Source organism: Patella vulgata, chromosome 2 (genome assembly GCF_932274485.2).
Source record: "Patella vulgata chromosome 2, xgPatVulg1.2, whole genome shotgun sequence".
Taxonomy (NCBI): domain Eukaryota; kingdom Metazoa; phylum Mollusca; class Gastropoda; family Patellidae; genus Patella; species Patella vulgata.
The window spans coordinates 46,630,173-46,877,946 of record NC_065880.2 but is presented as its reverse complement, the minus strand read 5'-3'; the positions used below and the strand labels follow the sequence as shown (position 1 = coordinate 46,877,946).

The 247,774-nt window shown below is 35.7% G+C and overlaps 7 protein-coding genes across 15 annotated transcripts; 4 read left to right on the top strand and 3 right to left on the bottom strand.

Moving 5' to 3' along the window:
- The first annotated feature begins 25,635 nt into the window (after positions 1-25,635).
- LOC126810558 (neuronal acetylcholine receptor subunit alpha-5) lies at positions 25,636-114,707 on the top strand. 8 transcript variants are annotated; one of them, XM_050535691.2, is made up of 9 exons: positions 25,636-25,763; positions 78,259-78,337; positions 91,322-91,354; positions 95,690-95,889; positions 98,062-98,171; positions 100,256-100,710; positions 109,299-109,385; positions 111,397-111,512; positions 111,995-114,707. In XM_050535691.2, the coding sequence occupies exons 2-9, from the start codon at positions 78,286-78,288 to the stop codon at positions 112,412-112,414; spliced, it is 1,473 nt and encodes a 490-aa protein (XP_050391648.1). In that variant the 5' UTR covers positions 25,636-25,763; positions 78,259-78,285; the 3' UTR covers positions 112,415-114,707. The 8 variants fall into 8 exon arrangements, with proteins under 8 accessions (XP_050391648.1, XP_050391653.1, XP_050391654.1 ...); XM_050535694.2 differs by lacking the exon at positions 25,636-25,763 and adding an exon at positions 47,201-47,248; XM_050535690.2 differs by lacking the exon at positions 25,636-25,763 and adding an exon at positions 49,262-49,757.
- Positions 114,708-123,265: 8,558 nt separating this feature from the next.
- On the bottom strand, positions 123,266-129,421 carry LOC126810805 (dynactin subunit 5). Its single transcript, XM_050536085.2, has 6 exons — positions 129,265-129,421; positions 128,167-128,235; positions 127,250-127,368; positions 126,792-126,903; positions 125,747-125,849; positions 123,266-125,005 (listed from the first exon to the last, which is right to left on the bottom strand). The coding sequence occupies exons 1-6, from the start codon at positions 129,310-129,312 to the stop codon at positions 124,899-124,901; spliced, it is 558 nt and encodes a 185-aa protein (XP_050392042.1). The 5' UTR covers positions 129,313-129,421; the 3' UTR covers positions 123,266-124,898.
- A 17,415-nt stretch (positions 129,422-146,836) lies between these two features.
- On the top strand, positions 146,837-148,286 carry LOC126809869 (melatonin-related receptor). The gene has a single exon (XM_050534709.1). The coding sequence runs from the start codon at positions 147,140-147,142 to the stop codon at positions 148,118-148,120; it is 981 nt and encodes a 326-aa protein (XP_050390666.1). The 5' UTR covers positions 146,837-147,139; the 3' UTR covers positions 148,121-148,286.
- Positions 148,287-153,362: 5,076 nt separating this feature from the next.
- Positions 153,363-172,904, bottom strand: LOC126809842 (uncharacterized). 2 transcript variants are annotated; one of them, XM_050534654.1, is made up of 3 exons: positions 172,888-172,904; positions 165,477-165,539; positions 153,363-155,868 (listed from the first exon to the last, which is right to left on the bottom strand). In XM_050534654.1, the coding sequence occupies exon 3, from the start codon at positions 155,792-155,794 to the stop codon at positions 154,832-154,834; it is 963 nt and encodes a 320-aa protein (XP_050390611.1). In that variant the 5' UTR covers positions 155,795-155,868; positions 165,477-165,539; positions 172,888-172,904; the 3' UTR covers positions 153,363-154,831. The 2 variants fall into 2 exon arrangements, with proteins under 2 accessions (XP_050390611.1, XP_050390610.1); XM_050534653.2 differs by lacking the exon at positions 172,888-172,904 and having other exon boundaries at positions 165,477-165,702.
- A 26,063-nt stretch (positions 172,905-198,967) lies between these two features.
- Positions 198,968-200,418, top strand: LOC126810344 (beta-1,3-galactosyl-O-glycosyl-glycoprotein beta-1,6-N-acetylglucosaminyltransferase). The gene has a single exon (XM_050535345.2). It carries the CDS (start codon positions 199,244-199,246, stop codon positions 200,285-200,287), a length of 1,044 nt encoding a protein of 347 aa, XP_050391302.1. The 5' UTR covers positions 198,968-199,243; the 3' UTR covers positions 200,288-200,418.
- Positions 200,419-207,498: 7,080 nt separating this feature from the next.
- On the bottom strand, positions 207,499-212,349 carry LOC126810861 (beta-1,3-galactosyl-O-glycosyl-glycoprotein beta-1,6-N-acetylglucosaminyltransferase). The gene is made up of 2 exons (XM_050536174.1): positions 212,229-212,349; positions 207,499-210,295 (listed from the first exon to the last, which is right to left on the bottom strand). Exons 1-2 carry the CDS (start codon positions 212,248-212,250, stop codon positions 208,968-208,970), a joined length of 1,350 nt encoding a protein of 449 aa, XP_050392131.1. The 5' UTR covers positions 212,251-212,349; the 3' UTR covers positions 207,499-208,967.
- On the top strand, positions 208,652-227,464 carry LOC126810860 (uncharacterized). The gene is made up of 14 exons (XM_050536173.2): positions 208,652-208,702; positions 213,681-215,607; positions 219,208-219,658; positions 220,131-220,326; positions 220,905-221,048; positions 221,180-221,362; positions 221,687-221,954; positions 222,711-222,849; positions 223,110-223,674; positions 224,594-224,651; positions 224,961-225,157; positions 225,575-225,683; positions 225,821-226,066; positions 227,028-227,464. Exons 2-14 carry the CDS (start codon positions 213,732-213,734, stop codon positions 227,048-227,050), a joined length of 4,455 nt encoding a protein of 1,484 aa, XP_050392130.1. The 5' UTR covers positions 208,652-208,702; positions 213,681-213,731; the 3' UTR covers positions 227,051-227,464.
- Positions 227,465-247,774: the final 20,310 nt, after the last annotated feature.

Sequence of the window (247,774 nt, the reverse complement as noted above, 5' to 3'; positions counted from 1 at the left end):
TTTGTGGGTATATTGATATTAAAAGGTATTTCTAACCTTATATGGAGGGTGGGGGATTAAGCAGTGTGTGAGAGGGGGGGGGGCTGGGCCTTGCATTTGATTTATGCATAGTTGTATTATATGGATGCTACAGTGTCAACTTTATTAGAGATGAGGAAGGGTGGGCTTAGGGGATCTATTCTAACAAGTTAATATTAGGGTGAACTCGATAATGCAAAGTATGTATGTCTACACACGCAAAGACAAATACAGTAGGAAGAGAGCCTCTAATAAAATATAGCTTCACACACCTTGATTGATTTTGATATTTGGCAATTATCTATATTTATATTCGATTATATATAGGCCTATATCATTGCTATCAAACAACATTTCCAACCCTTCTCAAATTATCTTAATACTCGGAACTGTGGTGGGACGTTATACACGATGCATGCAAAAATTAATTCCACAGTGTCGTGTACTTTCTTAAGAATAATAAATTGATTCATCACATTTACACAGGCTACAAACAGCTAAGAATTTGTTGAGAGAGGACAAGCCCGTCAGGTATTACCCACAGCGGCTCCACGGGGGTAAGAGGGGTAAAGCTTGTCTGGCATCTGGGAAAACTGTCCGTCTGATGGGGTGAAGGGTCCGAAAACACGGCACATAATCGCCAAGTGGTAAGCAGCTGTCAGTTGGACACTCTACCCAATGAGTCATTGCTGACCTAAATCTTTCACATTTATGCACTTATTACATGTTAGCCGACACCGGTAAATACCAGTATTAATAGCGCGCACTTTCTGTTCATTAGAAATATGATTTACAACGAGTTTGGCTAAAAAAAATCGACCTAATTATATTATAGCAAAACAACGACGGTGATCGATTAAATTCTCCTTAAGGTCACGTGTATTTACTGTTATTCGCTATTTACTAGATTTTCATTGGCTGAAAGCTCGCCGTCTCACTACTTTTATTATTGCGAGGACAAAAAATACTGTCGTTTAGATTATTTGTTTAAAACGTTTCTGGCACATAAATTGGAGTGTGGCAGTTTTGTTTACAACACATTAGGCTTATTTCTCGAGAAATAAATATTAAAACTTTCCACAGCAGTGAGTTGCAACGACTTTTGAAAACTAAGCTAGTTAGAACTTCCCAGTCCTCCGCCTACATTGTCAGATAGCATTTGCCGGATGGTCACATTCGGGTATGGATATTGACCCCTTTACTGTAGTTCAAAATAAATGAAAAAATAAAATTTGGAATTAAAACCAGAGTTATAGCCAGATCATTTATGCGAGATGTTCATAATAAGAAACATCGAGTCACGTCTGGCTTGGAATTTCCAAACATATATACAGAAAGTCTTCGAATTGAAGACAAATTGGTAAACTTTCTTGTTTGTTTTCGTCTATTTAAATAAACATATAAAAAAACTATAACAGCACAGCTAGTAAACACATTTGTGAAAATGTCTTTTTACTTGAGGTTTTTATTTCATTTAGGGCTATATGTTATTCCAAAACCCCCAGAAAGATCTAAAAATTGACATTTATGTGGATTTTATCCTGATTTGTCAGATTTTGGGAATATGTAAACTTGATTACAGGATGCAGATTATGTATTATATTTAACGCGCCCTGTTTCGAACAATATATTGTTTGGTTTGTACGCAAAGCCAATGTGGAGATATAACCGATTGTGTGTTCCTGTGTCGACGCAATAAGCTAAAATTGAACTAAAATTAGTCCTCAACAAACCCCCTTACATCTATGCACTTTCCGGCCTAATGAAGACGGACGGGCCAAAAAGGCATCGCATACTCTTATTTCGATTTCCAATTGTCAGGGGATATTTAATGTGCAATCAAAGAGAAACACCGGCCCTCGGTATAGTATCACCCGAACGACTAAATGCTTTTACGGGCAAGGTGCCTCGTCCTACACCACTGTCAAGGTGACATAAGCCTGGGAAATCTCAAGACCATTCCCGTGTTCGAAGCTCAAAGATCTTGATTAGTAGCCAAACACCATACCCATCGAGTCATCGTGGTGCTGGTTAAACAGTGATTTAATTAGCGTTCGGGCATATCCGGTTGTAAGTTACCAACAACAATCCAGCAGTAACTTAATCAACATGGTTTATAAGACAAATAATCATTTTCCATTACTTATACTGATCAATATTTCATACCTTTATTCTCATAAATCACAGGTAGTGATGTAAACATCTATATTACTATCATAAATAACTTAATAATTATTCCTTAGCATTGGTAAATTTAATCATATTATATGCGGCTAATATTTAGAAATAAGTAACAATGAGTGGTCTATGACAGATTGGTTTTAAAGTTGAGGTAATATAAATCAGTTAGGTGTAAGACCACAGTTGTTAAGGTATCTATTATTGATATAGTACTATTGATAAGAAGATTACACGCTTTGCTTGCTCCAATTGCTTTCGTTTTATCTGACTTTCAACGTCAGAAAGTTCTAAATATTTCATATTTAATTCCACAGTCTGGTGATTTGAGGGCAAATGTGTGTACGTGTGGCCTATTTAGTATTCATTATTGTTACACATGCTACCAGCCGTCAGGGTACAGAATTTCAATTAAAACAGGTAACATGATCTTCATGGCCACCAAGGATAGTCTAGGTCACCTAGACTTATTACTTACTGAAAAGTAAACACTTTCTGTTTTTTTTTCGGATTAAACATACACTTATACTCTTTAAAAAAGTAGAGGATATTCAGACACAATGCAAAACTGCGGAAATGCACTGCTGTTTTTATTAGAGGTAACCAGTGTATGTTAATAACAGACTACACATGGACATAAACAGTTCATATGGGCGGCGTATCTGACGGCCCTATTTCACTCGTAAAGAGATACACTGTCAAAAGTGAAAATGGACGTTTTATATTTTTGTCTTGATAATGAGTAATTGCTCCACCAATCCTCAGACATTCAACAATTCGTCGTGGCGTACTCATAATCAACCGTCCAATCAGGATTTGGGGCAATATGACCAGCCCCTCTTGCAGTGCCACGACTAATTCTTGCAGTGTTGTCGGTTGACGTTGACGTCGAAGAACACGTCTCCCGATCATGTCCCAGACATACTCTATAGGGGAAAGGTCGGGACTCATGGCTGGCCAAGGCATATGAACAATATGGTAACGCTAGAGGTAGTCATTCACGACAGGAGCGCGGTGGGCCCGGGCATATCATCTTGAAAGATGAAACGTCGACCTGCACGTTGAGCAAAGGGTAGAACTATCGGTGCCAGGATGATGTCACGGTGGTACACACCAGTGACTCTTCCTTGAACAATATGAAAGTCCGTTCTGCCAGTCATGGTGATTCCTCCCAACCCATAACAGACCCACGCCCGAATCTGTCATACTGTCTAACGTTAACGTTAGCATGACGCTGGTTTACACGCCTCCAAACGCGAGCAAGTCTATCGGTGAAATCGAGAGTAAATCTAGACTCATCTGAGAACATTACACGCGCCCATCGACGATTACCCCAATCTCTACGCTGCCTACACCATTGACGCCTGTTTGCCATGTGCCATGGAGGCACAACACGCGGTCGGCACGCATGCAAATGGGCTGTATGTAGCCGATTTCTAATCGTTTGGGGTGTAACTCGAATTCCTGTAACTTGGTACAAGTTTACAGAAAGCTGATTGACCGTTTGTCCTCGATTTCGCAAGACCTGTGTACGAATGTATCGACCCTGGGCTTGTGTAGTGGCTCTAGGACGACCTGAACAAGTTCTGCTGATCACAGATTAAGCATTTTGGCTACTGCTCGCTGTGTAGAGCCCATTTGAAGCATGCCAATAGCACGTAGACGCCTCGTTGCAAATTAAACGTAACACACTAAAGCAAAGATACGCTAAACAGTAAATCTTATGCAAGAACCGATAGGAAAGCAAACATGGATAGGATAAACCAGCAGTTTTCATCAACCCTTCCTTGACAATGAACCCCCTCCCCCCACGTGTATAGCACTATTGCGTGTCGCGTGTGTAGCTCACTGGTTCTGTTGGGGCGATAAGTTCTTCATCTGTAAACATACTCTCAAAGCATGTCAAGTGTCCATGACTATTTATCATATCCCAACCTGCATAGGTATTTGCATCTGAATATCCCCTACTTTTTTTGAAGAGTATATAAGAACGCAATTAAAGATAGAGGTGTATATTCATTGAAGTCATCACTAGAACAAAAGGGGCAGCCGACATGTTACACCAGAGCTTAATTATGGCGAATCGTAATTTGAATCCAAAAACCCAATTCTAGATTCTCTTCCCAGATTCAGTTCAAAAACAAACAGTTGTCCGAATCCTGATTTTACGGACGCTAGACGTGCTATCATGTTGTCGTGTGGATGACCAACATGTTGAAGTCGTATATAGTTTCAGATTTGAAAATCTGTATAATAAAACAAAGGTAGATTCTGAATTTGAATCTTTAATGCATTGGTTTAGTGATTTTTAATTGTAAAAGTGTCACCATTTTAAACGCACCCACCAAGTGAATCCACTTTTTGGTCCGAAGGAAACAGAATAAATTCTGATTATGAAAAAGGTACACTTTCGGTTTCACCATACACACACGGACACAGCTCACCAAATATTCCTACGTCGTCAACCACGAAGTAATAGCAAAGGTTATTTTTAGTCTTTCTCTCCCTTTCCCCTTTCCTTTACCCCCTTTTCCATGACGATTTTTGTTGACCTTTTGGTGTAAAATCGAAGAGCGTTGTTTAAATATACATTTTTGTCAGGTTTTGGTGAATATTCATGATTTCGAGGAGGAAGGGTACGGGGGTTAAGATATTGGGCGGACAGTTGCATGTCTATTTACTCGCTACTTCCAGTTTGTGTATCTCAAGTTTTCCATGGTAAACCTCATACCAGCTTCTGAGCAAGAGGTTGCCGCAAGTTGCTTCATCTGTGGTAGAAAGTGTTCAACCTCTCGAAAATTTGGGAAAAAGTCCGTCTAAGAGACGAGGATAATATTAACATTAAAGTCAATGGGAAAATAATTGGTGATCTGTGACCATTCTAATTCATATACACTAACGCAGTAATATTAAAATAACTGTTGAGATAGCAATTCTGTAAAAAGACAATATTATAATCTTCTTATAAGGACATTCACATTGATGTTATCTGCCGGAAAGAAATGTTAAAACATTAAATCCTACTTAATCTGCTTAATACAAAAAACTTGTTCTCTCGGTAAGATATGTTTTTGACAGATATTAATGCGAATTCTCTTAAAATGATCTGATTAAATTTTCTCAGCGTTTTGTGTTATTGGATATAGTTTTACCCATAAAAGATTAAAAAACGTTGGATCTTAAATTAAAATTCTGCTAGCTAAATATCTTAGATATCTTATATCCCCGTCAGACCGGGGTGGCCATAAGCGTGGTAGAAACGCCAGCTATCGTGCTATAGTCTCCATGGTCGCCAATGATCGGCTTTTGTTTTGAGCGTGTTCAAAACAAACGCCAAGGTTCTGCCATCTGAACTGGAAAGCTATGAGAATGCTACTTTTTTTTTAGTTTGTAATTTTTGGGGACATTTTCTTGTGTTGTGTTCACGTTTGCCGGCGACCTTGTGCCGTACGGTCGCAGCAGCGCAGTAAGGACGCCACGCCGGTCTGACGGGGGCATTAGACAGATTGGTTGAACAAAAACATTTTTTTTATTGTTGTGTTTTCATGATACATTACTTCTACAATTAAATGATTATGAAATTATGGTCTTCGGCTAGCGTTTAAATAGTATACACAATTTTTGTAGACCTGAAATACAATACATGTATAATTGTGATTTTTTCGAGAAGCTCATTCTACCCACAATGATGTATTTCCAGTAAATGGTAAATATTGAAAAATATTGAAAATTATTGGCTGATATACTGTGTAAATAAAAACAACAAAGGTCAGAAATCCAGAGAAACGTCTAAAGTTAGGGTGTTTAATATTTCGTTACACAACAAATAAGAAACGAAATAATAAACAGTGAACACAAAATAAGGTAGTTAGCGACACATAAATTGGAACTTAGATCACCTACTTCTCTCCGATGTGCAAGCGGATTTCTTATTTCAAACTTTGCATACAATCCAATTTAAACATCCAAATCGCTTTGTGTTCGTATACCTTTAATGTGAAGGGTTATCGGGTGTATTGTAATATACATTATCTGTCATCTCTCCAACTGTGATTACATATACTATTTATGATTAATATGCAACGTACAGTTGCCCATACCCGCATCACGAAATCTTTAAAAGCGAATGGTGGTCTATTAATATATATTAATGAATTTGTTTTGTCTGGCTCTCGGTGGACATATGGCTTGAGCGAAACGCACGAATAACGATGGCACGCACGTTGATTTTCCGGTACTCATATCGGACTTATTCGCCTTTCCACGCCATTGCGCCAAAGGCAGCTTATTAAAAAGGCAGATACAATTATCAAATTACCAAACTGTCAATATTGATGTTAAACATGGCGCCAATTACAATTAATGTTTATTAAGCTTGGGTGGATATAGCATTATCCGACATTCATACGTCGACGTCGTAAGAAGTAATTTCGTTCTTATGACAGCCAATCAAATGGGGATTGTAATAACGTTGACTTTTTGACGTATTATTTCAATGAGATGGGATTATTTAATACGCCAAATGTCATTTTGTTATTCGGTGCAGTTATAGGGTTAATCGCCATGCATTGCGAACGAGGTTTATTTTGATAATTCTAGTTACTGATAACAATTAAATGTCAACGTATTTTGTTTATATTTGAGTAATTGGTGATTTATACGTTATATAACTGGATGGCTCTTATTATATTAAATATAAATATACATAATAAAAGTGATAGGTCATAACATGTTACCAATACAATAGTACAAGAACTATTGTTAATCTCTATCTACGGCTCAAATAGGTGGTATCAGGCTGTCTAGAAATTTAAGCTGATGGTCGAGAAAGTTCCTCCAGATTGTCCAGCGTGCCACCCCGCCGTGGATTGTACGTAAAATAATTGTAGACTGATGGAATTCGAAATATTTAACACATATACCCGTCTACATTAGCCCAGTCGTAAGAAGAATTTTTCTCGTTTTCTGTGTCCCGCGGATCATGATCAGTAACAGACGTATTTAAACAAGACTGATTTACGACTAAATAATTTCATTTATTCTATTGAAAAAGAATGATATTTTATAAACCTTGATATAACAAAAATGTCTGGTTTGTTTTTAAATAATATTTGTCAATCGATAAGCACAAACACAATTTTGCAATCATCTGAAACAAACGAGGAATTAATATAACGCCCATTTCAGATATTTTAAAGGTTATTGAATGAAATGAATTTAGAAATCACAAACATTGTCTCTGTAATATCTCATATGAGACAGAAAGCTCGATATAATATATTTACTCTGTTAACTCACAATCTTTCTCTAATATCGGTTTTAAACAAAGTCGAAAAAAAAACCCCAACATTTGAATAATAATTCTAAAATAAAACAGATAATGAACGCCACACTAATAAATCTCGGCAAGCAGCCATTTTATCGGATGTATAATAGATGTGGTGAATTATAACTTAAGTCATATCTTTTCACAAAACTGTTTTTGCCAACAATACCAAACAGAATGGAGGCCAAAAGAATCAACCAAATGTGGCTGGGAACATTTTCAGTATAACCCGATGTTTTTATTTTATTCCTTCTATGCCACACTCATAAAACATGGGCGTATTAAGCTGTTGAGCAGAAGGACGCTACAAACCATTTTTATCATTCAAAATATCATAAACTGGCTTAAAATCGTTTATTTCCTACGGCTCGCATGTCTAGCATTTTCGAGGAAATATCAAATGTCGACATGTAATTATAATGAAAATGCCGCTAAATCTATAACACTTGTATCCGAAAATAAAATTGAATAGATGACCCACTTTAATTAACCTATATTATTGATTTCTACACAAAATGAATATTAGCACTCCAGTACGACGTTGCATTTTAACTGCGGTTAAAGACCAACTAGCTTTTTTATAAAGATTAATATCAGTGAATGTATAATTCTTGTTAAATCTGTCAGGTACAAAACTAATCCCCCATAAAGTTTGATTAACTGGTTAGAAAACAACCCCGTAAAAATGTCACCTTTTCACAAAATGCACGACCCACGTTCATTATCGAACCTTTATTGTCATCCACCAACACTGTGATTTTAATACACAAGTACAACTACAATTATTGGTTATGAACTCGTCAAATAAAAAGTGGCACTGTATATTAAATACTCTGAAAACATGTCTTTTATTTGAATAGATTGACTGTCGGGTTAAATTTACCTTAGTCACGACTACAGTTTATTTTAGCCTAATCGCAAAGGTACGAATAATGAACCAGCAATATACAACAGTTAGCATACCATCTCTCGTCCACGAACTGATTGTTTTAGTCCGGCAGCCAAACCCCATTTTAAGCCTAGACATGGAAATATAGTCCACCTAATGTGTTTTGATGGATTATATGTCTTCAATGTGTAGATTCAGAATCTGGATGAAGCCACTCTAGCACCTTTGGGGAAATTTAAATATTCAAGATGGCCACCATCAGACATTTTCGGGTTATTTAGTGGGGTAAAATTCATAACAGATTCTCTCGGACCCCGGTTGACGGTGGGATCTGTAGGAATTTGACCCGCTGGTGGATCCAATGATCTTGGTTATTCCTCCTAAAAGTAACGGCTAATGCCGCTAGGGGGGCCAATTCAATAAGGAGACTTATTTTGGCTGGAAACTCACAAAATTCCATAAGTTCCCTAAAAAAAGGGTGTGTAATATATTGAAATATAGGTTTTCGGTGGATTATGTATCTTCAATATTTGTAGATTCAGAATCAAGTTGATACCACCCTGGCACCCTTGAGTAAATTCAAATATTCAAGAGGGCCGCCATGAAGCATTTTCCGGTTATTTAATGGGCTAAAATTTATGACAGATTCTCTTGGACCTCGGTTTAAAGGTGGTTTCTATACGAATTCGACCCGCTGAACCAATGAGCTTGGGTATTCTTCATTAAGATGATGGCTAATTCCGCCAAGGGGCCAAATTCAAAATGAAGGCTCATTTCGGCGAGAAACTTATAAATTCCTCTAAAAAGGTGCGCAATATATTGAAATATAGGTTTTCGGTGTCAGTTAATTCAGATATAAATATAAAAACATGTTCCGACTAAATGTTATTCCAGACTGAGCTTATATTCAAAATGACGACCATATTTGGCGAGAAATTTCGATGTTAGCAATGTGCAAAATATTGACTGTTCTGTCAGTCACTTTAGTCCATTTTAGAGAAATAGGTTATTCAAAATCCGAATGCACCGAACTGGCTAATGAAGACATGCATATGCCATACATTGAGTTGTGTGGGGCATTTTGCTTGGACGGTGTCATGCCACCTACACTTCCATTGTAAGGAGCAGAACAGTAGCACATTAAACCCCATTTCATTTAATTTCTTTATTGTCTGCGATATCACATCGGTGGAAGCGGACGTAATATAGTAGTGTAAAAACATTTGTATCAAGAACAACCAATCCGAGGATGTTCTTATAAGAACCCAACCTCACATATTTGTCGCTTAATAACTGGAATACTCACAATCGGTATGAACCTTGACTGACAGTTATTAGATTACTCATACGCGCGGGTAAAGCTGGGTTTCGTATGACGCTGGCAAACATTTTCCATATCTTATTCCCCTCCGTTTTCTAGTAGAGAAGGTGACACGGACAGGTGTCATAGTAGATCATAATGTATGCTTGACAATTCGCTCTTCGTAGCTTGTGTTCATATGGCCCTGTAATTTGTGGAAAACAGCAAAACCTCTTAGTTCCATATAGAACCCCAGTTAGAAGATCAGGAAACTGCCAAGGTATCACTCTTCTGATCATTGTACACACAAGTTGCTGTATATTGCATCATTGTATTATAATGTCCGTGGTTAAATGTTACTATTCATATATTTTGACTTCCCTGTTGCGTCTTAAATGATAACCAAACTAGCCAGAAACACTCACCCGCCCCAGAATGAACGTGCAGCTGCTCTATTATATCAGAGGTAAGCACTAGTTAACTTTTAGAAACATTTGCTTTTAACTACGGTCCAATGGTGGATTGTGTTTGGCTGTGAAACTTTTGTGTTCTTATAAGAATACAAGGAGTAGAGTGTCTTCGAGGTAGTTTAACGCTCATTCTACAGTATTCTTACTATTTTCTTCCGTGGTTTCCTAAACTTAGCTATTTTGTCGAATTTGGGAACCATTTTGGCGTTTTGTCCGGTCATGGCAGATTTCGCCAGTCAGTTATGATATCGGCGAATACGAAAACCTATAGTTTGACGTATTACATGTACACTGTCACATTACTAACATCGTTATGTCTCATCAAATATGCCGGCCATTTTGAATATGAGCTCAACCTGGAATATCTTTTGGTCTGAATATGTTTTTATGTTTATATCCGAAGTAATTGACACCTTGAATTATCCGTCACTTTTAGGAGGAATAGTCAAGCTCATTGGATTCAGTTATGAGGTTGATGAAAAACACCTCTTTTACAACTATGAGATTCAGACCTTCTGTCTCTATGTTTCTGACAAATTCATTACATTTTCTAAAAAACAAAGACCTATCTCCATTTATCGTATTTCAGTTAGACCAAATTGAATCACGCTGCATCAAGAAACACCACACACTCTGCTAGCTTCTTATATAGTCCGGTGGTTGAAGGGGTGGGGGGGGGGGCACCCCAGCTGTGAATTTATAAGACCAAGTTTTTCTAGACCAGTTTTTTGCGTAGATTCCGAATCTGGGTGGTGATCAGGCGTTTGAGGGGGGGGGGGCGTTTTCGAGATATGGGGATCCAATGTCTACAATTGGGGGAAAATGTGGTTATGTTGACATAAATGCTGATCATGGTTATATAATTATTAATAAAACATAAATTTCCAGTACTGCTCATCTCTAAATAAGTGTTTATGATGCCCCTGGACAACTGTTTTGATTTGTGGCGAATTGGGGTAGGTGGTTGCAGGTGTGCGTGTGTGTGGGGGGGGGGGGTAAAAGCCACCGGAATAATATTGATAGTTTCAACAACTGTTAAAATTTGGTAAAATTCATAGAATGCCAAACTTCAAACCCATTTTTCCCAATTTAACCAAAAAAAGACATAGAACCAGTTAATCCTCAGCCCATGAAATGCCAAGGTCACGAACCAAATGCCAAGTTTAAGGCCATCCTAGGGATACATTTCGAAACGAATAATACGCAATAAACTCATTTATTTCACCTGGCTACGACTGTCTGGCCATGTGCAAACATTGTTACGACGTATGGAACTCTCCCTGTTAATATTAGACCCATCATTTCAACCTGTCAACAGTTTTCAGTTTCGAAGCGGTATATATTGCTTACACCGTAAATTCCCGCATCGGAAATGTGCACTGCGCGGGCGCTAGCAATTTTAACTAAAAACTCTTAAAATTGCATTTTAATTTACAATCGATCTTCGTGAAACGCTTAAAATTTAAAATTGCATTTTGATTTTAGTGATTTTACCGTAAGTTTTTGTGAAACAGGGCCCTGAGTTTCCATTGTGAATTTGGCCCCCTAACCGAATTATCCGTCACTTTTAGGAGGAATAGTCAAGCTCATTGGATTCAGCGGGTCGAATTCTTATAGAAACCACCTTCAAGCCGGGATACGAGAGCTCTGCCACAAATTTTACCCCTCTAAATAACCAGAAAATGCTTCATGGCGGCCCTCTTGAATATTTGAATTTACTCAAGGGTGGCATCATCCGGATTCTGAACCTACAAATACTGAAGACTTATAATTCATCAAAAAACATTAGGTGGCCTATATTTCCATGTTTGTCGACCTACTACCGGACTATTTTAGATGCAAAAACCACTCAGGAGAAAATGTAACCTTGGAGCTAGTAGAATGACAAACACATTCACCAGCAAAGTGGTTTAAATGTAAAAGTGCGTAGGTTAATGAACTCCTCAAATGGGAAAAGGTATCACATCTTCTTGAATGATTAATTGCAGTACATCCGTCGATACTAAGGCAGTAAAAAACGTCTTACTATTTCTGATATTTTCCAACACGGTTGAAACCTCAAACCTTAAAGGGCGTACGACTCTAAAAGCACATATTAATGTAATATGAATGTATATAAAGTGATTTATATTCAATTTAAAATAAATAAATTGTAATTTCTATCAGATTATGTTCGGTGAAATACGTGAACAGCCTAGACTGAACGACAGTCGTTTACGCCGGCTTCGTCCGTTCTAAACGTTTATTATTATTATTTTATCATTTGTGAGTCAGCCACTACTATTTACTGTCACATTGTAATTTAGAATATGTTTTCTTTGTTCATTGATTCTGCGCCCGAAAAGATATGATACACGACTCGTGTACATATTTTAAAACGTTCATTGTGTCATAATTACTTGATATTAGGATCCCACCTTTTCACGGCAACATAACAAAATCAATATGGATTGAAATGTACTAATATTGAATTCTAATTTGTGTTTTTCGAATATTATGGAATAATAGCTTCTTTAACTTATTGTGGTATTTGAATTAATCCAATATAAACGCAATATTTAGCTGATAGGTATGAATTGAAGGTTTATACAAAACGTCCACCCTCCAGATTTTGGTGTTTTAGGAAACATGGATAAACTTGATCATTGTGGTATTTGAATTAATAATACACTAGTGTTCGGATATTCGAACAAACCAGTATTCGAATATTCGACAGGACATGAAATTTGTATTTTCAGCTTCTAGTTTAAAACTTTGTGAATGGCTGAATCGTGCCTGACACCACGTCCCGTGCCCTGAAAGTATCGGAAGCTACGTAACCATGTTTCAGTTTCATGTGGTTCCAAAGATTAGTCGCCGTTCCACAATACGTCAGGGCCTGTTTAGAGTCTACTTTACGTGCAGCTTTCTGGGTCTTAGAGTCTATGACAAAATGCTCCCAAATAGCCGACTTCTTACCTCCCGAGTCTCCTGGAACAATAGGGATGAAATAGTGGTGAAGAAAAAACGATTGAAGAAGCGGATTAAAAATTCGATTGACAAATAAACAGCCGTTTGGTAAGCGGCATCGGCCGGCATGAAAAGGATTGGAGCTAAGACAATAGCTTTAAGTTTATAGACATGCATGAACCTACAGTTGGGTACCATTGTAACTAAAGTGACGAGGACATCATGCATGATCCAGCTAATTAGGGGCGTGAGTGGCAATACAGCTAACTCCATCGCGACACTAACTGGCGAACCAAAGAAGTAACAAGCTACTACCGGTAGGCCCATATAGAGATGGCTCCCGTAGAAGCTGCAGTTAGGCAATCTAAGTTTTCTTCGAATGTAAATGTGCCAAGGAAAGTCGTCTTTAATAATATTTAAGAGCAAATAGAAAACAATAATGTAGATTTTCGAAAATATTCGAATATTATTCTCGACAAGCGAATATTCGAATATTCGTCCTGAAAACTAATCTGCACACCATATTAAACCAAACCAGTTTTCATAAACAAAAAATTTTGCTGATTGGTATGAATTGAAGGTTTATACAAACTGTGCAAAACTGCAACCGTCCAGCTTTTGGTGTTTTAGGAAACGAAAGGAAGTTCCATTTGCTGCGTGTTTTATTATAGCAGTTCACTTTATGAGCAATTTGTAGTATTAATATTTGATGATGCGCTACTGTTAACATATTAAATGTATACAGTGGAATAGTATTTATTCAAGACTATATATTTAATCAAATAACGTTTAATGGGAACCATACCATAAAGAGAATAATTTATAGTAATAAAGTTATGGAACGTGTGTTTATTTTTATGGTTTAGGTATTTGTGTACAACAATCGCCTAATGACCAATGACTAATACAAGTAAAACATCAATCAGTTTGTATATTGAAGCTAGATCGATAACTCTTTGTTCGTTATTGAATATTTCTGAGTCTGCTTTGATTCTATCCACAGGCGAAGAAAGATCGGAATTATTGAGTATTTATTTGGCAAATTAATTTGGAAACCCTTGAACTATCTGAGAAAAAGTGTTGTATTTTATTAGACAGATAGTTACAGGATACACGAATCTAACTGTTCAGGCATAGTGTAATTTTATTAAATTAATAAAAAGCTCCTTTCCGCGACTCATTTTCTATATCACAAAATACATATTTAAACTGTACGTGTAAAAACATTTTCTGCGATTTTTCGAATGAATTTTAGTCGAATGCAAATTATGAAACTTGTCCTTGAAAACTACTTGTGATCTTTTAAAATGTTTGAAATTGATTAGTTGTAATGACAATGTAATTGGTACAAATAATTCCATTTATTTTTCTACATAGTCCCCTTTGAGGTGTACACACTTTTGCTAACGATGTTGTATGGCTTGGATGCCGGTCAGGAAGAAATTTTCTTCAGCCACCCTAAAAAAGACTTTCACAGCTGACATGGCGTAATCATTACTAGAAAAATGACGACCGGTTAGTTCCTATTTCCATTTTTGGAACCAGGTCTCATCCATGGTTACAAATCTGTCCAAAAAATTATCAGGGTCCGCATCAAAACGTCGATGATTATCACGTTTCTGATCCGCCGTCAAGAGTTTTGGCACCCATCACGCAGAAACGTTTGTCTTTGATAACTCGTTGGCGATAATGTTCTCAACCCTCGACAATGTAGACGCAACACTGGTAATATGTTGAGTGTTCAATCGTCGATCAGCCATAACCATGTCATCTACCTTGGTAATGTTTATTTGAATGGTTGCTGTTGATGGCCTTACAGGACGCGGATCATCGTCAATGTCACGCTTAAATTCCGCAGCCCACTTCTTTACTGTGGAAAAGGAAGGGGCATTATCCCCTAAAGTAGACACAATGTAGGCATGTATCTGTGTTGGGGTTAGTCATTTCAGTGGCAGGTACATGATGACTGCATTATAGCCAGTTTTGTCCATTTCTGGAGATTTCAATGGGTAGGTTCACATAGACAATAATAACACTAAACATGCAGTTCTTATGTCTATGATTCATTCAATGATTGTACTTGTTGGTGGCAAAAGTTTATTTCAACCCAACTGATCTATCCTTTTCAGGCTTAGAACTTTTCAACATATTATACGTACACCTGAAGAAACATTTTTGAAAAAGAAAGTGGTGATGTCTATCTTTTTATGATATAGAAAAACAAGCATGGGTATATGGAGCAGGAATAATGCGAAAATGTTCAAAGAACAAGCATGCCAACTCCCATGGCGATGGTACCAGTTCCCATTTCAAATATACACATCAAATACATAATATCAATCTGACGCATTTAATTTTATTGTCGTTATGATCTTTAAATGACCGAGGCGGGATAGAATTTCCTCATGATGGACAGATCTTAAAGTTGGCTCCCCATGAGCCGGTTCGGGCTATAGGCTGAGAGCCGTTTAAAGCTAGTTAATAATATTGTATTTATAATAGACATCATTTGAACAAGAAATCAAACAAGACACCACGACTGCCATGGGGACCATTAGGCTATAATGGGCCACACTAAAAGGGTGCTACTAACTTTTAAGATCGGTCGCATTTTCTGTTCCATATATCTTGTAAATAGCGGTTGTTTTTTTGGGTTTTTTTTTTTTGGGGGGGGGGGGTGAACCCAGCATTATTACAGGACTGTACAGCACAGTGGACGCTTACGGTTGGCCCTGGGATCCATTCACTTAACTTGATATTTGTGGTTTATTCCTTGCAATGTCTATGTATTCTGTCTTGTCCGCAGGCTTATCTTGTTTTAGTTTTTGCGGGTAGTGTGATCCTCTTGCACTTAATATTGAACTTAAGATACTCCGATTATTAGCTTGAGCATATGGTTAGTGATAAGAACTAGTGGGAACTGGAGTAAATTCTATGGTTGTTGTTTTGTTTCTTGATATTTTCTCCCTCATGTGGCCAAGGATCACTACAGATTTCCCAACTGAATTAATATTAAATCTCGTCTATTTGAAAAGATTCGTTGGACAAACGCTTTATACCACAGATGGAGCAACATTTGTTCATCCATTATCAATATTTTGTATTCTACATTATCAAATTAGTGTATTTCTGAAAGCCATAAAGTGATACATGCATTAAGAGAAACGTGTTTTGAATCCACCATCCCCATCTCCCCCCTCTATTTTAGAACTGCCATGACTGTACTTAAATACCTTACACCTAAACTAAAAACGTGACAGAAGTCTATCACGTAGGTAAAGTTTGAGTTAACGCAAATCTGTAATGGGGCTTTTTTCATTATGTGACATAAAAGCGTGAAAAAGTCCGTAAATGATTTATGTAACCGTTTCTTCTCTGGCGTGATAGCATCCTTTTTTCATAAATATCACCTCATAGTCGATACATTAAAATTTCACTGCATCGTGGTCGAGAGCGATAAAGCTTTAAATTTGAATCCCTGAAGTTTTGGATTGATGGGTTCACCTTTGATAAAAACCATCTTGTTTTCCTTCCTCAATTAGATTACACACAGTTATTATATTTAACGCGTCATTCGGTTGCATTAAGTTATCAAATATTGAAATAACGTTAATGCCTGTCTTTCGTTTTCACATTTAGGAGGAGTTGAAGCAAAACTTGTATTCTTAAATAACAATAGTTCGAAAGGATTTAGTCACCCTGTAGATTCCAAGCAATCATGCATATTATAAACCGAACATTTTAAATTGTATGTCTGCAGAAAATTTTTAATGTGTTATATATCAAGCCTAGATATAGATCGAATTTTTTTATACTTAGCGTGTATTATTAGACAAAGATATCACCCTATTCCCAATGAAGTTAACCTATACACGGCGACCGGTCGGACAAAATACGTGATGTACACCAATTACTCTATTTCCTATCACTGAAGATTCATCAACAGTGGAATGTCGTTGACAATCATGGCGATGCATATTGAAGTGTTAACCCATAAAACAATTGGTGTAATACAAAATACAAACAGGCAATTGCAATCTTCATGAACCATTTGAAATATATAGACAATTGCAGTCTTCGTGAACTACTTGATACAAATGCAATGAAACGAAATGAAATGGGGTTTAACGTCCTACTGTTCTGCTCCTATACTGGGCTAATGAAGACGGGCATACGCCATACAGTGTGCTATGAGGGGAATTCTGCCCGGGCAGCGGCACTATCGCCTACTCTTATATCGAATGCCAACTGCCAAGGGATCATTTACGTGCATTCCAATCTATACACGGGACCTCGGTTTTTCGTATCATCCGAAAAACTAGACAGCTGTCCTTGTAAGGCAATCCGTTCTGCACCCCCGACAAGGGGAAACCACGAACATCCGACCTCCAGCTAGCGAGCCAGCGTCTTAACCACCTAGCCACCGTGGCTGCTACTTGATACAAACAGACAATTGCAATGTTCCCGAACTATTGGATACTAACAGACAATTAAATCATCATGAACCACTTGATACGATTATAGAATATTAGGTCCTTTCAGCATACTTAAATTTTTCAGGTATTTTAGTACATTTACCCCTTGCGTAGTTTAACGGCACCAGAAAATGAAAAATGTACAAAAACTGTACACAATGACTAACAATTTGCATGGTTTCAACACAATAAAATTGTATGGCGTCTTCAGACCGTGCTTCTTGCTAACATTTAACGAAGATGAACCTACATCTATAGAATTAAAAATAAATTGTAAATCTGCAACTCGGTCATAAAAAAACGAAAATGTTTTCACGGCTTCTTCCAGCACTATTTATATGATTAAATGGCAAAATAATGATATTAGTTCTTTCTATTTGAAAGTTGTGAACAAATGGTGCAATAACTGCCACACGTTAGTCATGGCACGGTAATTATCGGCCTCGTTATTGGCCTGGTTAATGATAAAATACTAACATATGTTGTAGAGTTTATCGCTTCAAATCTAAATGTGTTTATATAAAACTATAAACAGGTGAGTTCACATCTCAAGTTCTTAAAAGCCAAGACACACTGCACAGGCAACCACCCTTATTCGGTGGATATTGGTATTAAACTAATTGTCTTCGACAGCGATGCTTTAGTGCATTTCAAGAATTAGTGCTCAATTGTCAAAGACAATGTTTCGGCATTGGAATTTTGGAATATTACCAAAAGCTATATGTGTGAAATTGAAACAGCAAGATAATTCGGTTTTACTTTAAAAAAAATAAATTAATAATTGGTTAATTGTTTCATCTAAGATATTGGAAATATATTAAACACTAGATCTATAATTAAAATGAAATGCTAATTATTATACGATAAACTAACTAGACAAAATGATATTTAAAAGAAACTATGTACAGATTCCTCCATAACGGTTCACAGCCAACAACGCCTGGCCAGGCAAGTCGAAAATCAGAACACTGTAAACGTACAAACTCCGAAGAAAAGATGGGGTCGAGTGCTCAGGAAATATGGAGGAGAGACTAAGCATAAATTTAGCGTTAGCTTAAAAATCGAACAAAATGAGAAAGGCGTCTTCAACGTTTTCGCGAGCAATGTATTACATTAAGACAAGTTTGTACAACTGCAATTACCCTATTTCCTCATATAGTTAAAAGTAAATTACATAGAATCGACCCAACCTCGAATATACCCCACCCTTAAATCAAAAATGCCCATCAAGATCGTATTATATTAATATTTTGGTGATGCAGTTCCTTATTCTAATTCTGTGTGCTATGTCATTAAAGTGCATATTCATTGACATGTTTTCTCGTTAATTTTAGGAAAGCAATCTTATCTTAAATCTATACGTAATTTAGATAATTATTTGGAATTGGTTGTTAATTAATTTTATTAAAATGAAAGGAAATGACGTCAGTGCATATAGGGTGAGAAGGTTGGGTATGGCAAGTCAACACGTGAGGTCATATTATACTATATATTTATATACATGTATATAAAATTAATGGTGAAAGAAAGGGAGAAGTGGTAACGGTTTTCAGTATCCAGCTCTATGAATAAGTTAGTAGATTGCATGAGATCTTGTGCTAATTGCTTCTCTACTCGCTGGTTATGTATTATATAATATGTTTACGTGCCAGTAAAAGGAGATCAATTCACGATAATACTATAATTAAAACACCAAAATTGTGTTTAATCAAATTGTAGACAATCGAAGAGATGAACATCACCTAAAAGACAACCAAGTGTGTTTTTATCTTGCCAACCTTCAGTTTTTCAAAAGAGATTATCAGATATCAGATAGAATATGTTTGTACAAGTCTATCTGATTAAACCCTGCGATCTTCAGGAATGTTCATAAACGTGGACTAATTTAAAATGGGTTATCGGATGGTCGGATTTTCATATGTGAGAGAGAATCATCAAACTCACGTGACCTTTGGGGTGCGGTTTTTGTGACTCACTGAGAGAGTTTTCCCTGTCGGTCCAAACCCTGTGCTCGATCGGTTTCCACGTTATCTGACGATAACTCAAAGAGTTATTTTTTGTGATAATGAAACCAGGGACCATAACTACCACATTCATTGCTCTTCAAATTGGGGTAGGGTCACTTGATCTATTTGGAAGTTTTTAATGATTTTAAATTGGAATGTGGAAAATAAGACTACCATTGATTTTTACCAATTTCCAACTATGGTAGTTGCAGTACTACTGTTCATTTATACAAGCCCTCGTTAATACATTTTTGACCACAATTTCTGAAATTGTTTAGAGTATAAAGATAAAAAAAGCCAATTACAGAAAGGATAGTCCACGTTAGATCCCATGTTCATTCAAAATATTAATGTAATATTATATAACCGGTTTATGTATTTACATGTAGAGCTAAAACTATCCAGATGTTAGGTAAAATAGTGTGACCGAGAGGTCCTCTAGATATTGCAAGTCTGGAATGCTTCTTCAAATCTCTAATACTGGAAACTTATAATAATTATTATCTACTTACACTTACAACGCCGGGGAAAACCGACTAGTACCTAATGTTACTAACTCGGAAAGGCCTAAAAGACTAACGCAGTACAATCATATATTTATATGGATTATTTCTAATCACTTGGCGAGATCAAGTGTTGACATAAACAAGCATTGATGTAATATTTTACAATATAAGAAATAAAATAATGGTAAATAAAACAATTAATGGATTAGTCATACGATTGGCATGTTCACCAGACAGGCCATATTGGCATTTACTTTCTATATAGAACAGTTTAAAAAACAATAAAGGATTATAATAAATTAAAATGTCATAAGCGTTACATAACATTTCATCCTTGGCTAGTCACCTTTGAATAGCACACACGCAAATAATCTTTTGAAGGAATATAATAGTTATTGGCCTGAGAGCTTGAACGAATACAGAATTCAATTTGAAGGCTTTGACTTTTAAAATTATTAAATTATTATATGAAATATTCTAGATTTTAATTATAACATATAAGTACTATAACCTGCACGGTTATAATAGCAATCACCTGAGTTGGTGAGCAAATGTATTAGATTAGAGAAGTCTAAGATCTGAAGTTTAAAGCAACAAATCTCACACACAATTAATTAAGGGTTTGGTAATAAATAAGATTAGTAGGCCAGAGCATTAAAACATATTTTCATATCAACTTTTATTGGGCAATCCTCTCTTTAAAATACAAAAATCCTTTTGTACAATTTACACGTTCTAGGTCAATTTCAGGTCAAGTGTTAATATTGCTGTAGAATGAATACCGAACAAATATATAACTTATTCAGCTATGTGACAACAAAACATTTTATATATACATGGAGATACATGAATAACAATAATAAATATCTACGTAAGAGTAAAGCTGATAGAAGTAACATTTTTGCTGTAGGTAAATCACTCAAATTTGTGTATGGGACAGCAACCAATCTGGTTCATTGCAACATTTTGAAAGAAATCACCAATGAAACACGAAGAAAGATATAGATATGAAAGTCTAAATAAACAATTCTCTTTGGTATACAGAAATTACAATTTGAGAAATAAGACTACATATTTCATATAATCCTTGATAGACAAGAGCCCAATAAAACACAACGAACTTTTATATGGAATGCAATCACTGGTTCATAACAACCGCAGCTATTGCAATCCATATACATCGTGTATTACATACCTCTAGCATTTATATCCGAACCAAATAGGATCTCATCCGCAATTATAAACCTTAATTTACTTGATCTAATTATATTAAGTTAAAATTAAATTGACTAGAAAACCAGATTACTCAAAATAATGCACAGGTTAAATGTACCTTTAAATGTTTATACTGTTTGAAACAGATGAAAGACATGCATGTGCCTATTCGATTATAAGAAAATCTAATTTAATATAGTCAAAAATGGATATCTTCTACATTTTGATGTAAGTATGTTCCGGGGAACTCAAACGATCTGGTGCATGTTTGACATAAATGTGTTCAATTCATCTAAAATTTTCAAAAACATAAAGATAAAATCTCAATCAGATTGAAAGTTACTTTTCTTTCGTTTCATTTCTAATGCTATATTACATAGACATGTAAAATTTAGAATAAAACTGAAACGCAATTGTAATTAAATTTAATTAGATTCATTGAACCTTGGTTAACGTCGACTTTGGAATGTGACATACATTTGAGGTTGGGAGGTAGGTTATCATGTAACATTATTTATGTATTAGTGGATCCGGATGACCCGGAGAAATCCCACGAGGTTATTCAGGCAAATAGACGACATGATACCACATATACATGTAATTGGTTTGGAAAGTTCACATATAGCTGCTGTATATTTTTATTTGATAGAAGAAATGTGAACGTATTGTAGAAAAATACGAACACGCGCCTCAGTTCTTTGTTCCAACCTACCGACTAGACGCTGTCTCGATGCCCCCACGAGGAACTTTTTCTGCCAAAACAGGGGCCGAAACGGCGACGACGAGGTTACAGAGTCAGCCCCTTACTCATTGGGTCACCACGGCCCCCGTTTACGTTTGATCCCACCAGGAGTGATGTATCGCTCTTGCTCAGTATCGTTTAAATAGAGGGGGAGAAAATGGGTTTAACGTCCACAAAGTCATTTACAAATTAACAAATGTTACAATTTTGTTTCTCTGCCCAACTTGCGCGAACGGGGTATTTGGCAGTGGAGGAAATCAGAGAAATCTGGGTATACCCACGAGGTATGACAGGCGACCCTATTCCTTGTAACATATAAAAGTTTATGTTATATTTAAATCGCAGAGGATGTCGAATGTTCCGAATTTTCAATCCATCATATCTGTGTAAATACCGAACGGAATTGAACCATTTTTGGACTGATATTGCTTCTAGATATTCTATATTGTAGTTTGCAAGGGATTCCCCAATCTTACAAATGACAGACGATTAGAGATTTTAAGGTAATGCCTTTTAAATATGCGTATACTATCTGAGGGTCTTTATTATGAACACAATTGAAGCTTGTATATTTTGGAACTAAAAGGTGATTGCATCTCAATGATTATATTAGTTATTTTAACACAATTAATTCACAGTTTATTATAATTAGAAGCACGCACATAACATTTATACTTTCACAAGCTGGGGCATTGTTGCGTTTAGAAGAAAGAGGAACCCGAAGGAGAAATACCACTGGGGAATTTTGTGTGAAATGCTCTTATAACGTTGTATTTGCAAGCAAAAATCTGAAGCTAAAACAAATCACCAGCTTCCATCTTTCCGTTTAGCTAAATAGGAGGCGGGTGTCCATAAAAGACTTATATGGTGAAGTTTTTATGTTAGAAAACCCAATGAAAACTAGACTCTGTGTATATAAAAGCCAACATGCACCCATGGTGGAAGTGGACGTAAAACTCTAGGAAAGAAGAAGAAGAAGAAAATGAAGAAGGATGCCAACCGCTGTATGAAAATTTAAAAAAAAGAAGTGATGAGAGAATAATGGAAATATCAAAATCCTATTTATTTAAAAAGTTCAGATGACTCACATTTGCATTTACTGTCATCATTGTGGGCGATTTCTAACGCTGACATCCTTTTTGTACTGCTCTAGAATGATACGAATGTCAGAGACATTCAGGTTAAAGCAGAAGCATATTATATAAATACTACGTAAGAGAACTTATCAAAAGAAAATGACATGTAATTGCCACTAATCATCATTTTCATGCATGAATTAAAGCATCCTGATATTAGAGTATTAAAAATATGATTATTTCCTCTTTGCAAAGAAAAGAACTATAACAATAATTATGAGAAGTGGAAAGAGTGCTTCCTCGATAAGTTCATCCAAATTTTAATGCAAAAATGGTGACGCGTATGTCCAGGGCCGCCCTTCCCTTGAACCATTAAGTCCCCTGACCTCTATCTCGTGGTTTCAGTCTAAAAGTCTAACATTGTTTACATTGTTTTCAAAAAAACATTCTCAGCAATGAAGTGGGGGGGGGGGCTCCCCGCAGTCATAGTTGACAGCTTTGAAGACAGGCTTACCAGTTTAGTGTGTATTCACTGCCCTGCATCAAGAAAATAAACTACACATGGTTCAACCCACGCAGAGGTACTTGTGAATCAGGAAGTGCACTGACTCATGGAGAAAGCTACTCCCTTGTGGTAAGCAGTCAGAATGGTATGCCGATCAATTAACTCTGACACCAGGACACCTTTTCCTGCAAATATGAAAACAACAATATTATATTATAACATATCTTCCTCCACTGAATTTTAAACAGAAAGGGAGCTTAATTGTTGATTTCATTGGGCTTTATGTATTTTGTTTTGTTGGGTGATAATTTGTCTTCGTAAAACTGCCCATATATAAAATCAGTGTCGAGAAATAGTACATAATAAGCGAAAACTTAAACTAAAATCAGTTAACAAGCCAATCTCTGTTTATTCTTTTTAAAGAAACTGTAATCGTATAGAGCTTGTCAAATCATTAAACGAAATAACATCTTAATTCAGTTCCTTTTTTGGCCTCTATCAAAGGTGTTTCGCATCCTTTAAATACGATGTAATTCATCGAATATGACTTTGTAGTCGTCGCCTTCCTTCTTCTGGAAATATGTATTTTTCTAATTCAGCGATGCCTATAGCTAATAACAATGAAAGTCGTCCAGCTATGTTAAGTTATTTAAAGACACTCAGCCAATATCAAATACAGCATGTTGCTTTTTAAAACCATTATACACCATCGAATCAGAAACCCAAATCACGTCCTAGTGGATCAATAGCTCTATTATACCCCATCTTCATTACCCGGATAGAGAAGAAATTAGGAACGTAAACCCCTTTTCATGTTATTTTTTATACAATTTGTGTCTATAATTTCTTTTTTACCTGATCATTAGAAATTTCATACTTTCAAGATGGCCTAAGTACGCTCCAATTGAAATGGAATTGGGTTTTACACCCTACTTTTCTATACCAACCCAGTTAATAACGACGGGCATACGCCCTGCATTGTGCTATGGTGGAAATACCGTTCGTTCAAATGTACGTCTAGCAGTACACGTTGGGACGGTCCATTGGGACCGTAGGTTTTTGTATCCTCCGGACGACCTGCATCACTGACGAAAGGAAACCGAGAAAGAACCCGGGACACCCTGTCGCAATCAGTGAACCACAGTAGATATACATAGAACTGCTCCACGGAACACCTCTTTAATTAACGAAAAAAGAGGGAAGGGAGTCAAGTGTGTCTATACCGCCACCATTGTATATATCAATTTTGCTTCCAACAAAATTCCTAATTTGGGATTGATTGGGATGAAAAAAAAAACCAACAACAACAACAAGAAAAAAAAAACATTTCACACGGAACATTCCTTTAACACATAAATCATCAATGGAAAATAGTGTTAAACTATTCACATTTATGGACTTGACACTGCGGTTATAGATGACTTTGATCGTAAATATTGGAAGACTTGCTCTAATGACCTTTCCTTCTTTTTTTTCATTTTCTTCTGGTTTACCCTAAAAGCGGTAACTTGTGAAGCGATTAATGGTGGCGATCTATTGATTTCATGTTAGTATTTGTTGTTGAAACCATTGTTCAAAGAGTGCTTAATATAAAATTTCCACAATATTTTTTCCTTCCAAGTCCTGTTGATAAACTTGTGAAGAAATAAATTTTGGCATTGGTGTGGGCTTTGGGGATGAAAATAGGATAGAAAAGGCGTCGACATAAGCGAAAAACTTTTAAGCGAAGGCGACTTCTCACGCAATATGTTGTTCTATATAACAAGTCCTTGTGGAGTAGGGATATTTGATTCCCCCGTACAGATCGGTACGAGGATGTTACGCCTATTTTGCGATGACCTGTAATCCCGATTCAAAAACAAACTACACCGGATCAATGTAGAGGGAATGCCGTATGTCAAGGAGTGTGTGTATTTGCTATTAATATATCTTATAGCGTTTTGCCGACAATGAGCGTTTAGTATATAATGTATAGGTTCAACAAGCGAACTACTCTATTTAACTCTGTTGATTACCTAAACATATTTATGTGCATACGTCAGTCAAAGGAAAAATAGAACAGCATTCTTTCCAAGTCTGGCTTACGATCTAGTTACACTATAGGAAAGGTAAGTGATAGCTTTTTTGTACTTTAACTTAATATGAATGACTTTAAGAAAACACTCTTGAACTTTTTTCATGTGTTTGGTTGACATTTGTGTCGTAAACTTTAATAGCTAAAAGAAATCGTTGATTAGATTTTTAAATTTTGATTTTTTCATTGATCACTTTTCGGTAATCGATATTTTCACTAAACGTTTCTTTATGCAGGTTAAGGAATGGCGCACATACATGTATTCAAACAGGGTAGTATTTACTGAACATATATAATACTCTGTTAGAAATCTGTTTGAATAACCTAACACATAGGTTTGAATACATAGGGCTAACCTATATTTTAGTACATTTGATTTATTTTCAACAGTTACAACCATAGCCATATGTACGAGCTACTTATTGGTTTCTAGTTATGTGATTGATTCGATGTGTTCACTTGCAAATAGGATTGATCCAAGAAAACGGATCAATATTGTATCAGTCTATTTTAGCCACGAGAGAGCTAAGACCAAATGAATGGCTTTTTGATTAGGTTAAACGTCGCTAATGAGTAGTTAATGTGATTTGTTTTCAAACGATCTTTTCATTTTTTCCGACTAGTCTGTGATGATCCGTCGATTGATGTTAAGTCAGTGGAACACAAGACCCTTAGAATTAAACGTGACAAGAGTAAGCTCCCTTTAGTAAAACTTCTGTATCTGAAGGTTTAATCCGTGCGATAATTGGGATAACAAGTAATTCATCAAATTATTTTTTCTCAGGGAAAACAGATCCCGGATGTCACTTTTTAACCTTTCGGCCGATATTTTTGAACAATGTTGCGTCACAGGTGTGTATTTCTGGACAATAATTGTTTGCAAATTTGCTGCTGATAAGAATGTTTGATACCACTCCATAACTATTTGACCCAGTAACATACAATGCCATACGAACGAACTTTTTTCAAATCAAGGTAATAATTCGTAGAATTATCTGCCTTAAAGTGGGGACCTCTATTGTTAGGTGGTTACGATAGCTAGTCGCTGTTACATGTTCAATGTTGGAATGTGGCGTACAAGCAATGTGTGGCCAATTTGTTCGGATAATACAAAACTCGAGTTTCACCCATGTCCACACTAGTGTTCACGTAAAGAACCATTGAAAGAAATTGACAAAGAGTAACCAAGAATGCCACTATCCTGACAAAATTCTCCCTGGCATAGAAAACGTTACCATATAAAAGTGTCTAAGTATTGTTCAGACTTTAAACAATTCGTTCTTTCCTAAAAGTGCAAACTACATTACTTAAAAATGTTAACAATGATACCATCCTCGCTCTTCTTTAGTGGTGATTTGGAAAAAGACCATATTTCCATCAGATTGACTAGTAGTCCCAAATTAAACTCTGAGAAAGCTAATAAAATTAAGCACATATTGGTAACGTAAGAATTGTGAGGAAATGCACTTCTCTCTTGGAGGTGTAATTCTGGCAAGTATATCTAAACATTTCAACATCTACATTATATATTGTCAATTGATTGTCAAGTTGAACTCAACAGATTGTTTAACCAGGTATATGTACAAGTAAGATGCAGCAGATTACAGGCAGAACGCCCAAAATCATCTACATTGTTAACATAATATAATACATATTGTGTTTTGTGGCAACTTTGTTATATCTAACAGGTAGCAGAGTCTGTGTGTACTTCTGTGTAGAACGTTTCCAGCATATTCAATTGATTTAATGTTGTTTGGTAACCCCTAAGAGTAATAGTCCACGTCCGGTTTTACAAGAAAGCTTTCGCATCCCTTATATAATTTCCACACACAAATACATTTGTAAAATATATATTTCACTAGAAATATATATAAATAGTAATTATTGTCTTAAATTCATCAGGTATCCACGCCAATAAAGACGTGTACCTCCCGGACTATCGTAGTTCTCGTTAGAAAGAAAGCACGCATTTTGTTGTTTTAGCTTAAATTGTAAGGATCTACCAAAATATGCTCTTAGTAACAGTATGATATTTTATTGCACGACCCCATATAACAGTCGCCAACATCCGCTTCGTGGCACCCGAATGCTGATTATTGACGGAGCCCAATAGCATAAGATTAATTTAATATTCTGTCCAATTAGATCGAACACCTATATTTTCAAAAATTCAGTTTTCCAGAAGATTACATATTTGGAATCAACCTTGCCATTAATATAGCTTGACTGCAACTAGGGTTGCGAAAATGGAGGTAGGATTTTAAGTAAAAGAATAGAAATCGTATTAGTGTACGCCTTTAACATCTTTACTATACTTTTTTCACTTGCCCAGATTTCTAGTATGGCTTAACTTGCCGCGTCTTACATATCATTTATCGAAATCTTCCTTGCTGTCTTTGTTCGAGCACAACTGTTTTGTGTCTTTTTAAGTACTAGTTAATTATAAAAACATTGTTCTTAAAGCCGTATTACAACTGACAAGATTAACTTATCAGTAAAGGGTTACGAGAAAGTTCTTAACCAGAAGAATCCCATGTGGACTACTGATCATTTATTAGTCCGCGTAAGTTTGGTTACGTAAACGCAGCGTTGAACCTTAGAATCAAAATCTTGATAAGACAATTCTATACATATAAATGAGCTTTAACCCATCAACAAGTTTAAACTTTTCAACGTGGTTTCTTGAAGAAATATGTTTTTCTCTTTCTGTGGTCGAAGCTTTGACTTTCATCCTGGATTGTAGTTGTCAATTGAATCCTGTCTCAGTTTTTGGTTTGGGCAACCGAAAAAAACTAAAATATAACTAAGCGAATAAGCTTTATTAGTGAATTGGTTTGAATAAACCATTCTGAATTTCTAGCACCACGTACTTTAACAAATTAATGTTAACGGGATACAGAACGAGATGTTAATTAGTTTTCGAGATATATCCCCGCTAAAATGCTATTTGGTAAAACACTGCAAATTTGTGTTATTTCAAATCGTGTTTTGTCATAAAAAATTTATACGCCGCGTTTGGTTGACGTAGATGCACGGTATTTAACTATTATTTAAGTACGTTGAATATTACATCCCCCCCCCCCTCAACACGTTTCCAGTAGATTCGATTGTTTCTGATGTTGTTTGGTGACTCCTAAATGAGTTATAGTCCAAGGCCGGTTTTACAAGAAAGCCATCGCATATCTTTTATTTGTAGCGTTAGAGAATATTGAAATGCCTAACTTAACAATTTTTTCGAACCAAGAGTTGACTACGTAAAATGCTGAATAAAATGTCTTGATATGAGTTTCCAGAAAATCCTAGAACAGGGCGGCTATCTTCGGCTTCAAAATTACGTTGTGCCATCGGGTGAATACAATGAAATGGGGTTGAACGTCCTACTTTTCTGCTCCGACTCAGCTAATGAAGGGGAATTTAGCCCGGACAGCGGCGCTACGATTTATTCTTATATCAAATTCAAACTGTCAAGTGATCTTTTACGTGCACCCTAATGTGTTTTCGTCACACCAGAACGACTATATGTTATCCCTTGCCAAGCCCTCTGTCCTGCACCACTTGTAAGTGGGAACCACGCCGGAAATCCCAATGAACTTTCTCGGACAACTAAAGATCGAATATGGGACCTCCAGGTTAGGGAACCAACGTCTTACTAACTGAGCCACCCTGGCTCCCTATAGAAACTACTATTCTACTTATGATTTTGAAAAATTCCATTTTATACTATGTTAGATAAAGGAATATTTGTCAGACAAAAAAATGCTGACACCCTTTGAACCCACAGACCAACCTATCCTGCCAATTATCGTTTACGTAATAAAACAGGGTAATCTTTCCAGTTCAGACTACCCAATGCCATATAGCATATATACTGTATTTAGGAATTTATTTTACTGTCTGCAAGTATATATATCTAGATATCTCACTATAAATGAAATAATCCCTATCTTCCTAGAAATATGCCCATTGAAACGTTTACACTGTTTTCTTCGAGATGTTGTCTCTTTAAAGGCTCTTTGGTTCTCCTTTGATTGTTTTTATGATTAGTCTGGATGGAATCATGTATAGAACGAACGTCGACAATATTGCTTTATAACTCACTTAGTTGTTTCTGTACCAATACCATGAAAAATGTTAACACAATGTCAAGACAATATGCCAAAATAAATATAGACGCACATGATAGAATAAAGACATATTTCGACAACCTTTCTGTTTAATTTGTAGACCCTATATTATCTATTACTATAGCACCAAAATAATGTTTATAAGTTTGTACAATAGATCATAATGTGTTTATTTATGCACACATTCTTCACGTGTTATCTTAGTCAGGTACACTTTTGGTTATATGTAGTACTTTATTTACATTTCGGCTTAGTTGTAAAGGTGCAAGAGAAATGGGGTTTAAGGTCCACTCTACACAAACTGGGTCATTTCGGGACTAATATATGGTTCAATTTTATTTCATTAATTCGCTTGCGCGTGCTCGTCTTTAGCTGTTGGAGTAAACAGGTGGACCTGGAGAAAACCTGTAAGGTTGGACAGGCGACCTTACTCCTTGTCACGTATAGAAGCGGGTAATCGAAAACACCTCATCTCAATGACAGATCCCATGATGCAACGCGCACGCGTTAACCATTCGCTATCTCCCGCCCCCAGTGCTAAGAAACCATTTTCTCTAATTTTTGACATAGACACTGTGCACAAATGTGTTCGAATTTATTTGGTTGTAGCGCCAATTTAAAATGCGTTCACTCAATTACCAATATATCTTAACTATTACTTCGTAGAGAGAGGAAAATGGGGGTTTAACGTCCACTCGACACAAACTAGGTCATTTCGGGACTAACATATGGTTCAATTTAATTTCATTAATTCGCTTTCGCGTAGGGGTCTTTGGCAGTGGGAGCAAACTGGTGGACCCGGAAAAAACCCACGAGGTTGGACAGGCGACCCTACTCCTTGTCACGGAAAAGTTGGGAATCGAAAACACGTCACTTGACTTAATGACAGACCTTATGATGCAACGCGCATGCGTTAACCATTAGGCCATGGATTACTAAGTAAGTAATTTGTTCATTAAAGTGCCACACACTGCATACAATAATATATATATATATATATATATATATATATATATATATATATATATATATACTATTCAAAAAAAGTAGGGGATATTTGATTTTGGGGGCATAATACTAAAATATGCAAATGACTACGAAAAAAGTCACTATAGAACCTAACAGAAGAAACCTTTCCAGTTACATGTGACGCCCAAACGCACCAATAGCTACCGCATGGAATGCAGGTGATGCTTGGGATCATCATGGGGGTCCAACCCAAGATTTGCACGACTCTGACTTTGAATGTTACAGTCATTGTGGCATTGAATTCCAGGGTGGAAACATCAGTTTAATTGTTTTAGTGACCAGAAAACAAATTTTGATATGCGTCGGCTTACCCAAAATGAAAGGTTACGTGCCCTTGGCATGCTACAGATCGGCACAACACAGGCGGTTGTGGCGCGGACGATGAATGTTTCTCAGTCTGTCATAAGCAGGCTATGGTCCAGATACCGTGATACACAATCTGTACAGGACAGACCACGCTCAGGTCGACCAAGGGCGACAACTCAAGCCCAGGATCGATTTATCCGTACCTTGGCCTTGAGAAATCGTGTCATCACAGCAAATCAAATCAGCGCTCGTCTTCAAACAGACACTGGTGTGAGAGTGAGTGGCCAGACGATTCGGAATCGACTGCATAGGGGTCACCTTCGCGCCCGACGTCCTCGCGTGATCCCTTGTTTGAGAGATCATCACATTCAGGCAAGACGTCTTTGGTGTAGGCATCGTCAACACTGGGATAATCGACGCTGGAGCAATGTGATGTTTTCAGATGAGTCAAGGTTCACTGTTGATTTTTTGGACAGACGTAGGAGGGTGTGGCGTCGTCGAAACGAGCGCTTCCAAGACGTTAACGTCATCAGACATGATCGATTTGGGGGTGGTTCTGTTATGGTGTGGGGAGGCATCACTGTTGCTGGAAGAACGGCTTTACATGTTGTTGCAGGGCGTATTACAGGCCAGTACTACCGGGACAACATCTTGGCAGTCCATGTTGTGCCGTTCGCACGACGTCATGGCCGCCGTTTCATCTTCCAGGATGACAACGCAAGATGTCACAGGGCCAGGATCGTTACAGGTTACCTCCAACAACAGAACATCACCACATTACCTTGGCCAGAACTGAGTCCCGACCTCTCCCCCATCGAGCATGTCTGGGACATGCTTGGACAGAGGTTACGTCAACGTCAACAACGTCCTGCCAATGTCCAAGAACTTGCTGCTGCGTTGCAACAGGAATGGGACAATCTGGACCAAAATGACCTTAGACGTCTCATTAGGAGTATGCCACGTCGGATCAATGCTTGTTTGGCAAACAGAGGAGGATTTACCCGTTACTGACTTGGTTGTGATGCTGTGGTAACTTTTCTGTTTGACCCCGGGTATCATTTTACCCTTATAATGGTCAGTCTGTGCCTTACTTAGTCTAACGATCATTTGGAATAAATCGATGAATGTGAACTTCATTTCATTTTGTCATTTGTTTCTTCGTCAGTTTCATTAGGTGACTTTAATAACACTTAAAAATCAAATATCCCCTACTTTTTTTGAATAGTATATATATATATACATTAGATAATAATAATATATGCATAAAATAACAGCAGTGCCCAATCCATATCGACTTACGAGACACATTTATTCACAGTTCTCTTAAATCAAATCATTAAAAGTAATATAAAGTATTAAATAAAATTAATAAAATACAGTTAGACTAATTTTCTCCTTTGTCTTAAAATGTTTAAAAGGCAATTAGCTTAATATGTAAATAACTCATTTAAATCAATCTGTCCATAATATCATGTATAATGTGTTGGACGTTAAATTTGTAATAAACAACAACACAACACAGACTGGCCTCATTTAACCTACCATCTGAATTATTGGCTAATCAATGGTATTTTAAATTTATTGCATGAATCTAATAAATGGTAAATCTATTAATGATATTGACAAAGTAATCCCAACAATGTTTAACTAGAAAATGCCAGTTTAAATACCTTTAAGACTGAACCTGTTTTCTAGATCCATAAGAGATAAATATTATCTGATTCTAAACTCTATGGTCATGATCTTAAATATCCCATAACATCTGCAGCTATATTGAATGTAAGTAACATATGTAACTAATAAAATAGCAAATCTTTTGATGTAGTTTAAATCACATGAAGAGTCCGTAAACACGTTGATAAGTAGACTAGCAAATGGAAGAACACTTGAACCTTGTTCCTGGGAACCTACTGGATTCCCAATAGTGGTTATAAATTAAGAGTGATCAATTCGTCTGTCTCGGTATTTAATAATAACAGGTGAAATACAAGCCTTTGTGGTCAGCCAATATGTTCTACTAGACCTGGCTATTGACCTGTATGATTGATATCAGAATTTCCTCTTGTTTCTCTAGTACAACTCCTATAATTATAAACCAATAATTATCAAATATCCAATAAAACTTTCCCAGTATTAACAAATTACCACATTAATTACATTCTAGAGACAGTTGTAGGTTTATTGTGATTAAACTTGGCCCATTTTCATCAACTGTTTTTGTATTAAGGACTGGTGATGTAAATTATGGCGATCACATGTAATATTATTATTATTTATTACCTGTACTTTATTACATTTTGAATATACCTGTTGAACAGTGTGTATTCAATCGATACCGTTTTCACAAGTTTGATGCATTTTCTAATATAGAGTATCATATAATGCAATAAAGCAGACAATATTTTAATCCAAATTTCGCTCGTGCGACAAGGTATGATTACTCTTTTTAGAACACCCGATACCACTTTCAATTTCTGTGAATGACTTATAATTTATATTGCACAGTACAAACGAAAATAAAATGAAATGGGGTTATATAAAGTGCTACTGCAGTCTGCCAAAAGGAAAATTTAGACCGAACCAATGCGTTTTCGAATACCGTTCGTCGAATACCAACAGTGAATGTTATTTTACGTGCACACCAACGCGTACACGGGAACTCGTTGTTTCGTGTGTACTGAATGACTGGACGGTGTTTCTTGCCAGGCTTTCCCCCATTCTCCACTGGCAATGTGACACCAACAACGGGATGAAACCTGGAGCAGCCTACTAACTGTGCCACCGCAGCCGCACCCCCCACTCCAACACACATTCCTCTGTCAATTGTAATATGACTGCATGAAAACTCAAGGCAATTATAATGTTAAGAGTATACTTATAGTTTTTCCAACATGTGCTGATCTGAGTTATGGGTATGGTTGTAATTGTGATATAATTCCTTTGAGACATGGTAATAACGAGAAATAAATGCTTAAAATAAATAACAATTGTGCCAGGTTTCAATTTAATTTGAACAACGCAATAAATAGTTATTTATTTAATTGTTTCCAATCCTTTTGTATGTTTATTTTATTATTTAAACGCTTGCTATTTTATCCATACTCCGCTTAAAGGGGTTTAGATGTCGAACGCCTTGACGTAAAAGTGATAGGATTTTAACGAAACTTTAGAGTTGAAATGTTCGTTATTTTCACTAGATAGCACTTCTTTCTTGAGGAGTTCACATAGCTAAACAGATTATATTATAAAGTGAGGATAGCTGCATGGAAGTAAGCATCTGATCATGACAAACTATTGTCAGCTGTATTATGTCGTATGTAACCTAAAATGTACTGAACATCTCGAAGTACGTTATATCTCATACCGATGTAATAATTGTTTAGTTATCGACATGTTTTGGTTTCTATATGTATATTAGAGCTATACTTAAATATTAGAAAATGGCACGAAATTTAAGGTGGGGATCCATACACAGTCCTACGATTTACTGCTCTGTATAATTCACACGATATAATTGAAGTTGAAGTTTTATATCTGAGAAAAAATGTCCTCATTATGGAATTTGGCGTGTACCTGTAACATACGTACTTGTCGGCCTTTAAAATCCCTTAATACCCATACACTTGGAAAATTATCCCACCGTAGGCTACAAAATCACCAGACCCGTCTTTTCTCTGTAAATAAAGTCATTAAATTAATGTATATTTTTTATGCTAAACGAACATATTTCAATGTGTAAACTTGGTCATTTTGCTCATCTGTTGTTTCTTTTTACTTCTGAAGATGATTTACAGCACGCACATGGAACATTAATGAATATTTATGTTGATCTCTTTAATAGAATTGTATTTGAATTGTTATTTTACAGTATTACACAGAAATGTTATTTATTGCTACAATAAATGTTTAAATTTTTAAAACAAATTAAGAGTGCCAGTTGCTGTTAAACAAAGCTGTGTTAACAAAAACATTTCACTGTAAATATTTATCATCCTTCAAGAAACAGGCGAACTCTGGTAAATGCCAATTTATTTCACTATGATTTGGTATATGGGGTAATCTGTAGGCTGTTTCGTGTTTGCCTGTTTTATGGCCGTTTCTTGTATCAAGAAATTTATTTTCAAAATTAAGTTTTATTTTATTTACAGTCTACCGCCTGTTCTTTATTATAAAGTATATAATAAACATATATTGTGCTGTTTCGATAAATTAAATGTTTTCTGTTGACGATTAAGGGTATGTGTGTGCGTTTGTGTTTGGGGGTGGGGGATAACCGACTAACATGTGACCCTCTTTATGGTATAAAATCATTCTTTTTTATGTGAGGTTTAACCATTTTCTGTCTGTATTATAGTCTTTTCTGGCAAGGACATGTCTTCTTGGCCATCAACAAATTGATAATGATTTTGTAACCTTCAATTTGGGAGCTCTTGAAACAAGCAACACTATGTTATGAATATCTTATCCGAGATAACCCTATTCTGTCCAGTTTGTTCTTACTTGGATTACCTTATTCTGTCAAGTTTGTTCATATGATGTCATTACCTGGCTATACGCTATAGGATTGGCCGTGTTTCTTCTTTTTGTCCTTCTTACACTCAATTGCTTGTTCCTTTGATTCGTCTTATAGACCTCAAAAATATTGTTTTAAGAAAGTTCTTCGTTTACGCCGCATCTTTACAAACTAAAAGAACCATTAATCATACACGCCTGAACACCGAAATATGAATAGTATTTATACTCAAACGATCGAACTATAACTCAATCTGCTTTCTGTTCAACTAAATACAAACAGAGTTTGTTAATGTCATAACCATAATTACATAATGATTTTAACGTTATTTGAAAGTGTTATTCTGGTACAATAAGTTCAAAGGAAACGCGTTGACGTTAAAAGTTAAAAATAACACCTCCACCAATCTGTTTACAATATGGCCACCTCAAATACTTCTTTTAAAGATTTTGTACCCGAATCAATAGTACAAAATGATCTTTGCGCCTAAGCAGTTCCATTTTGAATAGTACTTTACCCTTAATGCTCACTCGACAAGGATGATCGTAAACCTATCCGAGTTCTTCTAATAATAAAGTGTAATAAATGGCGTATTTTTCGCTTTGAAATCCCATCGAGGTTTTAAAAGCTGAACTCTGAAGGTACTATAACTCTCAGTTTTCTAGCTAAAAACAATGTCGGATGGATTATTAATCGTGAAATCGGCTTAGCGTATGTTTAACTCATATGTAATGTCTACAAATATCATCAAACCAGTACATGTACCACGTTCAGAATTTATTTTTTATTCCATCTTTGTATCTTTACCAACAAAATGGATGTAATTCTTATCGCAAGTTAAGTAACAGAAGGGTTCTAGTTTTGGAATAAGAGATATAAATGTCAGTAAGCGAAATTTAGGAGTCACCTTATTCATTTTATTGATGTTAGAATGGCGCCATAATCTTTGGTGATATGAATTTTGACCTTTTATGACCCACTGACGTATACTGACGTAGTAAAACCTTTAGCGTGGTTTAAATCATAACATGACTAAAATCTAATGCTAGGTTCCTACTGTTTTGCGGTGTGTTACGAACGCGACGATTGGCCATTCTTAGCTGATCGTGGAATTTTTTTTTTTTTATTACTTTTCGGAAATTTTCCGTTTGGATAGGAGATTACGCGAGTCGATACGTTCTGGTATGATTTGGTGCGCATCTATGCTGTATGGTCACGACTGGTCAATTGCAGGTGACACGATATGTCTCCTGTTCATATACGTTCCGATATTGTTCCTAAAGAGTCCATGAATTGATACGTGCAGATGCGTTCGGATACGTTTCCATACAATCATCAGGAACCGGAGCGCTCTTCTACGTTAGGATACGATTGTGATGGCGATGTCTTTCATGATCAGGATCGACAATGGTCAAAATTTGAGCTACGATTGGAGTCTAACGGTATATATATATATATATATAGCCCTATTAACCATGAACTTTATTGTTTCCTATACTTCTACAGAGATCACAGTGCATGTTAACAGAGAATGGTGTTTAGATTGCCCAAGGCTGATTCCGATCACCACGGTTTGGAAGTACGGTTGTATGCGATCTGTCACGTCCTGTTACGATCCAATACGATCTGAAGAGATGATCGCGTGCGCTTTAGATCATTGAATCAAACGGATTGTGTATATCCCAAGCTTGTGCGTGATAAGAGGTACGATCGGTTGCCTACGTGGGTTTTCTACGGGTACCATTTATTATGTTTATCACGAACTAGTGGGGTTTATCTTCAGTGCCCCTCGCGATCTTCCATGAGTGAAATTTTGCTAATACAACGTCAAGGTTTCTTTCACGTGCACGACAACGAGTACACTGGTTATTAAACGGTTTTTTTTTTGCTATGCCCCTGTCCTGCATGGTGCTGACTACATTAAAGGGACTAAACCTCTAACTCAATATTTTCCATGATATTAGAGATTAAAAATACGAATTAGAATTCAATATTGGTCCACTTCAATCAATATTGATGTTGTTACCCTACCGCGAAAATATGGGATCCTAATATCCAATATTTAAGACACAATGAACATTTTAAATTCAGTACACAAGTCGTGTAATCTGTGGTTTCGGGTGCCATTTGTAATCAACAAAGAAACACATTGACACAAGAAAATAACAATTAAAGAAATGTGTAGAATGGGCTAAGCAGACGTAAACGATTTTTGTTCATATTGGACTATGCATGCATTTCATCGAACCTAATTGATTAGAAATAACAATAAATATTTTAAAAAAAATGAATATAAATCACTTTGTATACATTAATATGTGCTTTAAGACCCGTTTAAGGTTCCGAAGAATAAAGCCATACGCCCTTTAAACTCCACTCCACACCATACAAATCGGAAACAAAAACAGCTGATAACATTATTGTTTAAATCCTCGTGATACTAACAAATAATGTCAAATACATGTAGTGATTTGCCACGAGGCTTTTACATGAAATTAACAATAGAGATATATATAAGATATATAAGTGAATTTAATTATGATAGATATTGAACAAATGACAGAGTTCATACCATTTCTATTTAGAAGCCATAATCTGGTAACACCACAGGCGAGTTTTTGACATCTAATTACAATAGTTCATTAATGGAATTTATAATAGAAATTATCTACTGTAGCGAATAACAAGTTCATAAGGTGATGCAGATTTGGTTCATCTCGCTTTCCGGATAATGACCGGCACATAAAAGTTAGGTAAACTTCATTATTTGTAATGCTTTTACTAATTTGCTTGATAAAGACGAGAGTTTCGACGTCGAAACGTCGCAAAGTAATAAATTTAGTTTGTGTATTCATAAAATTGTACCTTAAGTTAATTCAGTGTAAGTTGATTTACATTTGACTTATAATATTCTGGGTATGGCATGTTGTTTCTTTGTTTTGTTTTTGGACAAGGAACTGGATTTCAAGCACGATACATCTTATTGTTCTTGGTGGCGACGACCTTTGGAAAAAGCCTAAGGTTCAACCAATTCAAGTACGACGTGCTTGTTCAAAGGACAATTACGCATCGATGAACGGTCTTCGATTTTCGACATGACGTCACAGTGTCAATATGGCTGTGATGGCACTATACACGTTTCCAGGTCCATCGTATTTGTTGTCGTACAAAGGATAACCGAGAATGGTATTTTAAATTATTCGTCATAATTAAAATAAAAACTGATCAAAACGATTTGAAGTCTTTTTAATACAGTTTTCCATGTTAAATTCTTTATTGTTATCGTAGGAAAGAATCTAACATGCATGTTTATTTTCCGCAAGGTGTCAAGATGGTTCTTTGGTTGTTTTATATATAAAACATATGATACAACACAGAGCTTCTATTTATAAACCAGTTTAACGTACCGTTCATATAAAACTTCACAGCCATTGCTTTGTTCTTCAAGCTGTTAAACGTTTTTTCGTGTGGTTTATTTTAGAAAACCTTCTCTCGGTTTATATTTCAATATGATAATGATTTAAACACCTCTCTTGCCAGAAAGTGTGATAAAAAAAAATCGGGGTTTCCAAAAAACGATCCAGTTTCTAATGCAATTTATATCAGTATATAAATTAGACTTTATTTGCCATAAAATTTACTTACGTATTGCACAAATGCTAACTTATTTTTATGTTGAAGAACAAATAAATTGAATCCCCGACTTAACCTTTTTACAATAAAGTCTATAGGATTTTTTTTACGTGAATACTATTCCTGAGGCACAATTGTTAATTATTCAGCAATGATTATAAACGGCAAGAGTCTGCATCTGTTGTTAAGATTTCACAGGTTGATGTGTTGTTATCATTCCCAATTAAACTTGAACAAGAAAAGGGGCTTGCTATTTCTGTTATCTTTATAATAGTGTTTCGCCAAGTTATGGCTGTTTTGGTCTGGGTTTCTCTGTTTATTGTAGTTTTATGAATTCTTGCGTCGTTTAATAACTTTTGGTGATGTACGTCCAACCCGAACAATTGTTTTACATTTTGATAGACCGAGTCATTGCCTCTTTCCTCGTGACTTTTCTCCCATCAAAATACAAAGCTGTCGTCCTATACTGCCATTAACATGTAAATTTTCTGTTGGTATCTTATATGGATATTAAAACAAGTACAAGAGTAACATATGGATTAGAAACAGAACATTATGTCATCACTGCCATCTTGGCAATGTGAGGTCCTAGGAACAACAAGCCTGTCAAGTTCCATGTTGATCCAAGATGAACAAGAAGAAGACTAGCGCTGTGCGTCCTGTTTTTCATCCCAAAATATTGTTATCTATCTAAAGGTGGGTGAACCTCTAAGCTAATAAATAGCATAATCATACACCTGATAAACTGAAAAACTGAGAAAAATGACGTTCAAACTACAGATAGTCCCGTACCTAACGTTAATAGATAGTTTTTATATTTTAATTGTGAGGAAATTGAACTATGAAACTATTTAAATATTTTATAATATATCATAGATCATGAAACTGGCTATCAGCATAGTATACGTGTACCTCAGTTTATGTACGTTTTGTCTTTTGACCGATATTGTACATTTTCGAATTTTAAATCACCCAGCCCTAACAGCAAAATGTTTCATAATTCACTAAATATGTCAGTTTTATAGCAGATCCATACTTTGAACCATCGATGTTTTCTTTTTAGGGAAGGATAAAACAAAGTACACGTGGGTGTACTCTTCAAATGGAAATATCACGATTTAATATTTAGATTTGTTAAAAATATGATTCCATGCATGATTTCGCCCACTTACAGCCCATGTTTGTTTTGATGTTTGATAATATGCAAAACGATCTGTAATATCAGCAACCGTTTTTAATCCACTTAAGGATTATGCTTTAAAAAGACAATAAAGGGGGACTGCACAACAAACACCAAGCATACACAGCATTGCAGGAACACTATACTGGTTTATTCAGCTCAATTATTTACACATTCCCAGAGCCGATATATAATTGAATACTATAAGGTTATTATAAATATGAAATGCCTACCAAGGAATGTCATTAAATTACTCACTAAAGAGGCATTATACACAGAAATTAAACATAATAAATTTGATATAATAATATTATATTCAAATTAACAAAAAAACACAAAAATAGAAAATACACAGCATACAATTCTATGGAATACAATTACTGTTTGCTAAACATTAATAAGCAATCATTGTATTCAGAATTGTATGCTGTGTATTTCAATTTCAATTATAATTGCCAATGAAACAATTGAGGAAATAGGACTTATAATCGAACGTCAAAAGTATATAACTTACCGGATATTTGGTAGAATTGTTTTAAATTGTGCTTACTATAAAATTTAAGAGAAAAATATGGGGTTTAACGTCAACTCTCAACACAAATTATCTCTGGTCGGGACTAAGATGTGGTACAATTATATTTCGATAATTCGCCTGAGCGTAGGAGTCTTTAGCAGTGGGGGTACACCGGAGGAGCTTGAGGAAATCCTCAAATTTGGACAGGCGACCCTACTCCTTGTCACGTACAAGTGCGGGGTCGAAACCACGCCACTTCACTCAGTGGCAGACCTAATGGACACGTGTTAGAACACTAGGTCATCTAACCCTCAAATCTAAGTTGAACATCACAGTATAGTTAAATCACGTCAAATTAAAGAATATTTTTTATGAATCGTTCACCAATTGTTAGCTAAAATACCGGGGGGATTTTAATCTATCGGAAAAATACATATATTTTCTAATACAAGTTGTCATTGTTTTAGTGTATTGCGATAACGATTACAGTAAACATCCATTATACTTTCTTAAGCTTACAAATAACCAAACACAATGTCATCTCCGCGTAAAATTGCACAATTATTTTCGCGCCAAGAAAGAGATATTTTAGACAAGTCATGAAAATGTCAAAGAGTAATTATTTGAAAAGTTCTAATTAAATTTACTTCCTGTCGGTATTAATCTTGATACCTACGTGTCAAAGGTTAGAATGTATATTATCTTTTCAAAATAACATGATAATTGTTTTTTCTTCTTCTTCATGGAACATCTTCTACGAGCAAATTTTCTTTTTTTCCATTTTACTTGTCTTGGCTTCGCATTTTATGTATTTTGGTAAATTGTGATTTTCTACATTAATACCAGTTTGTGAAAATGGCGTTTCTCTTTGGATATGTTTAGCACACAATGGCAAGTTCGACATATTCTTATTGGCATAGAGGATAACTGTTTAGCAAAACATAAACAGAACAAATAATGCACAAAATCAAAGAAACATTGTGTGCACAAACAGAGGGACAGATAAAATCATTCAAATGCTTCCAACTTTTGCGCAGTTTCCTTTTAAATTTATAAACCCTATTTACTAGAATAATGTAACTAATGCACCAGGGTGTTTCCTGTCAACAACTTTGTGCAACAACCAATGGACATGTTAATTACAATATATCGTCTGACACTTTATGTTTTAAACCCTTCAGTACACGAAAATAATATAATTATACGACCAGTACATCTGTTTATTTCCTATAGTTAGCTTTGCACAACAGTGAATATACTTGCTAATTGTATGTAATATATTTTTGGACACTTTCTTATGTTCTTTATGTAGTTAGCGCAGTATATCAGTACAGAACACGATAATTCAAACGATACATCAATTTATTTCCATTTACAACGTAGCTGAAGAACGTATAATCATGTTTAGTGAAGAAATATTTCCTGACACCAAGTCGGTTCGACATTCCATTTATTTTTTAACCGGGAACTAATGGCAAAGCTCTACCCTTCTTCTTGTTCATCTTCTTCTTGTGACGACGATCTTCGAAAAAAGCCTAAGGCTCTGCCAATTCAAGTAAAATCGGCATGAAACGTGGCATGCTGGTTCATTGGACGACTGCGCATCGACCGACAGGCTTTGATATTTTGATATGACATCACGATTCCAAGATCGTTGCGATGTCGTCATGCTCGGTCCCTGGTCCATAGTACACGCGTGCTTGTATTAAAAGTAATTAAGAAGATCATAATTGGAACGAAACATGGTTTAATTTCCTATAGTTAGCTTTGCGCATCTAATCTCGCTAACCCAACCTCATAACATCCAGTACAGTAGTCCAAGTCTACCAAAATTCAAACAGCGTAGTTTAACAACGGATAAACATGTTTATTGGGTAAATATTTTCTGACACCAAGTCAGTTCCTGCTTTCATTCATTTATTTGAGTAAACGCCGTGTACCTTAGATAAATAAAAACATAGAAATCATACACATATACATTTCTAGAAATATAAGTGTTATACTATAATATAGTTGAACAATAGATGGAAACCTTTGGTGTTACGTGGTTACATCGAGCTTTTGTTTGTGTATTTAGTGTTTGTTTATATTTTCACTAAGAAACTCTAGCTTGAGCTGCAACATACAAAGTCGGTAAGATTTGTTTCACGGTAGAGAAAGTTATCTTTGGTTAAAGGTAACATGTGTTTGGACTCATGTATGTTTACTTACCTCCATTTACCTCACCTGTTCGTGGGTTATAAAGGTAGACATGTTGTTAATTTGAACTAGCCTATGTTTCATCGATCTTATAATGGATTAAAACAGACAGTGATAACACTTTTATACCTTGGTGTAAACTATATTATCTTGACTTATGTCATTTCGGAAAGACTTGTTTTAACCTAACGATGTATTTAGTTTAAACCTACCTGTTGTGAGATTTTATGTACAATATAGTATAAAATAGTATATGGGTTTTAGCGTCCTTGAGACATAACTGCGTATTTTTTAGTAGAAATACGATTGTCGTATCGAGATCGTGATTTCATTCCAGACTCAGATCCACAGCGCATCCAGTTAGAGCACTGGGTCATCGACAATTTAGTTGATCACATGTACAAGCATAAATTCAAACAATAGTGTCATTATCTAATGACTATTGGTTGCCAACTCATTTTAGCATTAATTAGTTTTCATTCGGAGGTAAAAGTTGTAATGACTCTAGGGGTTGGGTGACCGAGGGATCTAACATGCGCGATGTAGATCATAGGGTCTATCACGAAATCGGTAACGGGTTTGTACGTGACACTCTTGGAATTTTAACCGCCAACGGTTATTTTACGAGTATATCGGTGTACCTCGATTTTCCGTATACCATATGAATGATTAGAGACCGGATTTCAGAGACGCAATTTCTTGTAATCTTGATGCTTTATTTCTTTGCGATAGACAGTCATAACTCAGGCTTAGAAAAAGATTTTTTTCGACCGATTATTGAACATATCATAGTGAAGTTTGTCGCATTGTATCAAAACAGGTAGAACATATAATTCATTATTTAACTGTTTAAAAACTTTTTTTTCAAAATGATTTTTCAAATAATGCGCACTAATATATTATAAAAATGCTATGTTTTTCACATAAATCTCTGGTTAATGTATTATTACAAGTACAATTTTATACAGTGTCTACCTATTTCAAGATAACACAATAAAAACAAGACAATCTGGGTTATTGCGTTGCTTTAATATTTTATTTAGACAAGATCAAACGAGGCTGCGCTGCGTTGCCTTATATTTCGAACACATCACGAAAATGCAGTTACAACGACATACGTGTATCTCTAGTGAGATACATGTATGTGGTGTGATAGCATCATTTGTTGTGGTATGCGATATATATATTAAGGAATCCCCCCCCCCCAGCCCAGCACCGCATGATGACACAAAACACAACATTAAAATTAAGAAACGCGCCGCATTTATTTTCGCTATGTACAACCCACGTATTGAAAACAAACGCGTCGCAATGTTGCTGGAACAACATTATTATCTACAGTAGAAGCGAATGTAACGTTTGCCATCGTGGACTAAAGTTTATTACGTAACGTATTGTGTTAAATCCTGGGCATAAAGATCAAACGCCTTCCCTAAGGCCAACACAGATTAGACACCTCGAGAATACGGGATAAAATACTAAAAATGTATGTGGCAGAGGCTATTGGGAAAATATCATCAGCAATATCATTATCAGAATCCATTTAAATTAAGAGGTTAAGATATCAGTAGTATAACACTAGTCATATTTTCTCCAAGGAAATCTTATTTTTGACAGGCAGACTATTGAAAGCCTTTTTTATAGAAAAACGTAATATAAAAAAGGAAAAGATTTGGACGATTAAGTATAGACTGACTGACATCTTTAGATATATATATATAATTGAAATTAAAGATGGCAAAATAAAACTACATTTTTATGCTAACGTTTTCACCGCGATAGCGGCTCTTCAAGCATTTTTTCTAAATATTTACATTGATCGGGAATCTTTATTAAAACAGTAGTAAGATAAACGATTCCCCCATACGGCCGCTCTATTTACTTGTAGACAGGGTAGACTTGGGCCGATTTGGCGTTAAATTATCGTCACCGTCAGCTTGAGAGCAGCGGAATGGCGAGGGGGGGGGGGGGACTGTTATGTTATTAAAGCATATCTTGTCTCTAGAGTTATTTTCCTTCATAGACAATGTGACAGTGGTTGCTGGGCGGTATATTTACACAACGTGATGTCAGAATATGTAAGTCTGTATGAAGTAAAAAAATAATCGCAAAAAAACAAAACAAAAGAAAACAAAAAATAGGTGGTCGGGTTATCCTAAATCGCAAAAAAAAAAACAAAACAAAAAATAAGTGGTCGGGTTATCCTAAACAGACTTATTAGGTAATGTTCAGAATAGTCAGAACAATAATGACAGTAGTTTCATAAAGGAAGCCAACAATTCCTTGAAACCAGTGTTCAATGACAAATCAGATACGTTGGCATTTGGGTCTTTTTTTTTAGTTATCATTTATTAATGAGTGTTGCATTTACCTATGGAATGGGTGAGTTCCCATTAACAATACCAGATCAATATGACATATTACTTATAAAATGAATATCAAGTTCCACAGAGAGAAATTAATATCCTACTTGAAAATCGATGACAAGACACTATCACTCGTTATTATCACCCATGCTTAACTTTTGTATTTTATAGCGCTTCATAATACATCTGTTGTTGTTCCTTTTGTAAGGGTTATTTCCCTAGGGTTTGTTAGTTTGGTTGGCGAACTACATTAGATTCTGTCGGCGCGATGTCAGTTTATATGTATTGTTATGCCGTTTTCTCTTTATCATTATTTTGGAAAATTCAGACGGCAATTAATTATATAGACCAACAAAAACATTAACCCAGGTCCAAGCTAATGTTCCATTTAGCCATACGTCGCACCAACCAGGGTACGTCTCATTAGAGTTAGTGTACAAGCTATGGTGTCCCCCATTGCCCTGCCCTCCACCGCTGCAGGGCAATGTAATTCTTTGTTTATGGCTTAGGATTCCATCATCTAATATGTAGATGTTCTAGAGGCGAATAGGGAAGAAAACCTGACTCATTTGAAGGATTTATTGCATTTGTGTACCTATAGTCCTTTCCAACAGTTGTTTTCCCTTGAGATCAATATTTTATGTGAAAACTGTATTGCCGCCACTGCTATATTATGCACCTCTCCTGTAAATAATCCACAGGTCCAAGTTTATCGCATTTTTGAAGTAGCTGGATGACATGTCTTATGACGTCATTGTCCGTGTTATCCAAAGTTATTGTAAATACACTTCAGGTCACAGGTTTATTTGGGTTTTTTTTAAAAATTGAGAAAGATTTTTGAAAATATTTTTCAAGCGCGCTTGGGTTGTTCAAATAGTGATAAAAATTCAATTTTATACGCAGGTATTATTCTTGGCACCGAATTATTTTAAACACTCTAAAGGTAATGTTTTTTTAAGATTTTGTTTTCAAGCATCCTATGATTTAAAAAAAGTATTTATTCAGAATTCTTATATACAACGATGAAGAGAATAATATGAATAAATTGGATACAGTAACAAGCAACTTAATGCTTATATAAAACTACTTCCAGAAAAGGGTGATATGAATATAAATTTTAAAAGATCAGCTGGCAATGTAATAAAATAAGAATTATTATCTATATTAGGGTTTTAGTAAATGATGGTATGAAGAAAGGGTGCTAAGTAAGAAATAAAAAAAAAATCAAATAAAGGAAGAAAAAGAAAAATGAAGAGTAACATGAGGACATAAATATAGGGGAGAGAGGGGATTCGATAGAGATTTGAATTAGAAAGAAGCTTGGGGCACAACGCCAGAAAACCAAAAAACCTTACACGCACCAAAAGCTAGTCAGGAATACTTTTAATATAGCAGTTATAAATGTTATTAAGTACACATTTCTCACGTGAGGCTAGGCTACCTATGGATTGTGCAAAGCGGGTTAGAATGTGATCCTTTAATTCTTTGTCAAATAGGAAACCTGTCAGAATTAAGACTGCTTTTTTTTTATTGAGATTTGGCTCCTGTGACTTACATTAGAGCATAATATATCTCTTCATGATCAGCACTGACAATGAACCTGTTGGTGGGTGTGACTTCAGTTGCTTTGTCACTGCTTTCTAAACCAAACCAAGGTAATACATATAACACATTTTATTATTGAAATTAATACATTTTCGTTATAAATCTTCTTTGATTAATATCATCAAAGTAACTCTTAAATCAAGCTGTGTACTTGGTCAAGTCAAAAGTTTTACCTTCAACGATTCGCCTTACTAATTCTAATTAGTTAATTAGGATCATTCCATGTCAAGTGGGTCAGGGGTGGGAAATCGAAAAAATCTGGAAAAATATATGCTATTGTACATGTGAAAACTAGAAACTGTGCAAAATTTGTGGTCTGTAGCTTGAAAATTGACTGCTTTACGGGCATTTGAGTTTAATGAGTTACCCATGAGTTTCCGAAACAAAATATGTATCAATAATTAAATCGAGTTTCAGATATCTTATATTTACCTTTCGAGTGAAGTTATACAGCTCCCATTTTGGTTGTCTTAGAGAAATTTTTGTGTAGATTACGAATCTGTAATCAGATTACAGGTGAGTGGTAGGGTTCGCATGCTACTTGGTCATAAAAACCTAAAAAAAACTTTGGTGTAATTGTATATTTTTTTGATTTTGTACTGCTCCAGGAGCTACAAAGTAACAGATATAGACCCAAATCTTCGCCTATCGAGAGATTGTCGGTAGCACTACATGTGAAAACGCACCAGTCTTTACTAGATTCCCAGCTTGAATATGGTTTTAGACACAAATTTTCGAAAATTGCCTCGTATGCTCGAGCCGATAGGCGAAGATTTGGGTCTATATCTGTTACTTTGTAGCTCCTGGAGCACTACAAAATCAAAAAAATATACAATTACACCAAATTGTTTTCGGTTTTCATGGCCAAGTATCATACGAATCCTACCACTCACCTGTCATCTGATTGCATCTTCGTACTCTACACACAAAGTTCTCTAACGCTGGGCTGTATATCTTTACTAGAAAGGTAAAAACAAGATATCTGAAACTCGAGTAAATTATTGATACATATATTTTTTCGAAAATTTATCGGTAACTCATGAAACTCAAATGCCCGTATAGCAGTCAATTGTTAAGCTACAGACCACAAATTTTGCACAGTTTCTAGTTTTCGCATATACAATAACATATATTTTTTTCAGAATTTTCGAGGGGTCGATTTCCCAAATTTCTGAAAATTGACCCACTTGACATGGAATAACCCATTAGTAACGTGATTTTATGTTATGATTGAGATCGTTATCCAATTACCACACTTTATAGTCGGCATACGTAGAAATGGATGCAATTATAGAAAGATATGCGTGTCTACTGCATGAAGGGAATTCAATGTAATTCACATTATCTTTGAAATGAACCATAACCAGGACATTGACAAGAAAACAAGAAAACATACATTAGCGCACGATGTTTTAGGTTTCTTGTACTCATATACTTTTAATTAAATGCACTGTTTTTGAAAAGACAATTAGCAGTCTACTTTATGCTATTTTGTTCGGTTTTAGAGCTTACCCATACCTCAATGGTCTGGGTGATAAGCATATAGTGGCATACAGTGATCTGGGCGTGATAATTTGCGATTGCAATGCGATACCTCACCCGAAGGACAGACTGATAATGACAATTTCGGAGCTGATTTCCCAATTTGCATAAGAACAATTTTCTTAAAAAACAAGTATCATGATCCAATATATGTTTATAAAATTATTTATAATAAAAGAAAATGAATTATAGAATCTGACCACCTCTTTGTTATTACATGTTCAATACTAGTATGATGTGTTTAAAATCTTAGTATAATGTCAATCGGTTGTGTCCATCAATTTACCTGACAAATGCAATTGAACAGTTTACATATTTCTAAACATTTACATCAAGGTATTTTCAATTCGAGAAAGCATATCCAAAAGTCATTATTATTACGTGTTTAACCATTATTTTATCAGAACTTTCTGTTTATCTGACTTTCACCTTTACAAATACAAACCTAGTACATTGGCTTCCAGTGGCGTCCAGAAACCTAAACCGTTAGTCATGCAACCCCAGAACATACGTAGAGAACATGCCACCAGAAAACAGGTGTACATACATACTGGTATTCTTATAGTATTCAACCGACTTGATCAGATCTACCATTTTTCATCGCTATGGGAATGGTCTGTAGAAGCGGTTACCACACGTCACGCTTTGTTACTTCGGGGTTACTCAAATATTAATGAATATCCTATCAATGTGTTGTGTGAGAGAGTATACGAGCGGCTGCGCATTTCGTTCACTGTAGTTAAGATGGTGCGGCGAATTCTCTATATCAGTCCCGAGTGATCGAAGAAAAGGCAGAAAGATTACGCCGGAATCTATTTGGCATTACGTCTGCTACTGCTCGTGAGCTCGTGTCTATATTCATCGAGCTGTTTGTGTTAATGACAGTTGACCAATGATTGCATTAAATGACCAATGGTGGACACATCTGAGACTGGACAATTCTCGTGGCAAGTAGTAATTGGAAAATGACATATAGTGACAAACGGTGGCAACGTTGCATCAGCGAGTATATGAAAGGTAGGTAATTAGTGTATACATATATATATATTTATATTGTACGCCCTGACTTAGCTGGCATGGTATTGGGAATCGCGTCTAGCGGGCATAATAAATTGGATGGGGTTATCATCGGTTCATTCAATCTTCTTTATTTGATATTGTCCATGAAGTTGTGTATCATTGGAAAATAAGTTGATTAACGGAGAAACAGTAGCCTTCACTAATTTATAGTCCCTTTAATTTTTAATACTCTGCTTTACTTTCATGTTGTCACATGCTGTCTTCTTAGTCAATTCAACACTCTTTTAACTTTTAAAAACCTCGCGGACGATATGGTCAATGACCAAACATACCGTCACAAATTAACAGGAGTTTGGGCTGCCTTAGCCCAGTTTAATTTTATTATACCTTTTCACTAAATTTTCGCTAAAAAAACAAAAAGCTTAAAAACCTTATATCTGTTTATAGCTAAATATAGAACCAAACCTGCCATTCCGACAAATATAAAAAAACGTAGTTAAAATCAGAATATAGTTTATAGTAGAAATCAATATATGGATACTAAAACTAGACCCGGCTCTGGGATAAATTGACAACTTAATATGATTTATATGCAATGTTAAGAGAACATGGAGTTTACTAAACGATTAGAATATGACAAACTGAATTTGGTAAATTTTTGACCCAGCATGTTGCAAATTCGATCGAAGGTTCAGTCAATTGCCGTCTTAAAAAATAGACCAAAATGCATGATAAAATAATTGAATGAATCTGTCATATTTGAGTAAGCTCTTTATACATCTTAATAAAGAACGCTTGTCGTATTTTATTGAGTTTTATGAAATCACCAGAATTAAATGTAGAATAATATAGCCCGATTTAAGTCATTCATATTTATTTCAACATATAACCGATTTGTTTTTCACCTTTTAAAGAAATGAAAATGAAATGAAATGGGGTTTAACGTCCTACTGTTCTGCTCCGAACTGGACTAATGAAGACGGGCATACACCATACAGTGTGCTATGAGGGAAATTTTGCCCGGACAGCGGCACTTCGGCCAACTCTTATATTAAATTCCAACTATCAAGGGATCTTTTACATGCACGCCAATGTGTACACGGGACCTCGGTTTCCCCGCCATCCGAAAGACTAGACAGCTGTCCCATTCAGGCCATCCGTCCTACATTACTGATAAGGGGGAACCACGCCGGAACATCTGGATGAACTTTCTCGGCGAATGCGGGAATCGAACACCCGACCTGCAGGCTAGCGAGCCAGCGCCTTACCCACTTAGTCACCGTGACCCCCTTGCCTTTTAAAGGTGTACTAATACAACATATAAAGTCATTCTATAAAGGTCACAAAAATTGTGCCTAACCTATTGCCACCATTTAGTTATGTCATTTTTGACAAAGAAAGATATGTCTAAATCTTCAAAATTTGTTAAAGGGCAGAATGTCTAGTGTTTCAATGACATCATGCAATTTCCAACCAGCATTTTTTTTGTTCTGTGTATAAATCATATTACATGTATATATCATTTTGTCGTCTATAAATTACATAAATGTATGCAGGTACCTATCTATAAGCACATAACATGCAGCGGGTCAACTTGTTGTTCTGGGTTTTTTATGTTCTATAATATTATTTCAGCAAGATGGTGATCTATACGTTTCTACCTTGTTCATTCCGCTTAATAGTAAGTGCAGGGGAACCGCACTACACCCAGATAAAACATATTAGAGGGATCTGCGGACAATGAGACATACAAATTACACCGACATTGCAAGCAAAAAACAACATCCGTATAGCCAATCAAGTGAATTATAATTCCTTTATTCGAACAATTTTGATAATCATAATCATTTGATAGAATTGTATCCTTGTATATAGATATTTTTACTGTGTGTCTATTTTAAACATCGAGTTATTTCTATATTTACAATACTGAAACATATACCAACCTAGCATACTGTTTTACCCATTACAACGTCCCTATATACAGATATATGCCAATTGTGTTGCCAAAATGCATGTGTTTTATTCTTGTCGTAAAACCCTCTGTAAAAACCACGCTTCAAAAAAAAAAATCAAAAAATAAACCCGTTTCTTTTAAAGGATCATTCTTCAGTATATGTAATCCTTAAATAGAAATATATTTTGTAAAATCGATAGCTCACGACATTTGAAACTGAGAAATTGACTTAAAATATTAAATGTTGACATTTTTAATAATTGTACATTAGATTAACTTAGCCCGTATATTTGTTATCTGTTACGTACATGTTGGTTCGCATTCACCACGTCTATAAGCCAGTTTCATCTGATCATTTCGGTAACCTTTGTAATGGGATTGTGCAGGGAATTTAAAGGTCTTGTTGACTCCAACCGGTTATTTTGAAAAAACTGTTCACTGGGATGCAAACATGTCTTAAGGACAGCCGAGGCGTATTTAGTTTCAAGCTCACTGTGACCCCAGATCTTCCATGAATATATTAGTCTCAAACCAAGCCCGAAATTAATATATGTACCTGACCTTATTTATTAACTTCCTTTGCCATATGTACAACATAAACTGGAATTAATGCTGCTTGTCTTACATCAAAATTGCCCAAATTTTAAAATTAAAAAGTACAATTTTGTCTGCACCGTACCCAGTCAATTTTATCTACAAATCCATGTACTATCCCAAAGATACACCTAGGTAAACATTCCAGTGAGTGAGAATCTGACTTACCAGGTGTTCATCGGGTGTTGTAATTTAGGGTAATTATTCTAGAGGTCACATCAAAAACTATTTATGGAAATTACTGATTTATTAACATGCAACATTTTGGCGATGACTCTGGAGGATACGAAATCCCTAACCAAACCACGTTTGTGAAGACTACGAATCTATTGCATTGCAGGAGACAATACCATAAAAAAAGAGTTGCGACTATCCTATTTATCGATATATGTACAGGGTATTTATTATTTTATTCATCGAATGCACCTTTAAACGTGCCTTTTCAATGTAGCATTAACCATGTATAGATTACAGTCAAATTGATGAATTTCCAATGAGTCTATATCGCCTCTCTTTCTAGCAACTAAATCTAGTTGAATCTACCTGTGGTGTTAGAACTGTGTCAGACATGCACTCTTTTAGAGATTCCATCGTTCGAGAAACAATGGCATACTACAGGAAGAAATGGGGTGGTATCTTGACGTTTTCTTTCATAAAGTACAAGTAAATTTCAAATGTAATCTAGTATAACTTGTGCCACCCTGATGTTAATTCATGTGTAAATGAAAACTAAAGAAATACTTATTACATCCCCCCCCCCCCCCCGATAAAAAAAAAGTCTCGTAAATATACTTGTAGCGTGACTGTTAAAAGTAAACCTCTTCAGAATTTCATACTTTCAGCGTTACATATTTTTTTTACTCATCCCAGCTCAATATCGTTACTTGGTTCTGTTCCCATAGGTGCATTTTACCATGTGTATGAGTAGTTTGGGGTGTATCATTGCTCTTTGATAGCCTGGAGTAGTATCATTTGATATTATAAACTGTAAGAATGAGTGGAGATTGGCAATTTTACTGAAAGTCATTACCGTTTCTCTTTGCACCCTTGGGACGCATTTGATCCTAGGTAAGATAAAACTGAAAGTTAGTTTATCAGATAACCACCTCTTCTAAAACACAAAAAAGACACAGTTTTCAATGAATATTTTAGGCTTGCTATCAATGTGCATGTTTAATGGTGTTTGCAGAAAATAAATGGATATTTAAATTAGACGCGGATGATCCAAAACATATAAGAGAGAGTTTATTTTCGACTGAAACAACAAGAATATAATAATCGCATAACTATCTGGTTGTTTGTTTTTTGTTTTTTTTTGGGGGGGGGGGGGGTGGCGGGGGGGGGGGGGGTGTTTATCTGATGTTTAGTTGAAATCATTATGCCAATATACTGTGACTAGGGGTGGGCTTTTTTGCCAGAGTTAGGTATTGTTAGGAAGTAAGTGCATTACGTGCATTCTACAATGGATGACTTCAATCAATTGCACCGTCAAAAGTTCATCAATTATTTGTTGTCTCGGGTGCATCGAATTGCAAAGCAATCGAGGGCATGATTTTAAAAAGATATTAGTTATGGTTTAATTCAATATCCAAACTAGAACAGACATTAGGCTGTCCTTGATGAGATCTAAAAAAAATTCACTAAAAATAGAATTTGTGGGCAGGCAATCAACACTGTAACACCTTCCCTGGCCTGTTTCATAAAGTAATATTCTGAAACAATTACATTTATACGGATCAATCGCAGCTAATTTAATTAGGATTCGCTTTGAAAATCGGCCATTTCCATGTTGATGATAAAGATTGGTGATAATCTAGTATTGGCGTGTTAGGTCTGTTTGCCGAGCTCATTGTTTCCTGGTTTATAGGTTTCAATGTTTCCGATCTAGGTTTTTCTTTACATCCTTAAAGGTACACAACCGTATAAATCCTACACATCTTCAGATTAATTAAGGAACTGATTAGATTGATAAATTAATATGGACAAGTGTTGGGATTATAGCAATAATAAAGCATGGAGGAAATAAAAGGCCGCCATTCAGAGTAATTTACGCCCCATTCGTTCAGTCAGTTGAATAAGTACCCGCGCATTACGGAGCAGGTACCGAGCATAATGCTATCGCCGCCATCTTGGATTTAAGATCTCATATCATGTCGATCGGTTTGGAATTAGCGGAGCCTAGACGTTTTTCAAAGAATGTCGCCCCTAGAACAAGATGTGTAGCGCGTGGGACCCAGTTCCTGCAGTAAAAAAAAACCAAACCAAACAAAACATACCGTCTAATTGCTCAAATTTTCAATTCTCTTTAATATAAGGTATCACAAAGAAACGAATTATTGAAATCATTAAAAACATATATTATGTTAGTCCTGAAATAACATAGTTTGTGTTGAGTAGACGTTAAAACCTATTTTGTCTCGCCTTTAATAATAGGTTACCGTTGCTGCACTGATTCCCAGTTTTAATTGCTCATTGTCTACAATCTCTCTGAGAACATTTTAATATATTTTTTTTTCTCTCGTCTTCACTTTATCTGTTTCTTAGTGGTAGTCTTTTGATAAGAAGATATTTACATGTAATAAGCTGGAAGATTCGGTAGATTATTCTGTTTGAGTTAAAATCACGTCATCATTCTCGGGGTATTTAAAGATTCAGTATGGCTTTGATTTACAAATCTTTATGGACATTAAATAAAATGTGGGAATCAATTCGCCAAGACAAACAAAGTGCACTGCATTCAACTAGAATTCATTTTAGTTTCATATATTTTTGTAGCACACCAATAGATAGTTTATGATAAACGTTTCATTGTACTGATTCGAAATGTTAAGACCATTGAATTCCTTTACTTATTTCCACTCGTTTAAGTACTTTCTATTTTGCAGTGTTCGAACGTTTGGAAAGAACACATAATGAAATATATTGTTTCTAAAAAAAATAAGGTACCGGTATTCAATGATATATAATCATGAGTTATATCAACTTTGTCCATCAACTTAGGTAGGCGTGCCTTCATGTCGAATAACAAGTCACGTTTCAAATGACGGATTCCAGAAATGGCAAATCCGTCCTCTGCCAACCGAGACTCAGCTCGAGCACACTACCCACTTTAGCTCCACACACGAATGTGTCACCTTTCCAAAACGTTTAAAGGGCTAAATAGGATTGATCTATTTCAAAATAAAGCGTTAAATTGTGTTTAACGGATGTCTAATGTAATTACTGATGGACCAAGCTCTATATGGTTATATTATCATTTCTACAGATTAAGCCGAGGTATGTTTGCTTCCTAAGTTTGAGTTTCGACTTAAACTGTTGTTCTCTAAAAGCAAACCTCACTTATGGTCTTATAACTATGGTTCTAAAATGTTTAATGTAGACAGTTGCCCATATCATAAACCAAATTCCCTTCTTTAAAACATAAAACAACGTCAGGCGATACGTTTCAAGTCAGTAGCTTGAAGCGTATATATGGTATTAGTGTCAGTGGCCTGTGGCACGAAGTAACAGTATATTGTCGCATACATAATATATTATGTCAACGCTTGGGCGATATAATATATTATGTCAACGCTTGGGACTAGGATGGAGGTGACTAGGCATGAACTTGCAACGATAGATTTAATTGGCGCTTTGATAACCAATGAATGCTTTGGAGACATATTTTGGCGGTATTTTCCATCATGGAATCGGTAAGTTTCGATTGTTTTTTTCTTTTCTGTTTTTTCTCTCTTTTCTGTGTCCTAACCCTAACCCTAACCCTAATCCGAAAGAAAAGTGCCCTTTTTTGAAATTCTGACATCACAGGTGCCCTTTTTCTGATAAGGATGCCCTCTTTTATTTACAGGGACACTTTCTATTGTTAAGGGGGTGGACCGGTCCCCATGGTCCAACCCCTGGATCCGCTCTGATGACGCGTACATTCCACTGAGTCTACAGGTCTAATATGCTAACACGCTTGGAGCGTCAACACAATATATTATGTCGCCCAAGCGTTGACATAATATATTATGTATGCGACAATATACTGTTACTTCGTGCCACAAGCCACTGACACTAATACCATATATACGCTTCAAGCTACTGACTTGAAACGTGCAGGGTGACAACGTGGTAGTAGTCTTTCAAATTCGGGACCTGTAACATGTTATTTTTGTGGATCGAGTTCATCTGTAGCAAATCATTCAATTCAGTTTTATTGAATATATCATTTTGCCAACATGTGAAGTTTACACTACCCCGATGACAGTTTTGTAGCTTTTATGTTGTCGCTATCTTTAAAAATTTAAACTGTGTTTTAAAATACGGCATACTGCCAAAGATGGTATCGGGGAAGTTTGATAAGAGATATAGCAAGTCTGTATCAACGTATAAAAAGTTGTTACTTTTATAGCATGCAATGTTGTAAATAAAGAGTTTATTTCTCATCGCTCATCAGGTTTGAAAATAATGAAATTACCCATTCCTTTAGAAACAACAATCAGTGCTTATATAACATTATTTTTACACGACGAAAAACATAACTATGCTTGATTACTCAATTTTTGTAGAAGTGCTGACAAATATTTTTAGTAAGAACAGAGCATCACTCAGTGCCATGCTGGCCAGTACATGCGCCTGTCAGTTACAATTTTTAACGCGGTAGTGGAATACCGCGTTTTATCAGTGAAATAAAAGTGTTATTCCACTGGCTAAAGTAGTCCATGTTGTTTTTACCTATATGATTGTAAAATCATAAAACAAATAAGCTAGAAAACGTTTATATGAATCGATAAACCGATGTTATGTACCACACTAGATGTTCGTAGACAAAAAATGTATTATCGTTCAGGCGTCGACTGGGGATAACAGAGCAGTAAAGATGGCGCCTTGAAACCAGTAGAAAGGTATGTGAACGTTAGTTGGCCATGCTAAACTGTAGTGATGACTTTAAAATGTATTATTGTAACACATGTACAGATCACAGTGACAATAAATCTATTTGAACGATCCGTACAGCCACTCATAATGCGCACATTAAAATAGTACCAGTGAATATGTTATAGATATACATTATGATAGTTTTAGAAGAAGCTTCTAAGTAAACTTTTGTGTTTAGATTTGCATTAACACATCACTGCCAAGGTATAGTCACTGATATTTCAAATTTCAGTAAACTATGGTGGGTTTTTTGAAACATCAAATAAAATTTATCATTAGAATTTATTTATTCGCCCAGAAATTACCCTAGCACGTGATTTCATTCTGTAAACCAGGACATTTGAGTAGAGGAAACTCTGAAGTTAGCAACTATATTTCTTAAAAGCGCTCAGAAGTTGATCTAACATGTTTATAGTGATATTTATTGCACCAATTTGTCATTTGTATTCATGGATTTTGAATTTGATTGCCCTTTATGATCGAAAGTATTATATTTTATTTGTATTTATTTTCTGGGGCTGTACCCACTTTAAGGATGTACGATATGGTTTTAATTGTGGAAGTTAGTTTGTACATGTTTTGACATTGACCTTTATAAATTGCCTTGCAACGATCAGTATTGGTTTTTCAGTCGGAAAAAGACAAATAACCCGAAATAATGTGTAGGTGCGTGTAGAAAAGTTCAATAGTTACCAAATGTAACAGGCCATATTATCATGTTTTTATCTTAGCAACCTCGTGTGTTGCCAACCACAATTTATTGAAGAAACTGTTTTTTAATTAAATTTTTCGAATACTGAAACCGGACAGATCCGGTCTAAACATAGGATATACAACAAAATACATTTAAAGTATACAATAGGTATACGCAGACGTCTCTCAAATAAACCTTAAATGGTATAAGGTCTTTCAGAAATGTAGTACTATCGGACTTGTGTTTGTTTTTTCGTGATCGTAATAACACTACAGCATCGATGGTTTTACAACTTTATTGCTAAGCTGTAATGGCTTTGAAGGTTTCTCAATAATAATAGCTGCTAGAAATATCTGAATGAGCTCTGATCCATCTCGCTCTACACCCTATTTTATACCCCCTAATTTCTGCACGTCTTAGATAGCCTTGATGTTAATTTCCATTCCAAATATGGAATAAACCCCTTTATTTCACACGACTAAAGGAGGAGACATTACCTTATTTGGTCTACCAAGCATAGGTCAATTAACAGACAGAATTTGATGGATATCTTGACAACGGTTATGATTTTACAAAAATATCACTTGTTTTATTCAGTATAACTATATATTCACGTTCATTAAGTACGTGTGATTTGACTCTAGACAGAGTGAAGCAACAATTTTTCAAAGAACCAAAATTGTCTTAAGGACCAAAGTGTTACAGAAAGAGTATATTAGTATCCTGTACCATGCATGACACGACTTTCAGTAAATAGAGTAACGACCATTTTAGGTTAAATGTAGCGCCCCAAAAGTAAAAATAAATACATATTTTGTCTTAACGTATTTTATTATGGTGTTTTTAATTTGAGGATATTTCCATCTCTGGTGTTTTTAGCTATAAACGTTATGCCTTTAATTTTTCAAGATTTAACAATTAAAACAAAATTGAATAGTTTCTGATCAGTACGGTAAATGCAGTTTTTAAAAACGTTTAGTCCAGTAACAACAAGGGGAGCAGTGTCAAGAGCTTCTTTCATTTCAGGATTTGTTGGAACATGATCAATCATAATGTGCATCCTACTTCCACCGTTAATAAAGTGTATTAATCTAATATATTTTGTGTTCGCATATATACCAATGCGATACACCTATAAAATTGTCATTTCGGAACTTTGTTTATACACGATTGATGATAGTACATAGTATTTTCTCAATGTAGTACTTGACTCTCTTGAATAGTATTTAAAATATATCTGTGTTTTTATGACTTTCTGACTTAGATAGAATGTTACGACTTGGAATATCAAGATGGCTAATAGCCTCGATCAATGACACTGTCACGCTTTGGACACAACCATGTTGTCTGTACAGATTGTTGACTTTTCGAAACGTCAGTAAAAAAAAGGAGGGGTGGGGATACATAATATGCTAACCCTGCTCACCCATCTCTTTCAGATATCCTCTGCATAACATTGTATCGTTATGTGTTTAACAAATACATAGCAGTGCCTATATCTTACAGAATAGGAAAGTATTTTAGACCTAGCATGTCACAGCATGGTGTTCAGAAATATCCTTCTTGTTGAACTGGGTGATCAAGACAAAACGACTAACACCAATAATTTGTTATGTTCTTCACATAGACTTTAATATAGGGAGATCAAATGTTTTGATCAATTCCTTTAGCCAAACCGTGAAGTATGGATTTTCAAATCAGAAAAAATCAATAAGGTTATTTATTTACACGTATGAATTTAATGACATTTTTTGGTCAATACGATCCGATGTCATTACGTTAAATCATAGTGGGTATAATTTGAATACACTGTATATCAAACGCATACACAACATTGTGTTTGGTACTTTCGCTATAGTTTGACTGGTTCTCTATATTATATTATGTATTGCAAACTGGAGGGGTTTGGTATCTATCTATATATATCAAATTAGTCTTGATTATGTTATTAAAGGTTGATAAAACTTCATTACTTAATAACTAATAATTAATGTTATTAATGAGTTATTAACCATATCTGCTAATATTGTCCATGTACCGTGCGAAGCGAATAACTGTCGCAAATAAATATAAGATTCAACATCATGCGACTACTGCTGAACACTGACATATTTTGCAATAACTTATCATAATTGAATTTTTTTTAAAATTCAACTATGCATACTATCGCGTTAAAAGAGTATTCACAGTAATACTATGTTATACTGTAATTTACACTGCAAAATGCCACAAAAAGTATAAGTGTCCATTTTAGGCTGTGTCCTATGTAATACGCAGACGAATCTGCGTGTTAAGTCATATAAAATTAGGTCTTCATATTTTTAGGGGGATATTTTTTGCATTCATTTTATCTGCTTTCGAAAGCTGCGTCCACACTGCCTACGCATTCAATGCGAATTCCGGAGACCTGCCTCCAGAATTCGGATTGGTTTGTCTCGGATTAAAAGCAGAGCGTCACATAACAGCTAATTCGGATTGAATTCATTCATACCCAAGTTGGATGCGCTCGTCATTCGTATTCGTGATCGTCTGTTGCTAATGTTTAATTTGAGACGAGCAAGGCTACATCAGCAACATCAGTTCTTGCATCTTCGGCATCTTGCCATTGAACGTTGGGCACAATTTCGTCTGCAGCAGAATCAAAGGCGAATGAGGATGATTACTCTTCTGGTCGCGTTTTCTATGCACATGCACGTCACTCTCGACTCTGTACTAGCGAAGATAGATTTCATATTTAAAACCCTTTCAGCACTAAACATGCATAATGCAAAGCAATAAATTTTGTTGTCATTTTCATCCAACTACATACAATACATGCTAGAGACTAGAGTCTACTAGACTCAAGACATCCGGAGCCGACCTGCCCTGCCCCTATACTAAGGTCTAGACCGTGAATGATCAGTCGTGATTTGAACACACCATACCTTTGTATTTGGAATTTTAACTGGTTATGTTACCGCAGTATATATTTCAGTGAGGTAGGACTACGGCTATGTAAGCTATTCCCCAACTGATTTGTATTTCCGGTATTATTTTTTTATTTATTTGCAGAATATGGGCTCGGAAAATACACACGTTTCCCTCCAAGCGATAAAACGGGAGTGAGCATTCGAGCAAAGTTATTCGGTCCCGGTAAACAGTTGATCCGAATCAAGCGCGCCACACTCAAATTTTGAGTGCGAATAACCCGATTCCGAATAGTTGTTCCAGATTGAATTCCTAAATCCGGAATAAGACTTTATTCTGAATTCAATTCAGATTAAACCCCCAGTGCGAACGCACCTTGAACATATTTGGACGTGGTTTTTTTTTTCTTTCAGGTTGCCTGTTTTATAAGAAGTTATTCAATGTATGCCATACATATGGCGCCAATTCATCACATACATTAATTCATACCGGCATTAATTCACTAGTCGAGACGATATCCCATATCAAATTCCAAACTGTCGATTATTGTTTTAATTTGTCGTGATTTCATATTTGTGATACACTTTTTTTCAACACGTCTATAGCGACTCACACGCACAAAAGGGCAATTTCGCCATTTTGTAAAATAGAGATGAAACTATGTTGATAATGGTGAAGTTGGTTCTTTAATGTCTGCTTTCACTAAAGTGATATCTTTAAATAGTGTCGTGTAAGGGGTAGGATGCTGGTTAACTATTTGAGAAGTTCAGATATTCAACAACGCTTATTCTTTTGAAGTAATCAATAGATGTATGTGTAGTTTAAGTACGCGTGTTTTGTCATTAGATTAGATTTGTCCATGAATTCATTAGATCTTATTGTTCAGTTCAGTTCAGTTCATTAATTTTGAGCGATTTGTGTCTGTGAGATAACAATGAACTGTGGGATATATGTAACAAAATAAGACTTGTCGTTCAAACGAAATCCATGCGTTAATAAAAAGTTCAATTTAATTTAAGTTCATTACTCTTTATAGTTGTTATGCTTACTTTTAAGTAATTACATTTATAAGAAAGTAAATAATGTTAGGATAAATTAAATGAGCATTTTAAGACATTACAGGTCTTTGTTGGTTGGTAAAAAAAAATTTTTCAGTTTGACTCGACTTCGCCATACAGCTACATTGTGATGTTAAATTAGAATGTGTGCAATATTTGAGACAAGTCTGCTAAGCCACAAGTGAAATATATACGTTTTAACGTTTTATTTGCGAGTAGCACAAGCCGCAAATTGTTTAGTGCTTTTTATGGAACTCAACAAATGCAATGCTGGAAAATATACCGTGCCCTAAGAAGGTCAGTTTATGAACTTACGATAATTAATTTTTCTTAAAATATTATTCAAATTTAATCACCGATACATTTATTTTATTGGTAAGAATGATAATGCCTCTTTCAATAATTAGGAAACAGACTATTATAAACAAATTATATTGACTTTGATGTCTAAATCATTACACAATTAACAGATTTAATCAATCGCTCGTCCAGATTTCCCTTGAAATCACGATCAGTTAAAACGATGTTATTTCAGATGGACGTTGTGGAGATTAACAACCAATGGGTCATGATGATCAACTATTTAGTTCACTGAAACAGTCACATGCAGAACTTGTGTTTTATCGTCATGCCTTTTTGCAGAAATATAAAAGAATGCGAGGATGGTAAATTTAATAAATATTTTAACTCCCACTATAATGGGTGCCACGGCGGCATAATACAAGAAATTCAGATACATATGTACAGGATTAATAGCTACACGGGACAATGGGTGTTCATAGACTCTCTCTAGCCGATCAATATCACATGCTATAGGAGGCAATGAGACGTTATTCAGTAGCGATATTAAACTTTTGACTACCATTCTTATCAATAAACCATCCACGAACTTACAAGCAACTGAATTAAAAATAGGCCACAATATTAACATCAATATATTCTCACTCATTCTAACAATTATATCTGCCCAGTCGGGTTGGTGACCCACAATGGTTCTCCTGTATTAACAAAAAATATTAGAAATCATAGGGAAAATAAAACTTTGCCAGACTCGACTGTTCTTGACTTCTTTTGCCTTGTGGACAATACATAATAGGTGGTTTTAGCTGTAACATTTTGCAAATACATTAATCTTCTAATCGTTATGCTTGTTCTAGATATTAATGAATGAAAACCTTTGTATGCGGCTCTATGGAGCGTTTATCAGGTTACCCATTACAATAAGAAATTGGCTAAAATAATCTTAATTCTATTAATTAATTTGGGCGATTATCTCTGACGGGTTCAAAATTCTGAGTTGAAATCTTCAGACAAACTAAAGATGTGCAGCTACGTTTTGGTATTCTGTCTGCATACGTACCAAGGAATAAATTAATTTATTAAACTACAAGATGGCGATCCCTCACTTATGAATATACAAAAGGTTGATGGCCTAGATAATTTGGGATAGTGACATATAGCTTGAAGATTTTCTGCATGTCAATTTCAATTTGATTTTTTATCATCTACAGTTTTCCAGATTCTAATTATGCTGTGTATGATCATTCCACTTCCAGCATCCCACATTCCGACTTGCAGTCTCTCAATCTGAACCCCTTGGCGAGTCATGCCCGTTTTATGATGACCACACACATACGGGTCTCCTAGTAATCTTTGATATACACACAACAATTGCATTGATCACCATTATCAAATGCTGCTATGCACGTGATTTTTACCATATTAGTTTGTTGGACGGAGAGATTAATGGAATGGTAAATTAATTCTTGAAGTATCATTCAATTAGGATGGAGATGATATATTGATGAGGAAATCTGTCCTCAACAATTACGTGCATTGCCGCCTTGATGGGGTCATGTAAGAGTATATCATATCAGGATTCATTCGGGCATTTATATATATATATTTTGATTTGGCCACCACGTTCGATTTTACCTGTTGGTACACTTTGTCGTGAGTACAATATTGTGCTTTTCTTTGGAAGGAATACTGTTTTTCATTTAATAGGTAAGTTTTTAAAACTATTTAACAGGCGTCTCTTGTGGTTATAAATTAATAATATACATATTATACTGTTGCATTTAACCCACTGTTTTCAACTACCACCAGTAGTGCCCGCTTCTCAAATACACGTCCACTGTTCTGCTCCAGTTAGATTTTATTAGTGATTGGTTATACTCTGTCACGGCTAACAAACATTTGTAGTAAGTAGTGTTGTAAAACTCTAAAGTATACATAGTCGGTTGAAACATTCACAGCGAAATGTATGAAGACTAAAGTATGCCGAGCTATTCAGTAGACCTTCTCTTCTTTGTGTTGATGAAATTTGACACAGTTTAGTCTTAGACCGGATGTCCTATAAAAGGAAGACTTGTGTTATGCTGTCATTTGTGGTTGAACGGATTTCTTCTGGCTAGGTAACATATTATTATAAGAGAAAAGTGTAAGTATTCGCAACCTCGTGCTGTGTCAATCACCGGCTCAATCAGAGGCCAGCTTTATTAAGCTGAAGAGTGCATTACACAAACTCTTTAAAAATATAATGGCGACAAAGCAGATATTCATTTACAACGGTTTACGTTAAGTGACCGACGCCATATTAGTATAACTACGGTTGGAGAGAGAGAGAGAGAGAAATGGGTTTTAACGTCCACTCGACACAAACTAGGTCATTTCGGGACTAACATATGGTTTAATTTTATTTCAATAATTCGCTTGCGCATAGAGGTCTTTAGCCGTGGGAGGAAACCGGAGGACCCGGAGAAAACCCACGAGGTTGGACAGGCGACCCTACTCCTTGTCACGTACAACCGGGGACTCAATGACAGACTTTATGATACAGCGCGCGCACGCTAACCATTCAGCCATCCACCCCCCTAACTACGGTTGGAGCAGCCCGACAAATATATTGAAACACAGAGAATAGGTATATCAATTCTTGAAGACAAGATGCTGATCTGTTTTCAATTTCACTGTAGGCTATAGAGAACCACAACATGAATCGAAAACCTAATTGAATAGAGTTTATGCTGACATCCATCCTAGTGTAGCATCTGACGAATGAATGGTATTATTGGATCTGGTAGTCTATGTTTGCATCGATGCGGGGCATATAGTATGAAATGTTTTTTTCCAAGATCTGTGATTAAGTCTTAAATGTATTCTTTATTCAACTACAAATAAATTTATTGTAGTGTAGTGGACAGATTAACTTTCCAGGTTTTGTCCCAATGTTCAATCGAGCAAGAGACAAAAATCTATGTTCCCTTTTTCTTTTTTGATTTCCATTCTTCGCAAGATAAGCTGAAATGGGGTAGCAGACTGTTATTTAATGCAGAGTTCCCTTGGGTAAAGATCGTCTGAAAAGAAGAGGAAAGCAAGCGGAACTCTATTCAACGTTGTGTGTTTTGTAGTACTGATTCTAATAGCGTCTTAGAAGGAAATTAGTCAAAGATGCCTGAAGATGTGTCTCTGCCTTTAATCCATATCAAGTATGGGTATTAATAGCTTGTCACTTTTTGTCATGAAAATAATACAATGCCTGACTTATTTACTCTAATAAAAAAAATTCCACGTTTCGGCTGTCAGAAACAGAAACCAAAGTGACACGCTATCTTCTAAAATCGATAGCCAATGCCCTAGTGCATGTGCTTGGCAACAATAGGCTAATGGAATACACATATCACTATATAAAATGTCTTATCTGTAATATGTTTTGACAAAAGCTATATCCTGTCTAGCTTCCCACTGACCATTACCCGGCATTGCTGGACTCGTATAACCAAGAAGAATTAGGCTACATAGATCACAGGGCCAGTGTTGTTGCCAAATAAGCGGCCAAAGACTCATCAGACTCTTTCGGTCATCACTTTAAATTTAGCGGAAGAATGCCATTTAATTAAAACAGCCAGCCGGTTTACCAGATTGTTCAAGGAAACGTGGTTTATTCCATTTGAGCATTGATTATGTCGTTTCTATTTGTGCGTGGTTCTTGAAAAAATCAAATCACCCAAAGTGTATCGCTAATGATGTTGCTTGTGTGCGATCTGCGGATAACGCTCGTAAATTTGTGTTTTTATACAATAAGTGTTTATAAGAATACTTGACTTTGACATCATTACTTGTAGAGATTTCGAGATTTATAAAGTGGGTAGAATTCCCAAAAGGCTCCATATAGTGTAGACAATTTATATTTCATTGAAATTTTAAAAAACATATGCTCCCAACGGGATTATACATCTTCAATGCATCGGTGATTTCAACGACAATGGGAAACACCAGACACTAATGACAGGAAACAACGCTAATAGTCCAAACGTTTTGCGGCTGTATGTAGGCAAGAAAATCAGTTTTTTTGTTGGGGTGGGGGTAGCTTTTCTCATTTATCGAAGGTCTTTTGGCATAAAGACCCAAATAACATAATACCACTTTTCACTAAATGGTATTCTGGAAACATCCAAGGTACAGAAAGTGGTTTGAACCTCAAATCGCCCCAAACTTTAAATGACTGATGAAAAGAACCACAAAACCACATGTATTCTATCTGACACTACCACATAGCCTAGGCCACCATAATAACTATCAGAGGCCAGGAATTTACTGCCAATTTTCCAAAACGGGAAGAAATACTGTTTAGTTTTGCCTCATTGTAATATTTGAGATGCGTATTATCAAGAGGTTTTGGCAAGATATTAAATTAAGGAACACTAAAATGATATACGTTTCTGAAGGAATACCACATCAAATAAGAATAAAATAAGTTAAGGGTGGTAAGAGAAGAATGTGGTTGAACACAATGCACCTAGCACCTTTTGCCAATTCGAACGTATATAGTTTTTACTTATTATGCCTTCATAAAGATTAATGTACATGCATTTTGTAGATAGATCTCTTACGGCCAGGAGTGTTATGCTCTGTGATATCCCGTCGTTCAAACATATCCAAGACTTCGGCAATACATATATTTGAGTTTTGAATACGATTGTTTGGTCGAATATAGGACTTGAAATCACGGACACGCATCGAGTTATACCTTTAACATGGGTATTACCTACTGAAGACATTGCATGTTAGTTGCTCGTATGGGAAATTATAACATTATCTGTTCAAGTATGTTTGTTGTGATGATAATAAAATATAGACCCAGATAAAAGGAATTTATTACCTTTACAACACTCTACTTAATTACAAACTACGTCATTCATTGAGAAATAATATTCAATAAAAAGAATAACTACCAATGACCAGAAGAGCCCAATACTCCCTACAAAACTGACAGTGACTAACTCCAAGCAGGAATAGCACTTATGTGTGTTACGTTTAATGCATCAGACAAATTAATGGTAATTAAAGTCCAAACCTTCTGTTTATAGGCAGAAGTGTCTTTGATGTACAACATTTAAAGGAATGATATTTTAAATTGTTCAAAATAACACATTCTATGCCCCTCCTCGCCATTTATTTATTACCGAGTTTTTTTTTAATATCCTATCATTGCCTTGGGACCAAGAAAAGGACAACAATACTAAAGTATTTATATACACTTATATTCCATGCATGACAAACACTATTTGATTGTAATTCATCAAAGTAAATATTACATTTGTTGTCAAAATACAAGGAAAAATATCTGATGGTATTCAACTTTACATAATAGAAATAGTATATTTGATGTGGATGATAACGGGAAACACTTGGACTGGGTTGGTTAAACAACCCATCAAACATATCATTTGACATATCTGCATTGTGGTAGACAAAGTTCCTGTAGCTCATGGGAATTAAATAAGAAAACACTATAGTAAATATTCTTTTCATCTAGGCACCATAATAGAACCAAAGATAAAAGTATACACATTCTGATCAGTAGATATACGATGAAAATAATTTTTTATTTCGGGTTTTTCCTTTAGATTTCAACGTTGTCGGTATTATGGAAATTAGAATGAAAACATATATATTACGGATTAGTAACATTATTTTGGAATAAGCTAATAGTAAGTACTATTTGATGTTCAGTATTATGAGTATAATTAGAGCATTATTATATGGCAATTAAACAGAATGTATTCACTCGCTGAATGGAAGTCACGATACACGTCTGGTGGGTGTTTTTGGTCATTTTGCAATCCGGCTTAGATGTCTGTTGGACAAGCAAAATTGGATATGCTTCAAAAATTGAACAGCAGTTAATGATCTTTTCAATTCTTGGTACAGGAGGTTATTAAGACAAGATATATTTCTCCAATATTGTTGTTTTACGATAATATATCCTGAGTTTATTATTTAGACAAGAAATTAAACTGTTTTTCAAATTACTCTATAGTTACAAAACAGGAATGTCTGTATTATTTATTCCAGGAGAAACAGCACCGTTGCCAAATGCTAACATGCAATAAATTGATTTTGCAAATCACGTGTTCAGGTATTCAACTTTCCAGAATCCAGATGCGTATTATTATCAATGAAACTTCAAAACAATTGCCAGACAAACTTCCATTCCCTTCTAAACTACAAATGTTTTCCTTAATGCGTTAGTATAGTTCATAATACACAGAATATTCCAGTTTGGGTGTAAACTGCCAATGTAGGAATCTATTATGCAATCAGAAATCAAAGGTCAAACATAAAAGTTTCATGGCCTTAAACAATCCACAGTACTACCTCTCAAAACATTGGTTCTTTAATTTCAATTTTATTGATTTCACGTTGCCATCTTTATTCATCTGTAGACATTGGAAATGTCTTTGATTTTTATTAACTAATATTCAGAGCCCATTTTCGTCATGTCTAGTGGTGATTAGTTCACGAGGCCAGAACGCGTTTGAAAAATCTTGTCAATTACTATCCAAATATCAGTTTTTAATATAAACAAATTTATGGGATATAATTATTTCCTCGATAGTTTCTATCCCAATACATAATTACCGATAAGAAAATATATTTAATCAAAATATGCTATTAAATCTTTTGAATATATTTACTTTAACAATCCAATGCTTAGTTTAAAATCTGGAAATTGTAAGGTAGCCGCCATAATGTGAAATGAAATGACGTGGAGTTCAACCTCCTACTTTTCTACCCCAGCCGGGATAGTGAAGACGGGCATTTTTCCCGGACAGTGGCATTTCCACTTTCTCTTCGTCGAAAGTTCCGTTTGCCCATTCTTCTTCCATTGTCACTTTTCTGGTTCTTTTACGTGAACGCCATTATGGGCTCGGTTTGACTAAGTTTCTCGTTCCACATGAACGTCTAAAAGCGTTTTCCTTGTCAGTGAAGGCCGGACTTGAAATATCCCAAAAATTCCTCTCCGCTCATGTTAGGATTCAATATAATTGCACCTTTGCACTAATTAGTCTGTAAAACCACGCATATTAAAATCATACCAAAACTGTACACAGCTAAAATTACTTCAGCGACATTTCTACAGCTTCAAGTACGAAATACACTACTTTGGCTCCTTATAACAAAACAGATTTAATGGAAATGTATGCCATTCGGGACACTTTTGTGATTTGTGCTGATTGGACTTCAAATCGCAATGAAGTACGTTTGTGTACAGAGCATAATGTAAAAATAATTTCCCTCTGGTATGAGAGTTTCGTGTAATGGTTCCATTTATTAATAACTCATATTTCATAAACAGATAATATAAGAACAATTGTATAACTTAAGTGAGGCTTTCAGGCTTGGAAAATAATTTTGAAATGGACAGTTCGAATCTTCAGCATCTGAATTAAGTAGGCTTTGAAAATCGAGTCAATTGAATATTTATATACTTGTAGCAGTTGCATATTGTGAAAATTTTAAACCCCATTGAGACTAATTTTGACGAGTAAGGAGTTTTGTTTATTAGATACAAAGGAGGTTTTATAAATATTAAAAATTCTAAAAAAATATTTGGCTTACCTTAGTGGGGTCTTACATAATAAACATTCAATATATTTGATGAATTGTCAGATTTGCATAACAAAGTGCTAAACAAATATTATCTAACTTTCCTTGATGATCATCCAGTAAATGACGAGATAGTCTTTCGGGGAATGATGCTGACAAAATGACCAGAAATGATACAAATAATAAATACAACATATATAGTTAAGTTTAGTTTGTGTGGAATTGGCTTCATTCAGAAGCCCCTTCTCGTGCCAATCATGTTGTGTTCCTTTGTCAAAAACTCTTGAAGTGTGTATATCACTTTTATTACTATGCACAAGTTGTTACTAACATAATAAAACTGACTTCACCGAGCCATTGTATAGGATTAAAAAAGATTGTAACATCTCAGAAGGTCTGCTTTTGAGATCCTCTGTGATCAATGACGTATCTAAAGTTTGTGCCATCCTCTCCTCGGAAAAGGCAGCATAATGTACACAAAATACTTAAGCTGTTAATCTAAGTGGTGTTTTGGGGCGGGGGGAAATAATATAGTGCCAGGCGTCATATGCCTTTCTACTGTCCATACAGACAAAAACTGTTTGTTTTTTATAAAGTGCAACGCGGTGCGGGCGTCCATCCCTTCCACGGTACGCTACTGATGTGAATTCTTCATCTATCTATATTAGTGTGAAAAGGTGCAGTATCATTAACAAACTTAAAATAACTATTTCTTGCTATCTATGTGGTGCTTATCCTCTTCTTTCAGTAGTGTGATCAAAACTGATCGTTATCCACAAAATATAAATGAGTATAGTTTCAAGAGCTTTTTTTGCTTAATTTAAAGGTCTGACAGGGCATCTGTGTTTTCGGCGGTAAGTTGAAGGTCTGTGTCGAGCCGACTTCCCTAGGTCTAACCTAAATTATCCACATTGAATAGACGTTAATCACAAAATGTATTCGTAATTATTGGCAGAAGAAAAACAGATCGAGCCAAATTATCTTCTTTGTAAATGTTTGTTTTAAATACTATGATTTACCTCTAAATTGAGGAATTACATCAAAGCTGAAGTCGCTACAGCTTGATTAAGTAATAGAAAATCGGTTAAAGTATCTAAGAGATTAGTGATGACAAACCAGTTGATTAGTACAAATAATCCTATGTAAATGATCGATGATGAACATTATATAATTATATTTATATATGATATAATAAAACATGCGATATTGATCTTATACTAGGTTACTTTTAGAGTATAATGACTATGTAGAGTACAAATATATTAATACCCAATAAATATTTTTCTTAAGCAAAAATTCTAAGAATAAAAACGTATAGATAATGACGTGGCTGGTCTGGAGGTGATTCCCAATTTTCTGTTATATTCTATAAACAAATCTGTGGATGGTGGCGTTTCACCAGTAGAAGCCAAAATATATACACCACGTGCCCAGGATTCTAATTGGGTCATCTTTTTGGTACCCTAAACATACTGTTGATGTGATATTTGTTATGTTCAGGAACAAAACAACTGATAGACTCAAATAGCCTAATACGCCCACAATAAATTAGAATAGTAAAATATTGCAGAGTGACAAACATCGAATCTGATGTTATATACTGTCAAAAAAGGGGTTTGTCCTTAGAGTGTCTAGAAAGATATAATATTTGTGGAAACCAATGCATATTTCCTGGTAGATTGGACAGGCTTATCAATTGATGGTGATACATTCAGAAAGCCCGAGGTGTGTTCTTTTATCGTTGACTGTAATAACGATATTACTATTCTACCATCTCTAAAAGGATAGGAACATGAAGCTGACGACATGGAGCAACCGCAAACAAACGTTTGAATCAATGTTCATGGTCATGTTACCACCATCTATCTATATCCTCCATTAATGTGTTTCACAGAGGTATTGCGAAAGCGGCTTCTTATACCTCTGTAAAAGATGACTGGACTTTATAAGTTCAAATGCTTCTACATGTGACATCACATCACGCGGCGTTAATCATTGGCGTGAGGGCGCTTGCATTGTTTACATAACGTCAACGGGTCTAGGCAGAATAATGCATTTGACTCATTTTATATACCTATTTACACTAAATAGGAAATATTTTTTTATCCAGATATACTTCAAACACCTTTATTTAATTTCTTAATACTTCAAAAAAAAAATCTAGAATTTAATTCGCTGGCGGAAAAAAAGGTTAATATTGCGAGCTAATTAACCCGCACCGATGTCATCACTCTCAGTGATTGTAACGGCCTAGCGAATATTCACTGTTGATTGGTGTGGTGCTCCATAAGTAAATTTTATTGAAATATAATCTGTTACGCATCGAGTATAATATGGGTTGTAACCTTGTAACCTATTTTTTTTTATCTTTATACATATATTTCTGAATAAATATTGTTTATAAAAAACCTATGTATATAATTGTATGGCGATCTATCGAATAACTAAGACAACGTTGATTATAGAAATCATCTGTCCCTTCTTGAAATTGTTTTCCCCGCAAGTATTAGCTCGTTATTCATCTTGTCAGCACATGGTAAATAAGCCGTTATTTTAGAAGAGAAAAAAATGGTATAAAATATGTAGATGGGATTATAATAGTAACACTGTCGGCAACTTCCACATTTACATAAAATGTCGCACAAACTGTCGCTGCATTTATGAAAAGACATATCTACGATGCTCTGACTTAAGCACCAAGCTGGTCAAGGCTTTAACTTATCTGATCCAATACAAAGTATGGTATTATTACTACGTGGTTTATTATGCATTAATATTGGATATTAATGACCGAGCTTTATTAGCTTTGGGCTTGTGCAATAAAATATCCAGATACGGTGGTTCCTTTTGAGCAAAACGGTACAAGGAATGTGGTTTTGAAGGGTTTGAAATCAACACCAGAATGATTGTGTGATTAGATATACGGTCAGTTTATAGTGTAATCAGATAGAGGACATTGTTGTTCAATCAACAATTTTAGGGGCATCTGGTAATTTTACCACTACCAGTTTCTCATTTAGCTTCTTGCATATACAGACCGTTTATAATATAGGATCAACAATTCCGTTGTTTTACATGTTACGTGTTAATTCACTCAGTCGCTCCTCTATTATTCAAGAAATAGTTTATATCGATATTCAGGATATTGTTTGAAATATCCAATCAACTAGCGGTACATGGCAATTGACATATTTCTCTCTCCCAGTACAAAGTTCTATTTCACTGATCCCACCTATGATGTTATAAGTGGGATATCATAAGAAGGTAATTAATTGTTTATTTATCTTTATCTTCATCAGGTGTTAAGCATAAGATCTTTAAACCACATAGTAAGTAATAGTTAACATATGTGGCAATCACACGGCTTATTCTACCGCGGAGTCTAGTTCCAACATATATGCGTTGATCGGATGAAATCTAGGGCACCGAGTTGGTTTTTCTGGAATCTAAAATAGCTTTCAAGTCGGTAAAGCTCTACCTGTTTTAAGTAAATGACTCAAGTGCTGCATGAAGCTCATAATACCCTGCAGGTATACGGATTACTGTAGTTTCCACTTTAAAGATGCCGTGTTAAGGTGTTTAGTCGATTGAGTCCATTCTACTTTTATCAAATTTAGTGTCCAATAAGTTTGAAGAAAAAAGAAAGTTCAGATTTCTACATGACGGTTTTTAAATGTCTGTTAACCAACTAGATGAGTTAGTGAAAAGTTGGGCTATTCCTTCGATGCTTTATTTAAATTTATGTATTAATTAGTATTAATAGGACTTGTGGTAGGTCTTTACTATTCTGAATACATAATATGGAAAAGGAAAAGCAAATAATATGGCTATTAAGTAATTATACAGATCTGGTTGAACATAGAACGACTTAAGCATTGACAGTAATATTTAAAATTGAAATATATTTTATTCAATATATTAATAATATGTTTCCCTGCGTTATAAAATTGCAATTTTAATTTTGTCCTAGTTTCGTAAAAATGGAAATACTAAGAAATTATCATATTACTTTGTGCCGAAAGCAAAGACAGACAGTTTGTAGGTTACTTCAGAAAACATTTTAATAGGCCTTTCCTATGTAAGAATGAAAGTTCTATACGGTCACCGTATTCATTGTTCATTAATAATTTTCAATATTTGTCTAATCCAAATCAGTAATGATTGAATATGTTTAGCATATCACAACCGTGAGAATTTATTCAATATAAAGATAGTACATATTTATTTCTGTCATGATCTTCGCCAATGATAAACATGTCCACGAAGCATGACTATGCCGACAGTTTATCCCATTTATCATTCTCATAAGTTGATAATGCCGATTAAAATATTGGAATATCAGTTTAATAGTGCAAGTCGACCTGTCAACTGTCCCCAAGACGTTTAATAACCGATATTAAATTTGGAATCGTGATCAGTGACATTTGATGCTAGAATTAGATGATCATTCCTTTTCACACCTAATGTTGATATGATATAAATAACTTCAACGCTTATCATTGTCATGGACTATAATATTGTCCTTGAAATATGATGGTTTTGTAGTAAATTAAATGAGGATTAAATTTATGCGTTTCTGTAAAAATCGGGATAATGAACAAGAGGATGCACCATGCTTTGTGTTATGGAGAAAGTTTGACCCAGACAGCGGCGTTGTAGGAGCTTGTATATTATTTTATCCTTTCTTGTGATACCATAATAATTTTGGCTTAACGACTGGATAATTGGGATACCAGTATCTGGTTCCACGTTCTTGTATTTACGTCTGAACCCAGAAGCTGTCGTTGACTTTTGTAGTTGTCCCTTAGCTTACTCCCGGAGGAAAGCATCCTACCAAGGAGTCGTTAACGTATATAATGATAGGTGTGTTGTATTATCAGAATGTCATTGACGATACTTGAAAGCTGGTTTAAAAGTGCAGTCTAGACCTCCTCTCGATGTCTGTTTCACTCTTGTTCTCCAGTTCCTTCATATTATAATATTAAGCTGGGAGCTTTGACTTCATTCCCTGTGCAGTGGGGTCAAATGAAGACGTATTTTTAAGACTTACTTGGGTTCTTGTTTTTACATAGAACATTTCAATATGTTGAATCATGTTCATTGTCTTTATGAAACACTCAACGAGAAATCTTTTCAAAAATTAAACTGTTTATTTTTTTTACTTTATTTTCCATATTATTCATTTTTACTTATTATGTTTTGGTCCCCACAGTACTTTATTATATACTAGCAGGATACCCGGCTTCGCCCGGGGCCCAAATTCGTCAGGGGTCCAATTCGACCGGCGTCGTGTGGTTAATTTGATACCACATAAGTAGTGATGGAGATGGGCGACGAATCCTGAACACATTCAGAGACATTTTTGATTTTATTTATATAGTTTAAACCTGTATACCGTATTTCATGATTTATTATTACTTACTCTTGGACAGCGTACAGATCACTCAATTCCTACTTTTAGCTCTATGTCAAAGTGCTCTTACTCTATCCATGCTACAAAACATGTTTTACAGAAAACAGAATAAAAAGATTAACTGTCTAGTTCCAAATGAGATGATAAGCTAAGTGCATTACCTTCTGCAAAAATTTGTCTTCATGGGGGTTTGAAGAGATCTCCTTGACACATACCATTCGACCAACTCACGTCTCCACAGGGTTTTGAAAGCTTGTTAAACTTTGATAGATGTAACTTAAATATGTTCTTTCCATTCCTGATTTAAAGCATGGCTTATGTTAGAGATAAACACCATTATATTTGTAGGATCAGTTTGCTCATCTTAGATGCATTAAAACATGTGGCAACAGTACAAAAAATAAAAGAATTCGACTTCCTGTTTTGTTTTTAGTTGTTTTAAATAAAGCAGATTTGTACAAATGAATGATTAAATTACTAAAAATTAGAAATGAAATGGGGTTTAACGTTTTACTTTCCTGCACCGATTGGGCTAATGAGGGACATTTTGGTCGGACAGCGGCGCTACGACTTACTCCTATTGCGAATTCCAGCTGTCAAGGGTTCTTTTACGTGCATGCCAATATGTACACGAGACCTGGGTTTTGCGTCTCATCCGAACTATACAATGTTTTTATCAGGCTTTTCGTCCTGCACTACACAGAAACTTTCTCGGCCAACACCGGGAGCGAACTCGAGAGCTCCTTGTTAGCGTGGCAGCGTCTTACTCACTGAACCACCGCATCCCCGATCGTGGATATTAGAAGTACGGATTATTGACAATAGAAACATTTAAAGCCGTAAGTATTTACCACAGTTTCAACGACAAACCAGATATTATTTCATTCGATTTATTAATTTGATGGAAAATGTTACCGAAGTGTTTTTATGTGCTCGTTAAATTATTGATGCATTTGATTCAAATTCAAATCTCACCGAAGCCCCCTGGTTCAATAGAATATAGGTTTTTGTGAATTTATTCTTTGGTATACATAGATAGTCGTTCGGATGGGACGAAAAAACGAGTTCCCGTGTACACATTGACGTGCATGTAAAAGAACCCTTGACAGCTGGAATTTGAGTTGGCCGTAGCGCCCCTGCCAGGACAAAATTTCTCTCAAAGCACACTGTATGGCGTATGCCCGTCTGCATTAGCCCAGTCGGAGCAGAAAAGTAGGACGTTAAATCCCATTCATTTTATTGTAAATAGCACCGATGTCAAGTTATAAATGCGAAGTTAATTCTAAAATATCAACTTTTAAGTTGAATCCCTTTAAGTTAAATATTCAAGAAAAACAAATTACAGGACAGGCCAAACTATTTTGTTTTTCAGAATGGGATTTATTTTACATGTGAAACTGAATTGGAGACATGAATTGATTTTAATGGTTTTATTTTAGGACGAAAGAATAGTAACCTGTCGCCTTTTCTTTGACATGTCGGGCGGTCCACAGATCAAATCCCGTCTTCTAAAATTGGATTGACAACAAGGCGATCCTTTTATATCCCCTTCGGAGCTCTAATAAAAGATCACAGGCGTGCTCAGAATGAAGACTTAATTAAAATATATGTACGGCACAAACAGATTAACAAGCAGTAGTGCATTTGTTATTTGAAATTTTATGATATGATTTGAAACTGCCTCTACCCAAAGATATCCAGATATAAATAAAACATTAAAAATATTTATTTTATTTCACATTTCTTATTAAATAATGATTGCTTTCACTTGATTTTAAATCTTTAAAATTTATTGCCTGGAAAATCCAGAACTACGGACATTTTTTTGATGTCGTGTCATCGTTACTGTATAGCTGGGCATTTGGTATTGTTTCTATGTAGGCCTATTTGATCAAACCATCCATTAGGTATCCAAACTTCCAGGAATAATTTATATTAGGATTGGCCTAATGAGAAAATCGTATGTTTGACGCATCCACCTGTGCTGATGAGAGAAAGGTGGCCTAAAACCATGCACACCAAGTCAAATACGAGTTTATAAACAGAAATCTCTAAGGGAACAAGATTCTTTCTGTGAGATTTCAAAAGAGCGGCAACATTATCCAGATGTTGATTAAATTGCTGCACATCCTTAGTATGGTAATTAAGCGACTCTTACTTGTGCCAAAATTAATTTTTATTATCAAGTGTATAAAGTTTATGTAATGTTAATGCCCTTGTGTAAAGTGGAACAACCTAACTGATGACGTAGACTTCTTTTTTTTTACCCCAACTCTAAATTAATGACCCTGTTTTGTTGCGCATTTTAGTTGTATTTCGAAGTAATATCAACATATATATATATATATATATATAGCTAGACAAAGAATACTTTTCTATTTTTTGCGCTATCGATTAAAAATGAAACTCGTACTAAGTTAATTGTAAATATATAAATTGTAAATATGAGCTGTTCGTTATGCTAAGATGCTTCTTGATGTACAACTCTCAACCCTTAGTACGGCCATTATAAAGACAAAAATGGTGTCTTAAATTATCCGTACACTTAATTATACTAATGATATTAATTAATTATACTCGTAGATAGATAGTTAGTTATTAAGAACTCTTTGTATGAATTTAGAGCTCTAACACTTCAATTTCAACATTCCGTGCTGATACTTCCAACTTATAATAATTTGCTAAAGCTAATTAATCAATCTTTATTTTTAAGGTGCTTCCCAAGGGAGATAATCCACCTGTGAGGCTTATTGTTTTCTATGAATAGCTCCCACGCAGCATGGAACTTATAATTACAAAAATAATATAGCTTACCCACTGATATCTTAGAGGTGAATGCGTACGGACAGGTGAACAAAAAAACAACATCGCAAAAGCACACAGTGTATTGTAATAAGTTAACAAGTAATGGTGTCCATGGAACACACCTTACGAAAACAACCATTTAATCAAACACGTTTTTGCCAGTAAATAAGCTGCAGGTCATATGATTAGAAATATACACTACAAACATTGCTGGACCCCCTTTAATTAACCAATCTCTTATTCACTATTTTCAGAGTGTTTGGGTGAGTCCACGAGGTGCAATGCAAGTGACGTCATTAGTACTTATGCTTGGGGCCTTCACGGTTATTGCAGGTGAGGAAAAACGTTTGTTTATTTATTCTATCAATATTTACCTGTTTAAGTTAGTTCTAAAATAATTTCAATGGTGTAATGTACCTGCATCTGTAAACAGATCAACAGTTTATACCTGAGTTATAACACTTAATATTTTCTTTTGATGGATATATGTTAACCATTTACAAATATTCTACAGGTAACATTCCCTAACTGGAAATAACATGTGACTGAAATTAGAATATTCCGGTTTCAGTCAATATAATCTCAAAAATCTGTCTACTGGTTGTACTAATGCCATTAACCGTTAAATTTGCTCAAACGTTATTGAAGACACGGACGCCGTTGCCATATAATAATGTTCAGAATGAACATCTTTATGACACAGAAATGATTATGTTTATTTTTTAAAGATTTAATTAGGTCGTACAAAGTTCATATCGGTGTTATAGGCTTTCTACATGTAAACAATAAGATGTATTGAGCAGATAATAAACGTACGTTACACCGTAGATCAGAATAATCACTGGTTGTTTAATAATAATACTAAGGAACGGTGACATACCTTCAAGACCATCAGTTTAATGCAAAAACATACCATCCAAAACACAGATACAGTGTGTATTACTTTATGGGTGGGAAAGGTTGAAGCAAACCAAGGACATTGAATGCAAACTACGGGAATTCATCAATCTAGAAGCACCATGTATAGAGCGTAGGCATTGCATGTCATGTGTTAGTGTGAAACTTTCCTAGGAAACTATCATCTGTGACATTTATATACTAAGCAGCAAAAGAAACGTCAGGTTATTGTGTTACTCTGAATAGGCTCATTGCATAAAACTTGCCAAATGTTTTTATTGTATATTTGTGACCACATCTCCAACTTTACCTGAGCAATAAGGCTCCTTCCCAAACACAGAATTGAACCCAGGAAATGTTCTCAAATACGCAACCTGACTTCTGAGATGGTAATGTGTTCTCCATGATTTTCATGTAACTCATGCTGCACGTGCTGTTCACCGGGACCAGCCCTATAAAATGCACCCCATACGTCAGCAGCATGCCACGACTCACGACAGCTCAGAGGAACCAGGCGCTTGGAAGACGCGACGCTGGCTACACTACTCAAGCCGTTGCCAATCTCTTCCAGGTCAATGTTCGGACCATCTACAGGCGTCAGCAACGCTTTCGGGCCCCGAACTGGTAGAACAAGGGTTACCACAAGGCGACAAGACCGCCATATTGTGCGAGAGCACGTGCAGAATCCCTTCAAACAGGCACTTGAGACAGCACGTCAGACAGTGTGAAGACCCAACAGTACCGATGCAGTGCGCCGACGTCTCACCATAGAAAACATCCATTGCAGTAGACCTTACCGTGGAGCGATCCTCACCCATCGCCATCGACGTGAACGTCTACAGTTTGCCCAACAACACCAGAACTGGCAACACAGGCAATGGAGAACTGTTTTGTTCACAGATGAGAGTCGGTATTGCGTATCAACTGCAGATGGTAGGACCAGAATATGGCGTCGACGTGGCCAGCGTTATTCTGACCAATGTGTCATGGAACGAGATTCATGGGGAGGTCCAAGCATAATGATTTTGGGTGGAATCGGCCTGAACCAGAGTGTGGGTCCTGTGGTGTTCCAAACTCTTGGTCCAGGGAGAGGAGACGGCATCACAGCAGTGCGCTACATCGATCAAGCTTTCATACTCCACTTCATACTACATTTCGCACGTCATCAAAACAACTTTTTCCAGCATGTCAACACCCGTGCCCACAGCGCCTGAGTTACTTGGGACTTTCTACAGCAGAACGGTGTCAACATTATGCACTGGCCAGCCGTTAGTCCGGACTTAAACCCGATTGAACATCTATGGGATGAAATTCAGAGGAGACTTAATAACGTCGTACCGAGACCAAACACAGCCGATGGATTGCGCCAGGCTTTTCTGAGAGTGTGGTTTCAGGAGCCAATGGCTTTCATCAATCGTCTGGTCCACTCCATGTACAGACGCTACGCTGATGTTATTGACACTCGCGGTGGACACACCAGATACTGATGTATAGACTGTGTACAGACTCTAAACCTTCTCGTAATCTCTTGGAATTGTGATGAATTAATCACTAATATGTCAACATACTGTTCACAAAAAATTGCTTTGTTCCATTTAGTAAGTCGTTTTCCAGAATGATTTGATTAAAGTGCCTCTGATTTTGAAATCGTACTGACATTTTTTTTGCCGTTTAGTATATAAGAGAGATTTACTATCAGGTTCTAATTACATATTTGTTCCCTCTCTTTTCTATATTTTTAATACCTGTAATTTCAATAGTTATACATTTCAAAAAGATGAAATATCGTCAGCAGGTGGTATGTTTGGCAGTTTCTTAAATTTGGATTCCGACATGTAAGTAAATTGTCTAGGTAATAATTGCATTGGCCACCGGTTAAACCAATTAAAGTTGATATCTTGTAGCTTTGTGTCGTGTATGTTAAATCCTGTTTCTCGTTTGAGTAAACGATGATGCGCCGCTAGCGTTTCACGAAATTGCTTTGAATCAACATTAATGTTGAATTCTACTTCAGTGCAATAATAATTATATCAGAGGGAATTGACAAACTGATTAGTAGTATTGGTTTAAATATGGGGCAATAGGGATGAGCAAACCGTTACCATGAAACAATGTCAACCATATTGTCATCCCAGGAGTTGATTTAATAAGAAACCGGACCTAGGAAGCCAAACCTACCTTGTATGATGACATTCGCTGGACAATGGTTACCAATATAATGACGAACCAAGTTTTAAAAAATATTTAAGTTTATTTTACAGTATTATTAGAATAATAAAAAATAAGTATTACACCATATAAAAACCCCACAAGGATATATGAGATTTGTCAGCCCTCGAACAGTAATGTTTCGTTTCTCGGTGGGTATTGTTTCCAGTCTGGTTTCACCCTGTCTGTGGTGCGGGACGAAGAGTCTGGCAAGGAAAATCGTCTAAGGGTGTGATGAAAAAACCGCAGTCCTGGCAAAGTTGTCCATTTATCACACTGCATGACGTACGATATTCGTGTTGTCGTCTTACTTTGATATGGAAATAAAATGAGAGATTACGCACAAACTACTGCTCTTACGATGTAGACTTTATGTCGTGTATTGGATGGGTCGTTTTGGACTCTTTTATTTTTAGCAAATATGGCATTAAAAATATTTAAGCACGGTAATCCATTATGAAGTAACAGTTTTGTTTTTCAAATACTATAAGTACGTTAGCTCTTGCTTTAGATTCCCGGAATGTCATTATGGAATTTTTGTAAGAAATCAAGAAAAGCTTCAGATATGCACTGGGAACTGGGAAGACAAAGATCAAGATGTTTACTAAGTAGTATGAGTTGATTGTCTCCTGAAAATACAGACAAAGTAATTTCAGCTGCTGGTCGACAGGTGTTGTTGTAAGTCCAATGATTATTCACTATATGCCTTAGGAGAGAATAATATATGACCCCCCATGACTTCAGTAATTACTCCCGATCCTAAGTGTAATATTTTCTTAGGTATAACCAATATTTCATTTTTGTGACGCTAATGGGTTTTATTACATGATCAGATAATATGATATTGCAGTACATTAGACATTAAAGTTCTATTTAGATAAAATTCATCATGGAAACCGCTCGTTCTGTAATGATCAAATGGTGGTTTTTAAGACCATGTTCCAGGCAATATTTATTTCCGGTTACACCGTACTAACATCCCTACATGTGATTAAAGCTAATCGTTATTTCAGTATGAGGTATGGCGATGGTTATATTGGCCTAGAAAATAATCTCGAAGGGGATAAATTCCTTGTCTGATCATGAATAAAAGACCAGAGAACTTTAGATGAAGAAATCGGCGACTTTTATAACATCCGCAATTAAAATCTGTTCCCAGCCAAATAAATCGTTGTTCAAAACTATTAGCTATATTTTTTAACCCATGGCAAACATAATTAATCGTACCCGTCTTAATTTAGTAGCGAGTGACTGCCAAAATTACGCAAAGCAGTCAGTACAATGCATCATTTAACATGGAATTGAATTTTAAAAAAGTGTTCCTGCTTTCCTCGTTACTGGCACCACAGAAAATAATAAGCACATTTCTAAATGTCAAAAAAGATCACTTTGATGATGAAATTCAATTACCCCCATAAGTGATGCCATAAAATCTCCACTTCCACTCACTAGCTAATCAAAATCCGAATTGTCCAATATTATAAAAGCTTTATTAGATCAGTATTAACGGTGTGGATATTTCTCCGATCACCAATGATATGGTGTACCCTAGCGTACTTGTGCTAACACACGATTTCCACATTTCTTCACATCCTCTAATGCAATATCAATACATCTAATTTTATCAAATTCCTTACACGTAAGTACATAAAAAATAAATCTGATTTATGAATACACAATGATTAACTGTCAAGATCGGGAACTTTCGTATTCATCATCTTCGTCATCAGCGGCGTCATTCTGAAATTAGTGGATTCGGGCGGGGGTGGGGGGGGGGGGTGTAGTTAGCATATGAAGATTCTGTTCATAATAAACTGGAAACGACGTTTAAGAATTTCTGAACCGCTCTCTTAATTCTTCGACAGGGGCTACTCCAATACCCCATCAGTGGAAAGGGAGCTATCCAGAAATTCGACTTACATGACGTAGCCATGGCCGCAGATCTTATTAAATTTTAGGGGGGGGGGGGCGGCGACCGAGGCGTCCTTTAGGGGGTCCTCCCCCAGAAAATTTTGAAAGCAGGATGCCTGAAAACACTATCTGAGACCATTCCTGAGCATTCTGCAGAGATGAACGTACCGAGAATAAATTGTCGTTTTTGAGCGAGAATAATCAATAACTACACAAATAAGGGATGATGATCTGGCTACAGGCGCGCATTTAGCGGGGGTCTTGGTGCATCCCCCGGAAGAATTTTTAAAATTAGGATGCCTCAAAATGCTATCTGAGACCATTTCTGGGCATTTTACATCGGCATGTTCGGAAATATAGGCTACATTTCCCGGGCTGAAAATAAGACTTGAAATTTTATCGATGCATTTTTCTGGGGGGGGGGGGGACGAGGCATATGAAATCCCCCCACCCCCACCCCCCAGTGAAAATCCAGTGGGGGGGGGGGACGCGTCCCCCCATCCCTCCCGGGATCTGCGGCCTTGGGCGTAGCGGTTTTATGAGGCGTCATATTATAGTATTTGTGTTATACAAGGAAGGACTTTAGTCGCATATCATGTTGAAGAAGATACATTATACAACCATGAGCACCGTGAATCTGACACATGAGATCTCCCTAAGGCCAGTGACAAGAGGCACCTAGTTGGTCGGAGAGCTTCATGCACAACACATACCAAAATCAATGTACAAGAGATGATATAGAGATTTAGAATACATAGTAATACAAGTTTATACAAGATTAGCAAAGTACACATTCAGGAGCCGGAATGAATAACTATCACATAAAAGTACAACACAGGAACTTCTTTAGGAGATACTAGATTTTCTGTCCTGTCTAACTGAAGCTATAGTTTAAATTTGGATTCAGAAGCCGAAGCTATTGTGTAGAAAGTAATTTCAGTTGCTGGTAGCGTTGCCAGCACAGTGGTTTCAATACAAAGTGTTGTTTTGGTATAAGTTTGTGGTAATATATCCAGTTGTTGATTCAATAAACAATAACATATTACCCATCTACAATATATAAATAAACTATTTTATTTCTGTAAGCTTTTAGTTTCAGTGGTGGCATAGTTCAAACACTGTTTCAGTTTAATTTACAGCTTACAACAGAATGGCGCTTAGAAGCCACGTAAATTAATTGAAGATATGGTCCGTTATGCACAATAACTGCAACATGTAAATTTTATTTTCATGGAATTCTTTTATATGTTACATTAAAGAAACGAAATTTCATTATTCATTAAGTTACCTTAATTTGTATTGAATTTTCTACGATTTTCATACAATAGTTAATTTAGCCACAACTTGATACAATTACATGTATCCACAGAAATTTAACGAATTTTACTTTTTAAAAAAGGACTATCAAGACAACATTTGGAAATTGGAAATAAAACTTGACATTTAGTAGAATTGATTTTTATTAAATTTCACATTGCCGTGCATTAATATTAGTTTATTAATTTGTATGCAGAAAATCTTAGGAATTTGTGCATTTTGGGGAAATTTTTTTCTTCAGATTGTTGACCAATTAAAATTATTGAAATGAAATGTCAACCCCTAGTTTAATCAAAGATATTTAAATAAACGTGAAGAATGTTCTCTGAAAAATCTGGCGTCGGAGGGTTTTGATCATCTTTTCCGTGTGTATATCAGATAAAATAATCCTCCTGATAGCATTTTTTATACGCCCACATTGTCATGTGGACGTATATTGTCGTCGCCCTGGATTATGGCCCCTGATTGTATGAAAAAACGCGTTTGTAACACTTGGTACCTCTAGAGGTCACAATTTTTATCCGATTTAAAAAAAAACACGTTTGAATATATCACCGTTATACCCTAATGGACAAAATGGCCGCCCTCGTACGCACATAATGTAAAAATATGGTATATCAAGGTTGTGGACCCTCTAGATGCCACAATTTTGGTCCGATTTTGATGAAACTTTCAATTTATGTTTATATCACAACGATCTGACGAAAAATCACGTTTTTAGCTTGTGGACCCTCTAAAGGTCACAATTTTTTCCATTTTAAAAAACGTTTGAATATATATCCGTTATACCCTAATGATGGTTGAGGTCGAATTTCGTAAAAATCACGACCGAAACTTGAAGTAGGATTAATTTATCTGATATGCACATGGAAAGATATCAAAATCTTCAAACGACAGATTTTTCAGAGAATATACTTCACATTTATTTAAATATCAATGATTATAATAGTGGCTGACAATCCATTTTAATAATTTCTCCAAATTCGTTAACGGCTTTTAATCATGTTTTCGGTGATGTTGTTCCATAACATTCTATGCAGTATAAACGCATACCATTACTCCTATATCACACGGAACAGGTGATCAAAATCCATAGACTTTTAAAATTAGATGTCGATTTTATTGTATGGTAAATACCACATTAGGGATTAATATTGCAATGGGGGGTATGTGAAATTGTATTACATTTATTACAATAGGGGTTATATTACGATAAGGGATAAGTGAAATTTTATTACAATTACATTTATTACAATAGGGGTTGTAACACTTCCTCGTGTCGGAAAGTTATTTTACTAAATTTGTAGTTAAATATAGAAATACACGTAGTTTGAATCTGGATTGTAATTCGTATTATACACCATTCAAAAATACAAGGATACATTGTACTCCTTCAAATTAAATGCGTCATTTATGAGCCCATAGTTTGTGTTTTAACTGATTGACTCGCGAGCAAGGTGTGATAACCGTGGTAAATGGTGCACATGTTAAACGTGTCGGTTAGACCTAATAATACCAATGTAAGAAATGGGTGTTAATGGCCACGAAGACATAAAACGGAAATTGCGAAAACGAATCGTGAAAAACTATGTCTGAAGGTGATCAATTTTCTAAAGATTTGAGTTTAAAATTCTCCAATTTCTGACAGAATAACCACCGTTTTACATTTTTGAGGATGCTTTTGACAACACTGCCAAAATAATCTGTTGATCTGGGGACCTCTAGGACATGTTATGCCATTTATTTATATCATTTGATGCTTCGTATGACCCCGAAACCCTGACACTGACCAAGTAGAACAAGGTTACCCATTAATAAACCAACGACAGCCACATGCATCTGTTATCTCGCGTCTTATCGTTATGTTATATTTAAATTAGGTTTAGAAATTAGTTATAAATTATCCCACCATATGTTGATATTTATCAAAAATCCAATTTTCACTGATAAATGTCTAAGAATAGACTACTCTTTCTTTTTACTAGGTAACCACATTTCTTATCTTATAGCGGATTTATGAATGATGATATTTTGTTCAAATAATCCATGTTTAACCTATTTATCGATCACTTAATCTTTTTCAATATACCAATAAAATCATAATAATATGTACTTTAATAGTTTAAAATTTGAATATTGAACTATGTGATTACAAGATTGTCTTAAACGTTATAGTATTGTACATATCGATCTCTTAATCGTTTTCAATACACAAATAAACTCATAATATATACTTTAATAGTATAAAATTTTAATAGGGGACTGATTACAGGATTGTCTTAAACGGACATTGCATTATGCAGTACTGTTAATTTTGTAGGCCTTTGCAAATAAAGAAAAGAGCACATTTAATATATATCACCGTGATTAAGAGCTTCGGAATTAATTAGAAGTGAATGTCGATACATATAATAAACACAATCGAGCAAAGTGCTCTCTGCGATTTTCAATGTACAAATTTGACATTATCGAGCAATTTGCGGCAACTGGTTAAAGCAACCTAAACTTGATTAGAGATTTTAGTTACTAGAATATTTTACCTGTATATACATGTTTATAATACTAGTATTTTTTTTATTATCTGTGTTTTCATTATTCTTAATAATCCGCCAACACAATGGTAATGGGTGTTATCGAGTTTGACATACGCCCATATTGATTTGTTTAGTCTATCTCAAAATAAAACAAAATAGGAAATAAAAGGGGGTTAACATTTTAGTTTTCTGCACCAACTTGGCTTATGAAGACTGGTCAAATAAAATAATATGCTAGACTATCATGTTTATATTTGCACGTATAAAACTGATATCAGTGAGTGTCGCATCCATAGCATGCCGTAGGGGACTTTTACACTGAAGGAACTGAGTAAGTGATCAAGTACTACTACTGATATGCAACCGATCACCAAGCTGTTCACATCTGCCGAAGCAAACCTCGGATCAGATTTGGAATTTCGCATTTGGAATTTGGAATGAGCCGTCTGGGCTTTCGTAGATTTTTATTTATGGTGGGTCACCTTAATATGGAAGCCTATAACTACCATTCATAATTTCTACTTTTCGCCTCTTCAGAACACGAAAGTCGAAATTCATAATTTCTACTTTTCGCCTCTTCAGAACACGAAAGTCGAAAAGTCGACTTTCGTGTTCTGAAGAGGCGAAAAGTAGAAATTATGAATGGTAGTTATAGGCTTCCATACCTTAAGCATGGTTATAGACGTTATGAGTAAAGCCAGATTACCCGCGTCGAAAGCTGAGCTAAGCTGTGCAGTGGCTGATAGGTCTAATTTGTCGTCCACTACCGTATTATTGAATTTGACTTAACATGGGTAGATAAAATAAATATATGATTTATTGTCCCAGACTTTTGGAGAAAGCAGGGGACTATTAAACTGGGTTCGTCCGTCTGTCTGTCTGTCTGTCTGTCTATCCGTCACACTTTTTGTTTTGGGACACAGTAACTCTTCTTCTAATTGCGCTAGACTGTTCAAACCTGTTGTAGGTATTTATTAGGTCAATGCCTTGACGGAGTTCAAAGATGAGCATTTTCTGCTTGGGGTAAGCAGGGATAAGCAACTTGATTGATTGATCAAACTTAGTGTATAGTTTCATTACATCAATACTTTGACTAAGTTCTATAATGAGCATTTTCTGCCCAGGGTAAGCATAGCGACAAGCAATATGATTGGTTGAGACTTTGGAACACAGTAACTTTAGATCTCCTTCCAATTGAGCCAAAATTTCCACACTTGGTGTAGGTGTTTATTAGGTGAATGCCTTGATGGAGTTCAAAGATGAGAATTTTCTGCTATGGGTAAGCAGAGATAAGCAATTTGTTTGTTTGATGCTTTGGGACACGATAACTTTAGTTCTTTCTAATTAAGTGAGAGTGATAAAACTTGATGTATAGTTTCATCACATCAATACCTTAACTATGTTCGATAATGTGCATTTTCTGCCGAGGGTAATTGAGGTAGAATGTTTAAACTTGGTGTAGGCATTCATTAGGTGAATGCCTTGACGGAGTTCGGTGATGAACACTGTCTACTTACGGTAAGCAGGGATAAGCAATTTGATTGGTTGATGCTTTTGGGTACGATAACTTCGAATATGCATTATATCATTACCTTGACTAAGTTCGATGATGGGAATTTTCTGCTTAGGCTAAGGAGAATAAGCTATTTGATTGGTCAAGGCTTTGGAACATTACAACTCTGCTTTGAACTGAGGTAGAATATTTATGCTTGATGTAGATGTTCATTAGGTGAACGTCTTGACTGAGTTCAATGATTTACATTTCCTGCTAAAGCTAAGCAGGACTAAGCGATTTCTTTTGACTTTGATTCTATCTGATAGAGAGTGATGAAACTTAGTGTATAGTTCATAATCAGTTTGATTGCTCGATACTTTTGAAAAAGATAAATCTGCAATTAATATGTGTCATCTATTTATTTCGGGATTTCGGCGGGGGACATCAGCCTCGCTGTTGGCTTGTTTCTATTAAAATGACCACCAGCTGATTTTAAGTGGACAATTGATTCTTTTGATCGTTATCTCTATCATTGAGTCATGTGGTGTGGTTTCGATTCTCAGCTGGTACGTGACAAAGATTTGGGTCGTCTGTCCAACCTCGTGGGTTTCCTCCCTGTCTTTTGGGTTTTCTCCGCTGCTAAAGACCCCTGTGCGCACTGAAATAAAATTGAACCAATAGTCCCGAAATGACCTAGTTGCGTTGAGTGGACGCTATACCCCATTTTTCGATCTATCCTTGCTACAAAAGCTCATTATAGTCAGCTATTTAACCGAAGTCTCGCATCTAGAGAAGATTGTCAAATTAGAACAAAAATATATCTAATATAAAGACCTATTATGATACGTTCTTTATAAGTAGCCTATACAATTCTTGTTGACATTACCAAATTTAAGGATTAGCTTTCAATTTTTTAGTTTGGATTTTCAACAAAGATTCAAGACGGTTATGTTATTTAAGTGATAAGCTACCCAGACACGCCAGTTATACAGTTTTAAACATATTTACAATATACAAGCGAGATCTACAGTTACACATACCGTCATCTGTAGAATACCATCATTATAGATTACCAGATATGTTTTCATCAATTAACGGTGTCGATTCGAATGTCGATTGTTTAGTAAAAGCAATATGGCAGGAATTCCCCACAAGTCACCTTATACTAAATATTTCTACAGACAAGGGAGCAGGTCGGCCTTCGTGTATGTTTCCTACATAGACATTATGGCAGCCAACTGTCTGGATAAACGAATATAATGAAGAAAAAATCGAATCAAGTGAAACCCATTATATTATTTTGACAAATGCCAGAGAAAGTTTCCAGTACATGAGAGTATTGTACTTCGGTTATAACAGAAACAAGTTAAACCTACTTACCTAGTTTTCTGTGTCACTTTATGGGAAAATGTGGTTCTCTGATCATGATCTGTTTATTTGTAATCGGACATTAATACATTACTATAGATTACTGATAAATCATGTGATATAGAATGTTTACTTTTTATGCGTCCAAATTGAAACGTGATCGTATATTGCCGTCACTCCCGTCCGTCAATGTCGTGGACTAAAGTTATTTTCCGATCTATTTGAAAGTTATACAATGTTTATGTTCAAGGAACTAAGAATGTTTATAACGAACCTATTCAACTGCAGCATATTTTGGATTTGTTTTCATATACAGTACCCAGACTACTGCAAATGTAAAAGGTCCATGATCCTTAGATTTACAGTAGTCTGTTCAAAACTTCTGCTTTCTGAACCCCCTTATCCCACCCACATCCGGTTCTAATAGTTTTCTTATAATTTCGAAAGAACAGCATTGGTAGATTTTGAAATTATCTATTAAACGAATCCATTCATTTGTAGTAGATCTTGGAATCATTATTTCTTCAACGAACCCATTGCATCAGTTCTTCGATTTTCTGAACGCCCCCATGTAGTATATTTGGAACAGAAGTTTGGGACCTATGGTAAACGATAGTCAAATGTCCATTTGGATGACAACCATGAATTAGTGCAGTTGAATCCATCACACCTTGCATTATCCAGACTCAGCTACTATTAAAATGTCATTTCTTAACTGTCAGAATTTTCGAAACGTACTTTATTCAAAAAGTTATTTATTTATATTTTTTGCACGAGATACAGTAACATTATTTTGTCTGGTCATATACATAAGAATTGTTATTCTGTACTGACGCACACAGAGTAATTAACGAATAAAGTATTTATACCTTTCAAATTAATTCCAAAATGCTCCTTAGTAATGGTATTGATTATAAAACTGCCATAGACATTTAGACAGCAAGTGAACGCTAGGTCAAGTGACATAAATAAGACAAGGTAAATAAATTACCAGACTGTCTCACTTCGGATAATTCCCGTGATAACAGAAAAGGGATTAATGTTCACAGCATTGCAGAGAAATACGATTTTAATCCCATAAAGAATTTCAACTCCTAGTTATATTGAATCCCTCGGCAGAATATTAATCGACAAAAAGACAATAGCTTATATATAAATATATATGTTTATATACCATTTCAAGACTATAGATGTACACTTTATTTTATCTTTTTTAATTTGAAACGCATTAGTATCTAAAGAATATCCCAGATAAAAGGTGTTTATTTGTTGCGCGCAATTTTCAACTTCTCCATATTGTTAAAAGTTTTTGTTATTATAAAGATATTATATATTCTTATCAATTATATCAGAGTATAAACATTTGCAGAAGAGATGGTTTCGTTGATATTTTAACTTTTTCACCAATGGCATTTTACCTGCTGTGAACAAATATATGTACTTTATTCACCTGATAATGAATGTTAAATTGCATAATCTATTCATTTATCATATGGGGGTCGAATTTAAGATATTATTTCGTGGCATGTTCTGTTTATAAAGCATGATGAGATTATTATGAAAACTAAATGATGTATTTCCTTGCAGGTGGGAGATTAATAGGAAAGCCACCAGCTAAACGTATGTGTAAAATATTAATAAACCTTACTGTTGTTGCAGTATTTTTAGAATTTTAAGAATCCAATTTGCTTTGACGTGTTTTATACTATTAAAGTGTTTATATATACATGTATTTAGTCAGTCACATATACTGTAGATTTAGATAATATGTATTTATAGTTTAGCTATTTCCCCACATGTTTTCAATAGGAATGTATTTGGTATCCTTGCCTCATGTATACCTTGCGTATTTTGTGTAGATCTTTTAGAATAACCCTTGCTTCAATATCTATCCTCGAAACATGCCTACTTTGCAGAATTTATATTATTATGCATTATAGACATTATGTTATTTCTCCATAGTGGAAAGAAAGCTCAGGATACATTCGGCCTTTACAATATTCCGTATAAAGGTTTCTAGAGTAGAAGCAGTTCATGTGAACTAAGAAGGGTAACCAACAGGTCCTTTAAAAGGGCGGATGTAATTGTAATAGAGAAGTATCCATACAATTCTAAGTGGAAATCCATTATCGAAATGGGATATTCTTTTCTTTTCGACGTAAAATATTTCCTTTCTTAACGAAATTTTCTTCTTGTGAACAAATTATTCGAATGGCTGAGATTTCTATTTCAGTTTTTAGCAAATTTTCTTTTCAGGAACGTAAGGGTCACTTTCGTTTCAGAAAGGAGTTGTGTCTTTATTTTCTGTTAGTTTTATGAAAATGTACTGAATATCTCCTTAATTTACATTTGTGTTAAATATTTTTGAGAATTGCTAGCTAAATAATAGCTATTTAGAACAGTTTGAGGTACAAAATACATCAATTAATCAAATTTATTAAGTTTGAATTCTGAAGCACCGTTTAATTTCCTAGTTAGAATAACAAAACATTAAACATGTTGATCAGAGTTTTAGTTTTCTATCATAAAGAACCAGTAAAACAGAATATTTCCAAATACGAGATTTTTTTTTTACAAGATTATAGAAAATGAACGTTTGTAGCAAACATATGGGTTGCATTTTACTCGTTTATTCCAAATTTATCTTTCAAGAGATGGTATTATGCATATCAGATTTCCAAAACTTTAAATCAAATCAAAATCAAATAAATCAAGATTTATCAAATCAAACGATCACTTGTACTTTACACATATTACAAAACACAAATTGTGGAAACGAAACGAAATAGTTTCAATGCAGGTAGCATGGTTTATCGTAATTCAGCGTGTATCAACTTCCTTTTTATTGATTCGCTAATGAAATCTAAGATCTGGAAATAAACTAACGAGTGCATATTATGATGGGTGTACACGGGGTTAGTGAAGTTAATAGTAACTATTTAGTTGTTGCTTTTTATAAATATCGATCATATGGCCATATTTGTCAGATAACACCATTTTATGATTTGTATGATTAAATTTTGCGTCAGATCAATTTAAAATAGGAACTAAAATATTTCCCGACTCTAAAATATATTCGAAGACAGAATTGAATGGCTATTCAAGTGGATGTTTAGAAAATACCCCTATTTCTAAATAGAAAACGAAAATAAAAACATCGGTATCCAATCCCATTTCTATGCGACGTGTATATCTGATCCGCCATCTTATAGATTTTATACGTTCACATTCATAATGTAGACGTATTATGCCGTCGCCCCTGTCTGTGTGGGTGTGTGTGTGTGTGTGTATGTGTTTCTGTTTATGGATTGTCTTGAAACTGTGCATACTTATACCATAAGGATGACCCTTATTGTTTTTAATGCATGCCCGACCCCCAGGGGCAGAGTCACGCCATTTTTTTTGTATTTGTCACTTACAGATCATTATTCTTAATGGATCATCTTGAAACTTTGCATACTTATTCCTTATATCCTAAGAATTACCCCTATTGGTTTTGGTGCATGCCCAATCCCCAGGGTCAGAGCCACGCCATTTTCTCTTTGCGTGTCTGTGTGTCGCCTACAGGCGGCAATTCTCAATGGATCGTCTTGAAAACTGTTCATACTTATTCCTTATACCCTAAGGATGACCTCTATTATTTTGGTGCATGCCCGACCTCCTGGGTCAGAGCCACACCCAATTTAGTGTGTCACTTTGTGTGGTGCCACACCCACTTTTTAAAAATATTTTGTCTTTAAATAATCTTTAATTATTAACAGATATGGATCCAATTCAGTTTGTGTTTTTGTCTACAGGCTGGAATTCTGAAGGGATCATCTTGGAACTTGGCATATATATTCATTATACCGTAAGGTGGCAACTATTTATTTTGGTGCATGTCTCGGTCCCCAGGGGTGTCGTACCATACCCACCTTTTTTGTTAATTTTGTGTCTGTAAATACTCTACAGGTTGCAATTATTAACAGATTTTGTTCAAATTCAGCATATCAATCATTTCAATATGCTATTTATATTGTTCCATATGCAACCCCCAGGGACAGAACCACGCCTAGTGTTTGTGTTTATCGTCTACAGACTGCAATTCTGAGTGGATCATCTTGAAACTTTGCATATTTATTCCTTATATCGCGAAGACAACAACTATTTATTTTGGTGCATGTCCCGACCCTCTGGGGTGGTGTCACATCCATTTTTTGTTAATATTTAGTTTGTAAATTTTGCCTCTTATCATACATATTACAGTCATTGCAGCCATTTCATATTTCATGTTCTTCATTTTCAAAAAGTACCCTATCAATCAAAGCAGGAATATGGACGTATAATGCAGCGGTAGCGATGCTCTTGTTTAATACACACAGCCAAGGTCCAGAATTGTTCAGATTTCCTTCGTCTACCTTCAAGGGTTGTGCGGTGGTTTTCAATCCAATTCAGTGTCAGGACTGGACGTTTCGTGTCCGGTTCAACACAGTTCTTATCATTTAAATCACTACGGGATACAGAAACCTGGGAGTGTCCTCTTCTACAGTCACTGCAACACGCCTGTTAGTTTATTAGTAATTTCTTCAACAAAAGCCCACAACTGATACGATGATGGAACTGACGCAGATATCAGTGGATGTAATAACGTACAAATACCGTTTAGTAGGTCTGAAAAGGTGACGTCACAGAACTATTATATTCTAATGACCTTAACTTGAGAACAAATAGGGATATTTTGATTTTATTTTCAGATTCTCTATACTGTTCATCTAGGGTGGAGATACTCGATCATTGTCTACCATTTAAAATTAATGGGACATTTTTTTAATATAATTTCGATAGAATATGCTGTCATCTAAGTATGAATCACATTATCTGTACAGAGACGTAACGTTATGGTTAATTTAAAACGTCGACCAATGCTTCTTGGCGAAATAGTTTCCAGAATCCTCACTTCCTCCTTTAGCACAGCATCTTGAAAATGTGGATGACAATTATATTTATCTTTGTCTATCTTGATAATTTTACCCTTTAAAACCATTTTTTATTGTTTCATTTTTTTTATAGTACTTTATATTATGCAATCCAACCACTGTATTTAAGAATGGAATGTCAGACAATATTATACGGTTGCATGATAAGTAGTTTTGTTGGCTTTGTAAGTGCTTACAGCTTTTGAATCCTGTGACCACAGGCGTTTTCACTTAAGGTTTTATCAGGTCACCACTGAGTGTGCATGGAGAGCATTATTATGTTATGGTTACGTTCTATGTACAACGGTAAATGTTATTCGACATCTGAATAACCCGTTTAGATTTTCTTTATTCAATTAACAGAAGACTAATTGGTAACGAAACACTATTTGGATCACAACGGAAATGTATATTTTTGTGGGATGAATTATTGAAGAAGGGCTAAAAGCTTTTCCAAAATCTAGAAACCCAGCATTCAATAAGGCGTGTAATTACCTTTCAAATATTTATTTCTAAACCTGATTTGTTGCGGCAATTGTATTTATGGACAGTTTTAATTATTTTACTGGCATTTAATTTTCTAGTAGAGTTAGATTACCTTCAATTTTTTCTAGGGTATGTGTAGCTAAGATTGAAGTTTATGTTATATGTCTCTTGCTTGTCAGTGCTGAAGCTTGATGTTTGATATAAATTATTCTTTTTCTCCACTTGGCTTTTCACACTCTCAACAGTATTTCCCCGCTTTCTTGGTATATAAAAAATCCTTTCACCGTTAAATATGTGCAGTCTAATCATATTAGAAACTTCAACTTAACGAAACAGATCGGGGGTGACGTTCAAGAACTTCATTATTGATGAGCAGCCATTTCTAATTTTATAATGAATTCCTTTCAAGCATTTAGCTGATGGTTATTAAAACTTTTTAGGAGGAATTTGCGTATGTTGAGTTCTTAATGAGCTGGCAACATATTTTGATAAATTTAGCTTTTTTTCTTTTTAGGGCTTCCAAAGATTCGGCTATCTGATGAAGACCGTTTGATTAAAAATTTATTGGCTCGGTATAGAAGAAGGGGCAAGTATGGCCGCCCCGTAATCAAGTATAATGATACAGTTAAAGTTAGTTTTAATATTCAACTTGTCCAGATTATGGATTTAGATGAAAAGAATCAAATTTTAACATTAAATGTGTGGGACAGATATGTAAGTAACAGTTGTTGTTTTCAAAATTTTAAAGGAGGCAGTGAGCTTATGACCGTCGGAATAAGTTGCTTTCTTTAATCAGTCTGTCATTATAGTAAGCTTTAAATGGCAATGCTTATACACTGTTCAAATACTGGATATGGTTCACATTATTTCTACTTTGAGGTAGTTCGTAAAACTGTGGTAAATATGGCCATTAAAAGTAATAATTATATAGCATAAAAATGGCCATAATTTCCCTTACTTTCCCACACTTACCTTCTGTTGTTTGATTCCCTATGCTATTAATATATATTCTTCAAAAAATGTAGGGGATATTGAAATGCAAATACCTATGCAGGTTGTGATATGATAAATAGTCATGGACACTTGACATGCTTTGAGAATATGTTCACAGATGAAGAACTTTTCGCCCCAACAGAACCATTGAGCTGCACATGCAACACGCAATAGTGCCACACACGTGGGAGGGGTTCATTGCCAAATTTGACACTTCAAGGAAGGGTTGATGAAAATTGCCGCGTGCTGGTTTGTCTATACACGATTGCCTTCCTATCGGTTCTTGCATAAGATTTACTGTTTAGCGTATCTTTGCTTTAGTGTGTTATGTTTAATTTGATCGGGAGACGTGTTCGTCGACGTCAACGTCAACGGACAACACTGCAAGAATTGGCCGTGGCACAGCAAGGGGTGTGGGTCAGATTGCCCCAAATCGTGATTGGGCGGTTGATTAGGGGCATGCCACGACGAATTGCTGAATGTCTGAGGATTGATGGAGCAATTACTCATTATTAATACAAAAATCAAAAACGCCCATTTTCACTTTTGACGGTGTATCTCTTTGCGAGTGAAATGGGGCCGTCAGATAAGCCGTCCAAATGAACTGTTTATGTTCATGTGTAGGCAATTGGCCTGTTATTAAGATGCACTGGTTATCTCTAATAAAATCAGCAGTGCATTTCCGCAGTTTTGTATTGTTTCTTAATATCCACTACTTTTTTTGAAGACTATATAAGAAAACGTGTGTTTTGTTTTAAATCTATCGGATATCTTTTGATGCTGAAAGCCCACCTAAGACGTATTTCACGTTCATAAAATAATTTAGTATATAAAATGTGGCCATCTTAAACACCGAATTTGGTGAAAAATGAAATGGTTTTTAATTTTAAGTGAATTGAGTTGCAGTGACATTGAACATGATAAAATTTATTTTGAATAATCTCTTAAACACGTCATTTATTTTCTTGGTGAGAATGATAACACTTCTTTAAGTTCCCTATTGATTTTGCATAAAACATTTCTTAAAAGATCGGACAATCAACCCATCCGTTTTGATGAACTGGAACTTTGCATTTGTTCTATCCATTTCCTTAACAAATTGAGAACAATAAAAAAAAGTATTGGAACATATTACTAGACTGTGAGAAGTTGTTGCAATAGAATTGATTTAATTAGGCAACTGATGTAGTAAGAGGAGTCTATATATACGTCGGGCTTTCTAGAATCGTATAAAACTCGATTGTAATTGATCTCTTGTTCGACCGGGTTTAACACTGAAAACGTCGACCCGATCAGACACCTTTGCAGTAAGAATGTTAAGTTAGAAACTATTTCAGAAAAGCCGAGTTAAAAGTTTAAAAAAAAATCCTTGGTAGGTAGCCCATTTATTATCTTTGGTGGTTTTTAAATAATTGTAATGTTTTATTTTTGGTAATTTGCTAAATGTGCTTATGTGTCCAAAAACACGAAAACAAAATATATAATGAGGTCATAGCTGTATTTTTACCTCCATTCTAAATTCAAGCCCATTTGAGCAGTTCGATTACACGGCAGAAAAGAGCATATTCGTACTTTTCTATACGTAATGATTAAAATATTCCATTACAGAACAGCTTTAAAATAACAATAATAATATCGTCATGTATAAAGCGCATTAATACTGATGAACAGCTTCTAAAGCGCTGTTGGTTGTTATATTCACTGATTATTTACAGATCAGGGTTTTGAAACACGTTGAGAATTAATATGGCCCACAGACGTTAATTGTTTCATTGACTTTGGTAGTTTATTCAATAGCAAAGGTCCCGCATCGGAAAATGCACGTTTTCCAAGTTGTAAGTTAATAGATAATTGACTGTTTTTTTAGTGGTTTTTTTTTCTTTCTAATTTTAGACGTGGGATGATATCTACCTCAAATGGGATCCGACAGATTGGGGTGGAGTTAACTCTGTAAGAATTCCGTCACGTAAATTGTGGACACCAGATATAAAATTATATAACTAGTAGGTATATTGGTACTCTTTAGGGGAGCCACGGTGGCTCAGTGAGTAAGACGTTGGTTTGCCAACGCTGTTTTCACCGATAATTACCGACGGAGTTCCCCCTGGTACAGAAAGGATGTCCTGGCAAGGGACAATGCATAGTCTTTCGGATGGTACGAAAAACCAAGTTTCTGTGTTCATATTGGCGTGCACGTAAAAGAACCCTTGACAGTTGGAATTAGATATAAGAGTAGGTCGTAGTGTTTATGTACGATAGTCTAGCATCTTATTTTGTTTGACCCGTCTTCGTTAGCCCAATCGATGCAGAGCAGTAGGGCGCAAGCCCCTGTTTTATTTGATTTTGGTTCTCTTTAGTAACAGCTTGTATATTGATTGAACCTAGCAAGGTTTAGATTTAAACAGGTTTCATCACCATGAAGTGGTCAAATATTGTTGCAACTCCGTTCAGAGAGATGAGATGTTATTCGAAACTTACATGCTTCATCGTATTTTATATAGATGAACTATTTCGAAAATTAGTAATCTCCTCGATTAATTAAGTAATTGTTCTTGCCTAGAAAACCTTGTAAACACATTAATTAAAGACTAAGTGAATATTTTAAGCACACCACACAACCAAATTAATTCTCTTGTAGAATTAAAGCATAAATTACTTCTTGGACAAGTATAATATATTTAACTTAGTAATCTACAAAGAAATACGATTAAAGATTGGCCCCGCTTCATAATATATTTTATATAGTCTCTGGTTCTTCAATGTACACAAAAAATTCAAAATTGCTATTTGACGCTTTTCAGGTCAGCATTTAGATTATGGTAGCTCTCTCAAATAAAACGATTCGATTAAAGCCAAAATTGTAAAATCTCCTCCAGCTCTTCCTAAAATATCTATTTGTCTATCAGAAAAGTAAATTTACCACTAGTTGAATAATAAAGCCCATAGATCAACTTTCTAGACTGAAGATAATCTATAGAATTGCTTAAGATTACTGGGACGACCTTCAATCCAAATACCCCCGGATTGAACCACAGTTCATGTGCCAAATTTCTTGAGAGCTAACCTCCCGATGTAGATTCGTGTAGGAAGTATGTGTATCAAACCTATAAAGTAGATTATGGCTTTATAAAACCAAGTCATACAGAACAGGTCGATAGACAGCTCAAAGTATGAAATAAGTTTTATGAGGCCCAGTAAGTGTTTCAAGGTATGAATTCAGAGACGATAACCGATGAAATAACTAAGATTCGCTTTTTTACGTCCAAATATATTCTACATTCATGTGATCAATATATTTATAATGGGTGTACGATAGTTTCTGGGGGTAAGTCTCGAACGCCATTAGGATCAGTAAATATAATTGTTCGTATCAGGGTAATATTCTCAATTTGGGATAAAGGCCAATATTCTGTTTAATTAGTCCTGGATTTGTTCATATTAGGGTAATATTCTCCATTTGGGATAAAGGCTAATAATGTTTATAATTAGTCCTGAAGTTCATTATTTGAGTAGACAACATTACGCCATCCGTCTTCATTAGCCCAGGTTAGGAGCAGAACAGTAGGACGTTAAACCCCATTTCATTTCATTTCATTTACGCCATTACGATACCGGTAGGTAACTCGAACCTACTGAGAAAAAATTAAAATTACAAAATTTTTAAACAGACAATACAAATTTACTCTTAGACATTACGGAACGAAACTCGTGGCATGAAAGATGTGTTTTCCTAAATGAGAAGTATTGTCGTTCTTGTCAGTAATGAGTGTATATATTATATTCAGTTCATGTATATATACCTTTAATCATTACAGATTATACATAACTCGATATTATGCAAATACATTATTAAAACGATGCGATAGTATATGTAATTGCACATGGCTTTATGCATGGTTTTCGTCAATGCACAAATACAAAATTCAGGCAGCATGATAGACTCGTATTAGCTAAATACAAGGGCCAGGACACTTATGGTTTAGTGAAAATACCCATATAATGCCTAAGCAATGATTTTGTATTATTGCATTAAATAATATGTTGCCTAATATTAAATACCACAATATTTTTTCAAATACTTTTTCAGTGCAGACTTCCGTTTGGAGGAACATCGTGAAGCTCTGTGTGTTATAAGTAATACTGGTACAGTTGTTTGGATGCCACAAGCTGTTTACAGAAGTTCCTGTTACATCGATGTCTCTGCGTTTCCTTTTGACATTCAAAAGTGCCACCTTAAATTTGGCTCGTGGACGTATGATGGTACTAAGGTGGATCTAGCAGTATTGGACAACGCAACTGAAATTGATTTGTCAGAATATGTGCCAAGTAACTCGTGGACGATAATTAGATCTCCAGCAGTAAGGAACGTTGTTACGTACACATGTTGTCCGGTACCTTATGTTGACCTAACCTTTACACTCGTGTTTCAAAGAAGTTCAACATTTTATAACTATATTCTGATTTTACCGTGTGTGTTACTTACATCGCTGACTTTAGTATTATTTTGGATCCCACCAGAATCGCCAGCTAAATTAATGTTGGGTAAGTTAATTTGACAAAGTTGACCTCAGAACATTTCACGGTGGTGTTTTTTTCATCATGTGAATTCTTAAATTAGCTTTCTTTCTTTGAAATAATTTAACCATCGCCACGTCTGTTAAATTAAGCCCTGCGGTCTGTCAAAGTTCGTTAATAACAAGCTTGTTTGTGTCCATGTTTGATAGGAGTGGTTTCATAGTTAAGTACAAAAAGTATTTACGGAATATAAGTATACATTTGCACCAGTGGTTACAGCCCATTGCAAAGGTTTAATCATTTTTCGGGTAATTATGTTTATCGCAGGATAAACCGTAACAGTAATGCTTGGTACGTATGTGCTCTTGGAAGGTCTGATTGGGCATGGAAATAATTAAAGTTACTTGTGGTGAAATCTGAGTTCTCCAGTTCCCTTCCACATCTAAAGAGCCCTTCGCGGTTATCTGAAAAATTAAAAACAAAGCATGGGTTTTGAAATCATACGTTGAAATGTATTCTGTATACTGGCTTAGGCCCGCGTGTCTGCTTGGGTACTATAAAATGTTTGATACACATGTACGCCTTTTAGGTATGCTCAAAAGAACCTTTAAGTCAAAAAAATCATTATAAAATAGCTTTATCGAAGATTAAGTTGGAATTGTAGCAATAAGTGCCGAATCAATAAATATTAGATATTTCTGCCATAATAACCATTTTTGGGAAGAAATCATTGATTTTATATATTTTCAATAAAATGACTACATTAACTGTAGAGGCAACGAGGTTCAATCTTCGCTTCTCTACTTAGTTGTATTTAACGAATGGTGGCAATCAGTAGCCTTATCTTAACTATGTTTAATAAACTGAATTCATATTCCTATTTGAACAGCTTGAACCTTCATCTTTGGGTAGACGTAGAAAGTTAGATGAAGGATGTAAAGAAACTATTTGTCAGTTTTATAAGTGTTTGGTTACATCACAGTTCCCACATCTAGAATATCAACGCTATCTTCAGAACGGTTACCTTTTTTGCTCCAATTGATTTTTTTGTCTGAAACGGAGCAAATTAGAGACAAATTTTATAAACTGGCCCAGTTGTGAGCTTACGAAAGACTGTAGTCAGACAATTTATAGGCCGCAAGCAAGTTAGCAATTTGTCTATCAAAACACATAACTAAACGCTTCCCCATGTTATTCAGTTGCACACAACCGAATTGACTAACAACATTTCCCTGACTCTCTTTCAATTCCTTTTTTCACGGAAATGAGTTTGAACTCCGACGAACCCATTCGAGATACATCAGAAGACTAACACTATTTTTTGAAAACAGAATCGAAGCTAATCATATTAGACGATTCACATCGATAAAGGAGTGAATTGCGAATGAGACGTAACACGAATCTGCCACCATCGTGTGTAAAGCGCGGCTTTCTCTTTACAATTACAAGTTAAATAAGCAAGTCGTACAGTATGATTCTTATATTGCGATGTCAATGTAATCATATTAAAAGGAAATTATACGTTGATTGAAACTCGTCGACGGATATGCTTTTGTTTGCTTATTATGGAATCATGAAAACTTCAAACAATTGCTGTACTTTCAATCGTAACCATTAATGCAATTTAAACCATGGTTTACTGAAAAGTAGATTTTAAATAAACCATAATATTTGTTTCTGTTCTTTTAAAGCTACCCATATTTAAAGTCAATTAAGAAAATCATCGAAGGCTGACAGAAATTTAATACTAATTGTTAATCTTAAGAATTTAATCAACACTTTCACATATTAGAGTCGATGACCCATCGTGTATTTTACGACTGTATTCATGGTTAGCATAATCTTAAAGGACAATATTGGTGTCAGCCATTATTACATATGTGACAGAACTGGTTAAACACATCTCGGTGTTGAAATTATATTTGGAACATGTTTTACCAGTTCTGTGACATATGTAATAATGACTTAAACAATTATGGTCCTTTAACTACTGCTATTCTAGATGCTACGATAAAATGCAAATATTGATCGTTTCATCCCAGGCTAAATCCCACAATATCACACACATTGTAATCAGTTCTGAGATTAGAGCAGTTTTCGCTTTTCAACATGCTGTAATAGAAATGCGTAGATCACAAAATACACTGCGTGATATAAAGGGCTTATTTTCAGAGGTTAACAACCTCTTTTGAGCTACGAGTTTCTAAATTAAGACCATGCAGTCTCAAGTTCAAGAAAGAAAACTGTTGAACGTTTAGTCTAATCTAATCAATCACTACACTTTGCATTATGAATGGCGTAATATGTCACGGTGAAATAATTATATCGGCTAATCAAGTATGTCCATGAACTTTTGTGGGGTTTTTTGCGCAGTATTAGGGTTATCTTGCCAACAGAATTGTTTTATATTTCGTTTTTGCACAGTTCCTTGTGAAATATATTCACAATCTGCAAATGGATTTAAAATAGATGAATAACAATAGCTCAGACAAGCAGAAACCTCGAAAACTAATAATAAATATATGTATTGAAATGTTCCAACGTTGGAAGTCGATAATGATTGTGTGCATTCACTCGATCTATTTATCCTGCATCAATCAAATATTATAAAATGTAAAAAGTGATATACTTTATACAATATAAACAATACGCGTTTTCTGTCGTCTCCAGTCAGTTGTCAAATCTGGGTTTTTTTATAACCTCTGATTCTGCGACTTAAATTTGTTCAATGGATCGACTCGAGACAGATTTATTTTGTTTATAGCAAGGGAAGTCATGTGAATTTATTAAATCGCCGTTACATTCGTTGGATATGTCGGGAAAATAAGAAAGTATTTTGTTTTGTTTCATTTAGATCTGGTTTTAGTAATAGGGCCTACGATTTTTGTTTAGCGGTTGTGAACTTCTCAGATGAGATGGCGTTGCAAATTTTTTAATAACAGTTGTGCACGACGCGCGTCGCTAGTCATAAAGCGATAGATGGCAATAACTGGCAGCAGTCACATTTCCATGGTTTAAATGGCAGTGTGAAGTTAAGTCGTGTTTTGTTATTCGTTATTCACCCAAATCCACCAGAATTTGTTTTTGTGTGGCACCGAATGATGACCATTGATCAAAATGCAATTGACTCTTTAAGTTATAATCATTTATGGCCATCTGAAAGCATGTTATGGTGGAATTTATTTTGTTTTTTTAGGACGCGTGAACTAGTGTGCCTTTTACATGGCCCTGGTCACAATCCAGTCTCGTCCCTTACCCGTGACTTGTGTAAGCACCCCTTAAAGATAACGTATCTATAATATCAATGGTGACAAACGTTTGAACTTAAAATGACTAGATTTGAGTAAAAGAAAAGTTGTCGATTTTAGTAGGTATAATATGTTGATTTGGTTTGGTTTAAACATTATTTATTTTAAAGGCATCACGGATAGGATACAAAAACAAACCAAAGGGGCTTACTTGTGGGTAGGGTGTATAATATATGTGCAATTGAAAGTAATATGATCTAGACAACGGATTATTATAGTATTTTAGTTATAGTACCAATAAATAAATACGTACAGAACAGTGATATTTTTAAATATAAATATTCAATATGACAATGTTTCTTATTTTGAAGAGGGTATATATTTTATTAGTGTTAAAGCCTATAGTTAATTATTGTCGTTCTATCTATGATTGCGGAGACATCAAAGAGATGGCAATGATAATTATGACGTGTTATTACACGATAATTAGATATGTATCTACATACCCTTTGGCAAGGGTCAATAGTAGTAATAGTAATTGAAGTAGAATATAAATATTTTCACCAGCATCAATGGCTGAGCAAGATGTTTGCAAAGTTTCGTTTGAAGTATAGAAAGTCTCTTGTAAAATGTATTTATTTAATTTTTAAACCCTCTACCAGATTTCATTTCTGTGCTTTCAATTTAAAATTTCTGAAACAGTTTTTAAAGTTTGTTTCATTTCGTTTTGAAAAAAGACTAATAAGACTTATCGGTGCTTCTTGTAACTTCAGTTTTATCGCAGTTTTAAAATATATATAAAGGTTCACAAAGGTTCAAATTCTTGCGGGTGTTCTAAAAAGGAAATATTATTGTATTGAATGTTGAGCAGAATAACAAAGACACTGTCATAAAAAGCTGTCATCCATCGCATTCAGTCGAGGGAGATTCTTTATCTGCTAATTTGAATCTGAATAGAATCGGGATCTACGAAATTTGGTAGTTTGTTTACTGTTAAATACAGAGGCAGTTGTTTCTCTGCGGACAACAGGAAAGTGACTGGACATTTTTGATCATTATTTATTGAGTTAACCTTATCAAGGACAAATCGTCAAATATTATGATTTCCAAAATGGGGCCATTTTACTGGTGTTTATTATTTGGCAATGCGACTATTACTGATAATAGGTTTTTTTTAAACATACATTATGCAAGAGCTAAATCTGCCTATTGCAGGTCTTTCTTTAGGCCTGAAATGTTTTCTAAATTATTAATTAGACATTAATTAGACATTAATTAACTGATCCAGGCCATAATCAACTCTCGATAGCATCGGATTTCTCCGATATTAAATAGATTAGAACGGTTCAGCCATATTTTGATTTAATTTAAAAGTGGGGGAGCGAGACTTAGCTCCAAACAACCAGTACGGTGGTTGAAATTATTGCACACGTCTTGTCAAACATTCAAAGGCGAATCTCTTCGCTCGCAATAGAGTAATTTGAATGAAATTTTCAAATTATTCATTTTACATTATCTATTTTCGAACTATTATAGCAAGAATGGCTATATATAGGTCTTTATCTAAATCTTACATAATGTATCTTTAAGACTTTGCCAATCGATTCGATGCAAACGCATATCTTCTGCAAAATTTATTTTGATGTTCGCCTATTTGGACATATTAGAATGTGGAATGAACATTATATATGTAGATTGGTATTTGGTATTAAAACAAGGAGGATAAAATTCAATTCATATGACACACATTTGCCTCTGGTTTACTTTTTAGCCCCCGTGTGTGCTTTAAGACAATCTGCAGTGGGGTAGGTATTCATTAGCAGTTACCTTGATCATTCCGCGCATTTGAGATGGTGATGAAACATGAACACCCAAACTTGTCAAAACTTGTCTAACCTACATGCTAATGTAGATTAAAGAGAGACATAAGTGTTGATACAATATGTATTCGTACATCAGCCGTCTTCTCAAATTATGTTCAAAATACCACCCTAAAGATCCAGGCTTTCGTGTCTAATTATCGCTTCTCTGTGCTGTTATCCCATGTACCTAGCAACAAATTGATTCAGATAATGTTAAAACTATCAGCATGTTCTCGGTAGATATAACATCTGAGTGGTCTTAAACGCGATAAAAAAAAACTGTTTTAACAAAGTCTTTGAGATATGATATGCATTTTGACTCCCAAAACCGGGGGCCTTTCTAACCTGTACTTTCCCGATAAACTGTTTTAGAAACAATGGTTGTTTGATAGGGTGCTTTTGGTGGCAGTTGTCTTACATTCCCCTTTAAAAACAACATTGATATCCCTTAGAGATGATGTATTTTCACCATAATATGCATATAGGATTCGTACGTTTTGTATCTTTTTGGTAAATGGATTAATGTTACATATATTGTTTGAAACATTGCATGTTATTTATCATACTAAAGGTAGAACTGAATACATTTAGAGAAGTGCTATGGTATTTGGATTATTACACTTTATTAATATCCCTATTGTTAGACAACCTGGGGGATATTGATACGTAAACTAATCATAACCAGATTGTGTTTATCCATTAACCCTTCACCCTTTGTACAAATTAAATATTACAATGGGGAGTTTTAAAACTGTGTTTGTCACTACCACTCAAATCCCTACATACGAGATATATTCAATGGGATTTCCTGAAAAGACCGAGTAAAATATATATTAAGTCGTTACCGACGACTAAGCGTTTGGGGAATACTAGAAATAATCGATACATTTATTGATAATCGTAAACATACCATTTACATACCAACAAAACAGTGTGGAGTGTGTTCCAATAATACCTGCGTTAATCTCTTCAACGAATCATTAGAAACCAATTGTTTTCGTTAGACGATGCGATCAATTGAAACGCAAACTCCAACAGCGTTTTCGATTAAGATCTGAATTGGAATTATATTAATACCCTAATTGACATCAAAGAATTTCCATATAATGGACATGAAATGGACATGCGAAAGTATTTTCATAATCAGTTAAACAGTACATTTTAGTAGTCATACAAATTAGTAGGAATACAGCCATAGGGTCATTAATTAATTCGTAGTTAATCAGAAGACACAATCTACGCTACCTTTTGTATGAAGTACATTACAAAGAAAAACTAATGAGCTTTTTAAGCACTCTATGATCCGTTGTATTAAATGTATAGTTATTTTGTTAAAGAGTTGATTTGATCGATTATCGGTAGTATTTTTAGAATTTTCTGGGGGTTTGGAGTAATTACTGGTATTGTTAAATTGTGTAGTTTGTACTTAATCAGATTACAAAAGCTACGCTACGTTTTGTGTGAATTTCATGCTATCTATGACTTTTGTGTAACTGTTGAATTGTTATTTAGTTAAGGACTTGATATGATCGATGTAAGCCTATATTTGTAATAATTTCTGGGATTCTAGAATACTTAAATGTATTGTCTACCAACAACATTGCTATCTGATATTCCTGTGGAATGCGGTGTTGATTGATTGATGTTTTACTGCTCTACTGTGCTGTAACACGTGACATAATGGCTGCCAAAATTTATATTTATATATTTCTTATCGACAATTTCCATGTTCTTATATCGAAAAACCAAAACAACTCAAAAGTTAGTTTTCTGTGTATTCACTATTTCTCATTCGTCCAATGGATTCTTATAATTTTAAATTGTTTTCGAAATTGTTTAATTCTCTGGCAATCGTCTTTCGGCACCAAACTGTTTTTAAACGCGCACACTGAGCTACCTTTGCCAAAAGAGTGAAGTTCGTGGAACTGGGAGACGATTACCTCTCAGTGTAGGATTCGGATTTATAAACTGGTGAACCAATCGAAAGCTGTGATTTTAGATATAATTAAATCTAACACATTGTAAAGACAAATATATATATAGAATCGGATTTAATTATTTGTTCGAAAGGGTGTGACCCCGCGTTTTTTTTAATTTGGATCTAAGCAGCGATATCCCATTTTGAACTGGTTTCACGCCTTTATATTATTATTAATGATAAAATGATAGAAACAGGCAAGGTTAATGAAAAGGGACATGTGATTCTGGTGGCTATGGCGATTTGATAGTTTTTATTAAAAAATGTTGCGTGACTTGCTAGACCTCGAGTTTACACTCTCTTTATTTTTAACAAATTGATAGATTTTGTCAGTTTTTCTGCACAGATTTGTCTTTTCTAATATCTATATTTAATTATCGGCCGTAAATGATTTATTAAGCACATCAAAGACGGCTTTCTTCTTTCTATTATAAACCAGTTTAAAAATACAGAATAATAGAAGTAGAGCATCGTGATCATATTAACCCTTGTAGCGAGGCGAGGATATTAGAATCTTGGTTTATTATAGAACTGTTTCCTTATAACATATAGGTTTTTGATCGATTTATATTGATAAGGTTAACTAGAGGCTGGCATTGAACACGTAAACCGAAAATAATGATTGTCTACAGGTTTGCTATTTTTCATATCACGACCGCTTAAGTTTCAAATAAATAATAACTATGCATTTCGGACATATTTGATACCAATGGTTCTATATCAGTTTTCTTTATTCTCGACATTTGAAACAAACCTGTATATACAACTTTATTATTAATTTTGAAAGAGATTCAAACAGTGTGTTAATGTTAATTGAGAAATTATAAAAAAAACACACGTCCAGTCTAACCTAAAATCTTGGGAAATCAGGACAAAATTACTGACTATTGACAGAATCCCCAAAATGATGTTATGTTTTTCTTTTAAAGACCTCTCCCCCTTCCCCAAACCACCCAAGCCATGTTCCTCATTCCAATTTAACACAAATAGATTAGATTCCAAAATTACCTTAATAGCCGACTGACGTTCTAAGACAGAAAAGGGTGATGTTGTGAAATCAATAGAAAATACTGGGAACTTTAGATGATCATAATTTGCATAATGTTTGGACCAATATGGTTTATAATAAGACGACTTTATAATGTATGTGACCTTTAATCGGGAATACGATACATTTAATTAAAACTTTGATTGAAATACGTGTCTTTTGTACTCAATATTTTTGAATTGTGCGTTGTTAGCCTTTGAAACATCTTCTGTTTTTTGTAAATTTGAGGAACGTATTCTTACGATAACATAAGATCTTATTACCAGTGTTACTTAATATGGCGTTTTCGTGTTAGTTGTATCTAGTTTAATATATGAACAGGGCCTCAAGATAAATCATTATTTCAATTATTGATAGGACTATACATGCTAGCTTTAATTATATGGAACTAGAGCTTATCGTCTGGTTCAGAAGAACTATGCCAGAACATTTCTATATATTTTATACATGTTACCCATATTATTTATGTATCTTTTCAGGTATAAATATTTTCGTGGCATTTTTCCTGCTTTTACTGCTAATGGAATCCAACTTACCACCGGCTGCGGCCACAGTTCCATTATTGGGTATGTCTTTAGTCCTTGCGCACCGATTACATACTTGCTGTACCTTTACACATACCTAACCTACTAGCACATTAATGAACAGACCTCCTCTAATGCTTTCTTGAGATGTTGCATAACGTGATAGATGCGAAATGTATTATGGAATTATCATCGTTGGGGAATAGCCATCATGAAACTGTAGCATGACTATATAACATAAAACATTGTAAAATTTTACTAACGCTATAAGTATTTTATCTCACCCTTCCACCATTATTGGAAGTACGTCATGTGCATTCCAATCAGTATTACTCAGTAGGCTTAGTAAACCAGCAATTTGTAACTGGACAAATTAAATTAACAGCAACCCGGATCCCGAATCTTATATGTGAGTATGGAAAATCTCCCCCGTTAGGCAAACTGAATGAAATACGAGCTGTTTTAAGGTCTCTTGTCCCCTACTATGCTTGGCTTAGCGTGCAATCGTCTAGATAATCACTTGAAACTAATTCTGATCAGATGAGGCAGAGGGATAAAACAAATGAGGAACCCGCCAAGAGGTTGCGAGTTCGAGCCCATGTTGTCCCATCAAGTTTCCAGAATGATTCCCACATACCCGTAAGACAATGGTGCCTGACATGGAAAGCTTATAGTCGTTCGGATAGTACTTAAAACCGAACTCAACTGCGGCGTGTACCGTTGTTATGCCCAGTGATTTTTAGGGGTTTGGTGATACACGTCGCTAACTCCTTTATTATATGATCCCAGGATTCATGTAGGGCCTAGGACTCAGAAAAGTGAGAAAGGAAAACAGATGAAATCAACAGCGAGCTATAATTTCAAAAGGTTAGATTACCTCTGAGATGGATGCCCAGGCCTTCGCCCCTCCCTACTGATCAGCCTCCTCCCCTTCGGACGTTTGCGAATAGGTCGTAGCTCCGTTGACCGGGAAAAATGGCCCATAAAGCACGTGTGGCCGTCTTCATTAGCACGGTTGGTGCAGAAAGGTGAGACGTTAAACCTCATTTCGTGTCCGTATTGACACATTTCTTATAATGCGGCACGCTCTTTCCCGCCGTTTTCATCTTGCAAAATTAAATAAAGTAAAAGACCACATATTTTACTTCTGATATCCCTTATACCTAATTCACCTTTTTTTGTGATCATTTTCGTTTTTTGTTTTTCGTAATGGGATCACACGGTATATATCTTGATAAAATTAAATCTCCCTTTGAAGTTTCTCTTTTTTCAGTTAACTCATTTAACTATTGCTAAATTTAGCAAATTCTTTGCAAAACTCATTTGATCAAGACAACTTTTTAAATTTATTCTGAAGATTAAATTTGGTGTTTTTAATGCCTCGGGTTTATTTTGTTATCAAGTTCTAATAGGTTGTAAAGAGAATTTTCTTTTTGTCATGGTTGTTATATTATCCTAAACAATTTTCCATCTGGAATTGAATCAGATGATATAAAAGATTGATTTAAGACACAGTCAACTAACTCCTTGAAGAGGATTATTATTATTTTATGTTGATCTAATATTATTGTTGTATATTGTATATGTCCGTATTATGATCGTTTATTATCATCTGATCTTTTCGAACTCTTCACGTTGGCTACTAGTTTATTTCTGTGTTGTTACCCTTGATCACATTTTTGAATCAGTGACAAAGATTATCATCTGATCTACTTGAAATTTGTATACACTATTTAATCAAATAAGAGGTACCGGGCTCGATCTTCCGGATTTTCCAGCCTGACTTCCCTTTGCCAATAAAATAATGCAGGGAGGACGATCGGGCAAGAACGGCGTCCACTCGTTCGGTTGGGTCGAAAAAGCGAGATTCCTGATTTACAATTGGTAGCACGTTAAATTTCCTCGGAGGGTTGGGAATGGAAAGAAGAGTAGGCACACTTTCAGCAGTTATGGACAATATTGAAAACAATGATATTTCTGGCACACTTCCATTACAAAGTTTCTAGTGGTGTTACGCTTCGTTGACTGACAACCTATTTTTATTTATTTTCAGGCACCTATTATTGCCTTAACATGATACTGATTACATTGTCATCGTTTTTAAACGCCTTTGTTGTCAATTTATCATTCTATGGTGCCAGAAGGCCCGTACCTATGTGCCTACGAAAGGTAAGCCCTTTTTATATTACTGTTTATATCCGCTGGAGAGTATTAAAATATTACATCTTAATTCTATTAGCTTGCGACCGGATCGTCAGACTTCCCGACCCTGGTAACTAGAATGGTCGTCCCATGAGCTATATTTTGACATTCTATGACAGAGGTTAATTTAATCCATCTTTATTTGTAAATCACATCTAAAGATCAAAGAGTACATAAACCCCTCAAATTATCAGTCATAGAACTAATATTAATCCTTTGATTAATAACATGATCTGGGCTGGTAAATGGTAAAATTGAATGATTATTATTATTTTTATATAATAAAGGAATTACAGAACATAGTCTTAGAAAGATGGCCATGTACTCTATTTTTCTAAAGAAACAACTGTGTACAGATAGGAAGATGTTTACTAACAGCGTTTCTTCCCTTCTATTCATTGTATTAAATAACTATAGACAATCAGCTTATTCTTGTAATTGTTTTTCAGGTTCTTTTCAGTTTTTTTGCAAAAATTTTATGTATGGATAACTTAGTTATGCCGTTTCTGGAGACAAACCATACTACACGTCTTTTAGCTGAAAGTACGCGGTTCCTGGGAATCAACGGAGACCAAAAATGGAAGAAAGATTCCTCGGCGTCGGGTGATTTATTAGTTCAAATGAAACGAAGTCCATCTGACGAACAGTCGGGCCAGTTGGCACTCATAAACTTTCACTTAACGGAACTAATGGACTTTGTTAGGAGTTATCGTGAACGTATATCTGAAAGAGATAGAAAAGAAAAATTGGCTAAAGAGTGGAAAGCAATTGGACTCATCTTTGATAGAATATTTTTCATTATATACATAACCACTATCATCGTTTCTATGTCTGTATTATTGCCTATTATTACATTTAGTAAACCATGAGATATGTTATATTGTTAGTTATTGTATTATAATACATTGTAAATTATTACATATTTATCTCTATATATACACATTATTGATTAAATAACCCTATGAAGGATACATACAATTATAAATTGGTTTAAAGAGACTATTGGTGATTATTTCAAAGCACACAATTTCGCGACTTTTCTGATACTAATACCTTACTTATGAAAGCTTAAATTAGCAGCATCGACAGTGTTTTTATAAATTACTCCCACAGAGCACTAGCTTCAAAAATATATATAAGTATCATTATAAAAACGTCAGTTTCAATCCATGCTAAATTATTAGCAGTGTCCCTTTAAATTTCTTTATATTGTACAATTGCCTTCATTTATACAAGCAAAAACGGGAACTACTGTATTATAATTAAAGCGTATATGTGTAATCTGTATAGTTTATAATCTTTGTGGCTTTTTTGAGAGAAAGTATTAAAGTGCAAATCGGAGTATTGTAAATTAGATTTGTTCGAATTTTCACTGCATATTTTGCCTAATACCAAAAGTCTTTCACTTACAAAACTTTGTAATTTCAGTCATACGATTTATTTGTTCAATATTTAATCTGCTTTTTTGTTTTAAGAGAATCTGGGCTATAGTTTTAATGTAAACTCGCTATCCTTTTATGTATATTCATTTAAAGCATACTTACATTTTCTAATCTATCATAAAGTAACAGGTAATTCCATTTCAGTTTTGCCTGCGATATCAGCCTCGGTGGAAGCGGACGTTAAGCCCCACAAACCATCCAACTTACATTTGAGTTAGAAATAAACCGGAACATCAGCGACACAAGCATCAACGGTTTTTTCTTGTTCTTAATTAATGTTTTAAAGGCAAAAATATCTTCCCAGAAATTTGCATGAAAGAGTATTAGAGATTTTTTAAAATTTAGGACAAGGGCGTTTACATGTAGTTATTAGTTTTTCAGATTTTGTAAAGCTTGAGGAAAAAAAATCTTTCATTGCGTTTATATTCAGTTTCAAAGCAGACAGTCTAATTACCCATTCGGTCCACCATAGAATAATTTGCATGCGTGCTAATGTTCATCTAACATAATTATTTCATATTTTGTCATTAACTTAAATGTTTATGCAGGTGTGTTACTACAAGGTGATATTTTGAATATGTAACCAATCTATTCTACATAATACTAAAATGAATGACTGGGTTTTTTTTCTATTTTAATGTTCATTTTTGCAAAACAATAATATATGGATGGATACCAAAACAGAGGCTTAGAATAGCCTAGATATATATTACAATATTATTTAGTCTAACGAAGATTATATATAATTTTAATCATTTCTGCTTAATTATTAATTGGGCCACATCCTTAATATACTGTCTGCTGTCGTGTTGACGTTAGGCATTAACCAGTAAACTTATGTGTTTGGCCGAACTCCACGAGAGATTGCAAGGTATTTTGTGAAATACTATTGAATATATATATATGAAAAAAGTATTGTGTCAATCTGTTCACCTAATTGAAAATTTGATTGCAAACCACTATTATTAAGCAAGGTCTGACAAATATACAGACGAGGCCATCTAAAGTCTACATAAGCAATCAAAGAAAAAAGTAGGAAACGAAATGTATATCTAAATCCGATAATTACAAAACAGAACTTTCAGTTTTTTTGCCATAGTGATTAAATCCTAAGTTTTTTCGAAGGTAAACTTGCAATTAGAACTTCGTGACATTGTGAATTGCTGATATTGCGTAGTAGATGTAATGTATCGTTGTTCAGTTTTAGCAGTGGGAAATGTGTCAGTGTAACGTAAAACTATATGGTTGCTTAGTTTAATTATTAATCTCTTTAGTTTTTTAACTGTTTGTACACGAATGGGTGAAAACAATTCAGCACTAAAAGACCAGAGCACCGCATGTGTTACAGAAACAATACATTATATTTTATTCAGCAGCAGTGAACGTGGAGTTCTTTCACATGAATGTATCTTAATAGAAGCACATTATAATATATTTATTAATACACGGGTTTAATTGCTTTATGTTCATATTCACTGCAGCATATAATAGTATATTGTAAAACCAACTACAATTATGAAGTCTAAACAATGTTGGTATCGCAATATCATCAGTGATAATTTTAACTGTAAGATAAACTAATGTTGAAATTTGTCAGTGTTTATAAGCTATGTATAAATCATTGTATTATGTTATTGTATTCACACGTGTTTTATATACATCATTACACGTCAATCTGTATAACACTTCTATTAAAATGTATAAAGAGTTTTCTACGATATCTAGCCTTTTGTTGTATTTTAAATTAATTTTCGGATGATTGATGAACATGATGATGCGTGCCGCCATGAAAATATTGATTTTATGGATCAACAGATGGTTTATCTATACTGTCAGGCTACATCTTGAAAACATAAACATAGCTTATCAGACTCCATTAACGACCACCATCAGCAAAGTCGTCCGGCTAGGTTAGAAACGATCTAGATCCGATCCTGCAGCCCATCCGAGTATATGATATGTGTGTCCAAGGCGTGTCCACCAGAATCTGTATTCTAGAGGCTAAAAAAATCCACCCCTGTCCTAGCGTTCTACGCCAGTACGTAATGCCAACAAGTTTTAGAATAATGTCTGTGAACCGGCTATGGATTCCATGTAAAATTGCATAAAACAGTGTCTTTAGAACAGTTTTTAGAACAGAGCTTCACCCAGTGGCAGTAACTATAGTATTGCCAGTATTGACAGTAACTAGTAGTGTGAGGTATGTAATATAAATTACGTCTGTTACCGGAGCAGTTATTATTCTACTGTTGTTGAGTATGGAACGAAAAAGGCAGACACGGTACCCAATAAATATGAACATGTTTAAAAAGAAAATTCGAAGCAGTCGTGGCTCAGTAACTAGGAAGTTTCGGGTTCGCTGCAGGTGTTGGTCGGGAAAGTTCTTCGACATTTTCCGGGATGGTTTCCCCTCTTCGATGGTGCCTGACTGACGACCTAGCAAGAATCAATGTTTAGTCGCCCGGGTGGGACGGACAACCAAAGTCCCGTTTACACAGTTGCATTCGAAAATAAAGGTGACCATAGCAAAGGCAGCCGGGCAAAATTTCTCCATAGCACATTACATAACGTATGTCCGTCTTCATTAGCCCTGTCGGTGTAGAAAAGTAGCGCGCTAAATTCCATCTCATTTTGAAAGAAATTATTCATATTTAGTCAAATTGTAGTCCAAGGGAAATAACGCGTGTCCTTACACCAAATGCCCTTCGAAATATTGTTAGGAGGGTCACTAAAGCGCCAGTAAAGTAAATAAATATATGGTGCCTTTTACATCCTTAAAATACATTTTAAAACACACACGACAATGCTTTTATATATCACTATTTTGCCTTTGATGGCAATGTCTCTTTACCGTAACAGACTACTTAAAAAGTTCAAATGTCCTTCCGATCAATAAGTTGCCTTTCACTTAAGAAGCCAATTAGGGCCGCGTTGACATCTTGATCAGTATTTATTGGGTTCAAAAGAGACACAATTTGACGTTTATTGGAATGCTTATATCTTTTTTGACGGCACATAACAGTGTCCAATCGGAACAAAAAAAATATTCATTTACATGTGTGATGAATAATAGATAAAAATATTTAAAATCTGTCATCCCGCGCATCGGCCATTCATTAAACTTGAACTTTTAGTTTGGGAAACAACCATTTAAATCAGTTCAAGTATGAAATATATACTTTTATGCTCCTATGCCGAGTTCCAAATTGGATACGATAATGTACATACATGTATGTAGGACTGACATGTGCACATGTGACCCCTTTTTTTCCTCCCATTCGAATGACTATGCGCAGTTCCTTGCAAGGGCCTCCGTTCTTGACAAGGAAAAACATGCTGGAAAATCCCAAGGAACTTTCTCGGCCAACACCGGACCACGGTTTCACCAGAAATACACACACTGCATCATTCGACTGGGTTGATACTTTGTTTTACTTAATTTTAAATTAGCTATACTAAGCAGCAAAAGAAACGTCAGGTTGGTATGTTACTCTGAATAGACGCATTGCATGAAACATGCCAAATGTTTCATTGTATATATTTGTGACCACATCTCAAACTTTACCTGAGCAATGGGGCTCCTTCCCAAACACAGAATTGAACTCAGGAAATTTTCTCAAAAACGCAACCTGACGTCTGAGATGGTAATGTGTTCTCCATGCTGCACGTGCTGTTCACCGGGGCCAGCCCTATAAAATGCACCTCCATACCTGGTTGAATCCTTCACACTACAACGTCAGCAGCATGCTACGACTCACGACAGCTCAGAGTACAGATTGGAAGACTCGACGCTGGCCACACTGCCCAAGCCGTTGCCAATCTCTTCCAGGTCAATGTTCGGACCATCTACAGGTTTCAGCAACGCTTTCGGGCCACCAACACCGCGGACAATCGCCCCCGAATTGGTAGACCAAGGGTTATCACAAGACGACAAGACCGCCATGTTGTGAGACACAGGCATCTGAGACAGCACGTCAGACAGTGTGAACACACGGAAGACCCATCAGTGTCGATACAGTGCGCTGAGGTCTCACAGAGAGAACATCCATTGCCGTAGACCTTACCGTGAAGCGATCCTCACCCCTCGCCATTGACGTTAACGTCTACAGTTTGCCCAACTGGCGACACAGGCAATGGAGAACTGCCCTGTTCACAGCTGAGAGTCGGTATTGCGTATCAACTGCAGATGGCAGGACCAGAATATGGCGTCGACGTGGCACGCATTATTCTGACCAATGTGTCATTGAGCGAGACTCATGGGAAGGTCCAAGCATAATGGTATGGAGTGGAATCGGACTGAACCAGAGAGTGGGTCCTGTGGTGTTCCAAAATCTTGGTCCAGGGAGAGGAGGTGGCACCACAGCTGTGCACTACATCGATAAAGCTCTCAGACCCCAGGTCATACCACATTTCGCACGTCATCGAAACAACGTTTTCCAGCATGACAACGCCCGTGCCCACACTGCCAGAGTTACTCAGGACTTTTACAGCAGAACGGTGCCAACGTTATGCACTGGCCAACCCTAAATCACGGTCAGCTCTTTATCTAAATTTTACATAAAGAATCTTTAATAATTGGCAATAGATCTCTATTGTCGTGGAACAGGTTGGTATGTTTAAAATAAACAACCCACATGTACTCAAAAGGGGTATTAAATGTGTGCATATCTTCTATACACCACACTCTAGTTACATTAAACCTTCAGACTGGAAGCACAGTCACGACCCGTAATTAGTTTGGACAGCTTTTCTTCTACCTAATGAATATACTATAATTAGACCGAGAATCGTTAGGGGTGTCTCGAACTACATTTTAAAGTTCCATTTTTACTAAATTGGGATGGATTATTCTCAATTTCTGGGAGGTGGTCCCACAAGACTATTTTTCGACCTCGTCCTAGATTGCCTCATTTTGACAATGCTGTGGATATTCTGAGACTAATATGATATATCTTTTGTATGGTTACATGCGTTCAAATTGTTTGGACTCTTCCCTAAGTAAACATCGATTGAAAGGAGAGAGAGCGAGAGAGAGAGAGAGAGAGAGAGCGAGAGAGAGAGACGGGGTTTAACGTCCACTCGACAAAACTAGGTCATTTCGGGACTAACATATAGCATATGGTTCAATTTCATTTCAATAATTCGCTTGCGCGTAGGGGTCTCTAGCAGTGGGGGAAACCGGAGGACCCGGAGAATACCCACGAGGTTGGGCAGGCGACCCTACTCCTTTTCAGTACGACCTGGAATCGAAACCACGCCAGTTGACTCGATGACAGACCCCATGATACAACGCACACGGAGAATACCCACGAGGTTGGGCAGGCGACCCTACTCCTTTTCAGTACGACCGGGGAATCGAAACCACGCCAGTTGACTCAATGACAGACCCCATGATACAACGCACACGCGCTAACCATTTGGTCATCCAACCCCCCAAACATCGATTGAAACCTTAAAGGGAGTATAGCTCTAACCGTTCTTATCCATGATATTCGAAATTAAAAACACGAATTATTGTTCATTTTGATTAATATTGATGCTGTTACCTTATCGTGAAAATGTGGATTTCTTATATCCAATATTTAGGACACATTGAACATTTAAAATCAGTTCCCGATGCCGGGTTCTTCATTTAGTATGAATAAAGCAAAATATACCCTACAAGTCAGTGCAGAAACGACTACCATTCGATTTGAAAAGTTCGCTTATTTCAACGAAGATAATTGATTTAAAATAACAATACAAAATTTAATATGCATTCATGTTACATTAATATATGTTTTTGACTCATAAGGTTCCAAAGAATAGAGCTATACGCCCTTTAATTATTTACTTTTCCAAACATGTATGCTAAAGCTTTGTTTAAATTGTATGATGGAAGTTATTTATGTTCAACAGAACAGTACCTAGCGATCTTGAATGTCCGCGATAAATTAAGAAATATACGAGGGGGAGTCAATAAGTTCATAGAGGTGAGTATTGATACACCCCTGAAGACATCATCGTGGATGTCATTATTGAGATAGGCCATATGACGACAGTTTACAGACAGAGATTTACAGCCTGTTGAACACGGGTACCCTCCTGTAATCATGGAAAGTTCTAAAACTGAGCATCGTGCGGGTTTTCAAGTTTCTCACGAAAGAAGGGGTGAATGCGACCAAAAAACATAAACGTATGACCAATGTGTATGGGAAGTAAGCCCCTCAATATTCTACTGTTGCGAAATGGTCAGCTGAGTTTAAGTGGGGTCGTATCTCCTTGGACGATGACCCACGGTCAGGAAGGCCTGTTGAAGCCATTACAGATGATATAGTTGCACGGGTCCAGGGCTTAATTATGTCCGATCGTAGAATAAAGATGGACGAGATATTTTCGGTGTTTTTGCATTTCTCATGGAAGTGTTTGCACCATAATTCATGAGCACTTGCACATATCCAAGGTGTCTCTGTAAGATGGGTGCCACGAAACTTAAATGCACAAGATCGACACCAGAGAGTTGAATCCAGTCGTGAATTCTTGGGCATCTGGTTACAGGGGATGAAACGTGGATTCATCACTGGGATCCTGACACCAAGAAAGAATCCATGCAATGGGAGCATAAGCACCCTCCTTGACCCTAAAAGTTCAGAACTCAGCCTTCTGCTGGCAAGATCATAGCGACCATTTTCTGGGATTCAAGGGGCGTGATAGGGGAGACCGGGGCACATTGAACCAGTTTTTTCAAATACATGGTTGTCCTCCTTCCATATCAAATGTTTTTATTAGAAGATCTCTTTACTTTATTGTATTGTTTGAAGACATATCATAGTTGCTATTGTGTATCAGATTCAATTCAATTAATTCTTAACTTTTTTTAAAAAATACATTTTAATCCACTTGACCGTAATGTTCAATGTACCCCGCTGTACAAAATAGTCGGGGCAGATTTAACGACATAATGGGGCACATTGAACAGTGGTAAAAATTCCATGTTAAACATAGATCTGGATATGGATCACAAACCTAGTCACTTGTTTCGTAGTGATCTAATGAATCTGCAAACAATCAGTGTTTAGTTAAGAACAAATATCCACAGATTTGACATCCGTGCAACGATTGCCGTAAATTGCACCTAAGTTGGCAGTTTGGTGGGATATAGTGGGATCCCAGTCAACTTTTGCAGTGAATCAAACTAAAATTTGTCCAATATTCTGTCTAAATTTGGACAGCCTGATTTGCTGACAAGCGACTCTTAGTCAGGGAGACCCATAGCGCCCCTGTATGTCACAGCCAAGTTTCGAACACTGCTCCCATGAAGTTTTAATTCCTTTTATATGACAGGCCTACAGAGTTGGATCAATTGATATTCTAATATTGTTTTCATTTTCAAAGATATTACAAATTATCAAATGATATAAAAACTATAATGCACTGGGGTACATTGAACCAGTGGTTCAAAGTACCCCATTGACAGTGGTTCAATTAAATCTGCCACATCATAGTTCTATGATCAAAATTTTTTTAAAAAATCCAAAAATGGATCAAGCCCTTGTTTATCTGGATTGTAGATATGAACTGATTGTAAGTACAAGAATTTCCTAGGCTGAATAAATTATCATATGATATATAGTCTATAATGCACTGGGGTACATTGAACCATGGTTCAAAATACCCCATTGACAGTGGTTCAATCTAATCCATCACAGTTTCATGATCAAAATTTTAAAAAAAATCAATATGCTCTCTATGGATCAAGCCCCTGTTTATCTGGATTGTAGATTAGACATATATGAACTGATTTTAAGTACAAGAATTTCCTAGACTAAACACTTCACATGTATGGAAAATGATAAGTGGAAGTAGTGCATTTTCACTTTTAAGAGCTCTTTTGAAAAAATCATTGCCTAAAAAATAATTGACAGCATGTTGCTACTGCTTATCGACGGGGAAATAGGTCTAAGAAGTTATCTCACTTCTGTGTAGTCTTGGGTTGCCTAGTATTATTTATAAAGGATATATCCATGGTGGTTCATTGTACCCATATGTTCAATGTGCCCCGGTCTCCCCTACTTATAGACTATAAACCACCTAAAGCTACAATAACAGGATCCTACCGTGCTGACTTGTTGAAGCAATTGAGAGCGGCGACCAAGAAGAAGAGGCGCGGCATGTTGACTGCTGGAGTTACGCTTCTTCATGACAACGCTCCAGTGCACAAGAGTCGTATTGCATAGGCTGCACTTCAACGTGGCTTTGAACAACTTAACCATGCCCCCTACAGACCAGATCTGGCCCCAAGCGACTTCTATCTCTTTCACAATTTGAAATCACAATTGCGTAGTACAAAATTTGGTCATGATGATGAACTCAAGGCAGATACTTTGGCGTGGCAGAGGGGCCAGTCAGAAGACTTCTACCGCAAGGGCATAGACAGTCTCAACGACAAATGGGCAAAGTGCATCGAGGTCCAGGGAGATTATATTGAAAAATAAAATCAATATCACAACCACTGGCTTCTGTTTTATATCCACTTCTATGAACTTATTGACTTCCCTCTCGAATATATGTATTTCGGGAATGTTTAATGTTTTGGGTTTTGTTTTAATGTTTTTTACACATCTTTGGATAAAGAAGTTATAAATGCATATTTAAAAGGCTAAATGATTTACCTTTTTAACAGAATATACCCTAGGGAATTTCTGGGACGAAATATTCTAGTAAACCTCCATACCTTTGAAGATTCAGAGAAACTGACTTCAAAAATACCTGGGTCCGTATTCAAAGGTTTTTCTAAAGTTAAGTAAAAATACTTAGGTGTCTTACCTTAAAGGGACAATAACACTCTTGCTGGCTTGAAAGCTCCAGAAAATAAATAACATCTCTATCTAAGTACTAGATGTTTAAGTGTCCTACCTGTTGTGTAAATTACCCATTACATCCTATTTTACTTGTCCAGAGGGTTCGAAAATATTTTTAAATCGAAGTTTCATTTGAAAAGGTTTACGTTAGACGTTTCAAACTGCACACTTAAAATATGGAATACCAACATTAGCCAGAAAGCATGATTTTTCAACTTATAGAATAGCCTCCACTGCCAAAAATCACGAATTACTCACGTCGCACGCAAGTTATGTCCCCTTAAGAGCACCACTATACTCTATTAAAATCTTAGTTGTCATTACTAGGAAAATGTTTGTCGAAATATTATATTGTAACACGTCAAATTAGTATAACTATAATTTACGATAAATTATGATGGTACGCATCCGTTACCGGAACAGCTGTTTTCGTATAGATGATTTTCAAAAATAATAGATTTTAATAGCAGTTATCGAATAGTGGTAGTATAATGATGGATATTGTAAATTTTATTATAACGAATAGAAAATAACATATTAGCAGGTCATCAGCACAGTAGTCTTCCGTCAATCACCACAAACCTATAGACATTGTATGGGAGACAACCTCTATTTTCTTTTTCTCTTCATGGTCTCAGACTAGCAATTATTTGCCCATTGACTACAATGTTAAATGGCTGCAACAACACAGACTGTAGCTTTTTGCTGAACATTCCGTTGGTTCCAATCTTTATAGGCACAGGCTGTAGCTTTTTACTCAACATTCTGTTGGTTCCAATCTTTATAGGCACAACGGGGATCACATTTGGCAGTCTCCTCATCATAATGTTGTAGGCAGAGAGAGAGAGAAATGGGGTTTAGCGTCCACTCGAAACAAACCAGGTCATTTCGGGACTGACATATGGTTTAATTTTATTTCTATAATTCGCTTGCGCGTAGGGGTCTTTAGCAGTGGGAGGAAACCGGAGGACCCAGAGAAAACCCACGAGGTTGGACAGGCAACCCTACTCCTTGTCACGTACAACCAGGGATTCGAAACCACGCCAGTCGAATCAATGACAGACTTTATGATACAGCGCACGCACGCTAACCATTCAGCCATCCAACCCCCCAATGTTGTAGGGGGTTGACCGTTTAGATTTTTTACTGGGGTGAAAATCTCACTTCCGACACAATGATTGGTCTGCAGAAAGACACTTTACACCCCCTATCCCTCTGCTGTAATATCATCAGTATTACCCCAAACTGCTATGAAATTGCAAATTTGATCCCTTTTGTCCAATTATAGACCAAAAAGTCAACCAAAAAATGCCGGAAGAGGAGAGAAAAAAATTAAGGGAAAAATTGTCTATTTATAACTCGCACTACATTCGGCCATCATGAAATAAGGGGAAATAATTACTAGTCTTAGTCCTTATTGCAATATAAATAACACAACTTTTACAAAGAAATTTTATTTCTGTATGAATGAATTATGTCATCATCATTAATCCATTACAGTTTTCGTAATTGTTACATGAATTAAATTATTGTAGTGCAAACAGTAAATACATTATTCATATTCTGTACATACTGATTAAGGACCAAACCATGCAACCATGAAATGCAGCATTAGTTCTAGCTTGTGTTCAATAATCTAGCAGCATGCTTACAACTTCTCTTTCAAAAAAACTAAATGTTTCACATTTTGCTCATTCATCCTTTGTTTGAAAGCATGTCTATTGAAAAATAGGTCATTTGTTGCAAAAGGGATTTCCCTTTAAATTTGGAGCATGGCTCTCTAATTAAAATATGTAGTGAAAGTATGAAACCACCATTATATCACTAACAAAGGATTGTTTACAAAGTTTAGGATATGGCATGATCTTAATTACAGTACATATAATCAAAATGACACAAACTTTTAACAAAATACAAAATTTAATAAAGAACAATATACCCTTGCAGAAAATCAGGAGGCTTTTTCCATAATCAATAAAATAATTTCAAGTTTACATAACTACAATAACAGAGAAAGTTGCTGGCGTGGTATCAAGGGCAATTATAACTATTTTTTAAATGTACTGCTCGATTCTACTTATAAAATAATATTTTGCACATCATTGACACAATCACAACAGTCTTTATTTTCAGGGTTCAGTAATATTTTATGTTATCAGATTATGTCACTTCTGAGATTAAACCATAATACTTGTCAAGTTTGTTGTTTGGAGAGAGAGAGAGGGAAATGGGGTTTAACGTCCACTCGACACAGGAATAACATATGGCTCAATTTTCAATAATTCGTTTATGTGTAGGGTCTTTAGCAGTGGGAGGTAACTGGAGGGCCTGGAGAAAACCCACAAGGTTGGACAGGCGACCTTACTCCTTGTCACGTACAGCCGGGGAAATGAAACCATGCCAGTTGACTCAATGACAGACCTTACGATACAGCACACACCCGCTAACCATTCGGCCATCCAACCCAGCCTGTTCAACATCATCATGGGTTTTCTCCGAGTCCTCCAGTTTCCTCCCACTGCTAAAGACCCCTACGCACAAGCGAATTGTTGAAATAAAATTGAACTATATGTTAGTCCTGAAATGACCTAGTTTGTGTTGAGTGGATGTTAAACTCCATTTCTCTCTCCGTCTCTCCCACCCCCTTGTTGCTTACTACCTTCATGTATGCAATAATATAGCAAGACATGGCAATGAGTATTTAACAAAGTATACTAGACTGACTGTTCTCCCCTTCGGACAACATTTATACATTAAGCAACCAACTGACATTATTTTGTTAGATCTTCGTACATTTCTCCTGTGGGTACATAAATATGGAACCCTGAATTCAAAGCCTGATGTCCAAGTAATGTGATAAAATAATAACAGAATCAACAAATATCTACCACCACTATTAAAGCCATATTGCACCGATTCAAATGTTCCCTGTACTTGCATATACATATAATAGCACGGATTCAGATGTTCACTGTACTTGACATAAAGAAAAAAGCACAGATGGAATATTATAATAAATAACTACCAAGTCCCCAATTCTTTGTTAAAGTAACAATCTTCCCGGTCCTCTTTCATCGGCCTCTAGGTTTTCCTATAGGTTTAAAATGTTCATAAAAACCTACAGTTATATTGATCATTAATTCTTGTGTAGATTCTGGTAATTCTGTTGTAAATCTTCCTGTAATTAAATATATGTTATTACTATAATATACATCATTACTAGTCAGTTTAATATACATCATTACTAGTCAGTATGATATACATCATAACTAGTCAATCTACAATAATGTACAAAATCCAACAGCGATGTTGATGCCGTCTGCTTCAACCTCAAACTAGATAGATAACTCATTAATTACTCTTACTGACTTTTGTCAAGGTATTGATGAAATGAAACTATGCAAAATGTTTCATCACTCACACTCAATTAACATTAATTTGAACAATCTACCACATGAATGAGAATCAGATTTATTGTATCCCAAAAGTGTGACAGACAGATGGACAAACAAACCCATTTTAATGGTCCCTTAATTATTTTAGGGTTGAAATGGATAATTCATCCATTATGCTTCAAATGACAATTTGAATGTCGATAAACTCTGTTATAATTAATAATGAGCAATTTTAATATTAAAATATTAATGCACAGAATCAAATCATATAAAGCTGTCGGTGTTGTAAATATTCTGATGTTCTTATCTCCCTTTACAAGCTATTTACACAGAGAGAGAGAAATGGGGTTTAACGTCCACTCGACACAAACTAGGTCATTTCAGGACTAACATATGGTTTAATTTTATTTCAATAATTCGTTTAGCAGTGGGAGGAAACCAGAGGACCCGGAGAAAACCCATGAGGTTGGACAGGCGACCCTACTCCTTGTCACGTACAAAGCTATTTACAGTAAATAACTAACCTGGCGAACCTTCAAAATATGTAAATGGTGGAACAACTGTTTCTGGTGGTAATACAGTATTATCAGCTATAGCACAACAATCCTTTAATACAGATCTTCTTCCCTTCAAAATAATACAATATTCTTCATTCTCTTTCAACAAAACATAGAAATTTACTATAGGACATGAGAATAGTCACCAGCTTCCTGTGTTTATTTCTATTATAAGCTAATCTAATAATAAAAAATAGGATCCATATAACGACAACTGTGCCCATTGCTGTTGTAAAGACGGTCAAAGGCAAGGGTGATGACTCAAACCTGTCTAATGTTATAGTTAAAACCCATCCTTCTGTTTAAAAAAAAAACACACCAAGCACAACAAAATGGATGAATTCCAAGAGAATTTATCATTTATGTCAACTGGAATCGAAGGGGGGAGGGAGACAGCAATACTAGCTTAAATCTAAACCTGAGCATCTACAAGAATATTATCAAGGGTCAAATAACTCTGACAGTTATTATCAGAAACCGTTGAAAATCAACAGACTTCTTCATCCCATTAATACGGTGTATAAATTTTAAAGCAGCTTTATTCTCAAGATTTTTCAAAGGGATCAAGAGTCATAACTAGAAAATCATAGAACATAAATATTGTGTATAAATCTAAAGGCAGTAATTATTAAAAATCTCTGAAAATCAATAGCCTTCTTGTCTCATGTAAATTAAAGTCAATTGGATGATAACTTTAGTCACAAGCAGTTGTGAACACTGGATAACCAGACAGACAGATTGGGGTGAAAACAATATATGACACCATTTCAATGTGGGAGTAAAGAAATGCTCCTAACAATAATCCATGGGGTTTTAATTTCTCTCCGTTTTGAGAAGTACAGGAAAATGAAATTTAAACTATACGAAACAAGACAGATTCTGAGTTTTAATCAAATGACAAAACCAGAATTCATCATATTAAATTTTATGTTTCATCTTGTATTATGTACAGTGTTCTATTTCATATTCAACATTCATAGCAGACAATATTTGATTACATATTAAAACTTACTATGACACAGTTTTTGCCAATATGTACAAATGATCCAATCTGTGCAGCATTTACAACTGAATCTTCACCAATAAATACATTATCTCCAATATGTAGAGGAAAAAATGCAACACTGTAAAATATAGGACATTGTATTTAATTGTTATGAATTGGGAGGTCGGGCCAACAACCTTCTAGTTCAACTAGGAATTTTAAATTTTTACCCAATTTTTGTCCCATCTGAATGACTATACGTTGTCCCTTGCCAGGCCCTTTGTCCTGCACCACTGACAAGAAGAACCATTCCGAAAAATCCTGGATTGAACATAGGACCTCCATGTTAGCGAGACAATGTCTTACTCACTGAGCCATTGCAGCTCCCTGGATAAATAAGATTAGTTTATTTTCTTGTCTATATATTAGTTATAATGGCCAAAGAAAAATGTGTATACATGTATCAATCCAGAAAGTATGCTTACCCACGACTAAATTTTTTAAATGCTGGTCTGATTATAGCACCTTCACTGATGACACAATTTCTTCCTATTCTTACATTTGCTAAATCTCCTCTTATCATACAATCTGTCATAATTATTGTCTGAAAAATGATTACACAATATAAGACATTAGTTCATCACAATGAAATCATATAGAATCACCGAAAAATGGAGCTGCTGGGGCGAGTAAGATGTTGGCTTGATAACCCAGAGGTCAAGCATAAGATTAAGGTGTAGTCCAGGAAATTTCAACGGATTTTCTGGCATTGTTTCTCTTGTCAGTGGTGCTGGACGGAGGGCCTGGCAAGGGATAATGCATGTATGGGCACAGGTCATTCGGATGATACAAAAAACTGAGGTCCCGTGTACAATTATGATATAAGGGTAGGCCGTAGTACTGCTGTATGATTATAACTGTATGCAAAAGATTTCCCTTATAGCACAATGTATGGCAAATGCCTGTCTTCATTAGTTCGGTCTTAATATGTAAAATATTCTGTAATGTACGTGTACTGCAGAAAAAAAGCCAGTTTATATGTCAAATATACAGGTTGCAACATGATACATAGGGGTTACCAACTTTTAGTTTAAACAAATGGGGTTTTTTCGCCACAAATACTGCTCTTAAGAGAAGAACATGAGGTAGCACATAGGGACATAAGTCATCAATCTTCCGCCAGGCGAAAACTGCAATTTCCACTGTTTATTATATTCTCCAGCCTCTGATGATTCAGTCCACAACCAAGTGAGAAAAATGTGTATCTTTTGAGAATTGGTTTTTGTTATACAGCAAAATAATAAATAGGATTTTAATAATGCCCATTCACCTTCTTCATAAAAAACATAAAAGTAGTGTTATCATTTCTATAGATCAGACACAGATTGGGTCTAATACAAACCTTTCCATTTATTATAATATTCTGACTTCCACATAAAACTGACTGTCGACTTACTTTGTTTCCAGATGCCTAAAACATAGTTTTAATTAATAACAATTGAATTAATGGCATTTTATTAATAATAAGTAGGGGGAAGTATGGTTTAAATATATTATATACATTTAGTGTATTCGAAAATGAGGTAAGATAGCCTCTGAATGTAGGCAAAGCAAGCAACTGTTGGCTTGACACAAGTTAACAGAACCAATAAGGTCTTATGTAAACAATGCACGCGCCACTGAGTCAATGATTGATGCCTTGTGATGTGACAGCACATGTTTAAAGCATTTATCTTCTAAAGAGCTATAGGAAGACTTTTAGCAATACCTCTGTGAAACAGATTGTAGAATCACATGTTCATGGTTAAATCAAGAAAAATATGAGCGTAACTAAAACTGTCATCCACAGACTGTTGATTAAAATAATTCAGACCAGAACAGGATACACTGGGCAATATTGGCAATGCGCATGTCAACTTACAAATCTCGCCCTTAAGCGACATTACGCGTCTGATAGAATATTTCTATGACGCGTCTAATCAATGACGTCACATATTTTTGACGTCCATGAAAATAATTCTCACACTTTCTTTGTTCTTTTTTTTAAAATTTAAACCAAATTAATCATACAGTTTAGATCTAAATTAAAATCTATTCAGAAAAAACAAATTATTTTAATTTAACATTAATTGTATCACTGTTACATATTAGATCTACCTGATATTAAAATTTTATATTGGGATTAAACAGCCCTATACTAAAAATAATAATTTAGACGGATGAAACAACCCATCACTCAGGAGTCAGGTCTCTACGACGGAGGGGAACTGTTAGCTTAGAGGTAGCCTACGTTCAAGAAATACTAAATTTGGGATGAAAAAGCCAGGGTGAAACGGTTTTGGGATGAAACGACCTCCTCCCCACTAAGTTGACTAATAATACCAGACTGTCAGTTTCACGTCAGTCTGTCAGATAGTCTTTAGTTTGAGTATGAAGAGTCATCAAATAGACGATCGACCGCTACAATACAGTTTCAGAATAAAAACGTCGAAATACTTACCGTTTCAATATATTCAGCATGTGCATATTGTAGGTCCTGCAACTCCATTGTGTCTTACAGTCTTTTAAAAATGCCTTATGGATGGTTTTGTTTTTATATTCAGTTATTTCAATATAAAAATAGATTCCATCAAACACCAGCAGCCATCTTTGATTGAGAATTACCTCCCTTGACAATATCATAAAGACTTGGATGTCAAGTTGTTATTTCTATTTGTCATGGACCGTATGTTATTATGTATACAGTCTTAAGACCAACTAGAAATCAGCCAGATTTCTTCAAGTTTGGGAATGTGACCTCAAAGATTTGTTGAAGAGAATCCTGTCATCAACCTCTCAAAGACAATAAATTGTAGCCCAATTATTATCTATTCAGATGGTGTATTGTATTAGTGTCATATTACACTGCTCTATATTTGGAATGTAAAACTAAAGCTAGATGGGTTTGGAATCAGATTCTATGAAATTTGAATAAGAGAATAAAAAAAACTAATCAAATTAAAGACAGAAATAAACAAATTTAATAACAATTTAATAAAATTAAAAAAAATTGATTTAAATGTTACATAATGTAATAATAAGCTTATTAATTTGATGTAATATCTACAGCAGCTTGTCTAAGCCAGGGTATAAAATATCTTACATTATTTTACTCATATACTTTGATATTGACCAATTTGATGTTAACCAATTAAATGATTTTGGAACTTTTTCTTGGGGAGATAAATATTCATAAGTAAAACAAGGGTTGTTGAGCACATTACGATTGTATAACTCTTGCCAATTATATATTGATTTCTATAGAAATGGGCCACTATCGAAATATTAATGGCCTATTGATCCATCGTACAATACTATTTACGAACTTATCAATTATCAGTAAAAGAAAATTTGATGCACAATTATCTATTTTGGTGCAAAAATATGAAATTTACTGATTATTTACATACAGGGAAAAGGTCACCCCAAAACAATCTACATGTATTTGTTATTTAAAAGAGCTAAATCGCTAATATTTAGGACCTAGAAATTGACATAAATTGTTCGCAACACAAATAATAATGTAATATGAATGTACATAAACTGATTTAGTATTTATTGCGCATGCTCTCCAGATAGGAATATGACGTAACCGTTTGAGTTACTTGTGGAATATATCTAGCCCCGTCCTTCGAGTCCCTTGTTGTAAATGGCACTTAAAGGCATTCGTGAACCAATGGCAAAGCCTATAACTACCATTCATAATTTCTACTTTACGACAGCAAGCCAAAATCAAAGGTCGCTAATATCGCCATCAATACTAGACTTTATAAACTATTTTGTTAACGCGAATTTATTGTCAATGTCAACAAAACAGTACACCTTTAATAATGTATTATAACAATATTACTTATATTCTCTGTCACCACAGGAGATCACGTGGCTAAGTGGGTAAGACGCTAGCTCGCTAGCCTGGAGGTCGGGTGTTCGATCCCTGCATTGGCCGAGAAAGTTCATCCAGATTTTCCGGCGTGGTTCTCCCTTGTCAGTGATGCAGGACGGAGGGGCTGACAAGGAAAGCTGTCTAGTCGTTCGGATGGGACGAAAAACCGAGGTCCCGTGTACACATTGGCGTGCACGTAAAAGATCCCTTGGCAGTTGGAATTCGATATTAGATATCCCTAGCCATAAATATTTACACGGAAATATTTATTTATGGCTAAGGATATGATATCATATCTTATCTAAATTAGATCCTGCTTATATATATATATATATATAACCAGGATATAATTAGATCCTGCTTATATATATATATATATATTTATATATATATATATCACTAGCCATAAATAAATATTTCCGTGTAAATTTCCACATCAAGAACTCGTAGTATTATTCTTACAATTTCTCGTACAATAGGGGCCACAAGGCAAGAAGTTAGGCCCGATATACGCGAACATCAAACCGAGATCTTTGATACATAAACATATAATATTAAGTTTTTTTCAAAACCGGATACAAATCGTTAGAGGGACCACAGCCTTCGATCCGATTATCACAAAATTCAAACCCAGGGTTTAACGGTGTATATTTAAACGGTTTTTAAAATCGGGTATAAACTGTAATTTTTGGTACACCCAGGGTCCATAATCTAGGAGGTTACGGACCGATATGTGCGAATATGGAAAGAAACAAAAATCCATGGAATATAGACATATATTTTAAGTTTGATCAAAATCGGATAAAAAAATTGTGACTTCTACAGTGTCCACAACCTTGGTATTATATACTTTTATACTATTTGCGAACGAGGAGCGGGCAGTTTCAATCCGATTTTCATGAAATTCGAACTCAACCATCATAAGGGTGGAATGGTGATATGTTAGAACAACTTTTAATATTGGATAAAATGCCAATATCGAAAGGAACCGCGTGTCCACAAATAAATTGTGGGCTGACAGGAGCGACTCAATACACGTCCACTTGAAAATATGGGCGTACAAAAATAGCTCAGCATGATAAAACTTGGTTTTTGGAAGACTAAACAACTGATATCAAAGACTTTATATGTTAAGTTATTTGATACTCCCACTGGCCGGTTAATAGTTGTCAACGCTTATGTAATTTATATTAGGGCAATGCTACTCAAGACGGACATGTTGTTTAGATCAGCATACCAAACAATTAAAATCAGTGAACCGGACCAAACCCAAACATCCAAAATTAAGCACTTTTTCCTAGATAGTCCTAGCACTGATTTAATTACCCGGCCTCTAGGGGACCATTAATGATTGGTAAAATCTTTGTTCTATTAATGGTCTTTGTATTTAAGTGAAATTATGTTAATTCTTTATGCATGTATCAACAATTATTTTCACTGACAATATTAATTAAATTTAATCTTCTTTCAGGGTGTTGTGTATCTAAAAACTTGATAAAATCATTGTCAATACTTCAAAACAAGTTATCCATTAATCATTGTGTTTAATTTCAGAAAGAGTGGTCTATGGCATATTGGATGTTGTCATTGAAACAATTTACTTGATATCCTCATGGCAGAATCTTACGAAAATCGGTTTAAAGCAGAGCTTTACAAGAAATATGAAGTTTGCAAGAGAATTTTAATTCCAAAGGAGGCGTATTTCACAATGATAGAGGATATAAAAACAGCAGCAGGAGCTGGTGGAACAAAGAACAGACATGGATACTACTTACTATCAAAGTAATTACAACAAAGTTGTTTACAAGACAATTTATTTCTTTAATTTTCAAAATTTACAAATTTGACCTAAATATTCGAACAGCTGAGGTCAATCCGATTCCAAAAATATAAGTTCCATTCAAAATTATATCATTTCTTTTTTTCAATATTTTCCCGCCATTTTCATTTCATTTTCTGATTCGTCTCGATTTTAAACGGCTTGATCGATTTTTCTGGAACTGGAAGTCAATCATATTACAGCAATACCAGTGTCAGTCATTTCCTTTTATTTTTCATATTATTTTTTATATAACCCATGACATGTCACAGGAAGTGGCCGTAAATATGAAAGCTTTCATATCTGCCTGGCCGATCTAGTTATACATGTTTTTGTTCTGTCAGCGTTTTTTGAATATAGGGTGGGTCTGGGGTGTATTTTTCAAACATTACATATATGCATGGTTTAAGTATCTTTTAAATATAGTTTTAAAAATGTATTGTATTTTTTCAGGTTTGAGATACTGCAGTGCGGTGATGTTGAGAAACTCATCAAAAAGCGTGCCACCCAAGATGAGGATCCAGTATATTATGTCAGTATAGAAGACACATATGATGTGGTCAAGCGAGCTCACATAGCCACAGGCCATGGTGGGCGTGATCGAATGGCCAAAGAGGTCAACAAAAAGTATGCTAACATCACTCGGGAGGCTCTTGAAATTTTCAAGTCCTACTGCCAGGAATGTCAGAAGAAACGCAAGCGCCCAAGGACCAAGGGTGTGGTGGTACGTCCCATTCTAACAAAAGAATTCGCCTCGCGTGCACAAATTGATCTGATTGATATGCAGTCCATGGCCCAAAATTCTTTCAAGTGGATCATGGTCTATCAAGACCACTTGACCAAATTTGTTATTCTACGAGCATTAACCTCAAAACGTGCTGCTGAGGTTGCCCATCATTTACTGGATATTTTTCTTCTTCTCGGTGCCCCATCGATCCTCCAGAGCGACAATGGAAGTGAATTTACAGCTGAGGTTATCTCTGAACTGAAGCTGGTGTGGCCCAGACTGGTACGTCCCATTCTAACAAAAGAATTCGCCTCGCGTGCACAAATTGATCTGATTGATATGCAGTCCATGGCCCAAAATTCATTCAAGTGGATCATGGTCTATCAAGACCACTTGACCAAATTTGTTATTCTACGAGCATTAACCTCAAAACGTGCTGCTGAGGTTGCCCATCATTTACTGGATATTTTTCTTCTTCTCGGTGCCCCATCGATCCTCCAGAGCGACAACGGAAGTGAATTTACAGCTGAGGTTATCTCTGAACTGAAGCTGATGTGGCCCAGACTGGTCATGGTTCACGGTAAACCTCGACACCCTCAAAGTCAAGGGTCTGTGGAAAGGGCAAATGGTGACATAAAGGATATGCTTGTTGCTTGGATGGGGGATAATAACACAAATGATTGGTCTGTGGGCATAAAATTTGTACAATTCCAGAAAAATTCCAGTCTGCATTCTGGAATCAAACGATCACCATATGCCGCTATGTTTGGATGTGAAGCTTAAGTTGGCTTAACATCATCATCTTTGCCGACCGAGGTTATTGAACGGATGCAAAGTGAGAATGATTTATTGTTCGCATTTTCCAATCTGCAAGACTCAACCACCAATCTTGACCCGTCACAAACTACCAGTCAGGAACCGTCACAAATCACCAGTCAGGATCCGACGCAAACTACCAGCCAGGAACTGTCACAAGCTACCAGTCAGAATCCGACGCAAACTACCAGCCAGGAACTGTCACAAGCTACCAGTCCGGAACCGACACTAACTACCAGTCCGGAACCGTCACAAGCTACCAGTCCGGAACCGACACTAACTACCAGTCAGGAACCGACACAAACTACCAGTCTGGATTTTGACTTTGAACCTCCAACCAGCCCAATTGAACAGGGGAATAGTCCCTCCGATTTACTCAATGCCCGATTGCAAAACATCCTATGCGAAAGAAATGGTGCCAGCTCTGCTCAGATGATACAAGCTCAGCGTATGGTCAAGAGGAGTCGAGTGGAACTAGCTACTGGCCAGGTGGGAGACAACGCAGCTGTACCCATCCCTCTAGTGGATAGAGGTCGTGGTGATCCACGTAATATTCTGGGAATAATTATCGACCGCGATGAGAATAACATGTACACCATTTGTGTGAAAGCAGGAATTCTAAAAGGGAAGTTTTCACGCAATCAGTTTGATTTGTGTCCCCAACAGTTACTTACTGAATCTGATGTAGACCTTACAAAGACGGTAACACTTCGCCAGGCTGTACATAAAGAATCCAGCTGCGGTGGACAGGGGTATGTCCGGTGTAATTGTGCAGGTTCCAAGAGATGCGGGACGAATAGATGCAAATGCTTCAAAATGAAAATCAAATGCTCCAGCCGCTGTCATAGCAGCCTGTTCTGCAAAAACAAGTGACTTGAGTGATGAACCAGTCGGGATTTTTTTTAAAAAGTAATTTGACAGTTAGACTTTTGTGATGAAATTAATATTTCATTTCAACGAATTAATATTTCGTTTCAGTAAATTAATATTTTTTTTAAAAGAATTAATATTTCGTTATAATTAATATTCTGCAATGTATGATTTAACGTTGGATGTGAAGTCAATAAATGTTATACAGTGACTTTTTGTGGTTTGACAGTCCCTCAGTCATTTCGCGTAATGTCTGCACATGATGTTTAGTCATTTCGTGTAATGTCTGGAATTTTCAGTCATTACACGTATTGCCTTGTGCTCACAGGCTCTTCGCGAAATGACTGATTCGTTTAGTCATTACATGAAATGACTGATTCGTTTAGTCATTACATGAAATGACTTATTTCACAAATTGACTGTAACATATAGATGATTATTATTTGGAGACAATAATGTAGTATGATGTTCTATGCGCGGCGTATGCCTACTTTTTTGCATTTTACGCATCACTTTTTTCAATATTAAATTATGGTTAGATCTATAAATATTAAGGCCACTTGCAGATTCCGTCAAGGTCACGATATGTAAGCAGGGCTAGCGCTAACACTAACCCTAACCCTAACATTTTGGGTGGGAAAATTATATAATATTCGCTGGTGATGAGTTTGGACCAAATTGGAAATGCATAGCACATCTTACAAATATGGAACACTCTAATATACAGCTATGCCAGTTATAATATGTATATCTGAAAACAGTCATATACAGTAACACGTACTGTCGTGCGGTGCGTTACGATAGGATTGTCCACGATTTGGTACGTGAAGACTTTCCGATACGTTTCGATACGATCAACACGCTTGCTACGACCGACCTCAATATAAGACATCACACGATCACCGAGATTACTACACGTTTAGCACGAATCGTGGTAGTGGGAACCTAGCATAAGCCACTATGGCCTTCATGGAGAAATTTGGATTTTCATCAATCGATGACGCCTGCTTAAACATCAATGAAATTCCGTTACCTTTGCATTGAAAAGGGAGAAGCGAGGTGGCTGACATAGAACACCATTACTTGATGATGAAAAGTCTCTTTTAAATCGACCGTTAACCATCAATAAGGTTAGGGAATGAGTCAGATAGTTTGGACTAATCTAAGAATGGAATCTATAAATGTTCTTGTCAGATATATTGGAACCTTACAACGATTCATGCTGAAGTATCAACCAGTCTATATCGGTGGAATTACGAGTGTACGAAACAAATTATTGCTGAATAACATTCCAACAAAGACATGTTCATTTGTTAAAGGGCGCGTAAACCGTCTTAATTTGATATATTGGATGTTACCCAGGGGCATAATCTACCCGAACGTTACTATCTCCAATTAATAGAAGTATCTACTGGAAAGTTTTTCAAAACACAGTTTGGACTCGACCCTGTGGGTCTACTTTTTAAATGTCAATTTGTTTTCGACGAGAAGTTTTAAAAATGATCCAATGTGGTTCATATTATCGCATGCCTCATGAGCCAGTTGACGTAGAAAAGGAATGGTAATTATGCATCCTTGCCTTACTCCATGGTATTAAGAAAACTTCACTTCATACCTGATACTGCATCTGAAACCACCACACGCATTCCTGATGATATTGATAAACTTGTTGGGTATTCCATACATTTCTAATGTTTATTTTCCATAAAGTATCACGAAGGTTTTCTCAAAATTTATACAGTTTATGTATATGATTTCTAATCCAAACTCTAATTGTTAGTGTTTCTTAGACTGGGGATATTATCAGTACAAGATCTGTTCCGTCTAAACTGTTTTTGTTCTTTCGCAAAACTACACCAACTCCTTTCTTCATTCACTCCTCGTAGCCACGGTGGTTTAGTGGGTAAGACGCTGGCTTGCTAGCCTGGGGGTCGCGTGTTCGATCCCTGCATTGGCCGAGAAAGTTCATCGGGATTTTTCGGCGTCTAGTCGTTCGGTTGGTACGGAAAACCGAGCACCCGTGTATACATTGACGTTCACGTAAACAAAATCCCTTGGGAGTTGGTATTCAATATAAGAGTAGGCCATAGTGCCGCTGCCCGACCAGAATGTCCCTAATAGCACACTGTGTGGCACATGCCCGTCTTCATTAGCAATTTGTAGCAGAATATCACCCGATTAAAAATCTTTCCTGGTGTAACACGATAGACGTTATTGTGGTTTTTATACAAGTTCTACTTAATGTGTTAAGATCGACATTGATCGAATGTTGTAATTGGTCGGTGCAGTTGCCTTTACGCATATAGAGGATCATCTAATTTGAGCTGATTAGGTGCCCAATAACCTCGGTGAATGACAAAAGAATCTGACAATCCATATTTAGTCATAACCTTGGGTATCCATCATCTGTCCGTCTCCCCCAGGGCTCATTCTTAGAAAACTAGGCACGCCGTGTCCATATCAGGGCAATGTGGTTCATAGTAAATGTATGTCGCAATTTCTCAGGGGCCAGTCTGTGCTTGTATCCTCTTTATAAGAAAGGGCGCGATTAAGGTTACTTTAGACATCAGCATTGATTCCTAAAGACGTGTGGATTTAGTAAGAAGCGCGTGGCCTCGCCACCTGTGGGATTAGAACATCATTGCGGTACCATGGAGAGATATTATATGTGGATTCTCCCACTAGCCACCCCGGGCTATGAGATAGTGGCTCTGGCCATGTAACTTCGCCTATAGATTACTTAAAGGTTTTAGGTATAACATTTAAAAACATGTATATGCTATTTAACTTGTAGTTTATTGTATATCTCATCTAAACAGGATTTTAGAACGATACAGTGTGCAAGAGATGTATTGACTATTCAAAAGTACACAACGTGAAGACGGAATAATATTGAAATTCAGCGAACTGTCACACAGGGTAATATTGGCATATCTGCGATTAGCTGCCGTGACAAAGGATAGCCACAACGTGACACGGGATACCCCCACCCCCGTCTTTCTCAATGCTTGAAAGTAGTCCCATTCTTCATCTAATCAGCAAACTATTTCTTAGCTCCAGTTGAAACTTTTCTCTTACATCGACTTCCTTCACCCTCGGGCGATTTAATGTAATATGGCTTAAATTCATGTCAGTTTTCTTTATTAAGATCACAAAGAGCACGCCCACGTCTTCATTTTGTCTTGAATGCAGGATTAAGTTTCAAAATTAACGTACATGAAGAAATTATGATAAAGGCGATAACGTTCTTTCACAAAACGTTCATGGTCCATAATAACCCGACAAACTAGGGGATAATTTCTTAAAGACGTCTTTATTTTATTGATCCATTGTGAAAATAAAAGCCAGGCTAAACAATGGGCGGCATTCACCGGTCGGTTAAAAATTAATTTTTATTTTGTTTTGCCACGATTTTACTGAACTGTTACAATGAGTGTTCAAAGATCGCATTTAAAATTAATGAAAAGTGGCACATAACTCAATTATCAACCATTCAGGCTTAAGTTTTTTAAAAGTAATCTAAAATTACTGTATCCCAAACTGATAGATCTACATGACCTGATCTGTTCCATTCTACCCATTATCAACTGTTTTTTACTCGATAGTCGGCTAGTTCAATATCAGGAACATTAAAATTTAATTTAAAAGTGCTTGAATATCGATTCTTACCACTCGTCGGCTTCTTTGAATTGCAATAGATTCAAGTATTATGTCCACACGTATTAACTGTATCCACCATGCCTGTTTTAAAGCCACGGAGGATCAGTAAGTAAGGCACTGACCTACTAACAGAAGGTACTGGGTTCGATCTCGGTGTTGGTCGAGAAGTGTTTTGGGATTTTCAGAGTGGTTTCCCATGTCAGCGGTGCAAGAGGGAGGGTCTGGCAAGGGTCAAAGTCAAATCTTTCGTTTGGATAGGATGAAAAATCGAGGTCTCGTGTACATCCAGGCGTGCACGTAAAAGAACCCATGACCGTTGGAATTCTATTGCCTTTCAGACCAAATAGCCCGCATAGCAAATTTGCACGGCACAATGGTAGACGTAGCGCTGATGTGCGGGCAAAATTTCCATATCAAACAATGCATTAGCCCAGTCGGTGCAGAAAAGTAGGACGTTAAACCACATTGAAGTTTCGTTATGATTATACCATCCTCAGTGGAATAATCATGCTAAGTCCAAGTTTAAAATTATCAACCAAAAGTCATTTCAATTGCATAAATATAAAGAATATCTTCTAATTCATTTTCGATCATATAAATCATATATACACCATTATACATTGATACCGTTCGCCATTGTCTTCAGATTTTGATTAGCTGTTGCTAAAATTTATTAAATGTCAAAAATAGACAATCCCTTAATCAATATTTGTTTTTACACAAGATAATACTCTCCTATTTAATTCCACAGGTCTTGTTCCAATATTAATACGCTACAGCTTGTTCAAAGATCTTTAGGTCTAATCTCTCAGTAGTTAAGCGTAGCATTAAATGTGTTTGATCCAGATGGTGAAATTCCGTACTTCCTAATACAAAAGCAAAAACATTAAGTATGTTGATTTTCTACTTAAACAAATACATGAATATTTATCTGTTATGTGAATTCTTCCCTCCGTAATATAACCCTTGACAGTTACAATTCAATTTTTGCCTGAACAAACAAAATTTCCCTCATAGAGCACACGGCGTACTGAAACAAAATAGGACGTTACCCCATTTCATTCAATTTTAATTGTCTTGTATTTTATGGCGATTCAGTTAATTTATGATTCATTGTTATTGTTTTGTATACCTTGTACAGAATGATTACAGAGTTGCTATTAATATCCATGTATCATTTTTGGCAAAGTCTGGGGACCCCCTCAATTCCCTATGAGGAACTACATTCCACAAGATGTAAAAGGTGGCGACAAAAGGACGTAGGTCCTTGTTTTATGCTGGGTTCTCACTGTGGTGCGATGCGTTACGATATGATTATCCCTATTGAGCCCACGGTCTGGAACGTGAAGATACTTTCGGGTACGTGTCGATACGATCAACACGATTGCCACGACTGATAGAATCACCACGATTCGCAGCACAATACATCCGTTTTCTTTCCTAGCTATGCACACCTACAGAAAATAACGAAATGGATCCGCACAGTTAACTTTTAATGTCTGTATATCCGTATGTTTCTTTTACTGTTATTCTATTAACCCCCCCCCCCCCAGTCTAGAATAGACATTCATTGTGGGTGTTTTATTCAGACATTACCGTCTAGTGTCCTGTGCGATATTAGTTTAAAAGGACATGACCAGATATTTAGGGTATGTTTAACTATGCAGATTACCATACAGACAAACGCAGGTCTCGTTGTTAGCTGTGTAACTGGCCCAAATAAACGTTGTATTTGTAAGTTTTTCAACTTTCTCAAAGAGTGATGTGTGCGCCAGATCGCGGTAACTGTCTGAAGGGTCGTTTACACTAAACGCTGTTTGAATGGAGTCGTCTATACTAATACCCTCGTCAGATCTGGGAGGTGTCCTTACTGCTCTGCTACGGCGACGGAAAATGGTCACAGAGTGCGTCAACATCGCCATATGCGTGGTAAAAGGTGGTGGAAACGCCAGATATCGTGCTATGGTCTCCATGGTCTTCAAAGCAAACGCCAAGGTTATGCGATCAGGCCTGGAAAGCTGTGAGAATACTGAGAACTCGATTTTTTTTTTTCAAGTTTGTAATTTTTTGGGACATTAACACCCTCTTGCAACACTACACGGCGTATGCCACTCCCTCTTCCAACACTTCCAGAAAAGCAGTACATTAAATTCCACTTTATTTTATTTATTTTCATTCTAGCTGCTGATCAAAAGAAAAATGTCCTGATGTCACCCAATTCTACAAGCCTCTTTATCTATACTTTATATCGTAATATCACCCACATCACAATTAAATAGAAAACTAAATAACATTCATAATAAAACAAGGATGAAATAAAAAAAATATTTTCTAAAAAAAAGTAAAATATAGCTCATGAGAAGGATGTAATTTATACTACTCTACAATCTTCATTAGATAAAAATCTGTAATCTGATCCAGGATGGGTTTTTTTTTTGTTTTTTTTTTTGTATTCTAGTCTGTATAGTCTAATTTGAAACTCTAGTGCAATAGAAATGTTTAACACCCTACTTTTTGTTACCATCCCGGTGCAATAGAATTGTCTTTACGGGCGTAAAAGGCAAATCATTAATTGAATTTTATCGAAAATCTTGTGGAATGTGGTACTACACAGGGAGGTAATGGAGACTGAGAAGAAATATCTTTTGGAACTCTTGTGGAAAAAAAACACATATCAAAAACTCTACATCAAAATTATTCTAAGTCGAAAATCTTGTGGAATGGGGTCCCACACAAGAAGTTAAAGGGGTCTTAGAAGACATTTATGAAAAATTGAATTGTTTTCTATGTCTAATAAGACGTGGAACTCTTGTGGCGAAAAACACCCCCGAGTAAAATCTTATAGAATATACTTAACCCTGTTAACATCTCGCAAATATGCATTTGACCTTGTCAATTTGACCTTGTCAAATAGATCTAACCATCGTGTCGGAATAGAGTGTCTTATAGTTCCCATTGGTCAATCAGCAGGATTGGATATATACAATCTAATTAAAACACAGATCCTATTTCGTTTCGTTTTTTATAGTTCAAAATTTTGTTTAACTGGTCTTCACAACACTAGGATCTGGAAGAGTTGTTATATAACCCGCGTGTTGGTTGAAGTGAGGGATTAGCCAATGCAACCATCTGTTACAGCGACTTCTTGTCGTGCGATGCACGGGACTGTGGGTAAACCATTAGAAACGTGAACGTTGATTGATTATTCAATGTCTGACGTCATATGGTCAAAAGCCGCCCTTACGGTCAGATCTTCATGTAGTGTAGGGCATCGAAAGTATAAAAAACGAAACCAAATATAGATCTGTATTTTAATCAGATTGATATATGATAGAATAAAATATTAATGTTCCAGCAAAATAAATAGAAAATGTTTCATAAATTTTTCATGGTCCAACTTTTCCAAACTCCCTCCAAACCATGTTATGTCTACCATGTATGGCATGTTTAAAGCAGCTAAACCTCTAACTCAATAGTATCCAGAAAATTCCAAATTAAAAACCCGAATTAAAATTCAATATTGGCCCATTTCAAAGAGGAATTGCGCTTACGTGACCACATAAATTTGGACATAATTAAACTCCACCTCAAACCATTATATATGTAGTTACTATAATGATAAAATTAATCTACAATACAAGTTGTCGGGTCAATAATTAAATGATTGAACAAATAAATAATAATACATGAATGAGTGGGGGGTAATCATAAATCATCACTATATAAATAAAGAGGATCGTGTTTAAATTCGATAAATTAGTACCGTGATATCAATGTATAGAACACAGGTAATAAACCGAATGAACCAGTATCAATATATTTATAACAAGGGACTACGTGTCAAGTGTGATCTAACCGGCGGTGTTTGTCCAGAAGTTGTACCAGAGAAATAAAACGTGCCTAATCACAAATAGATACAAATGATCATTTCACGGTTCCTGCTCTAATACCCATGATTTAACGATAGTTATTTAACAAGAAAAATAATTGCACACAACTGTAACTTTATTACCAATAAAAACAATAATAGGTGTTTTATGAAAATATAGCGCAGAAGTTGACCATTGAACCGTGACATAGAAATACGGTGTTATTATTAGAGGCCGTTTTAATTGGGCAGTTGGTAACACGTAATCAAAATTACGGAAGTTTGCAATAGTAGAGACTTTTGGCAAGCGTAAATGTCTGGTCCGCATCACGTATCCGTATCGGTTTTGTCTGTGACGTCATCAATGTGCGTGAAGATCTCATACGTGATACGACACACGGATACGGCAGTACGTATCGAACAGCTTTCATACGAAAAAGGTCCCTTTAACATCGTTATTTTTTTACTGTCTTTTTTGCTACCTTTTAGACACTGAACTGTTGTACCATAGCGTGTTTATGAAAATATGTGTATCCTATAAAGACTGGAATGTAATTATTATTTTTGATAAGTTATTCTCGAAATTTTCATATTTTTATTGTCTGTCTGCATGCTAGTTGATCTACGTGCTAAATTTTCTGAATTGATACATTAGTGAAAACCCAAAAAATGCTGTCGAGTCGGAGTCGAAGATTTTTAATAAGATTCAACATTAAATGTTTTTTTAATTCCTCGGCGACCATCGAGCGACTTTACCCCCTCCAGGAATTTGTAGGCTGGGCACTTGGCTAGTACTGATGGGGATCTTGGTAGATAACTGCTATCATGCTGTAATAGAACTAAGCTCAGCTCAGCTACTCATACGTATGCGGCGGGAAAATCTGCCAAAACTATAAAACTACATTGACGCAACGTATCACGTGACGATACGGGTACGTGATACGGATGGGAAGAAAATCCGCTTGCTAAAAGTCTCTAATAACTCCCGACAACGTACGTCAATCTAAATGCCGATCGAGAAACAACTATAGTTTTTGTGAAACGGGAAGGTAATGTATCTGGTCAACAGATTACCCAAGTTTGTTTGGAAACAATTTGCCTCTGCAAAGATTTGAATCTTTAATTTTTATAGAAAGAGGGCACGGCCAAAGATAACCCATCTTTCTGCAAATTATATTTTTTTATACTTAAGATATCTATAACGTATACTTCTTTGGTCTAAAAACAGGAAACACCAACACTTGACTTAAAGACCAATGTTTCCAATATTCGCCGTGAACGAAGAAAAAACCCATCTGTTTTTAAGAAACTAGTACCTAATTATCCAAGAAAGGTCGAAAAATAGAGAGATGGGCCAAATAGGGTTCTGGTGGGGGAACTTAATATAGGATGGGAGTCATAGCAAGTAGACAGTGTCGTAATTGGGGATGAAAATGAAAACAAGTCCCGCGACAAGGTCTGTATTTCCCCCCTGGGTAGAAACGTTTTGAAAGATACATGGTCTCGAGCGTCATTTTGGGATATATCTGGGGTAACCGTAGGTCACTTTGCTTAAACACAGAAACTGAGATTTAACACAACATATGACAACAAATGCATGTACTATACGTTATAGGTTTTAATACGCCAATTTTCAAATAAAAGCGGACTAACAGAATCCGATTCTAATACTACCCACGCCAAAGGGAACCTACATTCAGAAAAGTCACCGGCTTTCTTCTACTTTACGATCAAGTATCAATGTATTTTATTTTTATTAATTTATACCAACAAATTTTATGAACGCCTTCTCAAAGACCCTGGAGGGGCATAGGGCATGGTGCCCCCACCCCTCTCCAACAAGAAAAATAAATAAAATATAAAATCCTGCTATTGTGACAGTTTAATTTTCTGGGAGGTGACCACCAAATATATCATCACCAGTCGACACGGTAAAATAATCATTGACATGTCAAAGATGAGTATAATATTAACTATTTATCACCGTAATATCATCTTAACTGGAAGACGAAAACAACGGAAATCTGACTAAAATAAGATAGAATCGATATCTACCAGGAAATATCACTGTAGATATCACCCGTGAACTACAGTATTTGGTGATATAAATTTGCTAAACTGCTGTGTTAAATTATGAACGGTATAATACTCTATTGTATGGTCAAATCCCTCTCAAGAACCCCGTGGTTTTAGTTTGATAGTGGCGATAATAAATATTATATGTACCGGAATAATCACTGAATATGAATTATTGATTGTAATTGCTAGTATAAGAGCCCAATTAGATATGCCATAGTTGGAATCCATGGCATATCTGTTAGGGATAGAATGTTGAAAGACAGTGTTGTAATTCTAAACCGTAATATTATATCCTTTTAAAGTAAATAATAGCTTGATGGTAGTGGGTATAACATATACAATTTAATGATGTTATGTTTAAATCATTTTGTTTCCCTCTAAGTATTACTTGTATAAATATAGTCACGTGGTGTGTACGACTCAAGTTTGTTCCGTTCTCAATACTATAAGATGGTGAACGGCTAGGTTTTTACCTTTCTCTATTATACGACGTTTTGTCAAATTAGGTTTCCACAAGAAACAGTAATACTATTTGAAATATCCAGATAAATTAGAATAACTTAAAACACATTTTACCATACGCCTAAAACATCACTTTCAGAATAATTTTTCTATGGTTGTGATTCTAATATAACATATGCTTGTGCATCTTTCTTTAAAATGTATTTGTGATTTTAACCAGATGCTTACTATTTTTTACATTTAGAGATGCATTATGTAAGAGCTAAATCTGCCCATAGCCATTCCGTATTTTGCCTTCAAATGTTATATGAACTTTTATTTAGACGTTCATCACATGACACGCCAATAATCAACTTTCTAGATTATCGGATGGCCGAGATTTAAATGGATTGAAACACGATGTAATAATTTAATTTACAAAAAATTGGCAAGTACCGTTGATACAACAATAAACACTCTATGCTACAACTTCAATTACTGATAACTTCGACCTCGGGATAAAGTAATTAATGTGAATGAGATTTTCAATATATTTATTTTTCTTTATCAATTTATGAACTGTTATAGCAAGAACGGGCAGTTCTTTATCTAAATCGTCCATGTAATGCATCTTTAAGATATTGCAATGTTATTATCGAGATAGATTCACTGTTTAACCTATTAACCCTTGTGGATTCACGTTGTGAGAATCACATAGCAGGTATCATGGGGTCCATATGGACCCCAGTTAATTCAAGTTTTTACGTACAGATATATTTGAATTAAAAGGCAGCGGTTTGGTTTTTATTTGCATTCATATTTGATATCTGAAAAACAACTAAATTATTATCCAAAAACATTTTAGTGGCATATGGAAAAGATTTAATAACTCACCAAATTGCTACTTTGTGTACTATGTGATAAAGAGTTTAAATGGCAATTCAAGCTTGATAGAAAAACTATTCAATATTTGGAATTCATCATTTAATTTTTGGTATTTGTAACATGCAGATGCTAAAAGAGGGAATACTCTGGCATACGCAATATGGTTTCAAACACATTAGCAAAATCACTACTGTGAGTTATAAGTTAGGGGTCCGATTGGACCCCTTGTTCCCTTCAAGCGCTGGGCCTGATTTGCATGTGACATAACTCTGCATGTGGGAAGCATAGGAATACCGATCTCTTTGCTACGTGTACCCAGTAATTGTTACAAAACACTATAAAACATGTGCATGGGGTCCACGGAGACCCCACGTAAACCGACAAGGGTTAACCTGGTATCAACGTTTGGATAATCTGAAACTACGGCAAACTACACCCTGCACCCTCTGTCTTTGCGCCGCCAGCAGTGTTATATTTTGAGGTGAAGCATCGGTGATTATTACGACCTCCATACAGCCACTATACAATAGTCTCACTGATTTATATACAAATGATTTATCAAATCCAGTGATAACATAATTTATGACAATCCCCTTCAAATAGATCTATAATAAGTTTAACCTTCAGCAATATTATATTAAGAAGAACTATGGACTGGTGAACATTATGTCTCTGTCTCTATATGTCTTTTAAGCGTGTGGTTTGTGTATAGATTGGAATTGACTTGTATTGGGTTTTTTTCCATTTGTTGAAACTATCTCGTCTTTTCCTGCAATCCAGTCAAGTATCAGAGATAATGTGTTATTTTGCCTGTCCGTCTTAAACTATAGTTAATAATAAATGCGACATTATTTTAATGCATTGTCGATATACCATTTGAAGGTAACAGTGTGTGTTAGTTAAGCTAATCGCCACGATAAAGTGAGTTTTTTTTGCGTTATGAAGTTGCGTTATGAAGAGAGATAAGCGTGATTCAAGGATTTACATGTAGCTAAAACAAGCCGATGTTGCTTCAGGGTATTTCGTTTCCTGGTGCGTGAAATATTTGTAAAATTATTGAATGACTACTTGTGATGTTGTTATTTACGTTTACGTCAGTTTATTTATGTGTAGTGCAAGAGTATCCACCCAAAGGCGATATCTTCTATCTCAGAAACCGGAGCCGATAACTGCATCCGTTCACATCGACGCAATTAAAGACCAATATGACCGTATAGCGTGGCCTCACCAAGTTTGGTGACCAATATGGCTGAAAGATGGGGATTGCCCGATATTAGTTAGCAACAGTATGTTGGATGTGAACTCAAGTGAAATTTCAGTTTCTTCTGAAATATCGACTTATAATATTGTTCTTGGAATAGTGGATTTGTTTCAAGCAATATTTATATGTGCCGGTAATTCGTTGACAATAATTGCCGTGTATAAAACACCATCACTCAGAAAGATTCCTAACATGCACGTCGTATGTTTGGCGATTGCTGATTTTTTGTCAGGAGTCGTGTTGTTTTATGAATTTCTATTGCGATTAACAGCTCTAAGATTGGAAAAGAATATATATTTGTGTTTATCTGTGTATGTGGGCTTATATATAACGGTATATGAGTCAGTTCTAAGTATGTCACTACTTACATTTGATCGTTTCCTCTATATATGTCACCCGTTTAAATACGAACGTTTTGTGACTGCTAGGTCGACAAAAGTATCCATCATTTTATCTTGGATATTAGCTATAGTGTACGGGTTTAGTCCAATGATGTTTTATTCAAGTGACAACACGGAGTGCACATACGGCGTTATACCAAAGGAATTTCACTACTATGGAAAAGGCATTGCGTTTTTTGTACCGCTAGGATTGTGTCTAGGATTACATAGTTATATTTTAAAGGTGGCTGTTACGCAACAGCGGAAATTACGGAAGACACTTAATCTTCCATTAACGCTAAATATAAAAAGAAAGCCGGCAGTGACGCCATTTACTAATTATCTTAAGATAATGCGAATGTTTTTGTTGGTTTATTGCCTGTTTTTTGTATGTTGGTGCCCTTGGGTAATAAGCTCGATTCTGCGAGAGACCCATGATATTAGTGATCAAGTAATGGATTTGTTGGCCCTGCTGGGTATGTGTAATTCAGGTTTCAATTTTGTGATATATGTGCTACTTAACAAAGATTTTAGAAAGACTTTTAAGAAGATGTTTTCATTTAAGACAAATATTTCTAGTATATTCTCTGGGGCGCCACCACCTATCACAACAAGCGAACGCCTTTAAATTTGGTCGCTGCAGTTTTTTTACAGATATATTATTTTATATCTAATTTACATTAGTTTCACTCATGCACGACCCGAAGTGAAATGTACGGTTGACGCGAAGTGTAAACATGAATCAATTAATGTAGAATAACTGCAACGGCGGAGTTCCCCCATTAATTAACTTAATGAACACAGGTTTCACTGTGCTATTTATATTCAATTGTTTACCAAAGTTAAATATACTTTTATTCTTACGTTGAAACAAATTGTTGTAGTTTAATCAATTCTTAATACGCCTCCTGGAATGGTGGCGTTTCGTTATTACACCACAATTGTCAAGATTGTAGTTTAACCCCACTAAACAATGCATCTCTCTCTCTCTCTCTCTCTCTCTCTCTCTCAATTTGTACATTGCCTACCCATGTTGAAAACTTAGCGTAACAGTAGATGACCGGTAATACATAATATATATATTATCACCATGTAATCAGTTTTGGTACGCGGCCAATCGACTACTGAGATTGAGTAGGATCAGGTGTTTCTACAGAATAGGCACATACACTTCAATAGTTCCATGTTTACCAAGAGTAGATAACGTTTCTGTTGGCCGTGGGACAGGACAGGATTCACAAATTGTTTGGGTGAGATGAAATTACCAACTAGCAAATTACAAACAGTGTGTCACAACCATTTCCCTGATTATTTTTTATTGAGTTCAAATGTTTCTAAATATAAGTAAACACTCTTTTGTCTTTTCATATTAAAAACCAATAATTTAAAGATACATTATGGGAGATAAGATAAAGAGATGGCAGTTCTCGCTATAATAGTTAAAAACTGGATAGTGTAAAGGTAATTTGCTGAAAATTTCAGTCAAATTGATCCACTATGAGCCGAGAAAGAAGCGAGTGAAATTTTTGCATAGTCTCGGTCATCAGTACTAAAATCATTAATATAAACAGCATAGTCTCGATTATCCACTTTTTTTGATTTAATTATCAATGGCCGTTAGCGGCATATAGGAATCTAATCCAGCCAACATCGAAGGCTAGCCTTGACATCGAGAGTTTATTATGGTCTGGATAAGTTAATTAATGTCTAATTGATAATTTAGATAACATTTCAGGCTTAAAGAATGACTTGTAATAAGCAGATTTTGCTCTTGCATAATGCATGTTTAATGAACATGAACAATTATTGACTTATTAGATGCGAATGTTGTAAAGTGGTCTTGATAATAATTTACAAAAAATAGCTTTATTTCACGGCAATCATACATATGATTCAAATATAATAAATGTTTTATATTTTAAAAAATCTAATGATAATCAAAGTTGATATGTTTATGGGGATATGTTGATCAGTTCTAAGGCGCCATTTACATGAATTTTTAAATGTATTTGGTATAAAATACTCATTTATAAACTTGTTATTGTGATCTGGTAGTCCAAAATGGCTGCTGTATTGATTTAATAATAGGTCTTGGTTTAATAACTAGAGAGAAATAAATCTATTATTATCTAGTTCATATTTCGATTAAATATAGCAGCGAAATAAATGGAATATGGTATGATATAGTTCAAATTTTGAAATTAATAAAGGAACGAGTGTTTTAAATCAAAAGTATTTCAGATTCACATATAAAATCAATCCAAACGTATTGACTTAAAGGGGGAGACCAACGATTTTCAACAAGGTTTCCATAAATATTAAATATATATTTACAAATAATCCCCCTGTAACACAAGCAAATAAGTTTTTGTAAGCGAGAAATTAATTTTTATTAAAACCGGAAATGACACAATTGGTTCACCGCGCTCGCTGGTCTCTTGTGGAAGTATAGAGATTTGGCGTATCAATTTGTATCAAACGGACTGTTTATATATATTTTAAACACGATATTATGGTTTACTAACGTTGCATAAATTCATTCATGCTGAAGAATACACTGTATCCAATTCGCGCCACATGGCTAATTGCTTAGATCACGTAGTTTGTTTGATTGCTTGCAAGTGACAGCTATTTCATCTGCTTGAAAGTGTTTGGGGTTGCTGACAGTGTATTTCAATATAAACAGACGAAAATTATGGGCTTGTGGACAAAAAACGACTTTTTCTTTCTTTTTCTTCTTCCATTCCTCTTGAGAATGGCTAGGCTCGAATCTGTATACATTACTGTTGACCCATAAGATGATATCTTATATTTGAAAATTTGTATATTTATTTGAATATATACGTGAAGTATATGTAAACACTGCCAGCAAGCACAAAATCATTCAAGCAGACGAAATATTTGTCACTTGCCGGGTTCAAACAAACCACGTGATGTAAACATTTAGCCGTCTGGCGTGGATTAGACCATAATGTACAGTTCAGTATGAGTGTCTTTGCGCTACGGATTTGTGTATTAAACGTTAAAAACACATAAGTTCATCTTCTTTGATTGACATTTAGTAATTGAACATATTAACACAAGGTACAATTTTATGGAGACACAAAAATTGTACTTTGTGTTAACACAATTTCATGTTTATAATATCCTAATTATTATCCCTTTAATCAGTTTTTTGACCAAACAAAAATGTCTGAACAAATAGAGCGGTAAATAGATGCCAAATCTCTATACTTCCTATAGAAACCAGCGAACGTGTTGAAGCGATTGCATCACTTCTGGTTGTAATTAAAATTAATTTCCCGCCTACAGAAACCTATTTGCTTGTGTTGCATAGGGGATTATTTCTGAATATATGTTTAACATTTATGGAAACCTTGTTGAAAATTGTTGGTCTTCCCCTTTAATGGTTGAATTTTTAACGTGAAACTCCTTGATACGAAAGTACGACAATAAGTGTTATCTATTGTAACTACCCTCAACAATGCGAAATGATATGTGGTATTAAGTGATTAACAAATAGTATAATGAATACCTCGACCCGTACATGTTATCTGTTGCTACTTCTAACTTATTGATCTAGCTGATCATCGGATACAGGAGTCTAAAACATAACATTGGAGAAATTGTTAAGGATCCCAATTGATCAGATACAGATATAAAAAATAAAACCAAGAATTGGTAGTTATATAAAGCAATCCTAAAATATTCTTTGTGTAAGCTACTTTTTTCGCCGAATAAAATCCTGGTAATGGTCTCAGAGGGTTAACCTTAACTTTTAAACTCACTCTAATGTGAACAACAACTGGAACATAATTGATTCGTGTAACTTTTTTTAACTGTAGATGATGGTCGAGCGAGTAGGATACAGATTTCTTGATTATAATGTTTCGGATATCCAAGTCAGGTTGTCACTTATAATCTTTTTAGAGAATAGTGAATCTGGATTGGTTGATACATGTAAAATATGTGTTAACATTTGGAATTCGAAGAAAAGTATGTCAATCCCCCTATAGCATTATACATGTTACCACAGATAACTGACTTCAAACCAACCCCCAAACATCACATTATTTTTAGTCTAATTACCGCGAGGGTCTCATTTGGTGCCATCAGTTCCACGAAGCTTCATGTTATTGCGGTATTCCATAAATGAGATGTCTTTCCTATTGTGGTTACTTATACTGCAATATACCTAGTAACTAATATTCCATGACGGCAGCCTTTGCGCCAATTGGTTGAAACAATGAGACCAAAATTTTTCCCGACGGTTGTTATGTGAAACTGAAAATTAACACTTCCCCGTTTGGTGCACGAGGTGGAAACCCCAGAATGTTCAATTGGAACGTGTCTGGTGCCTGGACTAGCTATAGGTATAATACAATATTTATTGGTATCTTACTAATAGTAATAAAGAATATCATGCGAAGTGGTAACCAAGAAATGGCGATTAGATCTTTGGACCGTCACCTGTAGATCAACTGTTCTGCTTCCCTTCGATGCGGATATTCGTTTTAAACAACCAGTCGTGTTCACCCTATACATCCATATGATCAGGGTTCATGCATCAGATATGTAACCGAACCTTTAATTTTTGGGGGCTGGGTCTGACAATTTTAATCAATGTCATGGCATATGGAACCAAATTCTCGTTAACGAGAGGATAAGAAATGGGACAGAATCTTAAGCCATATCTGTCAATTTAGCCTGTTTTGTGAGAGTAGAAATAACAATTCTACTGCAGTCTATCAACCCACGACCTACTCACTAGTGGTACTACTAACATGGTGATTTACTGTAACTGTTAATATGATAGTGATGAGATAGTATAAGACAGAGGAGTTTAAGAATGATGACATGGAATGGAGCGCCGATATGTAACTGGGCTTTTAATTTTTGAGGACTGGGCCTGAGGGCACTTTATATCAATGGGGCGCTAACTTGGTCTCTGAAATGCCCTGGACTTAGGGGAGAGATTTTGCAGAATTCTGATGGTCCGAAAACACTTACAACATGAGTAAAATATGTTAAAATTTCTCCTGGGATTGAATATGCAACAAGTAAAATTTCTTAAGTGCAATAGATCGCCTTAAAATTTCATAATTTAAAGATTTTTTTACGTATTTCTGAAACAATCTATACTTCCGATAAAATCTAACCAACTGATCGACTAATATTAATCGTATGACAATCAAGAATATATTTTGAAATATCAAAATCTTCGTAACAAGATCTCTCAATTTCTTAGACCAACATACCCATAACAGGGATTTTTTTCAAACATGACAAGCTGACTAGGTTATTTTCAACTATACCGTTGCATTTTAGGTGCACGGATTCACACAAAATTATTCCTTTCTATTTTGGCATTGTTTGTTTACCTCATTGAATTGATTCATTTAGTCAGGGGGTGGGGGGAGGGTGGATGGCCGAATGGTTAGCACGTGCGCACTGTATCATAAGGCCTGTCATTGAGTCAACTGGCGTGGTTTTGAATCCCCGGTTGTACGTGACAAGAGTAGGGTGTCGCCTGTCTAACCTCGTGGGTTTTCTCCGGGTCCTCCGGTTTCCTCCCACTGCTAAAGACCCCTACGCGCAAGCGAATTATGGAAATAAAATTGAACCATATGTTAGTCCCGAAATGACATAGTTTGTGTCGAGTGGACGTTAAACCCCATTTCTCCTTCACTCTCTCTCATGTATCAAGTGAAATTTCGTAAAAGCGTGTTGACATCCTCCAGGATTCGAATATCAAAGACATTCTTGTGTTGGGAAAATCATTCGAAAATATATAATTGTTGAATATAAACATGGCTCCTCAAATAAATCAACATGACAAGCTGGCAAGAATAATAAGAAATACCATGGTATTTGATCAATAATTCTATTTCCAAATGTAATACATATAATACCCAAAGGGGGCACTTAAACCCAAATTATATTTCATGTATCTGTTTACGTCTGAATATGTCTATTAAATTATCAATCTGAAACATCAATCTCCACTCATCGTCTACATTTAGAAAAATATTTAAAGCAAACTGATGTTGTCTTTGTTATTTCACATGAATAGCTTTATTAAAATTCATCTAGTGCGAATGCTTATCCATCTAAAATGACTTGTTGAACATTTTTTTCATTATTCATGATGTCAGACAATAAGAAAACCATTCAAAAACATATATATATATATTTTACGCATATATAATGCATTTATTGTCAAATTTAAAAGAGAAGCTCATTTATCATGTCACGAATATAATAGGAGTTTGAAACAAATCGTTTAAATAAACGTTGGTAAATGAGCTCTGTATTGGGTTGATTATACAAATATTCAAACCTTTCTAAAAGAGAATAAATACTACTAATAGACAAAAACACTTGACCATTGCTTGATAACGATACCTGTAAGAGTATTAAAGTTGTGGTTTTTTTTATTAATGTTTATTAATACCCTTACTTCTAAATGTCATTTGAGGATATTAAACAGAATGAATACATTAAATACGTTTTATATTATATTTCATTTTGTTATCTCTGTCTTATATAGAATATTGATTGGTGTTTCAAAATGCAGTATCAGTGTCGGGATTTGCTTGGACCCTTAGTTACACCACAAAATTCTTGCAAGTAATATTGTGAAATATGGTACTCTGTAGGCCTAATAATATTTAGTGAGACAGACAATTGTCTCGTCAACACAATCTTTTGAGACTAGCCGTTAGTTATTTTTTTATAAAGTCACGTGTGTAATCCTAGGGGGAAGAATTTTATCATGAAATATAAACCATACTTTCCTCGTAAATTGAAAAATAAAACGTCAGTATATAAGTGTTGAATGACAGATGTGTCTTAAATTGTGTATACAATCTAATTTTAACACACATACACACACCCCATCAATGGAACTGGAAAGTCAAATCGAAAGTAATACTCTCTATAATTTTGTTACATTTTTAAAGCAGGTCTGTTTAATATTGCAAAAAACCCGACATGTCAAATACGAAACAGTTTTGTGACAAATATAGCACTAATTGCATTCTAGGACTATTGAATTCAAATTTCCCAAAAATTCACCTCATTTTTAAATGAGGACCGTTCTTTGCTCCCAGTGCTTAGAAATGTTGTATTTCACATTTTTGGAGGCCATTCTCTGACCATATTCAAGCACTATAAGAACAAGGGTTTCTTCTACGTTGATAATTAATAGCTAAATGACAATTCAGAATCAAATATAAAACCATAAGAGAATTGTGCGTGTCATTTGACAATAAGTTTAGCAATATTTTGAAAACTAATAACGGATATGGTTTCGTTACACGATCTGTCAAACACGGCATCATTGTCTAAACGGGTACTTTTCTTTAAAACCATTTAATTTCTTCTGAATTAACTGCTGTCGTTTATTGTTCAGTTTCAGTTTCTCATTTCGTATGCTTTGACTACGAACATCAAAAGATACCGGCGAAGAGTCATTGTGGGATAAATGAGATCGCCAGGTCGAGGCACTGAGGGTAGGACGTCTCTGATTCAATATTTCATCCAAATTGGCATTTCTACCGAGTGAAGATGAGCGTTTTCTACTTGTCATTGAAGGTGCCGAGCCGTGTCTTCCGAGAACCTTCGATTTTTCCATCGATTCGTGCAAGGACACAGCTTTGGCTTTAGACGTATCTCTCTGGCCACGTAAATGTCCAATCTGTTGTTCGTGAAGAGCTACTCTAACAACTGGCTGTCCTTCTTGGGCTCGGAGAATCCTCTTGGTGACTTCCGTTGTATCATCCTCCCAAGCATGGCGAGTGTGCTCCGATTCCGTTTCAGATTCCCCCTCAGAACTTGTTTCAGCGTTATCTCTACTTGAAAAATTCCAAGAAATTGTTGGTTTTCGTTTTGCTGGGCTACTCTGAGGACGAACCTGTGTTGATGAACCGGAAGAACTTTCACTGTCTCTACGATCGCCTGATCGGTCAAAAGCTGATTGTGGTCTTTGAAATCGACGAACTTTCCTGCTCAGAACCCTTTCACCGTAGAGGAAGCATGGTCCTTGGTCGTCTTTCTTTTCCACAGGTATAATTTCAGGAGCACGTCCTTCCGAACTCCTGCCACTGCTCGACTGAATATATTCCAAAGTTAACGATATAAGTCTAATGTCTTGATTTGTCATACGAATTTTATGGAGCTTTTCCTTTTCTAGTAAATGAAGTCGTCCCTGGAGTCGAGCATTTTCTATGTTGTTAATACGATAAGCTCTCTGGACGCGGGTTGAGTTATAACTCGGGGCATCGGTGGATGTCGTCGACATGATTTTTGGTTCAGATCAATTAGACAAACTAAGGAATGAAGGCATGGTTTGGATATAAATATTCATCCCTGCACCTAGAAAATAAAAATAGAACTGTTTAATCAGAAATCGGCTTTGGGGGAACACTCCAAATCAATTATAATCGGAACCTTTGGCGTTCGAGGTTTGGAATATCTTTTGCAAACTATTATATTTGATAGACGGCGGAATTCATTTGCTTACACACTCCTAGTATCAATAACCCCGCTTAAAACATGTCTATCGTATGCAGTCATAATCGATATTCATTGAATGTTTTAAAATGATATTGTGTATATAAATACCGAGAATTCTTCATTTGTCAAGAGCTAATTAAATATCAATAACTTTTCTTTATGGTAAATACTATATCCGTTTTTAAAGTTTTTATGCTTTTTGAACCGGCCTGAACTCTTATTATAATGTGTTCCTTTCTTTTGTTAAAGTACCTCGAATTGAGATTGAATTGAACTCGGTACAGTGATGTTTTATTAACAAGATCATGCACGATATTTAATATAGTTATTGATAATTTTTTTTATATAATCTGGACAATAAATCGACTGTGTACCTTTTCTCGGGAGACGTATTTAGACGTATAATCAATTACCTTATTTTTTATTACAGAAATTCAATAAACATTTCAAATACACTATTAATGGCTTTGGGTTGTGAAATTATATCATCTTGTTTTCGGATTGTCTTTTAAATGAAACCAACGGACTTTTCAGCCTCTCGTGTTTTAGTTCGTAAAAATGTAAGTGATTAGTCTGCTATGCCCCCCCCTGGAGTCTAATCTGAATCCTTTATATTTGATTAGTCGACACGATAAAACAATGTATATCTTTGAACATTGAAAGGGTTATTGCACCATGTTAACGCCAAACTCGGTCGTATATAAACCATCGAAACATATCCGACTTAGATTTCAATCTGAAAGACAAGAGTAGAAATATTATCCGGTTACAGTTGAAATAGTTGGAATAATACCCGGATACACTTTAAATAGTTAGAATAATATCCGGATACATTTGAAAAGATCGAAATAGTACCCAGTTACGCTTATAATGGTAGAAATCGGATTCGGTTCACTTGGAATAGTGACAATTATTCGGTTGCAGTTGAAATTGCAATCACAAAAAGAGTGATTCCCCTTCCGGGGAAAGGAGTAAAAGATATTTGTTTTGATTTTGTGTTGTAATAAAAGGATTTACGGTCTAAAATAATTGCATTCAGATTCAAAATTGGAAGAGGCATCATTACTCTACACAAGCAAATAAATATAAGTAGATCTATGTTTTATTCTATTCCAAATAACCTTTCACGTATTTAATTACTGAAGACTGGCACAGGTAGATTAATTAATTGTTTACGAGATTTTGTTACTAAAAAATTTATATATGACTACTAAATGGAAATAGTTTGCAAGTGTTTTGTCGATAATTTCAACATACCCGATGTATTTGCATAGTATAACCACGTCAAATCGAGAAACAAAAATCACTAAGGCCGGGCTTATGCCGTATTTAAAACGTTATTGCCATCAAAGTTAGAAAAGATAACGATGCCAATATATGTATTTTAGATACATTGACCGAACCTTTGCCTATTTAATTTCATTTTTATTCCAGGGTATTACATACACTAAGATGCATTTTAACTAGTACACGTTCACCCCGAATTGGTTATCACCATTTTATCAATGTTTATATTTTCTATAAGTTTCTGTTTAGAAATTAGTTGGGAAATGTATACAAAATGTAATGGTAAAAAAAATGAAGTGAAATTAGCGATGTTTAACATATCGTCAGCAGCACGAGAATTTGTCCCAATTGTAACAGATCGTAATCCAGTAGGCTATCATTATCAACTGTTCTTTCCCAAATCACTGCAGATTAACATACAAATAGCAATCACTTTACAGGTGGGGTAATCTATAAGAAAAAGATTAACATGGTAACGTTTTCAGGATAGATTTGGGAAAGCACGGTGTCCACAATCTGGACAATCCACAATCCAGTAACATTATTTTATCATCCATTCTTTCCCAAACATTTACCTCGAGCAAAGAGGATACAAATATAAAACACATCCAGGTTTTGGTAGAGAAGAACCGCCACCTTTCCTGCACATTCCTGTCACTCCTCTTTCAGAAGTCACGCGAATCTTCTTCACGGGTTGACAAAACATCTGTATGCACTCAATGGAATGGGACTCATCGGTAGTGCAATTCTAAATTCAGATATTGAGAGAATATACACATGGGCTAAAACATGGCTGGCTTCCTTTAACCCTGAAACATTAACAATATCTACCCCATCTAGCCACTATTCGATTCCTCCTTGCATAAACACAGTTAAAAATAAATGAGGTATCCCATCATAAACATTTGGGGCTTATACATTGGGAATACTTAGCTTACCAGTTAGAACAATTATAATTAGATGATTTTCGCACAGCATGTGGAGCGGTGAAGGAAGCTAGCCATGATTTACTGTACAAAGAAGTTAGCATTTTACCTCTAAAACAACACCGTAAAAGACACAAGTATTTCTATATAAAATAATAAATCACTTAACCCCTGACTACTTTTATGATAATTCCAACAAAAAACTAACATTAGGAAATGATAAAAACCTTCCATACTATTTTTGCAAAACTAAATTATTTCTTCAACCACAAGACTTTTATACAATCTAGATCTTTCTATACGTAATTCAGATACTTTATTCAAAACATGATTACTTGGTACCTTCTCATTACAATATTGGCAAAAGAAAAGTTCAAATTATCCATTCAAGACTTCGTTTATCAAATAGTGATTTAAATGCATTTTTAAGAAACATAACTGAGTCTCCAACCTGCCGATGTGGACACAATTTTGAAGATCCTTATCACTTTCTCCTAGCTCGTATGTCGCTTATATTCAGATGCACGAAATATACCTACAAAAACATTACCTACAAAATACATCCACATAAAATTTCTATTGTATGGCAAAATTGTTTAGAATTAAGTAATAGATTTTAAGTACTGTAATCGTCTATTATCATTACCATCACTGGCTTCTGTTGTTTACGCTGCAACATGTTAGTACATTTTCAGGCCTTAAAGCCAACAGCAAACATTATGTGTATAGAATATTTGTAAATATACTATTCAAAAAAAGTAGGGGATATTTGATTTTGGGGGCATAATACTAAAATATGCAAATGACTACGAAAAAAAGTCACTATAGAACCTAACAGAAGAAACATTTCCAGTTACATGTGACGCCCAAACGCACCAATAGCTACCGCATGGAATGCAGGTGATGCTTGGGATCATCATGGTGATCCAACCCAAGATTTGCACGACTTTGACTTTGAATGTTACAGTCATTGTGGCATTGAATTCCAGGGTGGAAACATCAGTTTAATTGTTTTAGTGACCAGAAAACAAATTTTGATATGCGTCGGCTTACCCAAGATGAAAGGTTACGTGCCCTTGGCATGCTACAGATCGGCACAACACAGGCGGTTGTGGCGCGGACGATGAATGTTTCTCAGTCTGTCATAAGCAGGCTATGGTCCAGATACCGTGATACACAATCTGTACAGGACAGACCACGCTCAGGTCGACCAAGGGCGACAACTCAAACCCAGGATCGATTTATCCGTACCTTGGCCTTGAGAAATCGTGTCATCACAGCAAATCAGATCAGCGCTCGTCTTCAAACAGACACTGGTGTGAGAGTGAGTGGCCAGACGATTCGGAATCGACTGCATAGGGGTCACCTTCGCGCCCGACGTCCTCGCGTGATCCCTTGTTTGAGAGATCATCACATTCAGGCAAGACGTCGTTGGTGTAGGGATCGTCAACACTGGGATAATCGACGGTGGAGCAATGTGATGTTTTCAGATGAGTCAAGGTTCACTGTTGATTTTTTGGACAGACGTAGGAGGGTGTGGCGTCGTCGAAACGAGCGCTTCCAAGACGTTAACGTCATCAGAAATGATCGATTTGAGGGTGGTTCTGTTATGGTGTGGGGAGGCATCACTGTTGCTGGAAGAACGGCTTTACATGTTGTTGCAGGGCGTGTTACAGGCCAGTACTACCGGGACAACATCTTGGCAGTCCATGTTGTGCCGTTCGCACGACGTCATGGCCGCCGTTTCATCTTCCAGGATGACAACGCAAGATGTCACAGGGCCAGGATCGTTACAGGTTACCTCCAACAACAGAACATCACCACATTACCTTGGCCAGCACTGAGTCCCGACCTCTCCCCCATCGAGCATGTCTGGGACATGCTTGGACAGAGGTTACGTCAACGTCAACAACGTCCTGCCAATGTCCAAGAACTTGCTGCTGCGTTGCAACAGGAATGGGACAATCTGGACCAAAATTACCTTAGACGTCTCATTAGGAGTATGCCACGTCGGATCAATGCTTGTTTGGCAAACAGAGGAGGATTTACCCGTTACTGACTTGGTTGTGATGCTGTGGTAACTTTGCTGTTTGACCCCGGGTATCATTTTACCCTTATAATGGTCAGTCTGTGCCTTACTTAGTCTAACGATCATTTGGAATAAATCGATGAATGTGAACTTCATTTCATTTTGTCATTTGTTTCTTCGTCAGTTTCATTAGGTGACTTTAATAACACTTAAAAATCAAATATCCCCTACTTTTTTTGAATAGTATATATCATTCTTTCCTTCCATAATTTTATTAATTAATAACGCAATATGAATAGTTTAGAATATATACATGTATTTAAGTAAACTAATTGTAATTATATTGTTTTGTTGAAGGGGGGGGGGGTGATATAGGCCTAGCCTTTTCCCCAATCCTATTCTTATTGAATAAAATATAGTTTTTAAAAAATTATCAGAAAACACAAAAGACTAACGTTCAACGCCATGGATATAACATTCGGTGTATACAAAAACCTCAATAACAGTGTGGTAGATCGTATATCAATATTATGTATTCAAATTATTAAATCAAAACGAAAAGGGTGAATTACGAGATAAAACAACCTAAGTTGGCAATATAGTTCGATGAACTTTTAAGAATTTGGAGAACGCATTGATGAGAAATAAGGTAAACAAATAATTTGCTCAAGGGGATAAAACGGGTTATCTATCGAGGACATTAATTAAAACAAACAAAATTAATATACTGTTATATAACAGAAAAATCCAGATGAACCCTAAATAAACCCCATCAGCTAGAAAACAAAATCAATATGAACGATTGGTAGCTAAATTTAATCACAAAGATTGGGAGAATTGATTTTTATTATTAATATAATTTCATCTGCATTTTATGGCATTAATGTATTCAGTTTAAACAAATTAACCCAATGAGGTAATTATGACACACGGTGGTCTTTGTACACGATTCATAATCTCAACAGCATAATTTCATAACAGAAAATGTTGTACATTCGATTATTCAATTACACTGGAAGTTGATTCACAAAACATCTCTGTGGTACTTACACTATACAATCTGATATTAGAAAGCAAATAGTGAGAATGTTATTATTAACACATCATTCTATACTAAATTCAACCTGACGTAGAATTATTGAAATTCAATAGAAAATCGGGAGTTATTTTACGTTCTGTCAAATATAGTTAAGCTATCTAATAGACGGAACTTTCCAGGACACAATGGGAATACTTTGTACCTGTTTAAAGAGAATGAACATTGAAACACAGAACATGTGTACGTAAACCCCTTTCACAAGACTGGATGCATTCATAAATACAATAAACTATGCTTATGTATTGAAATTAATTAACACGGATGTGGTGTAGCCGCCATATTTACATAATAAACATGTTACGTATTTTATGGATAAGGGGTGGTTGAGATAAGTCCATCAGACTTTCCCCATGTCACTGATGCAATGGGAAGGGTATGGCAAGAAACAGAGTCTAGTCGTTCTGATGGATAAGAAACGGAGGTCCCGTGTACACGTTGTTAGCCTGCACGTAAATAACCCTTGGCAGTTGGAATTCGATGAACAATACAAAACGGTTGTTTTCTCTTGCAGAATTTCATTTGACAATGGGTGTGGTTTCAAAATTTAATTACACATTTTAATGTCACGAACAGGAGTTTTAGAAAATGATTATTTGAAAATTTGACAATGACAAACGGTTTTGACTGTTGTATTGTTAGCTACTTTACAATATACACATTGTACGCCGCCCGAAAATTTCTCCGATCTTTTTCTTATTTTTTGGCTTTAGGAATATAGAATTACTAACCGCTTGATTGGAACTAGCCCCAGTTTATGTCGTCTTGCCGTTATTGCAGGGATTGCATTAGATCAATCTAAATCTATATATATATATATTGTTTAGCGATAAACTGCAGATAAAAGAGTGTTGCCATATGGTCAAATGAATTTATTACTGTTTTATTTTACTACCAAATTAGTCGTTGATGAAAATTTTAAAGGGAGGGAAAATATTCGTGGAAACTACTGCAAGAATAACTGCTAATAATTAGCTCTGAATTTCGATAGAGTTCGTCCTACAACCAAAATTTGATGTGAATAAAATGTTTGAAACATTCTTTAAGTATAGAGTGATTACAAGGGACAGTGTCTTCGAGACTAATTGATCTTAAGCTCTGAATTTGGAAAGAGATCGTCCATATTGCTAGACTATCAATCTTTAGTAATTAAGTTAAAGAAAAATCCCAGACGTCGAGAGTTTCGGTGACATGTCCAATAACCCTGTGAATAATTGATGCACTAATTAGAATTTCAACAATCCTTAAGGGATCCAAGCAAGTTTTAAAATCCGACCATCATAGACATATTGACCGGAAAGGCTGCATTGGTATTTTAAAAGAATAGTTTTCTACTTGTAACGTAATATCACTTACAGGGAAACTATAGACTCTAAATAAACTACTTTTGTTTATTACTTAGAGACACTTAGAAATTGTATATAGTGGGTAAATTATAGAGTGGAGCTCAATAACTTATGTCGACTTTTACTGTAGTCATTTGTCCTGACAACCCCCAGGAGAAAAGTATTTATAGTTCCAAACACTTTCCTTGTTTGACAACGGCTGCTTAAGTGTTTGCATCTCAGCAAGTCAAAAGCAATTAAAAAACTTTAAGAGCGGATTTATAGCTGTTTATTAGCTAACAACTACAGTGTTCGAGTTATTGAAATCTTTTTATTGGTATTGATCGATCAACCGCCTAACAATGGCTTCTTATAGAGTTTGATAGTGATGTGTGTTTTGTAGTAGATTGTGCATGCTTACTAAATCACACATCTCAATTGTACATTTCATATGTGCCCCGAGGGTTGTTAAAGACACATAGGCCTAATACTATTATTTGTAAAGATTATTCAGATTGTGCCTCTTGAAAATAACACTTTTCTGATGTTTTTGTCTTGTTCAGAAGTTGATTTAGTCGAAATTCTGGAATTAGTACTAGGTGGGAATTTTGCGTTAGTTATATCCTTACTCAGCATTACAAAAAAAGTCGCCAATTATCTGACAAGGGTTTTGCAATATGTATTTGTCTCTCTATTGTGGCAGAGTATGTTGGTAGGATGATATCAAAATGTTTTATGTTATGGTGTTAGTATGTTTCATTTTATACATTATACTCATATATCTGGAGGAGTCACTGGAAATTGGATTTCCAATTTGAACGGAAAGAAAATAAATAAGAGATTCGAATTAGTTTCTATTAAACACTACCCAAACAAGCTTGTCAAATGATTCTCGCACGTCCTGAAAATTCAGAACAAAAACAATAGGGGATTGGTCAGTCATTTGGGATCGCCATTATAATTGTGTTATAGAACGCTTGTAGATCAGTATATCGTCTCAGATTGATTTTATATAGAATGAACTCATCGTGGTCTATTATTACTGTGCTGGCTGGTTTAGTGATGCATTGATTCAATATACATAGCCGGAGATATCCCAATTTATTTACTTTTAGTGACCCTGTCGCAGTAAGTCTGTCCAGATTGATGTGTTCTCTAACCTATATCGATGTGCGCTCAAAATGGTGTTGCCATCTATAGCAAAAGAACAAATCACGGTGACATAGGGTACATATTTTAAGAAGACGATAAAATTGAATATACAGGGTGACCCCCGAAAATAAAAAAAAACAGAACCCATAAATTTTTTATTAAATCCTACAAAGGTCCAGCAAATTTGATGACTTAAACATCAGCCTATGTATAATAATATGAAATTTGCTGGACTTAAACATCAATCTGTGTATAATAATATGACCATTCCCAAAGTTTTAGTTATCTTTATGGGTATTAGGCGTCTCAAAATGTTCTCATACTGGATTGTTAACATAACCAAGGAACTGTATTCCGCACAGTTAACGAACTTTTTCAAAAGGTTATTTTTCAAGCAAGTGATAGTTGTCTCATTCAATAATGATTTGTCTTCTGGTCGTATAGGACGTTTTGGATGGTACAATGCTATTTACTATGTTTTGAAGATAATTTGGATAGTGATGTCTTATAAATTGTTTCCATGGCATTTAGTAACTTGAAAAACGTCGCTCATTATTAAGCAGTAATTGTATTCAATAGAATTGTTACCTGTGTATAGCTTTGCAACTTGTTCATTAGTAAAACCAGTTGGTAACAAATTACAGTATTCACTTCTGAATAGTGCAATGGATTGATCTATCTTTAGACAACAATCTACACTAATAAAACCCCAAAACATAGGTAAGTTTTCATTTTGGCATCGTGGTTCGTGGACAGAAATGAATTATCGTTCAGGCATTAACAAACGAGCTAAGAGCAAAATATGGCCACGTGAAATTAATAGAAAGTAGCAGGAACTTTAGATGGTGATACCTTTCGTTAGGATTTTGGATCAATTTAAGATCAAATTTTATTGACCATAGTCTTTAAATGTATATTTCAACACTTCTTTACTATCATGTAAACTAAATGGTCTTTAAGTAGATGGGTGGGGTTTTACAATCCACGTTGTAAGGTGCATTCATATTGATGAATTCGAGAAATATATTTTTCTAGGGTAGTGATAGTGATATTAGTTTTCAACACAAACCCAAGCAACGAACATGTTTGAATAAATACCCCACATAGTAAAAATTGAGAAACTGTTAAAGGAAATGTTGACATAATACCATGGCTTGGACATTTTCAATATGAAATATTTCATCGACATCATAAACACCCATTAATATTGATAGAAATTGCGCTTCAGTTCCATTTTAGGTGCCTTTAATTCTTCTATTGACTAGAGAACCCTTTGATTTGGATCAAAAATAACATTGTAACATCAGATCAGCCCAATTTTACTTTGATCTGAATCAAAGGTGTTCAGCTGTTTTAAAGATCAGGAATATGCCTGGAAGTGCATACACAATACATTTTAAATATTTAAGAGGTTATATTATATTTAAAATAAAAGTACAGAAGTGAATCTTATATCAAAATAGCATTGCATAAGTGATGACACTGCCTTATTTATTGATATAGCAACGCGCGAATGGGCTCCATTTGTATTTATCATAATCATTATATAATTAAGGTCTATAAATTACGATTTATCAAATATTATATGATTATAATTTACGTATAAACCAAAAATAACTCAACATTCTTATATTACTAAGATAGAAACTTACCCAATATTTATGACAGGAGTGTCCTTATATCTGTCTGTGCGGTTAATGTATTCGAATCATATTCTGCAATTCATACAATTATTGTTGTCAAGTTATACATAATGAATGGGCGGTATTAGCCTATATTATAGTCTCTCAGTAAAATGCAACTGTCTATAAACGCTTTTCTTTTCACTCGATGTTCAGTCAGGTAAACTGATCAGCATATTTCACGGCTATCTTATACTCGTGATAAGAATAATAAAAAGACATTGGTAACGAAAATCCCATTTCAATGATAATAGCTCATGTTTAGTATACAGAAATACTTATATCTCATACACGACCAAGGTTATCATGTGTATTTCATATACTTGTCAATGTGGGGTTTCTGCGATATAGAAAGTGGTTGTTATGATATATTGTATATATATTTTTGTATGTATTTTCTTTTGTATTTGTGTTTGTATTGTTATATATGTCTATTGTAAATAAAAAGCATGAAAATCCGCTGTAGTTACTCAAGCAGAATTTATATGTAGAAAAGATTTGTTTTTATTTGCTCTTTAAAGGGATTACATGTTCAATGTCTATGGAAAAAAAAATATATATATACATATCGACGTCATATAAGTTTGTTTATAGAAATCCATGGTAAATAAATAATAGAATGATCTACTCGGTGCCTGAGTTATTTATACACATAAACTAGCTCTAGATAATGTGTTTAGGTGAAAAATAAATACACGATAAAGATTAGCATTTTGTTACAGTTTCTTTACATATAATATTCCAATTGGTGCCAATATATGAAATATTTTTAATACTCAATAGTTACAAAATCGCTAGATTGTAGGAGTTGTCTCCCATAAACATCAAATCGCCATCACAACGAATATAAATTCAGCAAAAACCATGTTTTATTGGAATTTTATTTGTCGCAAAACAGTTTTGTGAAATACATGCAATTACTTTTCGAGTTCATCCCAAAATCTTATTTGTTAAGTGTTAGTCACGTTTCCCCCAGGGGTCGATATTACTACCCCTTGTACCAAGGATATGGCTGATAATGTTTGAAAATTAATGAAAAAAATTGTACATAATGAAATGAACCGGGTTAATGACAACGGACATACGCCATGGCAGTGTGATATAAAGAACATTTTGCCTGAACAGCGGTGCTACGGCCTACTCTTATTTCAAAGTCCAACTGTCAAAGAGTCATTTATGTGAACGCCAACGTGTACACGGGGCTTCGGTTTTTTCGTCCCATCCGAACGACCAGATCATTGATCCTTGTCAGGCCCTCGTGCTGAACCACTTCGAAATCTCAGGGGAACTTCTCGGCCTACTCTTACTTCAAATTCCAATTGTCAAAGAGTCATTTTACGTGGACGCCAACGTGTACACGGGGTTTCGGTTTTTCGTCCCACCCGAACGACCACCAGACCATTGTTCCTTGTCAGGCCTTCGTGCTGAACCACTTCGAAATCCCGGGGGAACTTCTCGTCCAACACCGATATCGAACCTCGGTAGGCCTACTCCTGGTTGGTGAGTCAACGATATACTCACCGTAGCCCCCGTACTCAATCTAGAAGACCCAAGTCGCCAATGTGATTTTATTAAGATTTGCATTACATTATTTTTATTTGATGCTGGGACATTATGCCCATATGGTAGTTTGGTTATGATACTATGTGAAATATTATGGAAGACAGCAGCTTTAATTGAACACATCTTAATATATGGTTTAACGGAGCAGATCAATATGGTTAAATCTGCCCGTAAGGAGAATGAAAATTCTATATCCGATGGTCTAGAGAGTTGATTATCGTCTTGTCGTGTGAACAGATGTCTAAATAATAGTTTATACATGTATAACATGTGAAGCCAAAACTAAAAGAAAGATCTACAAAAAGCAGATTTGGCTGTTATATAACGCATCTTTAAATGAATGAAATTAAAGATACATTATGGGAGATTAGATAAAGAGCTGGCAGTTCTCACTATAATAGTTAAAAACTAGATAATGTAAAGGCAATTTGCTAAAAAATTTCAGTTAAATTGATCCACTATGAACCGAGAATTAGGCGATTGAAATTTCGGCCTAGCCTCGATGATCATTACTAAAGTCGGTACGATAAAAAATATAGTTTCGATTATCCATTTCATGATTAAATCATAAATGAAATTTGAGCAACAAATAAGAAAATAATTAAGTAAATAACGCAGACTAGCGATGAAATCGAGAGTTGATTATGGTCTGGATAAGTTAATTAATGTCTAATTAATAATAATTTAGAAAACATTTCAGACCTAAAGAAATACCTGCAATAGGCAGATTTAGCTCTTGCATAATGTATGTTTAATCTAGCTCGAAACTGTTGTTGGCTGTAGATTATCGAAGACTTCTATGTTAAAATTCAGTTCTAGACATCGATACTAAACAAAATTGTTATATTTCATAACTCTTAGTGATCTACAGAATTGACAAAGAGAGAGAGAGATAGAGAGAGAGAGATGGGGTTTAAGGTCCACTCGACACAAACCAGGTCATTTCAGGACTAACACATGGTTCAATTTTATTTCCATAATTCGCTTGCGCGTAGGGGTCTTTAGCCGTAGGGGGAAACCGGAGGACCCGGAGAAAACCCACGAAGTTGGACAGGCGGCCCTACTCCTTGTCACGTACAACCGGGGATTCGAAACCACGCCAGTTGACTCAATGACAGACTTAATGATACAGCACGCACGTGCCAACCATTCAGCCATCCAACCCCGAACAGAATTGACAAGAGAGGACATGCGCTTCACTCGGTCACAGACCTTACTACATGTATAATCTAAAGCAGACTAATACACCAAACCCTCTTGCGACAATAAGAAAGTAATCTCCCTCTTATTCCTAATCATAGGTCGAACGGCGTCGGGGAGGGGAATTTATATTTCGCCAAATTTGACGGACTGATAGTAAAAGGGAAATAACTCTTAATGGCATGCAATTGCCATGTCGGAGATTAAACGTTTTATACAACAGAATTTTATAGCTGCCTTTTGACAGTCTCATACCCCTCCAAAAACTTGATTTTTAATTGTTTTTATAGTGAAAGCGTTTCAAATACTTCTTTTGATATTGCCTACTTCCTTATTTATTTATTTTAAAAGAAAATCCACGCCCATAAGTGTTCAACATTTCGCCAGATGTTTTTTTTTTCAAATCGATATTTATTCAAAATAACAAATTTCTATAAATGCATCTTCATGTTCACGCCGACTTTCCTCGAATATAATAATGACGGGACCGTTAGGTCAGGTGAAGGCTAACGAACACCGTTGGGTCCTTTTCAAAGGGTTCAATGGTAGGCCGCGAAACGCGCGGAGGTACAATGTAAAAATCGTGTTATAAGGAAAACCAAAATGACCTTTTAAATATTGTCAAATCTAATAAGGAAATCAGAGAGATCACTCGACCTTTTTGACCCAGTGACTTCATATGAAGAAATCTGAAATTGGCAGAGTCAAGATGATACCCCATCTCAAACAACTTTATTTCAATAAATCGTAATAAGGACTGTACAAGATACCTACCAATTATTTTTGAAAGAAACGAAGTTGTCAAAAATAAAAGGTTAACAATACTGAAATCATAGGAGAAATCAGAAATGTCCTGGAATATCCAAATATATCCCTTGAGGTGCCCTCGTCCCGTTCCAATCCACCCGAACAATTGACTGACAGGTTAGTTCTCTAGTCAGTCTTTTTCCATGGAAGCCTATAGCTATCATTCGTAATTTCTACCTATCGCCCCTTCTGAACGCGGAAGTCGAAAAGTAGACGTTAAGACAAAATGTGGGACGACAGCACGCTATACAAGCCGAAATCGACTTGACAATAGGAAATTAAAAAATAAACACATCGCGATAAAAGAGAGAGAGGGACTAACATATGGTTCAATTTTGATTCAATAATTCGCTTGCGCGTAGGGGTCTTTAGCAGTGGGAGGAAACCGGAGGACAAGGAGATAGCCCCCGAGGTTGGACAGGCGATCCCACTCCTTGTAACGTACAACCGGGGAATCGACACCACGCCAGTTGCCTCAATGACAGACCATATACATCCCCCTCCCCCTCCGCGATAATAGCGCAGCTCGTTTTGTCGGAACTAGTATAGCGTATACTCGACTTTCGTCTTGATGTCAGTAAGAAGGCGCCAACACGCATGCCAGGCCAAAATGCAACTCCAAAAGTAGAAATTAGGAAACTAGCACAAAGTCCAAAGCGAAACTAGAAAAGTCGAAAGCACGACAGCAAGTGCAGTGTGTTTATTTCCTAATTTCTTATTTTCGAGTTGCACATTCGCTTGGTATGCGTGTTGACGCCTTCTTACTGACATGAATAAAAACAAAAACATGACTAAGTCGAAAGTCGACAAGACGCAACACAAGCCAAAATGCGAGGGGTAGCTATTTCTTGATTTCCTATTTTCGAGTCGATTTTGGCTTGTATAGCGTGCTGTCGCCTCACATTTTTATCATAACTTTCGAATTCTAAAAACTACGAATGTTAGTTATAGGATTCCAAATTTTTCACTGCCAGTGAGTCAAGCCTGGCAAATAGGACTGAAACGAGGGCCCTGATCTGAACAGTTTGTCTATTACTAAACCATTATGAAATAAAAAGTCCCATGGATAAAACAAGACAAATTATTTTATTAAATAAACACAAAGAGCAAATCGTATACGAGTCCTACTCTTTATTTTAAAAATATGTGTAATGGATAGAACATAATAGAGGTTTTAAAACAATCGTCTTAAGATGTCGTGTCTAATTTCAAAACCCGTCTGGCTGTTTTAGGAGGTGTATTTTGAATTCATAAGATTGTATACATTAAATCTGTACGATCATGAGGAATAAAGACATGAAATCTCATAATTGCCTAGCTCAAATATTTCGGAATTGTGCAAAAATTAGAACAATTAATAAACATCACGTATGTCAACAATATCAATCCATTTATATTCCTGCAATAACAAAGACTTATGATATTATTCTGGACTCGTGGCGCAAATAAAACAACATGTGTTTGTTGAAACAAACCTTTTCCAATATTTTCCTCATTCTCAACTCGGACTATTTACACGGCGTTTACAGCAGACGATATTTGTTTGGTAGTCACGTGGTGTTGGTTAGCAGACGATATATCCGGAGAATAGAAAAGCAGTGGCGCATATTAACGTCTGAATGTTATGGATAGTGGTTGATTTTGTGACACGTGTTGTTCAAATGTTAACTCAAATCATTACTGGTGGTGGCCTATATTGACAATTGAGGGGACACTAATTCGTAACTTGAATTGGACTGTCCCATACATCCTGCTTTCAGAGGGACGCAACATAATTATTGCCATCCGAGCGATACATAGGAAACCTGTATATTAGAATATGGTGGACCGAATGTCGATAAAACACGTTTATGTCAATAATTATTGTAACGGTTATACGATTGAAATTAATGCTGAATGAAATGATTATATTTTGAAAAAAGTGGATAACAGTATTAAGCCAAATCTGTTCTAAAATAAATACTATAAGAAAAGGATATTATCAGACTGGGGTAAGAAAATAGTTCCACTCAAAGAAAGGAAGAAATAATAAAAGACTGTTTACGTGTAATTCCGATGTGAAGTGGAGGGTATCATGGTGTTTTTATTTGACTGTACTTAGGTTTTAAATTCGTACTCCAACCACGTGAATAAACACTCACATAAGATAGCAATAATATCAAATTATATTTTGGACATTATAAAACTGAGTGGTCTTTAAACTGAAACAGGTCAAAACTATAGTGTATGGGAGTGTTAGAAAGACATTTGCTTATATAGGTCGAGTCATTAAGATATGATTATAATAGGTATATATAAGTAAATATCAATATATATGTTTAATATGTGATATTAATATTCACCTTATTTGAACTCAAATCTTGGTGAAGAATCATGGCGGTTGGAGCACAGAAGATAAAGATGGATTATAATGCGTCTCGTGAAAGGATTAATTCAGCTTTAACCACTTTAAGGAAAGAATTGGTAAGTATTATGATACATGCAATATAGAACTCATGCAACATCACGACATAGAGATTAGGTTCTGCTGATTCTGTTTTACATCCTTACAAATCAATGATGTCGGATTGTTAAGAATTGGTAAATTACTGGTGCTTTAATATTAAGTCACAAACTGTTTTGCTTTTGGGATAAATTTTTAAATTGGGTACATTGGATAAATGTGGCTTGTTTCAATATGTAACCTATCAAATTTATCACTTCTATATTGAGATGTTAATGCTTGATATGTTTCCGATATACTTATTATGGATACCACACTGCTATATTTATTAACCTTGACGTTTGTGTATATAATGAACAAATTTTGTTCACACCACTTTCTTATTAAAGACGTTGAAATATCGAGTTTACGATCAACTTAAGTGTATTTCCTATAAGAATTAAAGTTCTACAGAAAACTAGTATTTATTAATTTATATTCTTGACTGCTACTATAATTACTGAGTATAACACGATAAGCCCATACATGAATGTACCGTGGCCCCACTTAGTGCGGAGGGGGGGGGGGGGCTGGCAAGGAATTGCGTACAGTTGTTCGGATGGTACGGAAAACCGAGGTTCACCTTTCACGTAAAAGAACCCTTGGCAGTTGGAATTCGATGAAGGGGGGGGGGGGGCACAATTCCCCCAAAAGCACATTATGTGGCGCATGTCCGTCTGCCCGGTTGGTTCAGGAAAGTTGGACGGTAATTCCCATTTTATTTAACTTCCAAGTGATTTGACATAAATTCATCATCAAGTCACAGTGAATCATTCAGCCTAAAATGTGTCATTATTATTAAAATTTGCATCATATGCGTTTATCATAAGCCACTCTCGTTCCACTTGAAACTACCACAAACAAAGTTAACCTTCTGCATCTTTACACATTATTATGTTTTAGTAGAATTCTTAAAGAAAATTACAGCCCTTACATGTGCCGCCTTTCAGCTATGTAATTAAATTCTAGTTTCTTTTTTCATCTTTTAATTGATTATATACTTGTAATTGTTAAGGTTTGCACATGGATTGCTTTAAAATGTTGGTTAAATATTAAAAGCTGTTTTTTTATAAGTTGGAGGGAATTTAAGTTGCATAGTTGTGATGTTATGCATAAGTAAATAAACCTCTAGTTAAAACTCGGTATATGCCTTTAGCGATGTGAACTCGTAAAATGAAAAGTAGTATAATAAATAGTCCGCGCAGGAGGACCGTACTACACACAAAAAACCAAACGCCAAACCCGCGGAGAAGACAAGGTACACATACATTGCAAGAAATAAACAATAAATATCAAATTGAGTGAATTAGAAATAGCAAGCATACCTACCTCGTGCATGAAACACATCACAACTTATGCCTGGAGTGGGGATTTTGGGCCTGGCTTTCAGAAGAGTCAATAGCCCAGTAGTTTAAAAGCTGCATTTGTGAACAAGGTGTTCGTGAAACTACACACAAGAAGCTTTGCTCATTACCGCTGGGCCTAGGATTTTATATATAAAAAAAGTTTAAAATACACACTCAAAGGCGTATATGGGTATATTTCTGTACTGAAACAACTTGACAGGTGGCACTGCTGGAGGCCTTAGCTCTACAGTTTACCTTCTACCATGTGCTTTGGCTTTTGAAATTCAATCCCAAACCATCGCTTTCAAATATCAATCACTAGAGTAAAGCGTAAATGTGACTAGCCAGCTAACATGGCGAATACTGAAAACTACATCCTTAAAGGAGCCAAGTCTTTAACTCAATATCATCCACTCTTTAACTCAATATCATCCACAGTCTTCGACATTGCAAACACGACTTATTAGTCAATATAAATCAACTTTGATATCGTAACCTTACCGTGAAAAGATGGGCTTTTGATATTGTGGATGGTATTGAGTTAAAGACTTAGTTTTAACAGGTCTATAAAAGTGATAAATTTGAATTTAATTTCTGGCTCAGTGATTAACATGCTGGCTCACTATCCAGGTGGTCCTGGTTTCATCCCGGTGCTTTCCCCTTGTCAGTGATGCAGGACGTGGGGGGGGGGGGGGGCAAGTAACAACAGCGTTCATTCGTTCGGATGGAACGATAAACCGAGTCCCCATGTACACGTTGGCTTGCACGCTATAGAACCCTTATCAGTTGGAATTGAACTAAAAGTAGACGGAAACGCCACTGCCCAGGAAAAATTACCCTCATAGTACAACAACAGCCGTTTGGGCTACAATTGTTACGGCCACAGGGATTAGATGTTAAAGGTGCTAATAGGAGCCAACTGGTTAGGGTTAGTGTTTTAAAAAACCTGTGGCCAAAACCTTATACAATCACTATTTCTTGTCCTTGGCTGAATACGCTTTAGAACACCCGTGTAAAACTTCTCTTGTCAGGTTGCTAAAATTTTCTGTCATTATGTTACTCCTTTTTAAAGAAGCTACTAGTTTGAGACACTTTAACATGTTGTTTAGCACACCTATAATATTGTTATTGTGTATATTTTTTTGCTTATTTCATGTTAAAATCATGTTGCGTATAAATTAACATGGCTCTTTTCATGTAAAATGTCGTATAAATATTCTCGAGGAAGACGTATTACTATTAGTTCATGGTTACCGGATTCGAAGGATTTCCGGACGGGTTTTGTGTTGAAAAGGTTAAGATAAACGATTTAAGATTATGAATACGATACATTGTGTATATTATTAGAAAGCTCTAGATACTCTACAGGATATAATGATTCAACCACGATACTATAAAATCGGTCACTCCTGTACACACCTTTGTTATGCATTACGACTATTGATACAATACTATACCGATTTAAACAATTTTTATAGATGTACTTGAATAGTAAGTGCAGGAGTACTGCACTACACTCAAACCAAAACCGACAAGACAAACCCTCGGACAAGACAAACTACATAAAGTGTACCAAGCAAACAGGGGAAAAGCCCAAGAACGAGAACATTCTGTAGTACGAAGAGCTAAAATTCTACTCTAATAATAAGAACGTAATCGAGGAATTTTTCCGGTTGTATTGGCGGCCACCGTGGTGTGCTGGGAGTTAGACATGTTCAGGGCGTCGATACAATAAGATCTGTTGCCTGGCGAAAAGGGTGATATCGAACTTGCAAATGTACAGAAATTTATTACATGTTTATCTTTTAAAGATAATATATAACCCACTATTCGCTTATCTAATAAACAAGAGGGACATTTTGAACTTACAAATAGTTATTCTGATTAAATGTAATACGGGGATGGGTGACCAAATGGTCTATCATTGAGTCAAGTGGTGTGGTTTTCATTCCTAGTTTGTGCGGGACAATGAGTATGGGGTCGTGGGTTTTCTCCTGGTCACCCGCCCACCACCCATGCTAAAACAAAAACCTACGTGCAGACGAATTATTGAAATAAGATTGAACCATATGTTAGTCCCGAAATACCCTAGTTTGTGTCGAGTGGATGTTAAACCCCATTTCTATAGTAAATGCTACCTTACACATGTAATTGTATCAAGACACGTCGTCAGTCTCCGATTGACCAATTTAATATTGATTGAACGAAAACAGCGGTGGATATGTTGTTGGTTCAGGTCTTACTATAAGTAGAATTCTACCAGCTGATTTCCATCTTGGCATTATCTTGAATTCTTGCTCAAACTCTAAATTCATATTTAAGAAGGGAATGTTTGATATTTTACGAGCATGTGTGGCGATGACCTTTAAATCAAACTATAAAACATTTGTTTAATATACAGTAATTTCTAACAGTTGCAATAAATACCCATAGAAAAGTCCGTCAAACATTTAGTCCACGAGCAGTCATCGAAAATTGCTTTCATATATATATATTTTTTTATCACTAATTCAGTTCTCTAGGGGGCCCTGGGCCTACCATACTCACAGGCTAATTCTCAGTCCACTCCTGCAGCATTGCATAATATACCACGTGATGTTAGAATTTAGAATGAATCATAGGAATAATATGGAAACGAAATATACAAGAAGATGTAATAAGATATATGCAATGCAGATAATTCATGTGTATCGAAGAATACGAAGTGTGTTGAAGAGGTTTTAGCTGGGATTAGAAAAGTACAAATATTTTGAAGAACGCCGGCAAATCCTACAGAGGTTTTTCGTTCACCAGAAGATTCACCCTTTGGGTTTCTTTTAAAGGTTAGCTTACAGTCTCTGTCGCACTTTTACGTCACAATAATAAGTAAACAAACAATCATGAACATTATTGTTCCAATCTGAAATTACAGAGATTCTCAAAGAGCACCCCCGAAATGTAAATCTGACACAGTGTTGGCATTTCCCTTCCAGTAAATACCTTGCATTGAGTCAAATGGCGTGGTTTTGATCCCACATTTGTAGGTGACAAGGAGTATAAAGGTTACTTGCCAAACCTCGTGGTTCTTCCTCGGATCCTCTGGTTTCCGGTATCCTCCCAGTGCTAAAGATCCATACGCTTAAGCGATTTATTGAAATAAAATTGTTCCATTTGTAGTCCTCAAAATGACTTGTGTTGTGTTGAGTGGGCGTTAAATCCCATTTCTCGCCCTCTCTTTCTTTGTCAATAATTTTTAAAAAAAATCACAAATATACATCTAGTCTTTCAAGCCATACGCTTGGGATAATGCCAAAACAATTTATTCTCCCAGCCATAAGGAACAAAAGGGAACAAAAAGTAATGTGCAATGTAATTTGATTAAACTTTCTGACCTTGAAGAATATTGTAAAATTGGAATGCATATTACATTGTTCTTTTAATTTCCGGTGGTAATTTATCAATGCCTGTTCTCGTGTATTGAATGTTAAAAGCCAAGCTGTGTTAATCTAGTTGCCACAGGGTGTCGAGTAAAAACGGATCATAAAATACAAGGTTTATATAATCAGATTTAATTCAATTTATTCTCTGTTGAATATGTAAGCATATTGCCCTCTGATTTTGAAAACCGAACACGGTCCATTTATTGCCTGCCTTGTTGAGGATACTACGTCCTCGTAATTTAAGGGCTTTTTTTAAAATTAACAATAGCTGTATACTACTTACCAGCAGTATGAGATAAACCTATGGAAAGTTACAGTTGTTAACAACACCATCAAATATTTAAAATTTTATTAATAACTTTGTTCTGTATCAGATTCGAAATTTGCAATTCGAACATTGTGAAATTCGATAGGATTCTTTTATCCCAATGAGCAGATTGACCAGCGGGGGCAGATGATGACAATAACGTTCACTGTAGGGGTAATATGTAGATGACTGAACAATATATTCCCGGTTTATAAAAGAGTCTAGTTCATTCAGTATTATTAACCTTTTACGACATAAAACTTGCTCGACTTTTGGGTGTGTGTATAATATGAACATACGGTATTAAACTATTTGCCCTTGGCATTAAGGAAGTTGTAATTAACATGTATACAAGTTGATATATTATTTAATTTATATACCAGTCTCACCTAAAACCACTTATACGGAAAATGATCGTTTCCTCTTGTTGTCTGTGTAATACTAATATTATAACACGAAACGTGTGATAAACAACATTGTCTAAATAAATAAAACAAAACTAAGAGGTTTTTTAACTTTTGAAATTTTATATTGTAAAAGGCCGGATCGAGATATAAAAAAATGTTAATCTTAGAAAAATAAATTTATGCGTGTGGTCCATGAAAGATTTGCACAACTTTCATGGTCATTTCTTTTTAAGATTTAAGAAAATGTTTAATTTATTACCCTACAAATTTCACGCAGATTTTATTTAATTTTAAATGTTTGTCAAACAGTGCTACGACGCGTGACTTCTTGTATAAATCTCTCATATCTTCATCGTTCTGAACAAATAACTCAACGTCTTCTATACGTGTTTTAAAAGTTTAATTCTTTTCGTATATTATATAATGAACCCCCTGAATTGATTAGACCGTCGTTATCTACACGAATTGTGTTTAAATCATTTAAGGCTAATACAAAACAAAATTTTCAAATGAGCAAATCACAATGTTTATCGACAGTGTAGAAATACAGTATACAATAAATCCCAATTCATATTAAGCACGTCATATCGCGTGCAAGGGGCACGATAATTGGGTATAAATAACCTTATACCAGTAATTATGTAATCTTGTTTTATGTCTATTCTAGTAATTTAGTATAGATAATTTTATGTAGTCTAAAACATAATTTTAGCTTTCCTTCCGTATAATTAGTTCATTTAGAATGGCGGTACATGCGTAATATACAGTTAGCAATATATGAATCAGCAGGAAGAGATCCGCGTAAGTTACTCAGGAGTTGAAATGGACTTCACTGATGACAAACATGTAGAACTACCAAATTTACGTTCTTGCAGTGTATTACTATATTTTAGTTGTCACAATAGTTACTCGTTTACCATTTTGGGTTGTATTCCAATCTCAGGGACTTCATACTCAAATACAAATTAAAGATGCAGAGCTAATTATTATGTAGATATTTATTCACAAGACGCACCCATAATCAACTCTCTTAGCCATCGGATGACCTAGATATTGAGTGGATGAGACACATAATCAACTCTCTTGACCTTGGGATGGCCTAGATATTAAGAGTGGATTAGACAATATCCGCCATTTCTACATTAAACAATAATATGGCGACACTCACGGTGACGGCCGATTGAAGGACTGAAAATCGAGACTTCGTTTATTATCGTGTTAAGTTTACTTGACAATCGAGCATATGATCTGTTTTGGCCAGAATTTGGACTATTTGTTGTCAAAACGTCAAACATCGATAATTTCGCTCGGAATAAAATAATTTGACTGAAAGTTTCAATATATATTCATTTTTCAATATTTTTGCGGGGAACTATTATATCAAGAACGGCCAAATCTTACATAATGCATCTTTAACTAGAAGCCACCAAGTGACCCATTTTTTTTACCAAAGCAAAGAATACAAACATCGATACTGTCAAGAAGAGCGGTTGCTGATATGAATACAATCCATATCGTTGCTATGCGTATTTTATATTTTATTTATCTACATTATTGTATTTTTGCGAACAATGGCGCCATTGACTTCACTGTTTCATCCCAAACATTTGTCCTGCAGGAAAGCATTGGAAATAAAATGGATCTTGCAATACGATAAGTTGCCGACAGGTATTTGGTGTTTTGCGTCTTATTATATTTCTAACATTTAAATGCCAAGTAAACAAAGTACATGATAGAGATATATTTGTACGTAGATGTAGCATTATGTTTTGGATCTGTCTGCCTTAATACATTTAAGAAACCTGTAATAAAAACAAATGGTTTAAATCACACTTAAAACTTCAGTATGTAGCATATAACTTTCACTTTTAAAGAAATGTTTCCATGAGATTAATATTACCTTATTAACTAATTTTTAAATGAAAATATTTCTTATAACTCAGAAAATAAAATGTTCAGACTTTTGAAGGCGGGAGCTACCGGAAGCTAATGGTATTTATAGTTTTCATTGTGACTTAACCTTTAGACTTTCCCATATTAAAGGACAATATTGGTGCCAGTCGGCCGTGTATCTGTTATCACTGGTCACATCAGTCAGTTATGTAGAGGTATGTAGTATGACTCGTGTTTTCCTTTGGCGTTCGTCACTTCCGATTCAATAAACCTGTATTACTCAGCTATCGTGGCAATGATCTCTGTGTTAAAATTATATTTGAAATGTGTTTAACCAGCTCTATCACATATGTGATAATGACTGGCACCAATATTGTCCTTTAAGGATTCACACGTATCTTACAGTTTGGTTCACTTTGATTTGTTGGACTAATGTGAGTGTGATTTGCTAAGCAATTTTGTTGTATTTTTATTGAAGTAAAAATCATTATTCTCTCAGATCTTGCTCGATCTATGAACCAGCACCCTCCACCCATGGCAAGCACTGATAGCCAACAATGTCCAAAGCAAACCAATGATAGTATTACTTTCGTGGTTCTTGTACAGGTGCGATAACATTCATTTTGAATTGAGTGAAAAGGTTGTGTAAATTATTTATAATTTATAGAGACTGGGTTAATTATGTGCAGGAATTTAGAACACTTTGTAGTTTTCATTAGACTGTCTACTTCATAATTAAATAACTAAACATGCCCACATCATATCGCGGTTAGCTAGAGAGCTAATAAATAACTTATTTGGCTATGGTTATCTTGTGGTACTTGCCTTATATTTGTTCCAGGAATTCTCTAACTGTACTGAATAAGAAATAAACATACAGTATATCATCAATAAATTATATTATCCTAAAATGTAAGTGGGCCCAAAGCATACTAGTGTTTGAGTGGGCTTGTGTGTATGAATTTTGCTTACATCGACGCCAGGAGTTTATCTGTTCTACATTATTTGTCTTTATTTCCTTAATTATACTCAAATAATCTCTACACTAGAAACCTAATACATTGGTCATTTGTTTATAGGTTATATTATTTATTGATGAACGTGATGGCTGTAGGAAGTTTCAAACCGAAATAGACGAACAATAAAATAAAATTATTGAGATAAATTAGCTATTTCGAGGAATATACATAAAAAGATTTGTGTAATGCGTTATGATCATATCAACCATATTACATAGAGCAGTCATTATATGTATGATATATTTGCACTGGAGAGGATGATTGATCGAAAGTTTACTGTTAGTTATTAAATAACAGATTGTCTCTCAACATTCGTTCCACTTTCGAAATTCGCTCAAAATCGTTTAAAGAAGATAAACCACTAACTCAATATTATCCATAGTTATTGAAATTAAAAAACACGAATTAGAATTTAAAGATGCATTTTGTAAGAGTTAGTTAAAGAGCTGACAATTCTCGCTATAATAGTTCAAAAATAGATAATGAAAAAGGAATATGTTGAAAATTTCTGTCAAATTACTTCATTCTGAGCGAAGTTAGGGCTGTTAGGAGAATAGCGGAGTCTCGATTATCATTGATACAGATAGTAAACAAGGTCTCTATTATCCATTTTTTAATTAAATCATTAACTGCCAATCGTGTTTAAATCCGTTGAAAATTAAAAGCATCCGACGACCTAGAGAGTTGATTATGGTCTTGTCATGTTACTAATAATGTCTAATTAATACTTTATATAACATTTAAGGTCTAAAGAAAGTCCTACAAAAAGCAGATTTAGCTCTTGTCGTGAAAATATGAGATCCTGGTATCAAATATTTAGGACAATGACCATTTTAAAATTAGTTAGCGCTATTGTTTTCTCTATGTCATTTGTAATAAGTAGGGAAGTGAAATGTCAAAACGTACTCACGATGTAGACTGGACTAATCAAGCGTAAACGACTGCCATTCAATTTGGACTGCTCGCGTATTTCACCGAACATAAATGATTAGAAATTACAATAAAAATTTTAAAAAATGAATGTAAATAATTTCGTGTCATGTGTATTAATTATTCAAGCATGGTAAAATGGACAGTAAACCCCTCTAAATACGAAACAGGAAGTGTTTATCTCCTAATTAATATATGCTTTTTGACCCCCTTTCGCCCATTTTTAGGTTCCAAAGTATAGAGGTTTAGCGCCTTCAAATTGTCAAAAAGATTATATTATGTCGTACATAAATTTATGCAACATCACAAATAAAATAGATAGGTGTTACTAAACTAATCGATGAGTGTATTAATAAAATGTATAACATTTACTGGATAAAACTTTTAACATATGAAAGACAAACCAGGTTATTTGGTGCATTTTACTTTTCTAATAATAGAAGATAAATTATTTGGTATTGGTTCAGGATTTGTAAAGGCCCACGAAGGCTTAGAAACATTCTAAGTGTATGTAAATAATATTGTTGTTAACTGTGTGATTACATAGTTTATAGTAATATCATCATCAAAAGAAGAAATACAGTAATGGTTGACCCTCAAAGAGATTTAGTTTTCACCTAAATACTATTGTCCATAGAATGATAAATAATATGTGGTTCCTTAGGAAGTTTTCCAATGTGCGGTGTAGAAGCGTAATAGTATTTAAACAATTTTTGGAGCAAAATGCACCCAAAACTTAAACATTTTCTCGGTTCAGTGTGTAAGGCGCTGGCTCGCTAACCAGGAGGTCTAGGATTTCATCTCGGTATTTTCCAGCCTGGTGTCCCCTTGCCAGGAACAACGTCTAGTCGTTCGAATGGGACGAAAACTGAGGTCCCGTGTTCACGCTGGTGTGTACGTAAAACAATGATTGGCAGATGTCTGGGCAAAATTACCCTCATAGCACATTACATAGCTTAGTGTACTCCATCGAAAACTAAATATTCCTGACAACATTTTGTTAGTGGATTTCCAGAGAAAATAAAGGTCATTTTCTCAGATCTATCTCTTATAGTATAACCCAATAATCGATGAACATGATCAGTGGTCATAGTTTCATTTTCTTATACACCATGTAAATTTAACTGGATTTATAAATCAGCTTAGGGAGAATTAGTAGAAATTGCAAAAATTATTTTCGTGCAGTACTAAAGTGAGGGTTGTCCTGTAATACTTGGGTGGGAAGTTTTCAGTTATTACATACAATTGTCTTATTTATTATACTGTCAAGTACGTTTAAAGCTAATTTTACTATACAGTTTATTGCTTTGTTTTTGTATGTAGCCATTTCTTGTGTTCTATTTAAGTATTTTACCAGCTTTATTTGAAATTTGAAACCATAAACTTGAAACAAATATTTACTTAATTCGCAGTCAGGATGTTTACAAATACCAACCCAAGTAGAAATAATATAATTGAAAATAATTTGGAAATTCATATATGCTTAAACATACGCACAGAGCGTACATGTATATATTTCATTAAAGTCTCTACATTCAATGTGCGAAAACAAAAAATAAAGAGAGAGAGATAGAGAAATGGGGTTTAACTTCCACTCGACACAAACTAGGTGATTTCAGAACTAACATATGGTTCAATTCTATTCAGTAATTCAGAGGTTGGGCAGGTGACTCTACTCCATGTCACGTACAAGCTGGGAATCGAAACCACGCCACTTGACTTAATGACAGATCTTATTATTTCACGCACACGCTTTAAACCACTAGACCCCCCCCCACACACACACACACACACCCACACACACGCCAAACCCACGTATGCTCGAAACAAATGGATGTTGTCAAATTGCCATTGCCCATCATCAATCACACTGATTAAGAACTTGAACATGGTCTGTTTTCGGTATCCAAGCTAACACATCAAGAATACATGATTAACGGGGGGTGCATAATTCATCTAAATTACCATACAATCTATATTTGTATACGAGCAGATTGGTTTACAACAATTATCGTGTTATATGTGTGGATAGATTGGTTAAGTAAGTAATTGTTTGATTGGGGTGACTTAGTTCATGTAATACGGAATACTGCGAGGTCTTTACGTACAAATACACAGTATAACAGAACAGATCGATAATATTTCAGTGCATATTTCAATTATATTATGCATGATTTAAGGGGTAAACTTTTGAAAAAAAGAGATGTAGATTAAACGAGGCAATGTGATATGTATTTATGCTTCGATTTTCAGAATAATAATATTGCCAGCAACAACGTCGTTTGAAATCCATTTTGACAACTCTTGAGGAAAGTTAATATATAAGTAATTCCCATTTGTCCAATAATAGTTTATGCTTGCCAAACTCCTCGTAAACGCTCTGCATGTCTAAGTTTATGAGACATTTTTAAAACTTGCTAGGTTTTGTTTCAAATTTTCAATCGGGATGAATTTTGTCGAAAGTAATAGTTTTGCAAAGTTATTACCCTTGTCATCGAAACAGTAACCCACCTGTACTGCGCTCCCTCAGTTAAACAATCCTGGGGGAGAAATTCCATTTTTCGTACAGATATTCTCCATACGGACGCTTGTTCACCTCTTGTGAGTCACGGAAGACGCTGATTGGCTAACCTGGAGGTCCTGTTTTCGATCCCGGTGTTGGCCGAAAGTTCATCGGGATTTTCCGGCGTGGTTCCCCCTTGTCAGTGGTGCAGAACAGGGGACCTGGCTAGGGACAACGTGACAACGTATAGTCGTTTGGATGAGAGGGAAACCGAGATCACGTGTACACATTGGTGTGCACGAAAAAGATCCCTTGGCAGTTGGAATTCGATATGAGAGTAGGCCGTAGCGCCAATGAATTACGTATACCCGTCTATATTAGTCCAGTTGGAACTGAACAACAGGACGTTAAACCCCATTTCATTTCGTGTCATATTTACCTCCTGGTCACAAAATCATATCATTCACTGTATGATCTGGTAGAAAACACACATCCAGGCCCTTTTCATAGAAGGGATTTATGTATAAATGCACCATAACAACATGGGGTATAATTAGCAACCTTGGTTTCTGATTCGAACATTACATATAACTCCTCACTATTTTAATAATATTGTGAAATATTAATAGGTGTCAAAATACAATATTATATAGCTATATTAGCGTTTTCACAAAATATTTTCACAGTGTACTCAAGCTAAATTAACTCAATAAAAAAAATGAAATATAGCTTTAGTTTTAACACATAGTAATCCTGGACATTCCTATAAATTATAAAATAATGATATTGTAAATATCACAATGAGTCATTGTGGGCTTATGACCTTGTTATCACATTATACATATTTAATCTGTGGATTTTCGACAAAATATGACATAAGTAATGTAAATACGGAATTGTTCCCACTGGCAAATTACATATATGGCAATCCGTAAATTGAATTCAGTAAAAAGACACAGAAGTACATTGTAGTAGGTATCTGAACATCGCCAATAATTGGAGCGATGACATGAGTTTAATGACCTTAACTACAAACTAATCCCTGTGTGTCAATAAGAAGTGTTATCAGATGATCTAGGGCGTGTAAACATGCCAATTTACCGTGCACAACATTCGCCACTACCAATATTTATTAGTCTCGGTTTAGCCTACAATACTCAGACATTTTCCACAATGGGAATATAAAAATCGACGAATCAGTTCTTTTGGATGTGAAGTCTAGCCACTTTATCTGAATTTTAAACTAAACTCCAATAAGCGTGCATATTTCATGCTTCTTAGGTTTGTTTCCTTTTTGGGGTGGGGTGGGGATATATTTTTTCACCCATATCTATTGTACAGTATTTCTTCCTTGATGCAGAAAAATAATTTACGATGATCAATGGGTATGTAATTAGATCATATAGCTTTATGCAATTGTAAGATATATGAAGATATGCTTCAGGTGTTTCTAACAGGTGGTCGCAAATTACCTCTTTATTTAAATGACTTATTACAATAGTATATCTAGCTCTGTATATTATTCTTTATAACGCCGTGCTTGAGGGCAGTACACACAATATATATAAATATTCATTGATCTTGTATTTTGGAGCTAAGATTAACTTGAATCGGGGGATCAATTACAATTATTCGGTCAATTTTAAGGAAAATGTTCATGACACTTTCAAGATAAAGATTCTTAAATTTAATTTTGTTGAGACGTCGTGTGTACTCGACATATATGAATATCGACATTTCACCCTTTTCTATACAAATCTATACGAATTAAGTAAGATCATGACTGATATACATTATCTTAATTTATTCTGTTCCACCGATAAATATATTTAACATAAAGTGTACTAATATCTTCAATATCTGAAGATTGAGAACACTAAAGACACCATATTCCAGACTAAAGGGAATAAACAGACTTGCAGACGATATACATTATTAAGAAGTAGTTTTACGAAAATCATTATTATGTTGTTCCAAATCGACCCATACTATCGGCAATAATCACTCAAAGTCCCCATTAACTTCTATATACGTCACTTTCTTAGAACGTCCGTTCAGTATGAAAAATAACTAGTTTATATTTATAAACAGAGAGACATAATCGTCTAAAAGAACACATGTCAGCCCTTATATGTGTTGAATTTCCTTTCAGAAAATGATTATTGACCTTCTCACACAATGGAACCATATAATTTTATTGAAATAATATGTAACCGTAACTGAAATAAATAATTAAAATGATGTTAACATAAATGGTTTTACACACCCACACTATGTGGGGAGGATTTTGATCCAGTTCGTCCTCTATGCGCATTCTTTCTGCATTTATGTTGGAAATTCTAAGATATTTGTGAGTTATGGATTGAAATTATAAGTATCTCAATATTGTGAATTGGCTAAAATTAATTCCAACTTTCTTGTTTCTGGTATTTTGAACTATATATCGGGTTTTATTTTTAGATGAAAACGAAATTGGTTCTGTGAATCGATTCTCGAACAACACAATAATAGATTGAAAATCCAATAAGGACTTATCGTATTAATGACAGTATCACCCATGTCGATAATCAGCCTTTCATCGAGAGATAGAAAAAGTCTTCTTTTTCCAGCGCTAGAAACATCTGTGGCGAGGTGCTTGGTCACGGCTCGGATACTCACGCCTAATTACATTATAGTGATCAGGATACCTACTTGATGTTATTTATTCCCAGAGCCCACACAAACAATATAAGTGTTTAATTAAGGGGATCAAGTGTTTTAGTAAGCTGTGTTAATACCTCTTATCCTCTAAAACAACACACCCAGAGTTACGGCTGTTTACTATTATACCAAGCCTAAGTGACGTTAACAATATTTTCCTTAGACTTACCAATACTTATATCACAGATATGTAAAAGATAACGACCTAAGTACGACCCTTGAGGACCCCAAGTTTTGAACTCGTGACATACATACCGAAGATTATCTACTAATCTCAACGTAAAAATCTATTGTGTATTGTATTTCACAGAACATCAATAATATTAATAAATTAACATTCGTTTGAAGTAATAAATTGTTTTCTAATCTCTGATTTTTCTATAGTTAGGATAGTTGCAAAACAGTGTACGATAAAAGAGTAAATCCAGTTTAAATTGACGAAATCTTCTTTGTAATATGGATCAAATATTGCCTAGAAACACGAACATGATACAAATATATTCCGTAATCAATGGAACATTCACCGATTCATTCAGCCTACTGTAATTTTGTGTATATTTATGAAGGGCTGTCGGGTTATATGGCGTCCCTCCATTTTTATGGAGCCAGCTTTACACATGATAAAATATCGCTCTTTTGGTCACTTTGATATTAAATTGTAATTTCAAAGAATTACCCATGTGCCCGAATTGCCCATGACACACTGGTAGAATGCCACTGTTATTTTTTGATGATGCATTAATTGCATTAAATATACGTATTTCTGTTATTTCAGACATTGCTGAGAGAGCAAGACGTAAGACTATTAAAACAACTGATAAACATACACGAAACCATTAGAAAGTTGAGTAAAGCCAAAGATTTAGGTTCCAGATCATATTCCTGCTCTTCTCGAGCTCTTAATCTGTCCAGTAATGGCTTCACGCCGTCCAGTAAACGTCCACCTCTAGTCAGACAGCAGTCAGAACCCCATTTCTGTGGAGATTCTGGATTTTACAGGGGGTTGTCTACATCCAGCACAGAAGGTAAGCTTGGAATCCCATCCTGTATACCTTAGACCAATATAAGCAGTTAAATATTAACCCAAACAGACAGTGCGCCAGGACTACCCAGCAAAAGAGGGAACAATACAATAGTCTCAATACCTCGATCGAGACGATCACAGCTCTGACAATCGAATTGTTGATTAATATAGTCTAGATATTCCAATGATTTGGAATCACCGATTGCAGAACACAACATTCGATTTTAACAGATTTTTCTCATTAAAGACATTTTATTATTGATTTTGATCAAAGTTGTTTCATTCGTGAAACAGGAAGTGTACAAAAAAAATACCAAAACATGTCGATTGAAATTAAATGTCAATCTTCCCGTAAGACAAAATCAAAATAAAGCGCATTGCATCTAATCGCTTTATTTGTATAATTTGACACCATCAGCTGTTTTGTCAGTGGCTTCTATACAAATCTGAGTTGCCTTGTGTCAAGGATGAACACTTTATTTATAGCTCTCGGCGTCTTCTCTTTCGATTTGCTCCTGCTCAGATATACCTAACACATTAATTCCATCATCCGTCATGAATTGTAGTTGCACTCTGATATATGTTAGAGTAGATTTACTGTGTGAGTGAAACTGGTGAAATCTGTAGAATATTGTGATATTATCTTTGATAGGGAACAGAGTTTGTTTTCTTTACTTTTAATGCATTGACGACGAGCCTTTCAATATTATTTATACTGCGATTAAGATAGCATCAGCTGATGCGAAACAGAATCCCATAGCCTGAATAAAGTCGTTCAATCCCTCCGATAAGAACTGTTTGTATACGTGTAAGTTAATTAAAGAAAAGGATAAACATCTTCACTTCATATCTAAATTCATATTAAGCATCCGTTAGATTATAAGATGTTATTAAATAAACATAAAATATATACCATTCTTTTTTACAGATTATTTAGATTTTCCGGATGATGGATTAAGTTCTGGAAGTGAATTTGATGAGAGCACGTCTTCGTTAAGATCTTTAAAACATTATGAACGTCTAAGGACTAGATCCGTCTCGTTAATCGCTACCGTACCTATAGACTGCAGTGAACTAACCGGGGGTAATGCGTCGTACGATCAAATACTGCAGAGAAATATTAGGTTGTGGAAATGGTCGCAGTCGCAGGACCGAGATTCGGTATTTGAAGAAGAGACATTTGTGATATCTGAATCGGATGCAGAGAGGTGAAATAACAGTCAGAATAGAATCTGATATTTCATTATTTAACGGTTGTTTTACCCTATGGGGAATTTTTATCCTCCGGTGAAAACTTGACGCCAGGTCCAGAGATATAGATTTAAAGAAAAACACATACAACGTCATTTAAATGCATTGGTGATATGTTCTTTAATTAAAATTTGCTTCTTGTCATCCCAAATTGGATATTTTATACGGTTTTGACCAAAATTGTGTATTTTTTTTAAGATTGAGCTTTTATTTAAATTTGTGTATATTTATAGTATTATTCGCACTTTAGATAATAGATGTTGCTAAAATGAAATGTAGGTGTCCTTGATCTATAAAAAGGGCATTGGCGATATCATTATTATCCATACTTTTGGTCAATTGAGCTTCACCACCACCTCTGGTGGCATAATTAGAAAATAGCCGATATAATTGTAAAGGCATAATTTTATGCTGGCGGTGTGGCTATTCCAACACAAAATGAGAATGTGGTCTAAGGTTTGGGTTGTAAGAGAAAACTATAGACGTCAGTCTTTTCACACCTCTTTTTCAAATAGAATAATCCCATTTACTTGTATGGAAATTGTCTACGTCATTCTTGAAAATAAACACGATGGACATCAATAGCTGTCCGTTATAAAGCATCAGATGGTTATAAGCATCAGTGATTGTCTGGTGAGAAATATATTAGAACACACCCATTTGTTCAGTTTATCAAAATTAAAGCAATTATGGCATAAAATAAAATTTCTCTCCACGATATTTTGTGTTCTTTGTAAAATGTCTTTAAAATGATTTATTTTCTTTAGCTTGGCGATATTATAAAGATTGTTATATCAGCAAGGCGTCGCTTATCCATGAGAAATAAAGTGATCATATGAAAGCTATCAATGTAAGATTTATTATGTTTGTATATACTTGACTTATATTATACAATTACCCTTTAAGATATTAATATACAATTACGTTTAGTAGATAGACGTGTTATGGAACTAGCAATGCGTTTGATTTGTTTACCAGATTCAACTTCGCTGAGTAATAAGAACATTCAGAGGTCAAGAAATTCTATTTTTATATAAAACACGAGTCACAAACTATTACTGTGTCCCACAATTATCACCATTCATTTCAGTGCCATTCAATACCGACTATCATATACTGGCCTATTTTGACAGTTCTTTGACAATTGCTTCCTTTGCCGGTCGTTACACTATTTGTGCGGTCTTTTCGAACGTAAAATTAGAAGAGAATTGCCAAGAAAACAAGTGTCTTTATATTTGCATCATATCTTATAATGACAAAAAAAATCACCTAAACATAAAACCCATATAATTATAAAAATTCGTAGCAATGGTGTAGTTGTAGAACGTGGGGATGGGCGGGGTGGGTTTGGCACCGTCGTAAGTTAAGATAGGTTTGTAACTAAACGGTTGCTGATAGATCCCCATTCGAGCTTTGTATCGAATCCATATATTACTTATAAGAAACTTGTATTTCAGTCTAACCAGCTATAATTGTACCAAACGGGTAGTCAATGGTAAATTTAATGCAATACGAACATTTTATGTGTTGCCGGGAAATAACCTTTCAAGGGAGGTACACAAAATACGTGCTTTATCAATCTGTATTTTGCCGGAACGTGATAGTTGTTATGTTAGGATATTGGACACACGACTAAAATATCTTAGTATTTTTAAAACCCGGTTTCCACTTGAAAGGGGTAAAACATCAACAGGACCGACCGAGGTTCTCTATACAAATTTGTAATCTGCACAAAAGATGAAAATCGAAACGTGTCAACCCAATTCTAAACTTTATTTTTTACCTAAATCAAAGCGTTTTATCTCCGTTCAGTTGACAAAGGGTGCGTTTTCTTGGTTAAGTTAGTTTTGAAAAGATCAGAAACAAAAAACGACATGTTTCACACATTCAACACAATACAAAACCTTGTCTGTACATAAGTTACAGGTCATGAACATACGTGAGTTTTTTATGCGTATAACATTACATATGGACAATAGGTAATTTGTGTACCTCACATGAAGTAAATTATTGTACATATTAAATAAACATTAGTTATACATCAAGAGTATTCATTCAAGAAAATGACAATACATTATGTGCTCTAATGTTAGGGTTTTATACAAAAGTACCAAACCGTTTGTTACATTGAGAAGTGGTATTAGATATTTTAGAAAGAGTAATCCTTGAACATTATAGCTGAAAATATTTTAGTAAGAATATTACCATAATGATTCTTCACAAAGGTTGCTGGACAAAGCGCTTTAAATTTCTAATTTCTCTATAAATAGTGGACGTTGTCTTTTAAATCGTCTGAAAACTGGCTGAGTGTGTTTGGTTGGTCTAGGATGCGCCTTATCGATATAAGAGTCACTTCCCCTATTTGCAAATCTTATAAACAACCTATGTATCTCAGATTCAGGGATTTTATTTTAGACTAGGCATGTTGAAGAACCTTATCGACAGTTAAATCGGGGAATATAAATTTCGAAATTATTGGCAAGGTTCTTCTGCTGCAAATATGTTTGCTTCACGAAATTCTGATATTTTGCCGAAAAGCCCCGCGACACTTTCCAGCTTGGTTTCCGCGTGTTAGTGGTGAAAGAGAGGGCGCTGGCAAAGAGTCGTGTCTAATCATAGACTAATACCCAGGTTACTCAGGTGTGAAGTGAATTCTATAAGAAGGTCTATAATACTAATATACGTGTGATTATCAACACATTTTAATAGTTTAGGTCACAGCTATTAAACAGTTATATGTTTAAATCTGGGAATATTTAGATGTTATGAATACACCATTTTACCTACTACTTCTATTAAAGTTATATCTATATAACTTAATAGATCTAATTCTATAGCATATTAAACTATCATTAGATGTAACTTGATCGTGGGAAATATATTTTAAACATCAATCAGATCTGTTTAAACGATTGATCAATATAGGTTACAATTTTCCAAACGGTCTACATTCTTTATATCAGTCACGGAAGTGGAAGGATATATACCACTTCTCATTTATTTGGGAATTTCACAGCTAAAATAAAATGTGATATTATGCGTTGTTTTCTTTCTAAAATTATTGATGCCAAAATGTTATATCACGTCAAACCAACCAAAAGTAAAGATATAATGAGGATTATATGAGAATAGAGCTGTGTAACAGACGGGCTTGGTGTGCGAGCCGCGAGCCAGAGTATGATTACTCTATTTAATTCAAATCACCTGATATTACTTTGTCATGGGAATTTTATCTCTTCGTATTCAAATGTATAGTCTGTATTATATTGCAAATCTAGTATGTGTATTAGCGAATCTAGTAAGGTTATTAGCCATTTCTTTAATTCAAATACCCAATTTCAGTCGTATTTCCCCCAGAAACACCATGCATTATACATTGATCGAAATGGGGAGACACTTCGGTCTACCAAGGTGTTCATTCATAATCAGTATTACCATGAGCTTTTCCACACTACAAACAGACAAACATAACATCTATATTCTAAAACCAAAAGGAAATCTTGGATTTACACTGGGCTTAACCAAACCAGTAAAGAAAAGCGTGTAAACTATTTCTAATGTACCCTTAAAAAAATAAGTGAGCGGTATTTATTCTAATTACACGTGGGGTCAATAGAAAAGCAGAAAGTAAACAAGTCAGTGTGAAAACTCTCACCTATTTATGTAGTTTAGTCAGGCACAAAAAGAGCGCGAACTGAAAATAGACAGTCGTGTGGTTTTGTCCTTGATGGAATGAGTCGTTCATATAAAAGAAACCTCAATGGGTCTAAGTACACGTATGATTATTAGCAACGCTTTTGAGAAAGGACACCAACCCGGGTAGGACTCCAATCCGAGTATTAAAGTTATTATCCCAATTAGAAACATGTATATAGCCTACCAAAGTTAAACAACAGTGTATTAGATATGTGAAGTTATATCAGGTATTTTAGATAGAGTGACCACACCCTATATAATACACGACACTCGTCGTTACTTATAGCTAAGTGAGGAGATAGATTTGAATGGCCAGTAAATTGTAAATAAATAAATAAAATGGGCGATAACCACAGTTTTTATCCTGACCCCTTCATTAGCTAGTTATACGAATTGATGAACCAGTAGAAATACTATTTTGCGTTTAATCCGATAAAAAATGGGGTCTTATTGCCAAAACAAATAAAAAGCAGCCAATTGATCACGAGGTCGGTGAATATTTAAAGGGAAAGAACTCCAATTTGCGCAATCCATGCAGGTCCTGGGCATAATATATTTTGAACATTCCGATAATCTTAATCTGTACAACCACAAAGAGCACAACATTTCACACTCATCTGATTAAATTAAAATATTGAAGAGGGTTGGCGTTTCCATTTCTTTTATGCCTCGACTTTCATGAAATCAGGGTATAGAACTAGTATTTATCTCCCATTACCTTCAATGTTAAATCCATCATATTTCTTGGCCTATAACAACTGTTTTTAAACATTTCGATGATCTTAATCTTTAAAGTCACAAAGAGCCCAACAAATTATAATGATCACATAAAAATATTGAAGTGAGGGGGGGGGGCTGTTTCGATATTTGTCTACGCCTAGTCGAATTAATCTATAGGCTGTAATCATGAATATTCAACAAAATCTGACAGAAAATATATATTGGACATTCTTCATCGATTATAGATCCATTGCCAACACAGATTGCATTACAGAAGGGCAAACAGCAAGAAAGCGATATAAATAGACGAACTGCTTTCATAAAATCAGGGGAAATAATTACTAGTCTTCGGCCATACACTAACGGGGACACGACTCCAATTTTGTTCGCTATTATCTTAAAATGTACATTGTGTCATTCTCGACCTAGATCCATGTTTAACCACAAAGAACTAATTCACATATAGAAGGGGTTATTATTGCTTAAAACAACAATAATACCCGTACCTTATTTTATCATTCCTTGAAGAATCCATCACACACAAAATCAAACTAGAAATTATGTAATCTCAAAAAAAAGCTGCAAAATCACAACATAAAGTTGCTGAGAAACAAATAATGGCCAACCAATAGGTTCCTGACAAGATGTATGGCCGTCACGTATTTGTGAGGTATAACAGGTATTGATGACACTGGTCTGTGTAAAGATGTATGGGCGCTGACTGAAAACTTCTGAGCCTATCTGTAAAAGACCTGTACAAAGTCGATGGTTTCACTTATTTTTCTATATAGTCCCCTTCTAGGTGTACACATTTTGCCAGCGATGTTGCAAGGCCCGGGTGCCGGCCGGGAAGAAGTTTTCTTAAACCACCCTAAAAAAAATGTCACTAGGAAAATGACGACCAGTTAGTTCCTTTTTTGGAAACAGGTGTTCCATGGTTGGAAATCAGAACAAGAAATTAACAGGATCTGCTTCAAAAAGGCGCAGATTGTCACGGGACGTCGGGAAACTGACACGTTTCTGATCCGAAGTCAAGAACTTTGGTACTCATCTTGCAGAAACTTTTGTCATTCCTAACTCATTGGCGATAATGTGCTCAACACTCTCATGATCCATGCCAACAATACTGGCAAAATGTTGAGTGGCCAATCGTCGATCAGTCATATCACCATGTCATGCATGTGGACGTAATAGCTGACAATCTATGCTTTCTATATAAGAAAGAGCGAGGTTAAATTTCCCTTTCGACAACATTTGGAGTTCCTAGGGAAGACAGGGTGCGAGCTTCCTAGTGAGGTATACCGTTAGATGTCTCGGATTACAGGCCGGGCGAGAACATCTTGTAAAACTGTCAAGAAGTGTGTGGCTCTTGCCACCTTTGGGACTCTAAGGGATCAGCATATGGGCTTCTTAGAAGAAAGGACTCTCAGCCTCTGGTTTGAGGCTGGGATAGAGACAATGTAGTGTTTTAGCCGTTAGGTCTGAGTTCTAGGCTTGTTAAACTCAGACTGTAGATGTTGTTGTTATTAAAGATTTAACGTCCAATACTGTAGATATCATAATAACTCCTAATGTACTATTATAGCTGTTGTAGTTTAATGTATTTGATATATAAACAAAGTTATAAAAACACAGTGTCCCAGAGTTAATTGATCATATACACAACGTGGAAATCAGAGTAAATTCATCTATTTAATAACACCGTAGTGTCACACTTGATCGACATTGTGTCTTGCCCAAAAAAGCTAGATCAAGCCTATTTTGTGGCTTCCTCTGGCAAGTTTCTTAGGAAACACTTGTCTATGATATCACCCTTGGTGGAAGTTGACGTAAAACTCCAAGAACAAACGAACGATTACACCTGATGACTGTCCTATAGCCATGTTTGTCCATTTCTGGTGATTTCAATGGGTAGGTTCACAAGATGATCCGGTATGATGGCAATAATAACACTACAGTTGTAGTTCGTATGTCTATGATTCATTCAATGATTGTTCTTGTTGATGGCAAAAGTTTGTTGCACCCCAATTGATCTATCATTTCAGGCTTAGACCTCAGCCAACCCTCGTATGAGCAATGGGGTTGTCTCTATCACCATCTGCATATCCCAGCTGATTTGAAAGAATAAAATCCTCAAGATTCTTGCACGACTCTGAATTCCCACAGGGTTACCGCATATAATTCCGCGATATCCGCTGCACAGATGCATTGCCTCAACCTAGTATCACAGGCATTAAAATAGGTTAAAGATACATTCCAACGAGAGTATTTATTTGGTAGTTATTTCCAATAAATGTACAAAATAAAATGTGAAAGTATCCCCAAAAACCACTCTGTATCCTCGAGTGCCGTAAGGGGGGTTTCTTATGTGTTGATCTAATGGTTAATGGTTGTGAGAACATTGAGAGTATTAAGTGTCCAGTATATAGGGCTCTGTGATTAAATAGCAGAAAATCCAGGAATTTCCTTAGGTATAATTGAATAATAGATTCTCCTTAAATCAAGTCCCGGGCTGATAAAAGTACATTCTTCGGATAGTTTTCAACAGATTAAAATATATTTAGATGGATTTGAATTAAACATTTGATTGATAAATTAGTTTAAATGATTATGTTTTTAGTACATATCTACCATCAAATCACAAGGTGTGTACGCGATAAGGCACTATGTCATGAATTCCACTCACATCCTGATCCAATTATCTAACAACATCTTTTGCCATCTGATAGTCGAGTTTGCTCAAAATTTGTGTCTGGTTTAATTAGAGAATAGTATTTTATTTACTTTATTGAAGATCACAACCTTTGTTCACGGTAATTATTGATTATAACCTTCTTTAATCTATTATTGCAGATGTAAATAATTTATACTGTTATTATGACTTATCAATCTTTATATATTCCACCTTAGCACTGTTTTCGGTGAACTCCTCGATTAGCGCATAAAGAAAAAAATCAGAGTTATCTTTCCGCTTATTTGATAATCTCGCTTACGGGGAGGTGGGGTAGTGGTATTCATCTTAAAGGGAGAGTTTTAGACATTTTTGACTTTTGATACTTCTAAGTTGTTCAAATGAAGTTCCCCAGTCCCATATGTTAGATGGGTATACTTCACCTGTGTATTTACTGTATAGTAAATTATCTTTTTTAATTATCACTATTTGTAATACTATAGGGATTATTTTAGTTCTATGAAAGGTGCCCTGTTTAATATATTGACGTGGTTAAACCAAATGGGTGACAGCGAGAAATAGACTAAGTAGGTATTTTGCAAGATTCAAGTTTCTTAGACTAACTCAGAGACATTTTCTGCCACCATCAATTGCCGAGAGTAGTGTACTATCGTCCAGTCATCCAGTAGACGTGGTACAAGGGTTAATCAGCGAACTGGATGTATGAGATGTGTTGTTGACGTTTGGGAAAGTAGGACGAGGGGAAATGTGTAGGGAGTGAAGTGCTGTAAAGGGATAGTTAGATGTATTATGAATGGTTAGAGTGGCTGTGGTGTTACGGTGAAATACTATGCCGCCACCGTAACACCACAGCTTTATGATTTGTTAGACAGGAGTGATGTAATGGGTGTCAACAACTGGGTATGCTGGTACCGTCGCAACGTAGCCGTAAAATATATATTGTGGGGGGAAGGGCGGAAACGGAAAAATATACAATGTTGACAGTATGTGCCAGGCATGAGGCTGCGCAGACCGAGCGGCAGCTCGATAGGGAGTGTGTGGGAGGGTCACCCTCATAAAAAAATTTTTTTTTAAATTTCAGTTTTCTGTAAGCAGTGAAAACACTATTTTGGCATTGTTTGCGGGGTTAAACCTAAAAATCACATTAATACACCTATTGCACGATATTGTGAAACTAGCTGACGAAGACAGCTCGGGCGGCGATTGTTCGACTCGGGGCTGCTCTGTCAGTATCTAACAAACGCATTTAGTTGGCGTACAACTTTTAAAAACCGAATGTCAGTATGGTATTTCTCACATAATTGGTTATCGCAAAAACAGAGTAAACTGAAAGCGAGTAATCTCGACTCAAACCTATAGTCTATAGCCTACTTACAGTACTACACTCGTCACTAGGCTTCCTATATTATTGTTTGTGGACGGTTTACTACTCAGTGATAAGCCTGCGCCGCAAAAAGAGGTCTCGCCTTTTATTATTAGTATAATGACTTCCTCATGTGCGGCAGGTTAGTTTGCTTCTAAAAACACTGTTTTCCGTTCCAAAAAATACAAAAGTAATTTTCTACCAGATGACCATGGTTCTTTTCACCGAGACTAGATAATTTCTCTCGGTGTAAGGATATAGCTATGGATAAGTTCATACAAGGTCAATAAATCCGCGGTCACTTCGGGTCACACTGTTGAGAAAATAAACCGATGGGTTTGTTTAGTAGCAAATCGAGCGTGAATCAACTGAGTTTGTACTGAAAAATTTTTGAGTGATATGTATGAACTGTCTTCACACATTCGGTTTATAATTAGCGATATACAGGTACAGTGGCAAGTGTTGTACTTCACAGACTGTTTACCTCCGAACTACCTCCGCACGAAATCCCCGATTTGGGTACTTGTTAAAAGAAAAAGAAATAGTACCTGTGCGCATGCCAGTAAAAAAAACCCTAAGAGTTCGCGCATAAAAATGCCCGAACGTACCAGCGCCAGGCCATCCAGTCCTAGCCGTGATTCAAGCTGAGATAACACCAAATTACCACTATTGCGGAATCGGTCTATTCTTTCTTGGTGCCTAGACAGACAACAGAATCGTCGGTTTGTATTGTTCAGGACCTTCTGGACACTCAGGCTTTTCCGAAAAAACTTTCATGACCACACGCAAATATTAAGGCAAGCCACTCGAATTAACCAATGCTACAGTTAGCTATAATAGACTGTTGTCGAGAACGATGTAAGGAATAAAGTAACCTTATCTAGAACACCTGATGCCACTTCCCATATGAATGTAAACTGACTTTCCTGTATATTAGAGTAACTTTGATGTGCAGTTGCTTATCCGCGAAAGGCATTTATTCGATTTCATACAATCGTTTTAACAGCGGGAGGGAGGGTACTCCGGTAATTTAGTTTAATTTTGTTTTATTTTCACAACAAGCTCCCAATCTAGACATATTACTTTGTCTAACTATCAACTACTAGATGGACAGTCTGTTGTTCAACGATCAAACATTTATACAGAACTAACAAACTAAGGACAAGGTCAATGAGTCTTATGTTAATAAACAACACTAGAAACGACTTCATATTCGCAACAGCATATCACTGTTGTTTTTTTTAAGTTTGGTGAGAATGATTGGGGTCTTGAGAGGACGAGCCCTATCGATTTTTAGCGACCTTGCGTTCTGGGGTTATACACACCCCTTTTCCGAAAACCTTGTTAAGGCCATAGAGGATACAGTTTCGGTGTGAAGCATCTTGAAGTGTCCACGCCCCTATGGCATCAATCAAATTCAATTGAACAAATTTGAATGAGTACTACCCTAGATAAAACAAAACTCACGCAACATAACAAAAGTTACATTAGTACGGTGTCAACACATCCTGAACTTTGCCTAATATAAGGGGTTCACAAACTTCAATATGTTATACGATCAGAAATTATATGTACGTGTATTGTTATCGAATAATTTCAACTTTGATATATTTTCTCCACACATTTTGTGACTTTATGATCACTTATACGGTTGGGTTGAATCAATAATTCAAGTGATGTTGACGGTTTATTATCAATAATCACCCATATGGAACTCATAGGTTATTGCTAAATGATAAGGACAGCTCAATATTTCGTCATGGGTCACGAGATGTAAACAGGACTAGCGCTAATCCCAACCCTGACCCTGACCCTAGCCCCAATGCTAAACCTAGCCCTAACCTACAATCTCGCCAACAATTACGTGCCCTAACCTTATTACATCTCAACGACCTTGCCAAATATTGAACTGGCCTTAACAAATAGATTTAGCCGTCATTTTAGCCCATATTAATAAGATCTGGTCGATTCTGTTGAAAATTGCAGGTGACACCTGCCATCGAACTTAACTTTAGACAGCATAATTTTATGCAGCAAAATGAGATATTGACAGGAATTTGATCGATTTGTATCAATCCGTAACTGTGCCTTGGTACTTACTTTGACAACTTTATTATTTCATTAAATAACGATATGAAACGGGCAGGCTTTACCAAACGGATTTTGGTGCTCATTCTGCTATACGTCTTTGTGTTTTTCTACAAGCTGTTTCCTGTTTTCTGGAACAATTCGTCACGTGTGAATAAACGCAGCATTATCCATAATGATCACATACCAAATAATCTGGTAGAATCGTACTATCGGACTAACTATGGATCGTGTCAACATTCCGTAATAAAAGAAAACAACATCAATTGTAGAGGACTTATTGAGAATACAACCATATCCAAACTTATTCCCATCCATAAAGCAAGGATGTGTAAACTAAATAAAATTACAAAAAATTGTAAATTATTTCGTCAAATTAATGGATACGAAGATAAAGTTATCACTAAACTGGAAGAAGATTTCCCAATAGCTTTTGGAATTCGTCTACATAAATCTGCAGAACCAATAGAACAGATTTTAAGAATTATTTATCGCCCACACAATTTTTATTGTATCCATGTCGATAACGGCAGTGATATCCGCGTATTTAATTCTTTAAAATCAGTCGCCCGATGTTTTGACAATGTGATCATTTTGTCTCAAATACGAACAATATACTCATCTATAAGACTTGTAGAAGCTGATTTATTGTGTATGAAAGAAGCGATGAAATCAACAATTCAATGGAAATATTTTCTTAACATGGCAGGTCAAGAATTACCACTTAAAACTAATCTGGAAATAGTTCAAATTTGCCAAATCCTACAAGGAAGAAATGATATTGAATCTGAACCAGCAAACGATGTTCTCATGAACCGGATGATGTATGAATATAATTTTACGAAATATCGCTTGAAAAAAACTGATATCCGCAAAAAGCCATTCGCACCAAGAAGTTTCTTCAGAAAAGGGAGCGCTTATGGAACATTTTCTAGAGAATTTGTTGGATTTGTTTTATCTAGCGACATAGCAAAAGATTTGATGGAGTTTTTAAAAAACGTTTGGGCCCCTGAAGAGACATTCTTCAATACCCTTAACTCCGTCGAGGGTGCACCAGGTGGTTACAATATTAGTGTTAAGCATGGGACTTTCGATTTCATATCCCGAGAGGAAATCTGGAAATGGGATCCCGTTGTATGTCATGGTACATTTTACAAAGATGTTTGTATATTTAATAATCGAGATCTACCGTGGCTGGTGAAACAACCTGAAATCATCGCCAATAAGATGGAGGGAGGTTATGATCAAGTGGTTATAGATTGTATAGAAGAATATTTATACAATAAATCGTTACAAGCTGATATATTCGCATTAAATAAAACACATTACAAACAATACCCACACACCAAAGACCTATATAAGACTAACTGATAAGTCTGAAAGAAACACCTGGGTATTATATTATCGAATCAAGGACACATTTTTTTAAGATGTGTATACATACACCTGTAAGTATAATTCAAAACTATAAAATAAATAAACTGTTTAAAATTTGACAATGAATTAACTTATTATGTTCTAAGATTTGACAATATAATAAACAAATTTTAAAAAACTGGAATAAATGGTTTTAAAAATGTTGCATGCAGATATTCATATTAACTCAATGAAATCTACTAATTTTTAGAAATAAATAAACAAATAAATAGAAAAATCTATTTGTTTGAAAGGTTTTGAAATAATGCCCCATAAGCGATCTACATGAATATAATAAATTATCAATTTATTTGATTAGTATTTCAATAATCAATATGGAATTAGAATATTCGAATATTAACATCAACATTCGATGAGACCACTAGTGTACATATTTTAGTGTAGTCAGTAATAACAAACTTAGCATCAGCTGCTGTTGAAAACGTAATAGTTGATAATTCCGGTGTTTCTATTTACTGTTCTGTAGAAAGTATCCCCATAGCAAATATATCTTGGTGCAGATCGCAACAGGAGGGGTGGGGGGTCTATGCTAGTAGTGAATACACCATACCTAACACTACCTGTCAACAAACAGATGATTATACCTGTACAGCTAGTAATAATATTGTCAACCTGTATCTAAAACTATTCCACTCCATGTAAGATGTCAGTATATAAATACCATAGACAATCGATTTCAATGACCAATACTTGTGGGAAACGTTTCAGCACTTATTTCCCCTGTAGACATCCTCTGGTATACCAGAGTATTGTCCAGGAATCATTCACGTACACTACAATTTCCTTATAAACCCCACAGGTGCCTGACAAATGAAACCTGAACTTATTCTGTACCCGAATCGGGATTCAACGCCTTGCGAAACAGTGCATTTTAAAGGTTATAGGCCTATCTGATGAACTGTGTGTTTGCTCAATAATAGCGTTTGTCGAACAATCTTATATTTATTTTCACTTGTAAATTGCTGTAATATTTCAGGCAGCCCGGCTGTTATGGGGACGCTGTGTGTGTACCACTTGGACAGACCAGTATAATATTAATCTATGTTTTAGCTTATCCACTTCCCGTATTCCCTTGGTATTATCACCAACAAGATGGCAGTAAACAACCAGGTACCATAGTTACAGGTTATAGAAGTAAACAAACAGGCGATGGTCTGTCATCATGCAACATTGGCAAAACAAGGTTTGAATATGATGATGTTACTAATTGTCTGGATAGCATCTCCAAAATTAGTAATTTCTAAAGAAGACGCAGCAAATGACGCTGGTATCGCCATTGGATTTGGTATTGGTCTGCTTATTTCTGGTATGTTATGAAGCGACTGGATACCACCAACGGTACAATGTGTAAGTGTACCATGGAATGCAAAGTAGGTCGCAACTAAAGCAGCCGTTGATAGTTTGTAGATAGGTAACACATAACACAAACGTTCGTGAAGTGAGGCAGTGTCATAAATATTATTTACTTATTAAATTGCCTGCAAGTAATCAGAAAGTGTCAGTTACACCGACTGGTGATTCAAGGGGAGATAACACCAAATTACCGTCGTTGTTCAGGTCATTCTGGACACTAAAGGCATTTCCGAAAAAACTTTCATAACAATACGCAAACATTAAGGTAAGCCACTCTAACAAACCAATGCTACAGTTAGTTATAGAGACTGTTGTCGAGAACGATGTAAGGTATACGTTTCTAGAACACCTGATGCTACTTCCCATGTAAAAATATATTGGCATTCCTGTATATTGGAGTAACCTTGATGTGTAATAGTTTATCCGCGAAAGGTATTTATTCAATTTCATACAATCGTTTAATTTTGTTTTATTTTCAAGAAATCGTCGCAGACGGGTTTCCGACACAACAAGCTCCCAATCTAGACATATTATCACCGAATCTACTTTGTCTAACTATCAACTACTAGATGGACAGTCTGTTGTTCAACGATCAAACATTTATACAGAACTCACAAACTAAAGACAAGGTCAATGAGTCTTATGTTAATAAACAACACACAAAATTACGAAGGCGCCACATGGCTAGAACAGACTTCATATTCGCAATAGCATATCACTGTTAATTTTAAGACCCAATTGAAGTCCCACCTTACCGACAAACGTTTGAACATTTACAGCTTTCTGATTCTCTGCATGTAATTATGTTCATCTTATTGTATATTGCATATTATCTATTACATATATAATATTTGGACAGTGGGTGTTTTTTCGTTTCTTTTAGTTAGAACGTTGTATTACATGTTAGCGTTCGCGCGCTGTATCATAAAGTCTGTCATTGAGTCGACTGGCGTGGTTTCGAATCCCCGGTTGTACGTTGTACGTGGGTTTTCTGCTGGTCCGCTGGTTTCCTACCACTGCTAAAGACCCCTACGCGCAAGCGAATTATTGAAATAAAATTAAACCATATGTTAGTCCCAAAATGACCTAGTTTGTGTCGAGTGGACCTTAATCCCCATGTCTCTCTCCCTCACATTTATTGTATTTTAGTTTGTTTATTTTATATTATGTTTATATTTCCATGAAGGCACAACTGTAAAATGCAATCGGAGACTTTTTAATTATAGTTTCAATAATAGTGTGGGTTAATACGTCGTCGCCTCTTTCCGTCCGTTTGCCATCCAGTCAACAGTTATCTTGTTAACGGATTTTTTTCACATTTGGTGAGAATGATTGGGGTTTTGAGAGGAAGAACCCTATCCATTTTAGCGAACTTGGGTTTTGAACTTATACGCACACGTTTTCCGAAAACCTTTCTTAACGCGATAGAGAATATAGTGTGAGGCATCTGAAAGTTTGATATCAATCAAATTCATTTTAATAAATTGGAATGAGCACTACCCTAGATAACAAAAATCACGCAACATAACAAAAATTACACTAGTAAGGTGTCAATTCAAAAATCCTGAACTTTGACTATGGGGTTCTGCAACTTCAAAGATAACTCGAAGTATACGATTCGAAATTATATTTATTGTTATCGAATAATTTCAATTTCGGCATATTTTCTCCACTCATTTTGTGATCACTTATACGGTTGATCTGCAGAAAATTTAACAACTGCAGTCTCCGTATTCGGTCACACCTGTCATCGAGCTTAACTTTACACGTATCGACAGGAATTTGGTGGATTTATATACGTCCGTAACTGTGCATTGTATACTTATTTTAACAACTTTATTATTTCATCAAATAACATGAAACAGGCAGGATTTACCAAACGGATTTTGGTGCTCATTCTGCTATACGTCTTTGTGTTTTTCTACAAGCTGTTTCCTGTTTTATGGGGTCACGTGTGAATAAACGCAGCATTATCCATAATGATCATATACCAAATAATCTGGTAGAATCGTACTATCGGACTAACTATGGATCGTGTCAACATTCCGTAAAAAAGGAAACAACATTAATTGTAGAGGACTTATTGAGAATACAACCATATCCAAACTTATTCCCACCCATAAAGAAAGGATGTGTAAATTAAATAAAATTACAAAAAATTGTAAATTATTTCGTCAAATTAATGGATACGAAGATAAAGTTATCACTAAACTGGAAGAAGATTTCCCAATAGCTTTTGGAATTCGTCTATATAAATCTGCAGAACCAATAGAACAGATTTTAAGAATTTAAGGTTCAGCAGTAGTTCACGATTCTTTTATCCAAATCACCAATCTATGGTAAAATTAAAGAACGATTATTACCAGAGCCACTACAAATCCTGTCAACATTCTGTGGTCATCGAAAACAACATTAGTTGTATAAAAATAATTAGCAATTTGACCAGTGCATCACCTATGGCCACCAATAAAAAACGATTGTGTAACTTAACCAAACGGACGTAAAACACAACTAACAAGTAGTAGTTTTCGCTACTCATTTGTCTGTTTAAGTTATACTTAACCAAAACTTCTGAAAATTGTCAGTTGTTTCGTCAAATTAACGGGTACGAAGATAAAGTTGTTACTAAACTGGAAGAATATTTTCTGCTAGCTTTTGGTATTCGTCTGCATAAATCTCCAGTACAAATGGAGCAGATTTTAAGAATTATTTATCGTCCACATAATTTTTATTGTATCCATGTCGATAACGGCAGTGATATCCGTGTATTTAATTCTTTAAAATCAGTCGCCCGATGTTTTGACAATGTGATCGTTTTGTCTCAAATACGAACAGTATACTCATCTATAAGACTTGTAGAAGCTGATTTATTGTGTATGAAAGAAGCTATGAAATCAACAATTCAGTGGAAATATTTTCTTAACATGGCAAGTCAAGAATTACCACTTAAAACTAATCTGGAAATAGTTCAAATTTGCCAAATCCTACAAGGAAGAAATGATATTGAATCTGAACCAGCAAACGATGTTCTCGTGAACCTGATGATGTATGAATATAATTTTACGAAATATCGCTTGGAAAAAACTAATATCCGCAAAAAGCCATTCGCACCAAGAAGTTTCTTCAGAAAAGGGAGCGCTTATGGAACATTTTCTAGAGAATTTGTTGGATTTGTGTTATCTAGCGACATAGCAAAAGATTTGATGGAGTTTTTAAAAAACGTTTGGGCACCAGGTGGTTACAATATTAGTGTTAAGCATGGGACTTTCGATTTCATATCCCGAGAGGAAATCTGGAAATGGGATCCCGTTGTATGTCATGGTAAATTTTACAAAGATGTTTGTATATTTAATAATCGAGATCTACCGTGGCTGGTTAAACAACCTGAAATCATCGCCAATAAGATGGAGGGAGATTATGATCAAGTCGTTATAGATTGTATAGAAGAATATTTATATAATAAATCGTTACAAGCTGATATATTCGCATTAAATAAAACACATTACAAACAATACCCACACACCAAAGACCTATATAAGACTAATTGATAAGTCTGAAAGAAACAACTGGGTATTATATTATCGAATCAACGACACATTTTTAAGATGTGTATACATACATCTGTATGGTTCAAACTAAGTATAATTGACAATGGATTAAATATGTTTAAGATTTGACAATAAATAAACAAAATTTAAAAACTGGAATAAATGGTTTTAAAAATGTCCACACAAAGGACATATTCTAAATACTGATATATACTGAGACAATGAAAACACCCCACTTTTATAAATGGATGATTGTAGAGATCAGTACTCTCAAACAATTCATCTGGACAAATCACGATTTTATGCAATCTGATTAAAATACAGATCTGTATTTCGTTTCGTTTTTTTTTATACTTTCGAAGATCTGATAAGTTGTACTCGAAGGTCGTGTCAGGGGTCGTACGAGCGGCTTTTGACCCTATGACGTGACACATTCATTAATCATCGTTGGAGTTTCTAGTGATTTACGCACAATTCCGTGCATGACACGTCAAGAAGTCGACGTAACGGACTGTTTCGTTGGCTTATCCCTCACTTCAACCAAAACACCGGTAATATAACAACTCTACCAAATCCTAGTGTAGTAAAGACAAGAAAAACGAAATTTGAACTATAAAAAAACGAAACGAAATAGGATCAGATTGGATTTAATGTTACAGGCGTGTGATATAAAATGTCGCTTTTAAAGATACGTTCCCGTGTACAAACTGGGTGATATGATGATGTATTTGGACGAAAACTATATTCAAACTAATAAATCTATCAAAATTTTGCTTCAAATCGTTCTCAAAACACTGTTTACGCGAGGGAATACCTCTGCTATAAAAAATATATTAAAAGAGGTCATGTTTGTGTCTCGTGATTTATATACCAAAATTGCCATACTTTTATTGGAAATAACTATCTGATAAACACTTTTCTGGGAAAGTATCTTTAAAAAGTCAGTAAAACTACTATACTTCTATGGAAGGGTTGACATCTGAACTCCAAGAAGAACGCGTCATTGCTTTAATTCACGAGGGCACGGGGACCAGAGCCGTCGCCTAACGGTTTGAATAAAATAAAACCAAGTACGAACAATCCAAACCATAAGACAGAATTCGAAATCCTAAAAAACGTTATAGGCAAAATAGTGTATTCAAGCAAAATAGTGTAATCAGCAAATGGACTGCTCCTCGTGTACAAATTACACGACAAACAGTGGTAACAGGTGTCCGGAAGAGTAAGCTTACCCTGCCTGGCGCCACACCCGCCATAGCTGCATCCAAACTATTAGGCGAAATGTCGGTAAAATAGCGTGATTGGCCAATGAACTATCGGTATGCAAAATGCACGCGATGAACTGTGTTAACGATGTAGTAGATATTATCAGGGAGATAGTAATAGTATACGTGTCAATTAAATATATCTAGAATAATAGCCGAGAGAGACACGTTATATTTACCAATCAAATCAATATGACGGCCATAAAACTTTTTAAAGGTTTTAATAAGTTTAGTGCGCAAGTACCCCTGTAGTTGAAGCTTAGATGACAAATGCCTCGATCTACTTAAAAAATCAGAATAAAAGGAACAAGCTCTCGCGTAACGGATTAGCTGAGACACAAACACTCCATAAGCTGGTGATATTGGAATGTTACTACTAATAACTACATTACCATCCCATCCAGTAGACCGTGTCCAGCATCCCACATGCCCACATGCCGCTAGCCTCTCGTGCTACAGCTACTGTGCCGTGGCGGTGGGGGGGGGGGGTCACGTGGGTGTATCGGTGCTGATAATTGTTATGCGCTTTGTTGGACTCTGTGCCAGACAGCCAGCCTTGACACAACGCTGCCACTGACATTGCGTCTCGGTGAAGTTCCCCCAATATTGCCAGGTGAACCAAACCACCACGGGGTTTTTTTAAAAAAAGAGTTCCCCTAAAAGTAAATATCAGCGTGTATATGCAATGACCGGCTTAATGACCATGAGATCGTTTGTATTAATATTTATTGTGCCGATTTCAGGGTTCATTCCTACTATTACTAATAGGGTTCTACCTCGATGAAATCTCATAGTATTCCCGGCGTCTTTGAATACATCCTCGTATATCATAAAAGCGGAGGAGTTAACCCAGACATAAATGAAAAGGGGTTTAACGTTAAACTTTTCTGCACCAACCGCTCTAATTATTAATACCGGCATCATACGCAATGCAGCGTACTATAAACGCTAGGTTCTTCAATAACTAATAAGTCTGGAATGGTTCTTCAACCTTTTAATTACAGGAACTTATATCTTACAAATGACAATAATTCAATACATACAATGTACACCTACAGCACAGTGGATGACCGGCGTAGTTGCTACTAAGTCGGGTGACCTAATAATGACTTACCTATTAATGTACATCAGCCTTTTTATATTCTAACTACAAATTGATAAGCTTAAGTGTTGACATCAAAACATATACTGTACAGGATTATCACTAGAGACATTAACATAAATAAACAATAATGGATTAAATACTTAACTAATTAGCTTCTACTCTGATTGATATTAACCATGAGAAATTAAATACTATCTAACACTGACTGGTCATTATGCCTGGTCATATTTCTCTGAGAAAATTTTTCCTGAACAGTGATTTTTCTGCCTACTTTTAATCGATTTTAAACTGTATGCCAACGTGTACAGGAGACTTCGTTTTTGTGTGCCTCTAAACGAAGCCGCTTACAAGACCCAAGATGAAATCACTAAATACTTCAATAATTCGATAGAATGTTTATTTTCCTTACTAGTTTAAGGTTTGCTTGAAGTAAATTAGATATCGACCACTGTATCATGCCATATATGGAGATTAAGAGAGACATAACAAGGTATACTAATCTCCTATAAAGAACAAACATATTTATCCATATTTGTAAATCCAGATCTAACATCATATTTGGTAAATTCCTACATTATTTATTTAGCACGCAATTACGAAGATATAATTCATGTTATAGTCCGGTAATCATGTTGAATTACGAATAGAGATATAGGTATAAGTTTTAGGGTTATTCGAATATTGCACATAGTGTATTGAGACTGTTACGTTTACGTGGAATTCCAAGAGAGAGAATATAGTTTTTAATTACCATTTTTGATCATGATCGAGTTCTATAACTTATTATTATTCGTGGGTGTGAATAATAGGTCTTTGACAAGTTCTGTAACGTCGTTATGCACAGAGTTAAATATTTTCGCCCGCAACCGTGGATTAATGAGAAATCGATACTGGTCTATTTCATTAAAGGGAAATCCATTCTTCTAGCAATTTTTTATTGTCCGTCTGGTTCTTTATTAAAAATCATTACATTGGACCAGCCTCGATTTAATACAACTTGACAGTATATAGGTTTGATAACCGTTTTAGCGTGAGCAGGTTTAGTATTACGTTGGCGACATAATAACTTAAATATTAGGTAAGTATTTATTGTCTATATACAAAATATAACCAGAAGTGACTGTTACTCTTTTAAAATAAGTCATACGTCTTAGTGTATGTTGAAATATTATTTATTAATGTACAGGAGCGCCGGAACGGGGTGGGTATGGTGGAAATACCCCCCCCCCTTCCCCCAAATGCACGGGGTAATGTATCAATGGCAAATAAATATTTTTAGGAAATTAGAAGATGTCGATTGGGCTGGGTTTCTACAACGAAAGAATGTAGAAACGTGCACACAACTAGTTTATATTTTCGTTTGGAATATGTGGATAATTTTTGTACTTTGTAGTGTTCAATACAGAAAAATCAATCTGTACAGATTTATTGTGTAGAAATTCTTCCATGCAGTCAATAACGATTTGGTCATAAGCCGTGCTAACTTTATTCCCTATCACCTGTGGTTGTTTCGTAAGCCAAGGAAGAGCACCGCTATGGAATATACATACACCGCGTTGAAAAGTCCCCTGACATTTTATTTTATCCCACATCCAAATCACAGCTCGGGAGAGATATGTTTTCTTATAATGAGAAATAGTTACATTAGTCCCCCCTGGAGCTTCATGCATAAAATTTAAGGTACTGAGGAAAGTTTCTTCTGGAGCCTCTGTGTCAGAGAGATATTCCACTAGTTTAGTAGCGATTTCGCTGTATAACGCAAACTGAACAAAATCTCGACAGAGCACACCATAAGCACTACCCTTTCGGAACTCAATGGGGTATTGAAACGGTGGTTTTGTTACTGTTGTGTGATAAGGTCTACGATTTTTAAACACATGGTGAAACCGAATCCTTTCTTCCAACTGACTTGGCATGGCCTCCGATTCTATATCATTCCTCCCCTGAAATAACTGGCAAATTTGAACTATTTCCAGATTAGTTTTAAGTGGTAATTCTTGACCTGCCATGTTAAGAAAATATTTCCATTGAATTGTTGATTTCATCGCTTCTTTCATACACAATAAATCAGCTTCTACAAGTCTTATAGATGAGTATACTGTTCGTATTTGAGACAAAACGATCACATTGTCAAAACATCGGGCGACTGATTTTAAAGAATTAAATACGCGGATATCACTGCCGTTATCGACATGGATACAATAAAAATTATGTGGACGATAAATAATTCTTAAAATCTGCTCCATTTGTACTGGAGATTTATGCAGACGAATACCAAAAGCTAGCGGAAAATCTTCTTCCAGTTTAGTAACAACTTTATCTTCGTACCCGTTAATTTGACGAAACAACTGACAATTTTCAGAAATTTTGGTTAAGTTACACAATCGTTTTTTATTGGTGGCCATAGGTGATGCACTGGTCAAATTGCTAATTATTTTTATACAACTAATGTTGTTTTCGATGACCACAGAATGTTGACAGGATTTGTAGTGACTCTGGTAATAATCGTTCTTTAATTTTACCATAGATTGGTGATTTGGATAAAAGAATCGTGAACTACTGCTGAACCTTGCCGTATTCAAAACACCTTGGATATAGCCGGTCTGTGTTGTTAGGTATGTGACACATATCAGTTGAAGGCTAAGAAGAAGCAAAATACATCGCAATATAGCTAAAAGAAAAGAAATAATACGTTATTAAAATATATACTTCTTCTGACTTTTACAACATACATGCAGTTGATCTCTGTTTAATGAGCAGCATATTTCTGCCTTTATCAACCTAGGTTATGTTCATATTGTCTCCAAAATTTCAGGTAAAACAGTTAACATAAACCCAGATGTCAACGTTGGTGTTTAAAGGGGGGGGGGGGGTCCCATATGGGCTATATGATCTGCAATAATATTCCTGAATAAAGACAACATGGTATTTATTGGGATACTGTGTACACCCCCCCCCCCTTTGTAGATTGGGTGTTAGAAGGGGGTGATATCGTTAAATGAGTTTTATTTTGAATATGATTTAGACTGGGTGTTCCATTTCCAAATTCCGGCATGCGCCAAGAAGCCGTTTTAAGACTGGTCCACTGCTATTTGTCATCTTTGATACTGGTATTCTGTTTCTTGTTATCTTTGATACTGGTATTTTGTCCATCCGAACGACTAGGCACCCCCGTCCCTCCTAAAGTTAACGGAATGGAATAGAGTTTAACGTCTCCTAAACGTAACTATTCGGTTATTTTGCGGCTGATATGCGGTTATATTTTCTATGGTCATGAAATGAAATGAAATTAAATGGGGTTTAACGGCCTACTGTTCTGCTCCGACTGGGCTAATGAAGACCGTCCTATTGTCACATGAGCAATGTCGGGGAGCGGGGGACATTTTACTTGGACAGTGATGTGATCCGCCTATTTTACGTCGGATTCTACGTTAACGGTTCTTGTGCGTTCATGCTAACGGGTCCGCCTCAGTTTGTTTTTTATACGCCCACATTTACATGTGGACGTATTATGCCGTCGCCCCTGTCCGTCCGTCCGTTCACAATTTGCTTGTGGACACATTTTTATCCGATTTTGACGAAATTTAGGTCTAACTCCCAAAGATCTCGGTTTCATTTCGACATTGGCATGTATCGGACCATAACTTCGTGGATTATGGCCCCTGCTTGTACGAAAAATCACGTTTTTAGCTTGTAGACACTCTATAGAGGACTCATTTTTCATCCGATTTTCATGACACTTGAAATGCATGTTTATAACCCTACGATCCTGGTTCCTTTCGATATTCGTGCATATTGGATCCTAACTTATGGCCCCTGATTGTACGAAAAATCGCGTTTTTAGCTCGTGGTCCCTCTAGAGGTCACAATTATTATCCGATTTCAAAAACCGTTCGAATATATAACCGTTACGCAAATAGTGTAAACATCTGGTATATCAAAGTTGTGGATCCTCTAGAGGTAACAATTTTGATCCAATTTTGATGAAACTTAAAATGCATGTTTATAACCCCAAGATCTTGGTTCCTTTCGATATTTGCGCATTTCACACCATAACTTTCTGGATTATGGCCCCTGATTGTACGAAAAATTGCTTCTGTTTTAGCTTGTTCTCTATCCATCTCTTGCAAAATGTGGGCGTATCTTGCCATGCAACTGCTGGTTTTACCATCAGAACGACTAGGAATATCGCATTCAATATATTAAATTACAAACGTGTTACTAACATTCATTGTTTATTGTTGATGAAACTAAGTCCGTAATGACGACTTAACATTAAATACCCTGTGTACACAACTCTTTTCACTTCCTAAATCCATCTCTGAAAAAATCTGATCCAAAATAACAACGGTGTATTTCTTATGTATAGGACGAGTGATTCGGGTAATTCCTTTCTGGTTGAGAATGTACAGCTCAGCCTTTTTCTAAATTTGACTGCACTTAACAAACTTTCCAAACTATAGTAACGATACATGTACATGTATTAAGCTACGTATCATCTATGATAGGGAAGTATAAACTGTGCCTTACATAATCATACATTAAATACGGCTTACAGTATTGCTGTTTCAAAATACAATTCTCAATAATAAACACATTCTTACCCGTTCTCTGTAAAAGTGACATCGTTTTCAGAACAATATGGGTGGATCAAATTAGAAATGAATAGTACTTCGTACATTACATTGATTTCAGTAACATATACACATACATGGTATCCTAGCTTTATTTAATCAGTAATTTAAATAATGGGTAACACATGTTAGGACAAAATAGAAACCTTAATCAATAAAGGCACATTCAGTAGAATAATGTGAGTACAGACTTCTTCATAATATTGTAAAATAAAATATAATACTGTCTAAAGGGCATTCAAATTCAGAGTCCATTAATACAAATCGACAAAGTAGTGTATAATAACAATGCAAACGGAGAAACCTTAACTGTGGATGCCCATAACAATAACATGCTGAGAACTGCTATAATTATTACATTTAGATTAAATGATGCAATGTTTGAAGATGAAGCTTAACGTCCATTCGATACATACTAAGCTATTTCGGGACTAACAACTGGTACAATTGTATTTCAATAATTCGTTTGTGGGTAGGGATCTTATCGAAATCTCGCCACATGACTAAATTCCAGGCCTTATGATCTGAAGGGCACGCGTTAGAACACCCTCGATCCTGTGTTTGGTAGGGTTTTTTTTTTGGGGGGGGGGGGCAAAAAAAGGTAATGAAATGAGATGGGGTTTAACGTCCTACTGTTCTGCTCCGAAATGGGCTAATGAAGACGGGCATAAGCCATACAATGTGCTATGTGGGAAATTTTGCCCGGACAGCGACACTACGACCTACTCTTATATCGAATTCCAACTGGATGAACTTTCTCGGCCAATGCAGGGATCGAACACCCGACCTCCAGGCTAGCGAGCCAATGTCTTACCCACTTATCCACGACAAGAAAAAAAAAAGGTAATGTGATGTGGTATACATGTCTAATATCTTGGAAATGTGCAAACGCACTAGTGATGTCTGCAGTGTGTGTATGCTGTTCGGAATTGAGTGAGTTTGCAGTTTAGTGACACATAACCTAAAGAGTGTATTAAAAAAAACGGTTCAAGAGCCATCTTTTGGCCTTATTTAGATAAAACATGCTCGGGATATTGAGGACGCATTACATGCGGATACGCTGGATTGAATGATTTGAATGAAAATCATTGAAATATTTCCATGTCCCGGAGCATAACCTTCACAACCCAAATTCCTAAGACAGATTAAATACATTTTAGTCGTGTCGGATTATGTTTACAGTAAATGCTATAATAACTCAAAATCCTAAGACAAATTAAATACATTTTAATCGTGTCGGATTATGTTTACAGTAAGTTCTATAACAACTATCATTTGTAAAACATAAAGATTATTTCTTATAATTTTTTCATTCAGATTACTGATAATTTAACAGATTATTTATAAAATAGAATCAAACTTAATGTAATTAAATTAACCAATTAAGACTAATTAATTGATGTCCCTTTTGATCTATTACAGGGTGACACCGTTTGTTTGGGGATTGCCCGACTGCCTTTAATTACTTGAACAATGTCCGCAGACAACGTATTACCGCATAGAGGTGAAAAATCTACTAACATATTAACTGACTCGTTTAATTCAGTGGAAGGTATTAACAGCCTAACTTGTGAACCCGCGTTAAACATAAACCCACAAAACCGTACCCCTGTTGCTAACGATAATACACCGCAAAATAACGCGAGATTGTTCGAGGAAGACACTTATGCAGACGACAATACAGAGACAGTTGAGCAGGGGGCAGAAGATCAAACAGGCGATAGTGTTTATAGTGACACTAGCAGTTTAGAACATGTTCGTAATAATAGTTCTGACTTAACAGACGGAGACGACGACGACGAAGGAGAAGAAGAAGGGGATACTAGCTGTGAATCCGATGATCTATCAAACAACAGTGTCGAATGTAATAACACAACAACAGCAGTAATCGTCGAAAGCGGTTCGCGTGAATATGTAAATGGATTAGATGAAAGTGATTCTAACAGTGTTGCTTCTTTGGAACATAACCAAATAGACAAAAATAACATTTATGTACAAAGTGATCGGCATATTGTTAAGGAAGCTGGCGATGTTGCTTCTTTGGAGAGTAGACAAGGGGTTGAAGTAGAATTAAACGAATCAGAACCTGAAATTGATGTAGAAGACGCAAGCGAAGAAGATGAAGATAACTTTTGCATAGAACAAGTCGCCGAATGTCATGATAAAGACACACCAGATGATTTAGTACAAGCGGATACCCAAGAGAAAAATTCGGACGTTGTCAGTTTTGAGTCTGTTGAACGAGTCAGTGCATCTGATTATTCATTGGGTAGTGCTAGTTATAATTCACATCATACGGATTCGGGAGAGGATATTGGCAGCTATCTCACAGAAAGTCCTGGATTAATTCAGAGTAGAGCTAGCACAGCACATAAAGAAAAGAAGAGCGTTTCCTTTAACGAAACTGTTGGCTTTATTTCATTGGAAGATTCCACCAGTGAAGAACTGGGGGATTCTGAAGCTGAACAAGACACTACAGGTGAACGTCAAGATAATCTGAACACTGGTGTGCACGAGAAAGCTGAAGTAGAAATTGAAAACCCAGATAGTCCAACTAGTGATCCCATAATCGACAAAAGCTCGGATGAAGACGATAGTGTTATAGAATATCCTGAAAAGTTTGAAGCCGACCCATTTGAATCTGAAAGTTCTGATCTAGAAGGTGAAAACGTCTCATACCAAGAATCGCACGAAAGTCTGAAATCTTTAGACGAGAATAACAAGGAGGATAACAATACTGAACAATTATCTGATCAAGAATATTATGAAACAGAGAAAAATAATCCACCAAAGGAATACAATGTAGCTAGTACTGAAAAATCCCAGTTTCGAGATATCAATGATACCGATGACGACTACAGTATCGGTACTTTTGAAACGGAATCAGTAACAAGTTTATTAGATCGCATTGATGCAATTAGTTCTGGCCAAGATTGTGTAAGCCTTACCGAAACAACAATGGAAGAAGACCGAATTAACGTACACGGGATCGACAACCGGAAAACATACCCCTATTCACACGAAATAAAAACTGGGTGTCAAAATGTGTACGCTTTACAAAAAACATTATCACACATATTTCACAATTCCGCTACTCTTTTACAAGAATATAAAACTCAGTTAACAACGGAACAGCTAAAAGATTTTGCATTAAATTTAGGGGAGTTTCGTGAAAATTTTATGGCATTAGCAGAGCTATATACAAGTTGTGAAAAACTGTCCTTTTCTATGAACAAAGAATTAAAAGAAATACGCCGCGTTACTGACGATGTTTGTAATTTAATCAACCGTAAATTTCGAGATGAAGATTTGATAACTTGGATAGATCATGATGAAGATGAATATTTAGGTATGTATTAATATGAGAGTGAGAGAGAGAGAAACAGAGAGAGAGAGAGAGGGGGGAGGGGTAATGTCCACACGACGCTAATCAGGCAATAAAAAACAATGAACCCACACAAATAATATGAAGGCCATATTCCCGCATTCATAGTGGGGAGGGGACGCCTAAAAACTATTTTGCTATACTTTGAAATGCTTTAATTCTTGGTATTCAAATATGTAAGGAAGGGATATTTATACTTTTAATATATGGCCACCCTAAAGCGAGATTAGTTTATCTATCGCTCTAGGAAAAGATCTTTATTGTGATTTATTGTATTTAAAAATCACATTATAAATAAAATGCTCAACTATTACATACATATCGGTTACTAAATAGTATAACTACTTAGAAACGACCTCATGTTTTCTTATGTCAAATGTTTCAAGTTTCTACTTAGGGTTCAGATAGTTATGCACTTCCTTTATCAAAGCTTCAGATAACATTTCTAATAAATACAATCCTAACGCGTTTAGCTTAGTGGAAAAAATTTTTTAGAACGTCTATAGCAACAAGACACCATTTCTGAAGTACATTTCATATTGAACCTCTTGTTCAAAACAAATATCAGTGTAACTAGAGACACTGAATAATATAGGTCCTATAGAATATATTCTATTATAGTTATCATATGACAGTTGGAAAATACACGAACGCGACTCTCTAATAAGACTTCATTGATATCCAGATGTAAATGATGTTTTGTTGTACGTCTTAAATTGATCTGCACGGTACACAAATGGCTAATGTATTTATGTACAAAATTCCATACTCCTGGACGTTTACCTATGTATAATAGATGTGTGTATTTTGAGCTCTGTAGGGGAGGGACTAACAATAGATAGGTATATAATTAACACTATATACTTACATATTGTATAAATATCAAACATATATCTATTGAAATATACACCGTCCAATACACACATCAATCAAGACCTTCATTGTTGACGTTTCAATAATTGATTTAGCGATATAAATATTCATGAACGTGTATGTTTATAACACAAGTTTATTTAAAATGTAATAGTTAAAAAAGTCAAGTAATATTCTTTTTATAGTTTTATTTGATTTAGTTTAATGTAAATAAATCATTTTTTCAGGATTTATGTTCCTTATTCTTATGCACATAACTAACACCCTTATCACAACAAGGCTTAATAAACACATATAAACTATTATCTGGCCTAAATGTAAAACTAAATTCTTTTGATTTATATTCCGAATATTCCATTTGAGATATACCCTCCTACCGCTTTAGTAAAACTACTTAAATTATTTAATGGTTATTGTAGACAGGTAAATAGGTGCAAATCATACAACTATATTTATTTATCGGATTAAAGGTATTATTTTATTCGGCACTAAATATAGATAATATATGAAACGTGTTCGTACTTAAGTATCGCTATAATATTTAACTAACTCTTCTGCGTATATATTATTATATTATAAAGACAAACGTTAAATTAATAAATGGGGATTAATAATCATAAACCTCACAGAAGCAAACGCTAGACGGGTATTAACTATTCTTTTCGTTGCTATGGAAGTTACCTTTCTTATTATGAATTATCGATTTATTATCAACCCCTCAATACTGAACGATTTGCTGTCATTAGTTGATAAATGGGCAATAGATCGACTGTATTATTTGAATATCGATATTCGAGAGAATTGCGAATATAATATTTATTTACGCTTAAGTTGGTTGTATTAGATATAATACGATAATCGGATCAGACTAAACTATCAACAAACCCATTAGTTATAATCCCATAAGTCACATTTTTACTTAATACCAATAAAGTAGGGAGTTGACTTGTAATGTATAGGCTATAGCTGAAATAATTTGCCAGGTTTAACGGATAAGTCCTAAGTATTTTAATGAATACGACTGGTTATTATTTTGAGGAACAGTAGGACGCTAAACCCTAGTTCGTTTCATTTCATGTCTTTGGATGAAGTGCGGGGATAACCATATCTACGTACTTTCCGAAGTTACCGTAGTAAGTTTCCATTACAATTATTTGGACAATGAATGGGTTCTATGACCTCATTACGCGAATCGAGCGAATATTTCCGTACGATAGAGTATTTGAATTGGTAATTGCGCCATTTCTTCACATTTTGTCGTTTGGTTTGTATACTCGTAAAATCCGAGGCTTCGCTTTTTAAAGAGAGAGAGAGGGAGAGAGAGAGAGAACGTTTAACGCCCACTCGACACAAACTAGGTCATTTCGGGACTAACGCATGGTTCAATTTTATTTCAATAATTCGCTTGCGCGTAGGGGTTTTTAGCAGTGGGAGGAAACCGTATGACCCAGAGGAAACCCATGAGGTTGGACAGGTGACCCTACTCATTGTCATGTACAACCGAAGAATCTAAAACACGCCAATTGACTCAAAGAAAGACCTTATGATACAGCGCGCACTTGTTAACCATTCGGCCACCCAACCCCCGGTTTTTAAAGTAGCCCAGTCTCTAACTCAGTATCATCCAAATTCTTCGACATTGAAAACACGAATTATTTGTCAATTTAGATCAACATTGATGTTGTGATATCCAACATTTCAGACAGGATAAACATTTTAACAATGGTACCATAATGCGTTTCAGCGGCATTTGTATCAAGGGACTCGAAGAACGAGGCTAGACATATTCCACATGTCATGTCAAACGGTGACGGCATATTCTTATCTGGAGAGCATGCGCAATAAATACTATCGGTGTAGACTGGAATAACCAGACGCTAGAGATTGCCATTCGATTGAGACTTTCTAAACACGAATTATTTGTCAATTTAAATCAACATTGATGTTGTGATCTTAACGGGAAAAGATTGGCTTCTAATATCCAATATTTAAGACAAAATAAACAGTTTAACATTGGTACACGAATCGTGTACCATAATGCTTTTCAGTGCCATCTGTAACAACGGACTCGAAGAACGGGGCTAGACATATTCCACAAGTCATTTCAAACGGTGACCCATATTCTTATCTGGAGAGAATGCGCGATAAATACTATCGGTGTAGACTGGAAGAACCAGACGCTGGATATTGCCACTCGATCGAGACTGCTGGTGTATTTCGCCGAACATATCTGATTAGAAATAACAGTAAAAACAGAAACAATTGAATGTTAATCAGTTTACATTCCTGTTACATTACCATGTGCGTGGCGACCCATTTGTTTCAATTTCTAGGGCCCAAACATTAGCAATTTAGCTCATTTAAGAGCGTGGCGTTGTTTAGATATAAAATTGTTTACTATACGAACTTCCAAAGTGAACGAGAAGTGTTATCAGGTTTGAGAGAGGGTGAGGGGAGAAGAGAGGGGGCGGGGGGGGGGGGGTAAATGCATTACACGTCAACTGAACATAACTGTACATATAAGCGTAAATGTTCTAGTGAAAAAGTCCCCAAAATCATAAGGCCTATTTTGAACAAAAAACATACGGGATTTAAAGTCTGATTAAATGAACCGAGTATTTTTTATGCTTCACGGAGACTCGCGCACTATACACTGCAATAAAAATGATACAATGATATTACATATTTCAGATAAAGAACGGTTAGAAGAGGAGCGTATAGCAGCAAATAAATCTCTTTTAGCAAAAGCAGCGGACGCAAGGGCATCTTCAGCGAAAGCAGCAACAATTGCCTCAGAAACAGACAAAATCATAGCGGACACTGAAGCCGAAGCAGCAGAAGCCGAATTAGCGGCAAAAAGAGCACGTGAAGTAGCCCAAGATGCACTCCAAGCAGCAGAAGATGCAGCACGGGCCGCGGAGGAGAGGAAGAAAGCCGAAGATGAGGCTAAGAGACGAGCCGAAGAAAAGGCCAGAATTAAGGCCGAGGAAGAAAAGAAAAAGAGAGAAGAAGAAGATAGACGTCTAGAAGAGGAAGCCAAGAGAAAAGGAACAAGTCTTGATGTAGAAAGGTCCCTTGAAGAGGAAGAACGTGCTCGACGTGAAGCAGAGAGAAAGAACCCTAACAACTGGCCACGATACATGTAAGCAACTGTGCTATGTCTAAAATATTGGTGTTGGTACAGGCTGCTTATACCTTTTCTCTAACACCCGCTAACAGGTGTACGTGTTCTCCTTTTGTTTTTTTATATCTTTGGTCCCCACAGCGGCCCAGTGAGCAATGCACTGATCAATCACTAACCAGGAGACGGTGTCGACCCAGGAAGTTCAAAGTGATTTTTCAGCATGGTTTCCCCTTTTCAGAGGTACGTGACGGAGGATCTGGCAAGGGACAGTGTCTATTCGTTCGGATGGGAATGAACAGCAAATGCACGTAAAATAACCCTTGGCAGCTGGAATTCGATCCCGAGTAGGCGAAAACGTCGCTGTCCGGGAAAATTAAACCCTATTTTTTTTTTTTTTTTTTTTTTGTCTGAAACTACTATCCGACAACTTAGTTTAGTATATTTTGCCAACAAAATTTTACCGATAATTAATTCGATTTTTCTCTTATAGATACAGTATAGAACCTGGCGATTTTGATCCGGGATTAGGCTGTATAGTTCGGGCTATTAATGGGTCACTACATAGAGATGATTTGGAAGTTCAAAGAATTGACCAAATGTCGGGTGTTTTCCATTTATGCGAAAACGAGGAACTTATATCTAATATTATAGAAGTAAAACAGACTAATATAGAAAAAAACTTAACGGTAAATATTATTATGTGTAGTCAATCTGACCAACGGCCAAAATATTTTATTTCGTTACTTAAACCCGTTATCCACCAGTCGGTCTGTCCTTTGGTATGATTAGATTTGACACTTAATTAGGGCGTGGTTAGGACAGAGACACTTAAAACAGTTTTCGCAAATCAGTTATATAAAATAACAGTGAATGATTTGATTTCTAAATAGAAGTATCATAGTCTTTGTTTCTTTGTAATTCACTTCATATTATCAACCTACTAATAATATACATTCACATTTTGTATCTAATTTATTTTGAGTTCATTTTATAAACCCAAAACTTGTGCATACAAATTTTGTATCTACACGTAATTTAAATGAGTTCATTTTATGAACCCAATAATGTGCATACAGATTTTATATCTAGTTCATTTGAGTTCATTTTATAAAGGCGCAATATCCACACAATGTTTCCAGTTTGACGATTCGACAAAATTACTGATTATTAAATTATACATTATGAACACGTTTTAATATTACTGTCACTAGTATAAGCACTTGGAATACATTGTAAAAGAAAATATTCTTTTTAATATGTATAGTTTGAAGAACCGTTTTCCTTGGTTATACCACACTGTTCGCCAAGGGTATCACAGGGTCGTGAACCGGTAGTTAAATGGTACGATACCAGTAAAGAAGAGTGGACAGAGTTACCAACTAATGACGCCATCATTGAAGACATAAAGGTACTTTTTTTACTTACTATTAAAACCACGGGACGAATTAGACTGGGCGTTGGCCTAAATGGATATAGCTTTCTTTAAAATAAAACTATATTTTTGTGCGATCTGCATCATTTTAATTCTTCCATTGGCAGGATGTTCGGTTTGTTGAAGCACGGGGCATGGAGTTTGGTTTATTTGCTGTTGTGTACAGATTGAAGAGGGAGAATTTCACCTTCACGAAAAAAGGTGGTAAATTGTCATCTACTGTGGATACACGTTTCACCATGACAACCAAACCGGGTGCATTTAGATATAATGTTGGAATAACAACAGAGGTAAAACATTTAAATCTTTTGTTTTAAATACGTATCGCACTAAACATTTAAAGTCCCACTGACATGCTAATATCTAATCTGTGGTTAAATTAAATTGGCCTACATCGATGAAACCGGGTATAAAATTAATCTAATATTTTTTGTCTCCCCCAATAGTTCGGCCCCTGTATGCTGGGAGTCTAATAGAATGTACCATACCAATAGAATACACCCAATAGAATGTCAAACTTGTATATAAGAATATTATAGCTAAATCGGTGGATAGGTGGGGTTTAATTAAATTTTATTATTTTATAGTAATTTATACTCTCGTTTGCTTAATAGATTCAACCAGTAGATACCAATACAGTTTCGGAACTAAGACATAAAACTCCCGAAGAATGTGGTAGCTTAATGGCATCAACCCCAATTATTAAAGTCAAATGGACATCTACTCGAAAACTGCCCAAACCCGTCAGCCTCACTCTACCATGTCCACCAAATCCATCACGTGTAAAGCGACCATCAACTGCTATTACCAGAGATAAAATGATCAAGGTAGATATGAGACCACAGACTGCCCGGTCATTATCTGGATACGTCAAAAAAGAAGGTTTGTACATGTTTCTTTATTTGCATCTTTCTTGGAGATTTGTATGTCGACCAATTATATGAAGAGAGAGAGAGAGAGAGAGAGAGAGAGAGAGAGAGAGAGGGGGGGGGTAATGTCCACTCGCCACTACACTGACATTAGTTCAATTTTATTTCAATAGTCTTAAGCAGTGGGGGAACCGGGGGACTCGGAGACGGGGGGGGGGGGAGAGAGAGAGAGAGAGAGCCCACGAGGCTGGACAAACGACCCCACTCCTTGTCACAAGCGGGGAATGGAATTGGAAACCACGCCACTTGACTCACTGACAGACCTTCTGATGCAACGCATAGAGTATATCTAAGCCGATATATATATCTTCATGAAACGTTGTGCCCCTCAATTGAATAACTTTTTTGTTTAGTTTTTTGTATACGATTATTACTATGCAACCCATACACCTATTATCAGTAATTAGTTTTTCATATGCAATTATTATTTCGGATATATTTATGAAACGTGTAAAATCGAGAAATGAGCATACAAATTTTCAGGCTTTTGATACAATGGTACTGTGCCAACCGTGGTGGTAGGGTGTAATTGAACTCATTTATGTCCATTATAACCAAATAGCATATAGCTTGGGATGCTTTATACTTTTTGCTATTGAAAACCGATTAAACAGAGATTGGCTATCCCTTTGGCCGGCCCTCAAACTTGAAGTCTTCAACAAAATGCTTAGCATGTCAAAGAAATTAAGTTTTTATGTTTTACTTGCAGATGATTCTAAACATGACGAAGAACTTCACCTGGTTTGTAAAGATGAAAATGGTTTGTGGGTTAAAGTTCAGGACGTGGCACTTGTTCAGGCTAAAAATAAAGATCTTGTCTCTTTTGATATGACTCAACCCATGGACAGGTGGGTAATCGAGATGAAGTTTGTATATAAACTTACAATTACTTTTATCTGACTGGATATTTTTCACATGTATTTTTGACAACCGGTAGCTATTTTCCTAAGTATGTAAATGAAATAATAACCACCTACGTTGACTGTAAACAGAAACAACGAACACGCAGAATTTATAAATTAATTGACATAATTGAAATGGTCCAGTAGCCTATATATAATAAGGAAACCGCGTATCTGAATCCTAACTCCCTGTAATTTAATTTCAGATTCGTTGTGCTGCGTACAAAACTGGAGTTAGCTGATTATCAAGTAGAGAAAATGGCCACAAGACTAGAAAAGGTGTTGTTACAACGAAATATACAGGTTTTTCTACGTCAGCGAGGAGAAGATCTTAATGACATATTAGTTTCTTGTGCTAGTACCAATAAAGTAGAACGAGTGTTACGCCGTCTAGCGGAAGATGGCTTTGACGAGGGTCCATCCGTAAGTAAAGAAATTTCCGTCAAAGAAGGACAAGTGCTAGAAATTCGCTTCCGTGGTAACCTAGGGCCAGATACGAAAGAACTCAGAACTACGTTTCCATTTAATTCGCATATACCGTGTCGTACAGAATTTAGGGTTGAGGAACTTGATAAATTTGCTCAGCGTAGTTTCAACAGTTACCGTGGCTTCTGTCAAGTGTTTACAGAAGGTCTTGTACCAAAATTTATCCAAGATTCAGACGACAGAGAAAACAGTAAATCTAGAAACCCCCCTAAAAATCAGCCAGTAAGGATCGAAATGGTGGATGGCGAAATTTTATTGTGTGAATTATTAATGACTATACCAAAGGTAGGTATATAACCTATCATTCACTACGGGCTTATAGGTATTGTTCAAGTCCGAAGTTATGATAGCGAAAGACAAACTCGAGCGAGGCACGTGGGGTAAATAGTTAGCTAGGCCAAGGACTTTTAAGCGAGAGTTTTCTCGAACACAGAATAAAGTATCAAAAAAAAAATTTTTTTTTAAAAATAACGTGTCAGAAAAAAAATATCTATACATTAATACCCCATGGACCCGTCTTCGTTATCCCGGTCGGAGCAGAACAGTAGGACTAGGATATTAAAACCCATTTCATTTCACTTCAATACTCCATGGTCACAAGTTATATCACATACCGAATTGATTAAAGGAAATTTATGTCATTGGTTTATATTTTGAGTGAATGTTATTGATAATCTCCTTGCATACATTTGCACAACTCGTACACGCAAGTACATGCTTTGTATGTCAATACCGTGACAGGAAAGTACATTAATTAAAGATACATTATGTAAGATTTAGATAAAGAGTCGACCGTTCTTGCTAAAATAGATTTAAAAAAGATAATGCGAAATGAATATATTGAAAATTTCATTCAAATTACTTTATTCTGAACCAAGTTATCACTGTTTGTAGTTTTGATAAGATGTGTGCATTGATTGTTTATTATCGTAACCACTTTACTGGTGTATTCGAGGCTTAGCCTCGCTTCTCCATTTTTGAATTAAATCATTAAATCGCCGAACCGTTCTAATCTAGTTAAAATCTCGAGCATCCGATGACATTCAGAGTTGATTATGGTCTTGTCATGTAAATGTCTGATTAATAATGTATATAACGTTTAAGCCCGAGGCAAATTTAGCTCTTGAATATATATCTTTAATTGTAGCGCATCTTCTTTAACTATATGCATAGCGCCTCTGGAATAATTTTTTTTTTTTTATAGCCAGAGCCAGAACCCCCGAAGCCGTTGCTGAAGGCGCCTTTATCTATAATAAAAGAAGGTACATTTTTAGTTTTGATGATGTTATTATTTAGCAAATATTCGAATGATAGCTTTTATTAAGATTCAATAACCGATTTTAAAGCTTTTGTATCATCTTTTTAAGTTTATCTAAAGCATTATTTGCAGTATTGATATTTGGACATCGATGTCATCATGGTTTCTTGGCAAATATATAAAGAGTTCAATTTGATTAATAAAGAGTTTATTACAATCTATCAAAATTAAATGGATAACTTTAAACAACTTGTATGTTAAATTCTGTTCCTTCTTACAGTAAGTTATGGATCTTTCGTATCGTATTTTTAAGGACCCATCAATGAAGACGTGTTCCGTTTTATATCCAGAGAATTGGGTGACGAATGGAAGCAGCTGGCGAAATATTTAAATATTAGACGCATGAGGATACAGGCTATCTTACGCCAGAACGTTAATTCAGAAAGACAACAAACAATCTATGACATGTTGGTCTCCTGGGCTAAACGAATACCTCGGGCTGTCGACAAGGTGAGATTATCTCTTCTATAATTATTCCCTGATTAAAGCGGTTTTGTAGGTCTTCCAGGCCATCCCTTTGTCAAGTTAGAAATCGTATTTTAGTGGTTTTCATGGAGAATATTAACGACCGCCAGCGAAAATTGTTTACACGAAATCGTTCAGTGAACGATGCATATGGAGCACATGGTAAAACAACATTTAACTGTAAGATAATTTACATCCACTGAACACAAACTGTGTAATTTGGAAACTCGCATGCTGACTGGGTTCTTTAGTGAATCTATAGCAGAGCACATATGTTACGAAAACTCGACCACACAAACCCCAGGTCGGCATATAATTAGAGGTACGTGTGATCGACTTCTTGTTTTGTTAGACCCCATGTCCTGAACGTTCTCATTTGGTTTTATGTATATTGTATTGTAGGTGGAGATGTTGTGCCATGCTTTAAGTGTTTGTGGTAGAGGTGATTTAGTTGAAGTGCTTAAAGAACGAAATGCCGAGTTTAAAAAAGAAATGTCTGATAGTGCTAGAGGTAATATTTTTGTATCTATTTAAACGAATACGTTTCCAAATAAAGAATATTGTAATTATTGAAAGGTCGTTAGTTTGGTTTGGGTAGCTAAAGAATAGAGTTTGTGGTTTGTATAATAGCTCTTCATAATTTTTCAGATTCATATTTAAAAACGGCATTTGTGAAAGTGTCGAGGGATGAAAAGGTATCTACGGACTGGAAGGTGTTAGCTAAACGCCTAGGGCTGCCTGATCGCACTTTACGGGAAATAGAGGGATCTAGACCAACACGACAAGATCGATGTTTTTCCAGTCTACAGAAGTGGCGAGATATGAATGCGGATTCCGCCACCATTCCAAACCTTTCGGCAAAACTTAGAGAATGTCGATATAGAGGATTAGCTAGTAAGTAAAGAATGGTCGATAACATATCTTTGTATACAACCTTTGGAATTAACAATATTCGAATATGAGTCAATTAATATTGATGTCAGTCATTATCACATATGTGATAGAACTGGTTAAACACGTTTCAAAAATATATTTTAACACATAGATCATTGCTACGATAGATGGATTATGAAGATTTCAATAAACTGAAGTAACGACGACTGTGGGATGATATCTGACAATTCAAAACAATAATTGACTGACTGTCAAAGATAGAAAAACAGAAAAGTGTATTACCATGTTTTTTGTTTAGTATAGAATGAATAAAAACAAGGGAATGTACGGACTATTTCTATTTTTCTCGTTTTCCCTTGTCTAGTGACATTCAATTACTTTTTTGAATTATCAGATATCATCTTACAGCCTCGCATAACAACTTTTGGTCTTCGAATGAATTATTAGTGAGCAGAAATTCGCCCGTATATCTGTTATCACTCGTCACCTCAGTCAGTAATATAGAAGGGTAACTCGTGTTTTCCTTTTGCGTTCGTCACTTCCCTTACTTGAAATCTTTATAACGCATCTAACTTAGCGATGATGTCTGTGTTGAAATTATATTTGGAACGTGTTTAAACAGTTCTATCACATATGTGATAAAGGCTGACACCAGTATTGTCTTTTAACAACATTGATGTGTGGTCTTTTCCCAAAGTTATTATCGCCTAACAAGTATCCCGGGTTCGTAGTATAAGTAGTCACATATATCTTACATACCCTCTCTATCTATAACACGCTATTTGAATTAGTTGAGATGTGGAAACTAACAATTCTAGTTGTACTTTTGAATCCACAATTCCGCGCGTGTTTTTTATCTTCTAGATTCGCCGATATGTCAACTAATAGGTTCCATTTTCTTTCTATGTTTTTTTTTCTACTATAACTGAATTGTAATTCCTTCCCACATGCCTTTTTTCAGGAGAAATAGACGCCATTGGTTGAAGTACCTGGTTGATCCCCGGAGGATGATCTCGTCTATATAGACATTGAAAAAATCTGTGATAAGTTGATAATGCTTGACGATAACGCTTAATATATAAACATCATTATATAATTGTGCTATGTTCCGTCCTAAAATTGTTCAATAATAATTTTATTTTAGATATAGCATTTATAAACAGACCAGCATTTTAATTTAAATTGTTTATTTACTTGTTGAATGTAAAATTTGATACTTACATTCAAGTAATTTGTTCTTCGATTATTTTTTATTGTATGTTTTGTATTTTTATCGAAACGATGCTGTGATATACGAAATCACGCGGTGATTCTACGATGCCAAGTAATTATATATATATTACCATGTAGTGTAGCTATTTATTATTTTTATTGAATTATTTATAATAGTATGTCAATAAATAAATAAATATTTTACGTATATACCATTCAGTGCCAGTTCAATGTTGTGGCAGGGGGTGAATTATAATTATACCATAAAACAGAGAAATAGAATATTCGCCGTACAATCATCGAAATTATTACCTTTATGATACATTCTATCACTATATTATACATTTTTTTTAATTTTGGTCTTTCTCCTGAGTTTCGGGGTAGTTTGAAAATTAATTAACGACCAAATTCTTTCGATCTACAATAGTAAAATTGTATACAGATCAGTAAGAGAGAGAGAGAGAGAAATGGGATTTAACGTTCATTCGACACAAACTAGGTCATTTCGGGACTAACATATGGTTTAATTTTATTTCAATAATTCGCTTGCGCGTAGTGGTCTTTAGCAGTGGGAGGAAACCCGAGGACCCGGAGAAAACCCACGAGGTTGGAAAGGCGACCCTACTCCTTGTCACGTACAACCGGGGATTCGAAACCACGCCAGTTGACTCAATGACAGGTCTTATGATACAGCGCGCACGTGCTAACCATTCGGCCATCCACCCCCCCCCTCCCCCTGTCGGCAAGTAAAGGAACATATTTATTTCTAAATCATTTCAATTTTTATCAACTTAAACTATTTTTTTCTGTCAATAATCATTAGTGTGATGGACGCAAGCTAGTCGGCCAGATGTGAAATAAACCCGAGGTCCCATGTACACGTTGGTGTACACGTAAAATAACCCTCGAAAGTAATGAGCACATATTAATATGCATGGCTTATGCCTGTCTTCATTAGCCCTTTTTTTTATATAAACAATATTTTATTCTCAGAAAAAGGATTGAGGAACAGGCTAAGCCTATATTACCTCTCTCCTATATAACAGAAAATATATTACCAAATTATGGTAAAACCAATCTGAAGAATATAACAATAAAATGAACAAAAAAGGCTATCTACATGTCTACAATTCCAGGCTTGCCATATTCATATTTTTTAACTACTGGATCTAAGGTTTAATTGAACCTTCCGGAGATGTCTAGAAACCTATGGACTTATTGAAAGATCACAATTGAAATAATAATATCGTCAGTGCTTTTTAATAATGTTTGTATTGAAATTAGGTTTTGTGGTAAGATAAAAATTGAATGTTTACGTGCATCGGAATGTAGACGTCAGAATAAAGTAATTGGCATCTTCAAAATCATCATCGCAAGCGCATACAGGGTTGTCTGAGATGTGCCTTAAGAACTTATGACCATGTAAGTCACTCCAGGAAAGACGAAGTCGACAATGTAAAATCAGATTTTTATTCCCCGGAACTAAAGTATGATGGCGCTTGTTTGTCAACTTGTTTCAATTTACTTTTAAAGAGACTAATAGAGGTAGATGATTTTATAAGATCAGAAAGTAGACTCAATTCCTTAATGGTAGATGGTATAAATGATTTCGAAAATAAAGATGTCCTGCGGAAGTATTCTGATAAATTAGTCCGTTTGGTGCATTCATTTATTCAGATGACCACAAGAGACAATGTGTAATGTAAGACCTGAATACACTAAGGATTAATTGTCGCCGACCATAAGGTTTCTTGTTGGGCAAATCGCTGCCAGGGATTTTTCGAGATATGTTCACCCATACAATGATTGGTACTTTGAAATCTAAACCTCCAATGTCCACCAATAAGACGTAAATTCAGAAAATGAGCAATTTGTTGAAAATTTGACAACAAATAATTCTTGGTGTACGCATATCTTAACATCGTTCAAATCTAACTGAATTTTGTCGAAGAATTACAGCCAAGGGATGGATATATATTTCACGCTTTCTTAACACAAATTACACCACTGAATAACAATAACATTTCTAAAATGCCATAAAACTTTATACAGAAGGGAGCCGTTATACAGCGTATGTTAATCGCGGTTAATCGATAGATCTAGCTCGCACTCTCTATCATCATTATCCAATGAAATTGACGGTTTTATCACCAACTGTCGGCTTGTAAACTTTAAATTTATATTATGCTGAAATACGATGTCCGACGTCCGACACTTGCCTGATCATGTCTAATTTTTACCTTTTACCATTTTCATTAATTCTGTCATCCGTCCATGTTGTCGAAATTCCAGATTAACAACGTCATTATAACGTTTTAAAACTGTTGTTACGTCATTTATTTTCAATTCCATACCAGTCATACGACTGTAACCCCAGTCGGAATTTAATGTTATCACCCAGCGGCATGTGTTTTCTGTCTTGTCCGGACGGGTTAACTTTATCCTTGGTTGAAATTCTAGGGAAAGCATCGTGATTTCTGGAAATGGTTTCAATATTTCGTCGATGGCGTGTTTCACTTCCAAGTGAGTAAGAGAGGACCCCGGATAATTAAAGCAGACAGCCCTAGGTTTTAACTGTGGTGATTTCTTCTTCTTGGGCATGGTGGAACCTTGAAGTAGTTGTTTCACAATAGCATCTGTTTCAGAGTCACCCGGTGACTTAACATTCAAGCTGCTTCTGAAATTTGAAAGAAATGATTCAATGACACATTTCCAGAGACACGGGTTTAAACATTAGCATTTTCTACTTAGGCTAACTTTGTTCTAATTGGCAGCCACAGAAGAACTCGCATTACCGGAAACTGCAGAAGTTTAACATGTGAAACGCACTAAAACACTGTAAAAGTACATGAGATTAGTTGCGAACGTTCAAAAACTTGTTTTAGATGATCTCTTGTCGACAGGGTTCGGCATGTTCAACTTTTATAACTTTGAAAAACTAAAGACGGGGGATAGCGGGAGGTCTTTACCATTTACAGCGCTTATCGCCGCATCCCCTATAGGTCATCAAAATACAGTCGATCATAAACGCTCATATTTTTTTCATTTGACATATTATTAGGAACGGCGAATGCAGAAAAATAAGGAAACTGCGACTTGATAATCGGGACTCCTACTGGCCGGGGGAGGTGGGGTGGAGGGCGACACCGCCTATACCTCGTAAACTTTCAGCTGGGGCGCCAAAATTCTATTGTGTTTATCTGCTAGCAGAGTCTACGAGAAAATGGTTGCAGTTTTGATCGGCCTTTTAGAAGTTTCACAAGGATCCAAATATTTATCATTGTTGTGAATAAAATTCAGGCACTCTTGGGGAAAATACACAATTTCAACAGTAAGATGGGTTCAAAATCGCAAAAATTTAGGCTTACCGACTATAGAATGTTAAATGTTAGGTTCTTTGTGAAGATTTGGAAGGACCTCAAAAGGTGTACTAAATGAGTTAGGAACGGGAAATATAATTAAGGCAATTTTCAGAACAAAATGTGCCAAAAGCTGAAAAATTTTCCCGGGAAGCCACTTGGGCTCTCTGATCGAGTATTGCCCGCGTTGCACATTGCATGGCGTATGTCCGTCTTAATTAAGCCGGTTGGTGCAGAAAAGTTATTACTTTAAAGCGTTTTATTTCGCACCCTAAAGAATGTTCCTACTGGTATATTTGAATAGAACTCTAAAAGCAAAATGGGTTCAAAATATCAATATTTTCCGTTGATTTACAACACTTCCTGGACCCTAAATACTAACTTCCACCGTTTTAAGATGCCACCCATTTGAGCTTTTTAGATATATGCGCGTTTGTTTTCAATGATGTAACGAATCGTGTTGTGTTCAGCTGGATTACGTCAACATACGTACGTCTTAAGGTTGGTAAAAGTTCTGCGTAGATTCTACGAAACAGCTGCAGGTCAGATAAAAGAATAGTTCAATATTATTATATATATCGATTGGCTTTTATTGACCAGCTTATGGATTATATCGTTGTTTAAATTTTATTTGAATATTTAGTAGTCATTTCGTTTTACGTGCTTATGAATAGTTTTAGGAAATGAACGAGGACATTAACCCCAAAAATCGACAATTTCTCGAATATTTTCATACGCACTACACCTTAAGTCAAGCTGTGTACGGGCCCGTAGCTAGCAGCGGAGGTGGGCAAGGGGGTAGGTGCCCCCTCCCCGTAAAAAATCGGTGCTCCCAATGGGCGCCGAAGGCGCCTTTTCCAAGGACCAACGTGGCCATATCACGCCCCTTAAAGATGAGTGACATTGGTTGGACCCCCACGACGAGATTGGCGGGGCACCCAACCGATGTAACTTGGTTTTATGGGCGCCTCGCCAATCATGTCGTTATATATGAGCCCCCAACCCCACCCCACCTCTAAACCACCACAAAATTGCGAGGTGCCTCATAATGAATCACACATTTAACACCACAAACGGCGTGATCTGTGGGGTGCCTTATCCCGGAAATTCAAACAAGTCACAAAAACTTAAGCTAAAATCACTAAAATATATAGATTTTAAAGTAGCTAAGTCTCTAACTCAATATCATCCTAAATCTTCGACATTGAAAACACGATTTGTTTGTCGGGTTAAATCAACATTGATGTTGTGATCTTACCGGGAAAAAATGGCCTTCTGATATCCAATATTTAAGACAAAATAAACATTTTACAATTGGTACACAAGTCATGTCAAACGGTGACGCTATATTCTTATCTGGAGAGCAAGCCTAATAAATAATATCGGCGTAGACTGGAATAACCAGACGCTAGAGATTGAAATTCGATTGAGAATACTGGCGTATTTCGCCGAACCTAACTGATTAAAAATTACAGTAAAAACAGAAACGATTGAATGTCAATCAATTTATATACATTCATATTACATTATTGTATGCGTTGAGACCCATTTGTGTCAATTTTTAGGTCCCAAGTATTAGCGATTAAGCTCCTTTAACTAAAATCAAAATGAAATTTTTAATTTTATGCGTTTCACGCATTATGCAGATTGATTGTAACTTAAAATGCAATTTTAATAGATTTTAGTCAAAATTGCTTGCGTCCACGGAGTGCACATTTCCGTTGCGGGCACGTAGAGTGTAAGCAAATACGCTTCGAACCTGAAAACTGTTGACAGATTGAACTAACGGTTAAAATATCAATGGGGTGGGTTTCATACGTTGTACCAATGTTTGCACATGGTCAGACAGTCTTAGAGATATGAATTAAATGAATTTATTGCGTATTATTCTCTTCGAAATGTATCGGTATGTTTTCCTTGAACTTGTATCGTGCTTTCGTGACCTTGGCATTTGACTTACTCGCAATGCGTATTGATAAACTAAATCGCTTGAATTTCCTAGTTTTATGGTATTATGGATAACAGAAACTATTGAGAATTGTCACAAACATATGAATTTGTGATTCAAACGGCTAATCTAGGCTGTAAATTGTTGTCGAATTTTAAAAGTATGTAACAACTTTGTTGAAACTAATACAGCCAATGTTCCGATGCCTAGATAAATAGATTTGAAATGTCATCCCCTTGGAAAATGATACTTGAAAATGCCGAAATGCCTATCTATCTTAGTCAATTAAAATGATTTTTTCCCATGATACAATAGCCCCTAAATTTCTCTTATGTTGTTTTATTAACGTAAGCCTTCATTAAAGATACATTATGGGAGATTTTTATAAGGAGTTAGCCATTCTTGCTATAACAGTTCAAAAATAGATGACGAAAGAAGAATATATTGAAAATTTCCGTCAAATTACTTTATTCTTAACATAATTATCCCCAGTTTAATTTTTGACTAGAAATGGGATTGAAATCCATCTTCACCGATTCTTAGTATGGCCGATCGTTTGATTGACAGGCGTTAACTCCACCTACATAATCTCTGCTGTCTTTTGTATGCTGTCATCATATCCGAATTTGTGTTTTACCTTTTTGGATTTTTATAACAATTGGACAAAATGAGTGAGAGTGTAAATGTTCATTCTTACTTGTATTTTGGGCATGCATTAAATCAATTGAATATAGGACATAATATTATAATACAATTATGATAAATCTATAGGTATACACCAGTGGCGTCGTGCCTATTGGGGAAATACAAATATACTCAGCCAAATTTAAAACTTGACACTCGGGATTTTTGGGACTAGATTTTTAATATTTGGTTTAAGGCAACTATTTTAGTGCTATGTTGTGCACAGACGACCTTGACATCAACAGAAAGCAAGAATACGTCTTGCCGAAAGTCCTTGACATTGATAACGTTCGTGATGTCACAGTACCCCCCAAAATGAAATTTACAGACTTGGAAAAAAATCGGAATAAAGTGTTTAGTAACGGTTGTGGCCTCCTCTAGCGTCTCGTACTGCCACACAACGTCTTCTCATGGATCTCAGAACATTAGTAAACACTAGGAAGACGTCGCCACTGCTCAGCAAGAGCATGTTGAAGGTCCTGCAACGTCAGTGGTGGATTCACTTGCTGACGAACACGTCGACCCAGTTCGTCCCAGATGTGTTCAATAGGATTAAGGTCGGGGCTAAGCGACGGCCAATCCAGGACTTGGACACCGGCATTTCTTTAAAAATTCTGGGTAGCAATTGCTGTATGGGGTCGAGCATTGTCTTGTTGAAACGTTAGTCCAGGTCCATGTCTCTGCATAAACAGAAGAAGAACAGGTTTCAAAATCTGATCCCTGTACTGGACAGCATTTAAGTTCCCTTGGACAACAACAAGAGGAAAATGTCCATGTGCACAAAAAGAACCCCAAACCATGACGCTGCCGCCACCAAATCGGTCAACTTCTCTGACGCATACTTGAGCATAACGTTCACCTCGTCTGCGGTACACTCGGGCCCTGCCATCGGCAAATCTCAAAAGGAATCGAGATTCGTCACTAAAGACAACCGAATTCCACCGTCTTTGAGTAAATCTTATGTGTCTTGTGGCCCACACAAGTCGGTTACGGCGATGAAGAGGTGTCAATATTGGTCCATTATAGGGCCTCCGAGCTCGAAGACCAGCAGCCTGCAAGCGATTTCGGACAGTTTGTGCAGTTACCCTTCCACCAAACATCTCTCTACTTGTGGAGGTTGCAGTGACAAATCTGTTTCTAAGATGACGTAATCGTATTGCTTGATCTTCCTGGAGTGGGGTCACACGTGGCGCTCCCGCCCTTGGGCGGTCGGCAATAGTTCCAGTTTGAAGCACTCTCATTCTAAGATTAATTATTGTCTGGCGTGAACAATTAAAGGCTCTTGCAACAGTGACCACAGACTGACCACCATAGAACCTACCTATAGCACGTAGACGTTCTACATTTGAAAGGCGCGGCATTTTCTAACAAAGATGAAAATTTTAATTTGTTTTTCCAGTTCAAGTTACGGGTGCGTGTTCAGTTTAAGCAAACTTGCATCGATTGACCTCACGAATTTGTGTTTGCACGTGTTTTTCAGGTTTTTCATCTTTATATGCTCAAAAGTCACGTTATCCACGTGACTTTACAATTTTATGAAATTAAAGGCTTCTTACTGCTTACTATCGTTAGAAACACTTTAAAATTTATTTAACTTACGAGAAAAAATTTGTTGAAATTCATCAGTGTCAAGTTTTTAATTTGGCTGAGTATTTTTATTGATATTATTAAGACAAAAGACCTGTCCGTCTGTAGGCCTATTAGTCATCACACGGTCTCCAGGAATTGTATAATTTGTCATTATCTGTGTTTAGTTTATTGCACTTTAAATAGTTTAGATGTCATTTGTAGGCATCGCCCAACAGCGGCCTCGCTTCGTACATCATTTAGCCTCGATCCGGGAGTATGACGTCAACGTAACGGGTTATCTCCGCCATTTAAAATTAAATCAGTCAACGAAATCCCGTTTAAATCCAAGCTGAATCCAAGCCATCCGTGGGTCTACAGAGTTGATTTTGTGCTTGTTGTGTAAATAAAGATCTAATTTATAATTTCTATGACATCTGAAGCCTAAATAAAGACTTGCAATAATCGGATTTAGCTCTTGCTTAATGTATGTTTAAGAAATAATAATAAATTTATGATATTAAAATTTAATTTCAAATAGACCTATAACATTTTTCAGTAAACACATTCAGATTATTGATTTATCTTTTTACAAATCATCATAACCCTAAAAACATATGAAATACCATGAAATTGGCCATTTTAAACCATTGTTGGCCTACACGAAAATATTTTCTTTATAAATAAGAGTGCTCTTCCTTCCATGACATAAGATATGAAGTGATTTTCTTTCAGCGTTTTTTTGTTTCTTTTTGTTGTTGTTTTTTTGTTTTTTTGAAAATAGTATAATTTATACTTGAATCATATGGTAATATATAAAACAGTAACAAAGGGCTTTGTTTACTGGGGGTTTGGGCGGTTTTTCTTTCTTGGGATTCAAAAACAAACGGGTGGGCGGTAGCTGTATTTTCCATGCTATACTATTCAAAAAAAGTAGGGGATATTTGATTTTTAAGTGTTATTAAAGTCACCTAATGAAACTGACGAAGAAACAAATGAAAAAATGAAATGAAGTTCACATTCATCGATTTATTCCAAATGATCGTTAGACTAAGTAAGGCACAGACTGACCATTATAAGGGTAAAATGATACCCGGGGTCAAACAGCAAAGTTACCACAGCATCACAACCAAGTCAGTAACGGGTAAATCCTCCTCTGTTTGCCAAACAAGCATTGATCCGACGTGGCATACTCCTAATGAGACGTCTAAGGTCATATTGGTCCAGATTGTCCCATTCCTGTTGCAACGCAGCAGCAAGTTCTTGGACATTGGCAGGACGTTGTTGACGTTGACGTAACCTCTGTCCAAGCATGTCCCAGACATGCTCGATGGGGGAGAGGTCGGGACTCAGTGCTGGCCAAGGTAATGTGGTGATGTTCTGTTGTTGGAGGTAACCTGTAACGATCCTGGCCCTGTGACATCTTGCGTTGTCATCCTGGAAGATGAAACGGCGGCCATGACGTCGTGCGAATGGCACAACATGGACTGCCAAGATGTTGTCCCGGTAGTACTGACCTGTAACACGCCCTGCAACAACATGTAAAGCCGTTCTTCCAGCAACAGTGATGCCTCCCCACACCATAACAGAACCACCCCCAAATCGATCATGTCTGATGACGCCACACCCTCCTACGTCTGTCCAAAAAATCAACAGTGAACCTTGACTCATCTGAAAACATCACATTGCTCCAGCGTCGATTATCCCAGTGTTGACGACCCCTACACCAACGACGTCTTGCCTGAATGTGATGATCTCTCAAACAAGGGATCACGCGAGGACGTCGGGCGCGAAGGTGACCCCTATGCAGTCGATTCCGAATCGTCTGGCCACTCACTCTCACACCGGTGTCTGTTTGAAGACGAGCGCTGATCTGATTTGCTGTGATGACACGATTTCTCAAGGCCAAGGTACGGATAAATCGATCCTGGGCTTGAGTTGTCGCCCTTGGTCGACCTGAGCGTGGTCTGTCCTGTGCAGATTGTTTATCACGGTATCTGGACCATAGCCTGCTTATGACAGACTGAGAAACATTCATCGTCCGCGCCACAACCGCCTGTGTTGTGCCGATCTGTAGCATGCCAAGGGCACGTAACCTTTCATTTTGGGTAAGCCGACGCATATCAAAATTTGTTTTCTGGTCACTAAAACAATTAAACTGATGTTTCCACCCTGGAATTCAATGCCACAATGACTGTAACATTCAAAGTCAGAGTCGTGCAAATCTTGGGTTGGACCCCCATGATGATCCCAAGCATCACCTGCATTCCATGCGGTAGCTATTGGTGCGTTTGGGCGTCACATGTAACTGGAAATGTTTCTTCTGTTAGGTTCTATAGTGACTTTTTTCGTAGTCATTTGCATATTTTAGTATTATGCCCCCAAAATCAAATATCCCCTACTTTTTTTGAATAGTATATTAAAAGAAAATGAATGAGAATTGATTTTGTGAATGATGGCATGTTAAAATTATGTGACCCGGGTCATTGGCAATATTATCATTATTCCAAATATCTGTATGTCGCATTAGATCTAACAACGTGCCCTAATCAATGTTTGTTAATGTCGTGATTTTAAGTTAGGAGAGGGTGATGACTGTCCTAAGTTAAAATTGATTTTAGTTAAAATTGTCACTAAAATAGGTTTGTGAATCGCCACGACAATATTTTAACTTAATTATTATTTTAGTGGATTTTAACTAAAATGCTTAAAATCTTTTTGTGAAACTCATCTATCTTAAGTTAGGGTGAAATTTTAGTTTAAGACGATTTCAAGGAGATTTAAGTTTTTGCGAAATAGGGCCCTGATTCCGAACTGTTCGGTTTTTTTTCATAAATTATTATAGGTAGGCTAAAGTCGTATTCCTGCCTTCAAATTTTAATAATGTTCATATCAAAATATCATAATACGCCAATATACAAATTCAGACTCAAAATTGAGATTTTCCGTCATTCTCATAGTTCCTCTCCTCGGGTGCAAACCTTATTTTCCAAAATCTTCTGGGAGGAGTGCCGTGGACCTCGGAGCCCTCAGAAGCCCTTGCCCCCGCCCCCCCCCCCCCCAAAACACACAGTATTTAGCATGTAACTTAGAACATGTCTTTTCAGGTTCAAATTGAAATACATGTAATTCCTTTCTAATTGTCTTTTCCTTGTGGGGTTAAAATTTTATGGTAAGAAAAAAATAAACTCCCATGTTGCATGTTAGAAAATTCTTCAGTGTTGAATTCAAAAGAAAATAATAAATGGTGGAGGTGATTCAATCTTTTGTAAGGTCGGGTAGTCGTAGTGTTATTCATCATGCTCAGAAATTTAATTTAATGGAAACAAGATCATCACAGCGTTCAAAATGTCTCAATGGAATAATACAAGAGGCACGCGGGTCTTAGTTCTCCATCTGATACAGATCAGTTATTATACATTGAGAGAGAGAGAGAGAGAGAGAGAAATGGGGTTTAACGTCCACTCGACACAAACTAGGTCATTTCGGGACTAACATATGGTTTTTAATTTTATTTCAATAATTCGCTTGCGCGTAGGGGTCTTTAGCAGTGGGAGGAAACCGGACGACCCGGAGAAAACCCACGAGGTTGGATATTATACATCGAAGTGCTGTAACAATTTTCTTTAGCTTTTTAGAAGTTCATATAAGTAATAGAAAGCAACCAACGAGACACCATACCCGAATACTGTGTGCATAGACATGTCAAGTGTTGGGGATTTTGAAAAATTAGAAGCAAATGACGATCAATGGCTTAAATTATAAAACTTTGGCGTTATATTTATTTCCATTTCGTCTCATGGTCCAAAGGTACCCCCCTGTTATTCTGCAAAACATTATCTGTACTTTCCGTCCTTTTTTTATTTTTAAAGAATTTTTATACGAGCTTGTAAATCAAGATGGTTAATTAGAAAAACATTCGGAATTCTACGATATCTACATACTATACAACTTACTTTATGGCGTAGGAAGGTGATTTCCTAAAGCCCAGCCCGTACAGGTTATTTCTCAAGAGTTTAGGTAATTCTGGAAGGATATGTTGAGCTATCATTTTATTATCTGTACTCGAATCACCGGCTTTGGGATCTCCCGGTGGTACGGACACATCTTTTTGACCTTGAACATCACTCAGTTTATTTTTTAATTTTTGTAATCCATATAAATCCTCCTCATCCTCGTTAATTTCTATGTTTTCTAACTTTTCGGCAATTTTGATTTTTCCAGCACTCGGGGCTCCCGGTTTTTTGTCTAAAACACTTTTTAAAATTTGACATTGACTTAAAGTAGGCATGTTGTTGGTGACTTTGCAGAAATATGCAGCTACTTTCAACTAACCGAACTGAACAAATAAAATGACTTTTATTAACTGCAACGATTGACCTTTATATAGGGCAAGTAAAGCCAATTACTTAACTATTTAAACTCTCGTGTCAGGATAATTAAAAAGATCGGAAATAGCTTACCTTTATTACGTGTACCTCAGTTTTCGTGCTTGTTTTCGTTAAACAATTAATGAAAATAGTGACTGAGTAGCCCCTGACATGAAAATGATTTGAAAATTTCGAATCTCTTGTTTGATCTTCGATGAAATTAAAAACATCCTCATCATGCAGCCTCACAATACGTGGAATGATATTTATTTGGGTGTTCTTATTTTATACGCTAATGATATCTGCAATCTTAACTTACGTTCTTTGTTAGCTCATTCTGACTTATCTCCCAAGACAGATATAAGAAGCGACCGTGGCTGTATAATGGTTCAATAATTAATGTAATATACGGGAAGGAACGGGTATCTTTGATTAGTATCTAACACATGTAATGTTATCTTCCTAGTTCCTTCATGACAACACCTTAATTAGAACAAACATCGAAATTCCCCTAAGATTCTACCTTAACAACAATATACATGTATCTCGAAAATTTCTTTGAACACGAACCAACACGTTTTTTTTTCAGACGCAAAGGAAGATAACTTTTATTTTTAAAAAGAACAAAGTTCTATATATATATTAACACTATTACGGACAGCTTTTTTGTTTGTTTTTTTATTGTTTTTTGTTTGTTTTTGTTTTGTTTTGTTTTGACTCTGGATGGACTGGCTACTGTTGTATCTCTCTTATTAAGGTTTTCTTAAGGACTTCACCGTATGTAAATTTGAAACAGACACAACAATATTTTTTTTTTCTATATGTTTAATGTCACAACAGTTACACAATTGTCTACATTACAATATTTAAAATTAACGTGTCTTTCTCTCAACCCCATTCCCGTGAAAGTCTAACCAACGTGGCTAGACTCGGGAAACCACTGCATCATGAAATGGCCGTCTAAAGAACCCAGGCGGTGTCGGACTTTTAAAGAATCTACATGATGTCTGATCTTAGTTTCTACATGATGTCTCTCATTATTCTAGCCCCGCTCTCTCTTATAGGTGCCGAATGACGTAGGCTAATTATTAATTTTCCACTGCCGTGTATTTCAAACGGCTTATCCTTGATAAATGTAAATAACCAACATTTTTATTAAATTATACCTTCGTTAACGTATCAAAATAACCGGGATGCTTTCTATATTTTTGGTTATGATCTTAGAATCAATAATTTGTAAAGACAACCATATTGTTTCAGCTATCGTATTGCTCCATTTCTTTTCTATGATTTGAAACCAATAATTGGTCCATGACATACTATGGACGCAACGACAATATTGCTACACCTTCTCGAGTTGTAAAATTTGACCTTATATGTTCCATGACACAGAGTTAAACTTTTCCAATGTACCGATCGACAGGATAGAATTGTGGGCTTATTAATCACTTTTGATATATACAATGTATTTCTTTATTTCAGTAAAACGGGGGATATTATGCACAGTTTGCCGTTGACCGATATTTCCAATTGAACTTTGTATTTTGACTACTGATTAGAATCGATTATGCTGGACCTTTACGCACGCGAGTACTCTGAACTGTTTTATAGAATGAATGATAATTGAATTACGTACATGTTTTAAAATCTAAAATATATGTACCGCAATAGTTAAAATAATTAGAAGATACAAAAAAAATAATTAGAAGATACTACCAATTCGAAAAAACCCATAAAATAACAGTTAAGATAACTATGTGATCAATTTTATTGATTTTGATATTAATCAATGTGAAAATACTGTCAATTAAAGCTGGTGGACATTACTGTGGGATTATAAATAACCCTTTAACCCACAGTCAATCTTCATTCATTATTTTGTTAAAACTTCAAGATTTCCTTCAATGAGTATATTTACCAGAAATTGAATGGTATACACAAATTTCCTTATTTGCGAAGGTAAGAAAATGTATCCTCTGGGGAAATGATATTATAGCAGTGAAATTTATATTTAAATAAATAGATATGGGGGAGGTGGGGGCAGGCGGGGGGGGGGGGCTATATTAATTTGTTAGGGTCTTCTTATATGTTAATTAGTCTCAGACTTTTAATTGTGTATATTATATATACTTATGTATAATGGTACTACACTTTTTACTTAGAACATTTGACAGTTTTGGATTGTAATGTATATTCGATTTCTATTTTCAGTTGTGGTACATTAACAAGATGAGTAATACAAGACATGCATTTTGTATACCAGCATCACTCAAATATTTAAAATATGTCATTGTTCTTCTCATGTTTATTATATCTACAAAATATATCTTGTTACAAACTGATTTAAATTATATAGAATGCGGGTGCGAACTGCAATCAAAACGAAACGAATATAATTTAGAGTTTAATGGCAGCATATCCCCGAAAACAAATCCCGAAATATTTTCAATTAATCAAACATGTTGTATCCCAATATTTAACGGACATTATATACTGAATAATGTTAGGATGTGTTCCAAATCACCTTCACCCGTAAACGTCATTGTTGTCGTTCATTCAGCTCCAGATCATTTCGCAAGAAGACAAAACATTCGTGAAACCTATGGTGCTCGAAAATTGTTCTTGCCGACCGAAGTTCGCATTATATTTCTTTTAGGTAGAGTTGAAGACCAAGCCCTACAAGACCGAATTCTCAGTGAGCATTTTGTATTTGTTGACACAATACAGGGAGATTTTAAAGATGCCTACCATAATCTGACGTATAAAGCTGTTATGGGTCTACACTGGGTTTCTCATTATTGCCCAGAAGTTAAATACGTTATCAAAACAGATGATGACGTTGTGTTTGACATGTGGAAGTTTTTAAAAGAAGTGTATGCTAAAAATCTTTATGTATCCAAAACAATATATGGTATAGCGCGTTTTCAAGATCTAATACCCCGCAAAGGAAAGTGGGCAGTGCCATTTCATGTTCTGAAAGGTCATACGCATTATCCATTTGAATATTGTATTGGATTTGTTCTCATAATTAGTGCTGACGTCATTATAGACTTGTATCGTGCTTCTTTTAAAGTTCCGTTCTTTTGGTTAGATGACGTATATGTAACAGGAATGTTGCGATATGCTGTTGGTGGAATTGAAATTAAAGAACATTGTGGAAATTTAACTTTTACTCCATCACCATGGGGTTTAAACTGTTTACAAGAAAGTCTATATACATGTCCTTTACTTGCCCTTGGTTTAAATAAACCAAGAACTTATAAGAATGCATGGGACTTGATTAAAAAAAGAAATGAGAAATAAAGTTCTTAAGAAATATTTCAATCTGTTTTTAAAAATCGGTCTAGACATCTGCAAAGTCCACATGACTGGGCATGTTAAAAAGTATTAGGCATGTCAAATAGATGAATACGCTCTCAAGTTTTGTTAATGAGGAGTTATGAGAAGACCGGTCAATTAAAAACACAGTTATTGTGTCCCGAAAAAAGTGACGGACTAATGGACGGACGCACCCACCCATTTTAATAGTCCCCTGCTTTCTTCGAAAGCCGGCGACAATAATCGAAGAGAATGGCTATCGTTATAGTATTCCCAATTTAATTGATTTTATCCAATTCGATATTCATTGATATCGTAGAATACATCTGTAGGTCTTTTCTTATCTTTGGTATAATATCACGGAAAGTTCAAATGAGTGGGTGGTACCAGATTCTGTCATTATTTTTGTATTTGATGAATATTATATAAGAAAACCACTGTTCTGTGTGTGTGTTTACAATCCGGTTTTATAATTGATTGAAATAAGGGTATAATCTTCTTTGGTCTTTATATCGGAAATTTATGGTAAGGCAGAAATTTTTACATTAAGCTTCAGACATTGTAGTCCGTTGGCTTTTCGGGTAGAAATCGTGGAACAAGCTTTATTTTGTAGGTTTTGATATTTCATGACTAAAAACCAATGTTGACATTATTTGAAAGGTAGCCATTTTGTGATAATATTCCAACTTATATTTTGTTTACAACTTATTTATAATGTTATCTATATATCAACTGTGATTTGGCACCGTATTAGTATTGACAGTGGTCATGAATTTATTTTTCAGATTTTCTTCCCTCACTTCATGAATATATTTCCAAGATGGCGGCCATTTTGGTGTGAACATGGCCACAGATCACTAAAGATTTCCCCATTGACTTTAATGTTAATTCTCGTCTCTTAGACCGGCTCTATATTTTTCCCAATCCCAAATTTTCGTTGCGTAGAACGCTTTCTACCGCAAATGGGGCAACCTCTTGCCTAAAAGCACGTATGAGGTTCTTCGTGAAAAACTAGAGATACACATGCTGGAAGTAGATACAAGTGTAAACATGCAATTTTCGGCCCTACATTTCAACCTAACCAAGCTCTCAACTCTTGTATCCTTCCGCCTCAAAATTATGAATATTCATAAAACCCGATTCTACACCGAAAAGTCAACAAAAATCGCCATGCAAAAGGGGGAAAAGGGAGAGAAAGACTAAAAATAGCTTTGGCCCTTGTTTCGTGGATGACGGCGTAGGACTATTTGGTGAGCTGTGTCCTATATAGGGTGAAAACTTCAGGTATCACCAAAAGGCCTTTTTTATTTGCTTCCCGTGTGTTCTGGCAATATAGCGGTGAAAGGAAATCAAAATCAAAGAATAACTGCAAAAATGATGGCCCTTTAAGTATACATGCTGCTTTATGTACACTGGTGCATGGGCCTTTTGTGCTAAAATTTAAAAATCTTTCTTATTAAAGGCAATATTTGACTTCTGGGAAAAAATTAGACAAGTTACAAACAAACTACATAGAAAACACTCATAATTTAGAATTATTTTTAAAAATATAATTGTTTACTGCCATGTCTTGAAAAATGTACAAAATTTACATGTAGCATTTTTCAAAATACCAATAATTTTCAACTTTTTGAAATATCCAGACTGGCAAGAAATATATTTTTAGAATCTGTGGATAATATGCAAACAGACAAATTGCAAATCAGTTGCATTGATTGTAATATTAGAGATCTATACTGAAACATGTATCACTACCCCCTGAACATGCCACTGATTGAATCAATCTAATATTTGGTTATAGAACTAACATTACCAAAGGAATCTGTCTAACAGCTATGTTTTACCATCCCTGGCTAACATATATACATATAAACTAAAATATGTGCAATAAATATGAATTATGGTTAAAAATAGGCATTGGTGAATGAAAAAATGCCATATTTGGTCTATGATCACCCCTCTCTAACAAAAGGGTCACAGAATACACAATTTTCACAAATTTGGTAATATTTCAATGTTTCCAACATCTCAAACCTCAGAGGCATCATACATTGCTTTATTGCAATGAATTTGCTGAAGTAGTCAACAAAGTAGTTATGACAGAGTTGACAACTTAAAAGAGGCCTGAAAAAGAGCAAAATTAACATTTTATTGTTCTATAAGCAACATAATTGCAACAAACACCACAAATCCTAGATTTTGATAAGAAAATATTGAACATTAAGCTGACATTTACACATCTACACCAGTTTTATATCAGGGTGTGGTCTCATTGGCCCGAAATGCCTCAGGGTTCTAAGTTTGACTCTGAACAAAAAGGGTTAGAAATCCTTGAAATGTACAAAATAACATTCTTAGCTGTAATTCAACCACAATTTCCAATTACTATCATTTAAATGTCAACGCAGGTGCAATTAAGTCTCTCAAAACACATTAATAAAAAGAGCGAAAAATGTCTAGAAAGACTGGAAATGCAAGAATTTAATGTTTCAAACAAGAAAAAATGACTGTTCTGGGTAAAATAGTGCCAAAATTGAGCCAACCCCTGTTTTGAACATTTTGTACAAACCCATCTGCTGTACATTATTAACTTTGTGTTACCGATTTTCAATTTTCTGTAGGATAGCTGGAGCTATTTCTAAACCTGACAAACTTGTAGATGCCATATAAGTTATATTAGCAATGGAAATAAGGGGATTTTTAGACATTTTGACTCATTCGAGTAGTCATGAAAGGATTAATTTCTACATCGAAATGGGGGAATCTCACGATTTTTTGTGAATATTCCTGATTTTTAGACAAAATTTGGCGAAATTACAATACTGTTCACTTTATGTGTGCTTTCTGAGGCTAAATAAGCCAAAAATTGGGCAGTTAATAATATAATCTATGCCACGAAGGTTTCTTATAACAAGTATTACTATTTCATTTGCAGTCCTTGTTTTATTTCTTTGTATACTGCTCTATATTTAATACCATATAGTTCTGTTCTACTTTCTAATTCATCAATTATCTTTTCTATAGTTGTATGTCTCACATTTAATCACCGTTAAAATTGTATCTATAACTGACAGACAACATAAACTGAGAGTCTCGATGAAGCCACACACCTGCGCCCCCGAAAACATATATTGCCACAAAATACGAATACTTAATCAAATTCAGCACATCGCGTCATTTTCCCGCCACAAATGGCAACCATATTAGAAATATGCTAAATATGTGAACATGCGATCATTTAACACGGTTGTAAACGGCAGAAATGGAATCGGCGCCCCGAAAACGTATATATATATATATATATATATTGACACCAAAGAAGACTACTTAATCAATATCAGCACACCGTCCGATTTTCCCGCCAAAAATGGCCGCCATCTTGGAAATATGCAAAATAAGTGAAGAATTGTACCTAGCAGAAATGAAATCTGTGCCCCTGGAAACATATATATTGACACCAAAGAGGACTACTTAATCAATATCAGCACATCTGTGGCCTGTTGCAACAAGATGGGAGTTATCTCACTTCGCTAATCTGCTTTATATTTAACGATGTTTTTTTTGTTTTTTTTGTTTTGGATTGGTCGATAAACATAGCACAGCCTCCAAGAGCAGATAATTTGAATACGTGTCTCCCTCATGGATTAACTCGGGGGTTAGTGGAGTGGAACGGAATGAGATCACTGAGGATACCGAGGATGAGAGCCTCCGGAGACCCTCCTTACGCTGATTTATTTTGGTTTCACTAAATTTACGATTGTACATACATATGTATTTCGTTTTGTTCTGACTGTCAGAGTATATGTTTGAATACAACAATTTTACAGTGCAACCTAAAGTATCCCACATCAAAGTGCCCAGTCATTCATAAAATAACCTACGTCCTTTATAAAATAATGTTTGTCATCCATGAAGCATCGACCACCTCCCCCATAAAACAACACCGTCCTGCATCACAACACAGCCCTGTACCTTAGAACCCCTGTCGTAAATGAACTTTCGTCCCCTCGCAACATTCACCTTCCACTGTAACAAACCCCGTCTTTCACAAAACCCAGACCCCCACCGCCCCAAACATGAGATGGCCGCGTGACGTCAACTCACGGCATATGGTTTGCATCCACGCTATTTCACGTCGATTCAGTCCACCGCGTTCATTTGCAAAACCCGTTTGGTCCCATATTCAGTTTTTAAAAAGTCTGATTAATCAAATATTAATACAGTTGTGTGAACACGATAACTGCAGTGATTATTTCTTTGATGATCTACAAACTAAACTTGATTACCCAATGAACAAATCTTAATCCCCGGAACAGACAGCTACTTATTAATTTATTACTAATTGTGGAAATTAATATTACACAACTTATATTTTTTAGCATATTCAATATTTTGTTTTCTTTTTTCAGGTTTCGATATATCAAAAGGATGATTAATACAAGACGTTTACGCTTGATAACATGTCATAAATATTTAAAGTGTGGCGTTTGCATTGTTTTCATTTATGCAAGCTGTGTCTTCTGGATCAAGACTGGTTTAAATGGTTTTAAAAACAAATCAAATTCAATAATTTGCGAAGACAATTCAATGATTAATGTTAGCATCTTACCAACAAAACCTGATGGACCAGTAGATATTCCGATGAAAACTAGTCCAGTTAGGTCTAAGTCAGAAATAATGTCAGATAATTCAATGAGAACTAATCCAGTTAGGTCAAAGCCAGAAATAATGGCAGATAATCCAGTGAGAACCAGTCCAGTCGGATCTAAACCAGAAATGTCAGATAATCCATTGAGACCTAATCCCATATTCAACGGACAATATATATTGAATAATATCAGTATGTGCACCCAATCGAAAAGTGTGAACATCATTGTTGTTGTTCATTCCGGTCCAGCTCATTTCGTCCGGAGGCTTTTCATTCGGAGAACATACGGTGCACGTAGATTATTCCTGCCGACCGAAGTTCGTGTCATTTTTCTTTTAGGTGGCGTGGAAGACCTAAATCTACAACGGGGAATCGTCGACGAAAATAATAAATATGGTGACATAATGCAAGGAGATTTTAAAGATGCCTACCATAATCTGACGTATAAAGCAGTGATGGGTTTACACTGGGTTTCACATTATTGTCCAGATGTAAAATACGTTATTAAGACGGACGATGACGTTGTGTTTGACATGTGGAAGTTTTTAAAAGAAGTGTATGCTAAAAAATCTGTTTATATCCAAAACCATATATGGTATAGCG

What these genes read in the sequence shown, in the direction of transcription:
- LOC126810558 (XM_050535691.2), top strand. Translation starts at nt 78,286, where the DNA reads ATGCAAGTGACGTCATTAGTACTTATGCTTGGGGCCTTCACGGTTATT. An exon ending in AGGAAAGCCACCAGCTAAAC is followed by an intron (nt 91,355 to 95,689) that starts GTATGTGTAAAA and finishes TTTTCTTTTTAG; the next exon opens with GGCTTCCAAAGATTCGGCTA. An exon ending in GGCCACAGTTCCATTATTGG is followed by an intron (nt 109,386 to 111,396) that starts GTATGTCTTTAG and finishes ATTTATTTTCAG; the next exon opens with GCACCTATTATTGCCTTAAC.
- LOC126810805 (XM_050536085.2), bottom strand. Translation starts at nt 129,312, where the DNA reads ATGGAGTTGCAGGACCTACAATATGCACATGCTGAATATATTGAAACG. An exon ending in TTGGCAAAAACTGTGTCATA is followed by an intron (nt 125,850 to 126,791) that starts GTAAGTTTTAAT and finishes ATTATTTTGAAG; the next exon opens with GGAAGAAGATCTGTATTAAA. An exon ending in ATATTTTGAAGGTTCGCCAG is followed by an intron (nt 125,006 to 125,746) that starts GTTAGTTATTTA and finishes ATTTAATTACAG; the next exon opens with GAAGATTTACAACAGAATTA.
- LOC126809869 (XM_050534709.1), top strand. Translation starts at nt 147,140, where the DNA reads ATGTTGGATGTGAACTCAAGTGAAATTTCAGTTTCTTCTGAAATATCG.
- LOC126809842 (XM_050534654.1), bottom strand. Translation starts at nt 155,794, where the DNA reads ATGTCGACGACATCCACCGATGCCCCGAGTTATAACTCAACCCGCGTC.
- LOC126810344 (XM_050535345.2), top strand. Translation starts at nt 199,244, where the DNA reads ATGTGTAAACTAAATAAAATTACAAAAAATTGTAAATTATTTCGTCAA.
- LOC126810861 (XM_050536174.1), bottom strand. Translation starts at nt 212,250, where the DNA reads ATGTCACTTTTACAGAGAACGG. An exon ending in GTCACTTTTACAGAGAACGG is followed by an intron (nt 210,296 to 212,228) that starts GTAAGAATGTGT and finishes CTTTTCTTTTAG; the next exon opens with CTATATTGCGATGTATTTTG.
- LOC126810860 (XM_050536173.2), top strand. Translation starts at nt 213,732, where the DNA reads ATGTCCGCAGACAACGTATTACCGCATAGAGGTGAAAAATCTACTAAC. An exon ending in TGATGAAGATGAATATTTAG is followed by an intron (nt 215,608 to 219,207) that starts GTATGTATTAAT and finishes TACATATTTCAG; the next exon opens with ATAAAGAACGGTTAGAAGAG. An exon ending in CCATCATTGAAGACATAAAG is followed by an intron (nt 221,049 to 221,179) that starts GTACTTTTTTTA and finishes TTCCATTGGCAG; the next exon opens with GATGTTCGGTTTGTTGAAGC.